A 284,713-nucleotide genomic window follows, 5' to 3' on the forward strand; every position below is an offset into this window, starting at 1 on the left:
TCGGAGAATGGGCAGTAGGCGATCGGGGGCGTGCCCCACAGAGTCCACCCGCAGTGTCGCCACAGGTGTGTGACAGTCACTCGGGCAGTGGCTCTAAGCTCTGTCCAGTGTGGAACACGGGGAAAGAAGCGCCTTAGGAACCGCTGAAGTCACTTGTTGCTCTTCACCGCTTTAAGGAAGTGGGGGAGCAACGGCCTCCTGGCAGAGGGTGCGGGGCTCCTCCGGCATCATCCGGGGAGGCCGGTTTTCTTGAAGGATGCTTCGCTGCTTGATGGATCGTGTTCAGCACTCCCCTCCTTGCCTCCACCCTCAGGCCTTACTTCTCACTAGCTTTTTTTTTTTTCTCTCCTTCATCCCCTGACTCTTTACTCGGAAGGCCCTTCTTGAAGGGCTGCCCACTGGCTCACCTGCTCTTGTCTCCCTTCCCCCACGAGTGCCTGGCTGCCGTCCCCGCACCCAGCCGCCCTGACTGAGCTCTCCGCTCCAGCCGCCCCTGCAGAGGCCACACACTCACACCTAGAAACACGGCCAGACCCTCGCACCTAATTCCAGTGCACATTGTTTGTCAAAAGGAGAAACGGCCTTCTCATTTTGAAATTGAACAGGACAGTCCTGGATGCTGTTCCAAACTCTCAAGCTGTATGCTTCAGGTGAACCTGCCATCGGAGGGACGGTACTTCCTGTTTGAGAAAAAATAAAAACGAAAGGGTCACCTGTTCTCCAGCCCTTTTCTCTACCCCTGTATTTCCCCACCCCTGTATTTCCCCACCCCCACCCCCCAATAAAAACAGAAAACACTAGAATTTATTTATATGTATTGATGTTGTAGGTCTAGGTGAAAAAAAGTAAATGTTTCACTGCTCTATTTATATATAATGTCTGAATTATTCCGTGCAGGAAAGGCCAGGAAATTGCATGTGAAGTTCAGTGCGTTTACCACCTTCGTGTGCCCAAGCTGCAGCCTCTTCCCCGCTGAGATACAGATTTTAAATTGAACTCTTGAGGCAGAGGGCAGGCCTTGGGCCCAACCAACACCCCGTCCCTTCCTTGGTCTGATGAAATGCAGTTTTCAGTGCAGAGATGTCTTAAGGTGCAAACTTTCTCCTCTTTTCATGTGGTTTTAGAGCCAAGCTCAAGGTAATAGGACTTAGGGTCATATTTTGCCTTCAAATCCCCATCCTCAGAGTGCGTGTCCATGCCAAGGCCTCTGGCAGAATGCCTTGGGCCGTTGGCGGGAACAGGTGGAGACTAGCACTTGACCTTTTCTGCTGCTGGGGGTGGGGGTGGGGGTGGGGTGTCAGAGTCTTCTCGCTGAGCCTCTGCCTGCTAAAATCACCCTCCCTTCCCATGCTGGCTGCTTTGCCCTGGCCCACTGATGGTGCAGCCCGTTGCTCAGCAGTCAGTGATCCTGCAGTATGTCCAACATCAATTACTCAGTGGGGTAAAATCCGAGAGTATGGGTTCATGTGTCCTTGTGGCCTTGTCCACCCACTGAAGACTTCTTTGGCATGTGTATTTGGTCTGGTTCTCCTTTGCTTCCCCTTTTTAATCATCATCGTTGTTTTCAAACATGGGATTCATACGCTTTTGGCTCTGGGTTCCTTCAGGGGGAAAACTAAAGTACGACTATTGAACATTCAGAAAAACTGGTTGGTCCATTTCCAAAGCCACGGTCATTCCAGCCACTGCCAGGGGATATTGGGGCATCTTGTCATTAAATAACGGGCATCAGTTCTCTCTGGCTCTGCCCTCGCCCTCCTGTCTTCTGGACCTGCTTTCTGGATGGTTGATGAGGTTGGTGACTGATGGTCAAGGGCCGAGGAGGCCAAGGGTGCACACGAGGGCACGGCCACGCCCAGAACTGGCCTGCCGAGGCAGTGTGTGGCCAACTGCTGAAGCCCCGGGGCTCCCTGCCGTGTGGTTCCCCTCCACCAAGTAGCTGCATGTTGCCTCTCAAATCTGCATTTGTCCCATTTCCCTTCCTGCAGAGCTAGCCTGGGTTAGAAGGTCTGTTGGAAATGGCCTTCGGCAACCAAGGACACTAGGGTACTTGTTTGTACTTTGTACTGTTCTGTGATGACTGGGAAATGCAGACTTCCAGAAGGCCGGCTCTTCCTGTTGGAAAAGTGAACTGGACCTAAGACGAGCAGATCACCCGGACAGGAATGGCTCAGTGTTGGGGTCAGACACTCTGTCCCCCAGCCGTGCCCTCCACCGGGACCACCAGCGCATATCTGACTAGTGATATTACAACCTGCTGTTCACCATTTCTCCATCCCAGTTAGGTGGTCTCCAAGATGGTACAGTGTCCCCGGGGCCCCGTCTTCAGCATGCTACAAAGCCTCGGAGTGGAACTTTCTGTTAAGGCTCTCCGTGGATGACTTTCTTCCATTGTATAAAGGGGTTACTGTACTCCCAAGCTTTTGACCTCATGCCTTGCATAGTAATAAGGGTTTGGGGTTTTTTTGTTGTTGTTCCTGAGAGGGTTGTGTTTTGTTTCCTTTTGTTCTTATTTTGGCCTTTCCTCTCTGTGTCTTTTCACGTAGACCAGATATTTGCAAGGGCAGACGATGGCTAAAGATGTAACGTGCAGCTTGTTTCTGCGTTGTTTGGGGGAGCTTTTACCTTGGATGGGAAATGGAACCGTGGACTCAGCAGGCCATGGTGGCACACTCGCCCTTCACCCTTCCCTCCGGTTCAGTACCTATGGTTTCTCCTTTCAAATATGTGATTGTACTAGCTCTTTCCATACGAAAGAATTCTCCGTATTTAAATAAAAAAAAAAAGTAAAAAAAAAAAACCCACCGAAACTGAACATGCTTTGTCAGGTTGTGTGTCCCTCGACTCTGTCATTTGACTGGAGACTTAGAGATGGAAGAGTTTTCCTTTTACGTGGAAGATAAGAGTGACTGGGCTGAAGTGCCCTACTGCAATGTGAGGGCGAGGAGGGGGTGAAACCCGAGGTTAAGGTGCATCGTCCCAGTGGGTGGGCGTTAGCACTACCTGCCCCCTGCCCTTCCTCACCCCACGCGCTCCAACTCCCCATGAGAAGTGGGTGGGTCAGAGGTTAAGCATTTGATTTGTCGTGTTTTGTTGCCACTTCTCATGTCCCTTTTCTTGTGCTGCACTTGGGCTTGGCTTGGAAAGAAGAGCAAGCCAGGCGTGGGCGGTGAAGGATGGAGAGCTTGGATTTGGGTTCAAGTGGTAGTTCTCGCTTCTGCAATCCACTGTGTGCTGTGTGACCTTGGGAAGGACACTTCATTCAGAGTCACAATTTCCATAATTGTAAAACGTGGGTTGTAAACAGTAGCTACGTCGTGGGGTAGTGTGGATGCACAGAGGTCATGGGCAGCATCCAGCCCGGTGCCTGGTCCCAGGTAAGAATGTAGGAAACTTAGAAATTATGCCCGAGTAAATTTAACCCTTTCCAAAAGGAAACCCCGCCGGCTGATTCCTTCTGAGCCTCTCCACTGTGGAAGCAGGGGACCCGCGTAGGGCGTGGCCTGCAGCTCTCAGGGCCGCACCCACCCCCTGGATTCCCTGCTCCTGGGGACCGGCGGTCCACAGACCTCCAGGGGCCTGACCGCGAAGGAGCCCGAGGGCCCGCAGGATGGAAGCTCTGGATCCTCGAGACCAGACGGCCCCTGCTTTCGTATCAAAGACCACAGGCTGAGAGCCCGGGCCCAGGACGCCCTCCGGCCGCAGGCGCAGGTGAGCCCGCGCTCCCTCTCTCCCCACAACCCGGGTAAGTCAGAGTCACCTGCACTGCGCTAATGCTGGGTGACGGACATGGGAAAACAGGAAAGAACCATAATTCCAGTTATTAAACCTGCAGTACCCTTCTGTCCAGGAGTATTAACTCCCATATAGACGAGGGGAGGAAGAAGGGGCGGGGCGGGGCAGCAGAGTTGCCTTCGTGCCCGTTAACGGTCCGGGTCACTCCCTTGACCTGGGGCCATGTCCCGCTGCAGAGCAGGCTCGGCTGGGCCGCGCGGGCCGGAGGGTGGGGGGCACCGCCGGGGCAAGGGGTGGACCCTGCCCGCCTCCACCTGCGCGCGCGTCCGCGCCACCCTGAGCAAAATGCCCATGCGGTCCCACTGTGTCGTCTTAAAAAGGCAGACGTGTGTCTAGTGTGCCCAGGAACCCTGGGTTGCCCAGCCGTGAATCACAGGCTGCAGTTGGTCCGGGGCACACCTTTCGAGCCCGGGTCTGGGCTCGCCCAGTGCGCAAGCGCGCCGCTCTCGCCCAGTGCGCACGCGCGCTTCACCCCCGGCGGGCCCCGCAGGCGCGGCGAATCGAGCGTCGAGCGGGCTAGTGGGCGGCGAAGAGTGCCGAGCGGCCTCGTCCCCAGCGGTCCGCGCCCCAGCCCGCGGCCCTCAGGCGTCCGAGGCGTGGCCCGGCGCGGGGAGCGGCTCTGAGGGGACTGGAAGAAACGCGAGTACGTTTGGGGCGCTGTGGACCAGAGCGCAGGCGGAAGCGGGAGAGTCAGTGCGGAACGCGCGTGCGCGGTCTGTGGGGAACTGTGGCGGGGGGCGGCAGGTCTTGCCTGGCCCGGGGGTGGGGCCGGGGCAGGTGTGCCGGGGGAAGGGGGCGTCCGAGGCGCAGGTGAAACCTTCGGGAAAGATAGCGGCCTGCGGGAGAGAAAGGGGAGTGCCGGGAAGAGGAGTGGGGGCCTCCCAGGGCAGACAGGGTCTCCGGAGAGAAGGGGGCGCTCAGGGCAGATGTAGCTGCAGGGAGAGAAGCGGGCCTCCAGGGTAGATGTAGCCTTGAGGATAGAAGGGGACCGCCGAAGGCCAGATGCAGCTTTGATGCGGGAAAGGCGGTACCCAAGGCAGATGCAGCTTTAAGAAAAGTGGAGCCTCGGGGGAGGAAACGGGGTTGCCCAGTGCAGATGTGCCCTCGGGGTGAGAAAGGGGGCACCCAGGGGACGGTGCTGGCCCGCGACGGGAGGGGAGGGGAGGGGAGGGAGGATCTTGGCGCAGAGGTGGAGGCTCTGAGCCTCAGGGGGTGGAGGTCACCGCGCTGTAAGCTGGCCACACTGCCTAGGTGGGGAGGGGCCAGGAGGCCGTCTCATTGACCGGAAGTGCCCAGCAGGTGTCGGTGGAGTGAGTGGATATTGAGTCCTCAGATTCCCACCTCGGTTGACCGCTCGTGAAAGCAGGGTCTTGTCGCAGCGTCTTTCGAGCCTTCAGGGGGCCACCTGTGTTCTGATGACAACTCTTCTCTGCTTTTACAGGGCATCCTCCCCGGCCCGCTTTTCTACAAGATGTTGGGATTTTTGCAGCGCCCTGTGGTGGTGACAGCTGACATCAACTTGAATGTCGTAGCTCTGACCGCGGTGGGGTTGCTGAGCCGACTATGGCAGCTTGCCTATCCAAGGGCCGTGGTGTAAGACAAGCAACTCCATTTTGGGTGCATCGGAAGGAACTGTAATTTGTTCAGTGCCTTGGTGACGGGAAGTGCCTTTTTGAACAGCGTAAATGGGAGAGTGAAATTCCGGGCTTACTGGTGATGGGTGTCTTTGGCAGTTAGAGGAGAGACCAGCTTGTCCCCAGGACAGCCCCTGCAGAGGCCACCTGTTTGGTCTTGCCCCGTAGGTCAGTAGTGGGTGCAGTAGCCTTGGGTGACCTTTGACAGTCTGGAGAGTGGAGGGCTGAAGATTGAGGAATTTGGAAGTGAGTCCTCACTGATACTAGAGTGTGTTTTGTCGAATACATGTGTTCCTTTTCACTTAACTTTTTATTGTGGCAAATGTCAAACAGATACAAACATACAGAGACTGGTATATTCATCACCCAGCTTCAACAGTTACCAGCTCATAGCCAACCCCTTCCCTGCAGTGGATTTTTTTGAAGCACATCATAAGCACTGTGTTTCATTTGTAGACAATTCAGTATCTATCTCTAAAAGATCAGGATTCTTAAGAATCATATGACCGCAGTGTCATCATCACACCTGACAAGTTGCCAGCAGTTGCTTAATGTCGGTGAAAGTCCCTGATTGAAAGAGGTTTGCTGCGGCTGGCGCCTGCGTGCCTCCCGTTCACACCTGTTTTTTCGGGTCACCAGGTCTGATTCCGACTCTTAGCTGCAGGCACGCTGGTGGACAGGCAGACTAGCTTTGCGTTCAGGAGGCCTTTTGGAGACTGGCTCACAGTACACCCTAAACCCAAACGTAGGGAGAGGAATAGAACCTGTGTCAGGAAAGCCTCCTGAATGCCCAACTTTCGTGGGGCGTTTCCCTTCCTGTCCTTATGGACGTGTGATGCTGCACAGGTGTCTTCATAGTTGGGGCAAAAGTCTGACCTTTGCTGGTCACCCTCCAAAGTCCTTTGGAGACACAGGTGTGCATTTATCCTCATGCCTTTTGTGTACGGTTAAGGTTTCCAGTTGACTATAACATGGGTTTGCCTTGCAGTTTTGATGAAGTATATTATGGGCAGTACATCTCTTTTTACATGAAGCGGATCTTCTTTTTCGATGGCAGTGGACCACCGTTTGGCCACATGCTGCTGGCCTTGGGAGGTAGGATTCATTAGTAAGAGAGGTGGCCCTTTAACACTTACAGGTGAAATTTCTTCAGGGCAGAAGCGGTGTCTTCTTTATCATTGTTCCCTTATTGACTGCCCAGTTTGGTGCTTCAGAAATATTTAGTGAACAGGATAGTTACTGATTAATCTTCTGTTCTAGGTTATTTAGGAGGATTTGATGGTAACTTTTTGTGGAACAGAATTGGAGCAGGTAAAATATTTTCGTTTCCCTTATTAACTTGCATATATTAGATTGGAGAGGTCGTAGCTTTCATAGGGATTAACAACTATGGTTTATTCATCTGAATCCAAGGTATGATAAATGTTTGGGTACAAGTGAAAGATTTTCAAAAAGTCCGGTAAATTCCTTAGTGTTTAGTTACAGTAAGTATTTCATCCCTGGTTTTTGGTACGCATAGCATGCTCGCCGTATGTGGCATCTGATTGCCGTTATCTTTTGTACATATAAATGTTATGTGTTGCCACAATGTTTTTGGAAATAGATGGGGTAAACTTATAAATAAGGATTAACTCATTTCAGAGTCCTCGGCATCACTCCCGTACTTACTGAGAACTGGCCCTTGGCCACTCGGAGGTTCTTTCAAGGCCCCTGCCCGTGGCCTGCACGCTCCATCCCTGATGGGGCCCCCAGCCTTGCAGACTTGCGTTGTAGTCTGTGAGCCTGGTAGTCTGTGTGAAAAGACACTGCAGTGTAGGGAGGTGGTGTGTGCGCAGTGCTCTCAGCCCCGCTGTGGTTGCTCTTCCAGAATACAGCACCAACGTGCCCGTGTGGTCCCTGCGCCTGCTGCCGGCCCTTGCAGGGGCCCTGTCGGTGCCCATGGCCTACCAGATCGTGTGGGAGCTCGGCTTCTCTCACTGTGCTGCCGTGGGGGCCGCTCTTCTGATTCTGATCGGTAAGGCCTGGTGGGGCGCAGGGAAGATCCCAGCGCCAGCCCTTGTTTATGTCTGTGCGGCCCCGGAGGGCTCAGGGTTTAGTAGACGTGCCCCCTGCAGTGTCTGCTCACAGGACGGAAGGACGCACATCCAGTGTGTCCAGATTGGACTCTGGGAGTCACCCCACTCCCAGGCCGGGGGATTGTGGAGCTGTGTGCGCAGACTGTGACATCATGGAGGTGCAGTCGTGTGTAGCGGGGCTGCCCCAAACGATACTCCTACGCGCGCCCGCCATGAGCACCTCCCCCTGCAACCAAGTCTGTCCTTGAATGAGAAGCTACCCCGTACTCCCACCTCCCAGGCCTTGACCAGTGGAGATGGACTCAGGAATTTGTGGGTATTCCTCAGAAGGGATCTCTTGGCCCAGGTCTATGAACAAATGACATTAAGTCAGATGAAAATAAAAAGAATTCATGTCTGCTGAGTGACGACCCTAACTGGGCCCCTGTGCCCACAGAGTGTTAGAACGTCCAGGCGGCCTGCAGAATCTGTATTTCTTTTCTCAGAAGAGGAAAACGAAGGCTCGGGGAGGGCGGTGACTTCCCCAGAGTCCCCCAGGTCTCAGGAGGCTTGATTCACACCTCAGAAGTGGCCTTCGTGGTTCCGGGGCGTGTCCCCTTCCAGCCACCCCGAGCCCGAACTTGCCACCCTCACGCTCTGGGACGTTTGACAAGGGCCCTTTCTTGTGGACATTTGCCCTCACTGCCCAGCACCTGACGCCCGTGTCATTTCCCCGACAGAGAACGCTCTGATCACTCAGTCGAGGCTGATGCTTTTGGAATCAGCCTTGATATTTTTCAACCTGTTGGCCGTGCTGTCTTACCTGAAGTTCTCCAACTCCCAGAAACACGGGTATGGAAAATGGGACGTGCTCTTCTAGTTACTAAGAAAGAGGAGTCCGGGGGGGGTTGGTCGACCTGAGCAGGTCTGTTGCCTTTCCACACACGGGAGCCGCCCCAGGCACCTCGACTGGCTCTTGGCTGACTTTACAAATAATCCTCCTCTTTCTATAACTCAAACTAACTGGAAAGATGTTCTGGCCAAAAAGGAAAATTCTGTCAGGACTGGCTGCTCTCTGGGGAGACGAGGAGTCATTTCCTTGTACCCGGAGCTTGGTGCAGCCAGCTGACCCCGAGATCTCTGAGGAGGGTACCTTCTCTGGCTTTTGGGGGACATTCTGATCTCCCAGCTCGGCTTCTGTGCTTTGCTCCAGGCCCTTCTCTCCGAGCTGGTGGTTTTGGTTGGTACTGACGGGTGTGGCCTGCGCCTGTGCAGTCGGGTGAGTTTGCTCCACGGGGCTGGGGCAGCAGCCATGTCCTCCGTGCTTGTCTCGTCTTAACTTTCTCTCTGTTGTGTCCCTTCAGCATCAAATATGTGGGTGTGTTCACATACTTACTGGTGCTTGGGGTTGCCGCTGTCCACGCCTGGCACCTGATAGGAGACCAGACGCTGTCAAACGTAGGTGCTGACGTCCTGGGCAGGGCGAGGCTGGCCCTGGGGGGTCGGGGGGGCAGGGAGCGCCTGATGACAGGCCTCGGAGGGGGACAGACCTGGGCCCGCCTTCCCCAAAGCAGGGGTGACGTCCCCTCCCTCTCTGGCAGGTCCGTGTGCTCTGTCACCTGCTCGCCCGAGCGGTGGCCCTGTTGGTCATCCCCGTCCTCGTGTACCTGCTGTTCTTCTATGTCCACCTGCTGGTGCTCTGCCGCTCCGGGCCCCACGACCAAATCATGTCCAGTGCTTTCCAGGCCAGCTTGGAGGTAAAAGGGACACCCCAGCCATCCTAGAAAGAAGGCCACACTAGACTCAGAAACACCGCAAGTGGGCCTTAGAGGAAAAACCAGAACGAGAAGTGAGGCATCGCTTCACTACTACACGAATTCTGAACATGCCGAAGGTATAGGAGGGGACGAGGGGTCCGCTCTCTGCAGTGTGACCTGCTGGGCAGGTGCCAGGCTGCACAGGACAAACGCGACTCTGGCATTCACTCAAGTAACTTTGCAAAAATAATAAAATGCTCCAGTCGTGGTGTCAGCAAGGCAGACTCTGAAGTCGGACAGACCTGCTCTTAAGGGCCGGCTCTGCTGACAGCCAGCTCTGTGTGTCTGGGGAAACGTCTTCACTCACCCAAATCCCAGAGTCAGACGGACATAATTGCTCTTATCACGGGATGCCTGTAAGAAGTAAATACGGACTAATGGGGGGGATTCCCTGGTAGTCCAGTGGTTAGGACTCTGCGCTTTCACTGCTGGGGCCCGGGTTCAACCCGTAGTGGGAGAGCAGAGATCCTGCAGGCCACAAGGACGAGCGGGGAGGGGCTCGGTGAGCGCCTGGCCCAGGGCAGCCTCCGGTCAGTGGTCATAACAGCGTAACATGTCAGGATTATATCACATGCAGCCGTAGCTAATTGTGAGATACAGTGATAACTGCCCCCACCCGGAATACACCCCGGCCGTCATAGGGGCTGGCGGAGGGGCTGGCGGAGGTGTCACGCTCTCGCTTTCTCTCTCCCTCTCACCGGCCACCCCTTTGCTCCTGTCTCAGGGGGGACTGGCGCGGATCACACAAGGCCAGCCCCTGGAGGTGGCCTACGGTTCCCAGGTCACTCTGAAGAACGCCTTTGGCCAACCCGTGCCCTGCTGGCTTCATTCCCACCAGAGCACCTACCCCGTGATGTAAGGAAAGTGACGTTTTTAATTCGAAGGTTATAACGTGTTTTGTTTTTTCACATTTTTGCTATTACCAACCCTCACTTTCTGTGAGTAAGTTTGCGAGACAAAAAAGAAACTGAGCTCTCAGGTCCCGGTTATCGACGAGACTAGTTATTTCTGCATGTAAAACCACTAGAGGGACTGGCACTGCCTGGGCTCACGTCTTCAGCCCCGCTGGGACGTGAGTGGATCTGGACAGCTCGCTGGGTGGTGTCTGTAGGGACCTTGGTGGGGGGTAGGGGGAGGCCGCGGGCCCCTTGGTGCCCCACCCGCAGATGTACCCTCTTCTCGCAGATACGAGAATGGCCGCGGCAGCTCCCACCAGCAGCAGGTGACCTGCTACCCCTTCAAGGATGTCAACAACTGGTGGATTGTAAAGGACCCCGGGAGGTGAGTACAGGTCCGGGGACACCTCGCCTTGGTCCCGGCCTCCTCTCTGTCCATGCTCCGTCCGCGAAGCCTCGGGACCGGCTCTGTGCCGGGCAGCCCGCGGTCCAGGACTTAGGGGCCCAGCATCTCCTCCGGGTGTTGCCAGGGGTGTCCCGACTCTCCCCACCCCGTGGTCTGCCCCCACTCCCCGCCGCCCTGCAGACGCCCGCCTTCCTGCCGTCATCCCCACCTCCAGTCCCAGCCCGTCCTGTTGGTTCTGCCGTCAGGGTGTCCGTCTCCCCCATTGGTCTGTTTCCGCGCCTGCCTCCCCGATACCCACAGCCCCCCAGGTGTCAGGTCAGGCTCCTGCTCAAACCCCTCCCTGAGCTCCGAGCTCCACGGCCCTGAGAACGGATCCAGTCCCCAACTGGTCTGCAGGGCCGCGCCCTCCGGCTCCAGCCCCACTCCCCTCGCAGCGCTCACCCTGCCCCTCATTTCTGCAGGGAGGCAGGCTCCTGCCACAGGCTCTGCACCGCTGTCCCCGCAGCCTGGAAGGGTCCCACCAGGGCCTTTTACTCAGCACCTGAAAGTCAGCTCCTCTGGGGCGCTGCCTGGCCGCCTCCCAGGCTCCCCCACCTTCCCCGCTGTCAGCATCCCGTTGGCTTCCGCGTGTCCGCTGTCCGGCTGCCCACATGTTTGCTCCCTGGTTCCCACTCAGTGCAGTAACTTGAGGGTGGTGGCCACGTCCGTCTGGCTCCGCCAGATGCTCAGCTCCCAGCCGTGGGGCAGGGTCTGATAGGCCCTTGCCACTTTCACCAAGCGAACGTGGAGCCACAGTCTGTTAGAAGGATTTCGGGGCAGGTGTGGGCATTCGTAGCAGGTATGGCGCAGTTGCGGTCAGTGGAAGGTGGCTACTAGTGGGGCCACGCCAGGAAGCTTGGAAAGTGACCTGAGGTCTCTGAAGAGAGTTAAATAAAACGTACACGCTGTGTTTTCACACGCGTTCATCTCATACAAGGAACACGGTGACCGGGCGGCTGTGCGATTCCACGTTGCGCGAGCGAGGACTGGGGCCCCTGCCGCCCCGTGAGCGCAGCTACACTTTCTTCCAGGCACCAGCTGGTGGTGAACAACCCCCCGAGGCCCGTGCGGCACGGCGACGTCGTGCAGCTGGTGCACGGCATGACCACCCGCCTCCTCAACACGTGAGTCCCCTCCTCTGTTCAGAGCAAAGCGTGACCGCTGCCGTGCGCCACTGCCTCTGGCCTGGCTCTGCCCTCGATGTCGGGGGGCAGGGGACCCCTAGTGGTGGTCGCAGGGTAGGGGGAGAGCCTTAGTGACCTGAGTGGGACAGCAGCCTCTCACCCGTCCTGCAGGGGGGGCCGGGGTGACGAGGAGAGTCCTGCCTGGAATGAAGTGTGGGCGTCCTTGCAGATGGGGGACCCGCGGGAAGAAGTGAGTTCAGGAAGGATCTCAGCTGGGGGATGGAGTCAGGAACCCTCCCTGGCTTGACTTCTGGGCAGCCTCCGCATATGGACGGGCCCGGGCCGCCTCTGCTCTCCTTCCACCAGGCCTCTCGGGCCATCTCGTGGGTCTCAGTGACCCCACACTCGCGCCCCAGCCCCGGCCTCCCCGCTGGATGCCTGGGCTCTCTGCCTCCCCTTCTGCTTCCCGGGGAAGGAGCCAGTTGCTCAGTCCTCATCCTCTTCTCCCACCCCTGTAGTCGCTGTGTCAGGAAATCCACGAAGGTTGCTTCCTTCTCTCTGCACGCCCAGCCCCGCGCAGGCCCCGTTCCCTTTGTCCTGCGATGCTGGGACAAAGTTGCTGGCCCCCTGGGGCCTTCAGTTGCTCTGTCTGCCTGGAATGTTCTTCAGCTCATATCCCCCCGCACACACGTCACCCCGTGGCCCACTCGCTCACTTCATTCAGGTATCAGCTGAGATGTCCCCGCAGCAAAAGCGTTGCTGTGTGCTGTGCCTGCCCTGGTTGGGTGTCATTCGTGGCACTCACAGGGCCTGCGCTCGTGACTGACTTCCTGCTCGCTTCAAGGTCCCCAGCTCCTCTGCGGGACCTCGCGCAGAGTCTGGTGAAGCGCGGTTTCCTAGTGCGTGGGCGAGGGGAGCCGGGGTTTCTGGGCGTGTTGTCCTCCAATAGTAGTCTTGGCGCCCCAGCCATTTCCGAGAACTGACCTCAGGCTGCTGCCGGCTGGCCGGGTGAGCTCCCGGGCTCCGCCCGTCCTCTGAAAGGGGGATGACAGGCCCCACGGTTTGGATGGACGTCTGCCAGATTCCCCCAGAGATGTCATGATTGCAGAATCTCTGCCCTCTCGTGTTTGATTTATCGCCCAGCTCCTACGTGCTGCATCCTTGGAGTGGCAACCGTGGTGCTTGAAGGCTGAGCTGGCTTTGTTTCCTGAAAAGCGTTTATTTTCCTGTAAAAGCACAGTGAGCGCCTTTCAGAGGAGCTCGGGAAGCCCCTCGGCAGCGCTGTTTGGTTTTCCAGGCACGACGTCGCGGCCCCCCTGAGCCCTCACTCCCAGGAGGTGTCCTGCTACATCGACTACAATGTCTCCATGCCCGCCCAGAACCTCTGGAGGCTGGTGAGTCTAACCCCAGCGACCGTGCGTGCTGGCAGCAGCCCATTCCAAGCTGCCCCTTAGGACAAGTGACTGTTCTACGGAAAGGGGGAACTGGGTAGTTTTCTTCTATCAGAGGAAGGAGCTTATGGTACGATGGACGGGTGGGCACTCCGTATGGGGCTCACGTGGCACTGCTGGCAGAAGGTCCCTCCCACTCTTTGGCCTCCAAGCCAGTGCCTCTTTTGTCAACCCTCACCAGGGATTAAGAAGGGTTTCCCTGGGGACAGGCAGGGCCATCTGGGGGTTGATTCCTGGCCCTGCCCTCCTAGGCCCTGGGCCTGTGGTCAGGCAGTGCCCTGGGCAGAGTGGCAGGAGGAAGGTTCTGTCACTGGGCCGTCGGACCGTCTGAAGTCAGGGACACGCGTGAGAAGCGCAGTGGCGGTGCGGTGGCCACACTGGGCTAACCTCCGGGGAAGCCGGGCTCCCCTTCAGCCCCCACGGGCTGCACGCCTGTAGCACCGCCCCCCGCCGGGCTCTCGATGGTGTGAGGCCAGGCGCTGCTGGCCCTCTGCGAAACGAAACCAGGGGCCGGGGAGGCCGCCTCTGTCTCTGTACTGGCGCTCTGAGCCGCACGCGGATGTCTGTGCAGCTGCCTCTGTCCCCTCCCGCAGTGCTCCTCTGATGTGAGTCGTACCAGCCCCTCGCCACCAGGATTCTCCTGGAGGCCCCGCCCACTCCCCTTGATGCTAAGGCCCATTGCCGATCCTTTCCTGCTCCTCAGCCCCTCTGGTGGCACTTCGAGCCCCACACGCCCCTGTTTCCAGGAACTGAAGCTCTGGGAACAGGCAGAGAGGACAGCTGACCGGAGGGTGAGGCCCGGCCTGGCCTCCTCGTCCTGTCCTCACTTAGCCCCTCGGGTTCTTTCTTGTCAGTAGCTACATGACTTCCCGGGGTCATCGCCAGGCTCCAGTAAGTTAAATATGGCAGCGCCAAGCTCTTCAGACGTTAGTTTTCTATTACCCAGCGTCAGGAGTGCCCTGTAAGGGCATCTTTTCAGGGACAGTCTCTGACCTTCCTTTGCGCCATCTTTGCGCACCGTCAGGCGTTGCAGAAGCTCAAGGGTGAGCATCCGTCTTTAAGTCCCCACTGAAAAGGCTGCCCTGTGCAGTCTCTGGAGGAGGGCAGTGTCCCCTTCCCCCGACCACCCCCCTCCAGCACCTTGCACAGGCGTCAGAAATAAGGTTGATGGCACCGTCTGGGATCAGCCGTCAGCTCCCCTTGGGGGACTGTCCCCTCGTATCAGACCACGTCAGTCTCACTGTGGTGACTGGTCTTCGGTTTTGCACTTAAGGAAATTGGAAAAAGAGTGAAATGACGGACCAGACCTGCTTTTACAGGACATCGTGAACAGGGAGTCGGACACGGACGTCTGGAAGACCATCTTGTCAGAGGTCCGGTTTGTGCATGTGAACACCTCAGCCATCCTCAAGGTCGGTTGATGCCGCCTCCCACGGTCCTGCCAGGTGGGACAGAATGACGTGTTGTGGGAGTGGTGAGGGCCCTCTGTGACTGCTCAGAACCAAACCCTACTGTGACGCTCCCCAGAGGAGAGCCGGCCGCCCTCGTCAGCTGCTGGCCAAGTGACCGGGGTGGGGTGCCCCGGGGCCAGGCTGAGCCGGGCCCTCCCTCACACCCTCCCCACTTCTCTTCGCCAGCTGAGCGGGGCGCCCCTCCCGGACTGGGGCTTTCGGCAGCTGGAGGTGGTCGGGGAGCAGCTGTCCCGGGGCTACCACGGGAGCACCGTGTGGAGCGTGGAGGAACACCGCTACGGCAGGAGTGAGCCCCGGCCGCGTGGGAGGGGCCGTGTCCGCTGCAGACCCTCGCCCTCCGCCTGTAGCTGGAGCGGTGATAGGACGCGGGGTGGGGGCGGGTGTCCCTGGAAGGCAGGGCGAGCCGAGCTTTCTGACTCGAAGGATGCTGAGCGGGTGGGTGGGCCGTGTGCTGTGGGGAAGCCGCGTGGAGTGGCGCGCTCTGACTGGGTCCTGGCGGGTTGTTTGAAAAGCAGCTGCAGCTGCCACTGGGAGCTCCCTGACCTGGTTGTGCTTGTATCTTGTGGGTTCCGGTGTGTCTGCCAGGCCAGGAGCAGAAGGAGAGGGAACTGGAGCTCCACTCCCCTACGCAGACGGACGTCAGCAGAAACCTCAGCTTCATGGCCAGATTCTCGGAGCTGCAGGTGACAGGCGGGCGGGGGGGTGGGCGACCTTGCCCACTGGGTGCTGGCTCCTCGCCAGGGAAGGCACTGCAGTCTGTAGAACTCCCGCCTGCCCAGTGTCAGCCTTTAAACTGGGACCTGACTCGGCAGGGAGGGAGCGTCTCCCTCTGTCCACTCTAAGTACATGCCTGGCACTGTCGGTCCCCTGCCTCCTGGCTGTCCTGCCTTGTGGCTTTGCCGGCAGGAACAGTCAGGAGCCAAGGGGACTGTACAGCAGAGTGACACTGCACGCAGGTCAGGGCAGGACGGGCCACCAGAGAAAGTACCCTTAGTGCCCAGTCCCATCCCTTAAACAGACGAGGCGACTGGAGCCCAGGGGTAGGCGCCTCCTGGGCTCATCAGCCCGTTGCGCTGCCTCTGTGGCATGATCTAGAGGAACTTGAGGTCGGACGCCCACGTGAGAGGGACAGCGGTTTACTCTGCCCCCTGGCAGATCCCTGAGCGATGAAGGCGGCTGGCTGTCCGTGTGACTCCCAGCGGCCTCTGCTTTCCGCAGTGGCGGATGCTGACAGTGAGAAGCGACGATTCCGAACATAAATACAGCTCCACGCCGCTGGACTGGGTCATGCTAGACACCAACATCGCCTACTGGCTGCACCCCAGGACCAGCGTAAGCAGAGCGTCTGTGCGGCAGAGCTGTCTTGCGCCTGAGAGTTCTGTGATGTTAAGAGCAGCTGTTGCATCCGACCAAGTCCCAGCCTTCCTGTGCTTCCCTAACAAAAGCCTGGGACTTGTTTTTAGTGCTGTGGCAGCTCGAGGCCAGAGCTCCCCTGAGGTGCCAAGGAGTCGGGTCCTAGCTTGTCCACAGGCCGAGGGAAACCAGGCTTGGTGGCTGTGCTGGGAGCGCATGGCTCCCCTTCTCTGGCAGACGTGGTTTTCAAAACAGCCCTGCTTGATTTCCCGCGTGGCACATGGCGTCTGGGCCGGTCAGTGCCCTGTTTCCCTGTACATCGCCTCTCTTCACCTGGGAGAGCAAACGCAGCACGTGGCGGGTGCCCAGTAATTACCCGCTGGGGGGGGGGGGGTAATGTGCTCAAGATGCTCGCCCTTTTCCTCCCCCCCGGAAGCGGGGGGCCACGGCTCGCTGAGAAGCGGGGTCTGAGATGAGCGGGTCCTTAGCGCCCTGCAGCTCTGCATCAGCCCCCTGGGAGCAGCTCTGTCGTCAGAACAGAATCCCGTCTACTCCCGGTTCTCAGTTTCAGCTTACGGAGCTGAGAACCTTAGCACGTCTGTCCCGGCAGCGAGGGCGGAGGGTGTGGTGGGTGCCCGTGTCTGCTCTGGGCTGTGGCGTGTTGGCTGAGGTGACAGGGTCTCTCTGTGCGCCCGCAGGCACAGATCCACCTGCTCGGAAACATCGTGATCTGGGCCTCGGCCAGCCTCGCCACCCTGGTGTATGCCCTGCTCTTCATCTGGTACCTGTTCAGACGCCGAAGAAGAGTCTGCGACCTCCCTGAGGGTCCGTGCAGCCGCCCACACGTGTCTCGCGCCCCGTCCTTCTGGTTCTGACGAGAGCTCCTTGTGCTTCGGGTGTCAGCCCGGCCGCACCAGCGTGCAGGGCCTTGAGGCCACCTCTTTGTTTCTGCCTCGAGGGAACTTCTGTCTCTTCCCCAGAGACAAAATGTTGCAGTCCAGTCCCCGCATCGCCTTCAAGGCTTCTCCGGGGACGTGCAGGTGTCGGGCAGGAATTGCCTGACACCCTGGAAGTGGCTGATGGGACAGAGGCGCCAGCGGACACTTAGTCAAGGGTGGTGGTTTGCAAGGACAGAGACCCCATTCAGACCATCCTGAAACAGGAAAGGAGCAAACACCCAGGGCAGGGCCGGGCCCCGAAGGCCGTCAGGGGCAGGGAGGCGCCTTCTCTGGGCTCAGCTCCGAGCTGGTCGTTCTCTCCACCGACTCCCGGCTCTCCTGGGCGGGTGCACGGGTCCAGCCCCTCCACTGCTCCCTGAGTAGTGAGTCCCAGCTCGGAATCTCCGGGTGAGCCAAGGCCAGCGGGCAGTCGGGAATAAGCTGGGCCTGGCCCCCAGGAAGCTGGCATTTCTCAGGAAGGGGACGGTAGTACCAGCAGGAAGTTACAGGAGGTTCTTAGGACACAGTCTGTCCTTCCTCCAGAAATGTGGGAAGGCTGGGAGGGGACACAGAGAAATCAGCTGGAGCTCGGGTGTACCTTGCGGATGAGGAGGCCAGCCTGCTGGACCGCTGGGAGCTTCCCAGCTGGACCGTCAGCAGCGCCGGCTCGAGATGACCTTTTCCCTCAGATTGCTGGCTGCGCTGGGTGCTGGCCGGGGCTCTGTGCGCCGGGGGCTGGGCCGTGAACTACGTGCCCTTCTTCATGATGGAGAAGACGCTGTTCCTCTACCACTACCTGCCCGCACTCACCTTCCAGATCCTGCTGCTTCCTGTGGTTTTGGAGCACATCAGCGACCACCTGTGCAGGTACGGGGCCTTGGCAGCCACGCCCCCCTGGGGGTACGGGTCCAGGGGCGTCTTGAATGGCGATTCCAGTGTGATGCAGATGGGGTTAGGATCACAAGCAAGGCTCTGCAGGGGTTCAGAGGATGAAGCTAACGAAGGCTGCCGGGAGAGGAAGGTGGCTGATGTGCACGGGAGATGGGGAAGGCCCTTTGGGCCTGGAGAGCGCCAGGAGCAAAGAGAAGGAGAGGGGAACGTGGGGCGTGACCCGGAGCAGCCGGTGGCTCGTGGCCGGACTGCGTGGTGCATGGCAGAGATAAACCAGGAAGCTTTGTAAACCGGAGCGAGCTCGGGAGGCCAGGGCAGAGGGGGAGCCCCCTCTCTCTGGTCCCCACGAGCCTCGTAGTACGTCAGGAGGGCTGCACTGTGCTCACGGGGGGTTCGGGGGCAATACCCCGGCATCCAGCCTTAGATGGAGCAGAAGCTGTGGAATTCTGGAAGCAGAGCGAGTGAGGAGGGTGGGGCTCAGCGCATCGGGCAGGACGTGGTGAGGGCTGATGGTCAGGCAGGGGGTGGCCGGAGGAAGGAAAGGCCGGGGTAGGTGACCACGTGGGCGACGGATGCCCAGAGGACATCGTGGTGGGGAGGGGCCGGCCTCCCCACGCCCGTGCTCTCCTGGGCCGGCAGGTCCCAGCTCCAGAGGAGCCTCTTTGGCGCGCTGGTCGTGGCATGGTTTGCCTCTGCCTGTCATGTGTCCAACACGCTGCGCCCGCTGACCTACGGGGACAGGTCACTCTCACCCAGCGAACTCAAGGCCCTTCGCTGGAAAGACAGCTGGGATATCCTGATCCGGAAGTACTAGTAGCATGCGGACACAGTGACAGACGGCAGGGCCGGGCCAGGACAAAGTGGAACCGTCTTTTATGAGCATGTTTACTTCTGACAACGCAGAGCAGCTCTGAGCTTGGTGGAGACTCAGGCTCGGCAGGGATTCTCTTCTGGTTTCGCTGTTGAAACAGTCCTCTGACGAGCACCTCGTTTTGAGCAAAGTCTGTTTTCCCCCGGACCGTAAAGATCAACGCCCTCCATGTCTGCTGACTCCTAGGAGCCCCGTGAACTAGCTGAGTGTGGAGCGGCCGGCGTGGGGCTCCTGTCGGCCTAGATGGAGGCAGGGAGGGGCCGGCTCGGGGCGAACCGGATGAGGCCCCGGTCTTGCTGTCAGAGGCTGGTGGTGGGCTTTGGCTGACTGGCCCGCTGACCTGCTGACCCCGTGAGGCCGCGGGGAGTCACCCTCATGGTTCAGGGGCACACGAGCTATTGCAACGCCAGCCTGAGGAGGTTGTGCAAGGCTGGCCGTTCCTCCTCGCTGACTCTTTAACCGCTGCCCGGAGAGCCTGCCGAGAGGTGCGTGAGCGACTAGCCTCTTAACCGTCAGGGTTTGTGTCATCCATACATTTCCTCGTCCTGAATTTGCCTTTTCTTAATGTAATTAAAAAGGGACAAAGTGACATTCATATTTGGTATTATTTATTGGATCTCTCTCCGAAAGGGCACAGTAAGTTTGACAAAACTTTCACAGTCGTCAGAAACCAGCCACCGTGCTCAGTGGAGCTCAACTGATGTCTCCGTGTAACCACAGTTAGAGCTCAACAGCTGGTGGCTTTTACAGAAACAGCCACGTGGGAGGGAGGACAAACGAGGACAAGACCATGACTGCTTGTGAGGCGCGGACACTGTGAGCACAGGAGACCGGCCACCTTTGGGCCGCGGCATCTGCTCATGCCTCTCTGGTCCACACACGCCTTGACTGGAGGTGCTGTGCCCTTGACCTGGCCGAGGGCGACACCAGGAAAGACCTGTCCAGACAGCAGCCTGGGCTCAGGGGCCCTGAGTAGGCCTGCGTGAGGACGCTGTGCCCGCCAGAAGGCAGACCCCCAAGCAGGCGGACTCGGGCTGGGCAAGCGGGGGCCTCGCCTGTGCTTGGTGCTGGTTAAGGAAAAGCTTGCTCCCCAGGGCTCCCTCCTGGCTCTGCCTTCCGAGCACAGGCCGGAAGGAAGCCTGTCTGCGGCCCCTCGTGTACCAGGAGCACAACCCTGCTGGTGGGTCATGATATTGGGTTACTAGGTCACAGCGAGCATGGTGTCAGGAGAGGGACTAAAACAGAAAACATGTGGTTGTATAACACATAAAAAGGAAGAGTTACGTCTTCACACTTTTCAGTTACACGTGTGTGAACCAGATAATACTAGTCTCTCTTGCTGTGGGTTCACCGTCAAAATCACAGCGTCCGGGCTATTTCTTCAACGTTCCCCAAACATGTGACTCGCTCACCACACGTTCTGTGGCGCTTCTCAGTAACTAGAGAGACCTTTAAGCCTCTGTGATGCGAAGAAGCGGGTGGAAAGGTCAGGGCTGCCTGCAGACGTCCTGTCAGACCCAGTCTGAATAACTCGTCCAGGTTTGCTGAATTAGCGAGGGACGCCTGGACTCCAGCACCACCCCGGCCACGGTTGCGTGTTTAGGGGCAGGGGGGCATCTCTGGACCCGCGGGAGCGGAGCACCCCACTCCTCAGTGGGGCCTGCTGCTGGACTCCAGGTGCGACCGTTTGCCAGAGGTCAGCACTGCGGGGTGGTCTCCCGGCTCAGGAAACGTCCTCTTGTAGCTGCGCCCGTTGGACCCTCCGCGATGCCACTTGCAGATGTCGCCGCTGAGGATGTCTTGGATGTGCTGCACGATAAGGCTGATGGCCACTGCAGCAGAGACAGACAGACAGACAGACAGAGCAGGGTCAGCTGCCCCGCTCCCCATCGCGACACGCCGGGAGGGATGCCCGCCCAGCGCCAACCTGGCGTTACTGGTGAAGCACACAGCCTTCCTCCCTGAAGCATCTGTGTGGCGCTGAGTCTCAGCAGACAGACAAGTGCACGCTGGGGCCTGAGCACAATAAAACCTCCCTGGCTCGGTTGGCGAGGGTTTCTGTTAACTAACTCTGGTTAAGATACCTTCTGCTAATGAGTGACTCCCTGTCAGTTTTCCATACATATATTTTTTTCCCCACCAGCTTCCTGGAGATATAATTGACATAATGCATTTTGTCAGTTTAACGTGTACAACGTGTTAACTGTTTTTCCAAGTGCATTTGAAACCTGTGCCACAGATGTACACAGACAGGCTTCACGCGCTGGGGGTGTCTCAGTAACCACGACAGGATGGGCAGTGCCTGCTTCATGGTCCTGGGAGGAGTGGGGGCAGCCAGCAGGCCTGGTCCTTACCCATATTGTCAACCCCTCGAGGGATTATCACATCAGCGTACTTCTTCGTCTGCAAGGCAAGAAAAGGAAAGTCTCGTAAGGATCTGTCCCCCAGATGGTTTCAGCTTGCTTGGGGCTAGATGCAGGGAAGCAAGCCCGGGCCCGTCATGGCAGATGGGGGGTGGGGCAGGGATTCAGGGTATCTGTCAACCAGGTGAGAGACGGTGACCCCAGAAGTGAGGGAAGGTGAGCTGAGACAAGCTCTAACAGCACTTGTCTCCCAGCGTCTCTGAGATGCTTGTCTCTCATGAGCACTGCTATAGGGGCCAGTTCTCTGTGCTGACCACCTGGTTCTCTGGGCCGAGTGAAGTGGGGCACCCTCCCACTACACACAGGGTTCTTGACCCTGTGACAGCAGGGCTGCACACGAGGACCTGCTCCCCTTCCTTCCCCGCCCCGCATCTGCTCCCACGCCGAGGAACTCACTCCCTGTTGGGCACCCTGTGGCACCACCGAGGAGGGACCCCAACCAGATGCTGCTGAGGGCGCCGAATCCGAAGCAGCAGAGGGAGGCAAGGGAGGAAACGGTCTGGGCCCAGAGACAGACCTGCAGACCGCTGAGTGTCGCCAGCGTGTGGATGTGGGCCAAGGAGGCCTGTCACACAGATTAGCCACGGGGGCGGGCGGGACCAAGTCCTGGGGCAGCTGTGTCTGCAGGCGATGGAGACCCACGGGAGACGTGAGCGCAAGAGGGCCAGGGCTGCCTCCCATGGGGCTGTGGACAGTGGGCTGTGGGGGGCAGGAGGGGTGGAGCCCAGCAAAGAGCTGAGAAAGGTCTTCCCTTCGGGGACGCAGGGTGCACGGCTAGCTCGTCAACTCGCTGTGTGGCTACAGGTAAAGGGGAGGGAGAGATGGAGGGTCCGGCCCAGAGTGGTCCTGCTTCCACCCAGGGGCCCCCGGTCACATCTGGAGTCTGGATTTTTACCGTAAACGACCTACTTTGCCAAATGTCTTTCTGTAAATAAGAGAGACTGCAAAACAGTCAATTTACTTTTCTGATCACTTTCCAGAAACTTCAGAGAACATGAGTGTAAAATAAAAAATGTTTTCTTGAAATAGCAGAAACAGAACTCCTTCGTCCTGTTTATCTAAAGCAGGAATCCTGGTTCTAATTCTTTTGTGCTTCATTTTTCCCTTTAAGAAGCAAAATATTGTTCAATTCCCCTTTAAATCCTTACGCAAGTCCTATCTAGTGACAGTGAAGACTGTGAGATGGAGGAAGACAGATGGCCACAAGCAGTGAATTCCTCCTCTATAGGCCGGCCAGCCTTCCAGTGCCAGCCAAAGGCAGCCCAGAGAAACACACGGCACAGATGAAGTTTCTGAGCACCTACTGTGTGCCAGACACCACTTTGGCAGCCAACAGACAAAAATCCCTGCCCCTGTGGAGGCCACCGTTCTAAGGGGGGGGAGGAAATGCACAGTGTGGGTCAGGGGAGAAGCAGCGCCCTGGAGAAATGCAGACAGGCCAGGAGGGAGGTGGTGCCGGTGCCAGGGGTGAAGCCTGCGGGGAGGGGCCAGGCGGCGAGGAGGAGGCAGTGGGGAAGGGGTGATGCGGAGAACAGAGGACACATTCACAGCTGAGAACGGCTCCTCGGGAACGTGGGTACAAGAAGCTAACTTCTCCATTTATACAGCAGACCACGTCCATCCATGGCTTGGCTCTCACAGAACGGGGCACCGGGGGTCCTTCTGAAAAGGGAGAAAAGGAGGTCCCCAAGCAAGCGGAAGGCGGTACCGGCAGGCAGAACTCCTCGAAGGCTGGCTTGACGAAGGTGGTGTACTGCGTCAGGATCTGCTCCAGCTCCCGGCCACGGTGCACGTCCCGGAGAACTGTGGCGACAGGAGCAGGGTGGGGACCTTCAGACCCCCGGGACCCGTGGCCGGGCCGGCCAGGGGCAGAGAGGCCCGCATCCGCCTTACCTCTTCGCGACAGCCTGACATCAGGGTCAGTGTCCACAAAGAGTCGCAGGTGGAACATGTCCCGGATCTCCTGGCTGTAGAAGACCAGGATGCCCTCGAACAGGACCACATCTGCGGGGTAGACCACCGTGGTCTCCGCTAACCTGCAGGGTGAGACCAGGAAGGGGCCCTGCCGTCAGCTTCAGCCCGCGGGTGTGGACTCCGTGCTGGGGACAGATCGCGGTGGCGGGGGGGGTGTCCTCACCAGCCCCCAGCGCACAGCCCTCTCCTCCCAAGAACCACCCGCTCACCTTGAGTGGGTCACAAAATCATAGATTGGGACCTCGACTGTTTTGCCCTCCACAATGTTTTTCAGAGTCCTGTGCATCAAATCGTTATCAAAAGCATCTGCAGGGATGGAACAAAAGGCAAGACAAGCCTGTGTCCTGGTGCTGGGGACCGCAGGGGACTCGCTCTGCCTTGGGGTCAGCACAGCTGGGTGCTGCTGCGACCAGTGACCCTAAGGAACAGCTGGACTGGGAGCTGCCCCCTACAGTTTACATTCGCAGGGCCCTCTGCAAACCACAGGGTGGACCTGTCCTCGCTGCCCTTGGGCAGTGCCACCACCCAGGGATCGGCCAGCCCTGGGAGGTAGGTGGGCTAGGCGTCTGCTTCTTTCCATTTCTGGGAAGTAACACAGACTGACGCTTCTCAGACCTTCCCATGTGTCCCCTGGAAAGGAATGAACATGGGAGCCAGCCACTGGGTGGAATCTTCTAGTAGCAGCAGGGAGGGGCAGCCTGGCTGTTCCTCCTCATCCACCCCATCTCCACCTGTTCCCCCGGCCCCCGACCAGACCAGGAAACAGAGCTTCAAGGCCTCTGGTTCTTGTTTACCCACTGCTTCCACTGCTGGCCTCTCGAGGACTCTGCCCCAGGGCAGGTGGCGGAATGAAAGGCCACAGTGGACGCGGTCTGTGCAGAGGACCCTTAACGTGGGAAGACGCATGGCGTTCTCCGTGACCATAGTCGTGGCAGAGAAGTGGTTCTGAAGGCAGACTCCCTGACTGGCTCCAGGGGAGCCTGGAGCTCCGGCAGGGCCACCCAGGGCCCAGAGAGCGCGGGAAGGGCGCTCCACCGCGGGTTATCTGCGTGATTTCATGGAACCACTTAGGTCTCCTGCTGTCCAGGTCTAGCCCTGGACCCAGTCTCCGTGGTCTGCCCTCCTTCCCCACTCCCTCCCCACCCTCAGGGTCTCTACCTGGATGGTCGAAATTGTACTGTCCCTTCAAGGCCTTGGCCTTCTGTTCCGTGGTCAGGACCTTATAGAACCTGTCTTGACTCAGAATGACCAACTTCCGCTGCCGGTGGTCTACTTCATTCTGTCCCAGCAGCTCCATGATCTTCTCGCACACGGTTGACTGGGAACACACAGACAGGATCCCCGCCTGGAGACGATCACCCTGACCCACGCGCTCCAACGGGCAGGCCAGTGACAGCCCAGCCAGTGACGGGTGGGGCTGCGCTTGGCGGGAAGGCCTCGGGGCCCTGGCCACGAGAGGCCAGGCCAGCGGGAGGCTTGCGGGGGGGGGGGGGGCCCGAGGTCCAGCGCCCCGCTCCCCGCCTGCACCCCGGCCTAAGCTTGGCCAGCCGTGGCCGCAGCCCACGCCCGGGAGGGGGCACCTCGGCAGCCAGGGGCTGGGGTCTGTCTCTGGACGGAGGCCGGAGTCCCAGGGGGCCAGCGTGACACTCAGGCCCCGCCGCGCCGCCCAGCCCCTTACCTTGCCGCTCGCGGTACCGCCGCTCACCCCGATCAAGAAGGGCCGCTGGTGAGGACGGTCGGCCTCGTGCGCGGCGCCCTCGCAGTCGCCGCCTCCAGCCGAAGCCATCTCCAGCGCCGCTCGCCCGCATCGGCTTCCCAGCTCACGCAGCCTCCCCCAAACCTGCCGGCCCGCCCCAGCGCAAAGGTCGGAGACGCCCCCCCGGAGCCCCACTTCCGGGAGGCGAGCGGCGCGGTGGGAGCGGGGGTGCAGGCGCGCGCGGGGCACCGCGAGAGTTGTAGTCCCTGGCGTCTGTGGGCGCCGCGCATGCGTGGGCTGGGCCGATGCTCCGGGAGGCTGCGGAGGTAGCTGGACCGGCTGCGGCGATGCCAGGTTTTTCTTTTGCTGCAAAGGACAGAAGCAACTCAATATCGCAACTGGCTGCAGGAGTCTCCAGACGGCGGGCGGCCTCCGGGAAGGTTCCCTCCAGACACACCTCCTCTGACTGGGGCTGTCGGAATGATCCCCCGGGACTGCAGGACCGGGGTGGGGACGTGGGCCAGCGCCCGCACCGGCAAAGTCAGACTCCTGAGCCCTGTGACCCGGGTCGGAAGCTGGAACGGGTTCAGCCTCCTCGCGTGCGGTCACCCCGAGAGCGCGCTGTCCCCTATGCACCTGCCCCTTGTGCCCCGCCCCTGCCTCCACCTCCCGGGTCCCACGCCTCTTGCCTGGGCACAACCTTAGCGCCGCCTCGGCTCACCCCCACTCCAGCCCAGCCTCCACGCTGGCCACCCGAGTTTCCTGACACTGCCCTGATCGTGTCACCCACCCATTTCCCCGCTAGAGCCTCAGTGCTGCCTCTAGCACAAGTTCCTGGCCTCCTCAACCTTCCCAGGACATGGTGGGCAGAAGTCATGGAATGACTTTTTAGACTCAGCATTAGACAGGGTGTGAGCCAAGAAGACAGAGGCCCTGTCTGCTGGATTCCACCTGTGCCCCCAGTACCCGGCAGAGAGGAGGCAAACACCGACCTGTTCCAACTGCATGTTTCCCCAAGGCATCAGGTCTCTCTTTGCAGGTCTAGCTCCTAATGCATTGTGAGCACTCCATGAATATTTGATGACGTTGAAATATGATGCAGGAGAGACTAATGCGCAGACATCTGGCGAAGTCACTGTTTATGCAACTTCAGAGGCCTTAACCCACCTCAGGAAGGGTTACAGGATGGTTCTTCTGATGGCGGAGGGGGGTGGGGAGAGGGTACAAAGGAACTTGGGCCTCCTGAGCCCTGTGGACCTGGACAGAGGGAAGCTGAGGAGGGAGCGGCTGGATGGGCATGAGAAAGCCACCCCCTACCTGAGAGGAACTTACGCAGAAGCTCAAAACAGGGAGGGCTGTTCACACATTCACCTCGGGGGAGGCAAGTTTAGGCACTTGGCTCTGGGTTTAGAGTTGGGTTCAAACCTTGCCTCTGCCCTCGGGCAGTGATGTGGTCATGGTGTTTCCTTACTTCCCAGATGTTATGGGGGAAGTGTTAGGACTTCATGAAATTAACATGTGTGAGTGGAGCTTGAGGAATCTGATGGTGGGCAGAGATTCAACAACAGACCACAAGAGAAACCGAAGTAGAAAAGTTTATTACTCTCAGGTCTTGGAGGAGGTACACGGCATGCCTCAAGGGGCCACACAAGAGGTCAAGGCAGAGTGCAGACAGAGAGGCAGGCCCTGGGGCATATTCCTTTATCAGGGTCTGTGGGTGGAGTTGCTCTGGGGTTCCCAGGCTAGGGCTGGATTGGTTAATTCAGGCCGAAAGAGCGGGGTTTGGGTCTTATCTCAGGGGCGCATAAGGCATACAGGCAGGGGAGACTGTTGAACACAGGAGCATACGTTGGCTGGTGACTCCACAGGCTGCGTCTAGGGCATGCGCGTGTATGAAGGGACGTACTGTCAGTGTGCGGCTTCTGCAGGCCGCTTCGCCAAACAAACTGGATGCCAGGGCGGCAGTACCATGGAGTAGCTTAGCTAAACTCTCAGCAGGGAAACACCGCGGTGAGGCTTCCATGCTGGAAGGCACGCAAAGGGCCTGGTGCAAGGCCTGGCCCGGAGCGGGTGCTGGGCGCCTGCCACGTGTTTTCTTCTTTTGTGTATTTGTCTATTTGGCATCCGTGCCTCACGGGGCCAATTATATTAACTATATTTTCTTATTTTCTGTATTCTTTCCGTTTTTAATGCTGACACTTTTTTCTGGGGGTGGGCCGTGCCACGCAGCTTACGGGATGTCCGTTCCCCGACCAGGGATTGAACCCGGGCCCTCAGCAGTGAAAGCACAGAGTCCTAACCACTGGACCACCAGGGAATTCCCGTTATTTTTTGTATTCTTTTTTTTTTTTTTTTTTGCGGTATGTGGGCCTCCCACTGTTGTGGCCTCTCCCGTTGCGGAGCACAGGCTCCAGACGCGCAGGCTCAGCGGCCATGGCTCACGGGCCCAGCCGCTCCGCAGCATGTGGGATCTTCCCGGACCGGGGCACGAACCCGTGTCCCCTGCATCGGCAGGCGGACTCTCAACCACTGCGCCACCAGGGAAGCCCTACTTTTTGTATTCTTGATGCTGTGGCCTCTGGGGGCTTCCCCCCAAGGCCTGCCACTTCTTAGGGATAGCAAAGGGAGCCCATCTTTCCCATGCGCACCAGCCAATGCCCAACCCCCTCTCATCTAACCCTATACGCTCCCACCAGGCCCCAGGCCCAGACAACCCTCCTAGACCCTCCACTCCACCCTGTGCCTGGCTGACTCTTCCCACCATCCCTACCCCGAGGATGCTCCGGCCCCTCCCCAGATGGACCAGGCTAGCCCCTGTCAGTGTTCTCTGCAGCCCCGGAAAGCATGGAACACAGTTGCAATTACATAGCAGATTCTGCAGTCATGGGCTTGACGTTTGTCCCTAGAGCTGAGCCCTATGAGGGCAGGGCGGCGGCTGGCTTGTGCTGCCGAATCTCTCTGCCACGCACAGGAAGCACCCGTTGTTGCTGAATGAGCAATGGGGGTTGAGACTCATAGGTTTGGCTTTCTCAGAACCAGGTGAGGCAGAATGCTGGGCTTCTCTGCTCCCATCTGTACCATCCCCCCACCAGGTCAAGTTCACAGGAGCACAGGAAACACAGCTTTCCAACATGGCCCCCCTCCCCCAATCCCCTGAGACAGCCCCGCCGCCTGCAAAAATGTCAGTTCATTCCCCTCAGGTCTTTAAGCTTTTGTTGAACACCAGCTGGCGCTCAGCGCTTAAAGAGCTGACCAGGTGCCCGTCGTTTTAAGAGTATTTGTTGCTATTTTCCCAATCGCGGTGTAACGGATGCTCACTGCAGAAAATGCATAGGCCCAAACACACACACAAATAAAACTAAGATCAGCTGTAACCCCTCACCCAGGGAAGACCGTGGTTTTGTATTCTAGTGTTTGCTTTTCTGGTCTGATATGGCCATGGCTAGATAGTGCAAAGTTACACAAGGTTTGGTTACATACCTTGAATAGCAGTAAAGCCTCACACAATCCGTCACAAGGGCAGAAATAGGAGTAAACCCAAGAATAACCAAAGTGGCCATTAGTAAAAGTCGATTGTGGAAAAGACAGGTCTCGAAACAAGAGCTCTCAAAACATGGACTAAGCCTCGGGGTACGTTGTTATAAAGCAGCTCGTGTCGTGAGGAGGCAGCGACCGTTTATTCTTCACCATGATTGGTTATAATGTTAGGATTTCCTTAAATGATAGGGAGTTGGTTACCTCATACCAGTTTGCGGAAACAGTTTCAGTTGTGCTTACGATTTCCAGAGGCAGAAGGAAGGAATGACCCCGGTCAAGTTACTCTTGCAAAATAAGCTAAATTAAACTTTATGTGTACAGGTAAGCTGTCACCGAACCAAACCGGGGTCTGTTTGCCCGCACACAGCAAAGCCAATCTACTGACACTGGGTTGCGGTGAAGGAAAATAAAGCGTTTACTGCAGGTGCCAAGCAAGGAGTCCAGAGCAGCTAGCGCTTAAAAGGCCCAAACTCTCCAATGGCTTTCAGGGAAGGTTTTTAAAGACAGAGTGAGGGAGGGGGGCTGTGGGGTGTGTGATCAGCTGGTGGACATTCTTCTGATGGGTTAGTGGTGAGGTCATCAGGAGTCAACATCGTCAGCCTTCTGGTTCCAACCGGTCTGGGGTCTACGTGCTTGTGGGCAGCATGCAGTTAACTTCTTCCACCTGGTCAGGCTTTCAGTATCTGCAAAACAGCTCGAAGGACGTGGCTCAGAATATTAACTGTAGCCCTTGAGGAGGAACTAAAGGTCCTTGACTTTGTTTAATGGCTAAACTATTATTTTGTTTTGCTTGACTGTTTTCCTTTCTGCATTTTCTCACTTCTCTGATTAAATTTGCTCTTTGGAACTTGGGGAAGGCCTAGGAAGCTAACGTTTTTCTACAGCCAAGACGCAGGTGGAGGACATGGCGGGGTTAGGGTGTGTGGGGGGGGGTCTTCTTTGGGAAGACCTCGTAGGGTCCTGCTCGGTTACAAAACTGGTTTTGTCTGCTCAGGCAACTTTCAAGGCTGGTCTTCGTTTGTGTTTTACTTTAACAAGCCCATTTTCCTGATGGGGAAATTGAGGAGCAGAGAGATTACATGGCTCGCCCAAGGCTTGCGGCCGCAAATGGACCTCCAGTCAAGATAGCTGAGCTAGCGTGTTTGCACAGATAACACGCTCCAGACACGGAGGACTGCATCATCGTCCCGTTCCAAGACAAGAAAGGTAAATACGGTATCCAGGCCCTTGAGAGAAAAAGGTCCTCATTGCCGTGTGCCCATAAAGGAGCCGGGAGCAGATTGTGTCTTGGGGGGTGGGAGTCAAAGCCACAGCTCCACACACAGCAGCAGGGTTCTGGGACTGGCCCTCTGCGTTCCGTGCAGGCCTGAAAGGGTCTGTGCTTTTGTGAAACTGAAGCAAACTGCTACCCCAATGGCTCTGAGTAGAGTCCTCTCCCAGAAAGTGAAACGCTGGGCCTGACAGCACGTGGGCCACCTACATGGTGCAGAAACCCCAAGTGGAGAAATAAAAGATGGTCCAAGCCAGTGACTTCCTTAGAAGCCACCATAGAAGCCACCTGCCTCATACCCCAGGGCACACGTGCGGTACACACACGGTGCCTTTAGAAGTTAACTCCTGCTGACCATGAAATCATGGTGTTGCTGAAGGCCACGAAGAAACCCCCCTACTGTGCGGCAGTCAGCAGGTGTGGCAAATGGGCTGAATCGCATCTAAGAAACTACAGTGATTTGAAAAGGATTTAAAACCAGGTCTATAAAAGTGTTTGAAAACATGGCAACTAAATGCAACACATAATCCCGGACTGGATTCTGTCCTGGCAAAAAATGCTCTGGAAACGGCGTTGTTGGCTCATTTGTCCCAGTCTTGAAACTTGTCTCTGAGCTTGCAATTATTTTCCAAGAAAAAGTTTTAAAAACCATTTGAAGAGAAAGCACATGGACTAGAGTGCATCACCACAGAAAAGACGTCATGAAAAACATGCAGATTTTAAAAGAACCAAATGAAAATTTTAACCGTGCAAAGTAAAGACATCAAGATGCTTTGCAGAGCCCCCCACCCCCACCCCCGGCCCAGCTGTGGTTTGTCTGAGGTTTTCTCTCGTGTGATTGAATTTATGGATTCTTGGAAGGGATATACAACATCAGAGCTTCAAAATACCTGCATCACCTCTGTTTCCTCATGGTTACTCTTCCCATTTGTTTATTTCTGTCTCTTTCGATGAGATTTTTTCTTCCCATCTAAGGTGGATTATCCCTGTCCCTGTTGATACTTTAGAGCAGGGGCCTCGAAAGATTGTTAGAAGTTCTGAGTGTGTGGGTGAGGTTTGTTTGCCTGGGTACGTTCATTGAGGAAACCCTGATATTTCTGTACGTCTGTTGGTCTTTTCTCTGGGGCTGGTCATAATCCCAGGAGAGAATTCTTCCAGTCTTCTGCCACAAGAATGAAGTCCTGACTGCCGGCTTTCTGTGAGCACAGGAAATGAGTACCACAGCAATGGTTTTAGAACTGAGAGCAACAAAATGTTCTTTGCAGGGAGGAGTATTTTGTCACTGACATTGTTTAGAACTACTGTCCCATGGTGGTTAAAAGCAGAGCAGCTTTTAGCCAGTTTTATTATTGTCTTCAAACAATGCACCCCCTTGTTGCCTGCACCCACCCAGGGTGGCCCCCTTCCACCCTGCTGCCCGTGGTGTGTAACATCCTCCCCCTCCTCGGGCTAAGCTCTGGGTTGTTTCACTCTCTCCGGCTTAGCTTTTGCCTCTTCCGTCATCACCAAAGCCAGCTCCCTGCGTTAAATGTCCCGTTTCTTTTAAATACTCCAGGTGTTTCTGCTTTCCCAGTTGGATACTGATTGGCCCAGAATCAAGTCCTGCTTCCTTTTCTGGAGACTCTCTCTCATGGTGAGTTGTTTGCCTGTGCATTTTGCCTTTGGGGGTTGTGCACTTATGTTTAGGGCGCTTTTTCTGTGGGAATCTTGTCATCTTGGATGGGGGTTGTCCCACCAGAGTAGTTTTGCTTGGGAGAAATCCCAGCGCTCTTTCCTGGAGCCACTTTTTTTTTTTTTTTTTAATGTCAATTTTTAAAGTCGGGGTTTCTGGACCACAACAACGGGCTGAACTTGAACCCCAGACCCATGTGAGGAATAGGCCTGTGGTTATAATTCCCAGGGAGACCTTGTTTCCTCCAGACCAGCTTCCTCGTCTCCTCCGTGAGCCATGGGCAGATTTATTTTGTGTTCATCACTCTTCATCCCACCTCCCTGCTTCACAGACCCAAGGTTTCATCTCCTGTCCACGTCTGGGTGTAAAACTTAAGCCTAGAACAGCTTAAGAGACCACTAACCCACCACAATGCACAGACAGCACCCGCCTCCATCCCCTCCAGGCTGTCTTCCTTGGTCCCTGGGGATCTCCCTTACTATCTTGGGAGCTCCGCCATTAATTTAAATTGCCGTCTGGCTTGCCTACGTAGTCTAGCATTTCTCGGTGTTTGGAGTGAGACCTGCTTTGAGTTCTCCAGTCTGGTAAGTTTCAGGGAATAGAAGTCTCACACACATTGTTTTAAAATCCAGGAGATTTCATATGACAATCTGTATTTCTGGCTTGTCTTGCTGGGCAAAATAAAAGGGAGGATTCGACAACTCGGATCCCCAAGGCCTTTCCTGGCCACAGATGCATCCAGCCATGCTCTCCGGCTTGCCCCAGTCTCCCCCTGCCCTTTCCCAGTTGGGCCTGGGCTGCTTCCCTCCTCCCACCCGCCTCCAACTCGGCTTCCTCCCCGGGGGGCCGTCGGGCGCGGGTCCTGCCGAGGCGGCCAGGCTGGCGGGCGCCCGCAGGTTCGGGCCCCAGCGCCGGGGCGCGCGTGGAGCCGCCTGTTGACACAGCCGCGGGCAATCCAGGCGGTCAATGATTAACCGGCCGCGCTGCCGGCACCAGGAAACCCGAGCCGCCCGCGAAAGCGGAGCCGGGCCCGACGGCGGCGGCGGGAGGCGCCGGGCGCGGGAGGCGTGCAACCCAGCTGGTCTCGCCATGGACGCAGGTAAGAGCGGCGGGCCCGGTGCGCGCTCCCGGGGGTCCCGTCCCCCGGGGAAGGCGAGGGCGACCCCGCCCCGAGCCCCGAAGCTGGCCTGCCCTGGGACGCCTCTCTCTCCCACCCGGAACTGAGGGGCCCGGAGGCCGCTGCGGGGAGTTTGGGCACCTTGGCCGCAGCCCCCTTCGCCGGGGAGGGGCAGCCCTCGGGCGGGCAGCAGATGCCCGGCAGTGGCGATGTGGGGGGCACGTTCCCTCCCTCCCCCACGCCCCGTCCTTCCTCTAATGACTGTTCACCGGACAAAGGTGGTGAACGGGCTAGGCTGCAGTCCTTGGAGCGGGGAAGGGGGCCACCCTGGCAAGGGGGGCAGAGACTGGGCCAGGGAGGGAGAGAGAACCGGGAAGAGACGGCAGGAGATCCCGCAGACTGAATCGGGGACCGAGAGAGGCGGGGCGGGGGCCGGGGGCGTGCTAGGTAGTAGCTGGGCAGACGGGGTGCGGGGCGCGGGGAGGCTCAGCCCGGCAACTCCGGCGGCCCGCGGCGCAGCCAGCCCTGGGCGGGGCGGGAGGCGGTGAACTGAGACCCCGGCCTTGCCCTCGGGAGTCCCAGGCTGGCCGGGCAGGGGGTGGTGGTGACGGCGGCGGGACCCGGAGCGGCGGGCGGTGCGGAGTCCGCCTGACCCACCGCCCCCGCGAACCTGGGGCGGGGCGCACCTAGATTTCTTGTGCAAGGGGCTCCCGAGGGGTTGCTGCTGCGAATGGGGACCGGCCCCGCCTGACTCATCTGTCGCCAGCACCCCGGGCCCTCGAGCACCTCCCACTAAGCTCCCGGCCCCCCTTTCCGACTGGAATGTCCCGCCGAGGCTCGGGTGTCGAGAACCCGAGAACCCGAGGCCATGGCCGGGCAGCACCGCCAGCAAATTTATTTATTCTGCAGCCCTATCTCCGCGTCATCGGGCCAGGTGTTTACCCAGGCGGCCCGGGTAGCTGCGGTTTTTGTTATGATAACTGGGGCAGGGGCTCGGCGTCTCCCCGGGGCACTCCCGTGCCAGCAACCAAGGGAGCGCCTCCTAGGCTCAGGTTACCTGCTGGGAGCCTCAGTTCTCTCACCTGTGAAACGGGATAATAAGACACACCTGAGGCTGACCTGAGCTACTGTAAGGAAGCTCAGAACAGAGCATGTGTCCACTGTTACTATTTTTATTATTTTATTTTAATTAATTTATTTTTGGCTGCCTTGGGTCTTTGTTGCTGCCCGCGGGCTTTCGCTAGAGCGGGGGCTACTCTTCGTTGCGGTGCCCAGGCTTCTTATTGCGGTGGCTTCTCTTGCTGCGGAGCACGGGCTCTAGGCGCGCGGGCTTCAGTAGTTGTGGCTCGCGGGCTCTAGAGCGCAGGCTCAGTAGTTGTGGTGCACGGGCTTAGCTGCTCCGCGGCATGTGGAATCTTCCCGGACCAGGGCTCGAACCCGTGTCCCCTGCGTTGGCAGGTGGATTCTTCACTACTGCGCCACCAGGGAAGTCCCTGTTATTATTTTTAAATGATGGTTACTATTATTATTCTCATTTACAGGTGAGGAAAGGGAGACGTGGAGAGTTTGTCTCTAAGGTCGCAGAGCCAGGGTTCACAGGGTGGCAAAGCTGGCTCAGGGTTAATGCAGATGTCATGTCTGTTCCTCAGGGCCTGGCACCCGATAAATGCTTCAAAATGGTAGCTGCAGTTCCGAGCACTATCCCTGCTATTCCCTCGGACATCTTAGTGGCAAAGCTTCATCCACTTAGCAGCCCCACAGGCACCTGACCCTGTTGAAATCATGGTATTTTTGTGGGGTTTGTGTAGAGAATTCTTTTTTTTTTTTTAAGTATAGTTGATTTGAAGTATAGTTGATTTCCAGTGTTGTGTTAGTTTCAGGTGTACAGCAAAGTGATTCGGTTATGTATATATTCTTTTTCAGATTCTTTTCCATTATAGGTTATTATAAGGTATTGAATATAGTTCCCTGTGCTCTACAGTAGGTCCTTGTTGTTTATCTATTTCATATATAGTAGTTTGTAGCTGTTAATCCCAAGCTCCTAATTTATCCCCCATCCCATTCCCCTTTGGTAACCATACATTTGTTTTCTGTGTCTGTGAGTCTGTTACTGTCTTGTAAACAAGTTCATTTGTATCAGTTTTTTAGATTCCACCTGTGAGTGATATCACATATTTGTCTTTCTCTGTCTGACTGACTGCACTCAGTGTGATCATCTCTCGGTCCGTCCAGAATTGTATTTCTGAGCCTGGAACACTAGTCCACAGGAGTCGCCCAGTGGAAACGTGTGGGATTGAATGGCTGGCGGCTGGGTGCCTCTGCCTAGCTGCACATTCAGAGGGTGGTTTGGGGGCTTTGTGTACCAAGGGTGGTGGATTTTGGCTGAGAGCTTCATAAGTAGGTCAGCCAGTGGCCCCTGGGCTTAGAGGAAGGCCCTCTAGCGTAGACAGCAAACACGACGTCTCATTTTCCCCACAATGTTCCTTTTGTTCTTGCTGCCTTATTTGAAAACTCCAGCCCTTGGCTGGGTCGGTGAGGTTGGGAGCTGCCCTGGTGTCTCCCGCAGGGATGTTTAGGCCACACCCACCCTCCAATAGATCAGCAACCCTGAAGCCCCCCCCCCCCCCCACGGAGGTCCTCTTGGAAGAGCCCAGCTCTCTGGATCAAACTCAGAAGTCGCAAACCTTGCTGACGTTACGTGTGATCTCATTCCTCATTGGCTTTGGTTTCCCCCACTTCTCACCGATTCCCCAAACTGGCCGGAACACCCTTCCGGTTTCTCATCTCCCAGCCGCTTCCTAACCTCAGATGACGGTAGCCAGGGTTAGCGGAGCACCCAAGCACTGTACGTGCGTACACTCATTTCTCCCCACAATAACCCCGAGAAGTGGTGACGTCCCCCTTTTAAGGGTGAGGAAGCAGCCCGGGCAGTCTGGCCCCTGAGCTCCAGCCGCTGATCATGACCCAGAACCTCAGCCCAGGGACTTCCCTGGCGGTCCAGTGCTTAGGACTTGGTGCTTTCACTGCTGGGGCCCCGGGTTCAATCCCTGGTCGGGGAACTAAGATCCTGCATGCTGCGTGGCATGGCCAAAAAAAAAAGAACCTCATCCCACATCCACCAGGCCAGCTCTGCCCTGGGCACTGAGAGGGGAGAGAAGAGAGATCTGATCTGCCCTGTTGCTCTTGTCAGCTCCCTTCCCCTCCTCCCCCCGGATGCTGCCAGGCCCGGTGCACCGCCTCCGTACTGCCCAGGTCCGTCGTTTTGGCTGCGTTGGGTCTTCATTGCTGCGTGCAGGCTTTCTCTAGTTGTGGCGAGCGGGGGCTACTCTCCATTGTGGTGTGCGGGCTTCTCATTGCGGTGGCATCTCTTGTTGTGGAGCACGGGCTCTAGGCGTCTGGGCTTCATTAGTTGTGGCTCGCGGGCTCTAGAGTGCAGGCTCAGTAGTTGAGTAGTTGTGGCGCACGGGCTTAGTTTCTCCGCAGCATGTGGGATCTTCCCGGACCAGGGCTCGAACCGGCGTCCCCTGCATTGGCAGGCGGATTCTTAACCACTGTGCCAGGAGGAAAGCCCAATATTTTCAACTTTTGATGGGTTTCTCAGGAGGTAACCCCATTGTGAGTCGAGGAAGATCTGTACCCTCAACACTTGGGTTTTAAACAGCCCCCATTTATTACTGCACAGCCTGGTGTGACTGGGCTGGGTGCCTGTGGCTTGAGTTTCTCCTGAAGTTGTAGCCAAGTCATCAGCCGGGGTGCAGTCACCTCAAGACTCAGCAGAGGCTGAAAGGCTGCCTGCAAACGCACTCACCTGGTTGTTGGCAGGTTTCGGTGCCTCCTGGGTTGCTGGCTAGGGCCTCAGTGTCCTGTTGCGTCACGTGGGCCCCTCCCACCATGGTTCACTTCCTCCTGGAGTTGCCAGAGACAGAGCAATTGACAGGAAGCCATGATCTTTTTAAAACCCAATCTTGGGACTTCCCTGGTGGTGCAGTGGGTAAGCCTCCACACTCCCAACACAGGGGGCCTTGGGTTCGATCCCTGGTCGGGGAACTAGATCCCGCATGTGGCAGCTGAGACCCGGTGAAGCCAAAATAAATAAATAAACGAATAAATAAATAAAATATTAAAAGAAAAAGCACCTAATCTCAGAAGTGACCCCATACCTGCTGCCATAGTCTCTTCATTAGAAGTCATGCATGAAATTCCCTGGGGGTCCAGTGTTAGGACTCTCACTGCCGAGGGTGCAGGTTTGATCCCTGGTCAGGGAACTGAGATACCACAAGCCGAGCAACATGGCCAAAAAAAGAAAAGTCACACAGTAAAAAAGTCATGCAGTCCGGGACACTCAAGGGGAGAGAATTACACGTCAGGAGGCAGGGAGCATAGAGCCGCCTCTGCAGACATATTCCAGTGTGGGTACAGCACAACTGCTTTATCCGTTCATCTGGTTGTGGACTTTTGAGGTTGTTTGCAGTTCGGGTCTACTGCAAACAGTTTCTATACAAATTTGTGTGGTTCTATATTTTTATTTCCCTTGAGTAAACACCTAGGAGTGGAATAGCCGAATCTTATGGTATATGTATATTTAACTTCTTAGGAAATTGTCAGACTGTTTCCCAGAGTGGTTTTTACTATTTTATTTTCCTACTTGCAGCGTTTGTTTACGTCCTTACCAAACGTGCTAAGGTTAGCTTGGTTGGTTTTGTTTTTAATTTTAGCCGTTCTAATGGATGTGTAGTGATAACTCGTTTTAATTGGCATTTCTAATTTTCATGGCATTTCTGATGACTAAAGACATGGAGCATCTTTTTATGTGCTTATTGGCCATTTGAGTGTCTGTTTTGGTGAAGTAGACAGATATTTCGTCCACTTTCTTATTGGGATATTTGACTTAGTATTGAGTTTAAGAGGTCTTTAGGGAGGCCTCTGAGAGAAGAACAAAAGGGCCTGCTGGCTGGGAACCTGAGGGCAGCCTGGATACCTCAGCATGGGTGTAGTCAGGGAGGCGCTGCTCAGAACTGCCAGGACAGGCACTGGACAAGTTCTGACGACCGGGTGGCTTCCAGCAAGGGGCCTCCCCTCCCTGAACCTCAGTTCCCCCCCTCCCCTTGACAACAGGGCTGGTAATCCCTGTTTCATAGCATCAGGAGGTTTCGATGAGATGGCCCCACGCCTGAGGCTGGGCACATGGTAAATGCTCAGTAAAGTGGGCTACTGTTATTGTTTTCATTATTCTAATTGAGAGTGCTTAAGAGCCTGGGCTCTGGAGCCAGACAGCCTGGATTCACACTCTGGCTCTCCCTCTTCCTAGCTGGGTGACCTTGGGCAAGTCACTTTGCCTCTCGGGCTACAGTTTCCTCCTCTGTCTACTGGAACTAATAATCGCTTTATATAGTGTTGATACAACTCCTTTGTCTGATGTATGTGTTATATTTTCTCCCACTCTGTGATGTGACTTTGTATTTCTTAGTGATGTCTTTTGAAGAAAGTTTTTTATTTTGAAGTCCAGTATATGCATTTTTTTCTCCTATGGATCATGCTTTTGGTGTCATACATAGTATTTGTTTATCTAGTCTAAGGTCACAAAGATATTCTCCTATATTTTTTCCAGAAGTTTTATAGTTTTAGGTGTTACATTTGGGTTTATGATGTATTTTAGTTAATTTCTGTGTATGTTGTGAGGAAAGAGTCAATATTCTTTTTTTTCCCACAAAGATAGCCAGTTGCTCTTACACCAGTTATTAAAAAGACTTTCCTTTCCCCATTTGGCAAAAATCAACTGACCAAATAGATATGTGCGTCTGTTTTGATACTCTACTATTTTAGTGCTACATTGATGTATGTGTCTATCATTTCATTAATATGAACTGTCTCGTTTATTGTAGATTTAGAATAAGCCTTGAAATCAGGTAAAGTCCTCCAGTTTTGTTTTTTTAAAGAATGTCCTTTTTATTTATTTTATTTTTCTAAAAGCCAAGCATTTATTTTAATAAGCATGCATGGTTAATATTTTTTTAAAGATTTTTTTGATGTGGACCATTTTTTTAAAATTAATTTATTTATATTTATTTTTGGCTGTGTTGGGTCTTCGTTTCTGTGCAAGGGCTTTCTCCAGTTGCGGTGAGCGGGGGCCACTCTTTAACGCGGTGCACGGGCCTCTCACTGTCGCGGCCTCTCCCATTGCGGAGCACAGGCTCCAGATGCGCAGGGTCAGTAGTTGTGGCCCAAGGGCTTAGTTGCTCCGCGGCATGTGGGACCTTCCCAGACCAGGGCTCGAACCTGTGTCCCCTGCATTGGCAGGCAGATTCTTAACCACTGCGTCACCAGGGAAGCCCCATGGCTAATATTTTTAAAGTGAATTTAGTGCTTTACAACAGTTAGAAAGCTTTCTGTTTAGACAGAAAACTTTCCCCAACTTCTTTACAATTATTTCAAAAGGATTACATGAATTTATTATACTCTGTCCTGTGTTTCATCCTCTTATATTACGATAATGCTAATATTTTATGCTAATTCTTACTGAACTTCGATAATCTATGTCATATTTGAAAAGTTAGAATTACACCTTCTGGAAATCTTCAAATAGTTACAATCACTGAGAACATTATTCTCACATGTCCATTTTAAGAAGAATTTTAAGGAAAAAGAAGTCTTCCCCACTAATCCCTCCATTCCTCACACCATCATTTATAACATATTTTTTCACCTGCTTGGAATCGAGAATTATGTGGTCAGCCCCAAATCCTTCCTACCTAAAATACTCTTTCATCCTTTAAAGAGTTTTTTGTTTATTTTTTTAAACGTTTATTTTTTTTTTTGGCCGCGCTGTGCAGCTTGTGGGATCTTAGTTTCCCAACCAGGGATCAAATCCGTGTCCTTGGCAGGGAACTCCCCAGATATTTTTTCCTTGCGATGAGAACTCCCAGGATCCACTCTCTTAACAACTTTCATAAATAACATTTAGCAGTGTTAATTTATCATGTTGTACATTACATCTCTAGTACCCATCTTATAACTGGAAATATTTTTTATAATTTTATCTTATAACTGGAAATTTGTACTTTTTAAAATAAATTTTGGCTGTGCGGCTTGTGGGATCTTAGTTCCCCAACGAGGGATCCAACCCGCCCCCTTGGCAGTGAAAGCACGGAGTCCTAACCATTGGACTGCCAGGGAATCCCCTGTTTTTAAATTTTTTTAAGCCATTAAAAAAAATTGAAGTATAGTTAAATTACAATATTGTGTTAGTTTCAAGTGTACAGCAAAGTGATATATATATATATATATGTATACCCTTTTCCAGATTCTTTTCAATTATAGGTTATTACAAGATATTGAATATAGTTCCCTGTGCTGTACAGTAGGATCTTGTTTATCTCTTTTATATATAGTATTATAGTTTGTATCTGCTAATCCCAAACTCCTTATTTATCCCTCCCTCCCCCCTTTCCCCTTTGGTAACCATAAGTTTGTTTTCTATGTGTGTGTCTGTTTCTGTTTTGCAAATAAGTTCCTTTGTATAATATTTTAGATTCTGCATGTAAGAAATATCATCTGATGTTTGTCTTTCTCTGTCTGACTTACTTCACTTAGTATGATCATCTCTAGGTCCATACATGTTGCAGCAAATGGCATTACTTCATTCTGTCTCTCTCTTTTTCTTTTTTGGTTGAGTAGTATTCCATTGTGTGTGTGTGTGTGTGTGTATTACACACACATACATATATATATACACATACATATATATATACACCACATCTTCTTTAACTCTGACTTTTTTTTTTTCTTTTTTGGCTGTGTTGGATCTCTGTTGCCGCGCGCGGGCTTTCTCTAGTTGTGGCGAGCAGGGGCTACTCCTCGTTGCGGTGCGCGGGCTTCTCATTACGGTGCCTTCTCTTGCTGCGGAGCACGGGCTCTAGGCGCCCGGGCTTTGCCTATTTTACCTGATATAAAAAGAGCCACTCCAGACTTTTTTGCTTACTGTTTATCTGGCATATTTTTTTCCACCCATTTACTTTCAGCTGTCTGTGTCTTTATATTTAAAGTTTATCTATTGTAGGTTGCTTGTAAGTCTTGGTTTTTATTCATTATATCAATCTCTGCATTTTAACTGGAAAGTTTAGACCATCAACATTTAAAGTAATTATTGATATGGTTGCATTGAAGTATATAATTTTATTACTGTTTTCTCTTTGCCTCTGTTTTGTTCCTCTGGTTTCCATCTCTTCCACTCCCGTGCTGTGCCCCACTCCCTACCTTTTTTGGGTATGACTTAAATATTTTCTAGTATTCCATTTTATCTCTTGGTGTTATGGCTGCATATCTTCATGTTGTTTTTTTAGTGGTTGCTCTAGGGGTTAAAATACATACCTAACTTTTCATAGTCTAGTTTGAGTTAGTATTGTATCACTTCCAGTAAAATGTAGAACCTTGTAACCTTAGAGGTCTCTTTACCCTCATGCCCATCCATTTATAAGCTTAATAAGTGTTATAGTTTTCACGTGTAATACATCTGTACACGTTGCAAACTCATCATAAAATCTTATAATTTTGGCCTTCCACCGGCATATATTAGAGGATTTAAGAGGAAAAAATTATCTTTTATATTCACCCCAATAATTATACATCTGTGGTTCTTCCTTTATTTCTGAAGTTTCAAGTTTACCTCTGGTATTATTTCTTTTCAGCCCAAAGAACTTCTTTTAGCCTTTCTGTTAACAGAAGTTCTCTGGCAAGGAATTCTCTTAGTTTTCTTTCATCTGAGAATGACTTTATTTTACCTGTGGTAGGCAGAGCTCTAAAGATGACACCGAGGTTTCCCTTCCCTAGTTATTCAATCAAACACTAATATAGGTACTGCTGTGAAGGGATTTTACAGATGGAATTGAAGTCTCAAGTCAGTTGATCTTAAAATACAGAGAGTTTTTTCTGGGTGGGCCTGACCTAATCAGGCGAGCCCTTTAAAAGCAGAAATATCTCTCTACCTGGTAGTAGAAGGGAAGACAGGGAATTTTGAAGCATGAGAGGGATCTGATGTGCATCCCTGGCTTTAATGATCGAAATAGTCACATGGGAAGGATGGTGGGCAGCCTCTGGGAGCAGAGAACCTCAGACCCACAGAACTGGAATTTGCCAACAACCTGAACGAGCTTGCATATAGATTCTTCCTTAGAGCTCCAGGTAAGAGCCCACTCCAACTGATACCTTGATGTTGGCCTGGTAAGACCCTGAGTTGAGTCAGCCTGGACTTCTGACCTACAGAACTGTGAGTTAGTACATGAGCATTTTGGTAATTTTTCCCCATTAAGAAAATTGTTGTAAAATACACATAACGTAAAATTTATCATCTTAACAATTGTTAAGTGTACAGTCCAGTGGTACTAAATGCATTTACACTGTTGTGTAACCATCACCACCATCCGTCTCCATAATTTCCTTCATCTTTCCACGCTGAAACTCTCTACCCATTAAATAATGTCTCCATTCCACACCCCACCCCCCCGGCTATCCCAGTTCCTGGTAACCACCATTCCCCCGTCTGTCTCTGAGTTTGACACCTCTAAGGACCTCAGACAGTGGAATCATACAATATTTGCTTTTTTGTCCCTGGCTTATTTCACTTAGAGTAACACCCTTAAGTTTCCTCCTTGTTGTCATAATTTCCTTCCTTTTAAAGGCTGAATAATATTCCATTGTATGGAAAGATCACACTTTGTTTATCCATTCATCTGTTGGTAGACACTTGGGTTGCTTCCACCTTTTAGTTTTTGTGAATGGTGCTGCTATGAACATGGGTGTATAAATATCTCTTAAAGCTCCTGCTTTCAGTTCTTCTGGGTATATACCCAGAAGTGGAATTATTGGTTAATGTGGAAATTCTATTTTTATTTATTTATTTATTTAAAACATTAATTTTTTTTTTAGCCGCACCATGAGGCTTGTGGGATCTTAGTTTCCCGACCAGGGAGTGAACTCGGGCCACAGCAGTGAAAGGGCCGAATCCTAACCACTGGACTGCCAGAGAATTCCCTGGAAATATTCTATTTTTAATTTTTTGTGGAATTGCCATACGGCTGCACCATTTTACATTCCCACCAACAGTGCACAAGGGCTCTGATTTCTCCACATCCTAGCCTCTGGGTTTTATTTATTTATTTATCTATCTATCTGTCTATTTATTTATTGTTGCTGTACACGGGCCTCTCACCGTTGTGGCCTCTCCTGCTGCAGAGCACAGGCTCTGGACGCACAGGCTCAGCGGCCATGGCTCACGGGCCCAGCCGCTCCGCGGCATGTGGGATCCTCCCGGACCGGGGCACGAACCCGTGTCCCCTGCATCGGCAGGCGGACTCTCAACCACTGCGCCATCAGGGAAGCCCGCTTTTATTTATTTTTTGATTGTAGTCATTATATGGATGTGAGGTGGATGGGTGTTGTAAGCCACTATATTTATGATAATTTGTTAGACAGCAATAGAAAATGAATACATGCCTTTATTCCTGAAGGACATTTCCTTTATGTTTTATTTTATTTTTATTTTTTGGGGCCTTGTGGCATGTGGTACCTTAATTCCCCAACCAGGGGTCAAACCCGCCCTCCCCTGCTCTGGAAGCACAGAGTCTTAACCACTGGACTACCAGGGAAGTCCTTGAAGGACATTTCCTTTAGATGTCGATTTCTGGGTGGATCCACTGTCTTCTGACCTCGGGTCGTCTCTTGACTGACTATGGAGATTCAAATTGTTGTTCCCCTGTATATAACGTGTCATTTTTCTCTGCCTGTTTTCAAGGCTTTGTTGTTATCCTTGGTTTGGAGAAGTTTTATGGTGATGCATCTGGGTGGTTTGCTCCCACAGAGTGCCTGTTCTGGATTTTCTGAGTTTTATGAATCTGTCTTTCACCACATTTAGGAAGTTAGCAGCCATTATTACTTCAAATATATTTTTCCTAAAATCTGTCCTGGGACTTGACTGGCACATGGAGTGAAGACCTTCTTGTGTTACCACACGGGTCCCTGAGGCACTATGCTTTTTTTTTTTTTTTCCTTCACTTTCATCTGTTTGTTGGATGGGTGCTTCTTCAAGTTCACTGACTTTTTTCCCCTGTCACCTCCATTTTGATATTGAGACCAATCAGTGAATTAAAAAAAAAAATTCAGTGTAAAGCAATTATACCCCAATAAAGATGTTAAAAAAAATTCAGATACTATGTGTTTTAGCTGAAAATTTCCAGTTGGTTCCTTTTGTTTCCCATCAAACTTTCTAATTCTTTATTGAGAGCTTTTCTCAAGTGTGTTTATCTTTCCTCATGGAGCCTAGTTATAACAGCCGTTTTTTCTGATAATTCCAACGTCTAGGTCATCTCCAGGTGGACATATGTTGATTGTCTCTTCCCTTGAGGACTGGTCACGTTTTCCTAGTTCTTTGTATGGTGAATGATTTTGGAATTGTGTGCTGTACATTGCGAATATTATGTTGTGTAGGTTCTCAGTCCTGTTATAATTCCCTGGAAAGTCTTGATATGTTTTGTTTTAGTAGGCAGTCAACCTTGGTAGTTTCAGATCACTAGTTGTTTCACCTTGTATGAGTAGCATTTCCAATCTTGGTCCAGTTTTCTGTTTTTGTATTGAGGTACAATTGCCATAACATTACATTAATATCAGGTGTACAATGTAATGATTTGATATTTGCATATATTGTGTAATGATCACCACAATAAGTCCAGTTAACATCTATGACCATAATAGTTAGAAAAATTGTTTTCTTGTGATGAGAACTTTCAAGAACCACTCTTCTAGCTACTTTCAAATATGCAATACAGTATTTCTTTTTAAGGTTTTTTGTTTTGTTTTTTGGCTGTGTTGGGTCTTTGTTGCTGCGTGCAGGCTTTCTCTAGTTGTGGCGAGCGGGGGCTACTCTTCGTTGCAGTGTGCGGGCTGAGACATTGCTGTGGTCTCTCTTTGTTGTGGAGCACGGGCTCTAGGCGTGTGGGCTTCAGTAGTTGTGGCACACAGGCTCAGTAGTTGTGGCTCACGGGCTCTAGAGTGTAGGCTCAGTAGTGGTGGTGCGTGGGCTTAGTTGCTCCATGGCATGTGGGATCTTCCTGGACTAGGGATCGAACCTGTGTCCCCTGCATTGGCAGGCAAATTCTTATCCACCACGTCACCAGCGAAGTCCCAACAATACAGTATTATTAACTATAGTCACCATGCTGTACACTACATCCCCAGGACTTATTTATTTTATAACTGAGTTTGTACCTTTTGACGCCCTTCACTCATTTTGCCCACCTCCATCCCCACTTCAGGCAACCACCAATCTGTTCTCTATATCCATGAACTCAGGTTTTTTATTTCTTAATTTTGTTTTCAGATTTCACATGTAAGTGAGATCATGCAGTATTTGTCTTTCTCTGTCTGACCTATTTCACTTAGCGTAATGCTCTCAAGGTCCATCCCTGTTGTTGCAAATAGCAAGATTTCATTCTGCTGAATAATATTCTATTGTGTGTGTGTCTAGATATATACCATTTTCTTTATCTGTTCATCCATCGGTGGACACTTAGGTTGTTTCCACGTCTTAGCTATTGAAAATAATGCTGCAATGAACGTGTGAGTGCATATAGCTTTTTGAGTTAGTGTTTTCGTTTCCTTCAGATAAATACCCAGAAGTGGAATTGCTGGGTCATATAGTAGTTCTATTTTTAATTTTTTCAGGAATCTCCATACTGTTTTCCATAGTGGTGGCGCCAGTTTATGTTCCCACCAGCAGTGCACAAGGGTTCCATTTTTTCCACCTCCTCACCAACACTTGTTATTTCTTTTTGATGATAGCCATTCTAACAGGTGTGGGGTGATATTGTGGTTTTGATTTGCATTTCCCTGATTGAGCATCTCTTCATGTACCTGTTGGCCCCCCTTATGTCTTTGGAAAAATGTCTGCTCAGATCCTCTGTCCAGTTTTTTTTTTTAATTAATTTATTTATTTGGCTGTGGCAGGTCTTAGTCGTGGCACACGGGATCTTAGTTGCAGCATGCAGGCTCTTAGTTGCAGCATGCTTGTGGGATCTAGTTCCCTGACCACGGATCGAACCTGGGCTCCCTGCATTGGGAGCGTGGAGTCTTAACCACTGGACCACCAGGGAAGACCCCTCTGCCCAATTTTTAATTGTGGGTTTATTTTTTGCTATTGAGTTTTATGAGTTTTTTATATACTTTGGATATCAACCTGTTATCAAATATATGACCTGCAAATATTTTCTCCCATTCAGTAGGTTGCCAATTCATTTTGTTGATGGTTTCCTTTGCTGTGCAGAAACTTTTTAGTTTGATGTAATCCCAACTTGGGTGTTTTTGCTTTTGTTGCCTTTGCTTTTGGCTTCAAATCTAAAAAAATCATTGTCAAGACTGATGTCGAGAATCTTACTGCCTATGTTTTCTTTTGGGAGTTTTATGGTTTCAGGTCTTAACACTCAAGTCTTTAAACCATTTTGAGTTAATTTGGGGATATGGTGTAAGATAGTGCTCCAGTTTCATTCTTTTGCATGTGGCTGTCCAATTTTCCCAACACCATTTATTGAAGAGACTGTCCTTTCCCCATTGTGTATTCTTGGCTCCTTTGTCGTAAATTAATTCATGATATATATGTTGGTTTACTTCTGAGCTTTTTCTTCTTTGACATTCATCTGTGTGTCTGTTTTTATGCCAATACCATACTGTTTTGATTAGTGTAGCTTTGTAATATAGTTTGAAATTGGGGAGCATGATGCCTCCAGCTTTGTTCTTCTTTCTCAAGATTGCTTCGGCTATTGGAGGTCTTTTGTGGTTCCATACAAATTTTAGGATTGTTTCTCCTATTTCTGTGAGAAATGCTGTTGGAATTTTGATAGGAGTTGCACTGAACCTGTAGATTGCTTTGGGTAGTATGGGTATTTTAACAACATTAATTCTTCCAATCCATGAGCACAGACTATCTTTTATTTGTCTTCTTCAATTTCTTTCACTGAGGGCTTATTGTTTTCAGTGTACAGATCTTTCATCTGCTTGGTTAAATTTATTCCTGAGTATCCTATTTGATAGGTATTTTATTCTATTTGATAACGGGATTATTTTCTTAATTTCTCTTGTAGTTTGCTATTAGTGTATAGAAATGCAACAGAGTTTTGTATATTGAATTCATATTCTGCAACTTTACTGAATTCATTTATTAATTCTAAAGGTTTTTTGGTGGAGTTTTTAGAGTTTTCTATACATAATATCATGTCATCTAAAATAGTGACAGTTTTACTTCTTCTTTTCCAATTTGGATTCCTTCTATTTCTTTTTCTTGTCTGATTGCTGTGGCTAGGACTTCCAATACTCTGTTGAATAAAAGTGGTGAGAGTGAGCACCCTTGTCTTGTTCCTGATCTTAAAGCAAAAGCTTTTCAGTTTTTTTTTCTTTTACCATTAATATGACATTGGCTGTGAGCTTATCGTACGTGACCTTTATTATTATGTTGAGATACATTTCTGCTATACCCACTTTGTTGAGTGTTTTTATCATATATAGATATTGAATTGTCAAATGCTTTATCAACATCTATTGAGATGATCATATGATGTTTGTTCTTCATTTTGTTTATGTGGTATACCACATTGATTTTTTTGCAGTTGTTGAATCATCCTTGCATCTCTGTAATAAATTCTATTTGATGATGATGTATGACTCTTTTAATGTATTGTTGAATTTTGTTTGCTAATATTTTTTGTTGAGAATTTTTATGTCTATGTTTATCAGGGATATTGGTCTGTAATTTTCTGTGGCATCCTTTTCTGGTTTTGATATCAAGGTAATGCTGGCTTCATAAAATGTGTTTGGAAGTGTTTCTGCCTCTTCTACATTTTTGGTAGAGTTTGAGGATTGGTATTAATTCTTTGAATGTTTGGTAGCCATCTGGTCCTGGATTTCTGTTTGCTGGGAGGTTTTTGATTACTGATTCAGTCTCCTAGTAATCAGTCTGTTCAGATATTCTTTCTTATGATTCAGTGTTGGCAGATTGTATGTGTCTAGGAATTTATGTTTTCTAGGTTGGCAAATTTGTTGGCATGTAATTTTTCATAGTAGTCTCTTATGAGGCTTTGTATTTCTGTGGTATTGGTGGTATTGTGTCCTCTTTCATTTTTTATGTTATTTATTTGAATCTTTCTCTTTTTTTCTTAGTCTACTAAAGATTTGTCCATTTTATCTTTTCAAAGAACCAGCTCTTAGTTTCTTTAATATTTTCTATTGTCTTTTTAATCTCTATTTTATTTATCTCCACTCTGATCTTTGTTATTTCCTAACTTCTGCTAGCTTTGGGCTTCATTTTTTCTAGTTCTTGAGGTATAGAGTGTTTTTTAGAGATTTCTGATGTTGTATAGGCATTTATTGTTATGAACTTTCCTCCTAGAACTGCTTTTGATGCATTGCATAGGTTTTGGTATGTTCTATCCATTTTCATTTGTCTGGAGGTATTTATTTATTTATTGGCTGCACTGGGTCTTCGTTGCTGTGCGCAGGCCTTCTCTAGTTGCGGTGAGTGGGGGCTACTCTTCGTTGCTGTGCCCGGGCTCTCTCTTGTGGCTTCTCTTGTTGCAGAGCATGGGCTCTAAGCACACAGGCTTCAGCAGTTGTGGCGTGTGGGCTCAGTAGCTGTGGCGCATGGGCCCAGCTGCTCTGTGGCATGTGGGATCCTCCCAGACCAGGGATTGAACCCATGTCCCCTACATTGGCAGATGGACTCCTAACCACTGCACCACCAGGGAAGTCCCTGAAGGTATTTTTTATAATTTCCCTTTTGATTTCTTCTTTGACGCATTGGTTGTTCAGTAGCATGTTGTTTAATCTCCGTATTTGTGAATTTTCCAGTTTTCTTTTTGTAACTGATTTCTGGTTTCATACAATTGTGGTTGGCAAAGATGCTTGATATGATTTCAATCTTCTTAAATTTATAAAGCTTACTTTGTGGCCTACCATTATTTATCCTGGAGAATGTTCCATGTGCATTTGATGAGAATGTGTGTTGTTCCTTTTGAATCGAATATTCTGTATATATCTGTTGAGTTTATCTGGTCTAACATGTCCTTTAAGGTTGCTGTTTCCTTATTGATTTTTTCTTTTTTGTTTGGATGATTTTCCCATTGATGTAAGGTGGGTATTAAAGTCCACTATTATTGTATTGCTGTCGATTTCTTTCTTTAGGTCTGTTATTATTTGCTTTTATGTTTAGGTGCTTCTATGTTGGTTGCATAAATATTTACTAATGTTGTATCTTGTTGGATTTGACCCCTTTATCATTTTGTAATGCTCTTCTTTGTCTCTTTATTACAGTCTTTGTTTTATAGTCTCTTTTTGTTATATAAGTAGAGCTACCCCAGGCTTTTTGGCTTCCTTTTGCATTGAATATGTTTTTCTGTTCCTTCATTTTCAGTCTGTGTGTGTGCTTACATATGAAGTGAATCTCCCGTAGACGGCATATAGATGGATCTTTTTATCCATTCAGCCACTCTGTCTTTTGGAGAATTTAGTCCATTTACCTTTAAAGTAATTGATAGGTATGCACTTATTGCCATTTTGTTCATCGTTTTCTGGCTTTTTTAGTGGTCCATTTTTTTTTTTTTTTAAAAAGGAATTTTGCCTTTAAAAAAATTATTTATTTATTTATTTATGGCTCTTCGTTTCTGTGCAAGGGCTTTCTCTAGTTGCGGCAAGTGGGGGCCACTCCTCATCGCGGTGCGCGGGCCTCTCACTGTCGTGGCTTCTCTTGTTGCGGAGCACAGGCTCCAGATGCGCAGGCTCAGTAATTGTGGCTCACGGGGCTAGTTGCTCCGTGGCATGTGGGATCTTCCCAGACCAGACCAGGGCTCGAACCTGTGTCCCCTGCATTGGCAGGCAGATTCTCAACGACTGCACCACCAGGGAAGCCCTAGCGGTCCAGATTTTAAAGTCTTTCTTATGCTGGTCTAGGTCTGTCCCCTACACATGCAGCTTGGGGGTGAGTCTAAGACTTTTGTGGATCCATTCTAAGATGACTAACCATTCCAGTTTGCCTGGGACTAAGGGGTTTGCCTGGATGCGAGATTTTCAGTAGTAAACCTGGGGAAGTCCTGGGCAAGCTGATATACATTGGTCACCCCAGTGCACATACAAAACTAGGGGATCCCCCTATGAAGCTACTTCCTCTCTAGGATTTCCCCACTATTTCCACTCTGCAGGGGCCCTTTCTGGTTCCTCTGGCTAGAATGACAGTTTCCGGTGGAGTTTTAGCTGCTCATTCTGGTGCTCTACCACGTGGCTCTGTGACTGGAGCTTTGAGCCTCAAGGGAAATGAGAGGAAAAAAATGGGAAATTCACCCCCTTTATGGTCACTTCTGCGTTCTGACTGCACTCCACGATCTGCTTGCTTTTGTTCACTTTTCAGGGTCTTTGGGTAGTTTCTTCTGTATTTTGTCTAGCGTTTTTAGTAGTGATCAGCAGGAGAGAGAGGCTTTAAAAAGCTGGTAAAATATATGTAAGAGTTACCATTTTAACCATTTATAAGTTCAGTTCAGAGGCATTAAGTACATTAATGTTGTTGTGCAACCATCACCACCGTCCACCTCCAGAATGTTTTCATCATTGCAAACTGAAACTCTGTCCCCATTAAACACAAACTCTCATCCCTCACCAGCCCCGGTAATGTGGATAGATGTAGGTTTTTATTTTTTAATTTTTTTAAACATCTTTATTGGGGTATAATTGCTTTACAATGGTGTGTTAGTTTCTGCTTTATAACAAAGTGAATCAGTTATACATATACATATGTTCCCATATCTCTTCCCTCTTGCATCTCCCTCCCTCCCACCCTCCCTATCCCACCCCTCCAGGCGGTCACAAAGCACCGAGCTGATCTCCCTGTGCTATGCGGCTGCTTCCCACTAGCTATTTACCTTAGTTTGTTAGTGTATATATGTCCATGCCTCTCTCTCGCCCTGTCACAGCTCACCCTTCCCCCTCCCCATATCCTCAAGTCCGTTCTCCAGTAGGTCTGTGTCTTTATTCCTGTCTTACCCCTAGGTTCTTCATGACATTTTTTTTTTCTTAGATTCCATATATATGTGTTAGCATACGGTATTTGTCTTTCTCTTTCTGACTTACTTCACTCTGTATGACAGACTCTAAGTCTATCCACCTCATTACAAATAGCTCAATTTCATTTCTTTTTATGGCTGAGTAATATTCCATTGTATATATGTGCCACATCTTTATCCATTCATCCGATGATGGGCACTTAGGTTGTTTCCATCTCGGGGCTATTGTAAATAGAGCTGCAATGAACATTTTGGTACATGACTCTTTTTGAATTTTGGTTTTCTTAGGGTATATGCCCAGTAGTGGGATTGCTGGGTCATATGGTAGTTCTATTTGTAGTTTTTAAAGGAACCTCCATACTGTTCTCCATAGTGGCTGAACCAATTCACGTTCCCACCAGCAGTGCAAGAGTGTTCCCTTTTCTCCACACCCTCTCCAGCATTTATTGTTCCTAGATTTTTTGATGATGGCCATTCTGACCGGTGTGAGATGATATCTCATTGTAGTTTTGATTTGCATTTCTCTAATGATTAATGATGTTGAGCATTCTTTCATGTGTTTGTTGGCAGTCTGTATATCTTCTTTGGAGAAATGTCTATTTAGGTCTTCTGCCCGAGATGTAGGTTTTTAAAGCCTCTGTGTGCAAGATGTTTGTTAATGATCCATTGGCCAAAGCAAGTCACATGGCCAAGTCCGGATTCAAGGGGTAGAGAAACAGAGGGAACAGCATGGGTAGAGGTGTGGAGGCACGAACACCAGATGGGTGTGTAGGAGATGCCCTGAGTGAGACCCTGCCTGCTGGAGGAAGAGGGTGGGGAGCTCTCAGGGGCTCAGTACTCCCTGCCATTGGGGATCCCTCCCCTAAGGATTCCTAGCCTCTGACTCCGCCCACCAGCTGTATGGGAGGTGGAGGTGGGGGGAAGGATGGGAGGGGGATTTCAGCAAGGCTTCTCCACCCTCACCAGCACTGTCGCTCTCATGTCTGATTTACTTAATTCTCTGCCTTCTATAACCCTTCAAGACACTTAGGAAATGAACCTCAAAAGCCACGCCCTGGGCTGTCTGTCCCTGCTGTGGGTCCTTGAATGCCCACCCAGGTCTAGGGGGTCTGCCCCAGGACCCTTCCAGGCTGTTCCTCCAGGACCTACCTGAGGCCTAGAGGTGCTCAGCTGGTCAGAACTGCTCTTAGGAGGTGCGGGGGGACCTTCAGGAGTTGCTGGGACAAGGGTGCCTCCAGAGTTTATGGTACGGATGCTGGAGGCCAGGACCAGGGAGGGAAGGCAGCTGGGCAGCTGAGGGCCTCTGAGCGCCCTCCAAGCTGCTGGGTGGGCTGCTCTCCGCCCACTGCTCCTGGCCTCTCCCTGCCCCTCCCCCACCCCATTCCTGTTTCTGTTCCTTCTCTGCCTCAGAGGGCACTTGGCACTTAGTGACCTCCTGCCTCTTTGAAGTCACTCGCTTGGCTGGGGTCCGACCACTCCAGAGCCGAGAACCTGATTGGTCAGCTAATCTCCTCAGGCCAGCCCCCATTGGACGGTGGTGTCTCAGCACAGCCTATGAGGGGGCTGCCCTGCGCTGAAGCTGCTTCTGGGTTCAATCGGCTGCGGCAGCAGGACTGTGGGGACAGGGCCACCTCCCAGCAGGGGCAGTCTGGACGAGGGGCTGGCAGGTGTGGGCAAGGCCTGCCTTCCATCCCAGCCGGCCATACGTACTGGCTGTGTGATCACCAGGAAGGCACCTCACCTCTCTGAGCCTTAGTTTTCTTGTCCTATTGTTGCACTTTGGGTAAAAATTCAAGGGCCCAGCTTGGAGAAGCCTGAGTGCGGGGTTCACCAGGGGTCAGGATCGGCACGGTCATTGTGACTTTCTCCTTGGAGGCGCTGTGTTCTGGGGTTTGGGGGGAGGACTCCCACCTGGCCCGGCAGCCTCTTGGGGGCTCACCACCCCTGCCATTTCTTCCCAGGAGCGGACGCGAAAGGGGGCGGCAGCCCCGAGGACGCCGGGAGCGCCGCGCGCACCGCGCGCCCCGAGCTCCCGCAGCTCCCTCGCCGCCCGCAGCTCCTGGAGGAGGACGGAGGGCCCAACGAGGAAGCGGCCGCGGACGGAGGCAGCGCCTCGGCGCCGGAGGGCACCCCCGGCGACCCCCCGGCCGAGGCCTCCGCGACGACCCCTGACCAGGCCCAGGCCGCGGGCGACGCCCGGCAGCCGCCCAAGGCGGCGGCCGGCGGGGTCCCCAACATCGGCTTCGTGGGCGAGCCCCCGCCCTACGCACCGCCCGACCCCAAGGCCACGCACCTGCTCTACCCGCCGCCCTTCCCGCAGCCCGTGCTCTTCCCGCCCGCGCCCTCCGCCTCCGCCCTGTACCCCCCGCCCGCGCCGCTCTTCCCCGCGCCCACTGCGCAGCCACTCTTCGCTCCCTTCCCGGTGGTGAGTCAGACCGACCGCGGGCGCCGCTCCCCTCCCTCCTCCCCCCTCGCCCCTCCCTCCTCCCCCCTCGCCCCTCCCTCCTCCCCCCTCGCCCCTCCCTCCTCCCCCCTCGCCCCTCCCTCCTCCCCCCTCGCCCCTCCCTCCTCCCCCCTCGCCCCTCCCTCCGTCCCTCCCTCCCTGGGCTAGAGAGTTTGGCGCACAGGAGGTGAGAGGTCACCACAAGCAGCCGGCAGGGGATGCTTCTGTGCCCAGGGGAGCAGTAGAAAAGGGCTCCCTCAGCTTGGGGATTGGGCGGGAGTGGGAGGCTTCCCAGCAGTGGGGGCATTTGAGCTGGGTTCTACGGGATGAATAGGAGAGTTGAGGCAGAGGAGAGAAGGAGGGCACAGCACAGGCGTGCAGGGGGCCAAGGTCGGTGTCTTCTGGCAATGACGGTGGTTGGTTCAGCTTAGTGGGGAGGGGAAGATAGGAAGGTGGGATCCACCGTGAGGGTCCCCAGGGCCTTTGGTAGGAGATGACTTAATTAGATTTTTAGGAAAAAACAAAACAAATAAAACACTGGCTGCCTGTGGAGGATAGCTTCGAGGTCCCTCCTGGTGGGGACCCAGTGGGGACATGGAGATACTGGTGGCTGGACCCTGGACTGAGCACTTTGTAGAGGGCAGAACCCTGAGACTCCTGGGGGCTGAGTGACAGGCTGGGGGTGCCGAGGGAGTGGGCAGAAGGGGGGCCTTGACCCCTGGGCGACCCGCAGCCTCACTGGGTGGGGCTTGGCAGTGGGTGGAGTGACGGGTCCACTGCTGTCGCAGGCTGCGTGCTCCCTAACCACGCCGTGGCCTCTGCCCTCACAGTACAACAGCCCCGTGGCCGGTGTGCCAGCCCCGGCCACGGTGGAACACAGGCCCCTGCCCAAGGACTACATGGTCGAGTCCGTGCTGGTGACCCTCTTCTGCTGCCTGCTTACCGGGCTCATTGCCGTCGTCTACTCCCACGAGGTAGGTGGGCGTGGGGCGTCCTCGGTACAGCCCTCCCAGCCTGCAGCCACTAGGGCCCAGGTGGGGTCCACACAGCCCCTTCCCCAGCAACTGGGCCCCTGGTGTTTCCCCCTGAGAAGGGTGGCAGGATTGGGAAATCAGTGCCCAGTTGTCTGTGCGGTCCTCGCCCTCTCCTCGGCTGTCTCTGCTCCCTGTCACTCAGGATCTGCCCTAGAATATTCAACTGAAACAATTCACACTGAAGGTGTGGATGATTAAGGCCCAAGGAACTGCCAGTCCGCTGGGGGCTTGTGTTTAATCGGGTGGAGACTGCCATCCATCCATCCACTCACTTCTACCCATCCACCTCCATCTGTCTGTCTAGCTATCTGTCTGTCTGTTCAGCCACTACCCACCCATCCATCCACCATCTCTCTAGTCTCCATCTATTCATCCATCCATCCACCCCTCTGTTCATCCATTAATGCACCCATCTGTCTATTCGTCCAACCACCTATCCCTGTCCATCCGTCCATCCATCCATCCACCCACCCACCCAACATCTCCATAACACTCTTTATCTTCCTCCGTCCCTCCCTCCTGATCGTTTCTGACCATTGCCAGGCAAGAGGTTAGACCCTGGGGACTTAGCACGATGCCAATGTGCGGACATGCTAATAGAGTAGGAAGGCCCTGGGGCTTTTGCTTAAGGCTGACCTGGTGACAGCCCTGACCTCCCTCCATGGTCAAGCTCCCCCGTCATAAGCAAGACAGGACTGTGGGGAGAAAGACGCTCTCAGGACAGCTCAGAGGCGGGACTCCGGAGGCTGCTTGCCTGCCTGTCAATTCTGGCTTCACCACCAGCTGTGTGGCCCTAGGGTGGGTCACTTAACCTCTCTGAGCCTTCGTTTCCTCATCTTCAAAGTGGGGACAACGATGACACCAAACTCGGGGTTGTTGTGAGGATCGTAGGCGATGGGACGGAGGGTGTGGATCTGGGTCAGGCCCGTGGCCAGAGCCCAGGAGCCGGCAGCCGCCACCCCCATCGCTGGGAAGGGCCCTGACCGCTTCACGGGGTCAGCTGTCCAGTCTGCGCACTGGGGCCGGGCCCGATGGTGCCTCCGGGAGGGAGTGGGGACTCTGTGTCCGCTCACCCCCCATCTCGTTGCAGACTCGTGCGGCCCTGGGCAGGGGCGACCTGGCCCAGGCTGAGGAGGCCTCGCGCAAGGCCCGCTCGCTGGTACTCTTCAGCCTGCTTTTTGGGGTCTTCGTGTCCACCAGCTGGGTCATCTACGTGGTGGTAGCGCTCTACCTGCCCTGAGGGCGGGTGGCTCCTTCGGGGACGTCAGGACACCCGGGGACTCCTGACCTGGCCAGACTCTTTCTGCGGACTTGGATCCCTGCTGGTGGCCATCTGTCACCTAGAGGGGACCTGGGCAGGTTCAGAAGAAGACGGGCTTTGCAGCCTTCAGCGCACTCATGGCTGGGCCTCTGCGCCTGCAGGTGGCCTCAGGCAGTGTTCTAGCCCGAGGTGGCCCCAGGGCCCAGGCCCAGCTGTGCTACAGGGGCCTGAGGTCTCTTCCTGGCACTGTGCTGGCAGTGCCCCCATGCCCCTGGCCTTCACTTGACCCCTGAGAGACCAGCAGAGGGACCAGTGCCCTCACTGCCCTCGGAGCCATCTGGAAGGACATTGCCACCTCTGGCCTCCCCATCGCCCAGCCCAGCCCTGGGATTGCAGGGCAGAGCTGCTGGGCTTTCTTTCTCCCTGTTGAGGAGTTGAGAGGAGCGGCCTTCTCTCTCCTGGGTCGCTCCCGGCCAGTCGTGCTGCGTCCCAGCCCCGTCTCGGGGGGCAGGCTCTCTCCTGATGACCCCGTGTCCAGAAACCAAGGCCACGACGTCCGGTCAGTAAACGAACAGCAACACCCTGGGCAGAGCGTCTCATTGCCGCGTCGGGGCTGTTGCTCGCCCTGGGTCACTTTAGGGTGAGCGGGACGCCTCTGTCCACAGCTGGGCCCTGGGGCTCCCACGCCGGCCCCTCTGAGATGCTGGGGTTTGCCCAGTCTGTGCAGCGTGGTGTCTGACTTGTGCACGTGGTGGTGGAGCTGCTGGGTACCCATGGTGGGAATTTCTGTAGCGTCTTTCGCGGGCCAAAGGTGATGAGAGAGGAAGGAAATCCATCTGCATCTAGAGAGGAGGAAGGGGGCCCCCTGGCTGAGCCGTAAAAGATTGACAGCTCAAGTTAAATCAGGTGTTTTCTGAGCACTGACCAGGTCTGGGAGCTGAAGCAGGACGACAACCCATCTCGGCCCTCGAAATGCTCCAGGGGCTGGAGATATGGGGGCGCGGGAGTAGGTGGTGAGGAGTGATGGTGCTTGGAGCCCGAGAGGTGGCCTCATGGTCTAGGACGTGGGGTGGCCCAGAATCAGGATATCAAACCCTAAAATGCATGATTGCCGCGAAAAAGCAGGAAGCTGTACTTTAGGGGTCCGTAGATGCCAAGAAGCACTTGGTAGACCCCAACTGCCATAGCCCTTCCTGTTACTAAACTCTTACCTAAGATCAGAATAGAAAGAAGCCATCTAGACCAGCGTGCCTTGAACCTGAAAGTACATTATGAGACACCTGGGAAATCTTATTAATAATGCAGATCCTGGTTCAGTAAGTAGGGCCTGAGAGCCTGCATTTCTCATGAGCTCCCAGGTGCCGCTGAAGCTGGTAGATGCACCAACGGCATATGGTGTGTTAAGTGGGAAATTACTAAACCACTGTCACCAGGACCGAGCCATGGGTGCCCCCTAGAGTCTCTGTTCAACATTGTTTTGAGGTTCTAGCTAATGTAAGACACAGCACAATGGAATTTGTAGTGTGGAAACTAGAAGAGACAAAATGATGCTCTAGCTAGGATATCCAAGAGTCAATGAAAAAACCAAAGTAAGAGAACTCAGAAGTGACTGGATACCAAGTATACAATAGTCAATAGCAACATTCAGGTAAAAGTGGAAGAACTTTAAAATTCCACTCGCAGTAGTGATAAATAAAAACAGTAAAACCTAGGAATAAACTTAACAGCAAAGACCCAGATCCAGATGAAGAGAATTATTTTATTTTATTTTTTTGGAAGGAAAGTGCATGTATTGTAAGGTACAAGGAGTCCGGGACAGCCAGTGCACAAAAAGGCCCAAACTTCTCTAAAAACAGCAAAGAACAAAATATCTGGATAGGAAGATGTAGTATCATGAAAATATCTATAGCCTTCTTAAGTAAACAGATGTAATGAACTTCCAACAAGAAAGCCAAGCTTTTAAAACTGAGAAAGATGTTTTTAAACATTAATGTGGAAGGAAAATGTGCAAAAACTGCTAATAATTTTTCAAAGTTTAATGAGGGAGGACTTTCTTCACCAGATTTTGAAACTTACGATAAAGCTACAATAAACAAGGCACAGTATGGCTTTGCCACAGAGATGGATCAGTGAAAGACAAAGTCCAGAAAACATTCCAAGTATATATGGGACATTAATATCTGACCAAAATGGCATTTTAATGGAGTGAGTCAGGGAGGGCAGAGTTGGCGCTCCGGTTGGAAAAATAATTATTCTTCTCCTATTGTATGTAAAAATAAATTCCAGATGGATTTAAGAGCTAAGTAGTGTGAAATAAAGCTCTACCAATCGTAGATGAAAGCTTAGGGGAATATTTGTATAACTTCAGGGTGTTAGGCAGTATGGAAGGGGAGGCCTCCTAAAATCTGGAATTCCATATACGAGAAAGAGATGGATTTGAGTTCTGTGTATAAGGGAAGTACACACTTAAACTGTGAGATGATTTTTACTTATCAGATTGGGAAAAAATTAGAAAGATTGATTCTAGAGGTGGCAAAGGCCTGACCCTCTCATTTATTACTGGTAGATGTGTATTGCTACCATCTTCATGGAAAGTAGGCTAATGGTAGCTTCTAGTAATACGTGTACCACATATTAATATGCATGTAAGTGCAAAGAACAGTCTAGAAGGATATATTGCAAACTGCTGAGAGCGGCTGCCTTTGGGGAAGGACTGGTACTAGGAGGGTTTGTGCCGAATTTTAAAATATGGGTGTATTCATGTGTTGTGTAATTAAAAAATAACTGGAAAAAATGTGCATGTCTTTTGACCCAGTAATTCCAGTTTCAGGATTCCCAGGAGTGAAGAAGGAAGTCCATTTCGACAGACGTGTGTCAGTGTTGTGGCTAAAGGGCCATGAAGGACAGGCGACTGGGGCAAATCTGGAATGAGAGCTCTGATTACATTAGGGCGCACCCTGATTTCAGAGGTGCTCAGATGTGTGTCTTAGAATCACTCCGGTGTGGCCTAGAGGTGTTTGGCCTCGGAGAGTGGTAAAGAAAGGCTCTTCTGAGGAAGTTGTGAGTGTGTAAGATAAAGTTTCAATCAGATGCTGCCAATCCAAAGTGGTTGCATCATTTTGCATTCCCACCAGCAACGGACGGGAGTCCAGTTGTTCCACAAACTCGTCAATCCCTGGTGTTTGAGTGCTTCTGGTCGTTAAAACTGTAGTGGTATTTCACTGTGGCTTTAATTTGCATTTTTCTGACGAATTCTATTGAGCTTTTTATCCTATGCTCATCAGCTGTTTGGATCTCTCTTTTTATAACGTACTTGTTTAAGTCTTGTGCCCGTTTTTATGTCTTTCTTTTATCAGTTCAGAGGAGTCCTTTAGTGTTTTCTAGATATGAGTCCTGTGTTAGATTCAGGGATTGCAAATATCCTCTTCTACTTTGTAGCTTCCCTTTTCATTCTCTTAATGGTTCATCCGATAGAAAAGAAGTTCTCAATTGTAATATATATTCAAATTTATCTTTTCCTTTATGGATAATGCTTTTTTAAGGCTTAAGAAAAATTTCCCTACTCCTAGGTCATGAAGATATTCTCTTATGTTGTCTTCAAGATCTAGAAGCTTTTCGGGTTTTTTTCACATTTAGGTCTGCCACCCACCTGGACTAGATCCTAGAGATCCATTTGTCTCTTCTTGTTATACCTCATGCCTGGGACTTGATAGTAAGTCTGGACATTGAGTGGGTCATGTCCTCCCGCCATCTTTAAGATTCTTGGTCATTTAAAATCATTTGTATTTATAATAAATTTTAGAATTAATATGTCAATTTCCACCTCCTAAAAAACTGGGATTTTGACTCTGCTTTAAATCTATAGATTAATTTGGGGACAACAGACATCTTAACAGTGCTGTTTTCCAACAAACATGGTGAATCTCCTTATTTGTTTAGTAGGTCGTTTAAACAGTTCTCTTGATTTTTTGTGTGTGCAGAAAGTTTGCACATTTTGTTAGTATCCCTAGGTATTTGATTTTTTGATGCTATTACAAATATGATCACTTTTATATTTTTTTGTTACTTGCTAGTGTACAAAAATGCAGTTGATTCCAGATGATTGACTTTGAACCCAGCACACTTTCTAAATTCACTTATTCTGGTAACTTCTCTGGAGATTCTGTTGAATTTTCTATTTACACAGTATTACCATCTATATATAATGAGCTTCTTATCTTCCTTTCCAGCCCTTACTCTTGTCGTGTGTTTTGCTTCCTGCACTGGCTGGGGCCCCCCAAGTACAATGCTGGGTAGCAGTGCTGACCGTGGGCAACCTTATCTTTTTCCTTGTTTCAAAAGGAAGGCTTCAACATTCTGTTTTTTGTAAAAGATAGATATCCTTTTTCAGATTAAGGAAGTACTCTTCTATTTCTATTTTGCTAAGAGTTTTTTTTTAATTAATTATATTTTTATTTTTGGCTGCGTTGGGTCTTTGTTGCCGTGCGTTGGCTTTCTCTGGTTGTGGTGCGTGGGCTTCTCATTGCGGTGGCTTCTCTTGTTGCGGAGCATGGGCTCTAGGTGTGCGGGATTCAGTAGTTGTGGCACCCGAGCTCTAGAGCGCAGGCTCAGTAGTTGTGGCCCACGGGCTTAGTTGCTCCGCGGCATGTGGGATCTTCCTGGACCAGGGCTCAAACCTGTGTCCCCTGCATTGGCAGGCGGATTCTTAACCACTGCGCCACCAGGGGAAGCCCTGCTAAGAGTTTTTAAAAATCATGCATGGATATTGAATTTTATTAAATTACTGAGAAAATTATCTAATTCTGTTAATATGGTGACTTAATGTCGATTTTCAGATGTTAAGGTAATTTTTCATTCGTGGAACAAACCCGTCTTGACCGTGACGTATTATCCTTTTTCTGTATCGAACATTGTGGGTATTTTGTTTAGGGCTTTTGGCATCTGTGTTCATAAGTGAAATTGATCTGTAATTTTCATTTTTGTTTATGGTTTTGGTAGCAGGGTTATGTTGGTCTCATTACAAGAGTTGCGAAGGGATTCTCATTTTCTTTTTGGAAGTGCTGTGTAAGATTAGTCATTTCTCAGTGTTCCTCAGAGGGGTGTGTTAAAACTTCCCATCGGCATCTCTGATTTGTCTATTTCTCCATGTCGGCCCTTGCTTCAGATATTCTGAGGCTATGTAGTTAGATGCATACATATTTAGAAATTGTTACATCTTTTTGATGAGTGAACCTTGTATCTTTTCTCTATTGGCGTGGCAGTTATGCATTCTTTCACTCTGTAGTGGTGCCCTAGAGACTGCACACTTGCATTCTTGACTTCTGAAAGCCTAGTACTTTTTCTCCTTTCTAGACAATTCAAGAACTAATTCGAGAGGGCTTCCCTGGTGGCGCAGTGGCTGAGAGTCCGCCTGCCGATGCAGGGGACACGGGTTCGTGCCCCGGTCCGGGAAGATCCCACGTGCCGCGGAGCGGCTGGGCCCGTGAGCCATGGCCGCTGAGCCTGTGCGTCCGGAGCCTGTGCTCCACGACGGGGGAGGCCACAACAGTGAGAGGCCCGCGTACCGCAAAAAAAAAAAAAAAAAAAAAGAACGAATTCGAGAATACTCTTAACTCCATGTGCCTTCTTCCTGAATCACATACTGTTGGTTTCTGTTTTAATTCTCCCTATTTTAAACCTCCATGAGACATGGTTATTGCTTATACAGTTCATGCTCATTTAGGTTTACCCACATGCTGACTGGTTTTTGTGGCTTTTTCCTTCTCTCCTGCATGTCTGACTTTCCATTTGGGATTATCTCCCTTTGGCCTGAAAACACGGTTCAGTCTTGTCTTGGTGTAGGTCTGCTTGTGTTGAATTCTGTTTCTGTTCGTCTGACGATATCGTGATTTTTACTTTCATTCATGAGGGAGATTTAGAGTGAGTATAGAAGTGTGGTTGGTGATTTTCTCTCAGTACTGAAGACACTCCATCGACTTGTCTCCCCAGGTGCTTCTGCTGGGGAGTCTCATTCACTGTTACCTTTGAAGGTAATGTGTCCTTTTTTTTTTCCCTTCTCTATCCACTTAAAGATGTTCTTTCTGTCTGTCTTTCAGAAGGTTAACCATGCTGTGCTTAGATGTGTACAGTCAGCCCTCCCTATCTGTGGGCCCAACCAGCTGCGGGGTCATGTACTGTTTAAGATTTGAGGTTGATTCTGCTACTGACCCCGTGGGTACAGAGGGCTGACTCTGGGACCTGAACTTCGGTGGACTTTGGTATCCAGAGCGGGTCTTGGGACCAATCCCCTGTGGATACTGAGGGACCCACTGTATTTCTTTTTAATTATCCTACTTGGGACTCATAAGGCTTCTTGAATTTAGGGCTTGATGTCTTTCAGTCAAGGACCAATCAGAAGGCATAAACTATGGAGTAATTTGAACAGAGAAAGATTGATAAAAAGAATTATTAACTGTGAGAGAAAAGCGACTATGAAGGTGTAGAGGGAGCGCTGAAGTTACCCAAGGGTGAAGGTGAATGCCCGAGGAAAGCAAAACTCAGGAGGGCCCAAGTCCCTATGCTGGGATTCAGAGCTCGTTGGAGAAGGTGTGGTTACTTACAGTCCACTGGGGGTGCTGAGAAACACACTGGGTCACCCAGGCCAGAGCTGGCTCAGAGCTGGGTGAGCCGAGGCTGGCAGGTGGGCATGCGTGCAGGGTGGCACAAGGCCTGGGGGCCACAGTGAGAGGATGAGCAGGTCAGGCTGGGCTGCAGGCTTGCCGAGAGACAGCAAGATGCGGGTAGAGGGTGTGGCTGGGGTAGAATGCGCTGGATGCCTCCTGACACGTGCCTCTAGTAGCCCTGCGGTCAGAGTGAGAAGCAAACAGCGGTCTCCACCCCTGGAGCCGGCGCCTGCTGCAGGACCCCTCCAGGGACAAAACCCCGTGCTCCCTGCACACGGGAAACGCTCACTTTAGAGCACCAGATAAACGGGAGACGTGGACATGAGGAATGAGAAACTGGTAACTGGCACGGTCAGTTTTGGAAACGTCTTTAAAAACAGCTTTACTGAGGTGTGGTCCACATATCATTTTGAGTATGATGTGAAATCTAGTACATTTACAAAGTTGTGTAACTATCGCCACGAACCAGATTTTAAACAATTCCATCGCCCCAAAGGGTCCCTCGTGCCGTCTGCAGTCTTTCCACTTGCAGGCAGCCACCGGTCTGCTCTCCATCTCTAGATTTGCCTTTTCTGTACATTTCATTCCAACAGAAGCAGGAAGTACACAGTCTTTTGCGTCTGGCATCCTTCACACCCGTGTTTTTGAGGTTCATCCACGTCGTGTGTCAGCTCCTTCCTCTTCAGGGCTAAGTGGTGTTCCATTGCATGGAAGTATGTTTTGTTCATCCTTTGACCAGTTGGGGGATATCTGGATTATTTCCACTTTGGGGCTATTGTGAATAATACTGCTATGAACATTGCTTCTGCTGTGTTTTTTCCTTTTCTGTTGGTGCTCCAGTTGGACTTCTCATCCCGTCTCTTCCTGCCCTGTGTTTTGTCCATACTTTTCTCTCTTCATGCTTCCTTACACACCTAGCTCCTAATCTATCTCCAGTTCACTAACTGTTCTTTTACAGATTTATTATTTATTTCTTTTATTTAGTTTTGGCTGCATCGGGTCTTAGTTGAGGCATGCGGGATCTTCGTTGGCACACAGGCTCTTCACTGTGGAGCACGGGTGTCTCTCTAGTTGTGGTGCACGTGTTTTCCCTCTCTGGCTGTGGCGCGCGGGCTCCGGGCCGCGTGGGCTCTAGTTGAGGCGCGCAAGCTCAGTAGTTATGGCGCGTGGGCTTAGTTGCCCCGCGGCACGTGGGATCTTAGTTCCCCGACCGGGGATCCAACCCGCGTCCCTTGCATTGCAAGGCGGATTCTTTACCACTGGACCACCAGGGAAGTCCCGATTTTGTTAAACACGTTCACTGAGTTCCTTATATCAGTTAATGCATTTTTTGGTTCTAGAATTTCCATTTTCCCTCTATTTTACATCCAATTACTTGCTGAAATTCTCAGTCCTGTCTTACACCTAGACAGAGTATGTGTTGTGCTTTCAGCCCCTGCAGGTCTGATTATGTCCATTGTTTCTGGTCTTCTTCTGTTCATGCTTCTTTGTCCCCTTTGTGTTCCTGGTTAATTTTTGTTGTATATGAAAAATTAAATATATTGAGGCCTAGGATGATGTCAGCCTCCTCCAGTGAGGCTTTGCATTTGCTCCTGGCAGGTGCCTGGGTGCTAGGAATCCAGACTGAAGCTGGTTTGGTACAGGGCCGTGAGGGCTGGTATACTCGTAGTCACACAGCTGCAAGGTTATCTCCTTTGGGGTCTCAAAATATGAATTCTGGACTTTTTTTTTTTTTAAATCTCCCTTTTCTCAGAAGTGCTGCCGAGCTTCTCAGACACCTCTTCTGGAATTGGCAGGAATGTGACCCCAAATGTCAGGCTTCCTCCCTGGATTTCTGTCTCCTCCTGAATCCTGGCCCAGTAATTCTTCCTTCACCTGCTAGCTCTCTGATGAATTCAGGCAGGGATTTAAAAATACTCGGTATGGCTTTCCTAGCAGGATGGCTGGTCTGAATTACCTAGTGTGCCATTCCCAGAAGTGCAAATTTCCTTCTTAAACGTTTTTAGAATAAACTTGTCAAGAACCATATAAAATCCTGTTGGGATTTTCTTTGGAATAGTTTTGAAATATATACATTAATATGGGGGGATAATTGACATCTTTAAGAAACTTAATCTTCCTACCCATGAATATGTGTATCTCTCAACTATTAAGGTCTTTGTTATTTTAAAATGAAACCTTATTTTTTCATTTAAAAAATATATAATTTTTTGAGGCATAATTGACATATAGTGTTAGTTTCAGGTGTACAGTGTGACGATCGATGTCTATATATTTTGCGAAATGATCACCACAGTAAACCCAGCTAACATCCATCATCACATAGTTACAAATGGTTTTTTCTTGTGATGACAACGTTTAATATCTACCCTACGAGCAACTTTCAAATATGCAGTACAGCATTACTAGCTACAGTGACTGTGCTGTACATGACGCCCCCATGACTTATTGTATAACTGAGAATCTATACCTTTTGACGCCCTTCACCCGTTTCGCCCACCTCTCCTACCTCAGGCAACCACCAGTCTGTTCTCTATACCTGTGAACTAGGTCCTATTTTTTTTTGCTCCAGATTCCACATATAAGTGAGACCATACGGTATTTGTCTTTCTTTGGCTTATTTCACTGAGCATAATGCCCTCAAGATCATCTTTGCTGTTGCAAATGGCGAAATTTCATTTTTTCTGGCTGAATAATATTCTGTTGTGTATATATACCACATCTTTGTCCATTCATCCGTTGGTGGACTCTTAGGTTGCTTCCATGGCTCAGCTATAGTAAATAATGCTGCCATGAACATTGGGGTGTATATAGCTTTTTCTGTTTGTTGTTATAGAAAGATAAAAATGTATCTGCTTTCATAACCCCTCCTACACCCACATATAGCTTTTTAAAATTTAAGTTTTAAATTAATTTTTATTGGAGTACGGTTGCTTTACAATGTTGTATTAGCCTCCACTGCACAACAAAGTGAATCAGCCATACACAGACAGACATCCCCTCCCTTTTGGACTTCCCTCCCATTTAGGTCACCACAGCGCATTAGGTAGAGTTCCCTGTGCTCTACAGTATGTTCCCATCAGCTGTCTATTTTATACATAGTCAATCCCAGTCTCCCAATTCCTCCCACCCCACCCCTTTCCCCCTTGGTATCCATACATTTGTTCTCGACGTCTGTGTCTCTATTTCTGCTTTGCAAATAAGATCATCTGTACCATTTTTCTCGATTCCACACATATGTGTTATTATATGATATTTGCTTTTCTCTTTGACTTACTTCACTCTGTATGACAGTCTCTAGGTCCATCCACGTCTCTACAAATGACCCAATTTCATCCCTTGTTATGGCTGAGTAATATTCCATTGTATATACGTACCACATCTTTATCCATTCCTCTGTCAATGAACATTTAGGTTGCTTCCATGTCCTGGCTATTGTAAATAGTGCTGCTATGAACATTGGGTTGCATGTGTTTTTTTGAATTATGGTTTTCTCTGGGTATATATGCCCAGTAGTGGGATTGCTGGGTCATAGGGTAGTTCTATTTTTAGTTTTTTAAGGAACCTCTGTACTGTTCTCCATAATGGCTGTATCAATTTACATTCCCACCAACAGTGCAAGAGGGTTCCCTTTTCCCCACACCCTCTCCAGCCTTTGTTGTTTGTAGATTTTCTGATGATGCCCATTCTGACTGGTGCAAGGTGATACCTCATTGTAGTTTTGATTTGCATTTCTCTAATAATTAGTGATGTTGAGCATCTTTACATATGTTTGTTGGCAATCTGTATGTCTTCTTTGGGGAAATGTCTATTTAGGTCTTCTGCCCAGTTTTTGATTTGGCTGGCTGTTTTTTTGATACTGAGCTGTATGAGCTGCTTGTATATTTTGGAGATTAACCCTGTCAGTTGCTTCGTTTGCAAATATTTTCTCCCATTCTGAGGGTTGTCTTTTCGTCTTGTTTATGGTTTCCTTTGCTGTGCAAAAGCTTTTAAGTTTAACTGGGTCCCATTTGTTTAAATTTTCATTACTCTAGGAGATGGGCCAAAAAAGATGTTGCTGTGATTTACGTCAGAGTGTTCTGCCTATGTTTTCCTATAAGAGTTTTATAGTGTCTGGGCTTACATTTAGGTCTTTAATACATTCTGAGTTTATTTTCGTGTATGGTGTTAGGGAGTGTTCTAATTTCATTCTTTTACACGTAGCGTCCAGTTTTCCCAGCACCACTTACATATAGCTTTTTAAGTTTGTGTTTTTGTTTTCTTCAGATAAATATCTAGAAGTAGAATTGATGGTTCATACAGTAGTTCTATTTTTAACTTTTTCAGGAATCTCCATGCTGTTTTCCATAGTAGCTGCACCAATTTACATTCCCACCAACAGTGCACAAGGATTCCCTTTTTTCCACCTCCTCACCAATCCTTGTTGTTTCTTTTCATTTTGATGATGGCCATTCTAACAACAGGTGTGGGGTGATCTCTCACTGTGGTTTTGATTTGCTTTTCCCTGATGATTAGTGATATGGAGCATCTTTTCATGTATCTGTTGGCCATCTGGATGTCTTCATTAGAAAAACGTTCAGATATCCTGCCCATTTTCGAAAAGTTTTTTTTGCTATTGAGTTTTTTCATGTATTTTGGATATCAACCCCTTATTAGGTATATGATTTGCAGATATTTTCTCCCATTTGATAGGTTGTCAGTTCATTTTGTTGATGGTTTCTTTTGTGCACAGAAACTTTACTTTGTTGTAGTCCCATCTTGTATTGTTTTGCTTTTGTTGCCTTTGCTTTTGGCTTCAAATCTAAAAAATCATTGTCAAGACTGATGTCAAAGAGCTTACTGCCTGTTTTCTTTCGGGAGTTTTATGGTTTCAGGTCTTACATGCAAGTCGTTAATCCATGTTGAGTCAGTTTTTGGGTATGGTGTAAGATAGTGGTTTTCCCAACACCATTTATTGAAGAGACTGTCCTTTCCCCATTGTGTATTCTTGGCTCCTTTGCCATAAATTGACGATATGTGTGTCGATCTACTTCTGGGCTCTTTCTTCTGTTCCGTTGATCTATGTGTCTGTTTTTATGCGAATACCATACTGTTTTGATTACTATAGCTTTGTAATATAGTTTGATACCAGGGAGCATGATGGCTCCAGCTTTGTTCTTCTCTCTCAAGATTGCTTTGGCTATTCAAGGTCTTTTTTGGTTCCACACAAATCTTAGGGTTATTTCTCCTATTTCTGTGAAAAATGCCATTGGAATTTTGATAGGAATTGCATTGAATCTGTAGATTGCTTTGGGGTAGTATGGACATTTTAGCAACGTTAGCTCTTCCAATCCATGAGCACAGAATATCTTTCCATTTATTTTTCTTCTTCAATTTCTTTCACTAATGTCTTAAAATTTTTAGTGTATGGGTCATTCACTTCCTTGGTTAAATTTATTCGTAGGTATTCTCTTCTTTTTGATGCAATTTTAAATTGTATATTATAAATGAGATGGTTTTCTTTCTTTTTAAATTCATTAATTTTTTGGGGCTGTGTTGGGTCTTTGTTGCTGCGTGTGGGCTTTCTCTAGCTGTGGCGAGTGGGGGCTACTCTTCATTGCGGTGCGTGGGCTTCTCATTGTGGTGGTTTCTCTTGTTGCAGAGCACAGGCTCTAGGCACACGGGCTTCAGTAGTTGTGGCTTGTGGACTCTATAGAGTAGTTGTGGTGCATGGGCTTAGCTGCTCCACGGCATGTGGGATCTTCCAGGACCAGGGATCGAACCCATGTCCCCTGCATTGGCAGGTGGATTCTTAACCACTGTGCCACCAGGGAAGTCCCTTAATTTCTTTTTTTTTTTTTTTTTTTTTTTTTTTTTGCGGTGTGTGGGCCTCTCACTGTGGTGGCCTCTCCCGTTGCAGAGCACAGGCTCCGGACGTGCAGGCTCAGTGGCCATGGCTCACGGGCCCAGCCGCTCCGCAGCATGTGGGATCCTCCTGGACCGGGGCACGAATCCGTGTCCCCTGCATCAGCAGGCGGACTCTCAACCACTGCACCACCAGGGAAGCCCCCCTTAATTTCTTATAATTCACTATTAGTGTATAGATACATAACATTTTTGTACATCGATTTTGCATTCTGCAACTTTACTGAATTTGTTTATTCTAATAGTTTTTGATGGAGTCAAGTGTTGTCTATATATAATATCATGTCATCTGCAAACAGTTTTATATCTTCCTTTTCAATTTGAATGCCTTTTGTTTCCTTTTCTTGCCTAACTGCTCTGGCTAGGATTTCTAATACTTATGTTGAATAAAAGTTGTGACAGGGGGGATCCTTGTCTTGTCCTGGTCTTTTTTTTTTTTTTGGCTGCGCTTTGCGGCTTGTGGGATCTTAGTTCCCCGACCAAGGATTAAACCCCCGCCACAGCAGTGAAAGCACTGAGTCCCAACCACTGGACTGCCAGGGAATTTATTTTTTTATTTCTTTATTTTTTTTCCCAGTGTCTGTCTTGTTCTGATCTCTAAGGAAAAGCTTTCAGCTTTTCACCACTATGGTGTTAGCTGTGGGCTTGTCATATATGACTTTTATTACGTTGAGGTATGTTCCCTCTATACCCATTTTGCTGTGAGATTTTTATCATAAATGATGAATTTTATCAAATGCTTTTACAATATCTATTGAGATGGTCTTTTGGTATTTATCCTTCGTTTTGTTAATGTGGTGTATCACATTGATTTGTAGATGTTGACCCATCCTTACATCTCTGGAGTAGATCCAACTTGCTAATGATCCTTTTATTGTATTGTTGAATTTTGTTTGCTAATATTTTTTGTTGAGGATTTTTGCATCTACGTTCCTCAGGGGTATTGGCCTGTAGTTTTCTTTTCTTGTGGCATTCTCATCTGTTTTTGGTGACAGGGTAATGCTGGCCTTGTTTTTTTTTTTTTTTTTTCCAAAAAAAAGTGTTTGGAAGTGTTCCCTCTTCTAGTTTTTGGAAGAGTTTGAGAAGAACTGATATTACTTCTTCTTTGATTGTTTGGTAGAATTCACCAGTGAGGTCATCTGGTCCCAGACTTTTGTTTGTTGAGAGGTTTTTGATTACTGATTCAATCTCCTTACTAGTAATCGGTCTGTTCAGATTTATTTCATGATTCAGTGTTGGTAGGTTGTATGCATCTAGGTATTTATCTGTGTCTTCTAGGTTTTTATCTGTGTCTTCTAGGTTGTCAAATTTGTTGACGTATAATTGTTCACAGAAGTCTCTTAGGAGCCTTCGTATTTCTGTGGTATCAGTTGTAATAGCTCCTCTTTCATTTCTGATTTTGAGTACTCTTTTTTTCTTGGTGAGTTTAGCTAAAGGTTTGTTCATTTTGTTTATCTTTTCAAAGAACCAGCTCTTTCATTGATCTTTTCTATTGTCTTTTTAGTCTGTATTTTGTTTATTTCCACTCTAATCCTTTATTTCCTTCCTTCTGCTAACTTTGGGTTTCACTTGTTCTAGTTCCTTGAAAGTTAGAGTGTTTATTTGAGCTTTTTGTTTCTTGATGTAGGTGTTTATTATTACGAATTTCCCTTTTAGAACTGCTCTTGCTGCATCCGGTAAGTTTTGATATGTTGTATTTCCATTTTCATTTGTCTTAATGTATTTTTTATTTTCTTCTTTGACCTATTAGTTGCTCAGTAGTATACTGTTTAATCTCCGTGTATTTTTGGATTTTCCCATTTTCTTGTAATTTCTATAGTTTCGTACCGTTGTGACTGGCTAAGATGCTTGATATAATTTCAACCTTCGTACGTTTACGACGACCTATGGTCTAACATGTTACTTGTGCTGGAGCATGTTCCATGTGCTCTTAGAAGAGTGTACTCTGTTGCTTTCGGATGGAATGCTCTGTATGTATCTTTAAGTCCGTCTGGTCTAATGTGTTTAAGGCCAACGTTTGCTTATTGATTTTCTGTCTGGATGATCTATCCATTGATGTAAGTGGGGTATTAAAGTTCCCTACTATTACTGTATTGCTGTTTATTCTCCCTTTAAGTCTGTTACTATTTGCTTCGTATATTTAGGTTGCTCGCATTTGGGTGTGTAAATATTTACACGTTATTTTCTCCTGCTGGATCACCCTTTCTCCTATAAGGTCTTATACATCTCTTATTGGGTTTATTCCTAGTACCTTAAGAATTGTGATGTTAGTATAAACTGGATATGTGAAGAGTTATGTTTTCTAGTAGTTCGTTGTTAACTATCGTGATTTTCTTACTAATCTCTTTTCTTGTTGCATTGGCTAGTATCTCCAGTACGACAGTGAAAGACAAGGTGACAGTGGGATCCTTACCTTGTTCTATTTTAAAGGAACTTCTTTAAATATTTCCTCATTAAGTATAACGTTTGCATGAGATTTTAGAAAGTAACATTTATTAGATTAAGGAAGTTTTTGATTTCTCCTTACCTAAGACTGTTAGTTATTTTTTAAATAAAAATTATGAATGGGGGTTTTAATTTTTTAACAGTGGTCTTTCTGACTACTGAGGTGATTATATGGTGTTCTTCCTTTAATCTGTTAATGTATTTTATTCAGGAGAGGCTAGGCCATGTTGTGAAAACTTAAAAGCCCTGAAATCTCAGCAGCTTATTAGTAAGTGCAAATTCATTTTTCATTCGTGTAAAGCCCAGTATGGAACAGTGGGAGTAGTCCCTGACTGGGCTCCCTCCAGTTAGGGCTCTGCCATCTCAACACCTGGAATCTAAGTATGCCATGGTGGAGAAAGTACACATGGAGGTGGCACACCTGTTCTCAGTTCCCCAGGAAGGAAAGGCGTACCAGATGGGAATGCCCAAATAAGGGTCTAAGAAAAGGGATCCAGTACTATCATCGCTCCATCCTTGCATTTGAGGGTGTGCCCAATGGGGAGTCTTGAGTTTTACGTTATCACTGGTTTGGGGCTGCTAAGATTATAATTTTTGCATCAGTAATTTTGCCTATAATTTTCCTTCTTGTCCTTGCCTGGATTTGGTGTCAAGGTTGTATTCCACTCATAAAACAAGTTGAGAAGTGTTTCCCTTCTTCTGTTCTCAGGGGCATTCGTCTAAGACTGAAGCTACCTGTTTAGCATAAATTACCTGTTAAGCCTGTCTGGACCTGATGTTTGTGAGTGGATTTCAAATCCAGCTTAATTTCCTTAATGTTAAGTACCTCTTCTTTGTAGTACTTATTATGGTTGCAGTGTTTCACTTGTATCATTTCTCAATTAAGAGCATTCAGTGAGGTAGAGCTGCCTGCGAAGTGCTTGGCACTCAATAGATGCTAATAGTGGCGACGGCTCACCAGATACTGTTCCAGGTATGACTTGCTGAGCCTTCACAGACCGTGTAAGGTAGAGCTGTCCTTACCCCCACTTCCAGATGGAGAAACTGGGGAACAGAGAAGGGACCACCGCGATGGGGACAAAAGACCCCCCCCCAACACCTGCCAGGCGCCCAGCCCACAAGGAGGTCACAGAAAGGAGACAGCTCAGTTGTCACTTTGACACACGCGGCATGTGGTACACAGGTGGCCGCGGCTTTCCTCTGTGTTTATTTTCCTTTCATATAAAAGTTACAGGTTTGAAATGTCTGCAGGAAGATGCCACCATCAGCCAGGTTAGTTGGGGATATATTACAATGTAACACTGGGGAGGCGCGGGGCCGTGGGAGGGAGGCGCTGCTCAGGATCGGGCTTTAAAATCAGCCCTGGTGCGTGCCTGCCCTTGCCCTGATCCACCCACACCTGCAGGTGAGAACTGCCTCTGCAGAGAACGAATCCTCCCGAGGGTGTCTCTGTTGTAAAGACTGATTCGTACAGCTGATCTGGCCCCTGAGACAGACAAACCACAGCCAGGCTGGCAACTCCCAGAGCCAGAATGTGTCTCCATGAGGTCAAGGTAGGGAAGCCTGTCAGCCAATAAGTTAAAACACACATTGCACCTGCTGTCCTCATGCAGGGTCACCTGGCCACGCCGGCCCCTTGTCCACCTGCGCTGCCTGCCCAGTGCCTCGGCTCAGAGCCAGGGCTCCCGGCAAGGAGGGGAGGTGTGGGTGCAGGGTCTGTTCTGAATTGAGGGACGGTGACGCCCCCGAGCCCCGTCCAGCTCGCGGCTGGGACGCTGAGCCTGAAGCGGAAGCGCGGCGTCGACAGTTGCCCGCCTGTGGAGGGAGGCCCCAGGGAACCGCAGTCCACACAGCCCGTGGGCCCTGAGCACACAGCGGCTGCAGAGCAGGGCCAGGCCAGGAGGAAGATGGGAAGGAGGGAAAGACTGAAATGAGAGGACTTAAAAAAGCGGGAACACACTGAAACCCAACCCCACACACAATATTGTTCATAACCAGCGACTCTATACACACACTCTTTAAATAATAAAGTGACGCGTTCCGCCCGCTGCCGCAGGATCGCTGCCTGAGGGGTCGTAACTGACATTTCACAGATTCCTCCCCTCTGTGAACAGGACAAACAGCTTCTTGCTAAAAGCTGTTCAAAGACCCATGAAGGACTCAAAGTGACGTGGCTGTTAAACAGTTAACAGATGTTGCTTTCTACTTTTGTTCTGCTTAAACTGGGCTAAGTCCCAAACCCAGGAGCAGTGAGCTCTCAGTTACGTAAAACGAACAAAACAGGAGGCGGGCGGCATTCTGATGGCAGCCCGCCCGCAGGCCCACGTCGGGCTGGCACGGAGGCCAGGGGGCGTGGAGAGCCCGTGCAGGCCTCCCCTCAGCTCGCCCACCTCAGCAGCGGGGCTGGCTCTGGAGAGCGAGGCTGGAAAGAGCACCTGCTTCTGAAGACGCTGCGCCTCCTGCCGGCCAGCAGGTGAGCCATGGCCGTCAACCCCAGGGGGCGCCTCTGCGCCAGGCCCCTGCCTCTCAGGGACACCCTGTCCTTCCCACGGGAGAGCCGGTCAGGCTGGCAGAAGGTCTGATGAGCAAAGAGGGGCCCCTTTGGGCCCACCAGGCTCAGCGCCAGGGAGGAGGGGAGCCCGCAGGGCGGGACGGATAGGAGATGGAGTTTAAGGCACACGGCAAGCGACAGAGGAGGGGGCTGCCGGCCCTCCCCCCAACAGAAATGCCCCTCCCCTCTCTCTGGGTTAACTCACTCACCACGAGCTACTGGCCCCAACTCAGATAATCTAAGTGTGTTTCTTGGATGGTCAAGTCTTCCTTTCCAGCTGCTGCTTCCCAGCTCCCACGGTGCCAGAGGATGGGGAGGGCCGGTGGGACGGGGCGGAGGAAGTGAAGGGGCGAAAACACGATGGCCACGGGCTGCTGCTCGTGACCCAGCAAGGGCGGGCCAGGACCACGACGGGAGCACCAGCCCCAGGGCTGCTGAAAGGCCACCTGCCGTCCCTTCTGGGCCAGGTGAGACGCTCACACCATCCTCCACTTAAAAAGTAGGACACGGAAAGTGAAAGGAGTCTTTCCCGGGTGTCCTCTACGTTCTGCCCACCCAACTGAAGGTTACGGGGAGAGCAGCCCCTGCCCCGAGGGCCCTTGGGCCTCTACTCATCTGTCATTTCAGGAGATTCAGAAGACTCCCACCATTCCTGGGCTGCTGCTTAAGTCCCTGCGCTGCTCCCAGGCTTGGGGGGAGGGGGAGAGAGGGAGAGCGGAAGACAGAGCAAAAGCAGAAACCCAAACCAAACCCAAACCCCCAGTTCACAAATCAGCAGTGAGACCGCCCGCTGGCTCCCCCGGGCCGGGGGTCTGCTCCTGCGGAGGAGGGGCAGGAAGCTGCTGCGGCTCCGGACGCCTGCCCGGCACAGCAGCGGCCTGGATGGGCCTGGTGGCTCTGAGGCCAGGACACGTGCCACCGCCACGTAACAGGTCCAAAGTCCCTTCCGGCCTCGGAGCGGCGCTCTGAGCCTCTCGAGTTCTCCTCGCTTGCGGCACCTGCTCCTAGGTCTTCCTAGGTCTTCTCTTCCCGGTCTGTTTTCCTCCGTGTTATGTTCCTGGGTTTGATTTTCAGAGAGAGTTCCCATAGCGCCTCCTCCGCCAGGTGGTCACTGAAGTCGTTGAAGAAGTTTATGATGTCATCGTTTCTCCGGATGTCATAATGCCTGGCGGAGGGAGGAGGGTGGCCGGTGAGAGCCAGTGTGGGCCAAACAGCCCCAAGGCCCCGTGGAGGCGCCACGTGTGCCGCCCCAGCAGACTCACGGGGCAGGGGCGTCCACGTGTGCCGCTGGCGCGCGGAGCGTGAGCTGCGCCCCCGAGCTGTGCTCTGCTCTGTGCCAGGGCTCCCCTCCGCGGGAGGTCCCAGGGAGACCCCACTGCCCCGGAGTCAGGAGGGCCAGGGCTCGCCAGCCTCCCCCCGCGGGATCGCGCAGGACAAGCTGGTGGCCAGCTCTGGGTGCAGGCCCTGCCCGCCCGGCCCCTCAGGGCGGCAGCACTCACGCCTGCTGGAAGCACCGCATGCTGTCCAGGATGTTGAACTGTTGCCACCGTTTGGAGAAATTCACCTTCCCGTCAATATAGTCTGGGTTTCCTAGGTGAACGAAGGTGAGGTCCTGCAGGATGAGCCCCCTGGGAGGACGGAGAAGCAGGTTAGACTCTGGAGGGTGGCCCGGCAGGTAAGCGGTTGATGGGCGAGCCGGAGCCCGAGCAGCTGCCAAACCCGCAAGCGCGTCTGCGGGGAGGGGCGGCGCGGATTCGACTCAGGTTCTGGTCTCCGGAAAGCGGGCTCAGGCCCACCTGCTATGGAGCCTCTCCAACAGCCGTCCCAGCCCAGCAGAGCGCTGCAGGTAACAGAGGAGCAGGAAAGAACGACACCACCCCGACCCTGAGTGGCGGGGTGGGGGTCACGTGCTGTCGTCAAACAGGGTGCGCAGCCGCGCGGCGAGTGGGGGCGGTTCTTGCACAGGGATAGCCCAGCCCGAGGCGCACAGCCACGCCCACCCAAGCAGCCCGGCTGGGGAGGGCTGTCGTGCTCGGCCAGAGCAGGAAGGCTAGGAATCACGGCAGGGCCGCTGGCTGCAAGATGTACACTTCGGAGCGTGGAGGCCAGGGGCATGCCGCCGCACGCTCAGCCTGGGACAGCGCTGGGTCTCCTGTCCCACCTGGAGATTCCCACCGTCCACTCGCGTATTAAGGGGTCCGGTGAGTCCCGCACAAAGAAAACTGTTCAGCTTCAATGTTTTCTGCTACTTCCCAAGCTTACGTGACTTGGGATTCTTTTTGGTGAGATACCTCTTTAGCCCGTGGCCCACACCTGGGGCCACGCTCCCTGAGCTGCCTCACGCCAAGTACTCTCAGGGTTCCTGGGGTGACAGGAGGGCCCTCCGGTGGCTGTGATGTGTAGCTAAGCTTGGGGACAGCTGGACCATATAGCACGCTGCTGCTGCTGGGGCAAGAGAGATGCTACACGGCTGTCCACACGTGCGCCTCAGCAAGCCCACTGGCAGATGAGGGAAGAGAGGAGGCGTGGGAGGACCGGGCAGTGGGGAAGACGGAACCATTTTCCCTGGGCCCCTCTTTCATCTAAGTTGTTTAACAAGGAGCACGTTTTACTTTTAAAGTTCAAACAGAAGCACAAACGTCTGGGTTGGAAGCCTTTAAGCGAGGGCTTCTCTATGGGGGCCCACTGTATCTTCCCCAGAGCACACGAGGGGCAAACCCAGTTGGGAGGCTGTACTCACAGGTATGGGATGCACGGCGGCTCCACCTCCGAGAGGGCGGCCCGGTAGGCGCGGAAGGAGGAGGAGCTGTCAATCAGCGTGCAGTACTCCGCCAGGCCCTGGCAGGAGGGACGCGCAGTCCGTGAGCACTGTGCCAACGCTGGGGCACCGAGCCCCGGCCCCTCCCCCCACCAACCCAGAGCCAGACCCCGCCCTGCCCCAGCCACAGGCAGGCCTTCCGCGGTGCTGACGAAGAACCGCGTCTCTGAGCAGCCAGCGCCCCGTGTGGTGGACCTCAGGCTGGGCTCCTGCTTGGCTGTGCTCAGCGCTGCAGCCCGCCTGAACCGCAGAAGCACACACTGGAGCATGTCGCTCCCGGCCCCGAGCCTGCCATCTTCATGCCTCACCGCAATCAAGGCAGGGTCCACTAGGGATGGCGGGTGAGCTCGCTGCTCCTGCACGCAGCGTGGGTGGGGTTTTGCCTGTCCTGCCCCTTCGCCTGTTGCGTGCCTCGCGCCTTGATGTGTCACCTCTTCCAGGAAGCCTTCCCTGCCTCCTCAGGGCCTGTTATGTGTTCCTGGAGCAGCTGGTGTAAATGTCCCATTTCTCCATACACCACTGTCTCGTAACTGTCCCTTTATGTTGCCCCACGAGACGACCCCCAGGTAGCCCTGGCGACACTCAACCCTGTGGGCTTTGTCTCTCTTCCAGGAACAGCACCCACACAAAGATACGGGTCCAGTTCCTTGCCAGGCCCCCTACGACCCCTGTGATGCAGAGCCATTCTCCCCACACTGTGATGTGGCCACACTGGCCTCTGTCCTGCTCCTCTGTCCCCTCTGATGGGAATTCCCCTCCCTTCCCAGGAAAGCTCCTATTCGGGTCATGGCGTGATTGACACCTCCTTAGGAGGGCCTCCCTGACCCCCAGGCTGGCCCAGACGCCTCGTTCACACGCTTGCTCAGCACCCCATCCTTCTCCCTGTAGTACCTGCCCTGAAGAGCTCCACCTAATAACGGGTCTAGCCTGTTCACAGTACATCCCAATGCCTAGTGCGGCCCGCGCCCGAAGGAGCCCCTCTAGAAGCCCGGGTCGAGGGCAGGAAGCAGAAGGTGAAGCTGGGACCCAGGCACGGTTCTGCGGTACAGCCAGCAGGATGGGGCGTGACGTGACAACCCCGGCACTCACTAACGCCAAGCCCCGCAGGGCCCAGTGACTGGAGATTAGAGACAGGAAACTGGGGCAGGGCGGGGCAGAGCTCGTCCCACCACAGCCGGGCCTCGCGTCCCACAGCTGCCCTCCTGGCTGCCCTCCCAGCCGCCCACCTCTGAGGTCTGCTTCTGCCACTCCAGCCTGCGGATAGGGGCCGAGTCCAGCGCTGAGAGGATGGCCAGGTAGGAGTTGAAGTTGTTCAGCTTCCGTAAGTGCTGCAGAGAGAGGGTGGGGGTAGGGATGGGCGGGCGGGCAGGCAGGGGCTCCTGTGGCGGGCTCTGGGGAGGGTGCCCACAGTTACCTTCATGATCTTGATGAACTTCAAGAGCAGCCGTTCCCTGTCTTGGGCCTTTTCCTGTAACATGATGATCGACCGAACCCTGCACGGACCAAGGGGAGAAAGAGACAGTTGAGCTGACCCGTCTCTCTTCAGGCCTCTGTTGGCAATGGGACGGGGGCACCTGTACCAGCTGGCCAGGAGCCCGTGCCTAGGGAGTGCCCCGGGCTCACGAGGCACCAGGTGTACCCCCGTCTCTGCTCTGAAGGAGCTCATGGCACCCCAGGGATAGGTAAGAGGCCACAGAGAGATCCAGTGGCTGGGACCTCTGACTGTGCGGATGGACACCTTCCACGGTGGCTGGAAACGCTCAGTGAGTGTGGACTCAGGATTAGCTCCGAGACGAGTGGGCGTGTGGGCTAAGAGGCCACCTTGCTGGCCGTGAGGGAGGGCACCTCTCAGAAACTTAGCAGCAACCAAAGCCAAAGGCCAGCCTTGCACGAGGACCTCACGGTGGCCTCGACCCCCTGTGCTTTCACAGGGGCCACCGCCCATCACCCAGAGAACGTGCCCCTCTTCTGACCCGTTAAAGGGCACCGGCGCCGAGTCCACCTTGAGCACCGGGGCTCTGAAGGGGCTCCACCCACATCTCCTCCAGGCAGGCCCCAGGGGGTGTGTCTGGAGCCCCCAGCGCCCAGCAAGGGGCGGGGCTGGAGGCCATGCTCAGGGCTGCACGGCTTGTCTGCCCTGGAATCCACCTCGTCCTCTGCTGGGCTGCTACGCTAAGCATGTGCTGCTGACGAGTGAAACGCTGCCTGTGGTGCAGAGAGAAGCAGGGCAAGTGGGAGAGGACCCAATTCTCCAAAGAGCAGTCCTTAGAACACTTCAAAAACAGACGTTTCCCTGGTGGTGGGGACGGATTGTGTGTGTGTCCGGGGGACAGTATGAGACTGCCGAGACTGCCAACTGGCCGCCACACCCAACCATCCTCTACTGAGGCCGAGAGGCTGTGGACACCCTTGAGTCGCGTCTTTAAGAGTCAACAGTCCTGCTGTATGTTACAACATAAATGCACTTTTGGGCTTCACTTTGCTTTAAGAATTGAAGGCTAAATAAAAGTATAATACAGCCACTCCGTTGCTCTACTTCTCTTTCAGGCAGAGTCAGTGTGAGGACAGTCCCGAGGCCACACCTAGCAGTGGGAAGACTGGCAACGACCAGCGCAGGGTGGCAAGTTTAACACCCGCTCCTCTGCCGCCATCGATAGCAGACATTACTAATAAATCCTGGCTGAGTCCTCCTCAACCCGCCCCCCCCGCCCCAGGTGGCCCCTTCCAACGTGCAAGACACGCCCTGTCCTGTCTCTGGTTCACAACGAATGCCCACAGGGCCCCAGAAGGAGCTGGGAGGAATGAAAGGGCACCCCTTTGTCCTTGCCATGGGCGCTCTCTGCGAAGGACACACAGGCACCCATCCAGAAGTGCTCTGCACTGAGGCCCCTTCTTACCAGTAGGACATGTTGTTGAAGTGCTCCGTGAACTGGGTCAAGTTGGGGCTCTTCTCCTCGTTCTGCTCTTTTGCCCAAAGCAAAACCTCAGGAATCTGAAAAAGCAGGCAGACTGGATAGAACCTGGGCCCGCTGGCTCTGCTGTGACGCAGTGGCTTCTCTCACTCGGGGACAAGCAGCTGCACTCACCAGGGCCGGGCACAGCCCTCCCCCAGCCCCACGCGTGGCCATACCTCTATCTTATAAAAGAGCTCGGCATCCAGCAGTGTCAGCTGCTCAGCTATCTCGTGGCTGTGAAAGTCATGCAAGGTCCCGGGCCTGGAAGACAGAGGCGCGAGATGAGTGGTCAGTGGACGGGACGGTGGGGGCTGGGTGGGGGCTGCACTTCAGGCCTCAGAGCCGAGGGAACACGACTTGCTTCACCGCAGCACGGAGGCCACGCAGCGGGTCGGGGGCGGGTCAGGACCGGACTGCACTCGGCTCCCTGGGACCACGGGGCCTACCTGCCCCCCTGCCTCCGCCTGGCTGGCTCAGTGGCTCCACTCGTGAGCCCGCGAGCTCAGCTGCCTGAGAACGCACAGCCCGACCCCCCTTCAGGGCCCAGTGGGAACAAAGATGGTGCCATGTGAATGGAGCTGAGACTCCAACAAAGAGGTGATAAATCAACAAACCTCCATGGCCTCGGGAGAGGGCCAGTGGAACCTCTACACAGGTGGAACCTCTACACAGGTTCTCAGGAACGGTCAGGATGGCACAGGGGGTGACAAGAATTAAGTTGCCACGTTAGTGCCGGGAAGAGAATTAAGTGCTGACCGCAGCCTGAAAGGCGTTCCTGTCCCCTGTCCTGGTAAGCCCCTACACGCCCTGCTGCCCCACTTCCTACTCAAACGGTGATCAGTCATACAACGTAACCCTGGAGAAGAGGCCCAGCCCCAGGGGAACCACTGGGCTGTCCCTGAGGCACGTCGTCGCAGGGCCCGGGCAGAACCGGGAGGTGAGGTTGTGAGGCCGGGGGCGGGGAGGGGGGCACTGAAGGAAGTAGAATGGAGAGACGGCTGCCGGTACGGCTCTCGCCAGAGGCAGGGCCCGGAGAAGCCCAGGATGGACGGCGGGTGGCGCACCTGGCTGCTACGCCCCTGGCCGCCAGGGGCTGGTCGGAGTTGGCACACCTGAGCAGCTTCTTCTGGTCCACCTTGTCCAGGATGTTCTTCCGGAGCACACGGGCCAGACTGAGCTCCCCGTTGCACACCAGGCGAAAGACCAGCTCCATCAGCAGCTTCAAGATCTCTTCCGTCAACTCCACTAGGCTAAAGGGCCAAGGGCCATGCGGTGAGCGGCAGGGATGCAAGCATAAGAAGAGGGCTGGTGCCACGGGGTCTAGAACCCCCTCAAGACACCTGAGACACCCACCAGCAGAGGTGGGAAACCTCTCGTGGGAAGAGGGCCAGAGAAGGTCTTGGGATGGTTGTCTGCATCCTACAGAGTGCCGGGAGTGGTCCCATTGGTAACAAATAACTGTCATTCTCTCAGCAAATGGTCACTGGCACTGGATAAGCACCAGGGACCGTGCCGCGGCCTGGGCTATGGAGACAAAGCCTGCCCCAGGGGAGCCCCTGATCCCACGGGGGTGATGAATCACGACGAGGTCTGGGCTCCACAGACAGCCCCAGGACGCCCCTGCACAGTACTCTCCACACGCAGTGTTTCACAGCCCCACCCCGTAATCACTAAGGCCACCCCCCAGCAGAAGGTAAACACCTTGAGGGCGGGGCCTGGGTGGCTTCCTTACCAAGGGCTCTCTAGACCTAGGAAAGGGACCTTGTGCTTTGTGTTTGTTCAATGACTGGAAATGGCAAATGCCACTCAGGGGACCGTGGAAAGATGAGGAGGGCAGCCAGGGTCTAAGCCACGTGTCAGAGGGATGGCCCCCACAAGGAAATCAGGGCCGGGCCGGGCCAGGGCGGGTCTGAGGGGACAAGCCATTCTCCCCAGGGGTCGTGTTAAAGCACGCAGGAGTGAGCCCTGTCCAGGGCCTTGGGCAGGGCTCTGTGGGCACAGAGCCCAGGAGATGCAGGTGAAATTTGACGGGACGCCCAGGTCTCTGCGGGGAAGCCTGTACCCCGGCGGGGACCCCAAGATGCCCGCGGCCTGCTGGGCCCCTCCGCCCTCCACCCCCCGGGGCGGAAGGACTCACCAGAGCTCGTCCACCACCCGTACCAGCACGAAGAACGTGTTCTTACTGACGCGCTTCTTGAACGTGTCGGCAAAAGGAGAGAACTTCTCGTACGTGGGCGCAGGTTAAAGAAACAACCACCCTCACGGGTAGGGACGGAGAAGTGCGCGGGAGGGCCGCCCTCCCCCAGCCCCTCTTCCCTGAGCGAACCCTGGGAACGAGGGCACGGGGAGGGCAGAGGACCTGTGCCGGGTGGCGGAACTGCAAAGTGAGGTTCAGCCCAGACCTCTCTGACCCCGTTCTCGACCACCAACCTCTCCTGCCTGCAGAACCTCCTCCCTGCACTCCCAGGCCTGCCTCTCTGCTGGGATCAACCCAAGGTTCCTGTGACCGCTGAAACGCTAAAGGCTTCATCGCTGAGCACAGGCAGAGAAAGGTGGTCAGAAAGCACCTGCCCTAAAATCCCCGGGTCCCTGGGGAAGGCGCACAGCCCCCCAGACGGGTCTCCCTCCGCTCCCGTCACGAGTTCCCATCACCCTTCCACAGCTTCAGAGGCTGCCTGCGCATCTGCCCTTCAAACACCTGGCTACTTCCTCCCTGAGGCCATGGCTGCCCTCGTGTTCCTCAAGTCTCCAGACGCTTCTATGGCTCCATACCGCCTGCTCTCAGGAAGGAGCCATGCACCAGGGACAGCGCCGAAGGCCGGCAGCACACAGGACCCACCAGCCAGCTGCGCCCAGGATCTCGCTGCTGCAACACATCCGCTAACATGCCTGAAGCGCCAAGCAGGGCAGATGCTGAGATGCCGAGTCAGGGAGGCCTGGGGGGCACTCTCCCTCCAAGCTGCCATACGTGTCAACCTCTCTGAACTTCAGTTTCCTTAATTACACAGTAGGAAATAATATCATGGCGCCACATAACCAATGGCAGTGATGTGTGTATGAAATGGTGTGGCGGAGTGAGATTACCCATGCAGTCGCTCAGCGTCATAACCGACACCAGGCCGTTCTCGGCGAGTGTGAGTTACTGTCATTCGCTGAGCCAGAGGCCTGTGAGGCACTGAAGGTGTGAGGCGGGAGGGGACGAAGTCTCTGCACATGGGGGCCGTCCAGCTCTGAGGGACCAGGGCCCCGAGGGGGGGCCAGGGGAGAGAGAAGGACAGGAGGCAGAGGAGGCGCGGGCACACGGGAGGGAGCGGGAGAGCGTGGGAGAGCTGGGAGGGCTCAGGACTTCTGCCCCAAGGGACAGCGGCTGTCCAGCAGATGGCAGTCATGGGCTGTGATGAGGGAGGACGCTGAGGGGCGGGGACCCTGGGCTGCAACAGTAGCTCCTTAGCCTTGACAGGATGGGCAGGTTTGGACCCGAGAAAGAGGCAATGAACGTGCATCCCTCCAGGCCTCGGGATCTTCCTTGGCCACTACTGTGGGGAGTCGTATCTGAAAGGGTGAGCCCGTGGGGTAGATGTGGTCGAGGGGCAGGAGGCGACTGTGCTCCACTGCTGGGTCTGCCATCTGGGGGAGTGGCCGTGACTGCCCCTGAAGTGGTTCTCTGGAGTCCTGATTCCCTCAAACCCTGCACACTTCGTACCCATCACCCCTAATGCCCTGGGGCTCAGCTCCGCAAAGCCGCAGGTGCCAGTGACCTGGGTCTCCGCAGGGGCCCGCACACCCACCCTCTCAGTGTGTGCCAGTTCTTTCTAATTCTTTCTCAGAATCACCCAGTGATCACAACTGCCATTAGGCAGCACCCTCTGTTCCAGACACTTCATGTAACGTCACTCAGCCCTTTTACAGACGAGGAATGAGGCTCAAAGAAGCCTTGCCTGAGGTCCCGAAGCTGGGCCACGGCAGAGCTGGGCTAAGCACCTCCATCACTCCTGCCCGCAGCTCCCTGCGCGAGGGCTGTGTGGGCACGAAGGCCCCTCTCCCGGCTCTAGGAGGCTCTGTGCAGTGAGAGGTGTGGCGCCAGGGCTGGGGCACAGGCAAGGGTATCTGTACTGCAGCTTCTTGATGAGCTCCTCAGGGGTGATGAAGGTCCTGTAGGTGGTCAAGAAGGCCTCGCAGTACAACACCAGATCTGGAGGGAAGAGCAGTTGATTAGTGAGGCCTGCCGCTGGCGCAGGGCACAGACAGGCAGCACACCTGCTGCAAGTACGTGCCACTTCTGATTACACAGAGAGCACAGTTCAAGCTCATCATCAGGACTCTGAAGCTAAGTCACAGGTAACACTTTAGGTGGCAGAAGCCCAGGAACAAAAACCTTGGGAATCTCCACATAGCGAGAGACCTAAGCAAAGGCCGAAGGGGCTCAGCTTCATGCTGCTGGACGCTCAGGTGTGCAGGCTCTGGTGTCAGGGGAGGGCAAGGCCCACTGGGAGGAGGCCAGCCTGGAAGTCAAGTGGGATTAGGGCTGGCAGCTCCCACCCAACGCCTCTCCTTCCCTTTGCAGCGGCTGGTTCTAGCCAGGGATTCCCAACCTTTCCACGTTCACAACAGACCCCTGTTTATTTATGGCTATGACACACCCTCCCAACCACGCAGTCTCCGACACTAAGGAAAAAAGGGGGGGCATGTTTTAAATGCAAGTCCCTCCTGGAGACAAATGACCTGGCCAGGCTTGTGAACTTCGGGGTTATCCTGTGCTGGAGCTGAGGTTCGAGTCCTGATTCGGCTCCGAAGTCTGTGGCCCTCACCGTGAGGCTGGGCACACGCACACACATTACTTAAGTGTTCTTTCCCGGACACAGACCACCTTCCCGTCTTCTCTCATTCCTCCCACGACTCATCGGGTGGAGGGACCTCAAGGACCCCACTTCTCGGGCTGGGCAGCCCCGCCCTGCAGAGCCCGGCTCCTATCCCCCGCCCCCGCTGCTCACACCCTGGACAACGAGAGGAGAAGAAACACCTGCACGTGCACCTGGGGTTGTGCTTGGGTGATCTGGCTGGCGGCGCGGTGCCGTGAGGGAAGCTCACGGACTGGAGGGGCAGCAGGGGGCCAGTGGTGCTGGGCTCAGGCTCCTTCCTGGACCCCAAGCCCACCGAGCTCACTGTCAAATTCGGGCTTCTGTTCAAAGAGGGGCAAGGAAGCAGAGATGGGTCCAGGGGAGGGCAAGGCCCACTGGAAGAAGGGGTCCAAGGCTGCACCCCCTGAGCCATGGGGTCTCCCAGCCACTGGTGTGGTCTCTGGTCTGCAGGAAGCCGCCTGCCCAAGGAGCTTGCTGTGCGGCCCAGGGCCTCTGCCTCAACCGCCCATCCCAGGGACAAATGACTGCAGCCTCAACATCTTTCCACTGATAAAACCGAGCGGAAGCCCCAGCGGGCAGCAGAGCCTCCTCTCCCAGGCATGGTCGGCACCGACTGGAAGGTCCTCGGGTTGCCCTGCCTGCAGGGCTCCCTCTGGCCGGGGCCGCAGCCGGCTGCACCTAGCAGGTCAGCAGTTCACTGCTCAGGGCTGAGGACTGGGGCCAGCTCCCACTTCAGCCTTTCACTACTGGACAAAAATGAGAGCTGCTTCTCATGCCAGGCTGAGGATGGAGCTCTGACCTGTCCGGCACGGAGGAGGGTTTACTGAAGAAGGCAGAGCACGGGCTGTTCCTGGGGATGTAAACAGATACTCCCCGAGCACTTCCTATGTGCCAACTCGCTCAGTCTTCACACCCACTGGGCACTTTGAACCTCTTCACAAAGTTGAGTCAGCTGAGGCCGAGAAGGGACGTGCCCAGCAGCGGCCCAGCCTGAGAACGCACGGCCAGGATTCAAACTCAGTGTCCAGGACTGCACTCTGCCTGGGTCAGAAGAAACCCAGAGGGCAAAAGCATGGCTGTGGTGAGTTTGTGGGAGCCATTTCTTCTTTTTCTCTAATTTTCAAATTTTCAGCAATGCAAACAATTATTTTTGTACTACTTTCATAATTTAAAACTTCCCAGAATCATCTGTGTAACATACTTTGGGAAATCTGCTGTAAAAACATAGGGACCAGGTTGTTTACAGAAATGAAATTGGTGGGTTAGGGTTTCATGACTGGGGTGTTTTAATTCCTACACACCTTACTTTACCATTGCTGTTCCATCATCTTTTTAATAATTTAAAAAATGTAAAAAGGAAGTGTGTGTGGGGAGAGGCCGGGCCCAGCTGTGGGGCGTGTGCACTGCAGGCCCCTCCCGCCCAACCAAGGTCACAGCACCGGCCTTACAGCCCCTCCTTTTCCTCCTCCTTCCAGAACACAACTTGGAAAGACAGCTCCTCTGCTAGCAGAGTCCACCCAACAGAAAAGAGGCCCTGCTTTTCCAGCCCTCTCGAAGGATCAGGACGTGAAGGGGTGTCTCTGCGCTGAGACTGGGGAACCCCGTCCTGTGCAGGTAACGCTGCTGGAAGACTGGATGCTCCTGACAGGACCTTTGCCCCAGGAAGCTCCCAGAGGAGGAATAAAGGAAACCCAATCCAGCGATCTGGAATAATACAGTGGGCAAAATATCAGGAAAAGCGTAAAAAGCTACCCGCACATCAACGTAATTTTAGCACTATCGTTGAACATGTCGCTACTCAAGGTACCGTCTGTGGAGCACCTACCAGGTGCCGGGCTCTGCACCTGAAACTTGCCCCTTGATGATCCTGGGGTCTTCACTACCCTGCACCACCAGAGGACATGCTCTGAGGGGGTTGGGGAGCGGAGGGTCTGGCTCTGAATGCAGGTCACCTGTCCCCCACGTCGGCACTCCCTACGGTGACCCAGCAGCACCAGGACTGCTGTTCTGACCCGCTGAGGGCTGGAGGAGAGGAGAGGGCAGGGCAGTGGAGCCGAGCAACGTCTCGGTTCAGCGGGACCAGCCCCCTCCGGGGAGCTCGGGCACAGAGGCCGCCGCAGCCGGCGCTGCCGTACCTTTCCTGTCCGTCTCAGTAGCGTGGACCAGTAGGATGTCACCAGATCCTCCCCGGACGTCTGGTCCGTCGTCGCCCTGCAAAACCACAGCAAAGGAGGGCGTGGAGCAGAACACAGCCGTAAAAAAGTCCGCTTAGGGAGTCACAAGCAGGGACGAGATGACAAAGACACGGTGTTGCAGAGACGCCAGGTCCTCTCTGCCCTGCCCTCCCTCACTCCGGGACCAGCGTGGCCGGGCTGCAGAGGCCAGGTGCGCCCATCCAGCCCGCCCACCGCGTGGCACAGCGCTCTGAGGACACCACTGGCTCAGGGGGGCATGGCTCTAGTCAGTCTTTCCCTGTTCACCAACCCACGGCTCAGGGCGGAAGAGGGGACGGAGGGAGCCGACGGGGAGGCAGGCAGGACTGGCACCAGCCCTTCCCAGGATGATGGTAGAGGCGGCAGACCACTTCCAGGTATGCGCATGTTCGCAAAACTGCAGCAAGCTGCCCTAAATCTAAACCTGCTTCCTCAGGTGGAGGGAATCACTTGTCACATCACATGTTCTTCCAGGGAGCCCTCCTTAGAGGAGTGAAAAGTGTCACAAAGATGCTCAGTTATATCCGATGTTGCTCACACTGACCGCGGCCTGCCAGTTAAGGGAAAAGTCTTATTTTCACATGAGCAAACTGAGGCCTTAACCCATAAACCTGGCCTGCAGCCACCGGCCCCATATGCTGTAATTCCGAAGGAGACCACGCCCCGCGAGAGCTTCCTCGTGTCTCTAGCTCTTGGAGACGGATCTGCCTCTCCAAAGCTTCAAGGTTTTTGCGCTGGAAGTGTCTTGGATTTCCAGCTAAGACAGGGCAGCTCCGCCCAGGACCTTATTTTTCAGAAGAAGTTTCTGGCAAGAGTCACAAAACATCATTCTCTCTGCAGAGGAGCCAGCCCTGCCTTCCCGGTTCCTCTCTGCTGCAACCTAGCCACGCGTGTGTGTAGAGCACGGCCGCCTCCTCGGCGGGGGTCAAGGCTACCGCTGGGAGCCATTCCTCCGTGTCCCCGGAACCGCTCGGCAGCAGGGGGCGGGAGGCCCTCTCAGGTCAGCTCCTCTTACTGTGCCGGGTTCGGGCACCGCGTTTACCCATGAGGCTCTCCTGACAAGACATGGGATGGAGGCAGCCTCGGTGGCCAGGCCTGGAATTTCTTAATTAGCTGTGCTTCCCACGCTGACACTACACTGGGGTCATTCTGTCATTAACAACATAAAAATATCTTGCACTAGCGAGGGCTTACCACACACGGGCTCCATGCTGAGCACCCTCGTGGATTTCGTTCTCACAACACCCTCCAGAGTCCTGTCATCTGGGGCTTAGAGAGGACATGTTACTTGCCCAAGATCACTCTCCAGAGGTGTCAGAGAAGGGGACGGCACACTTCCTCCTGGAAGTCACCCATGTGCCCAGGGTCTTAGAACACCCACGGTGGCCCAGGACGAACGGGATGCCAGAGCCCGCCGCCCAGGAGGGCCACCTGGGGGGGTCAGCACTCGGGTTGGGCCTTTCTGTTTGGGACACCTCCAGGTTCCCTGCTCAAAGCCCCCCACCCTCTTTCTGGGCCAGACCCTGCACACGAAGGCCTGTGAGGAGCCCACCTCTTGCTTGAGCGTCAGCCTTGCCATAATTTCATTGTGGTCAATGAGGGACAGCTCGTCTACTTCCTCCTCCGACTGAGCCTCTGGAGCATCTGGTGACTTTGGGGCCCTGGAGAGAGAAATGGTTTGTGTTGTGTCAACAGATCCTGAGCTCCACGGCTCCCGGGGGCCAAGGTAGCGTGGCCCCGTGCGTGAGGTCTTGTGGTACAGCCGCTCCCCTGAATGAGTCCTCCCCGGACTGCGGCTCCAGCGAGAAGCCCAGACCCGCTTCCCACCCCTCCACAGGGGGCCCGGGAGGTAGTCAAGAGGCCGGGATGCAGACTGGGTTTCTAGCTCTGCTCCTGATAAGCTGTGTGACCTGGGGACAGTCCCTGCTCTCTCCGGACACTCCCTCAGTAAGTGGAAGGGATTAAGCACGCAGAGCAAGAAGGTTCCACTGAGCAATTTGAAAAAGTAATGGTCTCAGTCACCTGTGTCAAGGCCCACAGACCGCCCGGACTGTCAGTACTCAAGGAGAGAATGGCAAAGGGCCAGCGGGACGGGGGAACAAGCCAGCATGATCTCAGTGCCATCCCCAGGTCTCTCCCCAGGGCCACCTCTCTAGTGGACTGAAGAGGAGCATGAAGCAGGCCCCTGTCCGCGGGTGCCGGCGGGCAGGTGGGCAGCAGCATGGGCAGGGGTCCAGCCTGAGCCAAGGGCAGGGAGGGCTTGAAGATGGGACAGGCAAGCTGAGACTGAAGCGCTGAGTAGGAGTTTGGGTGAAGGGGGAGGAGAGAACCTCCAACAGACGAAGCACATAGGGAGCCTGCAGCGGGGGACACGAGGCAGATGGATGTGGGGTCTACGGGCACTGCGCTTTCCCCGGCATTTTCTCCCATATTCCCATCATTCTCGTGATCGATCGTGTGAGCCACTGACTGGCCTTTGTGGTCGCAGGCTTCATTTTTAACCCTAAGTATCTGAGACATTAAAACCTGGGCCTTTTGGTAATTCCCTGGCAGTCCAGTGATTAGACTCCATGCTTTCACTGCTGAGGGCCTGGAATCAATCCCTGGTTGGCGAACTAAGATCCCACAAGCCACACGGTACGGGTGAAAAAACCCAAGTCAAAACAAAACAAACAAAACCCCTGGGCCTTCAGTAAGGCAACATGGATGGGCCAGAGCAAAACCACGCGCAGTCCTGGGACGACGCCTCAGCTGCGTGTCAGCGTCCAGCTGTGGCCTGGCCTTCACGGAAAGAGGACAACGTCCCAGCGAGCGCTTCTAGCCAGTCAGCGTGCTTGTCCTTCTGCTGCTTGTGCAGGGGCCACCTGAACTCTGAAAAATGGCACCCCTGGGTCCAATGGAGCTGGAGCCCATGAGCTGCTGCTGTCTGGCACAGACGCCTCTGCCACTACGTGTTAGACCAGAAAACCCATCACCCCTTAACACTTGGGGAGACCTGAGCCTGGGCCACTGAACCAGACTCCGTGTGGACAGTACTGAGGGGCGGCCAGAGTAGGCTGGGCAGGCAGCCCTTGTCAGCAGGCCCCTAGAGAATGCTTTCTATTTTTTTTCCTGTCTCTTGCTATTTTTACCACGTCTTTAACCATTTATGTTTAGGCCTGACAATAGCAAGTGGGTATTGCTTAGCTCTGTACCCAGGGCTCCAGAAGTAGCCGAACCTTAGCCTAAAGAGGGAGGAAAAGCTTGAATTTGTGGAGCATTTCACAAAGAAGGGGAAGTCAACATGAAGTCGCAGGTGGCAGGGCTGATTCACAGGTCCTGCACATTATCCTTTCTACATGTGGACTGGAGAAATTTACTACATATTTCTAAACCCGGGCAGGTTTGCCTCATGCTAATGTTGAAAATGTTACCAAAGATGAAAGAGACATATGAATGAATGCAGAGATGACTCCTGATTGACCCTGGTTCCAAAAAATAAGCCTTATAAGACATAGGGAGAACTAGGGAAATGGAAGATCATTTGCATATCAGATAATGTAAAGAATTTATTACTCTTCTTAGGTGTGATAATCATATCGTAATCAGGCAGGCGTCTAAAATTTTTTAGGAGGCATGCTGAAATATTTAGGGGCTGAGTGTCATGTCTGTGACTTACTTTCAAATACACACTACATACAATTTACACACTATCTCTAGAAACTCACAATAAAAAGTTCGGTGGGGGGGAATCTTTTACACTCCTTTATTACATTTGAACTTGGAAGAGGCAGAAGGAAGGCTGGCCTAGGATGTGAGAAGGAAAACACTGTTGTGGGTAACGTGTGAGGCGAAGAGTATGCATGGAGATGCTCAAGAAGCAGAGGCAGCCTTGTGCCAGCAGGAGGGCTTCTGAGGGCTGCAGTTATCAGTGATTCTTCTTATTTATTATACATTTCTATACTTTCCATGTTCTCTACCCTGAGCATGCATAATTCTGAGAATCAGAATAAAGGGAAGAGTGTACACACATATCTCGGAGATACTGTGGACTCGGTTCCCAACCACTGCAATAAAGCAAATAACACAACAAAGTCATTCACATGAATTTTTTTCGTTTCCCAGTGCATATAAAAGGCATGCTTATACTATACTGTAATCTGTTAAGTGTGTGATAGCATTATGCCTAAAAAAGCAGTAGGGACATCCCTCGTGGCACAGTGGATAAGAATCCACCTGCCAATGCAGGGGGCACGGGTTCGAGCCCTGGTCTGGGAAGATCCCACATGCAACTAAGCCCGTGCGCCACAACTACTGAGCCTGCGCTCTAGAGCCCACGAGACACAACTTCTGAGCCTGAGCTCTAGAGCCTGCAAGCCACACCTACTGAAACCCGCGTGCCTAGAGCCCGTGCTCTGCAACAAGAGAAGCCACCGCAATGAGAAGCCCGCGCACCGCAACCGAGAGTAGCAACCCGCTCGCCGCAACTAGAGAAAGCCCGCACGCAGCAATGGAGACCCAACGCAGCCCCAAAAAATAAAAATTAAATTAAATCTTAAAAATCGATCAGTCAATAAAAATTAAAAAAGTGTTCATACACCTTAATTAAAAAATACTTTATTGCTAAAAAAAATGCTAACCCCCGTCTGAGCCACTGGTGAGCTGTAATCTTTCTGGGGGTGGAGGGCCTGCCTCGATGCTGGCGGCTGCTGACCGATCAGGCGGGGGCTGCAGCGATTTCTTAAGACCGCAGTGGAGTCTGCCGCACCACCTGGCTCTCCTCCCACAAACACTCCTCTCTGGAGCAGGCGATGCTGTTCACTAGCATTTTGCTCACAGTGGAAATTCTTCCAAAATTGGAGCCAGTCCTCTCAAACCCTGCCGCTAACACTCTAAATCCGTTGTTGTCATTTCAATAATCTTCACCGCCTCTTCACCGGGAGTAGATTCCATCTCAAGACATCACTTCCTTTGCCCATCGGTAAGAAGCAACTCCTCCTCTGTTACAGTTTTATCATGAGCTCGCAGCAATTCAGTCACAACTTCGGGCTCCACTTCTCATTCTGGTTCTCTTGCTATTTCTACCACATCTGCAGTGACTTTTTCCACTAAAGTCTTGAACCCCTCAAAGTCATCCAGGAAGGTTGGAATCAACTTCTTCCAAACTCTCGTTAACGTTGATACTTTGATCTCTTCCCGTGAATCATGAATGTTCTTAATGGCATACAGAATGGTGAGTCCTTTCCGGAAGGTATTCAATTTACTTTGCCAGATCCATGAGAGGAATCACAAATTATGGTAGTGATAGCCTTACAAAATGTATTTTTTAAGTAATAAGACTTGAGAGTGGAAATTCCTCCTTGATCCAGGGGCTGCAGAACGCATGCTGTGTTAGCAGGCAAGGAAACAACACTGATCTCACTGTATATCATCTCCATCAGAGCTCTGGGGTGACCAGGTGCATTAACCATGAGCAGTACTATTTTTAAAGGAATCTTTTTTTCTGAGCAGTAGGTCTCAACAGTGGGCTTGAAATATTCAGTAAGCCATGTAGTTAACGGATGTGCTGTCATCCAGGCTTTGTTGTTCCATTTAGAGAGCACAGGCAGAGTAGATATACCATTATTCTTATGGGCCCTGGGATTCTGGGAATGGTAAATGAGCACTGACTTCAACTTACAGTCGCCAGCTGCATTAGCCCCTAACGAGAGAGTCAGCCTGTCCTTTGAAGCCAGGCATTGACTTCTCCTCTCTGGCTACGAAAGTCCCGGATGGTGTCTTTCGCCTGTAGAGTCTGTTTCGTCTACACTGAGTATCTGTTGTGTAGTGTGGCACCTTCATGAACGATCTCAGCTAGATCTTCCGGATAACTTGCTGCAGCTTCCCCATCAGCACTTGCTGCTTCTCCTGGCACTTCGACGTTACGAGACGGCTTCTCTCCTTAAACCCCTTCAGCCAACGTCTGTCAGCTTCAGACTTTTCTTCTGCAGCTTCCTCGCCTCTCTCAGCCTTCACAGAATTGAAGAGCGTTAGGACCTTGCCCTGGATGCGGCTCTGGCTTAAGGGAACGTTGGGCTGCTCTGATCTTCTATCCAGGCCACTCGAACCTTCTCCATACCAGCCATAAGGCTGTTTTGCTTTCTTATCATTTGTGTGATCACTGGAGCAGCACTTTAAATTTTCAAGAACTTTTCCTTTGCCTTCACACCTTGGCTAACCAACTTGTTTGGCTGGTACAAGGGGCCTAGCTTTAGGCCTCTCCTGGCTTTCAACATGCCCTCCTCACTAAGCTTCATTTCTAGCTTTTGATTTAAAGCGAGAGGGACTTTCCCTGGTGGCGCAGTGGTTGAGAATCCGCCTGCCAATGCAGGGGACACAGGTTCGAGCCCTGGTCCGGGAAGATCCCACATGCTGCGGAGCAACTAAGCCCGTGCGCCACAACTACTGAGCCTGCGCTCCAGAGCCCACGTGCTGCAACTACTGAAGCCTGTGTGCCTAGAGCCCACGCTCCACAACGAAATGCCACCGCAACGAGAAACCCGCCCACTGCAACGAAGAGTAGTCTCCGCTCGCCACAACTAGAGAAAGCCCGCATGCAGTAACGAAGACCCAACACAGACAAAAAACAAATGTGAGAGATGTGTGACTCTTCCTTTCGCTTGAACACTTAGGGGCCATTGTGCGGTTATTAACTAGCCTAACTTCAACACTCAGGGAACAGGGAGGCCTGAGAGGGAGGGAGACGGGGGAACAGCCCTTTGGTAGAGCAGTCAGAACACACACAATGTTTATCGATTGTTTTGCCATCTTATATGGGCATGGTTTGTGGTGCCCCCAAACAATTACAATCATAACCTCAAAGATCACCGATCGTCATGACAAATATAATAATAATGAAAAAATTTGAAATCCTGGGAGAATTACCAGATACATGAAGTGAACAAACGCTGTTGGAAGGGTGACGCCTACGGACTTGCTTGATGCAGGGCTGCTACAAACCTTCACTTTGTAAAAAACACATCTGGCTCAGTGCAAGTGTAAACATAAAGCCCCAGCAGGCCTGGCGTGCTTGCCGCGGGGGCAGCTGGGGCAGCTCTCACTGGGCGGGCAGACGTGATGCTTTCAGGGCACCCGGCTCCACGTGGGTAACTTCCTACCTGTCCCCGCCGTCCCTGCTTTCCTTCCCAGGTGCACTGCCGGCCGACGAGGCATCTCTGGGATGTCCGTCCTTCGAAGTTGGTGATTCCTGAAAAGAGAAGGCAGTGCTGGGTGTGTGACAGGTGCCCCCCGCTGGGCTGCTCTGCTTCCCAGCATTCCTGCCTGCAAGTGGCTTTTGAGTGCAAGTTCCTAAGGAACTTGAGATGTAAACACGTCAACCGTGACCGCGGTCCATTACAAAGGAAGCACCGGCCCTCTTCAGACTAGCATCTTTCCTCTGGGGAGAGTGAAAAGCACCACTACTTATAACCTTTGTCAGCTGCCCACCTAGAGGAAGCCATCCCGACCACCCGCTGGAAGAAAGGACGTCACAGGAGCTACCACTCAGCCAAGCTCCGCGAGGCGCTGCGCGTGCCTTTCCTCACCTGGCCCTGACCAACACCCTACCTGCTGGTCGACATCACCATACCCGATCACACAAAGAAAAAGAGGCTGTGGGAAGTGAAGGGCCCGGCCCCAGACCCCCTGAGCTGGAAGACTGTGGCCCTGCCCGCTACGCCCTGCAGGTGTGCAGCAGGCTTCCGCCAACCTCCCATCACAGCACGGCCTCAGCACCACAGCTATGCTTCCCAAGGGCCTAGCTGCTTGAGTGCAGAAAGGCAACCCCTCCGTCCTCCAGCAGCCTTGCTTCTTCCTTGGAACCTGGGCCCACCCACTCGATGACGCCGCGGCCCCCCGGCATCCCTGCTCTGCCACCGAGGCCACAACAGAGCACGGGGTGGGGTGGGGGGAGTATGAAGAAGCGGCGTGTCCCCGTAGAGGACACCGCGGCACCGCACGGGGTCCCAGGTGGAGGGAGAGCGCTGCAAGGCCAGCCTGGAATGGACTCCGTGCGCAGAGGCTGAATCGGATGATGGTGGGGGAGGTCACCAGAGGGGACAGGTGAGGTGGGAACACCAGGCGACAAACAGCTTACCTCCCAAGGAGGGCGCTGAACCCACTGGAGTGAAAATTCCACAGTGTCCTACAACATGCTAAAACCTGAAGTGGGGCTTGCCTCACGTGGATATCTAGGTGCTCTGGGGGCCCCTTAGGGGGCCATCCTAACGAGAGCGAGCACACTTTTAATGGACTGGGCCCCTTGAGCTGGCCCGAGGAGGGCGGGTCCTCACGGCGCCCCCTCCAGGGACGGTGGGAGGGTTCGTTTCGAAGGTTTTGCAGTTGCTCAGGTATTGCCGCAGCAAACCCTGCAAAGCTGACTGCTTAACAGAACCACGGTACCTTGACCGTCTGGCGCTGGGAGGGCAGTAAAACAAGGGCAACCACGACAGGAGGGAGGCCTGGCGGACTGACCAGGTTCCTTGAAGCAGGGACTGTAGGCCTGGAGCTTGCTGGGTGGGAGGGGGATGTCGGCTTGGAAGGCTCAGTGTGGGAGAGAGTCCCTGCCTCTGGGGAAGGGACAGAAGACGGGCCCCATCACCAGAAGATAGGGTAGAAAGAAATCCCTGAGAGCAACCGGACACGTGGCCAGGGCCAAGGCCAGGCTGCTCCCGTGATCCCCAGACGGCCCACCGGCCAGGCTGGAGGAGCAGCACCCCGCGGAAGCGAAAGCAAAGGAGGCTCCACCGGAAGCCCTGTCCTCTCCCCGCGGAGCCGAGCCGGCCCCTGGCTCGGGCAGTGGCTGAGGTCTCACGCAGGATGGCTGCTGGTGGCCGGGAGGCTCAGCCAGACAGAAGCAGGGCCCGATCCCTGCCAGGCTAGGCCGCGGGCACAAGGCAGCCCGTGGTTACTTACTCCTCGCTGCTCTGGCCAGAGGCATACACACTGACGGATTCACCCTCACTGGCGCGTTCGCTCTGGGGGAGACAGGACGAGAGGGAACGCACACGTGATGGCCCCCCGCCACGGGGCTGGCCCTGACCGGAGGAGAGGATGGCGGCGGCGGCGTGCCCTCTGTTCTCCGGGGATGCCTTCCCAGGGTCAGGGAACAAAGCTGCTTCTGCCACCTCCTGCTTCTGTCAGAGGGGACCCACGTTTCCTGCTGGAGCTTCCCCAAAGGCGTCAAGGGCCACTCAGGCTGTCCTGGTGGAGGCGTACACCTCCCCACTCTGCCGTGCTGGGGCCAAACATGGAGAGAGGGAGGCAACACATCAAGACAGCTCCACGCTGCAGCTGGCTGCACGTGCCTGCACTTGCTCTGCCCTTCTGCCTGTCGTGTCCCCGCCCACGCGCACGGCAGCACTTCCCGGTGCCCGGATGAAGCGCTGCGGCCCATCTCGCAGCACAGCAAAGAGGCCCTCCACCCTCAGCACCTCGGCAACTAAACACGCAACTGCCTTCTGAGCTGTCGGAGGATCTCTGCACCTTTCTCTAGAAACCACCAATCACACAGAAAACCAGTAGCATTTGCTATCTTATGCTCATGACAACCTGTTGTCTCTAAATGGTCACTAACCCATTTGTGGAAAATGAGATCCCTAGTTTGACGGGAACTTTGCAGAGAAGGAAACAGATGGGCTACGATTTCACCTGGTGACCTGTGCACCCCTCAGTCCAGCCACGCCGCGACTGGGCCCACGCCAGCAACAGACTTGACTGCTCGTGAGGGTGGAGGCTTTCTCAGAAGGCGCAGCCCCACGGGGAGGCGTGTGTGTGTTGAGTTCTCACCGAAGGCGTCTGGGGCGAGTCAGTGAAAGAGGTTTCGGAAGGAAGGCAGACAGTGTTCCCATGAAAGCTGCTCTCCTGAGAAGATGAAAGAGGCCCGTCCAAGGTGCTGGGAGGCGGACTGGCTACGGTTGGCACCGCTAAGTCAGAGCTCTGAGACTGGTGGACAGGTGGGAAATGTGGAGAGGAAGAGGAGGTAGACGGGAGGAAAGGCTGGATGGAAGCTTGGCTGTGAGGCACGAAATCCTGGGAGTAGGACCTAAACACAGATTTATACTACAGAGTCAGAGTGGAACACAGACACGAACACGAGAGGATGGGAAGAAGAAAACAGACAAAAGAAAAAGTAATTAGATTAACTCAGCTGAGCCGTGACAGGCCGTTCACAGTCATTCTAACCAGGACCACCACTCAGGCCAAACCACCCCCGTGCTCCTCTGGCCTGAGGTCCCCCCACCCTGGCACGGGTCCCTTGAGAAGGGCCTGAAGACTGACCAGTGCTGTGCTCAGTGTCTAAGGGGCAGTGTCTACCCTGTCCTCAGGAGCAGGATGCGGGTACCCCCAAAGGCGAGCAAGCCGCCCCCCACCGTATGGGGGTCCCGTCCTTTGTCAGAAAATGAAACCCTCGCAACCCCACCTGTGCCTCTTGTCCTTCCAGGAACCTGGTGGCTAAATTCAGTGCGTGCAGTCAGACACCTGGTCATGTTTACTTATTTTGAGTTTTTTGGTTGAACCTCTCTGGTTTTATTCCTTGGAAGTCAAACACTGCAGCCTTTTAAATGTTGTAATCACTTCAAATCCTTTTGGAAGGGAAGGGCATAAGCCTTAAAAAATGGTTGAAAGAACTGTGCTACCAAAATGCTAAACATTTCTGAATTCATTTCCCTTTCTGCCTAAACTTTTTTTTCTTTTTTTAACAAATGAAGTGCAATGCCTCTGACGCTACCTTAGAACCGCCAGGCTACATTCTTCGAGATTCTCATCGTGAGAGAAAAGCCCGAGGTCAGGCTGGGGCACGACAGCAGATGCCCACAGCTCCTTAGGGCCCGTGAGCGCACTCGGGCCTGGGCTCTGCCGCAGCAGGACAGATGGACGAGCTTTGGGACAAGAATCCCACAGTGTCATCACGTCCTGCAAAGGGTCTGCCGACACCTGTCAAACGTGGAGGAGAGTGAGGCAGGGCCTGAATCTGAAGTCCCTGCCAGGCTCACCTCCCACCACAGGTGCTGGAGACTGACAACAGCCCACCCAGCACAAACATGCACGCTGCTCACTCAAATGTCCTTTGCATTCTGGTACAAAATCCAGGAGTTCTGAAACCCACGGCCAAGAAGGAGGGCGAAGAAATGAAGTTTTAAACTAGCCAGAGGTCAAAGCCACTCTACCCTTAAGCGTTTTTGCGAAGCTACGTGCTTACAGGTTAACTGGACTGAGAGCTGCTGTCACTCAAGGGACAGGCACAGCCTCCCTCTGTCCCCCTGCTGCCCGCCCTGCCCTCCTAGGCTGTGCGCATCAGTCTAGAGCTCCTCCCCCCTCCTTGGTGAAGCCAAGGCCCTCTCACCCCATGAGCCCCACTGGCTGCTGGTTTATGTCAGACCCAGGATACTGCCCGGGAACCGACTCATCTTTACACATTTCATTCCCCATCTAACTTACAAACTCAAGGCCGACCCTTGGACACAGGCAAGTGAATTAGTGGAAGTGCTGTACCAACACCAAAGGCTTAGATTCCTACCAGTTCCGATTCGTCCACATCCCTTCTTTTGAGAGAAGCTGGTGGGGGGGGGGGGGTGGACCCCTGGCTCGGCTGCTCTCCCCACCGAGGGCTGTGGGGCCTGAGCATCCACAGTGCCCTCCCCCGGCAGGTGCCATGCTTCACCTGGCCTCTCAGGACAGCCATCCAGGCGTGGCCTTGCTGGGGATGGCAGAGGGGTGACGGGTTTGGCTTTGGGGACTCTCCATTTCACCTCTGGAGGATGCTCCCCTCACAGTGAGGCTCTCTCACTGGCTGGAAAGGTGCGCAGAGAAGACCTTGAGTGAAATGCACCAGCCAAGGGATGGAGGGATGGGACGGCCCGCTCCTGGGAGGCCAGCCTGTTTCGGGCAGTGGCTGAGGTCTCACGCAGGAGTCCGGTCCCCGGGCCTGTGGGGTGCTCACTCCCAGCACGCAGGTGCTGCTATGAGATATGCTAGCAGATACCTCTCCCCTGGCCGTGACTCCATCTAGTTTACGATTCATGGTCAATGCTGCTATGGTCGGGATGTCTGCGTCCCCCGAAATTCTTATGTTGAAATCCTAACCCCCAGGGATGATGGGACCTGTGCCACAGAAAAGAGGCTCCAGGGGGCTGCCTCACCCTTCTGCCACGTGAGGACAACGAAAAATCTGTGACCAGGAAGAGGGCCCCCACCTAACCATGCTGCACCCTGGTCTTGGACTTCCGGCCTCCAGAACTGTGAGAAATAAACTTGTTATTATAAGCCATCCAGTCTCTGGTATTTTGCTACAGCAGCCTGAACGAAGTAAGGCAAATGCCAACTCTGGAGTCCTGACATGTCCTCACTGACGCCCCCTCTTGTCCATGCCCCATGTAAATGTGTTGGGCACTTCAGTGAGCCCTGCAGTAACCAAGCACCCACTTACACGCACACGCAGGGCGGTGCCTTTTCTGGGCGGCGGAAGAATTGCCTAGAGGGCACATTCTCCAGTCACACAGACCTGGGCTTGGGTCCTGGGCTCTCTCTCTACCTGTGTGACCTTGGGCAGGTGAAGTAAGTTCTCGAGCCTCAGTCACTTCCTCTTTAAAATGGGGATGAAAACAACAGTTCTTCTCTTACCGGGTCTCTGTGTGGATTTACTGAGATGCCCCATAAGTCCCGCTGTGTGACAAGCCCTCAGTGTCAGCTAGCCTCTCCTGCCCTCCAAAATACCCTCAGGAACTCCTCTAAAAACAGAGCCAAGGCATTTAATTGATGAACTCAATACATATTGACTGAGTGAGGGGACACTTAGGAATAGATTCTAATGCTATTCACTGAAGTGCCTAGAACATCACCTGACCCAGCAGAGCGTCCACTGCGCGTGTGGACAGTAGCGGACAAGCTTCCCTCGCCGTGCGGGAGGCTGGGGAAGCCACCAAGGGTGCGGACTGCAGGGGAGCGGGCAGCCACCAAGGAAAAGGGAAGGAAGATGCCCGTCTCTCGGACAAAGTGTCCAGGCCGCCCTCCGCAACAAGGCTGCAGCAGCTCTGGTATTCAAGCTATGCAGTCCTGCTGGGACAGGAGCCAAGCCGGAAAATCACCTTCCAGTGGGCGGGGAGACATGGTCCCTCCGGCGGCCCTGCACACTCATTCCCATACCTCGGTCAACAAGCCCGGTCTCCACTGACTCCCCAGAGGAATGTCTCCAGGCCCTTTAAGATCCTATTTATTCACACTGGCAGGGAGAAAGCAGGGCTGGCCGCTGAGCAGAAACACCCCTGCCTGTGACCACAGCCTGGAGCTTATCTTAGGGTCTGGCTGGTGCCCGGCTTTGCTGCTGCATTCCGCGGCAGGGATTTTTATTTATAGCCAGAGTAAGGCTGTTCGGGCCGAGGAGGAGTTATGACATGAGGGCCGCCTGTCTGGAGACGGCAGATCTCTGCAGAAGGTCTAGGAGTGCTGGTGCAAGGTGCTGGGGAGCAGTCAGGAGGTGGGGGGCACCTGGCCCCCACACCAGCCCTGATCACACAATCAAAGCGCCGGCAAGAACCATCTCATGACGACGATGGTGACGAAGACGATGACAGCTATTCTTACGGAACGCTTCCTGCTGGTCAGGTGAGGTGTTAAAGGTTTTACCTGAATCACCTCGTTTACTCCACACGAAGTGCTGCTGTTAGGATCCTTATTACAGGGATGGAGAAACGGGCTTCATGGGAAAGCCACGTACCTAGTAACACATGGTTCGGCTCAGCAGAGACGGTGCTGGGGCAGCCATCTCACACTCAGGGAGTGCCCTGGGCACGTGACAGGCCCTAAGCGCGCAGTCCCGCAGCGCTGCAGAATCCTGCCGGCTCACTCCACTCGGAGACCTCCTGAGGCGTGACCAGCCTGCAAAAGGCAGTGAGCCACGGCTTGATATACCAGCCGGGGACGCAGCGAAAAGATCTGCCCTCATGGGAGACTCAGGAGCTAGCACCCCACTCTTTTGAAAACATACACCTGAAAGAACCGCGGAGAGAGTCTCCTGGGTGTAAAGGATGAGGGAGGCTGATGTGATGTGTGGCCAGTCACATGCTAAAAAGCGAAGCCACCCGAAGCCGGCCAGGCACCGGTTTTCAGGGTCACTTCCTTTCCATCATATCCTGGCATGAAAAACGACTAGGGACAGGCCCTGTGTTGTGTTGGCAAGAAAACAGGAAAGCAGATCTTCACATGAAAAGTTCTGATTCCTCAATATGACAGACGTTCCATTTAATTCCATTGATTAGCAGAAAGCTGGGGGAGCCAGAGGGGGCAGGCAGCGAGCCAGCAGCTGAGAGCTGGAGCCACAGGCCAGAGGACCTTGACTGGTACAGCTACTCCACGGTGACTTGGGCTGCAAGCTCTGGAGAACGTTCAGCTCTACCGGTCATGGGGAAAACGCGCTCATCGGAGTGAATGGACGTATTGTTGTGGGCAAGTGTTTGGAAGTATAGAGAATTCCAGAGATCAGTCATTACTGTATCCTCTTGGCTCAAACAAGGCTTATGACTTCAGTGTTTTTGGACGCTACTTAGCAAAACAGATAAGCTACTGGACAGCTTGTTCGGGGGCTTAAGCTTTTATCCATCATTTGTGAGAAAACATATTCAAGGGAAGGTGCTTTTCTAGGGTGGTGTGGGCTTCCTTCCCCTATGGAGAGCCAGTGGGAACCACAGCCCAGGGCCAGTCCTGGGCTCTGAGGATGCTTCTTTCAACCAGGGCCTGCGAGTGTTGACACGATATGGGTGTCAGTTATTTCTCTTGGAAGGAAGTAAAGCTTTTAGCCGCTGCAAAACACACACGTCCATGATTTCCTGGGGAGGAATCTCCAGGGAAGAACCACATCAGATTTGGTTCTTAGATGGGACGTGATCACTCCTAGGTCACCAGGAAGGATTCCTGATAACGGTCCTTGTCACTCCATGTGGCAAACTGGCTGGAAGACTGCTCGTCTCCTCTCTCCTTCCTGGTCCCAGTTAATTACATGTTTACGAAAGCCATCCTTCGGGTCTATCCTAGGTCCAGAGGGAACTTCCTTCTTTGATGCGCTTCTGTTAATTTATAACAACTACACGTTAGATAATGTCCAAAGATGAGTTTCCGAAGCCAACAGGCAGATTCTGAGGCCAATGCCACAAGCTTCTTCTCTGCTCAAGGTGAGGACAGACACTGTTGTTGGTCCCATCATGTGAACAATGAGACAGCGCTCAGCTCACCCAAGAAAGGCAACATCAGCTTCATGCTGGATTCAAAAAATACCTTCTCTCTTTTTGAATAACATTCTTGGTGGAGTCTATGTTTTAAACTCATTTCAAAATTCTAATCTGTAATTTTGTAACAAAGGATGTAAAAGAACAAAAATGTTTTGCTCAGGAGAATTTTAGGACAGATGTAAGTAGAAAGTTACTATGTTTCTTCTCACGTTCCGTATTTCTGCAAGCTCAATCACAAGATCTTCCTCGAAAGCACTACGCTTTTGGCCCACGGTTTCATGGCTAAGTATATTCTTGTGAGAACCTCCAATACGTTTCAGGATGCTCTGCACATTCATTAAATATTAACCTTAATAACATCAACTCTTCATAAGAAAATTTAGTAGAGATTCCAAAATGGTCTGAACTTAGTTCTAGAAATCTGACTCAACTACTTTGTACTCAGTGTGGATTTAAACAGCACGACAAGGGCTCTAATTTATACTTATCTTTAGCACTACTTAGAGCCTGTAGCTACACTCTGTGTCAGAACACAAAGGACAAAAGCACGCCTCTCAACGTCCGGCCCGTGCCCGGGCTTTTCTTTCTCCTCAGCCTCATCGGGTCTCAATGCTAGTGGCCATTAAGCAGTTCATAAATGTCAACTTGATGCTGCGTTTCGCAGGGTGGGGATCTGGATTCTAACCTTAGCTCTGACTTAAAACTCTGATCAAATGGTTCAGTTTCTCTATTCCGGTGCCTCCATCTCCAGAACAGGGGTAAACGTTCCATCACGGAGCAGGAAGGAAGGGCCTCTGACAAGTCGACAAGCAGCTTGAAAACATGAATGTAAAGGCAACTGTCAGTGTAGGAACAGCACCCTTTGGGTTCACATCACACAGGACCTTCACGAGGACCAGGGGCTCCTTTTGGTACCCGACCAGTCGACTGTCACGGACTGAGTCAGATGTACACGTGCAGTGAGGGGCTGCAGGGAAGTTCCTGTGTGTGAAGCAGCCTGCGGGCGCTGACCATCCACAATGCCGTGAGCGCCAACGACAGAGAGTCAGGGAGTCTTCAGAAGGAGGGGCAGAAACAGCTGGGTGGAGCGGCTGCTGCTGCGAGCCCCTGGGGCAAGGATCCCCAAGCCCCGGTCCTGCTTCTGGGCTACAACCAGTCCCGCCTCCTCACTCGGCCCTTGCTGTCCACGGCAGGCGCGCTAGGCTCACTCCTGGACTCAGGCGGTGACCATCTCCTCCAGGGTGGGGGCCCGGCACCGAGCCGAGCTTCTCCCGCTCCGCTGTGGGCAGCAGAGACCTGGCGGGTGCTTGGCTGCCTGTGTGCCTCCTGCCTCGAAGCTGTGTCTCGGCTCAGAGGGGCGGTGAACTCGGGCGTCACACTGCAGGGAAGCGATGGCCACACAAGCACCCCAGGGCGTGGAGGAAGGGCGGAAAAGCACAGGGTGAACTTCCCGGAGAAGCCAAATCATATTTCAAGGGCCCAGCGACAAGAAGTGCCTGTGAATCTCTCGGGCCAGAGAGCCAGCAGCCAGAGCCTCCTGGGTCAGCAGAGAAGGAAAAAGAGGAAGAAAGAGAGTTCTCGGCCACAGCCTGGGATCAGTGCCTCTGATTCGTGGGGACGGAGAGCCTCTCCTGTTATGAGTCCGCTCAGGTTGTTCTGATGAAATGCTCGGAGGCAGGGAAAGACGGCCGGGATGGTGGGGTGGGGGAGAGCTGGACGCCTCCCTGTCACCGCTCCCAGTCAGGTCAGGGTCACAGAGCACCTGCGACTTGCTGCTGGGCCCTGACCCAGGTCCAAGGTCCAAGAACATAAAAAGCCCAATCCCTACTCGCAGAGAAAAAGAGCCTGAGCACTGCAGAAGAAAGAAGAACCACCCAAGGCGGCAACACTGCGATAATCCCTCCCTTTTTACTGAATGCCGGTGTGCATCTTGCACTAACTACATTATGCTCTTTATGTGTGTTTTCCCTTTAATCCTCCCGACAACTGCACGCCCCCAGTGACAGAGGAGGAGGCGGAGCTGGGGTGGCACGCTCAGGTCCACGCAGCAAGTAAGGACAAAGCCTGGTGGGGAAGGGATTGGGGGAGTGGGAAAGGGCCGGGACAGAGGAGAGAAGCCCGGGGGTGGGGTGGGAGGGGGGCAGGAGAAAGCGGAGGGAAGGCGGGGCCCGGGACAGGTGGGCGGCCTGGCCCTGCAGGGACGGGGGTGACACTTCGGTCTGCCTGTGCTGCTTTGCGGGGAAGGAGGGCGGCCGGCTGTGGCGGCAAGGCTGGAAAGGAGGCCACGGTGGCCACACCGGGGACAGCGATGGGGTGGAGAGAAGGACCAGCGTGGGGTGGGCAACGGGACGGGCCACAGGGCTTGGTGACTGGGTGTGCACGTGTCCCGTGAAAACGAGGCGCGTACGTGGGGCTGGGGGGACACGATGAGCTCAGTTCTACCTGGGCAACTCAGTGGACGGGGGGAACACGCACAGAAATCACCAGGACGGGGGGCCGAGGGCGTTGGCCCGTCCCGTGAGGCAGGCGTGTGGCGGGGGTGGATCCCTAATCCCAGGGGGCCCAGAGTCTAGCGAGGAGACACCAGCACCTGCCCATTACGCTCCGTGGTGAGGCCCCCCAAAATGGGTCAGAGCCTGAGAGTCCACGGCTTCCGGGCACCTGAGTGGCCCCCGGGTTGCCTGGGCCGCAGCAAGCCGCAGAGGCGCCCGCAGAGACTCTCTGGCAGGCGGCAGCATGGCCCTGGCTTGCCCGATGCTGATGGCGCCGGGGCTGCTCTCCAGGAAAGCCCACAGAGTCGGGCAGGCCGACGGAACAACGCCCCCCAGGAGAGGTCAGCTCGGGGACACACCTGCCCGTCCCTGGGCCCCAGTGCTGCCCACGGACACGCCCTCTTCTCTCAGAGTGAGTTCTCTCTAAGCAGGGCAGGAAGCCATAAGGAGAAGGTGGCAGCAGGAAGAAACAAGAGGCAGGCACGGGAGGCAGGAACACATTTTTCCCAGCAGGAGGGCACACGCTGTGCTATGACGTGCTGAGCGGCCGGCCCACTCGTGACTCCGGCCCACAATCCCTTTCTCACCCGGCTCCGTCGTCTCTTCTTTCCCGCCTCCTCCCCCTTCCCCGTCTGGCCTCCAGACCTGTCAGAGTGCGCCGGTCTCCGGGATGCCTGTGACGGGAGGTCGAGGAGGGGGCCGGACAGAGCGAGTCTCCCCTGGCTGGGCCCTGAAGGACACGTGTGCTGTGGCACGAGAGCCTGCGCCCAGCCCTCAGAGAGTCACTGTCAGCGGCTCCACACATCTCCCCCCTTTAAACTGAAGTCCTCAACATGACACACCCTTGAGTTTGTTACCCGAAAGATTTTTAAAAACAGATGACAGTTATTATGGGTATTTCCGAAGTTCTTCTTAAAACCTGGGTCTTCTAGTAGTTTTACTTCTCCAGAATCATTTCGGAAGCCAAGATGGTAAAGAAAGTATTTCAACAGATTCCTAGCATCCAGATAGATCTCTTGGTGATAGTAAATATCAGTTGGCAAAGAAAGGATGTACCAGAAAATAGTTCAGGAGACGGCAGAGTTTTCTAACGTCGCCGTTGCAATACCTGGAGGGCACTGGCAACCCCAACGGTTACTGACAGACTCTCAGTAACACCTCGGTCAAGGGTAAGGTGAATATGGACCCAACCCAAAACTTTCAAGATTGGCACCACTAGGGTTCAGAATGACAGAAAACGCAAGCCAGAGGAGGGAGATGGTGAGGAAACGGCACGTGGGACTTCAGGGTGAGGGGGGGAAGGGCTGGTGCTGGAGGGACGACGGGGGGTGGAGGTGGAAGGCGGGCAGCCAGCACAGGCTGGGCCGCAGTGAGAACAGGGCAGGCAGCCCAGGGGGTACAAGTGATGGAGGAGAATCCAGGGACAGGAGCAGACGCCAGCACCACGTCTGAGAGCTGTTTCTAGGAGGGCCCGCCACTCAAACCCTTACCAGTGTCACCAAGGGGCAGGCCCATTGCAAGGCCCAGCACAATCAGAACAGGAATGAGGGCGTCGGCCTCCCAGCCCGGGGGAGGCTGCACCTAGCTCTCCACGTCATTCTGGTCTCACGGTCACTCATCGTTTCCCTGAACGCCTTCTCCTATCGAACTGGTCTTAATACCCTGGACACCACACGTCAGTCCGGCTGCGCGTCTCCTAGGATCACAGCACGTGGTGGGAAGGACAGGGAGTCTGTGGACGGGGGGCTAAGCAGACCCAGCCGGAGACCGCGAAGAGGAGGGTGGGCGCCAGGCAGGAACGGGAGCGGGAACGCGTCTGGCACACAAGTGGGGAAAGAGCTCGAGACCGGCCTGAGCCCCGGAGGGCCGCACCCACAAGGCAGCTCGGGGAGCAGCTGGTATGGGGTAAGGGGCAGGACACGTGGAAGGGCTGGTACTGTCACTACCCTCCGGCCCACTCATCCAGGACCTCAGTCCTGCGTGCTTATACTTGAGACAATCTTCCTTCCAGAATGTATGCCAGGCCTTCCCGGTCTCATCTTCAGGCAGGGCCCTCGGTGTGGAACAACTTGGACTAGACTTCCCTGACCTTTATCTCCCTGAAATCCTAACTGTCCTTCACACCACCACTCAAGCGCCCCTTCCCCACGAAGCGCCACCTGGCACTGTCCCGGCTCCACAGACCATCTGCAACTCTCGCGCTGTTACTCACACTCTGCCCGGGCCGGAGTCTCTTTTATGCCCAACTTATTCTGCCTACTCAATTGCAAGGGCTGCTCAAGGATGATGGGGCCATCCTACTCGCTCTGGATCCTTCCTGCTGCCTGACCCGCACTAAGAGAGGCTCCGTGCTTACAGAATTAAACTTATCCTGGGATCCTGGGAAGAGGGAACAAGAATGCTTTTTCAGCACCTACTTCATTTTACATTGAGCAACGCAGGTGTACTGCTCTACCATTCCCTTGGCAAGGTTTTCAATCTTCCTGTTACATGGCAGAAGTGACAGGTCACTGGACCAAGAACTGTGTGAGGTGTCTTCAGATTTGGCACCTGCTGTATTCCTATGAGGCAACCCTTGGGAATTCCATGCTGGACTGACGACACAGGCCCAGGGACATTCGGGAATAAAGGGCTGCTCTGAGAGCATGTCAAAGCCCTTCTGTCTGGGGCTCATCTTAGAACGTAGCAGAGAATATACGAAGAATACGCTGGTATTACACTAAATCATTTCTCCGGGGTTTCAGCATTTCAAATGTCAAGTGTTGCATACGTTTAGGCCATTACTAACAGCTCTTGAGGCCTGGAGGGACTCTCCTTTAAGTGAAATAAAGCACCTTTCTTAGCTCACTCCCCTCAGGCTCCTTTGTGGAGCTGCCGCTGAGAACACAACATTTCTGCTGCAAGATGCCGTAAGACTCCCCTACGTGCCAGGGCTGAAAACCATGACGTACTCATACCCAAACTTAATTAAAATGCCCTCAAATTTCCTTTAATTCCGTAGTAAACAGTCCAATGCACTGACAGTCTTCTACCCCAAACTACTCAAAAGGGATATTGTAGACACCCTTAGGAAAACCCACACTTCCTTTCTGTTCACAGAGGGGGGAAACTGTCAAGAGCTGGGATTGTCTACAAGCCAAGTTTAGCAAGATCTGTGAAAGGAGCTTGCCAGAGGTGCGTGCTGAGGAAACAGAGGGCGTCTGTGCACCAGGGCAGGGCTGGGGGTGGGGCGAGTGGTGTTTAGCCTTTCTACAGCACGTATGGTTGGTGCGGGCTCTAAAAAGCTAGGCCCTAGCACACTGAAGGGAGGACTGCGCCCCAAGGGCCTCACAACGGGCAGGTGCAGGTTAAACCGGGCGCTGGATGGCTCCCAAATACGGAAGCTGGACAAGACCACACTGGGAACCCATTTGGAGAGGTCTCCAAAAGTCACCATGTCAACCTTGTCATTCATAGAGGGAAAGGGACGTGCAAGCAGGCTAAGCCACTTGCCCAAGCTCTCCTGTATAGAATCAGAGCAGAGCCAAGACCAGAGTCCAGAACTCTAAGAGAAAGCGCAATAGTAGTCAACTTTCTAGGCTTACTGTGTGCCTGGAAGTCTCCTGTGATTTTACTTAATCCTCCCATTCATGAACTACTGTAAGAGGCAAGGAAAAGTACAATCCCAAAGGACAGAAATTGAGGCCTGGGGAGGATAAACCGATTTTAAGTGGAGCCCAAACGTGCCCCCTTGCCAGGTTCTTTCCCCTGACATCCGGAGTGTCACTGGGACAGATGAATTGCGTCAGCCCAGCCACACTACGAAGCTGTGTCCTAGGCAATGACACACAGTTACTGTTGCTTTAAGCCACAAAGTTTTGGGGTGGTACGTTACGTAGCAAGAGCTAACTGATACAGCTCTCAAACTCAAACTCCGTCATGCTGGGTATAACCTGCTCTCCGGGGCTTTGCTTCCTACGTGAGGACTACTCCTTTTTAAACACAGAACACTACAGGGCTGACCCAAGGCCCAGTGTGAGAATGGAATAAAAAGGCCAAGACATCCCTGCCAGTTTATGCCTGGGTGATGACGTTCCAAGTGTGGCCGCTAAAGATCCCCATCCCACCGGCTCACACAGTCCTTTGGGCCACAGCCAGCCAACCACGCATACCCTTTCCCATCTAGGTGCAGGGGCCTGCGGAGAGACAGAGCCGGCGATGGGCAGCAGCACACACGTCGGGAGGCAGGAGCGACAAGGGAAAGATCTCGCTCACCGGTTTCCCAGTAGCGAGCAGCAGGGAGCGACTCACCGAGGGCACAGGTAAGTTGCCGTGCCGGCTGAGAAAGGAGTTAGAGACGGACACACTGATGCCCTGAGTGGCACTGCCGTCCTCGGGAGTGAAGGCCACTTTAGTTTGCTGGACACAGTAGGAGACAGAGGAGAAGGAAGAAGCAGCATAGGAGGCCTGCTGGACAGAGGAAGGAGAGAGAAGACAGGGAAGGAGGGAGAAAAGCAGAGAACAGTCAGGCATGTACACATAAAGGCTAAACAGGCTGCTACCCGACTCTGCTGGGACATTCTGGAGAGGGATGGCTTCCCGGCCCAGCTCAGGGGTTAAGGATGCCTGCCAAAGGTGACCTGGGTGAGTGGGCGCCCTCTTCACTCCTGGGTCCGCTGGAAGTGGTGGTAAGGTGGGAGGAGCCACGCAGACCTGGGGGAGTCCCTGCTCTTCCGCTTATTTCGGGCCCCAGGCCCCTCTCTGTGGGGTGGCTGTGCTCCAGCAGAGTGCAGAGGGGGAGCCAGGCTGCCTGGGTTCAATCTGAGCCCCGCCATTCGTGACCTGCCTGGCCCTGGGCATCACTCAAAGCTCTCTGTGCCCCAGGCTGTCATCTGTAGGACGTGGGGAACACGGTGCTGGGCGGTATGCATGGAAAGCACTTAGAACCAGCCTCCCTCGGCGCACGTGGGCCAGCAGGTGTAACCAGCACTCTCACTTCTGTCTAGAAAAATGGGGTCACACTTCTTGCGTCTGCCCTGGAGAAGGGATGCCAAGCAGCCGGCACAGGGCATGGCACACGTGTGCCCGGGCTTCAGTCAGAGCTGGGCATGGCTCCCAATCTTCCACTTCTGGCAGTGGGCTTTGAGTCAGTCTCTCCAGCTCTCTCAGCCTCAGTTTACTTAAAATGGGGGTGCCAGAGGCCGTGGGGAGGATTGTGCGACACCATACGAAAGCCCCGGTGCTCACTCAGGGTGGTGTTCAACAGGGTGTAGGCCCACCTCCCGGGCCCCCGGCAGGCCTCTCCCCAGAGCTGCCCTCACCGCCGCCCTGCCACAGGTGAGGCCGTCTGACAGCTCTCTCATGCGGGCTGGGACTCGCGTGCGCTCCTTAGGGATCTCTCCCCAGTGCTCTGACGCCTATGGGCTACACGGTACAGAGAAGATGCCCAAGGCCGGCCGACAGGCACATGTGCACTCCGGCAGGAGGGGATGAGAAAACTTCACATTTCAACCTAACTGGCCCAGCTGTCTAACCAAACATTTTAGGTCAGAGGTCCCGGGGGCAGGCATTTATATTTCTGTGGTGACAATTTCTTCTTGAAATCCTAGAATCAATTTTCAATTTCTGTTCATATTTGGGCATGTTCAGGTGTCTGTGGGGTGACCAGGACAGGTGAAAAACTAAGACCCTGAGCACAACTGCTGAAACACAGCTAGCTGGTGGCAGAACTGCGACCCACGACTCCCAGCCCGAGCCTGGCCTTTCCTCTACTAGACCAGGCTGTCCCCCAAGAGGCTGGCTGTGGCTCTGCGAGGCCAGCCCCAGAGCCCGCTGAGTGTAGGAAGGCTTGGGGATGCCTGGGGCCAGGCATGCTCGAGGCCCAATCACAGCACTGCTGAGGCCCAGACAGTTTCGAGGAGTCACCCAGGGGCCTTTGTCGTCCGGTCGGCAGCTGCCTCCCAGAAAAGTCGGGGCAGTACCTCACGTCCTCTCGCAATGGATAAAAGGCGGCCTGGCCAGCCACCCTGGGCCCCTCGCTGGTTAAATCACTACCAAATTGACCAGCGTAAGAGCAAGACAGCACATGCAGCTCTGATTAAGTCGGGTCTCCTCTCCTGGAGAACACGGCTGGATGGGACATTTGGATTCCACACCCTGACCAGAGCCCACTCAGTTAGTAAACTGGTGGCAAAGAGAAAAGGGTTGAGAGGCGCACCCGCCGTGCCCCTCCTCTGGTCCCAGAGCTTCACAGCCTGCCCACGGCTGGACAGCCTGCCTCTCTGCCACCTACACGGAGTCCTTACACAGGAGGGGTTTTTGAAGGAGGAACGGTGCGCCATGCCTGAAACACAAAGCGGCTCTGTGCAAAGCCATCCTGCTTCAATAGAGCTGGTTCTCACTGGGCCATCCCCGGCCAGGGCGGGGTGTTAAATCACTGGGCAGAGTGAGGCCCATTATGTAAATCAAGTCCACAGATGGCCCTACACAGACCGTGCCCTGTGCTCTGATGGAGTCCCTCCTTTCTGGGAGGTCTATATTGGAGCCAAAGAAGAGAGAAAAAGGACCGTCAACAGAGAAAGCAAACATTCTGAGTACAAGCCAGCCCCAGCTGCAGGGGCTGCTCTGGAAAAGAAAGGTGCCACCCCCCAGGGTGGGGAGATGGTGCAGCAGGAGACAGGCCACAGCGAGGGCACGAGAGCACGGCCCAGAGCCCTGGCTTGGAAGGAGAGGTGCCGAAACCTGCCCCAGGACCATCTCAGTTCCTAGAGACCCGTCAGGATGAGAGACTGGTTGCTGGGGGTGGAACAGCGAGGGGCACCCGGGAGGGGCCGCTTACCAGCTGCCGCTGCTTGGGGGGCAGGGCGGGGGGCGGGGCGAGCTCCTGCGGGGCATCCCCGGCGCTGAAAGAGTCGCTGAAGCCATACACCTCCATGAGGAGCTTGTTCTTCTGCTGGTAGATGTGCTCCTTCTGCGGCGTCCGGTAGAACATGGAGGGCTGCGGCTCCGAGTAGTCCTCGAGCAGCTGCATGTAGGCCAGCACTGCGGACACAGGGGGGCACTGGGCTGGAGACCGCCGTGCACAGATGCCCAACCTACCCCCTCACAGCGGCCAGGATGAGGGCCCGGAGAGCCCACTCTGTACGACACTACCACGCGGACGCCCGTGTCAAGGCGATGTGAACCCTGACTCGGCGACCATGGTGTGTCACGGGGGGTCACGGTGGAGGTGGTGACGGGGGGCGGGGGTGGTGGTGGGGAGCCGTGTGTGCGGGGAGGGAGGGCAAGGATCTATGGGAACTCCCTGTACTTTCCGCTCAACGTCCCTGGGAACCTAGAACCGCTCTAGGGAATAGAGTCTGTTTATAGAAAGGCGTAGGGGGCACTCCACTCCGTGCTGAGAAGCCCTCGGGGCTTTCCAGCCTCTCCAGGGCCATGGTCGTGGCCCGTGCGCGGGGCTCAGGGCACAGCAGGCGCCCAGTGCGCGCTGCCCGCTCCTCTGGCTCTCTCAGTTCCCCGACCATGCTCGGGGCTTTCCACAGCGCTGTTCCAGCTGCTCTTCCCGAAACCCTGCTGCTACGCTGCCAGGCCCGACTCTTTCCCTCCTTTGGGCCTCGGGCTCAGGTTCCCTGACTTCCACGGAGGCCTCTCACCCCCGGCTCTGCCCCAGCAGCCCCTCCTCAGCCCCACGTTCCCTTCCTTCGGAGGCCTTCCCACTGTGTGTCACGAGCTAGCTGGGCTTTTCTCATTCGTCTGATTTTTCTGAGCACCTACGATGTGTTAGGCACTGACCCAGGTGCTGGGACAACACAGGGGCCAGCAAAGCGAATCCTTCGCCTGCGTGGCGCTCACACCCTCCCCAGGGAGACAGAAAACAGGCCGAGGTGCAGTATGCGTGTCCCATGGAGGACAGTGAAATGGGGTGGCGATGGGGGTGCTTCTCTAGAATAAGGGTGAGGACGGGTGGAAGAGTCTTCCCGGCCAGGCAGAGGTCCACAGCCAGGACGAGGGTCCAGAGGGCAGAGCACAGCTGGTGAGGGGAGAGGGATGACCCAGGAGGTTGCATGAGGCTGTGTGAACGGGGTAAGGAAGCGGGCTTGATGCTGAGTTGGCGGGAACCCACAGAAGCCCCCCACCCCCACCCCGGGTGTGCCCGGAGCTGCTTCGTCTTGGGAAGACGGTTCTGGGCGGCTGTGCTTGCTCAGGTGAAAGGCCCCGGTGGGGGTGGGGGTGGGGGTGGGGGTGGGGGTGAGAGTGGTTTGGTTCAGGAAGAATCTCCAAAGCAGGTGCAACAGGACTTACTGCCTCTCACTCAAGAGCTGAAGCTGCAGGAGGGCAGGGACCTTGTCTGTCCTGTCCGCTGCTGTATCAGCGGTGCCTAACACACAGTAGGTGTCCACACATATTTACAGGATGAACGAATGAAGAGAACGCATGTCCCCCATCTGTCCCTGCTCAGTGACTTGCTGAACCAGGCTGCAGCCCCGGGGGCGGCTCTTGCAGAGCACCCGCTGGGCAGGCGAGAAATAACATCACTAAGCTCAGTTCTCCCCCTCCAAGCCCAGAGGTTCTATGGAACATCCTCTGTACAGAGGGATGAATAGTGAGAAAAGAAGTGCTCACACTGAAACATAAGGATCCTCCTCTCTACAAGCCCTTTAAGAAGCCCTAGCCCCGGTGCTCTGTGACCACCTAGAGGGGTGGGATAGGGAGGGCGGGAGGGAGACGCGAGGAGGAGGGGATATGGGGATACATGTATAGCTGATTCACTTTGTTATAAAGCAGAAATTAACACACCATTGTAAAGCAATTATACTCCAATAAAGATGCTAAAAAAAAAGCAGTCCTAGCCCTTGCCACTGTGGCCATCTGTGGCGGAGCTGCGGCCTCACGGCGCAGCTGCCTGCACCTGCGGGGCCCGCACAGCAGGCAGGCTCCCTCACCGGCAGTGTGGCGCCACCGACGGAGCCCTTGGCCGCAGACAGCGGCTCCGCGGCAGGTGTGAAGCCCTCAGCCCTCACGTGAGGGCATCAGCGTATACTTTATTTCTGACTTTTGGAGGTTAGTGATCCAAGCCCCATCTTCTGAGCCAGGCCTTTCTGAAGACTCCAGAGGGTTCTGGGAGAAGTGACAGTCAACCTGACAGAGCCGTCATCTGGTGTCCGTAGCTGTGAGGCTGGACTGGAGCAGAAGCCCTTTCTCCAACCCCAATCTACCTGTGTGGATGGGATCTCGCACTTTCCACTCCCTGTCACAAAGTCGAGGCCAAGGCAGGCCGGAACTGCTCTGCCCTTCCCCTTCTCTAGGTAGCGGAGGAAGCTCCCAGGTGTTAGGGCATCCTCTATACAGACGCGTGTTTGGAGGGAAAGGCACCGTTGCGCCCCTCAATACCTGCGTCAGAAATAAGTACTAACTTATTTACAGAGTTACCGCGCACGAACTAAGAGGGAGGTGAAGGAATGCGAGCACCTGCTAGGTGAAGCCAAAGTTCAGATACTAAGAAACCATGGCAAGAACAAGTTTGCAGGGCTTAACTTCGTATTTTCAAATAACCAGAAGGTTGGGCTTAACTGGAGACCTAAACCAGTCAGAAATGAAAGGACAGAGATACTTTGCTGGGGAAGGCAGCCGTGAAGGTAGGGAGATGGTCTTTTTCTTCTCTGTACCTCAATGGGGGTCAAGGTAGACAGGAAATGCCTTTCTCCAAATACATCTTTCTAGCACCCTACACTGAAAGAGGGGTTCAAAGTTACCTTCTTTATTTAAAGGAATCGGTAAGAACATCTCAGCTCCAGAAAGCACAGAGTGGAGCTTGGCTGTAAAAGGTGGTTTCCCCCATAAAACCGGTGCTTCTCAAAGAGAAGCGCAGCTTGCAGTCCCCCTGGAACCCCACATCGCCTTTTCTCTAACGCTGCACAAGCAACACCACTGGGTTCCAGGGCAAGATGCAAACCATGAAGACGACCCCAAAGGCCCACGAACTTCTCCCTAAGGAGCCTGAATGCAACCACCTCTGCCTGACCAAAACCGAAAGCTTCAGCAAGGCTGCGATCTTTCCAGGAGCGCCATGAACTCCTCGATGCTGAGGTCCTCGTAGAGAGCTACTAACCAAGCACAGAGAAGCCGCAGCGATGGTCGCCACCTTCTAGAATCAAGGAGGACCAGTCCACTTCAAAGGTAGCCCAGCACAAGGGCCCAGAGACTACAGCCACCGGCATCACTGGGAAGGCCCAGTGGGCACCTGCGGCTATGGGCAGACAGCGATGAGGAAGCTTGTCTGGCACAAGGGGCTCACAGGGCCGGGCACCCTCAGAGCAACCCAAAGGACGGGGATGCTCTCTGACACCGAGGCTGCGCGTGCACAAGCTTCGTCCAGCGTTAGCCAAGTATAAAGGTGATGATTATCTCCTCCTTTCCTTCAAAGCAACTCTGTGAGGAGTTTTCCACGGGGCTGCAGGTTGGAACTCTTCAAGGGTCCTCTCGGGAAGTGAAGAGCAGACTTGAGACTAGGACTAAGCCTCAGGGAGCCTCAAGTCAGGGGTCCTTTCACAGGGCACCGAGGAGACCACCAGCTGCGCGGGGGTTCCTACTGTAAGCTTGCACAGGGCTCAGGGAAGTGGGGGGAGGCCTTCCTCCTCAGCCTGGGAGGCAGTGAGTTGAGCTAGGAAAACACTGCTCAGAAACCCACATCTGCCACCCACTTCCTCGCTGATCTGATCTTGGGCAGAGGCTCAGTTCCTTTGAGCTCCAGTTTCTTCAGCTATAAAAAGGGGGCTAATGACACCCGGCCAGCCAGGAGGTTGGTAAGGACGAATACGACAGAGTGTGTCAGAGTATGTCAAGGGCGCCGTACCGGAGGCGCTCAGTAGATTTTAAAGGTTTGCAGGCACAAGAGCTACAGACATTACAGATGACACAGAGCCTAGAAATGGATGCCTAAATTAATAGGAAATATTTTCAGCCACAGGAGACTTGAGGCTATTCAAAAGGCAACAACGGACGCCTCCCCCTTTCCTTTTCTTCTCTGCCTGAAGCCGGCTGCCCACACCTGGTCTAAGAGCTCAGAGGGCGAGGCTCCTGGCTCCCCAGCCAGGCGGCACCACAAATCTGCTGTGGTTTGCACAGATGCAAGCCTGCTCTTGGTCTGGGTCCAGAAGATTCCTAGGAAAGGACAGGCAAGGGTGCGAGCCCTCAAGGGCACGCTGCTCAAGTCAGGCCAGGTGGGTGGAGGGGAGAGGCCCGTGGCTCTTTAGACACCTGTGCGTGTAGACAGGCGCAGAAGGAGACGTTCCTGGCGTTGCTGCTTGCAGCTCCGTCTACTAGCGGCCTGGTTTCTAGTGGGTGAACTTACATGACAGACGGGAACGACACCATTAGCCCTACAGAGCCAGCTCTCCCTCCAGCTGGGGACCATACCACCGAGGCCATTATACAAGCTGGGCGACACCCAGTGCGGTAACTAAGGCCAGGTCTCCCCTTCTGAGAACGGGCCGCTCTCGGCAGGGCCAGTCAGACGCTCTCACTTGGGAATTTGGAATGGATTCTCAACTTCCAGGTCACAGAAGTCATCTGCTGGATGTTTCCACTGAGGCCAGGGAATCCTGGGGCTGTGGGCTGATGTGGCCACACACATACTGAAACACTGACAGCCAGTCTGCCCAGGGAAGATGAGGCAGAGCCGTGCGGGTGACTTGGGGAGAGGGCGGGGCAGAGAGACAGGCAACACAGAGCAGTCGGGGAGCCAGCAGAAAAGCAAATCCCTGCAGAACTCTACTTAGGACCTTGGAAAATATTCAAAATACAAAAATCCGAAATTTCAGCTCTACCCCTGGGCCCTAATAACATCATATATCAGATCATCTGGTCTAAGAAGTGTCCTCAGCAACTCCAACCAAGCAATCTCAGATTCCAAGTGGTGACGTGACATTTCAGTGTCTGCAAACAGAACACAGAGCGGTACCAGGGTTCTCTCTAAACAGCCCCCTGCATTCCAGGGAGCCTTAGAAAACCCCTGTGGGTGCGATCAGGGCTATTTTAATTCAAATGTCTGTTCTGCTTTACCCAGAAGTAATGCCGTGATATTTGTTTCTCTCTGTCACCACGTGTTCGGGCCAGAAGGTCAACTGACTGCCATCTACAAGAGGCCAGATACTCTGTGGAGACCAGACCTGAGGTTCTGTCGAGACCAAAAGTAGAGGTCAGCTTATCAGGCTTTAAAAATGATTCCCAGTACTGACAACACAAGGCTCCTGTAAGTGTCCACATACCTGTGGTTCTACCTTTTACGAAATTACGAGGCCACTGGTTTGATTCTGATCTAATGTTTCAACAAAACACCATTTTAGGTTACAAAAGGTGCTTCCCGACAATAGCTCAACAAAAGCTTACTGTGTTTGTTTTTCTTCTCTGGTAGAGGAGGAGGTTTTTCTGGGTCACCTGTTGATTCAGGAACAGTGAAATCACCCACAAATTCAACAGAGGCTGAGGAACCTCCTTGCTGAAAGGGAAGAACAGCAGCAAAGGGCGTGAAGGGGACGGACTGGACCGAGGCCGGGTTCTGCAGGTCCTCCTCGGAGATGTTGTCGTACTGCGAGGGGTGCCGCTCGTAGGATGCCCTGCAGCCAGAGCTGTCCGCCGTCTGGGAGGCCGCGCTCCTGCGCTTCTTCTCGGGAAGAGCGGGCGGCACGTCCACCTGCTGCCCTGGGGCCGAGGGCCCCTCTGGCTGGGGACAGCTGCCCAGAGGCAACTGGAAAGGATGGCCGAGAAACGGAGACCCAGACTCCCCCAAGGACTCTGGCAACGGGCTGAGGTTACAGGCCACTTGCTGAGGTATCTGGTCTGCGTTAGAGAGGTCTTGCTGGAGGAATTCGTAGTCAGGGTCGTAATGATCTGCGTTCACAATGGGAGAAACATACTGTGAGCCACCAGCCCCCACAGAAAGAAAAGCTCCCACGCTTCTTCCCTGACCCAGTGCTGCTCTTCAGAGTGGCCAAAACACATCTCCCATCTCATCCGTAAAGACTCTCACTTTACTTTATATTTTTCATTTTTCTCCTGCTTATAAAAGTAAAACCAGATGGGAATTTGACTGTTTGCTATCCAATTCTTTGTACTTTCCTGGATTTTTAAAAGTTTCTTACTTAAAAAAAGAAAAATGCATGACCAAAGGTGGCCAAAAAACCCTATTGAGAAAATAAAAATCACCCACAGTCCCATAATCTAACTATAATCTCTGCTTACCACTGGATATATTTCCTTAAAAGTCTTTTCTCCCTTGGATTTTTTTTCTTTTTAAACTCTGAGAAAACACTATATAAGTGGCCTTGGATTTTGTCCGCTGATCACTGTATCATAACTGGTTTTTAATACAGCTATGTATTATTCCACCAAATGGATGTATCATACGTCTCCTGATTTCCTATCACCGAGTAGCAGATTCTTTCCAGTTTATCATCATTACTCTTAATAATGCTGAGATTGATGTCTTTGGACAGAAATCTTGCCATAAATCTCTGATTATGTTCTTAAGATAAACTCTCAGAAGTGAAGTATCTAGTTCGCGGGACACGGACAGCTCAGTGCTCTGTAGGCCTCCTGCCAAACTGCATGCCAGACCCTCACTGGGCCCCACCGCCCGAGGCCAGCTCCCTTGCCTTCGCCCTCCGTCAGAAGTGGGCAGGGGCTCTGAGCACAGACGGCTCTGAATTCTGGCAAAGGGAGTCAAATGACACACTGACAGACTAACTGAAGTAACAGCTACCATTTCAGTATCTCCCATGGGGTTTCACACTGCTACTCCATTTAAACTTTCAACCGCCTTCAGAGGCAGACACTGGTATCCTCATTTTGCAGATGAGGAAACTGAGGCTCGGATTTTGAGTGACTTGGCCAAGGTCAACAGAGCCAATGACTGGCATCACTGTCTGAGCCCAAAATAGCCCCGGAGAGACGATGAGCCAGCAGTGGTGGCCGTGATGCCGGCAGCTCACCTAGAGTCTCACAGCTTGTGTTCCGGGAGCACCGCCCGCTGTCCCTGTCCAGAGACGACAGCTGCTCGTCCGACTTGCTGAGCTTGCCTATGCTGCTGCAGGGGGACAGGCGGGGCGACTCGCCGCCATAAGAGTGGCTGCCGCCCGACAGTCGTCTCTGTGCGTAACAGTCCACGTCAAAATCCTCCCGGCAAAAACGAAAACAAACCAAGTCACTCCTGGGAAATGGTGGCAGAGACCAGGGGAGGGAGCCCGTACGTTTACTCGGAGAAGGAGATACCGGCAGGCTCAGCAACCCGCTGGAAAGGCCCGTCTTTGCTGTAGGCTGTGAACGCCACTTCTGCGCCTCCTGAGAAAGAGGGCCTGTGCCAGCGCTCAGAGCTCAGTGCGAGGGAGGCCCTGGGGCCGGTCTCGGCCTCCCCACCCGGTGAGGGAACTCCCACCCCAGTGCGGAGAGCTCCTCCTGACCAACGCCAGGGACCACTGGGTTTCTCTCAGCTTCAGGAACCAAATCCCCAGACCTGAAGCCTTCCTCTGCCTTTCTAGATGGAGCTAATTACCTGCCTATTAATTCCAACAGGCAAACTGGAGCCACTGGTGGCTCGACTCATGGGGGCCACGACGGCCACTCGGGTAGGGGATGGAGCCGACTGTCTCTTCTTCGGTGGCAATGCTGGTGGAGGACTGAAACAGAGCAAGGAACCCTATCAAACCAGACACCCCACAAAATGCTTTAAACAGATGCTGGGGTATGGGAGGTGGGTTCTTTCATTATCAGACACTTCACACCTGCTTTTCACACTTTCAACTCCCATCCCATCAGTGCCAAAAAACTAGTATCCAAAGTTCTTGCTTTTCTTTTCGTAACAAATGGTACCAGTTTTTGCTTGGTTAAGGCTAAAAGGCAAGCGGTCGGGAGTTCTCAGGGTGCGGGGCAAGGGAGGGCGCTGGGCCAGGCTCGCGTCCTCTGGAGACGCCCCTCCGGAGGAAGGTCAAACCGCCAAGGTGCCTAAAGAGCAGGTTCTGACCCTAATGGCACCGTCTTCTTTTTGGCTCATCCTACCCATCCATTCATGAAATTATGACATAAATAGAGGAGGGTGCTAGAAAAACAGAAAATTACCTATTATCAACCACACGAATGCCAGGTAAGGGGGGTTTGGGGGGCGCGACCTCTTCATCCGTGGAATCTGGGAGCCCCTCGGCCGACTGCGACAGGCCGGTCGTCTTGTTTAGAATCTCCATCTCTCGATCTGTCAAGGGGAGCTCAGACTGGCTGGAGAGTTGAAGAGAACTTGGGGTTACAGAAGGCCACAGAGAAAGTCCTGAGAGCGTGAGGATGTGACCAGGGCAGGGAAGTCAAGGGGGGACAGGGACGGAGGTGCCCTGGACACAGAGCTGACACTGTGCCCTGGGCTCCAAGGCAGAGATGGGGTTTCAGGTCTGGTTCGATCATCCACAAACAGCAGAAGCTTGGCCAAGTCCCCCTGCCTCTGCACCTCAGTTTCCTCATCTGTAAGAGGAATCTCTGGACTAGATGATGTTCTAAAATGCTCCAAGTGTAGGTTTTATATTTTTACTAGGGGCTTGTAGTAGAAGTTATTGCAAGGCCTTGTAACTGTCCACATTACACCCTCAGTTTCCTTTCTTGATAAAGTTAAATGCTCTCAAGTCAAACCCCTAAAACCCAACCCTTCAAAGTTCTTTCTAATTATGGGAGGAAGCTGGTCAAGAAAAGTATAGGTGGGTTTTGACATCACACACTATCCTTAGAAAAGGTCACGCTGACTATTAACCTGGAGACCAGGCAATTCTTCAGAATGGGTGTGAGCTACACACACTTTAAAGTAATGCAGGCTCTTACCCAGAATTCACTGAGAAGGGAATGTGGGCCTCACAGGGCCTGCCTGATGTGGGCTCCGGACCTGGCTCCCCTTCTTTCTCAAGTGTAGATCAACCGTGACCCCAGATACTGGAGGGTCTGGTCAGCACTCACCCGTCGGGTTTGCAGGCTGGGGAACTGGGTTTCACTGGGCTTGTTGGAGACGGATGCCCCTGCTTCTCGATGGTAAGTCTGACAAGCTCCTACACCCCACACAAGAGAAAAGCAGTGAGACACGAGGAAGGTTCCTCACCGTGAATGTTCCCAACCAGGTGGGTCAGCTGTCTGTCCTCCACTGCCCACAGATTCCTCACTCACCGTAAGTGTGCGTATGATTTGACTTAGGTAATCTGCCTGACTTCCCAGAACGTCCCCTACCCTCCAAAAATACCTGCACAGCACATCGAAAGTTTCAAGTGCATAAAGGCACTTCCTTTTGGAAGGGGGAAACGACAAGCCCCACTGTCTCAGAATGACTAAGTTCATCACACAGACCAAACTCCTGGCAGAACAACTGCCAGTCAGTTTGTGGAGGAAGAACTACTACCCTTTAGTTCTCTGAAGCCATTATACAATGTGCAGGACGCTGCTTACTAACAATCAAACCTCTGGTCTCGGGGAAGGTGGTTTCCCAGAGTGAGCTGGCCATGGGTGTGGCAGCAGCTGGTATCCTGAAATGACTGGTGGGAATCTTTGTCGATGGACAGAAAGTTTAGGGCATATTACCCGGCAGAGAAATGACTTTAGAAAATATTTTTATAAATAGGAAAAAAAAAAAAAGGTGATTAGGGCCTACTTGGTTTTTTCAACTAGAATGCATCTTCCTCCAATTTGATGAGTTTCGGTGATTGCATACATCATACAAGAATCACTCCAAAATACAGAACGTTCCCACCACCTTCTCCAGTCAATCTGCCCCATCGCAACCACTTTTTCACTTCTGTTTCTTGGATCACTTCTGCCTAGAACTTGAAATAAGTGGAACCATACAGTATGTACTCTTTGGTGTCCATCTTCTTTTTCTGAACAGCTTTAGGCCATAAAATTCAGCCTTTTTTTTTTTTTTTCTGTACGCGGGCCTCTCACTGTTGTGGCCTCTCCCATTGCGGAGCACAGGCTCCGGACGCGCAGGCTCAGCGGCCATGGCTCACGGGCCCAGCCGCTCCGCGGCATGTGGGATCTTCCCGGACCGGGGCACGAACCCGCGTCCCCTGCATCGGCAGGCGGACTCTCAACCACTGCGCCACCAGGGAAGCCCAAAATTCAGCCATTTAAAGTGTGCAATGCAATGGTTTTTAGTCTGTTCACAGTGTTGTGCAACCATCAACACGATCCATTTTAGGACTCATTATTACTTCCAAGACAAACTCTGGACCTTTCCGTGGTCCCTCCTCATGTCTCCCCAGCCCTCCCGGACCCACAACCACTAATCCACTCTCTATCTCTACTCGTCGATCCTCTTTTGCTCAGTGTAAACACCCACGTCTCTGTGTGCCTGAGTAGTGTGTTCCGTGATGTTGCTGAGTTGTATTCCAGTATATGGATAAACCCACTATCTCTTCATTCATTGCCCTGTTGATGCACACCTGGGTAGGACCTACCTGTGTCACATGAGAAGTTCAGGCTTTCAGCATGAACATCTATTTCTAAAGTTACAGAGGAGGCAGCAATGGAAGAAGGTGGGTAATACAGCAGTGTGCCCCCAAATCAGACTGCAAAGCCTCTCCCAACTCAAAACACCCCACACAGGAATCCCGACAAGTGTGGTAAGGCAAAGAGTTACTATGATGGATGGAAGTAATGCTTTGGATAGCTTTTCTAAAAGATGACTTGTCAGTATACATAAAAAGCTTTAAATATTTGCATACGTTTTATAGTAATTTAGCCCAAGGAAAATGACACGGATGTGTACAAAAATTAAGCCACAAAGAACGTTCACTGCAGCATTCCGTGTAACAGGTAATCAGACGACTCAATATTCCATAATTAAATATTCAATACTAGGTACTGATTACATAAATTAAGATAGACTTAAACAATGGACCATTATATTACCATTAAAAAAACTCACAAGAGGGCTTCCCTGGTGGCGCAGTGGTTGAGAGTCCGCCTGCCGATGCAGTGGACACGGGTTCGTGCCCCGGTCCGGGAAGATCCCACATGCCGTGGAGCGGCTGGGCCCGTGAGCCATGGCCGCTGAGCCTGCGCGTCCGGAGCCTGTGCTCCGCAACGGGAGAGGCCACAACAGTGAGAGGCCCACACACGGCAAAAAAACAAAACAAAACAAAACCTCACAAGAATATATGATAGCGTGGAAAGACAATACAATGTTAAGTGGAAAAACAGCCCAGACGGTACACTGGTGTATACACAGTATGTTTTGGAAACAAAACAAAACCAAGAACACACGTATAGGAAAAAATACGGCTATGAAACACCCCTTATTTTCTTGTTTTTGCTTCTCTGCTTTTTCTTACTTTGCTACAATGAACATGTATTACTTCTGAAATACGAATTAAAAGAAAAATAAGGCATACTCCATATAATCAGAATCAGTGTCACCCCACTCTAATAGTTTCGATGCCTATTCCTGGAGAAACGTGGAGGGTTGAGATCGCCAAGAATCAAGTACTGGAAGAAGAAAGGAGAAGGTTGGCATTTTCCTGTTTTCACCATCTAGGAGTTAAACATAATCTCGCAAATATTTAAGGAACAGCTAACTAGCTGGTGATTAGAGACAAGGCGGAGAGACAAGAGACGACGTCATCAGGAGAGAGAGCAAGTGGCGTGGAGGCCGGCCCCCCGCACCCCATCGCCTAGAGGGGGGTGGGGAAGGCCGCTCATCCAAGAAGCCCATCACCAGGCCACACAGAAGAGCACTGCGGCATCAGAGGGAGTCGAAGTGCCTTGGAAGCGCCACACTCAAGCTCACTCTCTCTACAAGCAGGGCAAAGGAAAAGGGAGGAGCCTGTACGCTTGCATCTGCTGAGGCAGGACAAAATTCCACTAATTCTTCATTGATTCCTGAGCAATTATAATTAGAATGCCATCTTTCTGGAGAGGCAGCTGTGTGAACTCAACTAAAGAACGATGGCAAAAGAACCACGCGATGACAGGCACACATGTGCAAGTGGGCACCCGAATTCCAAGACAAAGTCAGATCCCAGAACTTAACCTCCTTCACCCCAGGCCCAACAGACCATCACAGGAGGGGGCAGCTTTCCACATTCACCATGACCTTCCAGCCCAAACACAAACACACCAGCCAGAAGGTCTTTCACTCTCAGCCTGGCTTCTCTCTCACAGGCAGAAGGGCACCCTTAGAATGTGCACGTACCCGGCGACTGTGCCAAATCCCTCATCTCCTTCAGAGCCGACCGTTTGTAACCTGGCCAGAGCCCAACTCTCCCTACTGAAGCCAGATTTCTGAGAGATGTCAGACTTTCCAATCCTCCTGAGGCACAGGTTAGGAAAGACTGAGAGAGACGGCACATGAGGCTGTGTCCAGAGCCGGCAGCTGTAAACCAGACAACCGCCAGTTCACCGAAGAGCAGTTTTCAGAGCCCGAAAGGTACCCGGAAGAGCACCTTTCTAAATACACAATACTTTATTTCCATGTTCACTCTACTCATATTGAGTGATCACAGAGACACTTCCATCTTCGATGACCTTCATCCAGTCAAAGCACAGCTCGGTGCTCAGGTAAGAAACAGTCCTATCTGTTTTTGTCTCCTCGACCCCTGCCTGGCAGAGGGGACACAGGCTGCACGAGGAGAGGCCCAAGTCCTCCAGGTTCACGTGGAGAGAACACGCACTTTAACTGGAAAGCGCCCCGCCCGCAGCCTGGGCCTGCTGCCCCTGCTCAGGCCGCATCCCGACCTGTCACTGTCTGTCCTCTATCACCACGGGCTCCTGTGCTTATGGCCATGACATGGCCCCTCTACCGGTGAGTGGTCCTAAGACGAGTTCTTCACCAAAGACACTGGGTACAGGCCAGTGGGGAGTTTCCTGTAACTGAAGTGGCATAATGCAGTCACAGGGCTGTCCAGCCCCAGTATGACCTTTATGATGACAACAAGGGACCTTCCCTGCCCACATCCTAAGTGGGGGTGAGGCAGCGACAGAGCAGAGGAAGTGCCTTCCTTCTCACATGTGCTCAGGGAGACAGAACACTAAAGCAGACGAGGTGCCAGAGTGCACTGGCCTGGCGGTGACTCCTCAAGTCAGCTTCTGGAGGCTCACAGCAGCCTGAAAACAAGGCAGCCAGAGGAGATCTCAAATTCCACCCTGAAAGACGCTGAAGAGACCAGCCCAGAAGCAGTGCCAGGCCCGGATGGCAAGGGGGGAGGGGCATAATTTTAAAACTGGGCACTTGTGTCTTCAAAATAATGAGTTGGGGCCAAACACTACAACTCGAACAACAAAAGTTTTCAGGGTTCACCCCAAAAAAGGCCCTAAACAAGCTTACAGATTATTGAAAGACCTTCTCTTGACATTTGTAACTAAGTAGAACACGTGTGGGTCCAGAAAGGAGATGCTGCTGCTACAACTCCTAGCTGGATAGGATGTCCTTCTACTCCTAACACACTTGAGAATGAAAAAGAAGTCAATGTTCAGTGCAGTTCTTCAGGTTAGCAGATTTACTAGAAAAAATACTTAGTGAACTGCTCAGAAAGTAGGTTGGGGAGGGCTTATCTTAGTTTAAGCCACCCTATTATTTTGAAAAAAACAACAATAAAAGTACCCGTAAACCCTGAGCGTATGAAGCTGAAATTGAAGCATGATGATTTCTCTGACTTATGAAAGTATATCCACAACATTACTACATGGCAATTTCCTACTGCACATAACCTGCTGTCTCTTCCCCCTTTCTTATTCTTCTTCTTTTTTTTTTTTTTTTGCAGTACGTGGGCCTCTCACTGTTGTGGCCTCTCCCGTTGCGGAGCACAGGCTCCAGACGCGCAGGCTCAGCGGCCATGGCTCACGGGCCCAGCCGCTCTGCAGCATGTGGGATCTTCCTGGACCGGGGCACAAACCCGTGTCCCCTGCATTGGCAGGTGGACTCTCAACCACTGCGCCACCAGGGAAGCCCCCCCTTTCTTCTTCCCTCTCCTTCTCCTCCTTTGTAAAGCAGTGGAATACTCAGACCACTGCACACAGGAAATACTCAAATACATGCCACATAAGAGGGACCATGTAGACACACCAAGAAGAACTATTTCAAATGACTGCAAAATGATGGATAACCTGAAGGTCAAAAATAACTTTGAAACATCTTTAATACTTTCTAATAATCATACTGATGGAGGTGGTTACTGTTATTCTGAGACTGTTGTGTTTGTATTGTGAAAAAACAAAATGAGTCAAAAACAAATGTTGATATTTTTTAAAACAGGGATTTTCAGTGTGGGGGGAAGAAAATTAAGATATAAGCTTGATGAGGTTAAGTAAAAACCAGTATAAACTCAAGATGTATTTTCTCTTAAAGAAACTAAACATGTGATCAATGAGTAGCAATGAGGAACCCTGGAGTGAGGTCTCTAAACATCATTCCCCAATAAAGGGAACCAGAGCTCCTTAAAGGAATGGCTGATTCCAGGTCGGTGGTAAGAAATGTACAAGGTAATTATAACTCAATAATAAAAAAAAGATAAATAACACAATTTAAAACTAAGCAAAAGACTTGAATAAATATTTCTCTAAATAAGATATACAAATGGCCAATAAGCACATGAAAAGATGCTCACCATCATTAGCCATCAGGGAAACGAATATCAAAAACCACAGTGAGATACTACTTCACACCCACTAGGATGGCTACATCAGAAAAAGCCAGTGATAACGAGTGCTGGTGAGGATGTAGAGAAACTGGAACCCTCACGTGCTGCTGGTAGGGATGTAAAATAGTCCGGTAGCTTGTTACGAGATCACACACAGAGATATTATATGACCCAGCAACTGCAGTCCTAGGTGTGTAACCAAGAGAAATGAAAACATGCATCCACACAAAAACATGTACCCGAGTGTTTGCAGCAGCATTACTCAAAATTTGGAAACAACTGAGATGTCCACATGTCCACGAGTAAATAACATGTGGTATATCCATGTAATGGAATATTATTTGGCAATAAAAAGAAATGAAGTACTGATACATGCTAAAACACGGATGAACTTCGAACACATTATGCTAAGTGACAGGAGTCAGTCACAAAAGGACCCACAGTATATGATTCCATTTATATGAAGTATCTAGAAGAGGCAAGTTTAGGGACTTCCCTGGCGGTCCAGTGGTTAAGACTCTACGCTTTTACAGGGGACGTGGGTTTGATCCCTGGTCAGGAAACTGAGATCCCGCATGTTGTGTGACATGGTCAAAAAAAAAAGAAAGGGGCAAAGTTATAGAGCCAGAAAGTTCGATTAGTGGCTGCCTAAGGCTGGGGTAATGGAGAGAAATGGGGGCAGGGTATGGGGAGAGTACAAAGGGTATGGGGTTACTTTCTGAGGCAATGAAAATGTTCTGAAGTTGACTGTGGTGATGGCTGCACAGCTCTGTGAATATACTAAAAATCACTAAATCGTTTTAAACTGGGTGAACTGTATGGTATGGGCGTTATATCTCAATAAAGCTATTACCACATACACACACAAGTGAGTACAAGATGAACCTGGAACACCTTTTCATATCCCAAAGTGAGAAAACGATCAAAGACTTCTGGGGCCACGTCAAAATGAACTCAGGAAACAATCCGAAGAAGCTGTCACTGTTCAAAGATGGGACTTGAGCATCAATAAGGATAACTGCAATGGACTGGACATATAAACTATGTTTATTTACATCCCTGAGTTCAGAATGCTATATTAAAAAACTCAATCCAGGGCTTCCCTGGTGGTTCAGTGGTTAAGAATCTGCCTGCCAATGCAGGGGACACGGGTTCGAGCTCTGGTCCGGGAAGATCCCACATGCCACAGAGCAGCTAAGCCCGTGCGCCACAACTACTGAAGCCTGCGTGCCTAGAGCCCGTGCTCTGCAACAAGAGAAGCCACCGCAATGAGAAGCCCGCACACCCCAATGAAGAGTAGCCCCCGCTCGACGCAACTAGAGAAAGACTGTGCACAGCAACGAAGACCCAACACAGCCAAAAATAAATAAATACAAATAAATAAATTAAAAAAAACCCCCAAACCTCAATCCAATGGTCATGTTAGATGATACTAGGAAACACTCATTTTGATAACTGGTAAATGAAGGAAGGAATTAAGCACTGATCCTGCCTTTCCCCCTGAGAATTATAACACAGGATAACCTTGATTGACAAGGGGAGGTCTCTTTTAGTGTATTCCAGCTAAGGAATGAGGAAGGGATGGCAGAAAGAATTATAATGTCATCATTTTACAACTCCAAGGAATTAACCCATCTAGGCAATAACCATCAACGGCTATTAACATCAAAAAAGGAAAGATGCCTCTAGATAGAAGTGCACAGCAGCACCTAGGAAACATTCTTCTAGATACAAAAACATGAACCTGATTCAGCCTAGTTTTGCAGGAAACTCAAGGGACAGAGGAACATGTTAAATAACACTGCATAGATGTAATCAGCAAAACCAGAGTGTGGGAGACTTCTCAGAGAAACAATCCTTCCCTAAAAAAAAACAAGTTGCAAGGAGAAAAATACAGAGAAGGGAGAACTTTAGACAAATATTCATGAGTTATAGTGTTTGGACTTTATCTGGATCTGAAATTGAAAAGCAAACTGTTTGAAAACAGCAAACTATACCCTGAAGGCCAAATCCAGCCCAGGGCTTGCTTCTGTAAGGCCCTCAAGGTAAGAATGCTTTGCTTAAAAAAATTAAATTAAAACAAACAAAGAATATGCAACAGACCAATATGCAGTAGAGACTATGTGTAGCCCCAGAAGCCTAAAATATTTACTACCTGGCCCTTTACAGAAAAAGTTTGCCTTATCCTAGAGATATGCACTAAGGTATTTACAGGTGAATGGGCATGATGCCTGGAACTCGCTTCCAAATAATCCAGGGGAGTAGGAAGAGGTCTGGAAGAAACAAGATTGGCCAACTGTGGAAGTTCTGTGATGGGGCTACATTATACTGTTCTCTTTTTTGCAAATGTCTGAAATTCATCATAAATGAGAATGAATTTTTTTTTTTTTTTCTGTACGTGGGCCTCTCACTGTTGTGGCCTCTCCCGTTGCGGAGTACAGGCTCCAGACATGCAGGCCCAGCTGCCATGGCTCACGGGCCCAGCCGCTCCGCAGCACGTGGGATCCCCCCGGACAGGGGCACGAACCCGTGTCCCCTGCATCAGCAGGCGGACTCTCAACCACTGCGCCACCAGGGAAGCCCATAAATAAGAATTTTAAAATAGGCTGATCAAGGAATAAAAGAGGTGGCTCATCTGAGATGTCAGTGTGGTAGAGATAGCTAGTTGCCCCACAGTATCTGCTCTTCCTTATTAACAGAATTTTACTTGGGCATATGACCAAGTTCTGGCCAATAAAATGTTAAGTGAAAGTTCTGTGAGGCCTTTGAGGAAGCACCCCTAAATGGAGAAGCCACAACTTCCTACTCTCTTTTCTTCCTGGCTAGGTGGAATGGAGTCATAATTCATGGAGACTGTAACAGCCATTTTGGACCATGAGGTGGAATCCATGTGTGAAGATGGTGGGAAAGCAGGATAGGAGACCACATCCCTGGCCATTTTGTGAAAATGCCACGCTAGCCTTGGACTGTCTGCCTATCTGTAGGCTTCTTATACGTGAAGGAGAAATAAAGTTCTATCTTTTGAAGCCAGTATTATTCTGGATTTTCTTGCAGTCAAGTCTAACCCTAACTGATACAGTCAGGAAAATATTTCTTTCAAAATATTCCTGCTATTCAAGGTGAATCTGGTATACAAGCCCAATTTTTGGGTGGTGATGGTTAAATGACAGAACTGCAAGTATTCCAAAGTTTCCCCCCAGGTCAGTGTTTTTTTTTCTTCCAATTAAAAAACGTGTGTGTGTGTGTGTGCGCGCGCGTGCATGTGTGTGTTGTGGGGGAAGAGACTGGAGGTCTTAGAAGGGAGATCCAAGAAGGTCTGCAGAGATGGTAAAGCAGAGTCCAGAGAGATGGGTTAAGAAGCTGTACATCTGAGATAAGAAGAAAAGCTGAAAAGGTGAGATTAGGAAGAGTTGCGGTCTTGGTTTTGAAAGGACAAACTCGTGTATCTGTTTGACCTTGAGAAGCTCAGTCCTCCAACAGCCAAGACCTAGGCTGGAGGTGGTTCCTACAGCAAAGGGAAAGTGAGGGCCTTTGAATTCCTTCCAGACGGTCATGACCATCTGAGTCTCAGGCTCCCATTGGTAAAGCACCTGCCTGGGTCAGATTAGATAGTAAGAGAGGTCCATCCTTCGACCTGAGTTAAGTTGCCCAAGGTTACAGAGCTAACAAGTGGCATTTACATGGGGGTTTAAATGATAGATGGTACTGCACATTCAGGGACAAAAACAAAGTAATCCTGCTTTACAACACTTTTACAACCCTCAAAAGCAAAATTCCATTTAACAAGTGAATGAGTAACTTGGAAGATGGTGAGTCAGTTTACAGGAACATGCCAACACTTTCCCTCCAAGTGGGATGATGACACCCTCATGGATGTAGCTCACCTCTGCACAGTCCTGTCCCTCCCAGCCCACTGAAGCTCCCTCACACCATGAGGACAGGAGCTTATAAGGTGTCCTAAGCCTGACGGGGACAGTGAGAGCCTGATGGGGACAGTGAGAGCGGCTGGAGGCCAGCTGGTCTGGAGGGGAGACACACTGAATCCCTTGGGCCGAACCATGAATCTTCCTCCTTGTGGGTGGCAGCTGAGGGTGATGGTGAGAACACAGGGTCTGGGGTCCAGCAGGCCTGGGTGTGAATCATGCCCCTGCCACTGACTACTGACTACTGGTCTGCCTGAGACTGTTTCCACATCTGTGAAGCAGGGGATCACACCCACCTTGGAGGTCGTTATAAGCATTAAGTGGGTAATACACGTTAGCTATGATTACAGTTGAGACCTTAACAGCAAACGCCGACATTACAGTGTCTAAATCGTCCCTGTGGCCTTGACTGACTCCAACTATGAAAAACTCCTAGCGACACAGGCCAGCTCCTGCTCATCCTTTAGGCTTTAGCCTGCCTGTCTCTCCCTGGGGCAGTGTCTCTGATCACCCTGAAATTGAAGGTCCCCCCTACACCCAAGTAAGACCACACGCCATTCTTCCTTTATAGCACCAGTCCTGGTTATAATTATACAATTACAAGTTTTTGATTGCTGTCCTTTTCCGCCTTTAGATTCTAAGCTCCATCAGGTCAGGGACGGTGCCAGTTTTGTTTATCACTATATTCCCAATTCTATCACGCTGCCCCGCACACAGGAGTTTCTCAATAAACGCTTCTTGAATAAATGAAACAAAATTTAACGTACAGAGCTCCTCACCTAGAGAATCTTTGTTCTGGTTACAGTATTTTAAAAACAATTCTGGAAAAGTTCAGACGCTGACAGGTTCATAATCAATAGGTGTCTCTCGCTTTCTCTCTCCCTCCCCCTCTCTTATCCTGGTCAATTTGAAAAATCTGAGAAACTTTTCTTTTAGACAATTTTTCAGCTGATACAGTGGCACATTAATGATTCCATAAAGGAAGTGCACTCGGGAATGTCACAAAGCTTCACGCTTAACTCCCTCTCTTCTATTTTGGATGTTCTGACTTGTTTCGAAACATCTAATTATAATCAATTTGGTAGAAGGAAGCCTTAACAATGTCACCTGAAAAACAACACTTGTCAATAACAGCATTTCCAGAAGTCTGGACAGGAAGAGCAAGGTGAGGCGAGCCCGAAGCGCACACCCCCCGATGGTGAAGTGGGACCCAGGTCACGTCTCACTTGCCCTGCTGACCTCAGAGAGCGGCCGGGAGGCTGGAATGGGAGAATGTGTGACTGGGCGCCAGGTCTGGAAAGCAACGTCAGGTCCCACACAGCAGCCACCCTGGGCTACATCCTTAAGTCTCACCAGCCAAAACCGATCGTGCAGGACCTAGTGACCTAGTAACCGTGGGGAGTGAAGAGAACGGGGAACTGTCAGAGGACACGCTGTGATGCCGCCCAGTCAAGCCTCCCTCTACGTGAGCTCCATAAAGCCCCAGCAGACACAGCAGCACTGTTCACACAGTATTGGACGTGGGGAGCCGCCCAGACCGCATCAGCCAACGCGGTTCATTCCGGAGGAGTGTGTAATGTCCAGCAATGCTTTCTTAGACTCCCATCTGTAATTTTTACCCGTTGGGGGTCCTTATTCTACTCTCCAGAGCTTCTGGGGAATGTCAATCCAAGGAGGCAGCATTCAGGAGTCTAATGGCATGGTTGAGTGGGGAAGGAATTGTTTGGACCTAGGGTAAGTACCTTGGCCACAGTTTTGTACTGGAGGGTCTAGAAAGGAAGAGAACACAGTTTTTCAAGCCAAGAGACCTGTTTGCAAAGCATACATCTAGCACCACATAATTAATAATAAACAGCAGCTAAGATCTGAGTGTTTAGTATGCCCAGCATCGTTCTAAAAGCTTTATATGTATTAACTAATTTAATCCTTCCTACAACCCCATGACACAGGGTACCACAACTGCATGTATTTTGTAGATGAGTTAACTAAGGTACGGAGCACTTGAGTAAATTGCTCAAGTTCACAGACTAGTAAGTGGTGAACCTGGGATTCCAATCTAGCTGGGCTCTACTCTAGTCTAGCCCGCTTTCCACTACATTATCCGGCCTCCCATTCCCACCGCTCACAGCCCCGTCCCAACCCACAGGATCTCACTGTTTCATGCTCTACATCCTGCCCTGCTCCTCATCCACTGGGACTTATTTTCTCAATTAAGGTTTGTCCCTTGGACCTCAATTCCAGAACCTCCAAGGACTTCACTTCCCGCCGTAACGATGATTCATAATTTCCTATTATGCCATTTCTGACTTCCCTGGGTAGTAAATTCACAGACCACATCATGGATTTCAAGTACAGTTAGTTTCATTTCTTACTCACGTCAATCCTGCTTTTCTACTAAGAATCCCAGAAGTTCTTAGAACATGAAAAGGTAGCAGTTGACATGCTGGGAGTTTTGCTAAAAGTCAGTGCAAAAGCAATTTCCACTGGACTTCATCTAGCTGGCGAGCGTGCACAGCCAGAGCTGTAGTATAAAGATTACCTGTAGATTTAACACAAGGCCCAGTAAAGGCTGACTGCTTCTGGAAGCTTTTCTAACTATCAGGACGAGTAGTCCAAAGGTTATATTCCTGTAAGAGTCACCTGTACCACGGAGAAACAGCTGTGGGACAGGGCAGCACCCAACAGCAGAAACACTGGAAGACGTGCACTCTAATGTACAAAGTTCAGGCACAAGTTCTCATGTGACAAACACCCAGCAGGGAGGGTGCTCCAAGCCCCTGATGAGGACCATCTGGAACCTGCACGTACCTTCACTCCGTCCAGCACGGCTTTGATGACCCCCTTCACAGTTGTCACCATCTCTTTATCTTCTGAGTTCACACCTTCTAGCATCACTTGGTCAGACCAACGAATGAGGTTGGCGAGACTTTGGTACACTCGGCTATAGCAGGAGGAGAGGGCTGAGCTAGAGGTAGAAGAAGATTTTTAAAAGAATATTAAAAATCTAAAGCATGACCATCACTTTACGTCATCTGTTTAGCAGAGAACTAGTTTCTCAGTGACTAGGGTTTCTCAATCCTTCTTTCTGTAAGATCTGCACCTCCTTTTAATAAACTTTTCCTCCCTGAATCTATTTCCTCACATCCCATCCTTTTAATAAACTTTTCCTCCTTGAATCTATTTCCTCACATCCCATCCTTTTAATAAACTTTTCCTCCCTAAATCTATTTCCTCACATCCCATCCTTTTAATAAACTTTTCCTCCCTGAATCTATTTCCTCACATCCCATCCTTTTAATAAACTTTTCCTCCCTGAATCTATTTCCTCACATCCCATCCTTTTAATAAACTTTTCCTCCCTGAATCTATTTCCTCACATCCCATGAAGATTTTGTGGAGCTTTATCTTCCAGTCTGCTATAAAATTTTTTTCATTTCTCATATATAATGTATAAAAATTCCACCATGATAGTTAATATGCATTTTCAAACTTCACATCCTCCACGAGATTCTGATAACATCTCTCAAGGAGTGCCTCATCTTCCTCTCCTTCTAGTAGGTCAGACTGTTGTACACTTCTTGCTCTGAATTAGATAAAAATTCATGTTATATTGTGTCACAAGGAGTCAACAGGTTTGTGGAACTTTAGCAGGCAGGATCCTTTAAAGGAACAGCCTTTATTTCTATTAAAAATTTTTTTTTGGATCTTAGTTCCCTGACCAGGGGTCGAATCTGCACCCCCTGCCATGGAAGCGCAGAGCCTTAACCACTGGACTGCCAGGGAAGTCCCAAGGAACAGTCTTTAAACATGAGCTCAAAGAGATCTGAAATTTACTAGAATTCCTTCTAACATGGGCTCAGCTTCACCATCCCCTGCAATAAACCATGGCTGAGATGTCAGAGGAATGCACTAATGAGGAGTATTTTAAGGAGGACAAGTCAGAGGCGAGGTGACCTGTGGTGACGGTAGGTGGGGGGAGGAGGTACCAACTTCAATGTGACACCAACAACTCAAAACAGAAGCCCTGAGCACATCTGGAGGCCCCGACGACTGTAGAGTGGAGGCCAAAATGAAGAAGTTTTATATCTTCCACATATTTTTAAACAACTAAAGATACTTTTCCCTAGGATTTATGGAAAGGATTATTTTGCCATTTTAAATATTATGTATTACAATAGAGGTAGAGCAAAAATGCAGAAAATATGTGGGATGCTACCTCCTCCACTAAAAAAAAAAAAAAAAAGAATGAGGCAGACATTTAGGAGCCAAAGATATACTTTTTCCCCAAAAATATAATTTTGAGAAAAATATATAATATTGTAAGATATGATTAAAACAGGTTCTAAAAACAAAGACATTAAAAAAAAAAAAAAAAAAGCCTGAACCAAACAATGCTCTAATGAGAAGCTCTTCAGAATCAGGTAAGGAGGAAGAGAATTTCCAGGAGGTCTGAAGTCTCCACTTAGCCATTCACTCGGCTCCGTGCATGTTCCGGCAGGAGGAAAGAAGAGTCAGAAAGAATGAAAGCAGCTCCTCAAGCCCCATTAAAAACAAGAAAACTTTACAAAAGGAACCCCAAGAAAGCCAGGGTTTGGCTGCTTTAGAGGACGATACAAATGAAAAGTGTTTGGTGTCAGACCTATTCTCTTCCGAAGGAGGACCGAGAGAATAAAACACAACTTGCAGACCTGCCGGGGGGCCGGACCATAGATGGCGTCGTCCTGAAGGGGGGTGTGCTTCTAGCAGTTCTGTTCCTCCTCCCTGGCAAGGCCAGGCTAGGCCTCTTTTTTTTTTTTTTTTTTAAATTTTATTTTATTTTTTTTTGTGGTACGCAGGCCTCTCACTGTTGTGGCCTCTCCCGTCGCAGAGCACAGGCTCCGGACGCGCAGGCTCAGCGGCCATGGCTCACGGGCCTAGCCGCTCCGCGGCATGTGGGATCTTCCCGGGCGGGGGCACGAACCTGTGTCCCCTGAATCGTCAGGCGGACTCTCAACCACTGCGCCACCAGGGAAGCCCCCAGGCTAGGCCTCTTGAAACAAAGACTGTGGCCTCCCACCCGCAATTATTAAATGAAAGAGGTGGGAGGGGTCACTTTTACGTGATACTTAATTCCTACCTGCACTGGATGTTAACATTTCCCTGAAAGCACCTAAAAATGTTGGTAATTGTGTCCACCCTTCACATTGTGAGCTTGCAAGAAGAATATTCCTGTGTCTTACTGTCACGGGAAGGACATTAAAAAAGGAAGGAGGGTCTTGTACCATCAAAATGTCCAGCGGACCAGTCGTTGGTCTGTTTCTGAAATGGAGCAAAGCTGTCTGCACTGAGGGCAAGCAGGGACCCTGCTCTCAAACATCTCTGAATGTTCCACCACCAGGAAAAGCCTCCATTCACTGCCCACACTGAACAGCCAGCTGCTTGTTCACAGGTCTGTCACCACTGCCCTTGGAACCTAGGGGAGCGTGGCGAAGAGCCTACCTGCTAGGGCCCAACCCACAGAGAAGAGGCAGGAAAACACCCTCTCAGCTAACAAATGCACAGGAGGATGAGATGATGGAAGGAAGCTAAAAGAAACATTTGAGGAGCATTTTAGATCATCTCAGGGAGATCAATAAAAGTATCATCAACGGGCTTTGGAAGAATTTCAGGAGGATCAAATCCCTTAAAGGGTATTAGCCAAAGGACTACAAAGAAAAAAAAAGAAATCATTATTCCTTATGGCCACACCCAGGCATTTCTCCTTTCCCCTCTAGAAAACTGTTATAGACAGCAAGTGATTTTTGTCAACTATAAAGTAATTATAAAACCTCCCCATGGACAAAAAAAATGCCCCAGACCATTGTCCTATTACTCGGTCAATTCTTCCAGAGCCTGCATGTCTAGAAAGTAACTTCCCAAGCAGAGTTGCTGGCTGACACTGCAGGAAGCGACAGTCCTAGCAGCAGCGCCCTGTCAACGCTGTTACAGGGCTCAGTGAAGGTGACTGTCCTGGACGCTCCCAAAGAGGCCTGGCACGTGAGGGGATCCGCCCTCATTTCCCACAGCGCCGCCGGTCGGCGCCCTGGTGTGATCACACTCTGCTCACAGGACGGCTGGTCTCGTCCCTGCCGGGCACACTGTGCCCGCTGGCCTCAGTTCCTTTGCTCTTCTCCTTCTCCCGCCCCCACTGCCCATTCAAATCCTGCCCTTCCTTCAGGTCCAGCTGCAGCATATCCTCCCCCAGGAAGTGAAACTCTCTTGTAAGTCTCCCTCCTTCAAAGTCAAACAGAGCTTCCACTCGGTACCATCAAATCGGCACTGTCGTACAGTGGGGGCGCTGATTCTTTCAGATCTGAACTCTCCCACGGTAGGCCTGTCCCATGAGAAGTGTATGAGAGCATTTCATAAGAGCTACCTGTGCGTCTGAAACCCAGCATACCGTTAAGCACGTTCCCTCAAAGGAGAACAGCACCGGGCCTGTCTACAAGCTGGGCACTGGGCTACCTATTGGAAAAGCGTGGTGCTGGTCTCACAGAGTCCTCCATGTGGAGCAACTGAACAAGGCGCCAAAGGGACTCGCTTCCTCAGAGGCTTCCTGTACATGACAGCAGCCTGGCCTGGAACGTGAAGACAGAGCAGGGGAAAGCCCTACCAACGCCTTATCCTTCCCCGCCAAGTGGCTTCAGTGGGCTTCCAGCCAAAAGACCACCATCCACAGGGGTCAGCAGAAGCTCCAGGGCAGAGAGCTTCTTGGAAATAAAGATACTGTTTTATCTCCCAGAAGAAGAAAACTATGCACTTCACTGTCAAGTTCTGAAAGCAGTTTACAAAAGCTTAGCCTCATGGGGCTGCAAGGACACTAAACCATCTTGAGGAACTGAAACAGAGAGATGTTTATCCCGAACAGGTACCAGGGAAGAAAAACAAAGCCAGCAGGCATCTGACAGCCTCTCAGGAAGAAGCTCCTGATAGGCTCTCGCTGAAGATTACATTTAATACTGCTTTCCTTTCTGTATTTAACAACAAACACAGGGGCAAGCCGCTCACTAACCTTTCAGAGGAAAACGAACTCTAGCAATAAAAGCATTACTCCACAAAAGCTGACTACACTTCCGTACCTGGCTTCCAATGAATCCAGGTGCTGTTTGGGAGGACCTGGCTTGATGCAATTAAATGTTTCACTAATCCATGCTCTAATGGGATTCTTCTCTACCTCTTTTGGCCTAATAATCTAAGCAGCCAAGGTCTCCAATAGGTTAGATATTGGCAGGATTTAATGTCATAATAAACTATGGTTAACATAGGGTACTGGGAAAAATGGGTCCAAATCAATGTGATTATTGCCAATGAGCTGGCTAGTACGAAAAAATAACCACAGACTTACACTGTGGCTACATCCCTAGCAATGGTGGCGATCTTCCTCAGTGTTGAGGCCTCATGAGTAACAATGATGACCTCAACCTTGGAAGAATACCAAGCGATAGCCGTGGGGTAGGGGTGGGGGCAGGGCGTGGGAGGGCTCCTTTTCCTCCTGGCACTCCTCACTGGTCCTAGAAACACTGAGTGTGAAATGCCCCTGAACCAAGGTGCCACTAGGCCTCCACTGCTCTGACACAGCCCAGAGCAACTCACCTGTGCTGAATTCGAGGGTCGCTCTGCACCAGGGGTAAGATGGCCTCCAGCACCTTGCTGGCAGACCCTGGAAGCATCTCCAGTACCTTCTTATCAATAGCCATTTTGTCCACAATGGTCTTAAAGTAGCGCAAGGCACTGACAACCTCCTTCTCTTTCTCTTCCAGCCAGCTCAGGTTCTGAAAGGAAACGTTAAGAGTAAGGAGGGAGGAGAGAGATTAAAGGGAGCAATTTTAAAATAAATAAAATAAAATTTCCTGCAAACTAGTTTGAGATTGACACCAATGGAAAAGGCTTCTTGCCGCAGAAAGCAAGCCAAATTGTTTTTCTAAGGATTGCAATCAGGATACAGAGGCTAGACTTGAAGGAAGAAGAAGGGGCTGACTGAGAAAGGTTGTTTAGATATTCCTAATTCCCTCCCCGGACAGAGACTGATTTGCCCTGGGGTCTCCGCCTCAATCACACTGAGATATCACCACTAAACTCAGTCAGTGTAGTGAGGACTAATTTGCTGATGGCTGCAGGATGCTTACAGAACCAACAGTTAAGTCCCAACGTGTGTATCTATCCAGTAAGTCAAATCAAGGCCTTTCAAGGTCCTAGGGGCTGTGTAAGACTGGTCAGAGGCATTAGTGCTCAAAATCCACTCTCCCAGGACTCCTCACTAGATTCCCACATTTGACCAGAGACGCAGCCCCTCTCAATGAAATGATATGGCTCTCCCAAAGGACCTGGAAACCCTAGGGTTAGAAGGGGCGGGACGTGCTGGGGTGAAAAGGTGAAGAAGCTGGACAGATGGCAACGATTCAATCACTACTCCTGCAGCATATGTGCTAACAGCACACAGGGTCCCTCTGCCCCTGAGGAAAGCCCACCTAGGAGGAAAATAAAACACAGAGTCCTGTACTTCCCAGCACTCACATAACCACACCCAAATCTTTTCTCCTTGACTGTGGGATACCTTGAATGCACAGACAGTGGATAAACACACCCCTCTGGTTTCTTTCTCCAACCTCTCCTTATACTGACCCTAATGTCAACAACCCAGGTCCCAGCTGGCTGGCAGGGAAAGGGAGATCAAGAATAATCTATAAAATGGATAAATCCAAAAATGGATAATCTACTCAAGTAGAATTGATTACACGTCCAGGGCAAATTAAGAGTGGTACGTATGAGGAAAACTGCCACCTGTGGGCTCTTTGAGGTCCAGAGAATATTCAAATAAAAACTACTGAGAACAAGAAGATAATTTCTAGAAAAAGTAGATTTAAAACTATATAAGGGCTTCCCTGGTGGCGCAGAGGTTGAGAGTCCGCCTGCCGATGCAGGGGACACGGGTTCGTGCCCCGGTCCGGGAGGATCCCACGTGCCGCGGAGCGGCTGGGCCCGTGAGCCATGGCCGCTGAGCCTGTGCGTCCGGAGCCTTTGCCCCTCAACGGGAGAGGCCACACAGTGAGAGGCCCGCGTACCGCAAAAAAAACAAACCAACTATATAAATATATAAAAAAGTGATACACAATGAAAAGTGATTATGATTCTGAATACCAGCTCTTTTAAAATCATGAGGAATGTCATTTTAAATAAAAAATTTCAACAGTGGATTTTATGGGAATATCAAAGGAAAAATATATAAATGGAATCAAGAAGTAATTAGCTCCTTTCGTCAGACAACTTTCAAAAACCCGATCTGATCTGTCTCAATGGGGGCACTTCCCAAGAGGTACCCTGTAGACCACCATGATATATTTCTCCAAGGGAGGAAAAAGACACCCCTTCTCCATCTCCATCACTGTGGCCTCTTTGCTGTCACTTATTTTTCTCTTCTCACTACCTGACACGTTTATTTACTGTGTGTTTCCAAGAGCCAGGCACTTACTTCTCCATCTCGTGGCCCAGAGCGCTCTGCTTCGCCATGGCCTACACAGGGCTGAGAGGAACCTCAGTATGAAGGAACTCATGGTGCCTTGCAGACATCAAATGTGACCAAAACCACTCTGGCCAGTTGAGCAAGAGGACTCTGGCTACGACACTGCCATCTCAGCACATCAGGACGTGCAAGGAGCCAGCAGTGACAAAACGTGGGGGGGAAGCAGGAAACGTTTTAAGAAAATGTGTCACGAGGTTTGCTAGGGAGAAAGGGACTAATCTGGAGATGGGAGCCGTCCAAAAGCGGCAAGGCACTTCACAGAAAAAAAGAGAACTCTCCTGTCATTTGCAGAGAGATCAAATGAGCCACTGAAGAGCGGGGCTGCCCTGGGCTCCTAATAAAGGAGCCGACAACCTAGCAGAGTCAGGTTTCATCCATTAACTCTCCAGCAAATTCCACTCCCAGAATTAATGGCCTCTGAACGCTGTGCATTCCCCTAGCCCATCAGCTGTTAAACTATGGCTTCTCGCAAAACACAGCCAGCAGTCGGAAGAGTTTATAATGAGACACCCAGACCGAACACCCCCAGGAACAGGGAACCTGAGGCCGAGGCCTCAGAGAGGCAGCTGCATCCACCTGCACACCAGCTCCTGCGTCAGGGGTTAGATGCCACCACTGGTGCAGACAAACCTGGAAACTACATGAGGCCAGCGGTGCTGGGGAAGGGCCTCGACCCAAAGGCACTGCTGGGCTTCAGGCTCCTCATCTGCGAAACGGGGAGAAAAACGCCTGCCCTGGGTGCTCTAAACAGGTTCGTGCGGGGGGCTGGGTGAGAATGCATATGGAAGCACTTCATAAAATTAAGGGAGAAAGAGATTTTGATTAAGAAAACTTGGGCCAGAGCCCACGCTCTCTGTATACTGGGAAGAGCGAAAGCTTGTGCACATGGTCAAGGTGAGGAGTAAGTAAGACGGCGCGTGAAATCACCCAGGATAGGGCCCGGGCAAAGAGAGACCTGTGGTAAGTTGTAGATGGATCCAAATCTATTTCTGTCTACCTGAGTTGCAATTTCCCATGTAATAACCTGGGGAAAATGAGAATATATATGGAAATACTAAGTCGTAAGACAGCTAGTAAGTGATAATTAAGGATGATGGCAAATGACAGAGTCGGCTAAGTTCACACACCCTGGCAGATTCCCCAACACTTCCTGTTCTGACTGTGGGCCTCCACCATGGGTTTATACTCACTTTGTCTCATGCAGGTGGCCTGGGGCAGAGCACAGTAATTCAACCCTTCTTAAAGGGCAATGACCAGAAACCAGGGTAACACTCTTCCCTGGGTGAAGATCACATCTATAGCTCCTTCCCAGAGAACAGTTTCTCAGCCATGGCACTGACATTTTAGGACAGAAAATCCTTTGTTGGGGTGTGGGGGGAGGCAGGGTTGCTGTGCTCTGTATTGTATGATGTTTACCAGCATCCCTGGCCTCCAGCCAACAGATGCCAGTAGCACCTGCTTCAATCTCCTAGTTGTGACAACCAAAAATGTCTCCAGACATTGCCAAATGTCCCCTGGAGTTTGCAGAAACCCCCACTAAGGAAAGGGTACTTGAGCATCAAATTTCCCCTATGACCTCTCTTGGAGTGATGAAGAAAGGGGGAAAAAATTCCAAGAAGTGAGCGGCTGAAAGAGTTTCTTATCAGAGTTCACTAGCAAAACACAGTGGTTAGTAAATCATTTTACTCCGGGCTGCCTGGACTAGTGTCAGATGACAAGTGACACTCTTCCTGGCATTTAATATAAAACCCAGTTCCAAGGGGTTGCTAAACAGATTGCAATAAAAAATAATTGTGGTACAGACCAAATCTTCCACTTTATTACTCTTCTTCAATCTGGAATTTAGATCAATCTGGCAAACACCATATATTTCATTCTTGCTCTCTATAGCCTCTTTTCCTTAACAGATGGGGCAGGAAAAACGATTATTCAACAAAGACTTTGGACTTAAAACCTATTTTCTCCACTTTTAACTAGACTTTTAAGATATTCTGCTGGTCAACATAAAAACAAAAGTAGATACACTGTAAAATTCAAGAGTTATGTGTTTATATAACAGGGTAGTGTTTGCTAGTGGCATTAAATTGACAGCTGTGACAACAGTTCTACAAACTACACTGTGGACAGTCACTGAAGGGTTCAGAATCTACTTATCTACGAGGCTTGTCTTTATCTTACACTGCTGAGTTTAATTTTGTTTTTATGTTCAGTTACGTGTGGGAGCTAACATTACATTTCTTAGATACTAAAAAATAAACTGACTTTCATAAAGAGTAACTGTAGCATCGAGAGAGTTTCGACTTGATGTCAGATGGCCTGTGTTCAAATCTCAGCATCACTACTCTTTGTGTGACTCTGCGCAAACGTTTAATATCTCCATACTCCCAGCTTCCTTTTCTGCAAGGTAAGTTTCCACCTTCCAGGGTTATAATGAGAATTAAGTGAGAGAACGAGTGTAAAGCACATAACATGGGGCTAAAAAAAGGCTTGGTACGTGTTAGCGGCACAAAAGGTGTCCCTGGCTCTGAGAGCGCTGGTTCCGCACAGTATCATCACACTCACGAGTCTCGGGAGACAGTTAACAGAGTACCTTACACTTCAGATGCCCTTCCTTTTCACAACTATCCAGATCATCTTAGCAACTCAAGGAAAGAACAGCTGGTCTTAAGAGATGAGACTCACCCGCTTCCCCCGAACCCGTTGGACCCAAGCAGCACACCCAAACCAATCCCAAAAATCCCAGAGCTTTCGCCATGGAGTACTGAGCTCTCTCCAAAGGCCATGGGGGCTTGGATAAACTCTTACATTTATCCAAGGCTCCTTGGACTGTTTCCTGAACAATTAAGCCCACAGTTGCCACCCAGCTGAACACAATGATATTGCAATAGATTTTTTTTCCATCCCCAAAACCATGGGCCAGGATTCTGCAGTAGAGGGCAAGGCAAACCCAATTGTTCTTAACATCACACTGACCTTCTGCCTTTGAGACCTGGAAGCCACAGCACTGGTGGACATAAATTCTACTGCCTGCTGCTCCAGATCCAAGGGGATAGGGTAGCCCTCTGGTAGAAATCTGTCTGTTGCCTCCTGGAAGAGAGGAAACCTGGATTCCTACAGAGCTTGAAATGGCCGTTTTAGGCTGAAGGGAAGGGTTGATGAAAACCAACAGCTGTTCCAACACATCTGGCTTGACTGGCCCTGCTGAGGTTACTGGTGTTTGAGGACATCTTTGGCTGGGTTTCAAGGGTTTAGCAAGTTTCAGAGCATGGGCCCTAAAGCCGAATGATGGATGTTCTGGACATCACGAATATGTGTGTGTGCGTGCGTGTGTGTGTGTGTGTGTGTCTGTGTGTGTGTGTGTGTGTGTCTGTGTGTGTCTGTGTGTGAGAGAGAGAGTACGTGTGGGCAACGTGGGCCTCTCTGGGGCACAGAGGCAGCATCCTGGAGTGTGAACATGACGAGCTGAGCTGTTTTAAATGCCCAGAGGATGACACAGCTGGAAAAGAACTGCTCTAGCCAACCAAGCTTGACTGATTAACAGGAGAAACACTCAACCATCCTAAAGGTTCATATTCCACAGGGACAATGAAAGCTCCGCCTGGAGCCGTGGAATGCTACGGAATAGCTGTTCTGTACTGAAAGTTCCATCCCCAGGGGATAAACTTAAAAAACAGCACAAACTCATTGCTCAAAGCAGGTGAAGGCCAGGAGAAACACCTAGAGAGTCAGCTTACTTTGTTCACAGGCTTCTCTGGAATCTTCACAGACACCTCAGCTGGTTTTCCCTTCTTTGATGGCGTTCTCTTGATTTTGGGTGAGTGGAATTTGTCCATCAGCTTCATGGTGAAGGAGGAGAGATGAGAACGCTGAGAGTCTGAAAACAAAGAAGGTAATGATTTTTAGAGGTACAGTGGGAAGAAGCTGTGGTTCTTTGACCTTTTGTGGAAATGATCACCGTCCTCAAACAAATCTTTCTCCCTAGCTGTTCAGGGTTACAAAGAAAAGGAAATATGGATCCATTAACCATTTCTGCTTGCATGTTTCAATTTTTGCAATTTCCATCTAGTCTGGGTTGAAAGCAGTCAAAATGGCTTTGGAAAATGAACGTGAAAATACTTCCAAGTGTCCTTATAGAGTTCGTCTGATGATCTAACCAATGTCCAAGGGAACCAGCTAAGATGAAAGAATACCAAAGTAGAATCACAGAAGTGCCGAATGTAAGAACTGGAAAGGAAGGGCCCTTCTGAATCAAACTTCTCGTTTTCTGGTTTAGGGAACTGCAACAAGTGACATGGGTAAGGCCTCAGAGCTGGCAGTGGAGACTGAAACAGAACTAAGGTGTTTGAAACCCTCGGGGACACAGTGAAAGACTAAGTGTTTTCTCGCCAAGATCAGGAACAAGATGAGGGTGTCCGTTCTTACTACTGTCATTCAATTTTGTACTCTCTTACTCCAATAAAAGCCATCCAGATTGGAAAGGAAGATATAAAACTATCTCTATTTGTAGATGACATAATCTTGTATATGAAAAATCCCAAGCAATCCACTAAGAAACTACTAGTACTAATAAACAAATTTAGTGGGCTCACAGGATACAAGATGATATACAAAATCACATGCAAGATCATATACAAAAATCAGTATTTCAGGGCTTCCCTGGTGGCGCAGTGGTTGGGAGTCTGCCTGCCGATGCAGGGGACACGGGTTCGTGCCCCGGTCCGGGAGGATCCCACATGCCGCGGAGCGGCTGGGCCCGTGAGCCATGGCCGCTGGACCTGCGTGTCCAGAGCCTGTGCTCCGCAACGGGAGAGGCCACAACAGTGAGAGGCCCGCGTACCGCAAAAAAAAAAAAAAAAAAAAAAAAAAAAAAAAAAATCAGTATTTCTATACATTAGCAAGGAACATATAAAAAACGAATGGCTAAAAAGCTTCCATTCACAATCATCAAAAAGAATAAAATACTTAGGCATAAAATTACACTTAAGTGAAGTACTGATATGCTATACCGTGGATGAATCTTGAAAACATTATGCTAAGTGAAAGAGGCCAGTCACAAAGACCACACAGTGTATGACTCCATATATCTGAAATGTCCAGAACAGGCAAATCTATAGAGATAGAAAGTAGATTAATGGTTGCCTAAGACTGAAGAGAGTGGAGAGGGACGCAGAGGGGCTGCTAGTGAGTAAGAGGTTTCTTTTGGTGGGGGATTAAAAGTGTTCTAAAATTAGCATCTGGTGACCATTATACAACCCAGTGAATTACTATAAAAAAAAACTTGAATTCTACACTTTAAAGGAGTCATGTTATGTGAATTATATCTCAATGAAGCTGTTAAAAAAAACTAACCCAGTGAGCAGCCTTCCTTCATTTACCACCCGCCATTTACCACAGCACTTTCTAGTGTTTGAAACCATCTTATTGAATTATTTATTTATGTGTTTATCTCCTCACAAGAATGCAAACTCGCTGAAGGCTGTACCTGCCTTGTTCAAGCCTGCATCTCCAGTGCTAACATGGTACCTGGCCCATAGAAGATGCTCAGGAAACATTAATTCAACAAATGAACAAACCAACCAACGAAAAAATACCCCACGAGGGCTTCCCTGGTGGTGCAGTCGTTAAGAATCCGCCCGCCAATGCAGGGGACACGGGTTCGAGCCCCGGTCCGGGAAGATCCCACATGCTGCGGAGCAACTAAGCCCATGCGCCACAACTACTGAGCCTGCACTCTAAAGCCCTCGAGCCACAACTACTGAAGCCTGTGTGCCACAACTACTGAAGCCCACGCACCTAGAGCCCGCGCTCCACAACAAGAGAAGCCACCGCAATGAGAAGCCTGGGCACCACAACGAAGAGTAGCCCCTGCTTGCTGCAAAAGAGAAAGCCCACGTGCAGCAACAAGGACCCAATGGAGCCAAAAAAAAAAAAAACCCACAAAAAGGACTGCTTCTTTAGGCAATGTCAGAAATTCACAGGAAATACTTGAAATTGATTGAAAATTAGGGAGAACGTGATCCTATGCAACGGAAAAAGAAGTATCTGTATTTTTTTTTTTTTGGCTGCATTGGGTCTTTGTTGCTGCGCGCAGGCTTTCTCTAGTTGTGGTGAGCGGGGCCTACTCTTCATTGTTGTGCGCGGGCTTCTCATCGCAGTAGCTTCTCTTGTGGAGCGTGGGCTCTAGGTGTGTGGGCTTCAGCAGTTGCAGCACGCGGGCTTCAGGAGTTGCAGTGCGTGGGCTCAGTAGTTGTGGAGTGTGGGCTCAGCAGTTGTGGCTCACGGGCTTAGCTGCTCCGCGATATGTGGATCTTCCCAGACCAGGGCTCAAACCCATGTTCCCTGCATTGGCAGGCAGATTCTTAACTACTGCACCACCAGGGAAGTCCCCTATCTGTATTTTTAAAATAAAAAATACACTCCCTTTCAATTTTCCCAGCAATTAAGTATGAAAAAACCAAAAAACAAAAAACCTTCCAAATAAATGACACAGCACCTTGTATTATAGGTATGTCACTGTGTCTACTAGTGTTGCATATGACTTAATAGGGCCAAAGTTCAATTCTTTTGTCAAAGACCTTCCAGGTGGCAGGCAGGATCAGATAAACGATCTGCCCTTTGCAATTATCTAGGAACCCACTGCACTCTGGACCAAAGAGAAAAAGCCAGGGCCTGACCTTCGTTCACAAGTGGAGTCAAACCAAACACAGCTTCACAGCTGTCTGTCTGCTGGCCAGAACTGCAGAAAGCCCTTCTTAGAGCCCCAGTGTGGACACAAATCCACAGGAAGCTCATGCACCTCTCTCCTCACCTGGAACGGCTCAACGCAGGGTCGGAGGGGCTCTCAGCACCAGTCCTCAAACGCTGTATCACCCCTGGGATTCAAAGCAGGTAAACTGGGATGGTGTGATTGCTCCAGCTCCCCTCTTCCCCTTCCCCACCCAAGCAGGGTGGGCCCCATGTACAGTTCATACTTCCTTCTTTATACTTTGAAATGATGTGACCAGTCTAATAATTCATGTGGTAGTTAAGAGGGTGAGCTTTGCAGTCAGTCTGTTTGAGTTAACAGACTTCAGCGGCACCTCTCCAAGTCTTAAGTTTCTTTGTCTGGAAAATGGGGCTGATAACATTGTTCTAGAAACGGCTGATGTGATGTAGGTTAAATGAGATGCGGCTTGTGGGCAGCGTGGTGAGATACTCAGCCATGTGCTGGGCACACAGAGCCTGCTCAACGCAGGGAGCTAATTAACCTAACTATATGATTTGGATGGGGAGCAAGTCTGACCAAACTTTGAATTCTTATTTCCCAACTGCTTACAGATCTGAACCAGGATACTCTGCAGCACTGAACATCTGACCCACGATCCCGAGGAACTGAGGGCCTTACACATGCCCCTCTCCTCTTCCTTTAGTCCTGACCAGAAGTTCATCTGTGTCCCTCTCTGGTGCCTCCTTCCATATTGCCTTTATCGCTGCCCCCATCCTCCTCCTTCGGATGCTGGCCTCAGCATCCCGAAAGTCTCAGCACATCCCTCGCCAGACAGGTTCCCCAAGTCAGATGTTAGGTGTGACTTCCACCCTGGCAAGCTAGACTGAAAGCGGGGCAAGAAAAGGAGACACAAATGGGGAAGTAAAGGCAGGATGCATGATTTCTTTGGTGGTCAAAAATGTTCAGAGACATGGGCTGGGCGAGCCAACTTCCACCTCCTCTGGTCTGCTGCCCCGAGTTGCTATATGGGTAGGCAGGGGGCCGAGGGACTGGCCAGATTCACATCTCTGCCATCATGACCAGGGTGGAACTAGGGTAGGCAAACAAGGTATGGGGGCTCCCCAAAACCCCTGATCATGACCCAGGGGTCAAGTAAGGACACCTCCACCTGAGAGCAAACAGAGCCCAGGAAGTATATCACAACATACTCTCTCAACCTCTGCTTTGCCAAGCACAGCCTGAGACTCTGGTCAGTCTTGGCGCACAGCTGGGAATCCACATCAGCATTTAAAGAAAGTGTTATATCCACCCATAAATCTCTCTCCTTGAAGTATTTAACAGCCTCAAAACAGCCAGCTCTAGCACAAGATGTGATACGTCAAGTGGAGGAAGCGGGTTCTTTGTAACGACAGCCAGCCTCCTCAAGCCTGGAAATCAAGGGCAGCACTAACTAGGGAAGATTTTGACTTGGAGGCTGCTTGTCACCTTTTCCTTGAAACAACAGCTCAGCAACACAGATTGCAACACAGGTTTCAGGAGACTTGCAAGGTCACTCAAACTACGTGTTTCAGTGCTGATAAAGCACTATAATGACCAGTGACAGCAGAGTGGAAGGAAGCAAAGGTGGGGTAACCTTGCCAACAGTACCCCCCACACACACTTCCTGCCCCTCTTGTCACATTCCTCATGTGTATCAATCATCTTGGGTAGAGGGCAATGCTAAAGAGATGCTCTCACACTACTACAGAGTTTCAGGTGACTTTAATGACCACTCTCTGACTTTTCACTTGGGAAGTTGTAAATGTATGTGTTTAGATATTTTCTAGTACTGAAATTAAAACAAAATTTGGAAAGATTTCATACATACACATGTACAACTTACAGAAAATTCATCAAATCCATGCCTCCACCAACCCAGACTATCAGAGAGAAGCGTGAGCAATGACGGAATATCTGCACTCTCCAACGTGACAGTCACCGGACTATTAAGCACTTGAAATGTGCCTAGTGTGACCGAGAAACTGAGTTTTTATTGGAATGTAATTAAACAGCCACACGAGACTGGTGGCTGCCATACCGGACAGCACGGCTCCAGAAGCAGAACATTAGCAATCTCACCGCTGCCACCACATGCTCCGTCATAATCATATCTTTCTTCCCGACGATGGGTAACCGTGGTTTTGATTTTTGTGCTTATCCATCCCTTATTTTTTAGAAAATTTTATTATTTATTTATTGATTTATGGTTGCGATGGGTCTTCGTCGATGCGCAGGGGCTTTCTCTAGTTACAGCGAGCAGGGGCTACCCTTTGTTGTGGTGCACAGGCTTCTCATTGCAGTGGCTTCTCGTTACAGAGCACGGGCTTTAGGTGCGCAGGCTTCAGTAGTTATGGCTCGTGGGCTCTAGAGCGCAGGCTCAGTAGTTGTGGCACGTGGGCTCAGTAGTTGTGGCTCACGGGCTGTAGAGCGCGGGCTCAGTAGTTGTGGCACACGGGCTCAGTAGTTGTGGTGCACGGGCTCAGTAGTTGTGGTGCACAGGCTCTAGAGCGTGGGCTCAGTAGTTGTGGCACATGGGCTCAGTAGTTGTGGCTCATGGGCTGTAGAGCGCAGGCTCAGGAGTTGTGGCTCATGGGCTGTAGAGCGCAGGCTCAGGAGTTGTGGTTCACGGGCTCTAGAGCGCAGGCTCAGTAGTTGTGGCTCACGGGCTCTAGAGCAGGGGTTCAGCAGTTGTGGCACGCAGGCTAAGTAGTCGTGGTGCGTGGGCTTAGTTGCTACGCGGCATGTGGGATCTTCCCGGACCAGGGCTTGAACCCGTGTCCCCGCGTTGGCAGTCGGATTCTTAACCACTGTGCCACCAGGGGTCCCTCATCCCTTATGTTTTGTCACAGTTTATATCTGTAAGTACAGTTTAACGTACAGGTTTGTGAAGTTAACGTAAATGGTATTTCATTGTAAATATTCCTATGTTCTTGCTTTTTCACTTAGTCGTAGGTCTGACGTTTGGCCAGGTGAAGTGTATATAAGTGCTTTTGTTTTCAGTTCTGTGAAGTTCCACATATAGCAGTTTTACTTACCCCCTCCCTGCCAGTGAATACTGGGTCATTTTCAGCGTTTTTGCTTTTATAAACAACACGGCAATGGACCTTCTCATACTTGCCTTCTGGAGCACATGCAAGAGCTTTCTGTGACTAGAACCGCTGGGCTGCAGAGTACACACCACATCTCATTCCATGGATGTTGCCAGATGACTCTCCAAAGGGTCTGTGCCACTCTGCAGCCCCAAGGGCAAGGTTGAGTCCCAGCTGCTCTCCCAACACCAGACTTGCACACTTTTCGATAGGGCCATACCTAAACAAAGGAAACAAAAGCCCTCCTTCCCATGGAGATGCTTTAAATTGGTGTATCTTACTGTGTTCTAGCAAATCTGCCAGAACAACTTCAAAGCTCATGGATAGAACTTAAGAAAAACCCTTAACCACCACTTAGTACGGCATTTATACCAAGGAGGGTCTGGAACTCCCAATGACCAATCTGCTAGTCATTTCTGCCAGAGGAGGAAAGCTTACATGACCTCACAATCAATTTCTGTAGAAATGGCTGCGACGTTACTAAGAGCAGCACTCTCCCAGGCAACCATCACAGGCTGCAGACAGGCTGTCAGATGAACGTCCTTCTCTACCCAGGGGGAGAGAGAACGGGCTGGAGGAGAGGCACGTAGCCTGCTCACAAAATCATGTCTGAAGCAAAACCAAAAACACACCAAAGCCAAACCAGTTTCTTCCAAGTAGTCTGCCAGGTGTTCAGTATTTCATTATTAAATTTTCAATTTGCCCCTTGGCCAGGCTTAACAACGATCTCTGCTTGGTGCTGACAAATGTACACATCAAGTGGCCTTTCAGACGTCATTTGTAGCAGCAGCTGGGATCCCAACTTAGCAGTGCTTTCTGTCAGGGCTTAATTTCGCCTCGGATGGGAGGAGTCTCTACGTATCAACCATACAAGGGACCACAAAGTCAGGGTTGGGGTGGATAACACTTTGAGACAGTTCCTTGGGAGACACGGTGGCTGCTCATCCTCTGTACCGACGGCGTGCAGGGCGCAGAGCTGGGCACTGGAAGGATGCCCGCTCATCCGCGCACGAGTTCTGGTTGCACACTTCTGCTTCCTTCATCCACACCATTTCCCAAATGTGTTAAAAGGACAACTAGAGTGGAGAAGTGACACGAGGACATTAGGAAGAACTATTTTAAACATAAGGACTTCAGATTTTTAAAGGTGTGTTTGCTTATCTAGAATCGTACAGACTGTGATGTAAAGACAAAGACAGCGCGAGAGTGAGTGGGTCGCGGGCACGGCAGGCGGCCCGCGGGCTCTGGAAGCAGGCAGTAGGTGTTCTCACTTCCGCGTGGCCTCTCTGAGCTGAAGGTGCCTCGCCTGTGGAGCAAGCATAACCACAGGACCGACCTGCCTGGGTGGTTGTTGCGAGGGTTAAGTGTGAACCTGCATGTGAAGCATTTCGCAAAGGACCCGATATACAGCAAAGGCTCAGTGCACGGCACCCGTTACCGTTACGGGATAACACCGCCAAGCCTCTGCCAACACTCAGTATGGCAAAGGCTAAAAATAATCCCAGCCTAGTAGAGCGCAAAGTAACCTGATGCTTCATTTCTTCCAACAACTTCCATATTAAAAGACCCTCTTTCTTACTTAATATAGAACTATCCGTGTTAGGGAAAACGGGGAAAATAATTTCTCTGGTTCTGCAACACCAAAGGCTCTTCTGACATGAAAATCTGTTCATGTCACCCATTGGCTCAGGAAGTCGACTGATGGCTATGATGCTGCTGTGGGTGCTGATGGAAATATTAAGCATATCCTGTTTTCTTTTTTCAGTAACAAAAGTAAAACAACCTCATTATAAAAATCCAAGCACTGTGAAAATATATAATCTAGAAAGTGAAAATCCCTCATAACTCCACGTATGGCAGAGCTGAAATATCTCCCTGACTTGCTTTTTCCAACTGAGCGATATGCTGTGGGCATTTTCCCATATGAATAATGTTCTGCTGGAAGGCCAACCACACGCAGGCCACCAGCCTCCTGACTGATGGTTCCGGTTCCCAGCCCTCGCCCTTCAAACAACAGCACATGGAAGAACCCCCTCGGGCTTAGCCCTCTGAGCACCTGCCTGAGATAGGCTCCTAGAAATGGAACTGTTAGGCCAAAGGCCATAAGCACTGAAAACCTGCTAAGAGACCACGCAGCTGCCTCGAGCTGGAGGCAGGCCAGCAGGGACTGTGCCGAAGAGTGAGACTCGGGGCGCAAGCAGAAGAGGTGGGGTGCAGGAAAGAGACCAGGCCTGGGGGCCCCTGCCACCTACAGAAGAACCCAGGCTTCACTGTGGATCTGGGCTCAACTCCGACAGAGCTACCAGTTTTGCTTTACTTGCATAACAGGTAAGGATTAAAAGCAGATTCAGAATTGAACAGACACTTCACAAAAGATGAAATCCAAATGGCCAATAAACAGACGACAAGGTGCTCAGTTCTATTTGTCATCAGGAAACAATAAATTAAAACCATGAAGCAATACTACGACACACACACACCAGAATGGATAAAAAGAAAAGAGAGGAAATACTAAGCACTGGTGAGGACGAAGAGGTATGGGCACCCTCCCTCCATTGCTGCGGAGGGCAAGGCAGGACGAGAGCTGAGCACACGCTTCCTGGAGGCCCAGGATTAAATCTTACTCATTTTGGAATCCGGCACGTAGCCCCGAAATCGGCACACAGTGAAAATAAATAAATGATTGTTAGTAAACACAAAGACAAAAGAATCAATGAATGAATTCTGCAACAACTAACAACTACCATATTCAACCAATACCAGAGAGTAATATCTGATTAGTGATGTAGACAGGACGGTTTATACTGATTTTTAATACAATTCTCTAAGGAATGCCAACACGTGAGTCAGAGACAACTCAATCAAGAACTTTCTCTGCTGTGGTGGTTCAGTTTGGGTCATCTGGGTTAAGAGAATGTTGTTCAAGCCACTTCCAGGGAGAAGACAAGAGAGAAACCATACCTTTCCCTCTCTCCATCTAGGTCTCCAGAGGACAATGGACTCCCTGGGCCAGTACTATCTAATAGAAATACAACAAGAGCCACATATGATTTTAAACTAACCTAAATTATCCATAATATTATAATTTCAATATGCAATTAAATAAAAACCATCAACAAGACATTTTACTCTTCTTCTTCTTTCATGCTAAGTCTTCAGAATCCAGTCTCCAGCTGGACCAGACACATTTCCAGCACTGCTGCAGCTCAAGGTCCTGGGTGTGGCTGGCCCTCCGCGCCCCTGTGAGGAAGGCTGGTCCACTAGTCTCTTGAAAGAAAGCACCTTGGGCTGGTTGGATGCCAGTGCTTCTGGACTGTGCCGCTGAGGTCTTGAAGGGTGCTTTGCCTCCCCCGGAAAGGCAGACAGTGTGCAGCTGCAGAAGGGCCCACCACAGGGGGACCCCTCACCCCCAGGCTGGGCTTCAGGGCAGCACGTGAGTTCCAGGCTCTGAGGCCCTCCACTAACCACTGCCTACGTGGAGGTACTGCAGGATCTCATTCTACCCACCACGTGGTACAGGGACAGAGAGTGAGGAAACTTGCTGTGCAAGGCGGGAGGTGTAGGGCAAAGGAGGTAGACTTTGTTTGAACAGAAGGAATTTCTGACAATCATCGCTTCCCAACGATGCAAACCGATTTTCTTCGGCAGCAGGGACCAAGGGCATTCATGCTGGCAGTGACATCATGTCGTCTGCTATGATTTGGGGGCAGAAGGAGTGACACTGACCTCCACACATGGCCAAGGACAGCCCTGTGAACTCATTCCCACCCCACCTGCAGCTCTAAGTGAAACACTCTCAATGTGTGTCACTCTGAGTAAGTTGCCCACTGGGGCCTCACTTTTCTCATTTATAAAATGGGAATAATGATCCTTACCTCACCTCATGGTGCTGTTATAAGGATGTAATAAAGTACACCATGTAAAGTCACTTAGCATAGTACTGGCACTTCGTAAACATTAAATAAATGTTATCTGCTGTTACCCAAATGTTCTGAGATAACTGTCACCATTCTGAATGGGCAATTATTATTTTTTAACACTGTAGAATTTTTAAATAGAGGAGATAATTCATTGAGCCGATGCTCTTATGATTTGAGCATTTTTCTACATGTGTATTTTACTTTAATTTTAAAAAAGTTGTAGTAAAAAAAAAGAAAGGTAGAGCAGAGACGAGAGGAGCTGGACTCTTGGTGATATTGTCTGGGCTGTTAGATACAGTTTTACTTGTCTGAGGCTCAACTGCCTCTCAACTTCCAGCAACTTGGAAAAAAAAGAAAAGAAAAGAGTAGAAAAAGAGGAGAATCCAGGAAACTAAAGTACCCTGTAGGATTTAAATAGAAGCCCAGCCTCCGCCAGGTAAACTTCTGATGTGAACAAAGCCTGGAGATGACTTCCTGGGGAGCCTCCCACCCCTACCTGTCAGAGAGGGCACTAAACAAATTTTTCCCAACACTTACTCCTATTATAAAAAATTCGTCAAATAACGAACAGATATCCCATGAGATGAAAGGGGACCCTCTGGGATTGAGAGCTGCTTCCCTCCTGGAGCCCAATCAAGTGGCTAAATCAGCAACTTGTGTGTTTAAACACCCTATTGGAAGCCAGGCCCTGCCCAGGGCCATGCTCACATCAACACTGGACGGGAAGGATTCTTAGCACCCTTTGGCAAATGAGGAAACCAAGTCACAGGGGCCTAATCCCCCACCTCCCACCCTCAGAACACGCAGACACTCATCACAGACAAGGCAACTGTAGCCCTAACACGTGCTATGAACCACTCAAGGTCAGCCTGTCCCCAGGGTGGCCTACTCCCAAGGAAGGATTTTTTTTCTATGACTGTTTGGAATTGACCCAGAGATTCTTAAGGGCACAGGCTTCACAGACTTCCAGAGATGTAAATTAGTCATTTCTCCAGAGTGTTATTTCTAGAGACGAGAGAGGAGAGAGAGAGGGAGAGAGATCAGTTTATTCCACGTAAACATACCAACACGCTGGGCAGAGAGCAGGCAGGGCCGAGGCACGTCACACCATCAGGAGCCCAGCTACAGCAGGAAGCAGGTCCACCCTGACCTCTGTCCTTTAGACGCAGCTGTCTGAAGCAGCCTCTGTCCCTCAAAGGAACTTGGATGTTAGGACCGGTGCCCGTTCCTCAAAGGCAGCTGAAGCCTACTGTGTAGCACGGTGTCACCCGCCCAGCAGCCCGAGGTGGGGGCAGGAAGTCGTGTCTGTGAGGCGCCAGGCCCAGCACGGGGCACCGCAGCACCACGGCTGCAGCAGACGGCGGCTCCATGCACTTCAGCTGCTCTAGGCCCAGCTAAGGGACCCCCGAGAACTCATGATTTGTCAGGCCACCCTCTGGGCTTCCAGAGGAAAAACAACATGTGCATTTGTCAGTGAGCACATGTTCACTTGTTTATTTCCCAGGCAACAGGAGAAGGAGCTGGGAGTCACAACCCCAGCAGTTAGGGACACTGCTGGGATTTCTCGCTGGGCAAAGTTCGAAGAAAGAGAAGGGACAAGGGTCACCTGTAAACTCCCCTCCCTTCCCTATCACCTCAGAGAAACAGGGTGCATCAGATAATGCAAGGCAGGCACAAACGGCGCCCTCATTCATCTACTCACTCATTCATTCCATACATATTGATATGCCAAGCATTTGCAAAGTGCTGGTGTCAGAAAAAGGAGCAGGACACAGCTCCTCCCTCCAAGGAGCCCCTAATCTTGTGGGGGAGACCCAGGAAAATCCTCAGTCCTAATGCAGCAAGGACTCCTGGGATGCAGACGTGCAGAGTAAAGGCAGGACCCTTCCAGCTGCTCACAGCCCGCTCAGGAGGAGGGCGGCTCCTGGTACCAGTGGAAGCGCCCTAGAACCCAGGGCTTCGAGTGAAAACCCAGCCTGCTCCCCAGGGCAGGAAAAAGGGCTGAGACTACAGGCTTTGGACGTTTCACATGGGGACCAATGAAAAACATCAGAGTCGGCAAACAGGAGCTGGTTTGGAAAAGGCTGCAAAAAACTCTGAAGGCCACAGAGGAATCTGAAAATGACCACTTCTCCAAAGACGCACTTCCGGCTTCCCAGGCATGGGGGTGGGGGTGGGAGGGGGCAGGTATGCAGGAGAGGCAGCCTTTGCTCTCACCCAAGCAGAGGCAGCGCATTTTCTCCGGAGCAAAACGAGCGAAGGCTACTCGGCTGCTCCTTGACAGACCCTGCCCCTCTGCTCCTGTGACTCAAATACATCTGCGGCCAGGGCTCTGTTCTCACAAGAACGTCTTATCATGTCGGTTCATACACGCATGGGGTAAAAAACAAACCCCACTCCGCTCTATACATTCAGAATCAAGCGCTGATCAATCCCAGTCTCTCCGGGGTAAGGACCAAGGTGGTCCTGGTTGCCCTGCTTCAGAGGCCCCACTCCCCACCAGGTGCCAAGTGAGCAGTGGGCTCTCAGCTTCCATGAAGTGTGGGAACTTGAAAGGATCTGAGTCTACTGACAGCGGAAGCCGAGGCCCTGGGAACTGATTTCCCGCCAGCCTAGGACCCAGGCCTCCTGAACAAAGCCGGTCCAGGGCTCCCTCCTCAGTAATGGTTGAGAAGTATTAACCAGCTTCCAGTCATTTTTCTTCCTCATGGGACAACTTCAGCATAGTAAGTAAAAATGCAAAGAAGACAGAACGTGAGACAGCCGCTCCAGTGCTGGGGACACCCACCTACTCTCTGCTCATGAATTACTTCAGCCACAGATGGTCTAACCGCCCACCAGAGGCTCTGAGCGGCCTCGAAAATCTGACGTCAGGCTGGTTTAGTTAAAGCCAGAATTTCATTAGCTTACAGCCTGAAATCCAATCCAATTTGTTTCCAGTCAGATGTATGGGCCCCCTGTGTACAAGGTACTGCAGACACCACGTGAAGCCGACAACAGCAACACAGCAATCGCTGGGTCCACTGCTTGGAGGGAGTGCCCAGCACCACCCAGGCACTCTATGGGTCTGTCTCAGCTAATCCTCACAGTGACTCTCCAGGGCAGGAAAACTGAGGCTGAGGAACAAGGGACAGACTGGATCTGAACCCGGTGCAGCTTCACACACCAGGCACGCAGTCTCCAAACTTAGTAGAGAGAGAAGGGAGTTAAGTACCCTAAAGATGGCTCAAATGAAGCAGAGTACAGGTTCAGAGGAAGGAGGGCTCGTGTGCCCCACTCATAACAATCCAGTGCCCATGGGTGCGGGGCTGCGAGCACCACTGCCCTGCCCCCACCCCAGCCGACTCAGATGCACATCTCAGTGTGGGCTCCTCTTCCTCTTTTTTAAGCCGGAGCCCAGCGAATACGCCGTGTATTAGATGTGTTCACAGCTCTGATCACCAAGGAAGCAAGTCACCACAAGAGTAGAAGAAAAGACTTTCAGGCCAGTACTGCTTGTAAAAGTGAATCACACCCTTCTGGAAAAGTCCAAGACCAAGACGGCTCACTCACAGCATCACATCAAAGATGTGGCCACCTCCTGGCCATGCTAGCACCTGGGCTAAAAATACCCTCAGTGATGAAATCTCAGGCACAGTCTCTTAGCCTAAGGGAGAGAGGCCAAAGTTACACACACTGAGTCTTTCAATTTGGGAGGTGGGATTACGGATGGAACCGAGACACTATTTTTAAACAACAGGTCGCTGAAGAATACGTATTTTAGTGCCTGCTGGAGTTGCCAACATTTGGCTAGAAAGCATTGGAAAGGGGATTTTCTGAAGTCAAAAAGGCCTCTCAGTTCTCAAGGAATTTATACCTTTACAGTCTGTCATAAATAACAAGTGGCCTCACAATATGTATTTCTAAAAGACCGTTCCTCAGGGGCGGCCAGCCCCCTTCCTGGATCTTGGACTCAGCCAAACAACATTCCTCTCTCTCTTGTTCAGAACGATCCAAAAACCTACCCCACCCCAGTGAGTGCCTTTAGTAAAAATCCAATTGCCTCATTCTAGAATCCTCAGAGCAGGAAACAGTGTGCATTTTTTGAGAAGACATCTCATTTTCCCTTGTTCTCCCTCAGCAGCCGTATCCTTTAAGTGTCCTAGAATTGAAGTTCTTTTTAAAGGACCAAATCTTTGCACAGGAGGCGGCTTCCTGCCCATTGTCTAAAGGCCTCCATCTCGGCAAGCCAAGGAGGAAGAACACGCACAGGCCACGTGGCGAGGGGAAGGCAGAGACATGTCTTCTCAAAGTCGGCTGTCTGCGTTCAGAATTCACTTTTCCAGTGGAACATTATTAAAAACCGAGCTCAGGCCCTGGCCACGGGGTACAACGTGGCTCCTTCCACCAGCCAGATGCTAAGCATTTGGAACCACAGAGGGTCCGTGGCTGAACAGGAATGTAGGCCCTGCCCTCAAGTGGTTTATCAGCTAACACGGAAGTAAAGCTGTACACCCAGGGCTCCAAAACACAGCAGAGCGAGACAGCTGCTGAAGAATTAAAGGGTTTACTTCCTGACATAGCCACAAAACGTTCATGAAGGAAGCCCTGGAGTTTTAAGCCAAGCAGACACTGCAGAATCCAGCTGTGAAAAATGCAAAGGGATGAGGGTTGACTTGGGTGAAAAGGCATCCTTGAGAGACGAAGCTGAGTGGGCCTTGGCTACACAGTGCGGGGCAGATGTGTGGTCTGCTCTTCCTGCTAACGTTTACTGCAAGTCACGACCCACTAGTAGGTCCCCAAATCAATTTCCTGGATCAAAACATGAAACAGAATACAAAATATCAGAGGGCACTGCAGATAGTAAGGCTAAATATTTCATGAAACTTATTTCACTTACGACCAACTTGACACGCTAAAGACCCTTCTCCGTGGGGAGCACGGGGTAGAGAAACCCTCTCACTAGGACAAAGAGGAGCCACAGGTCAGGGGTCCTGTAGGGCAATCAAGACTGCAAATCTAGTCCGTGCCCGAAGTCACCAGGACACTGGTTGAGCTTCCTGACCTGGGTCTGGAACTAAGAACCATGCACAGGTGTAGCGCCAACAGGTGGGTCATTTCTAAGTGGAGGCTTACCAGTAGCTTTCCAACCTTTTCTGACCACGGTAAGAAATGTATTTTATTTTGCAATCAAGTACGCGAAGTATATCAAAAATCTACAGGTTTTAAATTCTCTTTCACTTTTTAATCCACTGAGTCGATTCTAAGACCAAACAGTGTTTTAGTCCCTCCCCGGACGGTGAGTAAGGAGCAGTGGGAGGAACTGTGCGGCCGGCGGTGGCATCACCGTGACCTGCAGCTGCTCAGAGTGCTGGCTCTCCACCCAACCTGGACCTAACGAATGGAGGTCTATGCGGAAGGGACCCCGGAACTGGGGCTTTAACTAGTCCTCCAGGTAACTCTGCAGCACACTCACGTTTGAGAAGCACTGTTTTGGAAGACAAAGATCTGGGGGAAAGCAGTCAAACGGATAAGAAACTCCAAATCTTGGGCCAAAGAGGGGGACGGGCTGACTGCAAGCCCAGCAGAGCCAAGTGCACACACGAAGTGATAGGCAGGCAGATCCTGACTCTGACAGAAGGGGAGGGTCTCCTCTCAGATCAGAACATTCCTCAGGATAAGCCCCTCCTGATGGGGAGACGGATTTGTAAACGCTGTACCTAGAACAGACCTGCATTAGCACAGCCAGGGGACCTGGGGGAAAGGGGTGACCACCAGTCTCAGCTGACAAATTCCAACCAGCCACCCCAAGCAAGACTCTTTAGCTACAAGGCTCAGAGCACAAGTAAGACGATAAATAAAACAGGGCCTACCGTGTGCAGAGCTCTCGGGACACATGTTTCACGCGGAACTGGTGACTGAAGTGATCAACCACTGCTCTTCCTTCTGCTTAGTGCCATGCTCACTGACACCTGGCATCTGCTTTGTGCTAGAAAAATCTGTGATTTCTGCCCTCAAGTAATTGTTCTAAGACAGTGATTCTCAAGGGTAGAGAGGTGGTTAATGACAAGGTTTGGGTCTAAAAAAGCATAAACAAGACACCTATACAACACATTCACATTTGCAGTCAGAAGAAAGCAAACCTGGACAAGATAGACAGAAGCTGAAAGGGGAAGGGCTGAGGTGTCCGAACGACCACAGTTAGGACTGGGGGGGGGGGGTGAGAGGCCACCACACTGACCCCAACCATGAATGAACTGTTTCCTCCATGGAAAATGAAGTATCTTTAAAGTCCTTTAAGTATCTTTAAAATTCAAGCACATTCTAAGATGAAAACCACATTTCACATTCGAGATGGGAAATCTTATATTTCCTAAAGAGGAAAACAAAATCAACTGGGAAGGAAAGGAATTTGCCCAGGACCCAGACTCCCCAAGCACAGGTCCCCCCAGATGTGACAGCTAGCAGTACGTTCCTGTCACCCAGTCTGCGTGGGGTCTACAAAGACCCCTTCCTTGGAGGAGAGGGTATGGCAGAAGAAAGTCTGGTGGTATTCAACCAAAGTTTCCAAGAGCCACCAAGCGGCCATAGAGAAAAACATGTCACTTCATTTCTTCCAGGAAGCGTGGGCCCATCATGTACTTATCATGACTTAAATCTGCTAAAAGATAGTTTTTGTTCTGCGACTGGTGTCCGCCAGCCACTGGTGTCCTCAGAACTAAGGGTACCTTAATAATAAAATACTCAGCTTCCAAAAAGCTCATGGATATGTTTGAAAAATGCATGAAAATCAGTGGATTGGATCTGTAAATGGGTCTACGTTCTGCAGAAAGCTTGGCACATTTTTTTAAGGCCACCTTTTCAAACATTTTTGGTTCGAACTTTCTTTACAAACTGAAACATCACCACAGAGCAGGGATCAAAATAGATTTAGTTTCTTTGTAATAATATTTCTGTATTCTTTGTGGTAGAGGTTGAGAGTAGTGTTTTTATTTTCAATTCTATTTATTTGCTTGTTTGTTTTTGGCTGCATTGCGTCTTCATTGCTGTGCACAGGCTTTCTCCAGTTGCAGCGAGCAGGGGCTACTCTTTGTTGCAGTGTGCAGGCTTATTATTGTGGTGTCTTCTCTTGTTGCGGTACACAGGCTCTAGGCGTGCGGGCTCAGTAGTTGTGGCTCTCGGGCTCTAGAGCGCAGGCTCAGTAGCCGTGGCAGACAGGCTTAGCTGCTCCACGGCACGTGAGATCTTCCCGGTCTAGGGCTCAAATCCACGTCCCCTGCATTGGCACGCAGATTTTTAACCATTGCGCCAACAGGGAAGCCCCAAAACTCAGGTTCTTGATGTCTCACTGCAAAAAGAATCCAGTGAGAGACAAAGTGATAGGTAAGAAGAGGATTTATTTAGAGAGAAACACACTCTACAGAGTGTGGGCCATCTCAGAAGGCAAGAGAGGTGAGAGTAGCGTTTTTAAATTTTTCACCAAAACAAAAATATTAGCACACAACTGTGTGTCCTGAAGCTTGGTTAAAGTCCGTCTGTACGGGGTTCCCCCACTTTATCTTCAACATTCATTTCTGAGGCGATGAACCAAAACCAACCACGGAGAAGCCAGTTCTGAAACAGGCAGCCTCTTCTATCCAGTCTCATGGAGCACTGTTTGGCTTTAAAATTCTGATCTCCTACTTAAAGAAGTCAGCCTCATAAAACTCAGCTCACACTTCTGTGCTATACAACTGGCCCTGGGCCAATTCCCCAAAGCATGAGAGGTCCCACTCTGGGCCTCTCCCCAGGCACCAAGAAATCTAGAGCTCCACACTTGGTTCAGGAAAAAACTTTTCTCCTGCGTGATTTCCCTCTTCCAGGGCTATAGCTACGCGTGGCCCATGGCACTTACGTAACTCTGCTGGCTTGGGCGTGGCAGGAGCTTGGAGAGGTGTAAACTGACCGGCATCCGTCTGGTGAATGTAAATGTCCCCTGACGTTGCCCCACCTGTTCCATAAGGCCCCAAGCTGAAGAGAGTGCCCTGTAAGCAAAGTCCAACCCAAGCTGGCTGCCTGCCAAGGAAGATCCTCTGTCACATTCCCCTCACTCCTCCTCAGAGGAGAAGGAACCCTGTGGAGATGGATGACTGTGTGAGGTTAACATAGCACTTTTCAAACCCCTAAGTACTCAGTGCCCAGGATGCAGCAGTGAGTCAGACAGACATGGCACCAATACTTAAAAGGAACAGGGAAGGAAGACCTGAAACACACCATTGCAAGCATGACAACTGCTACAAAAGGGGGGCCAAAGCCCACTAACCAAATCGGGGGAGGGTGGTGAGTGCCTGAACCTTGGCCTGGGTTTCCCCAGAGGCAGGCTGAGACAGGGTTCAGGTGCAAGTCGCTTATGTGGGAGGTGCTGGCAGGGGAGCGGGGCAGAAGACAGGGAAGGAAAGGCAGCCACTAAAAGGCGCACTTTAAAGCCCTCTTTCACGGTGGGCAACCACACGCAGCCCTGCAAGGAGGCCGGTTTAAACTGAAGCCTGAAAGATTCACAGCGGTTGGCCAGATTTTCATTTTCTTTCTGGTGGGGCTAGAGGAGTGGACTGCGGAAAAGTGTTCCTGGCAGAGGGAAGGGCAGGTTTAGAAGGCCAGGGTCAGCAGGGTCAAGGTGAATCAGGAGACCTGACAGAAGGTCAGTATGGCGGCCGAGGCCGGGGAGCGGGGCCCTGATGGACTAGGGAGCCTGAAGCCCCTGAGGGTGCTGGGAAGTGCGTTTTACAGCGGGTGACGTAGCACAGGGTCCAGCATGTGCTTTCTTCACTTGCTACAGAAATCTAAATATGGTCCCCAACAGGGTGAGAAGCCAGCCACTCTGAAGCCATCTTCCTTTCAACAAGGAGATTCATTACCAATGTACTGGTGGTCTTGCTGTTTAGACAAAGTGAATTCCCCCAACCCTGTCTTAACGCAAATTGCCATAAGGCAAAATCCAAGTGTGCAGGCACACCTGTCTTGTCCTTAGGCCAGCAGAGACCACAGGAAGAGTGGCAATGTTAGCCATGTATTGCCTATAACGCAACCTGTTCCACATCACATTCTCCTTAAAACAGCCCATAATTTATTGAGCACTTACCATGCCAGAAATTAATGTAAAATCCATTTTATAGATGAAGAAACTAAGGCTCAGAGAAAATAAGTAGGCTCAAAGTCACTCAGCAATCGGGGAAATAGCCTGAACTCAGACCGCTCATCCTGCTGCAAGCTGACTCAATCATGCATGGAAGTGTCCTCTCTAAGCATCATCAGTGACTGTGTCTTTTCAAGTGGGAAGGTGCAGGGAAGGTGGCACCAGGGTGATGGAAAATGAAAAGGTGTGCACAGGAAACGCCTACAGTAACCTTCTTCTGCCTTCGCTGAACAGCTTTTGCTCCAAGCCTGGCTGCCCATCAGGGATCCTCACCATCCCAGCCAGAGCAAAGAGAGAAGGGCTGTGAGTCAAAGAGCCATGGAACTCAGAGGTCCATCAGGAGTGCTCCTCCAGAAAAGGGAACCCTCCTACACTGTCGGTGGGAACGTAAGTTGGTGCAGCCATTATGGAGAACAGTCTGGAGGTTCCTCAAGAAACTAAAAACAGAGTTGCCATATGATGCAACAATCCCATTCCTGGGCATGTATCTGGAAAAAACTATTATTTTGAAAAGATACGTGCACCCCTATGTTCACAGCAGCACCATTCACAACAGCCAAGACATGGAAACAACCTAAATGCCCATCAACAGAGGAATGGATAAAGAAAGTGTGGTACACATATACAATGCAGTTATCACTCAACCATAAAAGGAATGAAATAATGCCATTTGCAGCAACACGGATGGTCCTAGAGATGATCACACTAACTGAAGTAAATCAGACAGAGAAGAGACAAATACCATATTTGTGGAATCTAAAATATGACAGAAATGAACTTAGCTATGAAACAGAAACAGACTTACAGAATAGAGAACAGACTTGTGGTTGCCAAGGAGGAGGGGGTGAGGGAGGGATGGACTGGGAGTTTGGGATTAACAGATGCAAACTATTATACAGAGAATGGATAGACAACAAGGTCCTACCATATAGCACAGAGAACTATATTCAATACCCTGTGATAAACCATAATGGAAAAGAAGATGAAAAAGAATGTATATCAAAAGAAACATGGGGGACTTCCCTGGTGGTCCAGTGGTAAAGAATCTGCCTTGCAATGCAGGGGACGCGGGTTCAATCCCTGGTCAGGGAACTAAGATCCCGCATGCCGTGGGGCAAGTAAGCCCGTGCGCCACAACTACTGAGCTCGCGCGCCTCAACAAGAGAGCCTGCGGGCCGCAAACTACAGAGCCCACGCGCTCTGGAACCCCCGCACCACAACTACAGAGCCCGTGTGCCCTGGAGCCTGCGCGCCACAACTAGAGAAGAGAAAACCCGCACGCCACAACACCACGCACCACGCACCACACACCACAACGAAAGATCCCACGTGCTGCAAATAAGACCCGACGCAGCCAAAATTAAAATATAAATAAAATCTTTAAAAAAGAGAAATATGTATAACTGAATCAGTTTGCTGTACAGCAGAAATTAACACAACCTTGTAAATCAACTGTACTTCAAAAAAAATAAATTACCAAAAAGAAAAAAAAGGGGTGCTCCTCCACTCCACCTTCAGTACCAACAGCACAGCGTGGAAATCACCTGTGCAGGTGGCTGACTTTCCCTCAAGGCAGCGTCCCATCCACAGCTGACCAAGCACGAGGGCGGTGCTAACATCTCCCAGACAGTCAAGAGACATGAGGGAGGAAGTGGCAACAATGTGAGGACACTACTCAGCTCCCAAACAAACCACTCCCTTTGCTGGGTGGCGGATACCATCCGGTCACAAATGGGCAGCTGCTATAGGGCACTTTTGCGGGAGTAACTAACCAATATATGGAACAATACCTCTTATCCTCTTATTCTGTCCCAAGTTGTCTTTCTTCCCAAGAGAGAAACTGGGGAATGTGGTCACCATAGAAGTTTGCCAATTTAGAGACATCAGAATACAGTAAGTCCCTTACACACGAACCTTCAAAGAAGCGAATGGGCGTTCGCATGTCCAATCATGTAAGTTAGTTCACGCATCTGGCGTATACACTGTCACGTGCGTGCATCCTCTACAAGTGGCTGTGCTTTCGTGTACTTTACTGTACTGTATGGAGTACAGCAGTACGCTACCATCTCCCACCTCCTCTCCCTCCTCCAGTCAGTAACTCTTCTTGCCTGTTCACTCAGTGCCAGGCCCTGTATGCCAGCTATTGTACTGTAGTACTGGACTTTTCAAGGGACTATAAGATTAAAAATGTTTTCTTTATTTTTTGTGTGTTTGTTATGTATTATTTGTGTGAGAAGTATTATAACCCTATCACAGTATTATATGGCCAATTGTGTTGGTTGGGTACCTAGGCTAACTTCGCTGGACTTACGAACAAACTGGACTTATGAACGCGCTCTCGGAACGGAACTCATTCATATACAGGGCACTTCCTGTACATTTCTCTTTCCAGAAAGCGGGAGGAAAGGTCCGGCATTTAGTGTCAGTTCTGCCACTAATGAGTTTCGTCAGTTAGGCCCGACGCAACTTCTCCAAGCCTGTCGTCTCATCTGGAAAACAAGGGCCATAAGCATAGATCACTGGCTCTCAGAGTGCGGCCCTGAACCACCAGCAGCGGCAGCCTCGCCCAGGAGGGACTGGTCTGAAGTGCCATCTCTTGGGCCCCGCGCCACGCCTAACTGGATGGGAGACTCTGGGGCTGGGGCCCAGCGCTCTGCTTTAACCAGCCTTCCTTTCAAGTGATCCTGTTACACACCAAGTTTGAGAACCACTGGCCTAGCTGATTTCCCTTCTTTCTTCATTGTTTTATAAGTCCACTATTCTTTACCCTCTCCCTACCTGCCGTGCTACTGACTTCATTTACCCAACAAATACTTACGAAGCCTCTACTGTGTGCTAGGGGACACCTGGTGAACAAGGCCAAGTGCGCTTTGTGGAAGCCTTGCAATGCAACAAGCTCTTGTTACACAGGCGGGTGAGCACGCTCTGATGACAACGGATGTGCACGTGGCTTGTTCCTGGTTGTTGGATCAGCGGCACGACCCCGTTTTCCAGCAACTTTCCCCTTTACCCACGATTTTCCTCCAAAACTTACTTCACTTTTAAAAAATAAGGTGTTTTGCATACAAGCAGAGATGCAAGGTGCCAGCAAATAAAACGTTACTGTATGGCTACTGATGAAAGAACTAGATTATGCAATTAAAATAAGCAAAGAAAAATCTACTGGAAATTTTCTATATAGAAAAGAGTAACACAGATAACATTTCTTTCCTCCTAAAACTATTTTAGTGACTCACAGTGTTTACAAGTCTTGACTGTTATTCTAGGCACAAAATAAACACCAAGTGACATTTTTAGCAGTCCATTTTGCTTCAGGAGGTATACACAGGAAATGCAAAAGCAGAAACAAAAGCTAAAATGCTCTACTCTAAGAGGTAAGACGCAACCCAACTACCGTAACATTAAAAACAACTAAAATTAGCTTCCTCCCTTACGCCTAAGGGTCCTGCTAAAAGCTTGAGCCAAGAGCTTTTCCTCCTCCCCCCTCGGTCCAAGTGACCAGGGAGGGTGATTGAAACGCGGCCAGAAGGCAAACAAACAGCCAGGCTGCTGCAGACCTTGTCTTCAACACTGGCTGCAGAAGAGAGCCTTGGTCTGCACCAAGCCCGCAGATACACTCCACGTCAGAATGGAATTCTCCTCAACCAAAATTACATCATGGGATTTGACCTCTAGAGCAGAAGCAGAAATCAGAGATCTCACCCAGAGCACAGGTCAACAAGCTCTTGTCTACATTAGTTAAAACACGTACCTAATAATTAAAGTAACACCCTCACAGCTGCTTCTACTCAGAAGCAGGAACAAAGCAACTCTTCCCCTACGTAGGTATTTATTTAGGCGACACTAAACACATACCTAATAAGACAGTTTAAAATAGAACATAACCAAAAGCTTGGAACACAATATTTACTGTGACTGAGCCATGATCATTCAGTTCTTAAATTTCCTAGTAGCAAAGGTAAAAGGGCAAAAAGATAGGTTAATTTTGGACCATCCAAAGAAAATACATGAACTCAACAGAAGAGGGAAACTTTTCCAGATACAACATTCTAGAAAGAAATTTCCAGTAGGATGTGAAGTAACACTGTGAATTGAGTCTTCAATCTTGGCTTTACAAGATCTACAATGTTCTTCATATAACCAGTTAATATCTGCTATCTATTAAAAAATCAATAACCCAATAACTTTATCAGGGAAGCCATTTCTTAGGAATGTAAGCTAATAATATAGCCTGGTGTGTTGTTTCCAGAAGCTCCGGCTTAATATAGAAATAACCCTTGAAGAACTTAACGGAAATGTGGTCTTTCCCCACCTATTTTTGGCAGAAATGAGATGTCAGTCGGAGGCCTAAACTCGGTGCAGTTAAAGTACTGATGACCTGGCCCACGTTCGCACCCACAGGACTATCAAGCACTCCTGGCACTACCGGGGACTTTGAGTGCAAAAGAAAAACCAAACAAATGGTGCACCTGCGAGCCAGCCCCCACCAGGGGGAGGAGAACCAGCAGCCCACTTCCTCCTCAGAGAAATCTCCCTTCAAAGAGCCCCGCATTCAGACAGGCAGCCAAGATTACACAGGGAGGCTGAAGGTTTGCTTTTACCATTTCCCTCAGCTTTTTGTGAGTAAAGTGGATAAGGTCTAGAAGGGCAGGAGAATGACAAAGAGGACAGCAGCATAAGACAGATCAAGAAGTCAGGAATCCTTCAGCCCGGAGAAGCAGCACTGAGGTTAAGGGGTGAACAAGAAGGCCATCATCAACATGGCCCCCGAGTGTGGGAAGTAGGGGCCCCACTGAAACTCAAGGGAAGAATTCAGGCCAAAACCTCATCACTGACAAAAAGGGGGCACCCAGGCAGCTGTGTGCAAGATGGACTATGAAGTCTCCAGGTGCCAACACCTGGGAAGCTGAGACTGACTCTGGGGAGGACACGCACGAGGACAGGCCCATCCTCCATGTGTCCCCTGGCCAAAGAACACTGGGCTAGCCAGTGTGAGGTGTCCATCTCCTCCACCATGACCACGGCAACATCATGAGCAGGGCATCTCTCATTAGCTCCTTGCCAGAAACACCTTGTCAGGGCCGTAAAAAATGACCACAGGAGCCGCTTCTGGATTTGCCGGGTGAGATGAGAAGGGGACTAGGGCTTCCCTGGTGGCACAGTGGTTAGGAATCCGCCTGCCGATGCAGGGGACACGGGTTCGAGCCCTGGTCTGGGAAGATCCCACATGCCGCAGAGCAACCAAGCCCGTGCGCCACAGCTACTGAGCCTGCGCTGTAGAGCCCGCGAGCCACGACCACTGAAGCCCACACGCCTAGAGCCCACGTTCCACAACAAGAGAAGCCACCGCAATGAGAAGCCCGCGCACGTCAACGAAGAGTAGCCCCCGCTCGCTGCCACTAGAGAAAGCTCGTGCGCAGCAACGAAGACCCAACGCAGCCAAAAATAATAAATAAATAAAAGAAAGAAAGAAGGGGACTAAAGAATGAAAGCTCACCAGGCTGCGATCAGACGTGCTGTTGGAGGTGAACTGCTGCAGACTCAGATGTGAGGGGTCCACCTCTTCCCGGGGCCAGTTTACAAGGGCAAGAGCAGAACAGCACTCCTGGGCTGAGGCTCTGTGCTAACCAGGCAGGGAGAGGGCTGCGGTCAAGCCTGGCTCCACCACTAACTAGCTCTGAAAACGCGAACATTAATTTAACATCCTCATTAGCAAAGTGGAGACAAACAACAGCACCCACTACAAAGGGCTACTGTGAGTAATAAATGACAGAATACGTACTTACCTGAGAATTAAGCTTTTTTACCCAAGTAACCACATCAGATAGGGGTCCTACAACCGCTAGCCTCTTTTGCTTAGGCAAAACAATAACAAACACCAAGTGACATTCTTGGCAGTCCATTTTGCTTCAGGAGGTATTACATACAGGAAATGCAAAAGCAAAAGGTAAAATGCTCTACCCTGAGGGAAGACCTTCTAGACCTTCTCGGACTTCACATTTAAAAAGCAGGGGAGGGCTTCCCTGGTGGCGCAGTGGTTGAGAGTCCACCTGCCGATGCAGGGGACACAGGATCGTGCCCCGGTCCGGGAAGATCCCACATGCCGCAGAGCGGCTGGGCCCGTGAGCCATGGCCGCTGAGCCTGCGCGTCTGGAGCCTGTGCTCCACAACGGGAGAGGCCACAACAGTGAGAGGCCCACATACCGCAAAAAAAATAAAAAAAAAATAAATTAAAAAAAAAAAAAGCAGGGGAGAAATACTACACAAACACATTGATTTATTTGACACACATGCAAATTTTTCTGAACCATATGAGAGTAAGTGGGCTCCCTAAAACACTTCATTGAGTAGTTCCTAAGAATAGGGATACTCTACATCACTGCAGTGCAGTAATCAGCTTCATAAAATTTAACACCGATACAATACTGTTATCTAAGCCACCATTCATATTGCAATTTTGTCAAGTGGCCCAATAATTTAAGGACAAGCTCTAAGGAGGAAAAAACCTACTGCAGATTCCCAGGGTTAGCCTGGATTCTTACAATGTTAAGTATGAACCAGTAAGCGCTGCTCTAAACTGCTCATGTTTTGTCGTAGTTCTCCAGCACCGTGTAACGAAAAACATGCGCATGTCATTGTTACGAGGTCTCTGCTGGGCAGGGCCCAGGCACGGCTCAGACGCACCCTCTGCCAAGGCTGTGGTCAAGGTGTCGGCAGGCTGAGGCCTCATCCAGAGGCTTGACCCGGGAAGGCTCTGTGTCCAAGCTCCCTCAGGCAGCCCAGCTAGCAGACTTAATTCCCTTGCAGCCATCAGATTAAGGGCCCCAGCTTCTTACTGATGGTAGGCTGGAGGCCAGCCTCAGCTCCTTGACACACATCGCCACTGACTTCTCTAAAGCTTGCAAGGGAGGATGCCTCTAGTGGGTCTGCTAGAAAGACGGTCTGCTATAACAAAACATAATCAGGAAGAGACATCCCATCACCTCTGCCATATTTTCGCGGTCAGGAGTGAGTCACAGGTCCGTCCACACTTCGGGATTACACAGAGGTGTGAACACCAGGAGGTAACAATCACGAGGGCCACCTGAAAGTTTGTCTGCCACATGCTTACAGCTCCCATACAATTATAAAATCAAATGAACTTTATAATTAAAAACATCTAACAATATTGGTCCAACCCATGGACAATGGTCTCTTGCAACTGCATCACCCGTTGCAGTGTAGGCGCAGTGTGCAAAGCTGCAGGACAGTGCTTTGGGTTCAAGATGCTTAACTATGTCAAAATGATGACTCATTCTTACCACTTTTCTCCAGTGAAGTCAGGATGACATCACTTTAGCTCTGACATCATTTAGCTTTTCAGGTCGTAGAAACGCACCATCTACATATCAAGTCTACCTGTTCTTTTCTCCTCAGCCCGCACAACTGAAGCACAAAGAGAATATGATGGACTCCATTAACCTCAGATGAATTCAATTATGTACACTTGAAAAACAGACAGAAAGAGGGAGGGAGGAAGGGAAAAGGAGAAGGATACGTATTTTAGGCAAATCACTCTCCATTTCTGTTAACGGGTACATGACTCCAGGTGAAAGTAGGATAGGAGAGGTGAAATGACTGTTTCCTCAGTTCCTTCATGCCTTCTGTGGTGTGAACATCTCACCTCACTAAAAGGATTCTGGTATTTAAAGATAACAATTTTCTTTTTACCATGCGGTGCCCAAATAGAAAACTAATTCCTACATTTGCTCTAAGCAGGGGTCAGCAAAGTTCTTCTTTAAAGGGCAGTAGAGTAAATATTTTTGGTTTTGTGGGGCATACAGTCTGTCAAACTACTTGACTCTGCCATTTTAATAGGAAAGCAGCACAGATGATGTGTAAATGAATGGGTGTGGCTGTGTTCCAATAAAACTATTTACAAAAACAGGCAGCCAAGTGGATCTGGCCCCAGGGGTGGTGGTTTGCACACCCCTGGTCTAAAGAAACAGCATTCTGTATCAATGCCGAAAGCACAGCTCATTTTGTTGGTCTCCAACAGGGATTCTCAAGGGTAATCTGGCTATATGTAACTGTTGTTTTATGTACTTTTATTCAAACCCAACTCCTCTGTATAAAATGCAACTCCACTATATAACTGAGCATCGACACACAGAGCTGTCAAATCAGCCCTGAAATCCAAGTAAAGTCACCACTCAGACTACCTACATACAATACGCTCAGCTCCTGTTTAAATAATTGTTGTTTCTCACTGACCTTCCTTGACCTCCTAGACCAGGTGACTCAGTTGGAGGCCCTGCATGAAGCTCACTGCTCTGTACTGCTGGGTACGTTGACTGCCCCTCTCTTTCACTAGGCCGTGAGAGGCATGGCTGTGTCTCGCCTGCTCGTGACTGTATTCCCAGGGCCCTGCACAGTGCTGGACACGTGCAAAGTCCTCATTAACCAACGCTGAACGAAGTAAAAGATTAGGACCCGTTACATGCCTCCTCAGCCCCAGATACTTTTCATTCACAGCACTTGAATGTAATTACATAGTTGTACTATAATTATTTAGTCGAACTATGAATGGGGTATGAATGGAGTATGAATGGGGGTGAAAAGGAAGATATAAAATAAACTGAACATTTCAACTGCTGAGGTTCAAAATCATACAAAAATAAAATTACCAACAGTATCAGTTATGTTAAAGCAAATTGCTAGCCGCTGGCTTCTTACCAATACTGGAAAATTGGAGAAGGCAAGCCCGAACAAAGGATTCAATTAATAACCAATTATTTTTGAGTGGCCAATTGAGTAACTTACAGAGGGAATTCTATTCACCCCTCCCCACAAGCCTGTTCTCAACTGAGTATGTTCCCTTTAGAATTCATTTTTTAAAATGTCTCAAGAGTGAGGCGGTCCTCAGATTTTTCTTAATTGGAAGAAGGAAAGGAGACACATAGAAGGACTTCAGCCATTTGCACAACCGCCTTCCTATTTAGAACTCAGAGCTTGCCCAGCCCCTGGGTTGGTGCCAAGGATAACAAGCTTAAATGTAGTTGGCAAATACTTAATGCCAAGTAGGAGACCCTGTCTTCTCTCCCTCCAGGCCATCCAGCCCAGGACTCTACACCCCTAAGCCTTAAAAGAAGTGAGTTTTCATATAAATAGAAAATTAACTTGTCCATCTTGATACTCCATCATCACAGGTCCCAACCGCTGGACGACAACACCCTTCCGGCTGCTTGTACGAGTGTTAGCTACCCACAAGAGCACACCCGACACAGCAGTTCTCCCAATAATCATGGGAGTCACTCGTGCATGGAGGTTTCCTGGGACCTCCTAAGGGAAAACATTCTCATTAGGAGCCCAACTGCCCATGAAAAGAAATAAAAATGAGCCACAGCCAGGTCTCTTCTCCCTTTTGAAGGTCAGGACGTGTGCGGTTATCTCCCCAGACAGAGTTACCTCGAGGAGATGGCACTAGAGATGCCATGCCAGGCAAAAGGAAGACCTTTCAAGATGGACTTGGGACACTGTCCCTCTAAGTCACTCCCTTTGAAAGCTCCCAAATCCCATAAGTTAAGAACTTCAGGGGACTTCCCTGGTGGCGCAGTGGTTAAGAATCCACCTGCCAATTCAGGGGACATGGGTTCGAGCCCTGGTCTGGGAAGATCCCACATGCCATGGAGCAACTAAGCCCACACACCACAACTACTGAGCCCGCACACCACAACTACTGAGCTCGCGAGCCACAACTACTGAAGCCTGTGCGCCTAGAGCCTGTGCTCCGCAACAAGAGAAGCCACCGCAATGAGAAGCCCGCGCACCACAATGAAGAGTAGCCCCCACTCACTGCAACTAGAGAAAGCCTGTGCACAGCAACGAAGACCCAACACAGCCAAAAAATAATAAAATAAAATAAAATAAATAAAGGAATTTCAGGGAGAACTCAGTCAATTATTCCGAGTTTGCAAACACCTGCAACCAATGGTTTTAACTCCTGTGGTTAATAAAAACAGAAAAAGCCCTAAAAGAACCACAATTCACTGTTTATATGTAAACCAAATAAACAGCAATGGGTTTCCTCCTGTACTTCTTATTTCAGTGGATGGTGACCACTCGTGAACATTAAGCCAAAAACCCGGTTGTCATCTTTGACCTGCTTCAACCCTGTTATCCCCAAATCTCTTGCATTGCCAAGTCCTGTCCATTTCACCTTCCATATTTTCAGCGTATCTGTCCCACTGCCACCACCCTCATCCATGCAGCCATCACCCTCAGGGATGACTAACTCAGCCTCCGAGTCCATTCTTGCCCTTTCCAGTACATTCTCCCACTGAAGTCAGCACAAATCTCATTCAAAGCACAAATCTCATCTCTCCCAATCTCTTTTGCAAACACACACACATACCACTTAAAACACCAAGTGTCTCTTCAGCTTGCCAGTGCTCTTACACTCAAGGCTTTGACTGGATAGGTACATGTCATCCACCACTGAGTGGTCCTCTCACCACCCCCAGACCTTGTCCTTGGGGCCTTTACACGGTGTTTCCTCATCAGACAGTGGTGTGTCCCCGCTCACCCCCAGCCCAAAGGCCCACCTCATTTCAGCTGGTTAACTCTGACTTATCCCTTCCGACTTCAGCTCTGCTCTTTCATAGTATCTGTCAGTCTGTAATTAGTATCTACCTGGGGACTATTCTGGTTTCTGCCTTTCTCAACTGAGAGGAGAGAATGAAGTCTAAGACCCTAAGGCATGTTGGATGAACTGAATTCTCCTATTCATCTAGAATGACTCTAGCTGTGTACTACCCTGGAATATCTGAGAAAACAGTCACTCAAATAATTCTGTGTTCTGTGGTTCAGATGAAAACTTCAGGTTTGGAAAGGTTTGTGCCTAACAGTATCTCACATAGCAGGTGCTCAAATATTTGTTGATAGAAAATGAAGAAATAAATTAATCGATGAACTCCCCACCCACGCTTCGATTCCTTTCACTGCATTGGGACCCCTGAGATTTAAAACTCAAGCCAATGACAGTCTCAGCACAGGGGCTGGGGGGGTGGGGGTGGACTTGCCCTGCCTCTTAATTTGCATGAGACAATTTAAACCATTCAAATTACACTAATCACTGCCTACAGCCCAACAGCCATCCACAGCCAGGGAACGACAATGGGATCCCACACACTTTGCACATGCTGGAGCCAGAGGGATGTAGACACCAATCCCAGTTAGGCCACTGGGTAAAACCTTGAGTAAGTTTAACTTCTGAATCTGTTTCCTTCCTGTAAAGGGGGCTGATGCCACAATTTCAGCCATGGCTCTTTGGTAGCAAGGGACAGAAGCCTCACGAATCATGTTCAAATAAAAAGGAAGGCTTAAGGTAAGTATGAGTGTAAGGAGACTCCTGGGAACCCAAGGGAAGCTCAACATCCAACCGTCAGGAAGGGTTAAGAACCAAGAAGGCGGCTCAGAACCAGCGTCCTCCATCTCTCCCTGCTTCGGTGCCTCTGCGCCGGCCGCATGCCTCATCCAGGCTCACTCCCTTAGGGAGCTCGTCCACTCTTGCGACTTTAAATACAATCTTTATACCAAGACTCCCAAGTTTATACCTCTAATCTAGATCTTTCTCCTTTCAAGGCATATATTTAACTGTCCACTCAGTACTTCCATTTGGAGATCTAGAAGGCACGTCTAACTGAACTCCTGATCACTGCCACAGCCTTCCCCATCTGAGTGGACGGCAACTCCATTCTTAAAGTTAGACGCTCAGGCCAGAAGCCTTGAAGTCATCCATGACTCCTCTTTTTCTCCTACGATCCTTATCCAAGCAGTCGGGAAACCCTGTTGGCCCTAATCTTCAAAATCCTTCAGCTCCAACCACTTTCCATCATTTGCACTGCGCCTTCCTGGATCACTACAGCAGCTTCTAGCAGGGCTCCCCACCTGTGCTCCAGCACCCCTTTATTCCCCTATACACACAATAGAGTGATCCTAGGAAAACTTAAGTCAGATGGTTTCACTCGGCTCAAAACTCTGCAACACCTGCCCATTTCTCTCATGATAAAAGTCAAAGTCCTTATAATGACTCTCAAGGCCTGATAGGATCTTCTCTCTCTGTTCCAGTCACCCCAGCCTCCTCACTAGTCCTTGAACACACCTACCTGACATTCCACCTCCTGGAATGTCTGTCCCTCAGATACCTGCTGGGCCAACTCCCTTCCTCCAAGTCTTGACGCAAATCTCGCCTTCCCAACGAGGCCACCCCTGTCTGCCCTATTTAACTTGCAGTTCTTTAAGACTCTTTAGCTCCAGTGCCCACCAGTGATTAGATTGTCTCTCTGAGTCCTGGTTCAAGTTCCTGAGCCAGAACCAATTGGCCTGGCTCATCTTTCTAAGGCAGGCCACATGACACAGGTCAATGGCCAGCTGCCTGTGGAAGAGCCATTAGTACAGAAGGTCCTCTGGGCAAAACTGAAAAAGAGCAAAGCCATCTGGAGCTATTCGTTGTGGGAGCACAAGCTCTCCACAGATCACAAGAGCACTGCTGTGTTATAGCAGAGTGCCATCGTGAATGTCAGAGAAAGCCTAGAAGGGGTCAGATCAGAGTAGACGTTGAGCTCCCAACACTGACCTTAGCAAGAGTTGTTGTGGGGATTAAGTGGTGCACTTCAATGTCTGGCCCACCAGAGGAGCTTTATCATACTCTCAGGTAACTTAACTATCCTAGCCATAAACAGATTTGTTGACATGGATAATTGGTAAAAAAAACACTTAATATTAAAAATGAATGGATTAAACTCTGCAGGCAAGCAGGCATTTTTTAGAATTTCTCACTGTTCCCCCTTGCGCTGCTGAGGATTTTACAATTACCTAAAGACAGAATGATTTAAATGAGCCAGGTGGTTCTGGCTCAGGGTCTCAGGTGTGGCCAGGGTGGCATCATCTGAGGCTTGACCAGGGCTGGAGGAGCCATTTCCAAGCTCATTCCCCGTGCTGTCAGCAGCAGGCCTCAGGTCCTCACCTTGTGAGCCTCTCCTCACAACAGGGCAGCTGATCTCCCCAGAGCAGCAGATCCAAGAGAGAAGCAGGAAGGCAGAACCCACCCACAGTCAGAAGTGACAACTCATCCATCGCTTCTGCCACATTCTTCTACTGGTCATGTGACCAACCCTGATACAAAAGGGGAGGGGCTGCACCTGGGCTTGTGACTATGGGGCGGGGGGGGGGGGGGGGGGGGGGGGGGGCCCCCTCTGGGGCCATCTTGGAGGCTGCTAACCACAGGTTATTCATGCAGACCAAGGCCTGTTTTTAAAGGGCCCAGAGCTAAGATGGTTTTTTACATTTTAAAGGGCTGTAAAAGAGAAAATGAAGAATATGTGACAGAGACCATACATGGCCTGCAAAGCCCAAATTATTTACTATATGGCTCTTTATAGAAAAAGTTTGATGACCCTCCCCCAATGCAGACTGTTTATTATAGATGACTTAAGGGGTTTTCAAGGGTTATTTTGACTATAGGCAATGTTTCCCTTATGCCCTGACTTTAGAAGCTAACTCCTAGGTAAGCAACTCTACTGAAGTAGGCACTCTGCAAACTGCAGCTCTGAATGTCACTATAATGTCAACCACTAAGAAATGAACAGCTCATCGTAACCTGAGCAGAAAGAAAACAATCAGCGGTACCTTGCCCACAAGTAGAAGGCTGATAAATATAAACCCAGTGAACGAATGATTAAAGAAGAAATACTCTAAGGACACATCTTGAAAGTAGAGTAACCATGAAAGTATGAAAACTCTTTAGTCAGTGATTTATAACGTAAGACCAAAGGTGAATTTTACATAGTAGTTACAATCATAGCTAACTCCCTGCCAGATACTCCCCCATTTGTGCATCCTCGCGCCCTATGAGGTAGGGGTTATTAGCTGCCTCCATTTTTACAGATGAGCAAGTGAAAGCTGACAGAAACTATGTAATTTCCCCAAGGTTACATGATAAATAAGCAGCGGGACGATTTACTCTTACAGCAAAGTATGTAAGTATAAAGACCAACTTCATCCTGAACCTTCATGCCTCAGCTGCAGCCGGCTGCGAGCACAGCCGACACACGGAGCCCTCCTCACTGCCCCAGGCTTCTCCTCCAGGGAAGCTCTCCCTCCCGCCCAGCTTGCTGGAATCCCAACCCAAGGACTTCAGAGAAGAGCAGAGCTCCTGGGCTCCCTATAAGCGAGGTTATAGAGACCTGAAGTGCTAGATTTAACCTACTTACTCATTTATTGCTCCCTTTATCCAAAGAGAGCTTTAAAAAATGTTTTCACCATGGTCTTTGCTTTCCAACCAAGTATCTTTTCTGAGACTGTGGAATCAGCACCCAGCCCAGCCATCTCTCCAGCTGCTTCCCTAATGAGCTAAGTGGAGGGCAGCTGCTCGAGCCCTGGGGCCAACAAAGTTTTGACACTGGAATGATGACAGGGCAGAGAATGCTGCCGTTCCCGCAGCAAACAGAAGGGCTGGCAGATACACACGGGACTCAGGACACACTGGTGGCCACTGCAGAGAGAAGGGAGCTCTTGGCCAAGGGCTTTCTATGTGAACATAAGCAGACCCCACTCTCCCTGAGTGGTCCTGAAGATGGCTTGGCTCGTCCACTCAGGTTCATGAACGTCAGGAGAAACGACTGCCCGAGGCTACACAACCAGTGGAAGGGCCAAAGTTCCCTGATGCTAAGGCTAATTTTCCCACCTTTTGGACTCTGCTCTTGGAAAGCTTGAAGTCCAGCTGCTTGAGGAGACAGATGTTGATCACAACAGGTTCTGGAAGGAGGAGGACCTGAGCAGAGGCAGGGTGTCTGTGTCAGGGACAGAAAGAGAGAGGCAGCGATAACGGCAGACATAGAAAGTCAGAAGGCCTGGAGGCAAAGGGGGTTTGAATCGGGTCTTGTAGACAGTGGTGACTATCTGCACAGGCTGCTGCAAGGAACAGGACAGTCACCTGACCAAGGACACGCACAAAGACTGTCAGAGGGCACTGAGGGTCCAGCTGACGGTGGAGACATGAATTTGCGTCAATAAAGGCCCTAATTACATACACAACTGTGACCTCACTGGGATTCTAATAAATACAGCTGTCCAATCCCCACAGTAAACATGCAAATCACAAGATAATCGCCTCCCTCAGTCCATTCTAATTATGAGATAAGTCATCTTCAAAGATATTATTCCCTTGCCTAACAAGAAAAGAGAGGAAGCTACACTCTGGTCTGCTTGTAAACCCACACTCTCAGGAACGTAGAACAGAGTGCAAGGGATTCTGACACCAGAGAGACCAAGGTTTGGGTCCCAACTCTGCCACTGACTAGCTGTGTGACATTGAGCAAGATACCAGACCCTCACTGACCCTGTTTCCCCGTCTGTGAAATGAAGATAAAACACTACCTACCACACAAAACTTCTGTGAGGCTCAAACGCAATACACTCGGCTCACAGACAGCTGTGGCTGCCCGTCTGCAGAAACGGCCACAGTATAACCACCCCGACCCTTGACTTCAGGGACCTTCCATCAAGAGATGCGGTCTCTCTCCCGTCTTGAATCTGGTTGGGACATGCTTTTACTAACGAAATGAAGTGGAGGCAACACTGTGCCAGTTCCGACCCTGGGCCTCGGGAGGCCGTGTGCGCCTCGCTCTCTAGGAAGCCGACAGCTGCCAGGTGAGTGATCCCGGCTGCCTGCCAGAGGCAGAGATGAGCCTTCCTGGCAGCTGACGGCAGACACAGGAGGGACCCCAGCTGAGACCAGGACCCCAGCCTGAACTGGCACTTGCAAAGCGTGAACTAAATTAACCGTTGTTAGGTCACTAAATACTGGGGTGATGTGTTAGCACTGACTGACTGCTACAGCAGTACTCACAGTACGAAGCTATTAGAGCTTCCCTTCGCCAGTAATGCCCCCAGTCCTCAATTCTTCCTTCGCTACTGGATCATTCACATCTGCATTCAATCATGCCATTACTTCTCCCCTTAAAAAAAGCTCTCCCTTGACCCCACTTCCCTCAATAACTACCACCCTGTCTTTGCTCTGTCTCGCAGCAAAACTCCTCAAAGAACCACGCATGCTCACTGCGTCTAATTCCCCTCTGCCCTTTCGCTTTCACATCCTTTCACCTCCAACTCTGCACTGAAACGTCTCGTCAAGGTCCCCAGTGAACACCATGTTACTACATCCCATGGTCAAGTCTCAGTCCTTACGTGATTTGGCTCAAATCAGCATCATCTGTCACCACTGGTCCCTCTGCTCTAACACTTTCTGCACCTGGCTCCTGGGGCGCCAGTCTCCGAGTTTCCTCCTACCTCACCAGAGGGCCTTTCTCGTCACCTCAACCTCCCGATGCTGGAGTGCCCTGGGGTCAGTCCTTGGCCTCTTCTCTTCTCTAACTCACTTCCTTGGTAATCTCATCCAGTCTCAAAAGTCAAAAACTCAGAAAGGCCTAGGTTTTCTCTGAAATCCAGATTCGGACACTCACCTGCCTAACGCCACCTCCTTTTAGATCTCTAATAGGCATCTCAAACTCAACCTGTGCCAAACACAACTCCCGATCTCCCCCCTCGCCCCCATCTGCTCCTCTGGCACTCTTCTGTTTTTAACAGACAAAATGCTCAGGCCAAAACACCTCTTTTTCTCTCACACCCGATACTTTACCCCTTAGCAAATCCCACTGGCTCTCCCTTCGAATTCCTTACCATCACCTACAAGGCCCTACGGGATTCGCTTCTCCCTGGCCTCGCGTGTTACCGGTCTCTCCCGAGTCCCTCTGCTCCAGCCATGCTGACCTCACATCCTCCTGTCGGCTCAGGTGCCCTGCACCAGCTCCCCATTCTCCTGGAGTGCGCTTGTCCGGAAGGCTCAGCACTTCCGCCCCGATTCCTCACAGCTGAGCACTCTCCCTTTCCTGCCTCTGTAAAACTAACAATCCCTCTCCTAGTCCTGGACTTCCTATCCCCTCCCCTGCCCTCTTTCTATGATGCCTGTCATCTAACAGACTATATATTTTACTGTTTATATTAAGCTATACACTTCAGAGGGCAATGATGTCTCAATTTTTCATTAGGTACCCCCTGTGCCTAGAACAGTGCCTGACATAGGACCCATTCAATGAATGTTGTTGAACGAATGAAAATCCATCAATCAATGAATGAATGAAAGTATAGAAGCTTGGGATGTTTTTAGGATAGTGCCCCCTTCAGTGGTAAAGGAAGGCTATTTAAGGCTCTATATGCAAAGCACCGGGTTCTTCAAACCTTCCATGATCTCCTTTCTTATCACTGTAGTGACGAGAAGTATTTTTACAGATAAAGACCTGAATGGTGTGTGACAGACTACAAACCAGAAGGCTCAGTTTCAGTAACCCCAATTTTTAAAATGAGTCACCTGGAGGGCAGTATTTAAGTCCTTTTTCTGGCTTGAAAATGTGAATATTTTTGGTAACTGACGAGTGACCTGCTTCTGAGTTCCCAAGTGATGATGGCAGAGAGCACCAAACCAAAAAGACCCCATAGGTCAGGGGTTGGCAAACTCGTGCCTGCAGCCTAAATCCCGCCAGCCTCCTGGTTGTTGGTGCAGATTCCTTGTTTATAGCCTGCAAGTGCAGAATGGCTTTCCCATTTGTAAATGGTTTCATTTTAGCTGGTAATATAAGTCCCTACATAATAGGAATCAAGAGATTGTGCCTCCTGGCCCTGCCAAAGCCTACAATATTCACTATCTGGCTCTTTAAGAAGTGTACCCACCCCTGACACAGATGTGCCATCCTGGGGCCAATTCCTCAGCTGCAGACCACAAAATCCCCAGAAATAATCATCTGGGTATTTCAGCATGAAGTGACTTCCAAAACCAAGTGCCCTATACGCAACTGCCAAAAGGTAATTAGATATAAAGTGGCCAGTGGCCGCTGCTATTATCTTCCACAGCCGTGACGCCCTCTATACAGCTGGAAAAGAAACAGCCAAATACGGAAATGTATCTTACGCATGTTCCCAGGGTAACGCATATCCTAAAACCAATGGCTAGGGATAGATATTGTTCTAAATTTGGAAATATCTGATGACAAAGCGAAGTTTCCTTCCCTTTTCTTACCACACCCAAAACAACACCCTACCTTTCTCATGAGAAAAATTCCTTCACACTTATGGTTTCCATTTCCTACATTTGATCTTTCACTTAACAAAAAAAATGATTAATGGAAGCCCATGATGTATACAGACCTTTTAGTACCACGCCTGGCATATAGGAAGCTATCAGCATTCTTTTACTATTATACCCAACATATTATTATTGTAATATTATTACATCTGTTATTGTATCACATTGCATACTTTATGTATGGTAGACACAATATATAATGTACTGTAACACAACTTATCGAACATGTTATATTCTATAACATGTAAATATATAATATAAATATAAAATATATAATCATTATATATGCAATATGCTGTATTGTCTTATATCATTGTTACACACATTATTATATATCATTGTTATATTACTATCCTAACACAGGGGATACTAAACCACAAACCAGCTGTGAGACTTCAGACAAGTCGCTTCACTTCTTTCTAAGCCTCAATTCTCCATTGGTAAAATTAGGTAATCATTTTAGATTTTTACCACTCTCTTCCAGCTCAAGACCAACGCCCAAAGCATGCTAAATAACCTTTCCTTTGAAAACTTCTTCTCCTACCCTGAAGCCTATGCAAGGGCACACCCAATCACGGCTTGGAACCCCACACGGACAGGCATGGACATCATCTTCGTTCACTACATCAACATCCTGACGCTCTGCACTTGTTGACTCACGCCGCCCTCGCAGCAAGGTTTGAAGCAAGCTGTGTAACAGCAGTAAATCTATTTTAATAACGACTGGGTTGGTGCCCCATGATGTACAAGCATCTGGGGAAAATGGTAACGAATCATCCCTCAACAGACACAGTAACGAGGAAGAGGTGGGTCATGAGTCATGCCGCTGAGCAGTAAGCATTACACTAAAAATATTAATAACACTTCTGGGCTCACTCTGTCCCTTTCATGTGAGGAAATTAAAGTATTTAATAATCGTTGCTCCCTGGGAGACAGAAGACAAAAAGTTGTGATGGTAAATGAGTACCCTTAAATAAAGTCTTCTCATGCCTTTTTTTACGTGAAACTCAGCACTTGAAAGAGACTGAGCCAAGTCCAATGCGAAAGACCATGGGAAAACAGAATTTTGAAACAAAAATAGATTCTCAGCCCTCATAATGGTTTTTGAACTTCCCATTTCCCTTCTCTGAGCCCCATGCCTTTAGGTAACTCATCACGATGGCACTAGTAAATACAGTTGAAGTTTCACAAGAAAAACAAGTTCAAAATGATAATGCTCAACACCGATGTGCTTGTGGCTAACGGATACATTTATGCAACACTCAAGAAAATGTTAACAGATACACCCCTTCTGGAAAACAACATGGCAACAGTCCATGGCACGTTCCTGGACTGGGAACTTTACCTTGGGAACCTATCCTAAGGAAATCATCCAGCAAGTCACAAATATATATGAATACAGCTACTTATTGTTACCCTACCTGTAACAGCAAAAAGGGGAAATAATTTCAATATCCAGCAGCAGGTGAATGATTTAATAAGTTATGGGACAGCGACACGATAGAATGTCACAGTCATTACAGTAGCTCTGAAGACCACATATGAAAAATAGGCATGCATGTGCAGCAGCTCTGGAAAGGATGAACAGTAACAGCTAATTCTTCCGCTCCCTCACTAGGTTTTAGGCCCTTTAGATCTAGTCACTCAATATGCATTTTCTTCTTCGCATTTTGTCGATTTTTTCCCAATTTCTTCTTTAATAACATAACATCTTTTCGACTAAAATAAAATGAAATTTCTCTGTACTTAGCCTAAAAATAACAACACTAATAAACACTTACTGGACATATACTACGTGCCAGGTACTGTTCTAAGCACTTTACATGTATAAACCCCTTGACCCTCACACCTAGCCAGCTAGAAGTGGGGAAGCAAGGAGTCAACCGGGGCATCTGGGCTCCAGTGTACAGGCTCTTAACCACTATGTAATAATGAAAAAAATTTTCAGCATTATTCAGGATGGGAAAATGGACTGTCCTGCTTAGTTCAATATTCTAGTTAACTAGGAATAGCTCAGCTATGTCTGGTCCTGCAGTAACTATTTTCAAAGAAATTCAACACCATAAAAACGCCCCTGTGACCACGCTGTTCAGCAGAACTGATGCTTTCTGCAGGTACTGAACACCAGGGGAGTTTGCAGATATGAACAGCAGTGATGAGAGCTGATGGTCACTGATTCACAGCCCACAAGGCACCTCTGAGATCATCGGGCATGTGATCCCTTCAACTGAGGGAAGGAAATGGGTAGAGTTAGCCAAACTCACACTGCTAGCTGGGATTGGGACAGATCTGGGCCCATGATCCACGCCCGCGGACGTGGTAAAAGCCCGGTTCTTTCTTTCTATTATGCAACATGTGATAAAAAGAAAGACTATGATTCATTAAGTGCTTGTGTACGCTAAGGGCTGTAAACCCTTCACGTGAATTATTTAATTTCGCGCCACAGTCGTTCGAGGTAGGCATTATTATTAATCTCACGTGGAGACTAGGAAACAAGCTTGGAAACGTGAAGTCGTGTGGCTCGCCTCACTCAGCTAGAAGGCCCTGATTCAGGTAACTGGAGTGCAGCCCCAGCCCTTGCACATTCTGGAGCACTGCAGCCCCACAGCGATGGAATCAGACCACACAATGCATGGGGGTAGGGAGGCCGGCTCCAGCTCTGGCCAGAAAAGCCGTCAATATTAATGATCCAGCGGCCCCAGATGCTTCTTGACTACCTAGCTAGGTACAAGCTTGTAGAGGCAAGTCTAAGCGCCCTTGCTGACTGGAATCCAAACAATTATAAATCCGCCCCCACAGCACAGGAACCAGAGAGCAAGTGGAATTTATGCAAGTCCTTGAGTCCCCACCCCCACCCAGCCAGGCAATCTCCTTCCCAGCCTTGCTAAGCCCACAGTCAGCCCAGGCCTGGGAAAGACACTTCAGCCTCAGCTCTTCCACCGAGGGTGTTAATTTCATTTGCTCACACCCAGCTGTGTACAAACATGCAAATCATTAACGTTTCCATTTACCAGGCCGGTATGGCCCTGAGCTGCTGGCATTTCTGAAGGAGATAACAATTCTATTTGCAACTATGGCTGCAATTTTTATTCCCAAGGAAACTTCTGCCCGTGTTATATTCCCCAAAGCCAAAATGATCACTGTAAGCAACCCTTCAAGTTATTCATGAAAAAAAAAAGACCAGAAGAAACAAAGAATCCTTCTTTTTTTTTTTAAACATCTTTATTGGAGTATAATTGCTTTACAACGGTGTGTTAGTTTCTGCTTTATAACAAAGTGAATCAGTTATACATATACATATGTTCCCCTATCTCTTCCCTCTTGCATCTCCCTCCCTCCCACCCTCCCTATCCCACCTCTCTAGGTGGTCACAAAGCACCGAGCTGATCTCCCTGTGCTATGCGGCTGCTTCCTACTAGCTATCTATTTTACACCTCGTAGTGTATATATGTCCATGCCACTCTCTCACTTAGTCCCAGCTTACCCTTCCCCCTCCCCATATCCTCAAGTCCATTCTCTAGTAGGTCTGTGTCTTTATTCCCGTCTTACCCCTAGGTTCTTCATGACATTTTTTTTTCTTAGATTCCATATATATGTGTTAGCATACGGTATTTGTCTTGAATTCTTTTGAGAGCACTGGACGGGATAGTAGGTATATTTCAGAGCAGTTCAATTTAGCTCTAAATTGAAGGTTTCCCCAGGTGCCTGGGCCAATGAATCAATAACGAAATGCCGACTGTGATTTAAGTGCCTTTTGTGAAGCAATCTTTTGCAGTGTGAACAATCATCAATAAATTTACTTAGTCTTTGTAAATTCAGAATTGCTGTGGGACAGAGGAGGGTGTACCTGTTTTCATCCCCCGACGCCTCTACTTTGGGCAGAGAAAGGCAAAGAAGGAACGTTTCCACCACACACCCGCCAGCACTGGTAGATACCATTTACTGAGCACCTACCATGCACCAGGAACCACGCTGCACCTTTCGTACCTCATGTATACCCGTGGTAGCACTGGAGGCCAGGCAGCACTCAGTTTGGTTACCGAGTGCACTCACGGAGGGCACCAAGTGCCATACGCCGTGCTAGTATGGAGGACAGAACAATGATCCCAAGAGACAGCCCTCAGGTTTCTGGTCAGGTACTGTAGTAAACAGACCCCCACCCCCACCCCCACCGGCCCTCCACCGGCCCTCCACCAGCCCTCCACCAGCCCATCCCTGTGGTGAGGGCTGGAATGTAGTCATTTGAAGGCCACTGGAGGTAAGGACGGTGGGGAAACGATCTGGGATTACAAAATTCACTTGTTCAAGGTCAGACAGAAAGTCAGGGGCAGCAGAGCTCTGGCTGGATGGACCACTCGGGATCACAGGAAGCCACTGCCTTATCCTACCTCCCATCCTATTTTTTTGGACAGGGCCTGCTAGAACTCACTATGGAAATGCAAATGACTTAAATTTATCAACCACTGCAAGCATTCATTATTGTAAAAACCAATAAAGGCAGTACCGTTTCTTTCTTATGTTTTGGGTTCTGAGAGCTATAAGAAAAACTAGAACTATAAGAGAGAGTATAATGTTGGTCCCTTCAAAGGATGCACGTCCCACACTGTTTAAAATCATTAGAGACATTTCTCTATTAGGTGTAAAATGCTCTTTAGGGTGACAGCAAGCAGAAGTGAGATTCATGTTTCTCAAACTAGTATTCTGTCACCTCAGTTTTTTAACTTTCCAGGTCTACAACATGGAAACAGAAACACAAATGATCCAAAAGGCAGATAATGATTTCCTTTAAATGTCCCTTCAGAATTTATTCTGCATTTGACCTTCCTAATCACGACTGTCTGGCTCTGGTTAAAGTCTGCCATCGCAGGTCAACACACTGACCGGACAGAAGTCAGGGGCAGGCTGGGCAGTTCCAGCTGCCTGCAGCAAAGGCACACAAGGACATGCCCCAGTTTCACTTGCCCCTAAAGCAGACAAGGATACCATGCTGCGTGCTCTAGAGCCTGGTGCCACCAGTCATCCACTGAGCTTGGACTTCGAAAAAGGCACTCACATCAGGGTCAGGGTGGTGGCTGGGATCCACTAAATCAGTGGTCCCCAACCTTTTTGGCACCAGGGACCCGTTTCGCGGAAGACAATTTTTCCACAGACCTGGGCGGGGGGTAGGGGGTGAGGGGGGATGGTTGAGGCAGTAACATGAGCGATGCGGAGCAGATGAAGCTTCAATTGCCTACCGCTCACCTCCTGCTGTGCGGCCCAGTTCCTAACAGGCTGAGGACCGACACTGGTCCGTGGCCCAGGGGCTGGGGACCCCTGCACTAAATCATTCCTAACCATTATTCCAAAATCCCAGTTCCAAAATATAAACAACCTTTAAAGACAAAGACAAACAGACAAACTGTGAAGAATAAATAAACTCCACACCATTGTTATCGTGGATCCTTGGACTGGAGAACAAACTGTGGGTCCAGGGTCTACCCTGCTCAAACCAACAAATCCCTCCACTGGCAGAGACATGGCCCTGGTAAATGGGATCTGTGAAGACTGAGAAATCAGGGGCAATTAACTGCTCTTCTTTTTATCCCCAATTCCCTGTGGATCCTGAAATCCCTACTATCAACTCCTCTCATTTAAATTTCTGAACACAACTAAACAACATAACAAAACACAAAAGCTTTAATTTTTGTCTGCAAGCCCAGCTGCTTCCTATGGAAGTATTAAGAAGTTTTAACTCACACATTTTCTAAGGAAGACCAGAGACAACTTAAAAGTAAGTAAAATATTAAATTCCTGTTATAAAAGTGATTTGAGTTATTGGATCAATGCCAATTTTCTTCTTGGTGGCTGGAGATACCAGGCCACATGGCACTGAACGAGTGTTACATCCTGACCCACCAGTAAATACCCATGTCTGCTAAGATTCATTCTTCTGAAGGACAAGGTACTATGATGTAAGCAGCAACTGCTTTTTTTTTTTTTATGTTTTTCTCCCCCAAATGAGTAAAGTACATTAAAGAAAATATAACAAACCTCATATATGCATAACCTGGATTCTAACAGTTGTTAAAATGATCCTGTTTTTCTTATCTGTATGTATGTGTTCATTCAGTCACCTGAACCATTTTAGAGTAAAATTATAGCCAGCGTAACCCTTTAGCCCTGAATACTTCAGCATGACAACCCCAAAAAGGACATTCTCCTACATGACTCATTACCATAATCACACGTAATAACACAGACAACAGTTCCCAAATATCATCTACCACGTAGTTCATACTGAAATTTCCTGAACTGTCTCCCAAATGTCTTTTATTACTGTTTTGTTCACACAGGATTTGATCAAGGACCAGTAAGGAATACCTTTTTCAAAGTAACTTGTTGGACAAAGAATGAATGACTGATGGAAAGTCAGAGGGGCTGGAACCGAACAGTAAATTAGCATCCGACCTACTTTTCCCTATTAAGAAGAAAAAAAATTATATATAATCTGACCACAAAAGACAACTATTATTAACATTCCCATGCATTTTCTTCCAGTTTATTTTTTCTGTTCATAAACACACCCATACATACGCTTGCGCTCAAACTGTCTTGCTACAGGTCAGGTGCTATCTCCACCCTTTTTGGCAAGTGGAGATAAAAGAGCCAATACCTGATGAAGTCCTGTGGGCACCATCTTTGGTATTCTGGTGCCTGCCGGGTTTGCGAACTGCTGGTCTGCTAGGTTAATAACAGTGAAAAGGGCAGCCGAGTGCACCGGAAGACCCAAAGGCCCTGGGGCTGCATACTGCATACTGCCGTGTGGCCCCTCTGGCTTTCTCCTCCTCAAAGCTGACGCTAACACAAGCCTGAGTGACAACGAGTAGGTTTTAACAGGTGTGGCTGTCCCGTGTCATGGACACCTAGGATGGATAAATATGAGACTTGTTTTTTTTTTTTTAATAGAAGTTACTTTGAACTCTTTGGAAGAAAGGCGCTATATATTTAAAAGCTATTAATAACATTCTCTAAACCAAACTGTCACAAAAGAGTCAAACTCCTGGATATCAAAATTTTTACTTGGGATATCTTTTTTTTTTTTTTTTTTTTTTTTTTGCGGTACGCAGGCCTCTCACTGTGTGGCCTCTCCCGCTGCGGAGCACAGGCTCCGGACGCGCAGGCTCAGCGGCCATGGCTCACGGGCCCAGGCGCTCCGCAGCATGTGGGATCCTCCCTGACCGGGGCACGAACCCGCGTCCCCTGCATCGGCAGGCGGACTCTCAACCACTGCGCCACCAGGGAAGCCCCTTGGGATATTTTTTAAAGCTGAAAAATTTCAACCAACGGATGTGTGCTGTACTAAATAAAAATCTCAAACTGAACTAAGTTCTCAGCCAAGCCAGGCCACCACATTGAGATGCAAATCGCTTTATTCCTTAGGAGAACTGCCTGTTAATTTTCTTTAAAATATGCTGAACTGCAAGCATTTTCTGATGAAAGGTATTTCCCCAAGCAGTTTCAGGTCTGGTTTTAAACCAAAGTTTCCCAACAGAAGGCTGCCTCCTTCCTTCTTCCTGGAGATGAAGCACAGGGCCTTCTTACCTTGTTTCCAGGGGCACAGATGGCTTCGTTTCAGGGGCTTCTGTTTTTCAATAGCATTGCCCATTCTAAAGCCAGAGGATCACAGGGCCCTTCCAAGCCCAGGTGTCTTTGTTGAACAGCGAATACGGACCAAGTCACTAGCTGGAAGGGGATTCATCTCTCAGACATCCCGATCACCCAGCGGTGAGCCCTGGTAAATCCTCACAAGAAAAACCTGAACTCTACTCTGGAAGGTCCTTGCCTCTGCCTTTCAAACTCCCTTCACTCCCAGGAAGGAAATCAGAATAAAAGGCTTGTTATCGCCCTGGCAGTGGGTCTCGGTACCGTCTATACTAGGAAGCTCTTCCTCCGCCCTCCTTTGACAGTCTGTTACTCACTGGCACAGCAGCCTCAGATTAATTTCCAAACACTTTGGACACTGCTTTTCTTTGGGGGAGGAGTGGGAAATGAGATGATCAAAAAGCTGAAAGTTAAAAATAGACCAATTTGGCGGGGGTGCCACAAGAAACTTTTTTTTTTTTTTTTTTTTTTTTTGCGGTACGCGGGCCTCTCACTGTTGTGGCCTCTCCCGCTGCGGAGCACAGGCTTCGGACACACAGGCTCAGCGGCCATGGCTCACGGGCCCAGCCGCTCGGCGGCATGTGGGATCCTCCCGGACCGGGGCACAAACCCGTGTCCCCTGCATCGGCAGGCAGACTCTCAACCACTGCGCCACCAGGGAAGCCCAAGAAACATTTTCACAGAGACCCTAACATCACACCTTCTATTTAAGGATTCTGGCCCTCAGACCAGTGTGCATCAGGTGACAAGTTCCATCAGAGAGAAAACAAGCTGACTTCATTAATCCTGTGTTTCCAAGGGAAAAACAAACAAACATCAAAATGCAAACTGCACTTTAGTTTCCAAAGAAGAAAAGACCTCAGAGGACAAGCAGCTAGGAGTTTGTAACCTCAAGCTCCAATCTTACACTCTATTTTGGAATTAATTTTTCTGGAGAAAATGTGGCACCACCTAAATTCTGAACAACAGGTTTCCTGGAAGAAAGAAGGGCATGAAATCATATGCTTTTTGGTAAAAACAAAGAAAATGGCAAGGTACGTGGAAAGATTTCATTGATTTAGATACCAGAGTTTGAGGGTAGAAAAGCTCTTAAAGAATCCCTGGAGCACATGCAGTGGGTGAGACTGGCTGCAGGACCAACCACCTGGGTTCAAATTCTGCCTCTGCCAACAGAGCATAGTTCTCTCAGTTTTCTCATCTGTTAATTGGGCATAATGCCAGTAGTCCCACCTCCCCGGCTGTAATGGTTAGGGGAAAACACTGACTGAAACTGCCCGGCCCTGGCCAGGCAAAGACAGTAACGATGTGCATAGGTTATTTTACCACAGGAGATCCTGGTAAGGAGCAGGGAACTAACAAGCTACCACCAACCAGAAGAATAGGGGAAAGGTCAAAAGGAGAGAGAAGAGACGCCAGTCCACATGTCCTACCAACCTCCCAGAATCCTCCTCGCTGGAATCCATCTTGGCTGAGTGGTTGCACGTGCCACCAGAAAGGACCCTCAGTCAGAATGATTGGTCAGAGACAACCCAGAAACTCACCCCATCACCATAAGCCCCGAGACTGCGAGCCACGTGGCAGAGCAGTCTTCCTGGGCTCCCTTACCCAGCTGCTCTCCGCCCAGGCGCCCCTTCCCAATAAAGTCTCTTGCTTTTTCAGCACGTGTCTCCTCGGACAGTTCATTTCCGAGTGTTCGACAAGAGCTCAGTCTTGGGCCCTGGAAGGCCCCCTTCCTGCAACATAATGAGGATCAAATAAAAGGGACACTTAGGAATCCCTTGGTAAATCATTATCACCAACGCTGTAATACTCTTTGACTGTGAAACTGTATTAGCTCAGATGGCCGATATCTGGCTTCAGACAATTTAGCCAAAGGCACATAATCACAGTGAATTTCGTTCTATCGGGGCTGGAGGGTACAAGGTGGGAGCCAGAGTAAAATTTAAAGACAGTATTCCAAAAAAGACCCACAGAACCAAAGAAATGGAGTCCGAGAGGCACTAAATGCACGAGTGCTCCAACTGTTCAGTGTGCTCTGTTACCACTCCCAGGGCCATGGCCAGCATGCTGCACCAGCCACTGCCCCTTCTGAGGGAAACAGAAATAATCCTGCCAATGTATGCAAAATGAATGAAGCCAAATCCAAATCTCTACAAGATCTTAAGGTTTCCAATTTGATCTACCAACACAGAAATCATTTTTACAAAATCACAGCCTGAGATTCCAAACTACTTAAAGCAAATAGCACGGGTCCGTTTCACTCCTCCAATGACAGGCAGGAAAGAGAGCAAATGCTTCAGTGAAGGCCACGGCCAACCCCGCTTCCCTCACACCATACGATGAACTCACCTTCCAATCAAACTGCAACCACAAACTGCAAAAGAGCAAAGGCTCGCACCCCAACCGCGCCAGAGGGGGCCGCTGAAACCTAAGAGCTGGCAGAAGATCCAATTCAAGTTCAGCACCCACCCCAACTCCATCAGCAAACACCCCACCCTTTCGGTACACTCTGAAGAGACTTCCGTTTCCTTCCAAAGACCGTAACAATTTTCCTTAGGCAAGTCTGCAATGCCAGATATTACATCTGACCTCATTTCTTCCAGAAGACATTTAGTTCAAAATATCTACAAAAGCATAATAGATCAAAAAGGCTCTACTTTTGAACCTGCATCTTAATGTCTCTTTTCACCTAAAGAAAGTTTTAACTTGTCAAATGCTCTGCACACGATGCCGCCCAGCACCAGCAGAACACCCACGCACAGTAGGTGCTTAATAACTACTGAACAAATGGGCAGACAGATGAAGGAACAAACAAATGGATGAACAAATCAAGGCTCCCCGCCCCCCACCCCCCACAAACACACCCTACAATGTGTTAACCGGAGTTTCTTTTTTTTTTTAAATAGATTTATTTATTTTTATTTTATTTTTGGCTGCGTTGGGTCTTCGTCGCTGTGCGTGGGCTTTCTCTAGTTGCGGCGAGTGGGGGCTACTCTTCGTTGTGGTGCGCAGGCTTCTCATCGCGGTGGCTTCTTCTGTTGCAGAGCACGGGGTCTAGGCACAAGGGCTTCAGTAGTTGTGGCAAGTGGGCTCAGTAGTTGTGGCTCGCGGGCTCTAGAGCGCAGACTCAGTAGTTGTGATGCACGGGCCTAGTTGCTCCGCGGCATGTGGGATCTTCCCGGACCAGGGATCGAACCCGTGTTCCCTGCATTGGCAGGCGGATTCTTAACCACTGCGCCACCAGGGAAGCCCAACCGGAGTTTCTAATCCATAAATGAACTCTCCTTCCTGCAAGCGCCAGAGGTGTGGGCCGGCCGAGTGCTGTTTCATCCACCTTCCCCACCCCTCAGCTCTGGCAAAGTCCCCAACCTGGAGTTTCATCCGTATCTTTTTTATCCCCACTAGTCTGTAAAGCCTTTGAAGCCAGGAACTGGGTTTGGGTCAGTTCCCCATGTGCCTGCGCGCACACAGAACAACAGATCACCAGGGAAACCTGGGCTCGAGGCCGACGCTGCCATTTCTCAGCTAGGGGCTGCCACATTCTAACAGCTAATTTTCTGATGAACCTTCCAAACAAACTAGAAATTTCCTTGAGAGCAGCTCTGAAGTGAGGACCCCGTGGTTAAACTGCTTCTAGGGTAACCATGGCCTCCCAAAATGATTCTGTGTGAACTGGATGGGGGCTGGGGGTTGGGGAAGATAAATTGAATCACCTATTTTTAAGAATTCCTCCCTAATTCTCATCTCAGAAAAAGTGTCTTCCAGAGTTGTCCCCAAGGGTGAATATGCTCACCATCCAAGATGGGCAAGTGACCCATCCAGTCCACACCTTAGGGAGACAACATGGGACTCAAACAGATGAGACGAATCAAAAGTGAAAGACCACCAGAAATGGAAAGCTCACTGCACGGCCAGCATCACGTGTCTCCACGTCCTGCGCAAATCGTCCGAGGGTGCTGCGGGTACATGGACTGCTTTCAGTCAGACCGTGTGTTACCAAGTTACTCCTGAGGTATTACTACTGCAAGCCCCAAATCACGGACTCACAGAAGGGTAGGGCCTAAGGACACAGACTGACAAAATCATCTCCTCCTAAGAGCCGGGGGCAGGGCAGGGCGGGGGTCAAGGCTACACACTCAGTGAGAGAGCCAGATCCAGCCCAAGAATTTTAATTCTTGGCCGGGAAACCTGCTACCTCTTCCTCCTGACCAGAGGGACAAGGTAGTGGAGGAGTGGAAAGTGCTGGCTCTGGAGGAGAGCTGACCCAGTTTGAATCTTTATGTGGGCACTTTCCATCAGGGCGACTTTGAGATAGGAACTTCACCTCCCTGGACCTGATTTTTTCACCTCTGTAAAATATGTACTAATATGCTGCCTACTTCATAGGCAGTCTAAAGCTTAAATAAGATGTTTTAAAGGTGCTTGGCACACTTAAAGAATAGTTATCATTGCTGTTTTTTTTTCTTTTTAATTTCATTATCTATGAACATCCAGCTTTAGAGACAATACATTAAAGAAAAAGTTATTTACCGTCACAGAAATTTTTTTGTTTTTTTAAATATCCCAGTAAGATCCATTGCAATATTCTGATAAATAACTCATTCCCTTAGCGCAAATAAAATAATATTTCACTTCCAAACGCTTGTATCATCAGAATACTTTTTTGATTATGGAATGCAAGCGACATAAACCAAGGAGGTAATACTGTGGTTACTGAAGTTTGAAACATTTTACAGAGTCCTGTCCTCAATGCAAGATGCAACTGGATTCAGAAGAAACCTGCGTCAGGGAGTCCTGCAAGGCACTGCTCACTGCTCAGAAGAGGAAGGCCAGTGATCACTGTGGTGTGCACCTTCACCACCTCCTCCCCACCCCGCCCCCAGGTGTGCGGGCAGGAGATGGAAGCTGGGCTCTGGAGCCGGTGCCCAGTAGCTGACATGAAGCTTTGTGCATGGAATTTGTGTGCCAGGAGGAAAGTCTGATGTTGGTCACTTCCCCTCCAGAGAAAAATACAACAATACAAGGAAGCACCAAGCACTGTGGGAATGTTCCAAAGTGGGAGTTCCAGCTCAGTCCAGAGTATAAACAAAGGGCAATGACCAGCCTGGAGGTCAGGCCAGCAGAGCACTGAGGCAAAAAGTCTGGGAGCCAGTCTTCTGGGTGCCCTAGTCCCTGCTTTGAAGTGACATTCCTGCCCAGCGCTGAGGAAATCACTGAAGGCGAAGGCACATCTCGAGTAGTACATCACAGGAAACACAGACCGGGGTTCTCTTACGACACTCTTGTACACTCACAGATCAGTCTCAGAATGCCATGGCCTGAGCGGCCTCAGATTCATCCGACAAATGCCGACGTAGAGTTTAGGGAGAATCAAACAACATGAGCAAAGAATCACTTAGTTACCACTGTAATCAGTGCTGAGGAGTTCCGGGAGGGGAACATGTCTAGCAGGGCAGCCTAATCTAATCTGGGAGGTCTGGGCTTCCCTGGTGGCGCAGTGGTTGAGAGTCCGCCTGCTGATGCAGGGGACCCGGGTTCGTGCCCCGGTGCGGGAAGATCCCACATGCCGCAGGAGCGGCTGGGCCCGTGAGCCATGGCCGCTGGCGTCCGGAGCCTGTGCTCCACAGCGGGAGGGACCACAGCAGTGAAAGCCCCGCGTACCGCAAAAAAAAAAAAAAAAAAAAAAAAAAAAAAAAAATGTAATCTGGGAGGTCAGGGAAGGGTGAGACTCAAAGGATGAGCAGGAGCTGACCAAGCAAATGGGTGAAAAGCATTCTGGGCAGGAGCAGCATGTGCAAAGGCCCTGTGCAGCTGGAGGTATGAGAACGGGGGAGGTGGATGCGGGTCAGAGGCAGCAGAGCCTTAGAGGTCCAGGGTTTCATCTCACGGGCTTCAGGGGGCACCTAAAGTGTTGACCAAATCACGAGTGTTCATTTTTCTGGGAAGAGAAGTCCATGGCTTTCATTACAGTCTCAAAGAGTTCCAAAAGGTTAAGATCCACAGAGCTAGTCCAACCCTCTCGTTCCAAAACAAGGAAACTGAGGTTCCTCATTCTGAGGGAAAGACATTTCCCCACGGTTTCACAGACAGCCAGAGAACCCTAATCACTGGATCCCAGTCTGGTGTTTTTCCACAGCTCGCGGGCTGCCTTACTTCTGGCAGGGTGTGTCAACAACAACGAAGTACTAATCCTCACTGAATATTGATACTGTATCCCACACAAGGCTACTTTGTTTCTGTCCAGGCAGGCCCAGAGCTGACACTCTACAGAATGAACTGTAAAGTCTGCCAGTCCATCTTTCTTGGGGTGTGACCTAACCTGCAAAATACAGGGGGCAGAACCTCCAATTCCAAGGCACCCCCATGAGAAAGCTTCTGGGTTTTTCAGGGACCCTGGCAGACGATGCTGGTTCACTAAAGGAAGGGCAATTAAGGCAGGGTCCTCGCTGCTAAATCAGCATCCAGACTTTTAAAGAAGAAGCTGCTTATTTGTTGTTTTTTCTAAAGTCAGGACTGGGGACTTCCCTGGTGGCGCAGTGGTTACGAATCTACCTGCCGATGCAGGGGACACAGGTTCGAGCCCTGGTCCGGGAGGATTCCACATGCCACAGAGCAACTAAGCCCGTGCACCACAACTACTAAGCCTGTGCTCTGGAGCCCGCGAGCCGCAACTATTGAAGCTCACGTGCCGCAACTACTGAAGCCCACGTGCCTAGAGCCCGTGCTCTGCAACAAGAGAAGCCACCGCAATGAGAAGCCCGCACACCGCAACAAAGAGTAGCCCCCACTCGCTGCAACTAGAGAAAGCCCGCGTGCAGCGACGAAGACCCAACGCAGCTATACATACGTACATACATACATAAAGTCAGGACTGGGCCAGGAACTAGCCTGCAGGATATGAAAGGGAGAAAGCCCACACCCTCAATTTTATTAATTCTACCTGGAACTGAGAGAAAGGAACTATTTTTTTTAAGTGAACAAAAATAGTAATTTTCTCCTCTGCCACTTATTTCGTACTATTTTGAACACTCGGGGAAAAGTCTAAATATGTGTGGAGAACATTTCTTAAGCTCTTGATGCTTCCTGGAATACCCCAAGGAGGAAGTCAAGTGCCCAGACGGCCATTTGAGGCCTTTGGGAGTCCAGCCCCTGAACTATCTTTCCCCCCTCCATCTCCCACATCCCCACTCAGGGGCCTTTACTTTGGCTAAACACTCAGTACCCTGTGTGAACCAGCTCCTGCCTGCACTGAATCCCACCTCCTTCCTCCCCAGCAAAGCAGATGAAACCTAAGAGTCAACACCCAGCAGACTCTCAATGGGCAACGATCAAGGGGGACGCACATTCTCTGCTTTGCCTGGAACATGACAGGGTCAGAAGAGGCAACGCCCTCATTGGGGAAAGGCTCCCACCACCTTCTGCTAGCCCACTAAGCCCCCAGGGTCTGTGGCCTCCTGCCCTTTACAGCACCCTACTTGCAGAGGCGGTCCTCCACCTCGACTAAGAGGCCTCTACGTGGGGTGGGGCCGGCGTGGGAGCCGCAGCAGTGCCCTCCGGTTAACGCTCTCCAGGCTTTTAAAGATGCACAGCCTTCTCCACTACGAAGCTGAGCCCACACCCAACGTGTGCTTTTACCCACTCATTCAACAAGAATTTGTGAGCTTCACCAGTGTGCCTTTTGAGCTCTGGTGGAACAGCAGCTGACAAGGAGCTTACCTCCTAATGAGAGAGATCATAAAAAAGAAGCAAATAAGTACTATATTAAAAAAAAAAAAGCAAAGGCAGGGTTAGGGGACAGTGAGGGGGTAATGTGACGGGAGTACTACTTTGGACCCCCGTGGCTAGAGGAGGCTGCTCGGGGTGACACACGAACAGAGAGCCAAAAGGAGTTAGGGAGCAAACGCACCCCGAAGGGCAGCTCACGTTTCCCGAGACTCAGGACCTAAGTGCTTCCTGTGCGTGAACTCAGAAGGACCCCACCATTGGCTCCATTTTCTCCATGAGGAAGATTTTTAAGAGGAAGAGGCGTGAGGGACTTCCCCAAGGTCACATAACCAGCAAGCGGCTTCTGACCACAGGCTCTCGGCAGCCATTAACCCCAATGCCCGGGGGGGATGAAGAGGCTGAGCGAAGAGCAAGTGCAGCTTCTGAGGCGGGAGTATGCTTGGTATCTTCCAAGAACACTCGAAGGAAAAGCTCAAAAACCCGAGCGTCTGGGACAGAGCAGCAAGGGACAGTGGCACGAGCGAGCCAGGCGCCAGAGTACAGGGTGCCCCACGCAGGCCGTGCTAAGGACTTTGGATTTTATTCACAGTGTAAAGGGAAGCCACGGGACAATCCTGACCAGGCCTGATCTGATCTAATTTACGCTCTGGCTGCTGAATGAAGGAAGGAAGACTAGACAGCTGTGAGGTGAAGCGGGAACCAAGAGGCCAGCTAGGCGGGCACCACGGCGGTACAGAGAGAGACGGCGGTGGCCTGGAGCCTGAGTCAGCAGAGGAGCTGGCAAGAGGGACCAGAGGCGGATGTATCTGAAGTAAGCCCAAGAGGATCTGCTGACGGATCAGATACGGGCTATGAGCGAGGAGTCGGGAGGACTCCAAGATTTCTGAGCCTGAACAACTAGGTCAAAAATGGCATTATTTACCGTCATGCGCACCCAGGGAGGAGCCAGGTGGGTAGGAGGTAAGGCGGTGAACCAACAGCCCTGGTTTAGGCACATCAAGCCTGACGCTTACAAGACATCCGAGTGGCGATGTTAAGTGGGCAGTCTGCAGTTCAGGGAAGAGATGGGGTCTGGACACATACACTTGGGAATGACCAGTATTCAGATGGCATCTAGACACGGAACTAGATTGCGTAGGAAGAGGCTGGAGGACTCAGCCCTAGGATATTCCAAAATTGAGAGTCTGGAAGAGCAGAGGATACAGAGAAGGAGGGCTGAGACGGACGTGTCTACGTGCTACCAGAACACTTACACATTAAGACAATTCAGAAGAAGCTTGTAAACATTTACCACAATGTTTTTGTTTTTGTTTTGTTTTTGTTTTTTTGCAGTACGCGGGCCTCTCACTGGTGTGGCCTCTCCCGCTGCGGAGCACAGGCTCAGCGGCCATGGCTCACAGGCGCAGCCGCTCCGCAGCATGTGGGATCTTCCCGGACCGGGGCACGAACCCGTGTCCCCTGCATCGGCAGGCGGACTCTCAACCACTGTGCCACCAGGGAAGCCCTACCACAATGTTTTTAAAGTACTGACTTTAAACATAATTTAAATTTTAGAGTTCGGTTCTTGAGTCCTAGATACTTAGTTTTAAATTGTCTTGCTAATCATGACGACTAATATATCAAACCAATGAATTAGCTAATATCCCAAGGAAAAATATACATTTAGTGTGGTGTTCATCAAAGAGTTTTCTTCCCAGCTGCCAATCTCCTGGCCATTTTCTTGTCAGAGCTAATTAGATTGCTGTTTTTACCTCACAAAGCTGCTGACAAAAGCAGGTCCTGGAAGTAGAGGAACTGTGAACATCGTCATTCTCTTGCTGTTCACCTGTGCTTGTATTATCAGAATCTTCTGCAACCTGTGGTGTCTTTGCCACTTATCCATTTAAAAAAGGGTTTGTTTCAGTACCAGGCAATGGTTCAACCCAGCTCTTCCACATGCCAACTGGGCAAGTCATATAAACCTCAGTTTTCTCATCTGGAAAATGAAGCCACCATCACCTCCCTGCAGTGCTGTTGAAGGCATTAAATATATTCAGCACAGCTCCTGGCATCAATGCATGTAAGTTGTTTTTTATATCCCTCCTCCCCCTCCAAGAGCAACTTTTCAGGTCGAATCCCTAGGAGCTTTTCCGTTCCTCTCCATACTTAACTTTAAGCAGTGATTCCAAAGGGTGCCCCCACCCCCAAACACCTACCCCACCAGGAACATCGACATCATCTGGGAACTTGTTAGAAATGCCAATTCTCAGCCCAACTCCAGACCTACTGGAGTAGAAACCGGGGGTTGGAGCACAGCAGCCTCCAGGTGCTAAAGTCTGAGACCTACTGGAGAAGGCGGGCGGCATTCTGGGACACCCAGCAGGTCCTCAGGACAGGGACCACCTGACCCAGACAATCCTGTCATCAATACCTGCTAATATAACAGGCTGCAAGCTGCCAATCTGTTATAAACACAAAGCTTCCTACCCTTCTGGCTGTTTTCTTTAAATATCAACTATATCACTTGAATAAAAATAAAACTTCTTACAAAAATTCAATCCCTACCCTCCTTTCTATAGCAAGAGGGAAAAGAAAATCTCTAACTTAACCCAGATTACTGTTCCTACATAATTATTCTATAATTATATATGTTTATATATATTATTATAAGTAATAATATATATTATATATGTTATATACTACACATTTATATATATAATTAGTATATAATTATGTAATTATTTTTCCAATTCTCTTGACACGAACACTAAGATCCTTTCCATCCATTCCAAAGAATATGAATTTAAGATCTGGTTAATCTAATTTTTCTCATAAGGAAAACATGCTCTGGTTGTTTTATGTACACGTTTATGGTTTTTATAAACGAAACTGTCCCAGATTTTGATGCTTCCATGAGTTGAGTGATTGGAACATACGAAGTGGCAGATGCCCACAGGGAGAAGGGCACAAAAACCGAGTTCAGCTGGCCCTCCCGTGGACTCCATGGGACTGGTCCCGCCTTGGAATAGGCCATATTTCTGAAATAGTTCTCTCACTGCAAAAGCAAGACCCTCTCCAACACAAATGTGTGGAACTCAGTAGCTGTAAATGATTCCTCCCTCAGTGTTTTCCCATCCAAATCAGGACACTTTTGAGAGTGACAGGGACGGCGCTATTAATAATTACGCCAGGACAGCAGGTGTAAGCCGAGATGTGTGATCATTACCCCATCTGTCATGTCTGCATGAGCCCAGTGATCCTCAAAGTAATTTTCCTCTGGTGTCCAGACACCTAACTGTGAGGCTAGATGAGAGCTACATTTATAAGCAAAACTCTAGAGTCTGACTCTTCAATCAAAGGCTAGACCTCGCCTAGAGGGGAGACCTGGACAGTCACAGTGAGCTCCATGAGAGCAGCCTGGCTCATTTATCACTGTGTCCCCAGCATCTACCTTCGCAAACTAAAGACAGCAGCTGCTCAAGAAAGCAGCTGAAAGAATGAAGCAATGCTTCCTGTTGTATTTCCTTGATTCTAAAATGTATACTTCTTCACAGTTTAACTTTTAAAATCAGGATATGTTGTTTTATAATCAACCCTGCTAATGTATTTTATTTTTCTTTGTTTCCTGAGAAGTGTTACTATATCACTAAAATGGCTTACATGGGTTGGTGCCAGAGTATCAAAAAACACGGCGACTGCCTATCATCGCAGATTCACGGAGATGTGTTAATGATACTCATGGGACCAGAGACCTTACTGTGACAATCTCGAGGCGACAACTCCCAAATGGAGGCAACATTCCATCTAACAGAGTTTCCTGGCCTTAAAACTGTCAGAGAAAAGCCTTGATCTTGCTTCCATAGATCGTCCTCTCTCTTCCCCTCCCCCAAGCCAGTGATACCTTCTCATGAATGTGGCCAGCAGCCTGGAATCCTGCCGAACAGTGCTAGAGTGAATGCCATCTGTGCTGTCCACCCAGAGTAAGTGCCGACAATGGTACCCAGGCAGTCTCAGACGGAAGCCACTGAGAGGCTTGTGAGGGTCTTTACTAAGAGCTGACATGCACTGAGCACCCACTGTGTGCCAGGCTACAGCACCCCCAGGCTCTGGGGCTCAACTAGACGTTGAGGTCCCTGGACTTCTCTTCCACTCCTGGCAACGTTCTACTCAGACGAATAAAGGACGGGAACCAAAGGTTGCCAGAGGGCAGCACTGGACAAGTCTCCTCTGTCAGGGTCCTCGAGGAGCCCAGCACAGCTGAGAAGTGCCACATCCAGTGGGGAGGGGATCCACCCTGGCTTAAAAGCTTCCCGCCCCACAGGAGCCCACGTCTCATAATCTCACAGGCTCCCTCAAGAAGCACGCCCAGGGACTTCACTGGTGGCGCAGTGGCTAAGAGTCTGCCTGCCAATGCAGGGGACACAGGTTCGAGCCCTGGTCCGGGATGATCCCACAAGCCACGGAGCAACTAAGCCCGTGCGCCGCAACTACCGAAGCCCATGCGCCTAGAGCCCACGAGCCACAACTACCGAGCCCGCATGCCACAACTACCGAAGCCCGCACGCCTAGAGCCCACAAGCCACAACTACTGAGCCCGCGTGCCTAGAGCCCGTGCTCCACAACAAGAGAAGCCACCACCACCGAAATGAGAAGCCCACGTGCCACAATGAAGAGTAGCCCCCGCCCACTGCAACTAGAGAAAACCCGTGCGCAGCAAGGAAGACCCAACGCAGCCAAAAAAAAAGCACACCCAGTTACGAGAGCCACTGCACTCAGGGAGCCCAGGGTGTTGCGTCCCACCAAGTGTTTATCGTTCACCTAGAGGTCCTCCCAGCCCAGGCGTAATTAATTAAACCAGAGGTCATTTTTACCATAAGCACTGCTCCCTAGTAATACACTTGGTTTATGCCATCACTTTTTAAATGTTTTAATATAACTTATTATAAGACATTTAAGATTAAATAACTATTGCACAAATACTCAAAAATAATTGGTATCCACAGCATTTTTTTAACAAACTGTGGTAAAATATACATAAAATGTACCACCTTAACCGTTTTTAAGTGTTACCACAGTTCAGCGGTAGTAAGTACATTCACGCTGTCGTGCTACCACCCAGTCACAGCAGGGCAGGAGGTGAGTGGCAGGCGAGCAAACCTTCACCCACCGTTCTCCGTCACTCACGTGACCGCCCGAACCATCCCCGCCCCCCACCCTGGTGGGAAAACTGGCTTCCACAAAACCTGTCCCTGGTGCCAAACAGGTTGGGGATTGCTGAGGTCACAGGACTCCTTTTGTCCTGTAAAACTGAATTTAAACATTAATTAAATTTTAAACAATAATTCCCCATTCTCCCTTCTCCCAGCCCCTGGCAACCACCATTCCACTTACTTTGTCTCTGTGATTCGATTACTCTTGGGTATCTCACACAAGTGGAAGCATATACGATATTTGTCCTTTTGTGTCTGACTTCTTCCACTTAGCAATAACGTCCTCAAGGTTCATCCATGCTGAAATGTGTGTCAGAATGTCCTTCCTTTTAAGGCTGGATAATGTTTCATTGTGTGTACATACCACACTGTTGTTTATCCATCATCTGATGATGGGTACCTTTGGGCTATTGTGTGACGAATGCTGCTATGAAACTGCATATACAAATATCTTTTTGAGTCCCTTCTTTCATTTCTTTTGGGTATATACTCAGGAGAACTGCTGAATCATATGGTGATTCTATTTTTAATTTTTTGAAGAACTGCCACTGTTTTCCATAATGGCTGCAACATTTTACGTTCTCACCAACAATGCACAAGGATTCCGATTTCTACACATCCTTGCCAACACTTGTTATTGTCTGATGTTTTGTAAGCAGACATCCTAATGGGTGTGAGGTGGTATCTCACTGTGGTTTTGATGTGCATATCACTAATGGTTAGTGACGCTGAGCATCTTTTCATGTGTTTATTGCCATTTGCATATCTTTGGAGATGTCTACTCAAGTTTTTTAATTGAGTTGTTTGATTTTTTTGTTGGTCAAATGCCATCTTTATTTCTAGGAAACAGAGCTAGATAACCAAAGTCAAATTCTATGCAGATAAACAATGATTATATCCATACAATGGAATACTACTCAGCTATAAAAAGCAATCAACTACTCATAAAAACAATAACTTCATGAATCTCAAAGTCAGTATGCTGAGTAAAAGAAGCCAATTCCCAAAAGTGACATGATATATGATATTCTGGAAAAGATAAAACTATAGGGATGGAAAACAGATCAATGGTTGCCAGGTGCCGTAGGTGGAAGAAGGGTTTGACAACAAAGGGTCAGCAAAAAGTCCCCCCCGCCCCACGCCGGGGTGATGGAATTGTTCTCAATCCTGACTGTGGTAGTGGTTACACAAATCTACACATGAGTTAAAACTCAAAGACCTGTACACCCAGAAAAGGGTCAATTTTACTACATGTAAAATTTTAAGACATTCTCACGCAGAAGGGGAAGGGTTCTCCTTTTAACCACACAGGCATTGTGCTAAACAGCTTACAAGCATCATCTCATGGAATCCTCACAAAACTTCAGAAATGTATAAATATTGACTGTCACTTGAGCCCAGGTCTGAATGACCTAGGAGAAACTAAGTCCTGATTATTCAGATACCCAAGATTCCATTCGATCTTTCCAAGACCTGGGGTGTGTGTAAATTATTATCTGTCACACAGTAGGAGGAATTTAGTGTTGGTAGAACCACATCCACACATAATCTTTCTCCCTGGGGATGGGGTCCACAGGGCTTCTATCAGATCCTTAGCAGCACTTAGGATCTTAAAAAGCTCAAGAACCACTGTTCCCGTTCAAGGTCCAGGGAGGGGCTGTGGCCTTCCCCAGAGGACACAGCACATCTGCGACAGTGCCAGGCCAGAAGGGAAGGCTCCAGACACTCAGGCTGGTTCTCTCTCCATCATCCAAAAAATGCCACAGTTCCAAGCATTCCTGGTGACAGTGACTTCATATGTTCCCCGAGATGATTTTAGTCTACACAACTTCCCCAGTAGCAGGTGCATTTCACTACCAAGCTGGGACCAGTACTTTGGCCTCCCTGCAACACAGGCCTGAAACAGAGCCCAGGTTCCTAGTCCAATTCCTATCTTGGTCAAATATAAAAACTTCATTCCACAGTCTTGCACATTTAGGGTAAGGAACAGACAGCTCCCCATAAACAGAATAAAACAAGGATAGCTCATGCGGGAAAGCGTGCTTTTGATCTGCACCTTTGGTTTTCTGATGGCCTCAGAGAATCAGTATTTGCGAGGTACTCCTGACAAGCTGAGGCAGAGCTCACATTGGTGTGGCTATGGTAATTAAATGAGAGGCCCGGGACGAAGTGACTGAAGCGAGTGAAAAGGGTTGACTGGGCTTTGGTCTCTCTGCAAATAGCTGTGTGCTTTGAGCTGGACGAACTGACAAAACTGCAAGCAGACTACACACATTTACTTTCACTTATCAGACAGGCCCAAGAGAGCACAGGTTAAGGAAGACTCAGAACAATACACTAGAATTTCTGCATTTATCTTAACTGTGAAAATTAATCAAGGAAGGGGACTATAGGGTATGAAACCACCCCACTTGCCAAGTTCAATGCAATTTGTAAATTACCTGTACACAAGGCCCTTGAATGGCCTGTGGTGTTTTTTACCTGTCACAAAACAAAAGCAACATCTCGTGATAATTTCACGTTCAGTGTTGAACAAAGATGGTTTAGTGGACCCTGAGAGTCACCCCTACAAGGAGAAACTGAGGTGGTGTCTCTAGGGATAGAGCAAATGCCTACCTGCTGGTGACCATGCTCAGCCCTGCTCTGGCTCTGAGATAAGCCGCTGCCCGCGAGCACAGGCCCGTTCCTTTCAGACAGACTTTACAAAAGTATATAATCAGGACTTTTCCTCCATCTGCTGCACGTGCTGGGGCCACGTGTGTAGCTGAAATGAAATGCCATCAACACTTCCCATAAGTTATCTCTTTGGAGGTTTATTACTTAGTCCTAAAAACCTATTCCCTGGAATTCAACTTGAGAGAGAGAGAGAGACGGACAGACAGACAGACACCCTGCAAGGAAATACCTCAATAGCCAGAGACCTCCCCTTCTTCTGTGAGTGCTGAGGTCCGAACTTCACTTATATGACCATTTTAAAGGAAACGGTAATTTTAGAGCAGAAGGGGACATGAGGTAGAAACAAAAGCTAATGTTTATTGTGTCAAGACTCTGCTAACATGCTTTACTGTACATCATCTCGTTGAATCCTCTCTCAACACCATAAGGTAGGCACTGTTATAATTTTTTTCCATTTTACAGATAAGGAACTGAGGCTCAGAAATGCAAAGCAACTTGCCCAGGATTCCACTGTTCCACGGGAGAGCTGGGATCCAAAACTACAGCTTTAGGACTCAGTCGAAGCTCCCCATCCCTGCTCCGTGAGTCCACCCTCTCATTTCACAGATGGGGAGACTGAGGGCTCAGAGGGACTGATCCAGGCCACTGCTGCAGACCCAGGGGCCATGAAGCAGGTCTCCTGACCTCCAGCCCAGGCTCATGCTGCCTCTAACATGGATGAGTGTTAAGAAAGGTATGAAACCCTAGATCGAAAGTCTCCTGCACACAGCACATGCGGTGGCCAGATTCTCAACTGCCTAAGGGCACAGATGCCTCAAAACTTCTCAGTACCCCCACTGCCTTGGAGGGCTGCTGGACACTTGGTGAGCATTCAGCCAATGCTGCATGGATGAAGAGGTGTTGGGTGCACGTATGGATGGGTGTGTGGGTGGATGATGGATGGGTGAGTGTGTAGGTGGGTGGACAGAGCTATGTCTACTAAGGGCTACTTCTCACTGGTTTACATCCAAAGTAGAGTCCCTTGCAATATTTTCAGCAAATGCACTTTTTAAGCCACCTCTATAATGGAAAAAGCAGGAGCTGCTTCATAAATCTGTAGGCAGATGTGAAGCCACCTTGACAGTTCTGCAGAGAGGCTGGAAAGCCCCAGGGGAATCCCAGAGCAGGTTCCAACCAAAGACAATGGCAGTGCCTTCCAGCCAGTCTCCCTGTGGCTCTGTGGTAGAAGAGCAGCAGACCCCAGATCCAGACTCTCAGGGGGACCAGGGAAGCACACACGAAGGCAGGGAAGAGAAGGGATGAAGGAAACCCAAGTTCCCCAACCCGTTCTACCTCTCACTCAACTTGCCACCTGCCTCCCTTTCTTTAGCTGTCAAATGGCACAATACTTGCCATTTCTCTCTTTATAACAACAGACCTAATTAAATCATACAAGTATCACAAGGTAAAACTCTGAGAGACTTCCCTGGTGGTCCAGTGGTAAAAAATCTGCCTTACAGTGCAGGGGATGCGGGTTCGATCCCTGGTCAGGGAACTAAGATCCCACATGCCACGGGACAACTAAACCCATGCGCGACACAACTCCTGAGCTCGCCCGCCTCAACTAGAGCTCGCGTGCCACAGACTACGGAGCCCACGTGCCCTGGAGCCTGTGCACCACAACTAGAGAAGAGAAAACCCACACTCCACAACTAGAGAGAAGCCTGTGTGCTGCAACGAAGGGCCCGCGTGCTGCAACTAAGACCCGATGCAGACAAAAATAAATTAAGTAAATAATAAAATAAATCTTTAAAATAGAAGACGACTCCCACTCCCAATGCAGGGGGCCCAGGTTCGATCCCTGGTCCAGGAACTAGATCCTGCTGCAGCCAAATAAATTAATTTAAAAAAACTAAAAAATAAAAAGGTAAAACTCCCAAGGACACAGGAAGTACTCAACAATCGTAAGCAGTCACCCTTCTCATCTGGGAAAAATGCTGTTACTCTAATACCTTTTAATAACAAAACAAACAGACAAACAAAACCGAAAACATGAGCAAAAAAACTGATGCCTATAATAGTGTTTTGGAAGCTACAAAGGATCATGTAAGTTTTACCATGATGATGAATAGTTACATGCCCTGCAACACTAGTGTCAGTAAAAACCAACAAAACAGCCCTAACACACACCACCCTTTATACTGCAGACTAGACTCACAAAGAATCAGCATTAGAAAGGGCTTGGAAATGGGTTTGTTCCCCCCCCCACCCCCGGCCCGCCCCCACCGCATCAGGTTACAACAGAGGCACCAGAGGCTCAGAAAGATTAAGCAATTTGCCCAAGGTCACCCAGCAAGAAGCAGGACTTCCTGGCCCCCTGAGAGCTGGAGCAGGATAGCCAGGGGACCAATGTCATCTCAAGCATCCCCTCCAACATTATCAGGTGGCCCTTTCAGTGCAGCAGCCACCTCAGTGATGGAGAAGTCCCTGGAAATGTGGACGCTCATTTTGAGCCAAGTCACAAAAGCCAAGAGAACAATGTCCAATGTCATCACAGCCAATGAAAATATGGATAAATGGGGCATAATCAAATGGGCTTTAGTCCTGTCGTGGCCCCAACTTGGTATGACCACAGGCAAATCTCAGCTATTTTGGATCTCAGGATCCCACGCACAAAAGAAAAGCTCTGTGTCAGAGTTTTGTCCTCTGTAGAAGGAGAACATAACAGTACCTTTCTCCTGTTGTGAGGATTGAAGGAGACCATGTGTGTAAAATGCACAGAACAGAGCCTGGTACCAGCACGTGGTAAGTGCTTAATGAATGTTAGCTACTACTCTTATTTGTATTTATTATTGAAAGGAGAGGTTGAGAGCAGCTAAATCCATGACCCATGCATAAGCATCCATCTATTTATTCACAGTCACTTGAAGGAGAGAGGGCACACGTGATCAGCCAGACCCAGCAAATAAATACAACCACTGTTTGCAAGCCAGAGGTTTTGTTTGTTTTTCTGTTTGCTTGTTTTGGGCCAACTAAGTGGCTATGCGGCGCCATCTCATTCCACTGGACTTCCGCTGTCCTGTCTTCTCATTCCGTGTCCACACCTCCCTTCTTCCAAAGGCTACAAGCACCGTCCTTCTGCTCAGGGGCACCATGGGCTGCTCCCATCCTTAACAGCACAGTGTGCGTCCAGTCAAGTCCACACCAAATGCCTGAACTCAGCCCTTTTGTGACCGGCCCAGGAGGCACCACACACCATCCTGGGTTTAACAGCTCCATTTTGTCTACACTGTAAAAGCAAGGTAGAGTTTCCTGATCATGAAACTTAATTTGCAGTAAAATGACTGTGTGGAGCCAGCAAGCCAATGAAAAGCAAAGGAGAAAGAGCATCTTTAAGGGACCAGTGGGAACGGAAGGTCTGAGCCGTTACGACATAGTAACAGTATTTTAGGAAGACGCAGTCCAGACTTCAGGACAGGACAGGTTCAGAGAACTATTGTCTATCTTCCAAACCACAGCCTGGAAAAGAAAAGTGGGGAGAAAGAGGAACTGTGACCATCTGATGCCAGATTTCTAATCCATTTAGGTAAGTCTCTCCACTGCATCTTCACTCACAAAGAGGAAGAAGTGGCAAGAGAGACTCTGCTTACGGAGTCCTGATACAGAAGAAAGGGGGCGCCAGCAGAACACCAACAGCCTGCCTTTCCAGCCCCTCGAAGACAGCGTGTACTGTACAACCACCCATAAACAGAGAGCTGACAGTGCAGGGAGCTGGTCCGAAATAACGCTCAGAGGCCAAATGAAAAAAGTAACAAGTACAGACAGGGCCTCCCATCATGGCGCCGGTCACATTGGCAGGCAGAGCAGAGCTGGCATGTGCTGTGGTTTGTAAATGAAAGGCAACATCACAACTGCTCGACGCGAATGAGCACTGCCTAGTGGTACTTCGCTCCTGTGCACCCCCAGAACCACGCAGAGTCACCACAAACGGGAGCTCCAGACTATCCAGGCTGCACGAGCCTCTGCCTCTCATCACTCCCTAGAGCTCTCCCCACAGAGTGTTCTGGGAATTTCATCTCAGCCCCCTCATCAATTTTCGGAAGAACACACCAGAACACTGATCAATGTATATGGTTAACAAAGAACCCCAACTAAATGCATACCCTTATCAGAGTATTGGTCCTACTAACTTACCAAGAAACATCTCAATTGGCAATTCAAAACCCAGAAGAAGCTCCATTTAAAGTTGATTTTGAGACTTGGAATCAGAAACCTAAGTTCATTCTTTAAAAACATGAACTAAATTCACTAGTAAATAGTTTCTGAGCACCTACTACGTTGTAGGTACAGTGATGGCAACCCCGTGGTGGACCAGACGGGCACACTCCCTCGAGGGGCTAACGGTCTATTTAAGACTGTATTTGTTGATTTTTAACTTGAGGAAAGCAAACTGGGGCTTTGGTTTCTGAATGAGCTAAACAATATCGTTCTATCCAAAGGGTTTATCTGGGGTCTTCGCACGGAATTCACTATCTGCTAGAAGAAGAGAAGGCACGAAGAGCCTAAAGGAAGGCGGATTTGGAAGAGGAGGCTGAGTGCATCCAGGAAGTGGGTCTTCACACTGTGCTGGTGGAGGATCCAAGGAGGGGCCTCAGAGGCCACAGCTGAGCGGTAAGGACTTGTTGTGTCCAAAGTGCTCCCCATTGACGGTCGGCTAAGAGCTTTCCTATTTGTTATAAAAGGCCTGATGCTTTAAAACAAAACAAGGAAGCACTAATTTTAGATTCTCCCTCTCCCCGCTTCATGGCACTGATGGAGAAAATGAGACCCAGAAAAGGGAACGAATCTCCCAGGGTCACAATTGCGTAAATGGTCTAAAACAAATGACCACAAACTAAGATGACAGATCCCTTAATAATTCACAAACTGTTTTTGTTTGTTTGTTTCTTTTTAAATCATAAAACAGCCTCTGGGGCAAGGTGGATGACAAGTCAGAGGAACACCTGTCCCGGCAGCCAGGCGCCCAGTCGGGGCCGCGTGGGTGCGGTAGCGGAGCGGCGGCCAGGCCGCTACTCCTTCCAGCGCGTCATCTTATTATGGCAACGGGAACACATTCAGCAGGACTGAGGTAAGCCCCAGCCGGCCCTGTGCTCAAGGCATTCTCCAATCCGGGCTGGTTTGGGAGATGATTTTTCTGCAAACTCATACATGACTCATCTTTACAGGCCTCCTATCAGGTCTGCTGGCTACAAGGAATCCCATTCAAACCACCTCTGCCAACAGCTGCTCAGGAGACCAGGAAACACTGGGGTTGCTGCGGGTGCTTTTTAAAGACATATTTAGCCTGCACCTGTGCTATTTTAATCTCCTCACATTACTGCTGGTGATATTAGTATCACACGCAGCCTAAAGACTGCATTTGGCCTACCCTAATTTAACAGAGATTTTTTTTCTTTGTAACACCAGAAAAGAAACTTAGAAACATGAACAGTAATTAAGATAAAGTTACTGTGTCTCCAGCAACATGGGAAGCTCTAAGCAGTGCTCTGGAAAAGGGCTGGCGGAGTCGGAGCAGAGGTGGGTGCCCCGCTGCCTTGCACCGCACCAGAGCGGTGTGACCCTGGGCAAATCACCAACCTTCCCCGGGCCTGAACTGCCCTCAGGGTAAAACGGGGATAACTGGCCCTGCTCTAGTCCTCAGGACTTGTTTTAGGGCTCAACTGAAATGACATCATCTGTCAATGCACTCCAGGCGGAAACTATAGAAACTGCACAAATATTCAAGACCGTCTTGATGTTACCGTGGACCGAGAGCCCAGGAGGGCCAGGCTCCTGCTGGCTCCGGGCCACCGCAGGGCGGCACAGTGTTTGCCAACGAGGAGGGTGGAGGGTCGCAGTAAGTGCCACAGGAGTGAGGGAATGAATGACTAGCAGGTGCCATGAGAACGTTGTATTTATTGACTGGATACATTTTGAGCACAAAGATTGATAATTGTGGGGGAAAAAAAGGAAGTGTCAAATTTGAGAGGAGTTTTAAGTTGATCAAAATACAGTAACCGCTGATCTACAAGGCCTCTTTCCTAGGCCAAAGATGTGCAGCCTCGTGTGACAGGCTGCACTTGTACTTTTTATCTGTTCTGAGAAAATACATAATGACAAAAAGTTACTGTGACAGCAGACAGTGTGAATTTTTCATTTTAATTTATAATGGAAGCATCTTCACACATTTGAAATACACAGCACCTGAGCCTGAGACACCGTATTTATTCCGTCCTTGGGCAGGGCACTGGCTGAGCCCCTCGGAGTAGCCTGAGGCCACAGGGGGCCTAGAGAGTGGCCAGAGGGTTCGGTAATTGATGAAACTCCTAGACAGACTCCCAGTGGTCTGCGGGAAATACACAGCAGGGAAAGAACCCCCCCCAAACAAACAAATAGAAAAACCTGCGGAATTTATATCTTCATGACATCTACTTTTATTGTCTGCCCCAGCTGGACGGTATGGCCCAGGAAGCACAAATCTTTCTTGTATCCCAAGCACTAGAAACTCTGGGCCTTTGGGAGGTTCTGGAAAAACTGTGTGATAAATGAACTGAGGAATGAGCACTTGAGACTCTCTAACGAGTACAACCGGTGAAACTGAGGCCGCCTCTTCCCTACGCCCCCTGCTGCACCCAGCTAACGGCTCACCTGAAAATCTCAGCCCCTCACAGAGGCAGCTCCCACCGTGAGTCTGATGGGATCCCTTGTAACCCCCCCAGCTCTCCCCACACTGCCAGAGGTAAGGGCCTGTGTGGCGGCATGATGCCCGCCGAGGTCACCGCCGGCTCCCAGAGCCTTGCACAGCACCGGACAGCAGGAGCTCGATCAGTGCCAAGCAAGGGGATCAAAGAATGAATCCATGAAGGAATGGGGCAAAGAATGAATCCATGAAGGAATGGGGCAAAGACTTCAAAGTCCAGATAGAAAGCAAACAAACACAAACACGAGTGATTTCTGCAAGGAGAGGGATGCAAACTCAAACGTCAACAGTCCAAGTGGGAAGCAGGAATCAGCGCTGGGGCTGGCAGCAGGAGTGGGAGGTCCCCGCCACAGTGGCCTCGTAGGAACAAGTGCCCAGGGTTACTAGAGCTGCTCATTTTCCAAAAGAACCAGAAACCTGAGCTTTGTGAGTCATTTCCTGATTGTTAAATACTGACCATCAATTCTTTCTTTCTTCTCCAAGAACATGTATGGATCACACACAACACATCTATTGCCTGAACCCAGCCCACAGCCACCAGTCTGTCACCTCTGTTCACCAGGCAAGAGAGGTGTTTCAGCTCCAGAAGCATTAAGGCTTCAATTCCCTCCACTTAGTGCATTTACTGGGAGTAAGCATGAACACACTGAGACCCACCATAACTGCATACACGCCAGAACCAGGTTCACTGGTCCTCCAAAGCGGCCTCAGCACTGCACACATCTCTCGCCAGTGTGGGTCCTCCAGAGCAAGTCCCTCTTCGTTCCCAGGGAAGCGCCTCTTCTTGCCAGGCCTGCCTGAAAGCTCACCCCGGGAGCTCCCTAATCTGTCTGGCTCCACTCACTCCCCAACTCCCCATTATCTCTGGAAGACACCAAGGAGCCTCCCCCTCCACTCCAGCATTCTTCCTGGCCTTTCAAATTCAACCCTTCTCCACCAAGCCTAACTGGACTGGCCCAACCAGCTAGCAAGCTGATCCTGTGCCACCCTCTGGAACCCAGACTGTCTTCATCCCCCACTGGGCCCAGAGCAGATAACCGAAGACAGCCAATCTGGTCCCTACAGAAGGGTAGGCCCTCGTAGGAGGGCAGTATGTATGACACCCCCATCCCAGGCAGGCACTGCTCAGTAAACAGGTTGAAAAGCAGCACGACAGATTCAAAAAGATCCCCCCCAGAGGTTGAAGAGGCTGCGGCTCACGAGAGGTATCAGGTGGGAAGGATGGGCAAGAGTCTAGGGCTGTAAGGGATGCACAAAGTTTTCTTTTACACTCAAAAAACCTGGGCTCCCTTAAGCCCTGAGAAGTGAAAGCACTGGTCCTATTATCAGAGGGAAGAGATTGTGAACACATGTAAGCAACTCTTCTGCTCAAGTCAACAGAAAATAGCGAAACCTAACAACAGTGAGCACTGGCTGGGTGTCAGGCTCTATAACTTCCCAAAGACTGTTCACCTGCTAACAGGAGGCGCCACTTCACCTAAGGGCCCTCCTTTAAGAAACACTTTGCGGTGACTTCACGGTAGGTCCATTTAGAAAACTCCAACAGAAACCGAGTGGGAAATCTCATCAAAACGCAAAGTTGAAAGCCACCCACAATGACCAGCAGAAACCACTGAGAAGGTGTACCCCTCATTCCAGAGTGTCCCAGGCTTCCTTGACAGTTGTGTGTGAATCACAGCAAAAGACCTTACGCTAGAAGGACAGACCTCCCGCTCGCTCCACGTGAGGTGCCGTCTCTGGTCTTGCCAACCTCAGCGCTTTCAGCTCAGCCGCCTCCCCCCACATGCATCTTCCTCCTGAGATTTCCACAACCCCTGCCTGGCCTCTTCCCCCACCTCCAAGTGGGGCACACTCGCCCTCCTCCAGAGCCTTCCCCATGCCCTCAGCGGACAGGCCACCCCTCACCTGTGCCCACGGGCCCCGCCTCCTGCTGCTCCACAGTTCCCGAGGCCCGGCAGCCCAGGGGTGATGCTGGGGCCAGCTCTCCCACCCACAGACAAGCTTCTCCGAAGGCAGGCACCCCTGGCTTCTGCATCTACTACAGCCCCCGGCAGATGGAGGTGCCCAGGGATAACCTGGGCCAAAAAGAACTGGCCTCAGGCCTCCTTTCTCCAGGGAGTAGAGGATGCACGTGACAGCTCATCTGAGAGGGCTGAGCTGTGGAAAGCAGCCCGTGGGGTGGCAGGTGCTTTTCACTGTGCTCTTCTGGCTTTCCGTGATTTACAAATTTTTCAATTACCCTCATAATTAGACAAAACCCTGTTAATGCTATTTTGAAAATAAACCAGCCAAGTTTCCCATCAATACCATTCAGAGACACGACGCATCCTGAGAAACACTGCACATGTTAACCAGAGGTATTTCTGGAACGGCATGTGCGCTGGGAGGAAACTCCTGGTCACTGGACACGACCCTGGGCCTGAAGAACAGTGACAGAAATACCCACGGAGCAGCACCTGAAGCCAAGGGCCCTGCCCCCAAGGAGGGCACCCAGGCTTCCGCTCAGAGAGCAGGGCATCAGGGCCCGGCCCGCTGTCCTCCGGCTGGGCGGCCTACGGGAAGCCACTGAGCCCCCAACCCTGTCAAAACCGGGACCACGTTCTCTGTCACAGAGGATCTACGAAGATTTAATAAGACATACGTTTAAGGGGCTCAGCACAGAGCCGGATACACAGAAAACCCTCAGAGAAGGCGACGAAAATCTCCTTCCTGTGCTCAAGCCACAGCCTGCAAGTTACACGGCCGGCTCGGTCCACTTCCGAGGCGCCTCTCCGAAAAGTGTCCTGGTTCGACCTGGGAAACCAGCAACTTCCAAAATCAGTGTAACCTTCCCCCTATCCATCCCCCTAAGCTCCCACCTTCCACAGCTTGGCTGCCAAGCTTGGCTGACAAGGTACCAAGTTATGACAACCAGTGATGTCCCCGCTAGGGAGCCCAGGACCGCCCGCCTCCCTCACCTGCGACTCAAGGATGCGCCCTGCAAGGTGTCGCTAATTAAGCTCTGGGCCTCAGATGCACGGCCCGAGTAGAATCTTTGGAGACTCTCATTGCCCGTCTGAGCAAAACCCAGCTAACCGGAAGGCGAGGCTCCGAGATTTCTAAGGAGCACACAAAGGGATGGGGTTGGCATCAAGACTTCTAACCCACCCCCAACCCAACCGGCTCCCCACAAGCCCCGCTTCCAGGGCTCAGCTTGATACCAGAGGAGAGCTCCCCCGCGCCCTGAAAACGCCCAGACACATCCTGCCCACTTCCTTTGAAGCCTCCGAAGTGGATACTTCTGGTTAAATATAAACTCGAGGCTCATCAGAAATGACACATTTTATGGCTCTGCTCTGTTCACTGCCTGAAAGACGACCGCCCGCCGCCGGGCCACTCGGGCACGCGGCCGCGGTCCCAGCCGTTGTCTCAAAGTTCACACCGCGGGCCGAGCGGCGGGCACCGCGCGGCCCGGCCGCGGGGCCCTGCGCCGGCGCGCCGGCACCCCGGCCCCCGCCGGCCGTGCGCCCCGGGGAGCGCCGCGCGGCCCGGCCCGCCGCCCGCCCAAGATGCGCCCCGGCAGGCCCGGCGGCGCTTTCACTTCTGCTCCCGGCGCGGCGACGGGCCCGCGCCCCCGGGAGACCGGCCGCCCGCCCGCCCCGGGCACGGGCCGCCCCGCGCCGGCCGCGCGCCTCACCTGCTTTCTCGATCTTGCCGGACATTTCCGGGCTGCGCCGGAGGCCGAGGCCGCCGCTCATCGGGCCCGTGCCGGGCCGCTGCGGGGCCACAGGCCGGCGCGGCCGCCGCTCGCCTCGGCCCTGGCTCGCCGCGCCTCAGACCCCCGCCGGCATGGCGGGCTCCGCGGGCCGCGGCCTGTGCGCTCGGCCAGCGGCGCCCCAGCCCGCCCGGGGCCGCCGCCGCTCCGCCTCCTCCGCTCCCGCCGTCGCCGCCGCCGCCGCCGCCGCCGCCGCCGCCGCTTCCCCGGGCCCGCGAGCCGGCCGCCGCGCCGCCGCAGCCGCCGCCGCCGCCCGCCCTCTGGCCTCGGCCGCGGCCAGAGCGCCACCTGCCGGGCGGCTGCCGCGCCGCCGCGAGCTCAGCGCCCCCTGCCGGCCCGGAGTCTCCAAGCCAGGGCGAGGGACCCACCCCCTCGACCCCACCCCCCACAACCGGCCTGCACCTGGGACTCAGCGTCCCCCGCCCGCGCGGAGCCTCCACGCCAAGGCCTGGAGTTGGACACCACCCCAGACTCAGCCTCCTCTGCCATGGAACCCGAGTCTCCAGCTCAAAGCCTGAGTCTGATCCCAACCAGGACTCAGCTTGCCCTGCTGGCTAAAAGCCAGCCACCGAGACTCCCCCAAGACTCAGCCACCTCCCCCCATCCCCCGCTGCTGGCCTGTAGTCTCCATACCATGGCTTGGGACTGACACCCCAATCCAGGGTTCAGTGCCCTCCCCTGCCCAGAGCCTGGCATGCCCCCTAACAACTTGGAACACAGAGCTCCCACCCAAACTCTAGCCTCCATGCCAGGCCTATGACTGATGCCACCCAGGATTCAGAGCCCCTTGATGGGCCATAGTTCATGGCAAGGCCTGGGACCAATCCCCGCTCCGTTCCTCCATCTGGGTCTCGGCAGCCCCTGCTGGCTGAGTCACCTGGCCAGTGCTCCCTGCCCTCCCAGAGGCTCCAGGCCGGGGACTGACCTGACCTGTCCCCTTACCTGAGACTCAGCAGCCCCTGACGGCAGGAGCCACCTGGCCAGCTCTGGGCCAGACTCCCCTGCAGGTTCAGTGTCCCCAGAGGCCCAGAGTCTCCCTGCCAACGTCTGGGTCCAACCCATTAGGACACAGCGACCCCTGCCTGCTCTACTCTTTTGACCCCCAAATGGGGACCAGGCTATCCTCCAGCCTGGGTCTCAGCTGTGGGCCTTTTCTAGCATGGTGACGAGTTCAGAAAAAGTCATTGGTTTAAGAATCAAAGATCCTACTTAGGGCTAGGCACTGTGTGAGCTGCTATGGGTCCTACAAAAATGTGCACGATCGATTCTTCCCTCCAAAGAGTTTGTAACTTGGGGAGTCAAAGTTAAATCATATAATGCAAGTATAAATAACAACAAATTTTAGTAACACAAGGGATGTTCACATCCTGCCCCCTGCTCGCTATTCTTGGCCCAAGATGGAGTGCAAAGAAGTGACACAAAACAAACTCGGTTTTCCCTCCTGTTTCCCTCAAATAATCTGGTGATGGGAACAGGGTTTGGAAGAGGTGGAGGGAGAAGGAAAGGTAATTGACGTTGCAGAGATTCCTGTTCGCATCTGCCGGCACACTCTGGCGGGCTCGCTGATTCTGTAACTGAGAGCTGGCCCTGGGTGGCGGCCAAATTTCCAGAGTCCTCAGTTCCAGCTCTCTAGGGGTCAAAGGCAAAGCCAAAGATTGACAAATTCGTCTCTCTTTTCGAGCTGATGAATGGCTGCTCTGAGCCAGAGCCGCACTGCTCAGCTCTCATGGCAGCTGCATCGTCAGGCAAAACTGGCCCTTGGCCCCAGACTACCTCCCCCACCACTCCCAAAGCCGTCCCCAATCCTTCTAGGCTTCTGAGTCAGTCTTTTAGGTCCAAAAGTCTGGGTGCAAAGCAGAAAATCAGTCTGAATAGTAGGCCCAGTCAGGGGTTCGTTAAGAGTGGAACCAAATATATTCAATAAATCATGACATATCAAATGACGAGACATTTTCAAACAATAAAGTACTTTATAGGGACTTCCCTGGTGGCGCAGTGGTTAAGAATCCACCTTCCAATGCAGGGGACGCAGGATCGATCCCTGGTCAGGGAACTAGATCCCACACGCATGCCACAAAGGAGACGGTGAGTTGCAGCTAAGGAGCACACATGCCACAACTTAAGAAGCCAGTGAGCCGCAACTAAGGAGCCTGCCTGCCGCAGCTAAGACCCAACACAACCAAAATAAATAAATAAAAAAATAATTTTTAAAAGAGTACTTTATAAATGGACATTACTGTTAATAAGGGTCATGGAGCTTACGTAATAAAGGTTATTCATCAAAGGTGTTTATAGCTATAATAGAACACATGCAAGGTAATGAAAGCAAACAGATTCCTACAGCTTTGTTCTTCCTACCTTACAGCCTTCTCTCATGCTGCTCTTTTTGTCTAGAATATGCTCTCTCCCTCCTCTCTACCTGGCTAATCTTTCATCTTTCACTTCTCAGTTTAACTGCCACTTCTACGGGAAACCCTTCCCTGACACCCCCCCGCCCCCGCCCCATTAGGGCCAGTTCCCTGTACTGCTCAAGATGCTTGATTTCACTGTCAGAAACCCAGTTAAGCTCAGTCAGGGCAAAAAGGGAGTTTGTTGGACATCATAACTAGCAAACCAGGGTTACAGCCAGGACCAACAGCTACCTCTAGGCTCTGAAACTACAACATTACTCCTCTGCGTTGGCTCTATTCCCAACTGATCTCTCTCTGTGCAGTGGCTGAATTGGGTACCAGCTGACTCTCCTTAGCCTAGTTTGAGTCACATGCCTGTTGCTGAGCCAATGACTGCAGGTGGGGGGTGGGGGAGTAGGGTGCATAAATCGGCCAGGCCTGAGAATTGCACCAAATGCAAGAAACATGGGGAGTGGATGCCACAGAACCAGCAACTGGGAGTGGGGACGGGTGATGCTCAAAGCAATATCTGGGGAAGAGATGCTGATGACGCAAAATCCATGGACATTCATCTTGGCATCTTGGAGGGTTAAGAGCCTTGCAGAATCCTATATGTCTCCTTGATAGCACACACCTCCATATAGTTCTTTAATTTCTTGTATCTGTTTAACGTCTGTCCCCTTCAGGACACTGTGAGCTCCTACAAGCACAGACTGTCTCATTTGTACCCATGGGATTTTAACTTATGGAGGTGACTGAGTGACAACAAGGAGAGGCCAATGCCGTTGAGAGGAGAATTTATTACTTACATTTCCTGAGAGAAGGGGGCACACCACACCATGCAGGACCACCTGGGGAGCACCAGGGTGGTCAGGAGGCAGAAGCAGGAGTGAGAGGAAAGCTTAGGACAGAGTCTTTATTGGTTTTTTTTTCAGGAAAGGCAAGGCAGGGCAGGGTAAACAGTTTAGGATTGACTAGTGTGAATAATTCCAATGGGCTCTGGAAAAAGGGGTGCACTCTAGTTGCCTGGCCCTGGGATAACCTAGGGCAGAGGAAATATTGGTGTGGTGTGTGAGAGTTATATAACAGATACAAGAAATTAGAGAACCATATGAAGGCAGGCATGTCCTCTCATAAGGTGACTGGGGATGGGTTGGTTTGCATATGAAAGGTGTGCTCCCTCACCTATCTCTAAGAATTGGCTAGACTCTCCCAAGTCAGCAAGACTTTTAAGATGTCAAAACTTCATGAGACAGACATGGAAAACAAACTTATGGTTACCAAAGAGGAGGGGGAGAGGGAGGGATAAATTAGGAGTTTTGGATTAACATATATACACTACTATATATAAAATAAATAACCAAAAGGACCTACTGCATAGCCCAGGGAACTATACTCGTGTGTGTGTGTGTGTGTGTGTGTGTGTGTGTAACTGAATCACTTCGCTGCCCATCTGAAACTAACACAACATTGTAAATCACCTATACTTCAATTAAAAATAAATAAGTAAATATAAAAATAAAATTTCAATATAAAAAAAACACATCATAAGATACAGAAAATGAAAAACATTATTAGTACTAGGACCATGTCTGGCTTATGTACGTGGCAGCAACACAGGGAAGGAACTCAATCAGTACCTGCAAGGGTGCTTCTGGGCCCTCTCCCAACAGTCCAGCGAAGGATGAACCAGATGACCACTACACAGCTCTGCAGAATCCGCGGTGGAAGGGACAGCAAGGTGGCCAGGAGCCTGCTAAGAGAGTCTTTTTAAGAAGGGGCTTTTGGGGCTTCCCTGGCGGCACAGTGGTTAAGAATCCCCCTGCCAATGCAGGGGACACTGGTTTGATCCCTGGCCCAGGAAGATCCCACATGCCGCGGAGCAACTAAGCCCGTGCGCTACAACTACTGAGCCCACGAGCCACAACTGCTGAAGCCTGCACGCCTAGAGCCTGTGCTCCACAACAAGAGAAGTCACCGCAGTGAGAAGCCCACGCACCGCAACGAAGAGTAGCCCCCACTCGCCGCAACTAGACAAAGCCCGCTTGCAGCAACGAAGACCCAACACAGCCAAAAATAAACAAATAAATAAAAACGGCCAAAGGAGACTGGTGGCTCCAGGGCTCATCTCAGATTGGATTGTTGACAATCACTTCACACGTACCCGCCTGAACTCCCCAACCACATGGTCAGTTCCCTGAGGACAGAGATGATGTCTTCACTATATCATTACTGCAGATCAGAAGGGGACGTGGAGTCCGTTAATAATAGTAGCAATGGTGTGAGGGCTGCTTGCGGCTGGTCACTGCTTCAACCCTCACAGTAATCCTGGGAGGGTGGGATCTAGATCAGGGAGTATTTGTTTGGTCATATGTTACAGATACCAATTTAATAATGGCTCGGCAAAAAGAATTTATTAGAAAGCACGCAGGTGTCTCGTGGGTAGAACCGAAGGGCAGGAAGTGCAATACCTCACCGGCACCTGAACTGCCCACACGGCCCCTTATCCGGCCGCCCCCAGGTCCCTTCCTCTCCCACCTCAGCTAACAGACCAGACGCATGAAGGATACTCATCCCAAACCTGAGTTCCAAGACAGATGATCTGATTGGCCCAGCTCCCGTCAGACGCTCACCCCCAGTCCAATTGGGGCTGGCCAGGTGGATAGGGTTACACAGTCCAAACAGCTGCTAGGGTCTAACCCTCCTGGTCTGGTGAAGGAGGGCAGCCACGTCCATCTTCTCCACTCCCTTGGCTGAGTGGGTTACACAGAGACACACTTCTAGTAAGTAGTCAGTCTGCTCCACACTTTTTTTTTTTTAACTTTATTCCCCCCAGACTCATGTTTTAACCACTGTGCTACAACTTCCCTCACCCAGACTTCTCTTTAGGTACCCCACAGTATTTTACATGATGCTCTGTATTTGTTCAGTTCAGTTCCATTCCATTCACATAGATTGCATGTCCTCAGCGTCCTGGCCTCATGAGGAAAACAAAGACAAACAAGACCTGGTTCCTGGTCTCCAGGAGCTCCACGGGAATTGGGGGTGGAACTCTCAGTCCCCAACAAACTCTTCTATGAGACTGGCTATGATGAACATTCCAGTGGGGGGTGCCCACCATGTTGTCTGGGTGTGAGGGTATTCATCCCGATTCGGAGGATCAGGAAAGTCCAAATAGAGGAGACAAATGTTTTAGTGACTTTAGATGACATCAGTGATTTTGTTTTCATTGAGATTCTGCTCGTTATTCATTCCTGTGAGCATGAGTTCCCCCACATTCCCCCATGCCCCCAAATGGTTTAATCCCAGATCTGGTTGCTGTGCTCAGGAGACTGGGGAAGTGTCCACGTACATCCTCAAAAAGGTGGGGACAGATGTCTGGGTCATCGCTCCATGATCTAAATGTGGTATCTCCCAGACTGATCCCAGCAGAGCAGGCAGTACATTGCCTTCACGGTACTTTGGCCTTTTCTCAGGCAAGTTAACAGACTTCTTGCTCTGGGGCTCGAAAGCTAGTATGAAACACACGCATTTTCAATCCCGACACATAAGGTAACCACAGCCTCAAGGATCCAATTAAAATGGGATGGTTGAGCCCATAGCTGAAGCCCGCCAGTGTGCGAGGCCTGGGTGCTGTCATTTTCTTTCTTTTTTTAAAAAAAATTTATTTATTTTATTTATTTTTGGCTGTGTTGGGTCTTCGTTGCTGCACACGGGCTTTCTCTAGTTGCGGCGAGCGGGGGCTACTCTTCTTTGCGGTGCATGGGCTTCTCACTGTGGTGGCTTCTCTTGTGGAGCATGGGCTCTAGGTGTGTGGGCTTCAGTAGTTGTGGCACGCAGGCTTAGTAGTTGTGGCTCGTGGGCTCTAGAGCACAGGCTCAGTAGCTGTGGCGCACGGGCTTAGTTGCTCCGCAGCATGTGGGATCTTCCTGGACCAGGGCTCGAACCCTTGTCCCCTGCATTGGCAGGTGGATTCTTAACCACTGCGCCACCAGGGAAGCCGTGCTGTCATTTTCTTAAACAATTCAGCAAACGTTACACATGGCCTGCTGAAGGAGGAAATTATGCAAGAAATGTAGTAAATGGCGACTAGCAGATAGCAGAAGCACACAAAACACACATCTCTCCTGCCCCCTAGTGAACATTTAAATTTCTAAACTCCGTTGGCTCAAAGTCATTTTTTAAAAAACATCTTTATTGGAGTATAATTTGCTTTACAATGGTGTGTTAATTTCTGCTGTATAACAAAGTGAATCAGCTATACGTATACATATATCCCCATATCTTCTCCCTCTTGCGTCTCCCTCCCACCCTCCCTATCCCACCCTTCTTAGGTGGTCACAAAGCACAGAGCTGATCTCCCTGTGCTATGCGGCTGCTTCCCACTAGCTCTCTGTTTTACATTTGGTAGTGTATATATGTCCATGCCACTCTCTCACTTCATCCCAGCTTACCCTTCCCCCTCCCTGTGTCCCCAAGTCCATTCTTTATGTCTGCATCTTTCTTCCTGCCCGACCCATAGGTTCTTCAGAACCTTTTTTTTTTTTTTAGATTCCATATATATGTGCTAGCATACGGCATTCGGTATTTGTCTTTCTCTTTCTGACTTGCTTCACTCTGTATGACAGTCTCTAGGTCCAACCACCTCACTACAAATAACTCAATTTTGTGTCTTTTTATGGCTAATATTCCATTGTATATATGTGCCACATCTTCTTTATCCATTCATCTGTCAATGGACACTTAGGTTGCTTCCATGTCCTGGCTATTGTAAATAGAGCTGCAATGAACACTGTGGTACATGACTCTTTTTGAAATATGGTTTTCTCAGGGTATATCCCAGGAGTGGGATTGCTGGGTCGTATGGTAGTTCTATTTTTAGTTTTTTGGGGAACCTCCATACTGTTCTCCATAGTGGCTGTACCAATCTACATTCCCACCAACAGTGCAAGAGGGTTCCCTTTACTCCACACCTTCTCCAGCATTTATTGTTTGTAGATTTTTGATGATAGCCATTCTGACTGGTGTGAGATGATATCTCATTGTAGTTTTGATTTGCATTTCTCTAATGATTAGTGATGCTGAGCCTCCTTTCATGTGTTTGTTGGCAGTCTGTATATCTTCTTTGGAGAAATGTCTATTTAGGTCTTCTGCCCATTTTTGGATTGGGTTGTTTGTTTTTTTGATATTGAGCTGCATGAGCTGCCTGTATATTTTGGAGATTAATTCTTTGTCAGTTGCTTCATTTGCAAATATTGTCTCCCATTCTGAGGGTTGTCTTTTCGTCTTGTTTATGGTTTCCTTTGCTGTGCAAAAGCTTTTACGTTTCATTAGGTCCCATTTGTTTATATTTCCATTTTTCTAGGAGGTGGGTCCAAAAGGATCTTGCTGTGATTTACATCATGGAGTGTTCTGCCTATGTTTTCCTCTAAGAGTTTTATAGCGTCCAGTCTTACATTTAGGTCTTTAATCCATTTTGAGTTTATTTTTGTGCATGGTGTTAGGAAGTGTTCTAATTTCATTCTTTTACATGTAGCTGTCCAGTTTTCCCAGCACCACTTATTGAAGAGGCTGTCTTTTCTCCATTGTATATTCTTGTCTCCTTTATCAAAGATAAGGTGACCATTTGTGTGTGGGTTTATCTCTGGGCTTTCTATCTTGTTCCATTGATGTATATTTCTGTTTTTGTGCCAGTACCATGCTGTCTTGATTACTGTAGCTCAAAGCCATTTTTAAGAAAAGCAAAGTAATATTATTTTACAAATCTTTTAGTGTGGTTTTTTAAAAAAATATTTATTTATTTAGGCTGCACTTGGTCTTAGTTGTGGCATGTGGGATCTTTAGTTGCAGCATGCAGACTCTTAGTTGTGGCATGCATGTGGGATCTAGTTCCCCGATCGAGGATCGAACCCTGGCCCCCTCCATTGGGGGCACGAAGTCTTACTAGAGCACCAGGGAAGTCCCATACAAATCTTTAAGTGTTAATCACAGAAAATACGTGCCATCATTTTGAAAAATAACATACAGACATATAAAGTGAAAGTCTCCCTTTCATTCATGAGAGGGAATGGCTTAATACATCCTTCCAGACTTTTCCATATTAAAAATATATCCATGCACATACTTATTTTTTTTATACGAATCGGTTTAAAAGGTACATATCAGTTGGTGCAACCGAGGCTGGCTAATGCTCACCAAGCCCACCTACTGGCGTACAGCTAGACGACATCTCCCAGCCTCCCCTGTGGTGAGGAGTGGCCATATGCTCAAGGGTGGACAATGGAATATGGCTGAAGTAATGATTGTCACTTCCATGCCCAGCCCATAAAAATCTCCCACACCTGATCCTCCACTCTCTCTCTTCTCCTTCTGCTGTGATGAAGGATGGAAGATGGAAGGAGTCTGGGTCCCTGAATGGCTGCCTGGAGCACAGCAATGCTCCCCTTCATGGACCTGCATGGGACTGGAGATACCGATAGATAGATTTTTTTAAAAAAACCAACGTGCTATCATTTTACATATATATGTATGTGTATATATATAGTGAGATTGAACATCTTTAATGCCAATACATATAAATCTTCCTGATACTTTTTAACAGCTGTGCAGCACTCCATTGTATGGATGTACCAGAATGTATTTAAGCATTCTCTTCTTTTTTTTTTTTTTTTTGGCAGCATCGCAGGGCATGTGGGATCTTAGTTCCCTGACCAGGGATCAAACCCACGCCCCTTGCATTGGAAGTGTGGAGTCTTAACCACTGGACCACCAGGGAAGTCCCCAAGCATCCTCTTCTTGATGCGCACATGTTGTTTCCAATTTTTTAAAATTATAAACAAAACTGCAATAAATATCAAGGTCAGTATATCTTGCTCATTCATGTTATTATTTCTGCAGGGCAGGTCCTTATCCCCTATTGTTTTAGATAAGGATACAGAAATACAACAACCTGGGCAGTGGAGAATGACCTGGAATAGTTACATTTGGTTATGGCATGCGTTTGGAGAGGTAGTAGAGTGTGATGTTTCAGATCCTGGAAGAAAGAAAGAACCACGTCCAAGTTCTGGTCCTGCTTCTTGCTAAGCAACCTTGTACAAGTCACTTAACCTCTCTAAGCCTCAGTTTACTCATCTGTGAAAGGAGGGTAATGCTGGTGCCTGCCTCATATTGGTGTATCTGTAAAATGGGGATAATAAAATGGGGATATGAGTACCTACCTCATAAACTGATCAAGGTTCAATGATGAAGGAAGGAAGGAAGGACAGTGACCCCTGAAGGATGGATACAAATGAAGTGAGCCTTAAGATTGTTCCAGCTTAATGCCTGGAGAGAGTTTCCAGGCCGCAGTGCAGGGAAGGGCGACCCAGGCAGAGCCTGGCAGACTCCCTGAGCTGGCGAACAATGCTGAGAGTCTGGAGAGAATAAGGTAGCCAGAGTTCACAGGACAGAGGGGAGATGCACAGGGAACTGCAGGGCTACCTTGTAAAACCTGGTGTGGGGGGAACAGAGCAGGCGAAGAGGCAGGAAAGGGCTTAGTCACACGTGTCCACTTTCTCCTTCTAAGTTGAGCAACTCCTCCTGGGGGTGGGGGGTGGGCGTCGGTGCAGGGGCAGAGAGAGGCTACGAGTATTATGCTATCTGAGCTCTCTCCATCTAGAAGGAAAGAGTAGTGTAAAAATGAAGAAGAAGCAATACTGTCGACACTCATACCTCAAAGCTCTCCTCTTGGCTCTGGGATTATTGAGAGGTGAGTCTGGACCCTCCGTTCCTCTACCTGTCCCCCTGTCGCGGGATCCGCTTGCTCAGTGGGCCATTTGCTATTATCTTGGTTGATTATTTACCTTGCTGAATAACAAACTATCTCCGGATTTAATAGCTTAAATCTGTGCAGCTCTTGGGTACCAGCAAGAGTTCGCCTAGACAGCCTGCATCTGATCTCAGTGGCATCAGTCAGGGTCAGGGTTTGGAACATTCACTTACAAAGTGGCTTCTCCAGGAACGTGTTGGGCCTCAGTGCTGCTCGACCACTCTCTTTGTCTCCACATGGCTTGGGTTTCTTACAGAATAGCGGTCTTGGAAAATATGCGCTAGGAACGTGGTGGCAGGCCTCTGAGAGCCTGGAAGCAGAAGCTACCAGGACAGTTAAGGGCCACTCCTGGACCTGGCTGGGCATGCCTTCCATCCCTGCATTCTATTGGTCAAGCTTTCCATCCCTGCGTTCTATTGGTCAAGCCTTCCATCCCTGCATTCTATTGGTTAAGCCTTCCATCCCTGTGTTCTATTGGTCAAGCCTTCCATCCCTATGTCCTATTGGTCAAACTTTTCATCCCTATGTCCCATTGGTCAAACCTTCCATCCCCACGTCCTATTGGTCAAAGCAGTCACAGGATCCGCCCATATTCAAGGGGGTGGAGCAATGGACTGCACTGCTTTGTGGGGGTTGCCAAGGTCACTAAAAGGGACCACCTGGGATGGAAGATGATGTTGTGAGCACCTTTGGGAGGTTAATCTGCCCTAGCCCCTGCTTCGAACCCCGTGTGTATGCCTCCTGGAGTCTCCAGCTCAGACTTTGTCCTGAGTGTCCACGGCCTGCTGAACACCTGCCCAGGCTGTCTTGTAGGCAGCTCAGACTCAAATGTCCAAACCTGGACCCAGCCCCTAAACCTGCTTCTTTCAGCCCCTAAACCTGCTTCAGCCCCTAAACCTGCTTCTCCTCCAGGGTTTCCTATTCAGGAAATGCCACCTCCTTCCATGGGTTGCCCAGTTCAGAAGCCTGGGCGTCCATCTTGCCTCTGCCTTCTTTCAACCCCCATTTACTCAATTACAAATGCCTCGAAGCTTTCCTCTCCACTCCGACCCCACCGCCACTCTCCTTGCTCTTCATCTGGGCCTCCATCTCACCCCTGTGTTATGCCAACAGCGCCCTAATGGGCCCCAACCGTCATTCTTGCCCTTCTGGCAACTCGTTCTCTACACTGCGGCCAGAGAAATCTTCCCCATGCTAACCTGATTGTGTCAATGTCCAAATTAAAAAGCCTCAGCCACACCCCATCACCCTCAGCACAAAGTACAACCATCCACTCTCATCTTCAACCTCATCTCTCCTTCACCAGGCCCGCCAGACACAACCGGGACCCCTGGTCATCCTCAGCCACTCGAGCTTTCCGGATGTGCTGGGCTCTCCTGACATCTCTGGACCTTGGCAAATCCTGTTCCCTTCACCTAGGACACTCCTCCCCACCCCACCTCCAGCCTTGTCGAGATGGCCCCATCTCTTCCTTCAGGCCTCACTTGAAATGTGACCTTTGAGAAACCCACTACTTTGTAGCTTATCACTCAACTAAAACAATATTTTATCAAGCAAAATAGAATGTATGCACAGTAAACAGCATACATTTAAAGTGTACAGTGGGATGAGTTTGGACAGATGTACACACCCGTGAAATCACCATCGACAATCAAGATACAGAACATTTCCATCACTCCCAATGCTTTTCTCGTGCCCTTGGCACTTGACCCCTTCATCCACCACCAGCCCCAGGCAACCACCGATCTGCTTCCTGTCACTCTAGATTCTTTTGCATTTTCTAGAATGCTATCTAATGGAATCACACTGGTGTATACTTTTGGTTCCTATCTCGATTTTATACTTTCTTGTTTGCTTTGGGGGCATCTCCCCCTAAAAGAATGCAAGATACACAAGGACAGGGTTTGTGTCATGATGCCTGGCACATAGTAGGTGCCCCATGAATACTTGTTGACTAAATCAATAAACACTATGACCTTAGGTAGTTTCTCTGGGGCAGAAGCTATGTTTGTTTGTTTTTTAAAAAAATATTTATTTATTTATGTAATTTATTTGGTTGAGCCAGGTCTTAGTTGCAGCTCCAGGGCTCCTTAGTTATGGCTCCAGGGCTCCTTAGTTGTGGCATGGAAACTCTTAGTTGTGGCATGCATGTGGGATTTAGTTCCCTGACCAGGGATGGAACCTGGGCCCCCTGCATTGGGAGCACAGTTTTATCCACGGCGCCACCAGGGAAATCCCAGGAGCTGTGCTGATCAGGGAGACCTTGAGTCTCTCTAGCCAACCAAGAGAGCAGGGTCCTTGCTAAAATTGTCTTCTTGGAAGCCCCTAGCCTTCTCTGGCACCCCTTGCTCTCCCATACCCCCTAGATGTGACAGCTGGTAGACCCATAGTTCCCGGCTCACAGCCTCCTTTTGGAAATCACCTGCTTTTCTTCTTTAATTGTTTTTGTGGTAAAATATACACAGTATAAAATTTACCATCTTAACCACGTTTAAGTGTACAGTTCAGGGGCATTAAGTACATTCACCTTGTTGTGCAACCATCACCACCATCCATCTCCAGAACTCTTTCATCTTGCAAAACTGAAACTCTGTACCTATTAAACACTAACTTCCCATTCCACCCTCCGCCCCCACCCCCAGCCCTTGGCAAACACCATTCTACTTTCTGTCTCTATGAATTTGACTACTCTAGGTATCTCATATAAGTGGAATCATACAGTATTGTCGTTTTGTGTCTGGCTTGTTTCACTTAGCATAATGTCTGTCCTCAAGGTTGGTTCATCCATGTCGTAGCATGTGTAGCATCTAACGAATTTCCTTCCTTTTTGATGTTGAATAATAATAATAATTATTATTATTTATATATTTTTTGTTCCTTTGTTGTTTGTTTATCCATTCATCCATCAGTGGACACTTGGGTTGCTTCCACCTTTTGGCTGTTGTGAATAATGCTGCTGTGAACGCGGGTGTACAACTATCTCTCAGAGTCTCTGCTTTCAACTCTTTTGGGTATATACCCAGAAGCAGAATGGCTGGATCATATGGTAATTCTATTTTTAATTTTTTGAGGAACCTCTATACTGTTTTCCACAGTGGCCGGACCACTTGGCACCCCCACCAACAGTGCACGAGGGTTCCCGTTTCTCCACATCCTTGCCAACACTTGTTATTTTCTGTTTTGTTTTTTTCTTTTTTCTTTTCATAATAGCCATCCTAATGGGTATGAGGGAAAGTCTGCTTCTGAGGGCTGGTTTATTCCCTCTTCAAGGTCTTCTCCTGAGAAAACACTGGTCTCCAAGCCACGCAAATCTTAATCTTGGGAAATCTCAGCTCTGTCCCAACAATGGTTCCACAACCTGAGAGTCACTGATGGAAACCTGAGGCAGTTTTGACTTTTTGATGTCAAATGTGTGTATTCATTCAATAGATATGTATTGAGAGCATACCTTGGACAGGGCCTGGGCCCATGGTGGGACCTGATACCCCAGCTCAGGTTGGCCGTCCCCTTGCCTGTACCCTAAGGAATTCTACTGCACTGTCTCGTCCACCTGGACAGTGGGAAGAGGACCAAGAAGAAGCCTCCTTGCTGGATCCTCTTGGCACCCATCCTTGTTCTCCTGTCTTCTTCCATCTGCTTTTAATTTTACACTATTTAGTCTTATTTTATGAACGCTGTGAGCTATTCTTAATCGTTTTTTTCCCCCAGAACAAGGCAGGGTATAAATAAATAAATGAGAAGATGAAAAAAGAGTGATCTGTGGATACAATTAGCAGCAGTCTCATTTTAAGCTGACTTAATCAAAATACTCTGCTATGAAGTCTCAGAGATGTAACAGCCCCCAGCATCACATATACCTTCATACTCATGCCCGCCCCCCACCCCCGCCGGTGCAGGTGGCGTCAGGACCAGCCCTTCCCAGCGGCCCCCTGCAAGGTCTTCCCAAGGGCATGCTGGGAGTGTTTGTGTATGACAACATTCTCCATCACCACGCAGCACTGCTGTGATCTGTGTGGATTTGAGCCCCCATCTCCCTCTCTCTCCCTCCTGTAGGTGAACTGGCAGTGCCCTCTGTGTTTTCTGCTTCTCCCATCCTCCCAGGGGTTCTTGTCAGCCTGGCTTTCTTTCCTGCTTCTGCAAACCAGCTCATATCTGCCTTCCCTTCTAGTCCTCTGGCACCTAGTTGCTCCCCCTCCACCCCCAAACATCTTTGTTATCTTCCTGGTTTATAAAATGAACACGTTTGTTGTAATTTTTTTTTTCAGCTAACCGAACTTAGAAAGGAGAAAGGGAAAAGGAAAAACCACCCTAAATCCCACAGTTCTGTGATAATCACTATTAATATTTTGGCAGAGAACCTTTCAGACCTGTTTCTGAAAGTGTGTTCCTTTGAACAACAGCCCTGAGAAAAGCTTCTTAGGGAAAGAAAGGGATTCCATAGCCAAAAGTCCCCAGGAAGAGCTACATTATACTCATGGAACATCACAGCTAATAAGCGAGGTAAAGGCACTGGATTCGGCTTTCTTAAAACCCTTGAGAGTAACCCCAGGAACCCAGATTGGAAAACATTATTTCAGGGTCTTTCTAATGAGTTGACCCCATGTACAGGCATTAAAGCACTCTTCTAAAAAAAAGCTTTACAAAAATCAGAATATACTAAATTGCCCTTTTGTAAGATTTTATCTTACATTTTCCCATGTTAATAAGGATATATCATCAATGCAATTTTAAAATGAATTTTAATAGATGGTAAATGCACATGAATTGAGAACCCAATAGATAATAGAGATAGACTCAACAGAAATAGATCCCACAAGTATGCCCAACTGATTTTTTTTTTTTAATTAATTTATTTATTTTTGGCTGCGTTGGGTCTTCGTTGCTGCGCGCGCGGGCTTTCTCTGGTTGCGGCGAGCGGGGGCTACTCTTCGTTGTGGTGCGCGGACTTCTCATCGCGGTGGCTTCTCTTGCTGCAGAGCACGGGCTCTAGGCGCGCAGGCTCAGTAGCTGTGGCCCGCAGGCTTAGTTGCTCCGTGGCATGTGGGATCTTCCCGGACCAGGGCTCGAACCTGTGTCCCCTGCTTTGGCAGGCGGATTCTTAACCACTGCGCCACCAGGGAAGTCCCTGCCCAACTGATTTTTGACAAAGGTGCAAAAAAAGAATTCAGAGGAGGAAACAGAGCCTTTTAAACAAATAGTCCTGGAGCAAGTGGCCATCCATATGCAAAAATATGAACATCACCTTAAGTCTCATACTTTGTACAAAAATTAGCTCAGAATGAATCTCAGACTTAAATGTAAAATGTAAAACTATAAAACTTTTAGAGGAAAAAAGGGAAAACCATTTGAATCTAAAGGCCCTTTTAAGAGAATGAAAAGACAAGCTATACACTGAGAGAAAATACTTGCAAACTACATATCTGATAAAAGAGTAGTATACAGAATACACAACTCTCTAAACTCAACATTTAAAAAAAAATGAACAGGGCTTCCCTGGTCACACAGTAGTTAAGAATCTGCCTGTGGATGCAGGGGATATGGGTTTGATCCCTGGTCCAGGAAGATCCCACATGTCGCGGAGCAACTAAGCCCGTGTGCCACAACTACTGAGCCTGCGCTCTAGAGCCCACGAGCCACAACTACTGAGCCTACGCGCTGCAACTACTGAAGCCCATGCACCTAGAGCCCGTGCTCCACAACAAGAGAAGCCACGGAATGAGAAGCACCACAATGAAGAGTAGCCCCCTCTCGCCACACCTAGAGAAAGCCCGCGCACAGCAGCAAAGGTCCAACGCAGTCAAAAAATAAATAGAAATTTTTTTAAAGTTTAAAAAAAATTTAAAACTGAACAATCCAATTAGAAAATCGGCAAAAGACATGAAAACACATTTCACTGAAGAGGATACACAAATTACAAGAACGCACATGAAAAGATGTTCAACACCATTAGCCATTAGGGAAATGAAAATTAAAACCACAGTGAGGTATCACAGCATGCCTGTCAGAACGGTGAAAATGAAAAAAGTGAGAACACTTCTTCTGGTGAGGATGCAGAGAAACTGGCTCACTCATACATTGCTGGTGGGAATGGAACAGGGTACAGCCCTCTAGAAAACAGCTGGGCAGTTTCTTAGAAAACTAAACATGCAACCGTCATATCCAGCAGTTACACCCCTGGGCATATATCTCAGAAAAATGAAAACTTGTGTTCACACAAAAACCTGTACACCATCGAACACAACTCAGCAATAAAAAGGAATCAATTCTTTTTTTTTTGTGGTATGCAGGCCTGTCACTGTTATGGCCTCTCCCATTGTGGAGTACGGGCTCCGGACGCGCAGGCTTAGCGGCCGTGGCTCATGGGCCCAGCCGCTCCGTGGCACGTGGGATCTTCCCGGACCGGGGCACGAACCCATGTTCCCTGCATCGGCAGGCGGACTCTCAACCACTGCGCCACCAGGGAAGCCCAGGAATCAACTCTTGATACGACAGCTGGATAGATCTCCAGAGAACTACATTTACATTGAATTAAAAAAATCCAGTCCGCAAAGCTATATATTGTATGATTCCGTGTATATGAAGTTTGCGGAATAAAATAATTATAAGGGTGAAGAACAGATTAGTGATCGCCAGCAGTTAAAGAGGGGGTGGGAGCAGGAGGGAAGCGGGTGTAACTATAAAAGGAAAACAGGTAGGATAGCTGTGGTGATGGGGATGTCCTGTATCTTGGCTGTGTAGATGTCAGTATGGTGGTTGAGCTATCGTATAAGAGTTTTGCAAGATGTTAACCATTTGATAAAGGATACCTGGGATCTCTCTGTATTATTTCTTACAACTATGTGTGAATCTAGTTATCTCAAAATAAAACGTTAAAAAAATCACAAACGTATTTAGACAATGAAAAGTAGGCATCCCCTCCCCGGGAAACACCCACTGATCAGTTTCTGCACCTTTGTTTCTAAAAGTTGTGCTGTATCTCACTGGCTGGATGTGCCATATTTGACTGAACCAATTCCATATTGTTAGAGTTACAACGGTCCTAATTTTTACCATTACAATCCATGTTATTATGAGCATCCTTGTGTATATATCTTTGCTAGAAGTGACATTTTTGGGTCAGGAAATGTGCATATGTGAAACATTGATACATGTTGCCATATTGTCCTCTAGAAAGACTGTATCAATTTATACTTTCACTTGACGGATTCATCCTCTGACTCTAACAATCCCTTTCTCTCCTCACTAATCCACACTTTAAATTAAGAAAGGGCATAGCCAATACAAATCCTGGATAAACTTTATTTCTATATTACATACAACCCAGGGTGTCAGAATGAAAAACAGAGGCACACCTTCCTTATTTACAAATTCCTACGAGGCAAATGCACCAACTCATCACTTAGACTGTTTTTTAAAATGAAAAGACAACGCTCTAGATTTTGAAAACAAGAGGGAGGGGATATGGAGATGTAAGTATACATATAGATTATTCACTTTGTTCTACAGCAGCAACTAACACAACAATATAAAGCAATTATATTCCAATAAAGACGTTAAAAAAATAATCCACCATTGCTAGCTTTGATATAACATTTCCTTTAGTCTTTACCTGAGAAGTCTTCTTGAAATCCTTTCTACTCTCGCTTTTGCTGCTCTGAAAACAAACTGTGTAACCTCTCATTTGCTAGAGGGGGGAAAGCGTTAATTTTCACAGTTTTCCTTACCCAGAAAGGTAGAATAAGACAACCCGAAGGTTAGAACTGGAGGGAGCACCAGCTTGGGTTGGCGAAGTCAGTACCGGGCCAAGGAGTTCTACCTGTGACTCCCTATGCTGTCGCTTATGGATTGGGAGGTCTTGGTCAAGTTATTTAAATGTTTTAAAATCTGTGTCCTGGGGGACTTCCCTGGTGGTCCAGTGGTAAAGAATCCACCTTCCAGTGCAGGGCACGCAGGTTTGATCCCTGGTCGGGGAACTAGGATCCCACATGCTGCAGGGCACCTAAGCCCTCTCGCCACAGCTACTGAGTTCGTGTGCCACAACTAGAGAGAAACCCGAGCACCCCAACAAAGATCCCGCGTGCCACAACTCAGACCTGATGCAGCCGAGAAAATAAATAAATAATTAAAAAAAAATCTGTGTCCTGGAGTGTAAAATGGATATAATAATAATGACCATTCTTGTAAGGCAGGGAGTGATACTATAGCTCGATGCCTTCACAGGAAGGATGGAGACAGGGAGGTCCAAGGAAGGGAGATGATTCACAGAATATCAACTGGTCAAGGGAGAGGTCAGGACTGGAAGAGAGCGCGCCTGACTCCCACCCACGGCCATCAAAGCTCACTGTCACCAAAGCCACTCTGAGCCATCTACCTTGTTGTAAACCTAAGGGAGGAAAAATGACTTAGCTGAGTAAGCGCTCAAGAAACGACACAGCACGGCGAGTCATGGAGGCATGCCATGTCTTTGCATTTGTGTCCATAGAAAGCCCGCTACCTCATAGACAGGTGGAGCAGGTAGAGGCAGCTTTGGCCAAAAGGCTCAAAATCCCCCACCCTTTTCCCAACCCACGTGACTCGAACGCTCTTAGAGTCTGGCCCTGCTACCAAATGTGCCTTCGTGTAAAACCCACAAACCCGAATCTGCGCTCACAGCTTTTTCCCGCTAATTAAAATAGCTTTTATTGGCTTCTTTTTTCTCATATTGCAAAAGCTATAACTTTCATTCCTGGGGGGGAAAAAAAAGGTAAAAATACAGAGAAGCAAAAAGAAAGGGGCAAAAAGCCACAACCCTATCCTATAGCTTTGAACTAGGAAATCAACTAAGTACATTTCAGGAAAGGAAGCCATCTAGCAGGATGCTTTGGGGTCTTGAAAACAGTGAACAAAAGCCAGCATCCCTGGGAACTTGTCGGTGCTTCACACGGATTGTCCCAGAAGGGTCCCAGAGCAGTCCTCAGGCCCATCAGGCCTCAGAGTCCTACCCACCACTGCCCTGCCACGTGCTTAGTACTCCCCCCTTCCCGCCATGTCTCTTGGCTTTCATTTTTTTGCTAGAGTTTTTAAAGGTTTAACACACATACAATAAAGCAGGATGGTCTTAAGTGTACAGCTTGATGATTTTTCACATGTGTTCGCACCCGTATAGGCATCAACCAGGATGAAATCTACAACATTTAAGTGCATACACAGGTCCCCCACCAACCTCCTGGGGGCAACCACTGCTTTGGCCTCTCCCACCATAGATTCACTTAGCCTGGGTTTGAATTTCATATAAATGGGAAGTTTGGGTCTTTCCACTGCTTAACCTCATGCCTATGACATTCATGTAGGCTGTGCATGTAGCCCTTTTACATTGCTGTCTAATATTCCATTACAGGAAATGTGCACAGCTACCACAATTTGTGCGTCTGTTTTACCATTGATGGATATTTGGGTTGTTTCCAGGTTTGGACCATTACCACTAAAGCAGTCATGGACCTTCTACCTGTCTTTTGATGGACAGAGTGTGTGTGTTTCCTGAGTCCGGGTACATACCCAGTGAACGGCTTTGCTGGGTCTTAGGGTGTATGTATCCTTAGCTTCAGTAGGTACTGCCAAACATTTTCCCCAAGTGGTTGCGTCAGTTCACACTCCCGCCTGTCTCTTGGCTCTTAGAACGTGCCACGATGATGTAGGTAATCGCAAAACACACACCTGCAAGGAGTCCCACTATTTCCCTAAACTCCATTTAAGGAGACACCTTAAATGCACTAGAGTGGACACCATATGCACTGGAGTTCTGTCTTTCCGTTTTCCTTCTCACCTATGTACACCGCCTCCACGTGGTCCACACACACACACACACACACACACGCACACACACACACGCACACCCGAGCCAAGGCACCAGATCCAGCCCAATTTGTAGTCACACACTCTTCCCAGCGCCTGGTGAGGTCTTGCAGGCTGCTCCGGGGGTGGCCGACTTATGTCCTGGATGGGGGTCACTGAGTGGTCCTGCCCGCACAGGACCGGGCAACGCGAGAAGCCTCTGCAGCTCTAGGGTGTGAAGGGCAAGGGCGAGTGTCCCTCTGGACGGCCTGGCTGTGGCCAGAGTCCTGTGTGGAACCACTAGGGGGCGACACAGCCCCGCAGAAGGACCGTGCGGCCCGGCTCCATGCGTCGGCCGGGCACAAGGACAGGAGCTGGTCCGGCAGTGGCCGACCTTGCTTCTCACTCTTCAGGGGCCCGCCTTTCTCCCCGCCTCCCACCCTGGGGTGGTGCGCCGGGCCCTGGGCAGGAGATCCAAGATCCGCTTGGCTCCTGCCCGGCACCAGCTTCGGGATTTGGGAGGATCATTCAACTCCTCTGTGCCTCAGTTTCCACACCTGTAAAATGGCAATAATAACGTCTTGCTAACTTTGTGGGTCTATTGTGAGGCTTGGTGCCAGTAATAATTATTGGTAACTGCTGTGATCTGTCAGGTGCTTACTCTCAGCTGGAGTCTGTGCAGCGCTTGGGGCTGGTGCTTTGAAGCATTCTCCCCTAGAATCCTCACCTCTGCCCTCTGAGGACCTGGGAGGGGAGGGAGCCGAGGAGCCACGACAGCAGCCACATCTATATGCCTCCCCATCCCCCACAAGCCCATGTGAGGTGCTCTGCTCCTTGCTGGACATGCACTCAGCTCCTTCCTTTACTCCACAGCCCACCACGATGGGGGCTGTAATGATCACCACTGCACAGAGGGGGAAACTGAGGGGCAAACTGACCCACCGAGTCACAGGAGCCAGGCCGGGGTTCCCCAACTCCACCCACGCAGTCTGGCCACAGAGCCCCTGATCAGAGTCGCTGGGTCGTTTGTGAGGCCTGAGGCATCGTGTGCATACGTGGCTGTCACCTCCCCAGGTGGCATCTGCACTACTGTCATCGTGATGTCGGGCAGCAAGGGCAGCTGCAAACCCAGAGCTGGCTTCCCGGGGCTCACTGCACCCCCTAACCCCCAACCTTGCTTCTCTCCCCGCAGTGTGAGGAGCTAGAGGAGAATCAGTGCTTTTCTTTTCTTTTTTTAAATAAATTTACTTATTTAATTTATGTATTATTTTTGGCTGCGTTGGGTCTTCACTGCTGCATGCAGGCTTTCTCTAGTTGCGGTGAATGGTCTTTGCTATGGCGCGCGGGCTTCTCATTGCTGTGGCTTCTCTTGTTGCGGAGCACGGGCTCTAGGCGCATGGGCTTCAGTAGTTGTGGTGTGCGGGCCTCAGTAGTTGTGGCTCGAGGCCTCTAGAGCGCAGGCTCAGTAGTTGTAGCTCGCAGGCTCTAGAGCGCAGGCTCAGTAGTTGTGGCACATGGGCTTAGTTGCTCCGCGGCACGTGGGATCTTCTCAGACCAGGGCTCGAACCCGGGTCCCCTGCATTGGCAGGTGGATTCCTAACCACTGAGCCACCAGGGAAGCCCAGAATCAGTGCTTTTCAATCAATGCCCCTTGGAGGTGCCCCAAAGGTCCTGCAGGTCAGAGGGACCGGGGGTAGGTGAGGAGTCCCCTGGTGTCGAGCCCTGCTCCCCACTTCCTACCAGAGCAGCTCTTACAGGCTTTGTATATTTTAATTCTGGAAAAAGAGTTCTGATGCTAAAATTAACCCCCCAAATGTTTAAAACCACTAGACTAGATAATTCCTGAGGTCCCTCTGAGTTCTAAATATGTTATGAACTCCTTTCTTGAACCTATTTCTATTTTTAGCTGGCAAATTCAATTTACCTTTTCCCTACTGAGTGCAGACTTCTATTTTTGTCTTGTTTTATTCTTTTTTAATCTTAAAATTTTCCTTCTCACGTTGCAGGCACTCCCCACCTGCACATCCAGTTTTGGAGGCCCCAGCTTTTCTATGAAGTCTCTATTCTACCCTGTTTCTGGCTCTATTTTCATGACCTCACTGGCTCCAGCCACATTCCTCCTGTTTTCTCATTCTGGATTGGAAGCCTAACCTTCCCCTCTGGGGTTCTTCACAAGACCACCCTTTAACATAATTGATCTGGCCCTTTCCTAGCCCAAATCTGCGATATTTCTCACAGAACAGCTACTAGAAGCCCATGTGGCGTTCCAGGGACGGGGCACCAGGGTCTGGTGGAAGGGAATTTGCTATTAACAAGTGAGACCAGAAAGAGGAAAAAGGAAAAGGAAACAAAGGAAGAAGAGGCTCACATATACATGCACATTGTTTTTCATCATCATTTTCTGATCTGTGCTTCCAACCTTCTCTTTTGAATGCAGAGATGAGTCCATTTTACTTGAATAAATTCCACACTTTAAACAGTTTTCAGGGTACATGAGAAAGAGGGTGCCTTTGACCCTAGCACTTCTGAGAGCATTTTAATGGCCCCTATTCTCCTGGGGAATAAAGTCATGTGGTAAGAAAGCCCACTTTACCTGTAAAAAAACTCTCTTCCAGCCTAACCCACAGCCCAGCTCTGAAGGAGAGTCTCACCCTTTCTACAGACATCACCGTCCTCTGAAGGACACAACGTCCTTCACGACAGTCTCTCCTTCCCCAGCAGGAGAACGAGATGATCAATGGCGTCAGCCATTGATCAATCCAGAAGTGCACGTCGCCTGCCTCACGTGGACCTTGTAGCGTTAGGAGCTGTAAGAAAACTGAGAGTCTGGACATGCAAGACGGAATTGTGGCTTGAGAGGGACACGGCCTTGGCTTTGGGCACAGCATGAAATGCAGCATGAACGCTAAGAGAGGGGGTGTTCAGAACAAAAGCCACATCTTTGCCCCAACCCTCAAGGCCATGCCTGAGCTCCCGTCCTCCCTGGGGGCCCCCTCACCTCTGCTCACCGTTCTCTGGCCACGTGGACCCTCCTTCAGCGACAGCAATGGGCCAACCTCTGGTATCCTCCAGCCCTGCCCACGTGGAGCCCACGCCCCCAGTCTCCCCTCAACCCTCGCTGGCCTGACCGTCACCAATCAGAGAACCCCCAAAGGAAATGAAGTTCCTCCACTACCATCACCCCCTCTTAGGACCCTCGCCCTTCGTGGCACAGGACAGCAGCTCTAAGAGGGTGATTACGTGTTATTTGTTCAATCTTGGCTTCCCAGGCTGGACCGTGACTTCGGCGTCTGTCTGCCCCGGCCTCCAGCCCAGGGCTCACAACAGGTGCCCAGTGATTGTTTGTTGAATAAATGCGAACATCAGCTGATGAGCTAACTGAACAGCTGGACCACAGGGGCAGAGCACGAGTGAAAGGGGCAACCTCGTGGGCAGGAGCTGACACGAATGCTTCCCGGGGGGCTACACCCTGTGCCTAGCCCAGGACCAGGCCCCCTGGGGGTGGGGGGCGATGGTGGGCAGGCAGGGGATGAGACGAACCTGCCATCTGGGGCATGAGGACACGGGCAGGAGATGGAGCAATGCAGCCCAGAGATGGCTCAGGCCGGTGTGCCAGTGGGGCTGTCGTCCAGGGAGGGAGGTCAGCCTGGCTGCGGGGGGTAGGGGTGAGGGCGTGTCCTCTCCATGGGAATGAGCCTTTAAATGATTAATGCAATTGCTAGTTATCGAGGGCCTACTGTGTGCCAGCACGGGTTCCTGGGTGCTATGGGCATAGCCATAAACCAAGTCCCTGACATCATGGAGTGTCCACTCCAAGTGGAGAAAGACATTAAACCAAGTCCATGTCCATTCAGTTGTTAATGGACATTTGGACTCCCCCCAGTGTTTGGCTGTCACGAATTTAAAAGCTACAGGACTAGTGCTCAGCAAACAAACGGAAGGAACTACGGACACACACAACCACACGACGATGCTGAATGAAAGAAGTTAGATTAAAAGAAAAAGCAGTATTATTAGAGAATTTCGCTATATACAATTCTAGAAAATGCAGACTAATCGACGGTGAAAGAAAGTAGGTCAGTGGTTGTGTGGGGACATTGGGGGCTGGGAGGGACCACACAGGGGCATGAGAGAACTTTTGGGGGGTGAGGGGTGGCATATTAGTTTGCTGGGCTGCTGTAATAAAGCACCACAGGCCGGGTGGCTGAAACAACAGAAGTCTATTTTCTGTCTTCGGGACTAGAAGTCTGTGATCAAGGTGTTGACAGGGTTGCTTCCTTCTAGGCCTCTCTCCTTGGCTTGCAGACAACCATCTTCTCCCTGTGTCCTCACGTGGTCTCCCCTCTGTGCCTGTCTGTGTCCTAATCTCCTCTTCTTGTAAGGACACCAGTCATGTTGGATTAGCGCCCTTCCTAGTGCCCTCATCTTTACGTGATCACCTCTACGAAGACGCCCTCTCCAAACGTGGTCACATTCTGAGGTCCGGAGGGTTAGGACACCGACATACGAATTTTTAGAAGGACACAATTCAGCCCATAACAAGTATGGTCACTATCTTTATGGTAGTGATGACTTCACAGGCATAAAAAGTATCAAATTGGAGGCTTCCCTGGTGGCACAGTGGTTGAGAGTCCGCCTGCCGATGCAGGGGACGCGGGTTCGTGCCCCGGTCTGGGAAGATCCCACATGCTGCGGAGCGGCTGGGCCCGTGAGCCATGGCCGCTGAGCCTGCGCGTCCGGAGCCTGTGCTCCGCAACGGGAGAGGCCACAACAGTGAGAGGCCCGCATACCGCAAAAAAAAAAAAAAAGTATCAAATTGAACACTTTAAATATGTGTATGTCAATTACTCCTCCAGAGAGCCGTTAGAAAAACAAGTAAACAAATACGTCACACTTGGGGGGTGATATGTGCCGTGAGTGGGGGGGGGCGCAGGGTGGCAGGAGGGGTGGTGAGGACCCGCTGCACAGAGCTGGAAAGAAGCCAGGACGGGGAGCCCCCCCCGGGAGAGGGCAGAGCTGGAGACACACATTGGGGAATGATTCTGCATTTATGTTTTTCCATATTTTGAATGATAAGAAACACTTTTAAAGGGGGAGAGGGGCCAGTCTCAGGGCATCCTGGCGGGGGAGTAGAGGTCTCTCTAAATACCAGGAGACTTCAGTAATTAGTTCAGATGTGGTAAGTGTTCTTACAGTCATTCCAATTTTGGCTAGAAAACAAGTGTAAGAACTGAATTTTTTTAAAAAATAGACTTTATATTTTTAGAGCTGTTTTAGGTTCACAGTAAAACTGAGCAGAAAGTACAGAGATTTCCCGTATACCTCCTCCCCACTATCAGCATCCCCACCAGATGGTACATTTGTCACAATCAATGAACCTACACTGACACGTCATTGTCACCCAGAGTCCATAGTTTACATGAGGGCTCACTCCCGGTGTTGTACGGTCTGTGGGTTTGGACAAAGGTATAATGACATGTACCCATATAGAGTATTTTCACTGCCCTAAAAATCCTGTGTCTGCCTATTCCTTCCTTCCTCTGCACAACACCTGGCAAACACTGATCTTTTTACTGTCTGCATAGTTTTGCCTTTTCCAGAATGTCATGTATTTGGAATCATATAATATGTAGCCTTTTCAGATTGGCTTCTTTCACTGAGTGATATGCACTTAACTCTCCTGGCTGCACAGCTCAGCCTAATACTCCACTGTATGGATGTACCACAGTTTGTTCATCCCGTCATCTACTGAAGGGCCTCTCGGTTGCTAAGGAGTTTTTCAGACAACGGTTTTCATTAATGAATTCAAAGGCGTGTGTAGGAAGACCCAAAGTGGAGAAATACAGGGTTTATTGGAGGTAATGATGATGTTAAAGCAGGAGTCACGGCTGTTTGCTGCAGGCTCGGCAAAGGGCTTCATCTTGCGTGCCAACCCTGACTCGTTCATTTATTCCACATGCATTTACTGAGCACCGACCACACCCAGGCACCATTCTAGACCACGTTCTGGGGATACACTTCAAACAAAACGGACATACTTGCTGACCGCATGGAGCGTCCCGTCTAGCGGTCTGGAAGGTGGATTGAGACAGGCAGCCTGGGATTGGAGAGGATTCTGAGGCTAGTGGGGTTCTGTGGGGAGGAGACTGTGACTCCTTAGTGATGACAGCTGTCAGGAGAGGTACCAGGGCTCCCTGTTTGCCACAACTGTCCTGACTCATGGCTGTCGTCCCCGTGTAGTCACTAACAGCCCCTTTCCTTGGGGAGCTTCCTGGCTGTGAGGTTGGGGCCGTGGGAGGGGGGCAGTTTTCCTGCCCTCCTTGGCCCAGGAGAATCACAGGAAATGTGCAGAGCCTGGAAGGTCTAAAAATCTTCCTGTTAATTCAAATCCCTGAGATCAGTCACTAAATTTAGATTTTTTCTAGATTTAAATATTAATTTCGTTGATTGTATTCTTTAGATCAAAACTAGAAGATGTCTGTCTCAGGGGGAAAAAACCCCCAATAAATTATATATTGAAAACATTATCTTGAAGATAATGTCATAGGGATGGAATTAAGAACTGCGTATTGGGGATCGGCAAAAAGAAGTCAGAGGGAGAAGATGTAAAACAGGTTTGTGACTTATGGTGTCTTTTAAAAAATTAACATTTGTTGCTTTTAAAAAATTGATCACCTGCTCCACACCAGACTCTGCGCTAGGTACTCGAACATCACATTTAACTCTCTCAAAGTCCTCTGTGGTGTGTGCTTTTTATCAAAGGGGACTCCGTCGGCCTTGGAGGAGGAAGTGGGAGAGGGGGATCTGAATTGGAATCCACATCTTTCCCATGTGTGAGGCGGTCTCTTGAGCCTCGTGGGGAATGACCCTATTTCCTAGGAAGTATCTCACCTTGCACTGAAAACTCCAAGTAAATAAGGTAGCATCACTCCCTCCACCCCTCCCAGACACCAGGGACTTTTCAGTCTCATTACTTCATCACCTGTCAGCCCAACTCGGTCGTAACAACCCCCGACACTGGAGACGGAGCTCCCCGGTGTGCTAAGCACGTCTGTTTGCAACGTGTAACTATATTCGGGTACCTGGTGCTGGAGACACAGGGGCGCACAGTTCAGATGTGAGCCCAGCGGGCTCACAGCCTAGAGGAGGAGACAGACAATCAAACAGACACCACCGTGACCGTCAGGAGCTCTGGGATGCAGAAAGCACAGGCACACAGCAAGAGTGCCTGACACAGGGGCTTCCTGGAGGAGGTGACATGGAGATTGAGACCTAGAAGCTGGGTAAGAGGACCTGGCAGAGTATTCCACATACACAAGCCTGGAGGAGAGAGAGCATGGAAGCTTCCAAAAGCAAAAAGCAGTTCAGTCTGGCTAGAGTGTGGAGTGGGAGAGTAGCAAGAAAGCTGGGGGGGTTATTGTAATGGGAATGACTGATAATCGGGCCCTTACAATGAGTCAGGTGTATTCATCTCATTCCTTCCTCTTGCAGCCTATAAGGAAGCACTGTTATTATCCCCATTTCACAGATGTGGTAACTGAGACCCAGGGGTGGAATACCTTGCCCAAGGGTTTAGCCCAGGTCTGCCTGACTCCAGAGCAGCCTGGTGTCCCAGGGGCCTGGCTTTACCCAGAGGGCACTGGGCAGCAAGTGTACTCCCCTTGGAGGCTGCACGCCCAGCCTTCGGACCCCTGGCCCAGGCCTGTTCCCCCTACCAGCTTGGCCTGTGCTGAACTTCTGTGGCACCCTGAGCTCCGCCCAGGCTCTCCACAATGGCTCAGTCCCTCTGCAGGGTCCAGCTTTTCTCTTCCAGCCAGCAGAGCCACAGCTGCACACAGGCAGCCTGGAAGCCGGGCACTGCTGGGCCGCTGCTGCGCCAGAAGAAAGACCCCCATCGATCGGGGTCTCCCCAGGGTCCTGCCTTTCTTCCCCGTCTTCCTCTGTGGCCAGGAGACCCTCTGGTGGGGGCGGGCGGGATGCGAAGGTGACCCCAGGCTGCTTCCAGGAGGATGTGTCCGACCAAAAGCCTGACTAACAAATAGGAAAGCCAGCAGGGCGTACAGTCCGTATTCCAAAGTCAAGCCACAAAAATGGGGTTCAGGAGGCAGGGCGGCCAGGGGGCCAGCATGAGTGGTGGTGGAAAGCCCTGCCCATCCCTCCTCTGTAGGCAGCAGCCAGCAGTGCCCCTGGGGGCCGGTGGACGAGGCCTGTGTCACTTTTGGCTGGCGAAACTGTGAGGCTGGTGCCAATGACGGGGACCCTGGCATTGGAAACATGCTCCCAGTGTCTAGGGCACAAACTAGCTCTGCAGCCTTGGCCTGTCTCTACTTCTCTGGGCTTCACATGAGGAGAAAAATGGAGAGGTTGAATCAAACGCTCTTTCCAGCTTTGAGCCTATGATTCCTGCCCCGTCCAGCTGACCAAGGGGAAAAAGCCCTCCTCCACCCTGTCTACCACCGACCCCACTCGTTCCAGCAATGGGTGTTTACTGAGCACAAACGATGTGTCAGGCGCTGCGAATAAGCACTGGCAGTGCAGCTGTGAACTAGACATGGGCCCTGTGGTCAGGTGAGAAAAATGGTCCCCAAAGATATATTCACTTCCCAGTCTCCAGGACCTGTGAATATTGCCTTATATGGCAAAAGAGCAAATCCTATTTTTTTTGGGAAAAGGGTCTTTGTAGATGTGATTAAGTTAAGGACCATGAAATGAGGAGGTCATCCTGGACTCTCTAGGTGGGCCCTAAATGCATCACGTGTCCTTTTTTTTCCTTTTTTGTTTCTATTCATTTGTTTGTTTTATTTTTTAGATTCCACATACAAGTGATAACATACAGTATTTGTCTTTCTCTATCTGATTTATTTCACTTAGCATAATACCCTCCAGGTCTATCCATGTTGTTGTAAATGGCAAACTTTCATTCTTTTTTTATGGCTGAGTAATATTCCACCGTATACATATACCACATCGTTATCCATTCACCTGTTGATGGCCACTTAGGTTGCTTTCATGTCTTTCCTGTTGCAGAGAATGCTGAGAACATTGGGGTGCATGTATCTTTCTGAATTAGTGTTTTTATTTTCTTTGGATATATACCCAGGAGTGTGGAATTGCTGGATCATATGATAGTTCTATTTTCAGTTTTTTGAGGAACCTCCATACTGTTTTCCGTAGGGACTACACCAACTTACACTCCCACCAGCAGTGTACAAGGGCTTCCTTTTCTCTATGTCCTTGCCAACACTTGTTACTTGTGGTCCTTTTGATGACAGCTATTCTGACAGGTGTGAGGTGATATCTCATTGTGGTTCTGATTTGCCTTTCTCTGATGTTTAGTGATGTTGAGTATCTTTTCAGGTGCCTGTTGGTCATCTTTGGTATGTCTTCTTTGGAAAAAATGTCTATTCAGTTCTTCTGCCCAGTTTTTAATTGATATTGAGTTGTATGAGCTGTTTATATATGATATTAACCTCTTATCAGTCATATCATTTGCAAATATATTTTCCCATTCAGTAAGTTGTCTTTCTGTTTTGTCAATGATTTCCTTTGCTGTGCAAAAGCTTTTAAGTTTAATAAGGTCCCATTTATTTATTTTTGCTTTTGTTTCCTTTGCTTTAGGGGACAGATCCAAAAAAATATTGCTATGATTTATGTCAAAGAGTGTTTTTGCCTATGTTTTCTTCAAGGAGTTTTATAGTTGTAAATTTAAAGAGCATGCATATAGGTCTTTCATCCATTTTGAATTTATTTTTGTGTCTGGTGTGAAAAAAAAGTTTTAATTTCACTCTTTTACATGTAGCTGTCCAGTTTTCCCAACACACTTACTTGCTTTCATTTTTAAAATTAAAAACAATTTTTATGTCTTTATTGGAGTATAATTGCTTTACAATGTTGTGTTAGTTTCTGCTGTACAACAAAGTGAATCAGTTATATGTATACATATATCCTCATATCCCCTCCCTCTTGAGCCTCCCTCCCACCCTTCCTATCCCATCCCTCTAGGTCACAAAGCATGGAGCTGATCTCCCTGTGCTATGCAGCAGCTTCCCACTAGCCATCCATTTTACATTTGGTAGTGTATATATGCCAATGCTAATCTCTCACTTCGTCCCAGCTTCCCCTCCCTGCCCTGTGTCCTCAAGTCCATTCTCTACATTTGTGTCTTTATTCCTGCCGTGTCACTAGGTCCATCAGTACCATTTTTTTAGATTCCACATATGTGTGTTAGCATATGGTATTTGTTTTTCTCTTTCTTACTTACTTCACTCTGTATGACAGACTCTAGGTCCATCCACCTCATTACAAGTAACTCAATTTCATTCCTTTTTATGGCTCAGTAATATTCCATTGTATATATGTGCCACATCTTCTTTATCCATTCATCTGTCAATGGACACTTAGGTTGCTTCCATGTCCTAGATATTATAAATAGTGCTGCAAGGAACATTGTGGTCCATGTCTCTTTTTGAATTATGGTTTTCTCAGGGTAGATGCCCAGTAGTGGAATTGCTGGATCATATGGTAGTTCTATTTTTAGTGTTTTGGGGTTTTTCGTTTGTTTGTTTGTTTTTGCAGTACACGGGCCTCTCACTGTTGTGGCCTCTCCCGTTGAGGAGCACAGGCTCTGGATGCGCAGGCTCAGCGGCCATGGCTCACGGGCCCAGCCGCTCCACAGCATGTGGGATCTTCCTGGACCGGGGCATGAACCCGTGTCCCCTGCATTGGCAGGCGGACTCTCAACCACTGGACCACCAGCGAAGCCCTGGGGTTTTTTTTGAATTTTATTTTATTAATTTTTTTATACAGCATGTTCTTATTAGTTATCTATTTTATACATATTAGTGTATATATGTCGATCCCAATCTCCCAATTCATTGCACTACCATCACCACCATCACCCCCTGCCACTTTCCCCCCTTGGTGTCCACATGTTTGTTCTCTACATCTGTGTCTCTATTTCTGCCCTGCAAACCGGTTCATCTGTACCATTTTTCTAGGTTCCACATATATGTGTTAATATACGATATTTGTTTTTCTCTTTCTGACTTACTTCAGTCCATATGACAGTCTCTAGATCCATCTATGTCTCTACAAATGACCCAATTTGATTCCTTTCAATGGCTGAGTAATATTCCACTGTATAGATGTACCACATCTTCTTTATCCATTCATCTGTCAGTGGGCATTTAGGTTGCTTCCATGACCTGGCTATTGTAAATAGTGCTGCAATGAACACTGGGGTGCATGTGTCTTTCTGAATTATGGTTTTCTCTGGGTATATGCCCAGTAGTGGGATTGCTGGGTCATATGGTAATTCTATTTTTAGTTTTTTAAGGAACCTCCATACTGTTCTCCATAGTGGCTGTATCAATTTACATTCCTACCAACAGTGCAGGAGGGTTCCCTTTTCTCCACACCCTCTCCAGCATTTATTGTTTGCAGATTTTTTGATGATGGCCATTCTGACTGGTGTGAGGTGATACCTCATTGAAGTTTTGATTTGCATTTCTCTAATGATTAGTGATGTTGAGCACCTTTTCATGTATTTGTTGGCAATCTGTACGTCTTCTTTGGAGAGATGTCTATTTAGATCTTCTGCCCAGTTTTGGATTGGGTTGTTTGTTTTTCTGATATTAAGCTGCATGAGCTGCTTGTATATTTTGGAGATTAATCCTTTGTCAGTTGATTTGTTTGCAAATATTTTCTCCCATTCTGAGGGTTGTCTTTTCATCTTGTTTATTTAAGCTTTGCTGTGCAAAAGCTTTTAAGTTTTCATTAGGTCCCATTTGTTTATTTTTGTTTTTATTTCCATTACTCTAGGAAGTGGGTCAGAAAGGATCTTGCTGTGATTTATGTCATAGAGTGTTCTGCCTATGTTTTCCTCTAAGAGTTTTATAGTGTTTGGCCTTACATTTAGGTCTTTAATTCATTTTGAGTTTATTTTTGTGTATGGCGTTAGGAAGTATTCTAATTTCATTCTTTTACATGTAGCTGTCCAGTTTTCCCAGCACCATTTATTGAAGAGACTGTCTTTTTTCCATTGTATATTCTTGCCTCCTTTGTTGTAGATTAATTGACTATAAGTGCATGGATTTACTTCTGGTTTCTCTATTCTGTTCCATTGATCTATGTGTCTGTTTTTGTGCCAGTACCATATGGTTTTAATTACTGTAGCTTTGTAGTATAGTCTGAAGTCAGAGAGAATGATATCTACAGCTCTGTTATTCTTTCTCAAATTGTTTTGGCTGGGTTTTCATACAAATTTTAAAATTATTAGTTCTAGTTCTGTGAAAAATGCTGTTGATATTTTGATAAGGATTGCACTGAATCTGTAGATCACCTTGGATGGTATGGTCATTTAAACAATATTAATTCTTCCAACCCATGAACATGGTATATCTTCCCATATATTTGCACCATTTTCAATTTCTCTCATCAGTGTTTTATAGTTTTCTGAGTACAGATCTTTTACCTCCTTAGGTAGGTTTATTCCTAGGTGTTTTATCCCTTTTGATGCGATGGTAGATGGGACTGTTTTCTTAATTTCTCTTTCTGATTCCTTGTGGTTAGTGTATAGAAATGCAACAGACTTATATATATTAATTTTGTATCCTGAAAATTTACCAAATTCATTGAAAAGCTGTAGTAGCTTTTTGGTGGCATCTTTAGGATTTTCTATGTATAGTATCATATCATCTGCAAACAGTAACAGTTTTATTTCTTCCTTTCCAATTTGCATTCCTTTTATTTCTTTTTCTTGTCTGATTGCTGTGGCTAGAACTTCCAATACTATGTCGAATAAAAGTGGCTAAAGTGGGAATCCTTGTCTTGTTCCTGATCTTAGAGAAAATGCTTTCAGGTTTTCACTATTGAGAATGATGTCAGCTGTGGGCTTATCATAAGCTACTCAGTTTGGAGTAATTCGTTATGGCAGCCACAGGAAACTAATACAAATTTGGGAGCTCTCAGTCTAGTTGGTCTAGGAGGAGGGCAGGTGGTTACAATCCAGTGTGGTCAGTGCCGAGTCAGGGGATGAGGACAGAGTGCTCTGGGTTCCTGTGAGAGGGGTATCTCCCAAGGTGAGGAATTGGGGTTAGAGAAGACATTCTGAAGAAGAGAATATCTGAGCTAGAGCAGGAGTGAGCTAGGGAAGGAGTCGGGAGCAGAGGAGGGAAGAGCATTCTGGGCAAAGAGGACAGCATGTGCAAAGGTTGGGAGGCAAATGATAGCACATTACATGAAGAAACTCTGGGATGTCCATGTGAGCAGAAGGGTGAGTGAGTGGGCAGCAAAGAGAGATGAGGCTGCTGAAGCAGACAGGCCATAAAGGGCCTTTAAAATAATCCTACTACTAACTACCTCTTACCGAGGGCTTGCTCTGTGCCATGCCCTGTGCTAAGAGTTTTGCAAGCACCATCTCATTTCACCCACAGCACACCCCCAGTACTCAGTGATTAGATGTCATTAGTCCCATTTTGCAGATGAGAAACTGAGGTCTGAAGAGGTTAGGTTCCCCACCCTAGTCTCTACCCCCAGTCTGACTCCTGAACCCTTGCTTTCACCAGCCAGCCTATATGAAGTCAAGCCAGAGAGATGCCCCTGACAGCCCCCACCTAGCACTGGACTGGGTGCTGCTGGACCAGGCCACTCTGGTGAAGAAGACCAGGGCTGGGTGTGGAGAGTTGAATGACAGCATGTCTGGCAGGATAACGTGGGCCCTGGGGATGGACAGCGGGGCTGACTCATCCCACGCCAGCACCCTTCCTCAGGGCACCTCAGTCTTTCCTCAGCTGGGCAGATGGGACCCTCTGAGGGGCCAGTCACTGCTCAGGAGTCTGGACCCTGGGGTGTCTCTGCCCAGACATCCACACTTTTGTATTAATCATGCCTTTTTATTGTCTGTATCTTTGATGCTTTGACATCTTGGGGCCTTGATGACCCTGGAGGGACTGCCCCTTCCAGGGTTAGCCAATTCCTAGAGACAGTAAAGGACTCACCTGTGAGCACACCTTACATACGCAGCCACCCAGCGCAGAGGCCACACCCTCAACCTCCTTTATGGGGCTCTCATATTCTGGGCCTCTGTCCACCTGCCCTAATGCCCCCAGGGCCAGGTGCCAGCTAACATAGCCCCACGTGCCCCATCGCATACTGAAATTATTCAAACTATCCAATCCTAAGTCTGCTGGTGCTGCCTCACCCGTTCCTTCCCACAGAAACCACAAGAAGACCCTTGCCCATGTTTTCCCCTCACTCCTTCTGCCTTCTGAGCAACGCTGGTGCTTCCTGGTGTGGCCCTGCATGGTGTGGCATGTCCTTCCTCCTCCCACCTGTGAGTATAACAAACCATCTTTTCAATGGCAGTTGTCTCCTGATCTGTTGGCCTAACCACACCTGAATAATCAGAAAACTTACATGTTAGAACGCTTTCCCAAACGAACGCCTGCGTCAGTCTCTACCTTGGATAGACAGTCTGCTCTTGTCCACGCCCTGGGTAAGGAGTTTATGATGTGAATCTACTGCTGGCCATTCAGTGGCCCCTTGCTGGCCTCCCTGTGAGGAAGACAGGGCAGCAGGGCAGGTGGTATCACACTCCCTTTTGCCAAGTAAGAAACTGGGGTGTCTTGTCCAAGGTGCTGAACTGCGCTAGACTCCCCCCACCCCCACCCCGACCCCCACCCCAGCTCTTCCAGACTCCCAGACCATGGCCACAGGCCACTTGTCAGGGACACCTTGGGAGCGACTTCCTGCTGCGGGATGAGGGACTTCGGGAACCCCTCTTCCCTCATCTCAGGGTTGGGTTCTCAGCTGAGCAATCAGCCTGTGTGTGGGGCTGATTGGGCCAGGTGGGCACGTGACCCAAGGAGGACCAATCCAATTTGCTTTCCCAGGGGCTTGGAGGCGGGACCAAGAAAGGGCACTAGGTCCACTTGGGGTTGGTGAGTGGCCATATTCCTCTCTGGGGTTTGAAAAACACAAGAGGGCACAGGGCAGCCCCTCCGGAGGGAGGCTTGGCAAAGAAAGGAGCCAGTGGGCGGGCGGCCTGGTTTCCGGGTCTCGGGCTCCGCCCTGTCCACAGGCCTGGCAGCCTCTTGCTCCTGAGTTCTCGGAGACGCGCGGTGACTCCCAACATCCCCCGGTGCCCGAGGGTTCCTGCTCTTTGCGTGCGAAGGCCTCCGCGGTACCCCGGTGCCTCGCTGCCTCTTGCCGTGGTTTGTGAAAGCCCCCATTTTACAGATGACTCCATCCCCTGAGACACGGAGAGGTCTAACGGCCAGCGCCAGGGTTTGGGGGACCCAGTGGCCGTGGGGAAAGGGGCTCCAAAGGAGGGGTCAGGCAGGGGCTGCAGAAACTCAGGGCCTCGCTGAGCCAGACTCCGGCCGAGCGGAGGGGAGATGGGGCCGTCTGTGAGGTCTCAGGAGACTCCCCGCTGGAGAGAGCTCGCTGCCCCCGAGCTCCGTGCCCAGGGCCTAGAACCTTTGCTGGCTGTGTCACTGCGGCCACACCCAGCCTCTTCAGGGGAGAGAGGACAGACAGAATGGCAACGGGCCAGCCGGGCCCTGGGGGCGGGGGCGGGGAGGTTTCCAGCCCTCTTTGAACCCAGAGTCATCTTTCCAGGAGGCAAAGCCCTCCCAGACGGCAGGGCCTGGGCGCCTAGGGAGCCGGGCCTCTTGCCCATGCAGGTCAAGGGCGGCCCCTTCCTCCTCTCGCCTTCCACTTCCCCTGATGCTCTGCTGGAGAAAACACTTTTCAAAAAAGGATCAAGGTAGGCAGGGTTTGTTTTGTTTTTTAAAGTAACAACGAGGTTCTTTAATTAAACTCTCTATAAGCTCTTAAATCCAGGGAGCTTTTTTGGCTCATCTGAAAGTTGGGCTCTGATATTTAGAGAAGGATGACCTCTGATGGGGGAAAAGGTGACCTTTGTTCAGGAGCTGTGGTGCTGCCCCCTGCCGCCCCCTCCCTTCGCTGTGGGTGGCCTCGCCTGCCTCTACCACTGCGGCTAAGCCATCGCTCACTTCCCCCAGTGGCTCTTCCTGCTTCTGCCCACCAGTCCTTCCTGGGCACTGACTGTTTGCTGGGCAGCCAGGGGCAAGGCGGTCCTGGCCTTCGAAGGCCACAGTCTAGTGCTAGAGAGGAGTGACAGGGGAGTAACTGCTGGTACAGGTCACAGAATGTGAGCTTGAAAGGGACGGAGAGACTGTTAGGACCGCTGCCCCCTCCCACTTCCCAAGGAGGAAGGACTTCCCCAAGGTCACCGAGTGAGTCAGTAGCAGCCTAGCCTTGAAACCAGTAGGCTGATGGATCAGCTTCATCATTTTAATAGGCGCTGTTTACTTATTGAGCACTTACTACATGCTAAACACTCTACCGCACCTTACTATCTCATTTAGCCCCACAAGGACCCTGAGAAGGGGGTTCTCATCTCTCTTTTCTCAGATGAGAAAACAGAGGCTGTAGGAGGTTATGCCACTTGCCCAAGGTTGCTTGTTAGCAAGAGAGAGAGCAGGACTTGAGCCCAGAGCTGTTAGATTCCCAAGTGCCCTCTTTGAAGGCTGCCCCGCTCAGACCACTCTCCTCTGGGCAGGAGGTGCTGAGAACGTGCAGCCGGGTTGGGAGCCCTTTAGGAATTCAGGGAAGGCGCCAGCCCTGGGAGTCCCAAGCTGGCCTCGACTCTCTCCCTGCCACAGACAAGGACACAGTGTCTGCAGTTCCCCATGGAGTGGCAGGATGGCACATCCCCACGGGGTGCCTGCAGCCTTGGGCCAAAGCCACGGGGGCGGTGCCAGCCCTACCACGAGCATCATCGGACGTCGGGAGGCCGAGCTCCCGGCCGCAGCTCGCAGGCTGTTCACGCCAGTGTTCCTGTGGGGCGGCCACCCGGTGCCCCAAGAGCCTGCAGTCCAGTCCAGGAAGACAGCCCGACACCCACAAGGTCCCTTTTATGATACAAGAAAGGGCTCTACAAGGCGAGCAGCAAGGGGCCCTGGGCACCGGCTGATCCATTTTCCCCACTTTTCAGATGGGGACCCTGGGGCTCAGAGATGGGGTGAGACTTGCCCAGGGCCATTGTCCACCACCAGGCAGACCTGGGGCATGGTTCTCGGGCTGTGAGTGATACGGGGTCTTCGTGAGTTCCAGGGCCCTGGGCTCCTGGAGAAGCTCGGGCCTGGTGTACCCCAGCTGGGGGGACTTGCATGCAGGTGTCCCACCTGGTCCCCTGGACGCTAGCAGCATAGCAGTGGAGGTGACGCTCCAAAAGCCAGGCCCCTTCCCCCGGGAGACGTGGGGTTAGCAGTCAGGAAAGGGACGTAGAAGCAAAAAACTGGAGAAACCCAAATCGAGAGAAGGGAGTCAGCACCTCACAGCCCAGAACGAGCGTGAATCAGAGGTTAAAGGCCAGACCACAGTGCTGATAGCTGTACTGGCTGGGATGGGAGCTGTGCGGTGCGGAAGGGGAGGGGTGCCTCTCAGAGAGATTTCATCTCTTCTTCTCCTCTTCCTTCTCCAACTGCCTGTATTATTCCTTCAAGGAGGGACCTCCATTTCTCCAGAAAATGCACATGGAGGCTCTCACTTCTCAAATATTCCATGTCCCCAGCCGCCTTTTCATATCTGCAATTAAATGACTGCGTGCTTAATACCCATCTCGTCAAACCGACAGCCCTGCGTGGGCCTGGGCCCCATCTGCCTCGATTACAGCCGCATCCCTGCGTGAAATGACCTGGCGCTCCCTGCCCACCCAGGGAGTTCCCGAGCTCTCCAGGACCATGAAGCTGGGCTCAGATGAGGCCTCGAGCCCAGGGCGGGTATTGGAACAGAGAATGTGGGATTCAGGTCCTAGCCCCTCTCCCCAGGGAGCGACCCCCATCAGGGCTGACAGGCGGTAAAAGGTGATCAAGGCCTTGCCTGACACTGGGTAACTATCGCTCCAACCTGGGGTGTGGGGTTGGCAGGACTGGAGGTGGCAGCACCTCTGCCCCAGCTTTCCCTGAGCTGCTCCTGGGGTCACCGGGGACTGGCCCCCTGCACAGGCTTCCCGCATCCTCTCAGGGGGATCTGCCTCGAATCGAAGCCCGAGCTTTCTAAAGGAACCCTCCACCGTCGGTCTCTTTCCCCACCCCTCTGCTCTGCAGGGAAAACAGTTGTGGGGGACAGAACGGTGCTCCCCCCAGGAAGGCCACATCCTAGTCCCTGGAACCTGTGAGTACGTTACCTAACACGGCAAAGGGACATTGCAGATGGGGTTAAGGTAGGGATTATCCTGGATCATGTGGGTAGGCCCGATGTGATCACAAAGGTCCTTATAAGAGGGAGGCGGGAGGGTCAGAGTCAGAGAAAGAAAATGTGATGACAGAAGCAGAGGTCAGAGACAGAGACCGACTTTGAACGTGGAGGAAGGGGCTGGGAGCCAAGGAAGCCTCTGGAAGCTGAAAAAGGCGAGGGACGGAGTCTCTCTGGAGTCTCCAGAAGGAACCAGCCCTGCTGACGCCTTGATCTGGGGACTTCTGACCTCCAGAACTGGAGGGCAACAAACGTGTTGTTTCAAGCCGCCACGGCTCTGGCCATTCGTCAGGGCAGCTCTGGCAACTACTGTATACAACAGCTATGCAATTTTGTATTCCCCCCCCACACCCTTGATTTCCATTTTAATATTTATGTGTTGGGTTGCACCCGGTCTTAGCTGCAGCACATGGGATCTTTGTTGCCGCGTGAGGGATCTTTCTTTAGTTGCGGCATGCGGGATCTTTAGTTGCGGCATGAGGAATCTTTTAGTTGCGGCATGCGGGATCTAGTTCCCTGACGAGGGATTGAACCTGGGCCCCCTGCATTGGGAGTGCAGAGCCTTAACCACTGGACCACCAGGGAAGTTCCTGATTTCCATTTTATAGTGAAGTGATACCCTGTAGCTATGTGACCTTAGGAAGCCGCTTGACTCCTCTGGGACTGTTTTTCTCATCAATAAAAGGAGAAGAGTAATCCCCACCCCACAGGGCTCTTGTGGAGGTTTCACAAGGTCGAATGTGTAGGGGCTGCAGCACAGGCCTGACGCGTTGATGTTCGCATGAGATGCTCCAGGCCCAAGCTCCTCTCGCTTCATTTGGAAAAGGTACCAAACTGTTTAAAGGGCACCAGGCTGGGCAACTGGCCACAGATGTCATCAACCCTCTCCAGGCCTCACTTTCCTTGTCTGTGAAGATGGGACATTGCAGACCCGGCTCTCAGGCTGGGCTCAGCCTACAGACAGGCTTTGTTTAGCCTGCTCACTGTTTAGAAAATAAAAATGAGTTGTCCAGGTTGGAAAATTGGGAATCGCATCTTAAAATTCTATTTCTACCTTCTTTTGAAGAAATGGGTCCAGTTCTTCCACTGCAGGGGTGACCAGAGCTCAGGGCCAGCTGCCCTTTTGAGACCAGGCCTGTGGTCCCCAGCTTGTGACAGTCACCACTCCCCCCTGTGACCACACCCCTCCTGTTCCTTTCACTTACATGACCTGGCTGCTCCCACAAAGGCACTCGAGTTTGTGAGTCAAATTCTCTACCTTTGCCTCCTGTGATCCCTCTGCTATAAGACAGCAGTGAGGTCTCTGGAGCCCTTTTCCTAACTGCTTTAAATTCAAGCAAGTCAGACTTGCTTAATATCCAACTCCTTTGTGAAACCAGAGGTTCCGCAAGGGCACTGGCCCCCGTAAGTGGCCCTGGCTGGCCCTGCCTCTTCACCTCTGGCCTCCACCTGTTACACACCCTCTCCCCTCCTTCTGGTCTGGCTGCCCCTTGTCGAGTTGTGCTTGTTTATAGCGTCTGATCTCCACAATGCCCCCCTTCTGCCTTTCCAAGTATCGCCATTTCACACCCGCAAGAAGAAACGAGAAGAAAATCCCATGTTTGTTAGAAACGAGTCTGAAATAAGGCTGATGGGGCCCGAGGAACTCACTTGTGGGTCAAGGGCACGTACTTGAATTTTTGGGTTTTGCAACCTTGAAGTGGCCCCTTTGGAGGATTTTTTAGCTTCCCTTTCGGATTCTTTTCAATATTCCAGGCCACTCGAGTTGTTCATCCAGTGATTTCTGGATGACTGAGGTATTTCTAACATTAAACATTTAAAAATCACCAGCTTTGGATGGACTCCATTCTGCAGAATGAACCTTAGGGTCCTCGGTCCTTAGAGTGAGATGCTGGAGCACCGCAGACAGTCCTCTGCCCCGGGCGTGCCCCTCCTTCACTGCCCAGAGGCGAGAGTCAGAGCTGTCCAGCTTCTCGCAGGACCCCCGCAGCTCTCCCCCACCCGCCACTATCCCCAGGCCATGCCATTAACTGCTGGCCTTGGCAAATGCACACAAAGGGAAACTGAGGCACAGCCAAGGGAAAGTTGGTGAGAGGCAAGAGCGCTCCCTACCTGTTGCTCTCTCCAGGTCCCCAGCCCTCTCCTCCTCCCTGCCTGGGTAGGACGAGGGGCAGATGGCGGAGGCTGCAGTCTGCAGCTGCTTCTGTGGCCCTGGGGACGGGAAATGAGAGTCTCTCCCTTTAAAGACGGATTAGCAGCTCTCTCCCCAGCTCCCCTTCCTCAAAAAGAGAACTTGTCAGGGTTTACATCAATAATAGAAAACGGTGCATCGCCGTGGCAGGCTCCAGCCGGAGGCTGTTTTGATATTTTCTGGAGAATTTGTCAGCAATCGCAGAGTCGAGGAAAAGTGGGGGCTGGGGGGGGGCGGGGGCGGAGGAAGTGCCTTCATTAATTTCTCCTCATTTGCATTCTTGCTGTTAAATAATATATTGATCGCTTTCTGTGGCTGCAGCCCTCCCCTGCCCCTGAGCCGCGCTGGGGTCCTCCCCAATATGAGAGATGAGCTCATCACTTGACAGCTAGAGGGCAGGGGGCTGCTGCGTGTCTTGGGGACGCCCCACAGCTCGGCTGAGCCCGCCCCCCCCAGGATCCTCGCGAACAGGAATTCCCGCCGTCTAGGGCATCATTATCCACTGTTTATTAAGTCCTTACCAGGAGCTGGTCCAAAACCAAGTGGTTTATGAGGATGTCACTGTGAAATCCTTGCAATAGCCCCACGAGGTCAGCGCTGTTATTAAACCCATTTTACAGATGAGGAAAGTGAGGCTCAGGCAGGTCAAGGGCCTTACCCAGGTCACAGAGCCAGGAAGTGGTGGAGCTGGGTTTGAATTCAGCTCTGCTTGGCTCTAAAGACAGGGACCTCTAAACCTGCAAACCTCACACCCACCTGGGGGGCTTCCCAAGGCCTGTGGGGAAGGCATCCTTCCCTGGAACTGAGTGAGAGAAAAGGGCGGGTGTGTGGTGAGCTGGGAAAATGCTGGCTGTCTTCGGGTGGGGAGGCCGAGGCCAAGGCCAAGGGGTGGACTGTCCGAGTCACCCCAATGCAGCATTGACACCAGCTTGTGGAAGTTCTTGGGAGACAGATTTGGGGTCCACTTCAGGAAGGATTCCCCAGCCCTGGGGCCACCTGACAATGGAATGAGGCTGCCTTGGGAATAGCAAGCATCTGTCACCTGGGGTGATTGAGAGAAGGATGTCCACCTGCCAGGGGCACCTACTTCCAGTGTTTATATCTGAAAACAAACAAACACCACTGAGGGATCTCTACCCCAACTGGGGATTTACTGATTAAATTAGGATCTGTCCACACAACAGAGTATCACACAGCCAGTAAAAATGATGCCAGAGGTGGTTTGTTTTTCTTTTTGCGGTACGCTGGCCTCTCACTGCTGTGGCCTCTCCCGCTGCGGAGCACAGGCTCCGGACACGCAGGCTCAGCGGCCATGGCTCACGGGCCCAGCCGCTCCGCGGCACGTGGGATCTTCCCGGACCGGGGCACGAACCCGTGTCCCCTGCATCGGCAGGCGGACTCTCAACCACCGCGCCACCGGGGAAGCCCCAGAGGTGTGTTTTTATTGATGTAAAAAGATGTGCACAGTTATCATTATGTGAACAACGCTGGGCCTGAAGCTGGAGGAGCTTGATCCCATGTATATAAACTCGTGCCCACCAGGGCATATGTGAACACGTGCGTGGAAGGGCCGGGAAGGTGCATTGCAGTCTCACCTCTACCTGGCTCGAGGTGGCGGGATTTGGGTGATTTCTCTTTTCTTTGTATTTTCCTATCGTTCCTAATTTCTCCTGGACATATATTTCTTGTGTGATTATCAGGGCTGTGAGAGTACACAGGAGAGGGAAGACACACGCCCACAGGGACTTTGCCTTCAGCGTGTGGGCTGACATCTGGCATTGCATCTCCATGCTCCTCTGCAGTCACCCTAAGCAACTCCTCCGTGCCTCAGTTTCCCCCCACCCCAGCTCAGAACGTCCTTTATTCTCTACCAAGTCTGTATCAAGCCTCCCACTTATGCCCAGCCCTGCGGAGGGACCTGGGACCGAAACAGACAAACACTTTAGAGAGGTTCAGTGACTTACTAGAGGTCACACAGCTTTGAGGAAGGGGTGGAGCCCGGGCAACAACACAGGTCCCAGCTTTGTGGGCTGATGACATGGCCCCGCCTCTCTGTCCTTCCTCAGGTAAATGGCCTTTGGTCGCTGCCTCCACCAGGAAAGAGAAATGAGCTTCACCACGTTCAGGACAGGTTCCCCCCTCTGCCCAGAACTGAGTTTCACACCAGCATTTGGCTACTATGTTTTCAAAGTTTTCATTTCTGCTTTTTCTCTTGTAGTTGGGTGGGGGTGGGCGGTCTGTGGTCTGTGATCCGCCTTCTTTTTTTTCTTTGGCTGAGCCTCATGGCCCACGGGATCTTAGCTCACCGACCAGAGATTGAACCCGACATGCTCCCTGCAGTGGAAGTGCAGAGTCTTAACCACTGGACCGCCAGGGAATTCCCAATTTATTTTTTAATTTTTTTACTTTGGCTGTGGTGGGTCTTCGTTGCTGCGCGTGGGTTTTCTCTAGTTGCAGCGAGCAGGGGCTACTCTTCGTTGCGGCGCGCGGGCTTCTCATTGCGGTGGCTTCTCTTGTTGCTGAGCACGGGTTCTAGGCGCACGGGCTTCAGTAGTTGTGGCTCACGGGCTTAGCTGCTCTGCGGCGTGTGTGATCTTCCCGGACCAGGGCTCGAACCCGTGTCCCCTGCGTTGGCAGGTGGATTCTTAACCACTGCACCACCAGGGAAGTCCCCCCATTTTTTTTTAAAATATAAATCACTTTGTTAATTTTCTTTCAATTTAAATGAGAGACTTATTAAAAACCTTTGTCCTTCTAATTTTTTGTACTGAAATGTTTTTCCTCAGCTTTATTGAGATACAATTGACACGTAACGTTGTATAGGTTTCAGATACACAATGTGTTGAGTTGATACCCTTACACATTGCAGAATGATTATCACCATAGCGTTAGCTGACACCTCCATCACCTCTCATAACTGCCATCTCTTTTTTTGTGGTGAGAACATTTAAGATCTACTCTCGTAGCAGCCTTCAAGTCTATAACAGTATTATTAATTGTAGCCACCATGCGAGCCTTATTTTAAAATTAGCTTAGGGCTATTTGGTCTGAGCTGAAAACGCTCTTTGTGCTGAGAAGGCCACCGGAGGCTGCCCGGGTGCAGGGGTGGGGCAAGGCTGGCATCACTCTGCATCTGGAGACCCCCCTCACCTCACACAACCCTGGGGGGCACACAGGGTGTGCCTGGCCGGCCAGTTCCCCTCATGCACCCAGCTCAGAGCTTTACGAGCAAAACCTCACCTGGTCCCCCTGACATCCCTACGAGGCTGGTGCTGAAACTGTCCTATTTCGCAGATGGTAAACTGAGGCCTGGAGAATAAGTGACTTGCTCAAGGTCACACAGCAGAGCCAGAAATCAAACCGAGCACTCTTCAGCTCAGAGCCTGACCTCAGAACCCCTGAGCTCTATGCGATACGTTAGAGCAGGGGGCAGACACCCACACTGGCAGGGGACAAGAAAGGCGAGAAGGGGGAGGTGGCAGAGGGGCTTTGGAAGCAGGCCAGCCTGGGTGGAGGGGCTGGCAGAGGCTGCTGATCTGTCAGCCCACGGGGACCCTGAGGACCTGTGGGTTGACTGGTGCCTGTACCATCGCAGGAGCTTAGTTAGGTTCACAGAGAGAGTTAGTGACACAGAGGCACTGGAAATTGAGTTTATGGCTCTATATGGATTTAACAGAGATCGATATAAACAGGAAATGGAGGTTATGGGCATAAACATGTATCTAGACTGTAGCTGAACCATAAATATAAAGACACAGCAATCATTTCCTCATTTGTCTGTTCAGTAAACACCTACTGAGCCCCCAGAGGCAGCAGGAGTGATGCTGGGCTCAGGGTGACACACGGGTGAAAAGGATGCAACACTACCAGTGTCCACCAGCGGTGCCCTGAAGGCTGGGGCTGCTCAGTAGCCAGACCCATGATTACGGTGGAGCAAAGACGAGACAGAGATGCTGACGGCGGAGCACGAAGGAGGGGTTCTTGCCTCAGCTGGCGGTGGGGGATGGGGGACATAGGGGAAGCAGCCCTGGGAGGGTAAGGCCTGAGGAGGGGGTCTTTACACACCTTCACACACACACGCAAACACACACATAGTACATACAGATACATACGTGAGGAATAATTCAGGTACAATAAAGTGTACCAGATCTTACACATGCACTTGGGCAAGTTTATACGCCTATGTGACTGGCGGCCAGAGGAAGATACACACCGTCCCCATCACCGCTTCTAGTCAACGCCCCTCCTCCACTGTTCTGATTTTTGTCACCATAAACCACTTTTGCCTGATCTAGGGTTTATTTAAACGTACCCCACACACACTTGCTGGGCTTGTCTCCAGAGCTGTCCGTGACGTTTGCGAGCCAGCAGTTCCTTCCTTTTCATAGCTGAGCAACGTCCTGTAATAAGGATGTCTAGCCTTTCACCTGTTGGTGGACATTTCTGGCCGTCACGAATCAGGCTGTTGTGGACACTCTCAAGCATGTCTTTTGTGAACACGTGTCTTCCAGTCTCTTGGGTGAGTTCGCAGGAGTCTAACTACCGGTCCCAGGGCAGGTGGATGCTGGACGTTACGGGAAACGGTGGTCAGTCCTCCCATGAGGAGGCATCTTGTGCTCCTGTGGGAACACACGCCACTTTCAGCCGCTCTGCAGCCTCGCCAGCCCTTGGTGTTGTCAGCCTCCTGGCTTTTAGCCACTCCGCTGGGTGCTGAGTGGGTCGCAGAGCACGACTTGGAGTTTCCCAGGAGACAGAGAGGGGCTGGAGGGGGTCGTGGCAGGCGCAGAGGCGAGAAACACTGGACAGATGTGGCACCTGCGCCAGAGGCCACCGGGGAGGCAGGGAGTAGAGGCGGGTGGGGGCCGGCGGGCGGCATCAGCACGCAGGAAGCCCTCATGCCCAGCCAGGCCATGGACTGGTCCTGTGGTGGTTACCCACGTGGAGGACCCTGATGCGGCCCGGTGATTTGGGCTCGTTTGGCAGGTCGCTGCTTCACTTGGTCCCCACCAGGCGAGCCGGGCAGGCAGGGACGCTGTCCCACGTGCAGGGGAGGCACTGCCACCAGCTCTGCAGCTCCCGCCGAGGCACCTCCTGCTCTGTGTGGTGCCCTCTGGGGCTCCCCGAATACCCCGCACTGTCCTGGGCTCCTTGGGGAGACCGGTGAGGCTAGAACCAGGGTCCTGCCCTCTAGGAGCTTACAAGGTAGGAGGCCCAGATGAAACCATTCCGGGCAGTGACAGATGTGTCCGAGGGCCCACCAGGCGTCAGGTCCTGGCCTGGGCACTGGGAGTCGGTGGGGGGATCAGTCAGATCCGCCCTCCTGCCGCCGAGGAGCTAAAACACCGGATACCAATGAAAAGGAGAACCAGAGGTGATGATAGTAATAACTGTAGCTTCCGTTTACCACCTGAGTCCTACGTGCCAGGCGCTGGGCTGATGTGCAAGTGGGGGCTGTGACCACGACAGAGGGGGTGTGGCCGCAGGCCGGTAGCAGAAACGCTGGGGGTGCGGTGCTGTCGCCCTGGGCCTCGGCTCCCTCTTCTGCAGACAGGGGTAACCCCAATCCCTGACTCGTAGCCACTGAGAGGATTCGGTGCCATAATGCACGCAGTCAGCCAGGGCTCTCCCCAGCCCTCCCTCACAGCTCTGTCCCCAGGGCCACCAGGCCCAGGTGACAGCGGTGGCTGCTTCCTTCCACCTCACCGAGACCCGCCCTGGGAACCGAACTGGGAACCGTGACAGATGCCCGAGGAGGCGGGTTCCATGCTGGGCACTGTGGCCCCTGGGACCCCCTGAGACCAAGGCTGTCCCTAGCTGAGGGGGACCACAGGGCACGGGGTGGATGGGAGAAAAGGCAGGGACCCCCCTCCCCCGAGCTCTGCAGGTGCAGGAACGGGCTGCTGTGTACAGTGGGTCCCCCTGCCCTGCCTCACGGGCTGTTGTGAACTCTGGGTGAGTCTGTGTAGGCAGCTTAGCACAGGGCCTGGCCTGGGGGGAGGGTGCCAGGCATGGGAACTTGTTACCAGCCTCACATCCTCACCATTTCCTCAGGACCGGGGTCAGAATGCTCAGTGAGTCCAAAGCCAGTCCTGGGCTGAAGCCATACTCAAGAAAACCAAAGTGCTGTGGGCTGAACTGTGTCCCCCAAAAGGTATGCGTTGAGTCCTAAGCCCCAGGCACCCGTGGATATGACCTCTTTTGGAAATAAGGTCTTTGCAGATGTAATTAGCTCAGAAGAGGTCCTGCTGGATGAGGGTGGGCCCTAAATCCAAAGGCTGGCATCCTTATAACAAGAGGAGAAGAGACACAGAGCCATGTGGGGGAGGCCACAGGAAGATGGCGTTAGAGAGTGGAGTGACGCGTCCATAAGACACGGGATGTCCGGCGCATCCAGAAGCCAGGAGAGAGGCCTAGACCAGACCCTCCCTCAGAGCCTGCAGGAGGAACCAATCCTGCCAGCACCTTGATTTTGGACTTCCGGCTTACGGGACTGAGAATAATTTTCTGTCGTGTTAAGCTACCCAGTTTGTGGTACTTTGTCGCAGCGGTCCTAGGGCACGAATACGTGAAGCCAGGAGAGCCACTGCCCCCTCTGCCTGATGCCTTCAACCCAGATCCCACCAGCCAGCTCCCTCGCCTCCTTCAAGACTTTGCTAGAACCTCGATTCTCAGACACCTTCCCCACTCACCTCTTTGACAGCACCCACCCCGCAACTCCTGACCCAGTGGCCCTGCTTTATTCCTCTCCCTGGAGTGAATCATCTCTCAACATTCTCTCTAATGTCCTTACTGATGCTTGCCTGCTCCTAGGAGCGAGGCCCTCGTGGCAGGGCTGGGTCCCCAGCATCTGGCACAGAGGAGCCCCCATCAGTATCTGCTGAATGAATGGCTGGGTGGGTGGCTGAGTGGATGGATGGCTGGGTGGGTGGATGGCTGGGTGGGTGGATGGATGGGTGGATGGATGGATGGGTAGGTGGGTGGGTGGATGGGTAGGTGGTTGGATGGGTGGATGGGTGGGTGGGTGGCTGGGTGGATGGATGGGTGGCTGGGTGGCTGGGTGGATGGATGGGTGGCTGGGTGGCTGGGTGGGTGGGTGGGTAGATGTATGGGTGGATGGGTGGGTAGATGGATGGGTGGATGGGTGGGTGGGGGGGTGGGGGGGTGGGTGGCTGGCTGGGTGGGTGGATGGGTGGGTGGATGGATGGGAGGATGGATGGATGGGAGGGTGGATGGATGGATGGGTGGATGGGTGGGTGGATGGATGGGTGGCTGGGTGGGTGGCTGGGTGGATGGGTGGGTGGATGGGTGGGTGGTTGTGTGGGTGGATGGGTGGATGGGTGGGTGGATGGATGGGTGGTTGGGTGGATGAGTGGTTGGGTGGACGAGTGGTTGGGTGGATGAGTGGTTGGGTGGATGGGTGGGTGGATGGGTGGGTGGATGGATGGGTGGGTGGATGGGTGGCTGGGTGGATGGGTGGGTGGATGGGTGGTTGGGTGGGTGGATGGATGGGTGGCTGAGTGGATGTGTGGGTGGGTGGATGAGTGGTTGGGTGGATGAGTGGTTGGGTGGATGGATGGGTGGGTGGGTGGATGGATGGGTGGGTTGATGAGTGGGTGGGTGGATGGATGGGTGGGTGGGTGGATGGATGGGTGGGTGGATGAGTGGGTGGGTGGATGGATGGGTGGGTGGGTGGATGGATGGGTGGGTGGATGAGTGGGTGGGTGGATGGATGGGTGGGTGGGTGGATGGATGGGTGGGTGGATGAGTGGGTGGGTGGATGGATGGCTGGGTGGGTGGCTGGGTAGATGGGTGGGTGGTTGTGTGGGTGGATGGGTGGATGGGTGGGTGGATGGATGGGTTGACGGGTGGACGGGTGGAAGGGTGGATGGATGGGTGGATGGGTGGCTGGGTGGATGGGTGGGTGGTTGTGTGGGTGGATGGGTGGATGGGTGGCTGGGTGGATGTGTGGGTGGGTGGATGAGTGGTTGGGTGGATGAGTGGTTGGGTGGATGGATGGGTGGGTGGGTGGATGGATGGGTGGGTTGATGAGTGGGTGGGTGGATGGATGGGTGGGTGGGTGGATGGATGGGTGGGTGGATGAGTGGGTGGGTGGATGGATGGGTGGGTGGGTGGATGGATGGGTGGGTGGATGAGTGGGTGGGTGGATGGATGGGTGGGTGGGTGGATGGATGGGTGGGTGGATGAGTGGGTGGGTGGATGGATGGGTGGGTGGGTGGTTGGGTGGGTGGGTGTTTGCATCCTGTAGCACCATAGAAACCCTGTGCGAGGCTCAGCTGCCTGAGCTCCTGCAAGGGAAACCTGCCCAGCAGGTACGGGTGTGAGAGCCGGATTTAGGGTGACCACGCCCTTCCCCACAGTGAAGCATGTGGGTATTTTTGCTTCATCTGACCTCTGACCCCAGGTCTGCTCTTCCCTGTGTAGGTGATCAGCACGTGCTTTACTTGGCTTCGGAGAGCCGTGGGCTAAGTGAGGGGATGGCAAGCTTGCTTGCTACCCTCCTGACCCACTGGGACCACGCAACTGAAACGCAGGAAGAGCAGCCACTTCTGCGGGGACGCTGGGGGCCCGACACCTGGGAAATGGTGGGGAAGCTCCGAGTCATGGCTGGGGCTCCATGTCACGGGTCTCCCGTCTCCTTCCCGCATAGCCTTGGCTCTCATGAGCGTAGGAGCTGCTCTGCCCATTGCCGAGGTCCCAGTGCCCTGCCCGCACAGCCCACGCAGGGCTGCCGTGTTGCACAACCCCAGGGGGTGCCCATCACCTCGGGCTGTGTGGGAACGGTGCCCCTTGGGCTTGTGCAGCTTGGCAGGGCTGGTCCCTGCATGAGTCAGGAGCTCAGTAGATGCGCCACCGAGGAGGGACGCTCAAGCTGCCACACTCAGACTCTCCGACCCTCCTGGCTGATCTGGACCCGGGACACAAATGCTTCTCACCTAATGGAACGTCCGGGTCCTCTTAGGCTCAGCTCAAGCGCCGGTCAGAACGTTACCCTCCTTCACATCCACGTCCACGCTTCTACTCCCACGTCCACGTCCACGCTTGTGAGGGTAGCGGCCACAACAGACCTTCGTGAGGTGCTAACTGTGTGCTGGGCACTGAGCGGTGGTCCTAAACAAGCCGCCTCATCTCATTCTTACAACTACACGGGGTTGTTGCTACCCCCCACTTTACAGATGACAAAACTGAGGCCCCGAGAGGTGAAGCAACTTACTCAGGGTCACACAGCCTGGAAGCGGCAGAAACAAAACGGTAGCTGAGGCCTTTCTGACCCGGACCCCACTCCCCACATCCCAAACTCTGAACCCCCCAGCCAGTGGGCATTTTAGATTCACTACAGGAGAAGGTGCTGGTTCAACGTGTCCAAGTGCTCAGGTTTGAAATGGATGGGGAATCAGGAGGGGAAGGGGAAGAGAGACAGGGAGAGCGAGGGGGGAGTTGTCATTTGAGGCACCTCTGGCTAACGAGCAGAGAGGCAGAGAACCACAGGTGACAGGGCAGAGCGGGAAGAACGGCAGAGATGAAACGTGCTGGAAGCACCAAGTTAACGGAACTATTAAGTGGTTCATCTTTCCCAGCTAATGAGGCCCCCCTCTACAGGAGGGAGGGGCCGGGACAAGAAAGCACTGTGGCTCAGTTTCTCAAGGCACTGGAGCTAATGAAGTCACCGGAGACTTGGAATTCCTTGGGCACATCTGACTCGGCTCCGTGGTGACGCTATTCTAATTCAGTCTGAGGATGACCAAAGGAGAGAAAGTCCCCGTTAACATGATGAGCTTGGGCGACAGGAATTTGGAGGGGGTGACAGGAACTCGGAACTTGTCTAACACGGACAGAGGACCCAGGATGGATGCAGGGATGCAGGAACCCGGAGGGGGCTTCCAGGAAACGTGTTTGAAAGGGTGGAATGAAGCTGCAGCCCACAGGGTGAAGCCAGGGTTCGGGGGCAGGTGTGAGTTGCCGTCCTGGGAGGTGGCGTGGCATGCACACTGAAGACACACTCAAACACACGATGAAACCCGTCAACTAATATTTATCCAGCACCTCATGTGTGCAAAGAGCAGAGACCAGTAAGGCTCGGATCCCACGGGGCCGAGATGTGTCAGACTCCCAGCTTGAAGCACCATCCCGCTTCTCTCGGCAGGAAGCCCGCGCTCCTCCGGGGCTGTCTCTGCCCCCTCTCCGGACACGTCTGGCATGGCCTCCTCCCTCCCCAGGGCACCGGCCTCCTGGGTCCTTCCTTCAGCTCCTCCCTCCGGGCTCCGGGCCTTTGCACCTGCCATTCCTTCTGCCTGGTGCGTTCTCTGCTGTTAGCTCCCATACAACCTCAGGTCTCTGCTCCAACATCACCTCCTCGAGGGACTGCCCCTGACTCCCTACAGCGTTGGTTCCCTCTGGAGGCTCTGACTTTATCTGTTCCACGCCTCTCTCCCACTTCTGGTGGCTTCTGGTAATCACTGGCATTCCTTGGCTTTTGGCCGAATCACTCCAATCTCTGCCCCCATCTTCACATCACCCTTTCCTCTGTGTGTCTGGGTCTTCTTTTCAGTCTCTTATAAGGGCACTGTCATTGGCTTTAGGGCCCACCCTAATCCAGGGTGATCTCAATCCAAGATCCCTACTCTATTACATCTGCAAAGGCCCTTATTCCAAATAAGGTCACGTTCTGAGGTTCCAGGTGGACATGGTTTTTGGGAGGACGCTATTCAACTCATCCCCTGGCTGTAGAAAATTCATCACAATTGGAAAGAATCTGTTATTGGTGCCATTATCTGTTAGATGCCCGTCTTTCCTGTTGGACTTTCAGGTCTGTGAGAACAAAGACTGGATTGGGCTACCCCTGCTGCCTCTGCAGTGTCCAGCCAGGGCAGGCACACTGTGACTGTTTGCAGAATGCATGTTGAGGCCGGCCGGCTCTTGGAAAGGAGGTGAGAAAGGGCACACCCAGGGCCACCCCTGCCTTGTGCTGTACCTTCTGATCCCAGGGTGAGGAGTGTCCAGGAGGTCCCACAGATAGTAAGAGCTAGAAGGCTTCCTGCAGATTGGCTGGCTGTCGGCAAGTCCTCAGGACAGGACGGGAGGGCACAGGTGGGGGGCCCCGAGGGGCTCTCAGATGGGGGTGCCAAGGAGAGGGTACCACAGGCCAGAGTCACTCCCACACGCTTAGACATCAGGAGTTTCCTCTCCGTGTCTTCAAAGAACTTCAGTTTTCCTTTAAATCTTTTCATTTTGCTTAATGATCGTCCAGGTGAACGGTAAGTGAGAGGACACAAAGGGTTAAGGAGGGTCAAGCTGTGACCCTGCAGGGCTGTGAGCTGGAAGAGGTGAGGATGTGGGGATGCAGAGGCCGAGGGAAATGGAGAGTCTGGTCACAGCGTTAAAAAGCTTTGTTCCCTTCATGAGGCAGCAGGCCAGCGTGGCTAAGAGAGTGGGCTCTGGACTTAGACTGGCCTGGGTTTGAAACCCAGATCGCCACCTGCTAACTCGGGGAACTTGGGTGCGTTCTTTAGCCTCTCGGAGCCTTGCTCTCCCAACTGTAACACCAGAATAATTGTGTCTCCTCCCCAGAGGCATTGACAGGATGTACTGAGAGCACCACCGGGTAAGGGCTCAATACATGAAGATGATGAAACACAACGGAGGTCAGGGGAGATGTGGGGCAACTCAGGCCGTTGTAGATAGGTTCAAAATCTCCGAGCTGGATTCTAAATGGCTTTTCCATTCAGTCTTGAAGGCCGGGCCATGCCTGTCCGGTCACCCGTGTAACTGTCCCAGCACCCAGCAAGGCTCCAGCGTGTGAAGGACCTCCATAAATACCGTTTAACTGACTAGGAGTTGGATGAATGGATAAATGAATGCCAGTAACCCTTCTGTTCTCCAGCTGCAGAGGACGATGGGTTATTTCTCACTCGGCTGGCTTTTCCTGCTTTCTGGTGTCCTCGACCAGCCTCCAGACTGCGTTGGGACAATTGATATTCACAGAATCCTTTCTAGTGTTGACTGCCGAGACGGAACAGCCCCCCACCCCAAACTCTGCCACCTTCCTCACCCCTCTCCACCACTGGTGACTCCGGTGAGTTTCATGATCAATTCCCTTCCAGAAACATTCTGGTGAAGCGCATGCTTGCACCAGGCAGCCTCCCAGATCAAGGATTATTTCACAAAGCTGCTTTCCTCTGTGACTTGTGTTCATTAGCTGCTGCAAGGGTCACACGGTTTCGCTGGTTGAGAGAGGCCATCTCTGAGCAGACAGTCCCCCCTGGAGGGAAGCTCTCCCCAGCCTGCCCACTGGGAGAGTGGGGAGTGACTGGAAGGTCAGTACTGGCCAGACCCGGTGGCCTGGAATCTGTGGAGGGAAGCAGGTACCTGGCGGGGTTGGGGGGGATGTTCTCAAAGGAGAAGATATTGAGATGAGCCATATAAGAGTTCTGACATTCAGCCATTTGTTGACTCAGGAAAACGGCATTTCAACCTAAGAGGACCATCTAAGTTGCTCCTATAGAGAGGGAGGGTAGGAAGAGGAGAAAGGAGTCAGAAACCAGGTCCGGTCCTGCTCTCCCACTGGTCAGCTGGGCGGCTTAGGGAGCTTGGCCTCATCGCTCTGCGTCTGCCTGTTGAGTACAAGTAATCATGGCGCCGCCTCACAGGGAGGGCCTGCAGCTTCCCTGCACCGTGCCTCGGTGTCACTGCAGAGCCAGGGCACAGCCAACAGCAGCTGCTTCAGCATTAACTAGCAGCTCATAAGGGCACTGGTAGGGTGCGGCTGTTCTGCTAGCTTTCCCAGCACTCGTCTCTTCAGAGTTGCTTTTCTGGCAAAGGCACCCCGGAGCTTCCAGAGACTTTGGGGAAAACGCGCATTAGCTGACACCAGAGAGGTCGTCTGTGGCCCACTCCCATTGGCAGGTAAGCCGAGGCCTCGCATCAGTACATTGCCTGACACACATAGTATACTCGGCAAACGCTTGCGGAATGGATGGGCAGATGTTTTTGTTGACCTCTTGGGACACTGAGAGCTAGGATTTGCGAGTATGAGATACACACACACACACACACACACATACACACACACACACACACACACTCCAGGAGCAGAGGTCTGAGAGTGGGCACAGTAGGAGAGCGGTGACCAGCAGTCAGAGGAGAGGAGACGGGGCTTTTATAGGGGCCTGGAAATCACTGGCATTTCGAGCCCACCGTCTAGACGGGGCTTGCCCCCTGGGTACTCTCCGTGGTGCTGAACCACCATCTTGGACCAGGGGCCCAGCAGCCTCGCCTCTGCCTGGGCTCAGTTGAAGCCTCGCCGCCTTCTTTCAGGAATTCCGAGCCAGGGGAGACAAGAAGTGGCGGGGTGGCGAAGGGAGGATACAGAGTGAGAGGTGACACCAGACCAAGGCTGCTGGTCAGACACAACCAATGCCGGACTACTGGAGGGTGGGACTTTTTTTACATTACTGCAACCCCTAAGCAATAACTCCTCACCGTGGGAAACTTGGGCACTTCTCCTCCACCCACTGTGCTCTGACAACAGCTTTATGGTGGAAAGCAAACCCACCCCGTGTCTCCAGACCTAGGATCTGTGCTCACATCCCTTCCCCTTGCCCACCAGCTCTTTGCAGGCCATTGCACTCACTCTGTTCCTTTCAGCCCAGGCCGCTCTTCTGACCTCCTACTGAACTTAGAGCCAAGTTTAGCAAGCAATGCTTCTCTCGCTGTTCCCCGTGAGGTTTCTCTTTCTCACCACCCAGCCGTGGGCTCTCAGAGGACCTGGTTCTTGTCCAGAAGAGCCGAGCCTGGACCGTGCGAGAACATCCTCGTCATCACCACCATCAGCAGACCATCGACCACCGTGAATGAGCGCTAACACCGTGCGATGGCCGTGCTGACACTTCTTACGCTTTATCTCACTGAAAACTCAGAATAACTCTTTGAAGCAGGTCCGGTTATTATCGTCATTACAATGGGAGGCTCAGAGGGATTGAGTAACTTGCCCGAAGCCATAGATGCACCACAGCCGGGGCTCAAGAGAAGGTCTGTCTGACCTCAGAGTCCAGCTCTTAACCGCCAGTCCATCAGATTCATAGCGATGACCCATAACTGAAACACACACCGAAACCAGCTCAGCTCTGCTCTTTACTTACGGTGAAACTCTACCCCCCAGAGAATCAATGCTAGAAGAATCAGAGACAGTACGGTTTTTTACCAGGATGGAGCAGAGCACTGCAATCTTCCCCTGCCTCTGAGAGTTGCACTAGGGCTTCCCTGGTGGCGCAGTGGTTGGGAGTCCGCCTGCTGATGCAGGGGACATGGGTTCGATCCCTGGTCCGGGAAGATCCCACATGTCGTGGAGCAACTAAGCCCGTGCGTCACAACTACTGAGCCTGCGCTCTACAGCCCCACGAACCACAGCTACTGAGCCCGCGTGCCACAACTACTGAGCCCGCACGCCTAGAGCCCGTGCTCCACAACAACGGAAGCCACCACAATGAGAAGCCCGAGCACCGCAACGAAGAATAGCCCCCGCTCGCTGCAACTAGAGGAAGCCCGCGCGCAGCAACGAAGACCCAACACAGCCAAAAATAAATAAATAAAATAAATTAAAAAAAAAAACCCAAAAACCTAAAGAAAAAAAAGAGCTGCATTAATTTTTACAAACATTTATGGAGTCCCCATTGCGTGCCATGCACTATGCAGTATGATGAGTACTGAGTCAGATGGTCATAAATACAACACGTGCTGACACTGTCAACCTGTGACGGAAGATTTTAGAGAATCAGTAAAGGAGTCGGTGGCCCAGCCCCATCTTTCTCCTGGAGGCCCAGCCAATAGGTGGCACCAGCTTCTCTGCTTTCAGAAAGACCTTGGAGTATTCTGAAAATTGCATGGACTCCTGGAGAGACAAGACGGTCATTTGGGACTGGGGCTCTGGAGTTTTCAGGAGACAGGGAACCAGAGATATGCCTTATCTGGTGGCTGCTTTGCATTGTCAGGCTGTTGGATAACATCAAACCAGCCAGGGAGCCAAGCCGGCCCATCAGGATGGGTTTCTGTGTGTGTGTGTGGGGGGGTCTGTGTGGTGAGTGGTGCACAGGCATGCCTGTGCACTTCTGCATTTCTTTTCAATTAGAGGTACACTAATCCTGACAAGGAACAGGTGCAGGAACACGATGAAATCATAAGGTTATTGGAGCATGGGTGCATGATGGGGAAAATCAGATAAGTGAAAATCACTTCCGTGTGTGTGTGTAAATATCCAGCCAATGAGGAAAGCTGCTTCCGCTGCTCTCAGAGCTGATGCTGAGCAGAGCAGGGGCTCTCTGGGGAGCTCTTGGAGCTGCAGGGTTGGGGTGAACAGGGGCCAGTAAGATGCTTGTGAAGGGGCCCGGTCAAGCTTCTCTCCCTCCATTATCCTCCAACATGGCCCTTGGGCAGTTCCTTCCTGCTCCGAGCCTCCCCTGCCCCTTGCACCCTCTTCTCCGTATCTTTCCCACAGGGGCTGTCATCATGTCAGAAGCCCAGGGCTTTTAAAAAAGCCTTTCTCTCCTCATCCTTTGATTCTGCCCGTTTCCCCCGGGTCTGCTAGAGAACAAAGTGCATGAGTGAGAGGGAATGGAATGGGTCCCTCGTGTCAGCCTTCATTTCAGGCTCCTGTCGATGGGGGGAGTTTCGATTGCTGGCTCAGTGGCTTCCCCCTCTCCCCGCTGTAGGGAAGTCAATGCCCCCATGCTGTCCTTGAGAGTGAGAAGGGCCTCTCGGTCACGACCACTCAAAAGCAGGATTCTATCATTCCACAAATATTAGCGCCTACTGTGTGCTAGACACCATTATAGTTGAGGGAATCAAGCAGATGTCGAATCTTTAGACAAAAGCTTTGGAGTGGCTTTGCCATTTACCAGCTGTCAGACCTTGAGCAAATAACCTCCTTTGTTCCATCTTTAAAATGGAGAGAACAAGAGTGTATCGTTGGGACTTCCCTGGTGGCGCAGTGGTTAAGAATCGGTCTGCCAATGCAGGGAATATGGGTTCAAGCCCTGGTCTGGGAAGATCCCACATGCCGTGGAGCAACTAAGCCTGTCCGCCACAACTACTGAGCCTGCGCTCTAGAGCCCGCGTGCTGAGGTCCGCAAGCCACAACTACTGAGTCTGCGAGCCACAACTACTGAAGCCCACGCACCTAGAGCCCGAGCTCTGAAACAAGAGAAGCCACCGCAATGAGAAGCCCACACACTGCAACGAAGAGAAGCCCCCACTCGCCACAACTAGAGAAAGCCCGTGGGCAGCAACGAAGACCCAACAATGAAGACCCAAAGCAGCCAAAAAAAAAAAAAAAAAAAGAGTGTATCGTTTATTGCTACAATAATGCTGCATAACAAACAACCCCCAAATCTCAGTGACATGCAAAAATAAGCACTTATTTCTGTGGGTGGAAGTAATGTATGCCACTTCCAGGCCTGGCCCCCAAAGCCTCCTGTATGATCCCCCATAGCTTTCTCTTTCTTGGTCTCCTCGTCAGATACAGAGGGCCCAATGAGGGACTCCAAGGCTCTAGGGCAGTGGTGGGAAAGCTATGGCCCTCCCTCTGTTTTTGTAAATAAAGTTTTATTGGAACATGGTCATGCTCATTCCTTTCTGTGTTTTCTATGTCTGCTTTCATACCACAATGGCAGAATTGAATAGTTGCCACTGTATGGCCTGCAAAGCCTAAAATACTCGCTATGTAGCCCTTTACAGAAAAAGCTTGCTGGCTCCTGCTCTGGGGGATGGTGGAGCCACTAGTTGGAAGAAGCCTGGGTCCCTGGATGACTGCATGGGGCACAGTCTCCCCTCCTGCAATAAGCTTCATTGGAATGTGCCACAAACAAGAAAGAGACCTTCCTTGTGTTGAGCTACTGAGGTTGGGGGTCGTGAATACACACCGCCCGGAGCTCCGATCCTGGCAGCAGCAGAAACACGGCTGCCAGTTCGTCCTCTCACCCTGTGCCCCGCACACCCTGGTAAGGAGGCTTGCCTCCAGGCCAGGGCTCCTGCAGGACCACAGTCACTTAGGCCTGGTGACCTTCAACTGCGGTCTGGGTGAGGTTACTTTTACAGAGTGGTGGGGACACTTCTCTCCTCATGGGAGATAAAATAGTAAGAAGACCTGAGTACAGGGCGAGGGTAGCCCATGGGCAGCCTATACTGGTCCCAGCCTGTTGGTCTTGGAGAAGCAGCCTTGTTCTCAGGACGGTCATCTTAGGGAACGTGACCTTGAGGGTTTGTCAATTACTGGCTGTGTGATGGTGGATAAATTACTTAACTCTCCCTCCCCAAGCTTCAGTTTTCTTATCTGTAAAACGTGATCAAGAGGACCTCTCTCCTAGAGTTGCTGGTAATATGGGACCTTCGGCAGGGAGGCATGTCCCCCCCCCTCCCCAGTGGCATTTACATATGGTGTCCCTTCTCGCTCATTCGCTCGCATTCTCAGTGCTTTGGCCCCTGGAGCCCTATCCCTTCTGAGGATACCCTGCCCACAGCGCTGGGTTCCCAGGCACAGCCCTGACACCCTGGGCGCCGCTGCCTGCACCGGGGAGCCGCACTCATCTACAGATGGGGCTGAGCCTTCCCCCTTTCTCTCCTGGGATTCTGACCTAGGAGGGACTGGGATGATGCGTTAGCGGAGAGGGCGTGATGAAGTGCTGATGACGGTCATGCTGGACCACGTACCAGAGGAGCAACCAGAGGGATACCCAACGAGAGAGAAGAGCGAAGCAGATGCAGGAAGAGGAAACCCCACGTCTCTAGGAGAGAGTCTGTCCAGTAGCACCTTCTGATGTGCTGTGTCCTCACGGCCGGCCGGGGCGGGCGGCAGCTCTCAGGCTCAGCCTCGGTCATAACGTGTGGCTATTGACCACCTGAGGTGTGACAAGTGCGGCGGAGCCAATGGACAGTGAACGTCAGTTACGTGAGAGAAACGTATACTCTGCTCACATTTATTTCGCTAAATTAGCTCTAATTCAAAGGTGGCAGCTGGCGGTCACCGCGCACAGCAAAGCTCTGGTGCCTCGCTGCCGTTCCTCCAGGCCGAGGTCTTTCCTGGGTAGAGGGGCCGGGAGCAACCCCTGACGCCGCGATTAAGTTGCCCCGGGCGGGGTTTCTCAGGCTGGGGGCCGGGGCCTCCCAAGGCTGTAGCTGCGTGCGTGTGTGTGAGTGTCTGTGCACGGTGGGAGGGCATGCCACTTGGGAAGGTAGGTCAGGCCAGGCAGGCCTGATGGAGAAGCAGATGAGGCCCACCTTCTCCCCTCCATGGGCGTGGCCTAGAACCTCAGTTTTTGCGTAGTTTCCCTGCGTAGAGCCCTTAGCGACAGAACTTTTGAAGCGAGCTGCCCTGGGAATACATCTCCCAGGCCATGAACTCCTTAACCAGCATCATTTACCCGCTTCCTTCTCCGGCCAGCTCTTCATTCTGCTCTTGCATCTGACAGCTCTGGGGGCGGCGAGGAGAAGAGGTGGGAGTGGAAGGTTCTCAGGATTTCTGGGCACAGAGACGTACTCAGCGCCCGCGTTGCCCTGGGTTTGCTGGGTGAACCTGGGCAAGTTAGTTAACCTCTCTGGGTCTCAGGTGACTCATCTCTCGAGATGGGGAAGTGAGGCACGGGGAAGGCCTTACAGTGGGCCAGGGCCTGGTAGCTGGGTCACGCCACACACGCTGTCTGCTGAGCCCAGAGACAGCCAGCAACTTGCTTATAAGCACACAGCCGGTAAGGAACAAACACAGCCTAAGTGCCAACCGCCATAACTCGGTACCTTCACACTTTGGAAATGAAGGAACTCCACAGACAATTAGATCTGAATCCTAGGCTGATCTGTAAAACGGGAAAAGCTGAGGCAGGTGATGGGGGGCTGAGGAGCTGCAGAGCTGGGGGGCAGCATCAGGGCACCTCAGAGCATGGGGTGTGTGTGGGGGGGTGCCATGATCCTAACTAGGATCTTGGAGCCGGAGTGACTGTGGGGCTCCCGGGAAGAGAAATCGGAGGCCAAGGGGCCGTGTCCCCACCCTCCCACCTTGGCTGAAATGTTGGCAGATTCCATGATCCTGACTGAGCCTTGGTTTTTCTCATCTGTAAAATGGAATAATCTTAGCAACTAGGTTACATACATGAGGGGGTTGTGAGAACTCAGGGCGCTGTTGTCTCTAAAGCCGGCACACAGTAGGTACGCAATCAGTGGTAAAGGTTGAAAACTCCAGCAGGTGCAAAGGAGGGCTATTCAGAGAAAGAACCAGGAAACAGCCTGTTGGCACCTCTCCTAAGAACAGTCCCTCCTAAAGCAAGGCTGAGAGGGACCCTGACAGAGGAGTCCTGGGCGGGAGGGGCCTGGCCGTGACCTTGGGTGACCCTTCCGACTCTAAAAGGCAGGAGGACGCGGGGAACCTCCTGGTCCTCCAGTCGAAGGTTTAAACGCGCCCCCCGCCCCCCATTAAGGGGACACAGGGGAGAGGAAGGAGGAAGTGTTTTGGCTTCTATCCTCCCTGACTTGCCCTGGGGTTCCCGAGAACCTTGAATTCACTAGCGACTGCAGCTCTGAGCCTTGATTAGAAAGATGCCATCTTTTTTCCCCTTTCTTTTTCCCCCTCAGTTCTTTCCTGAGCAGTGATTTCAATTTGCAGCCGACTCTCAGGGATGCAGAAGAGGACAGGGCTGGGAGCGAGCTCCCCACTACCCAGCCTCCTCTCCCCCTCCCCCCCTCCTTCCCCCTTCCCTACTCCCTCCGTTGCAGGCCTGGATCGGACACACCTGCAGTGCACATCGATTGCCTGATTAAGGGGGAGATTGATTGGTCCCTGCTGTCATTAGCGTGCAGTTAGCAGTGACCTCTCTGCCTGGCCTCCAGCCCGTGGCTCTGACCTGAATGGATCAGCGAGCCTGACAGGAAATGGGAACCTGGGGAGAGGAGGGGCAGGGCAAGGGTCAGGGGGAGCTGAGGCTTCCCGGTGCCCAGGTGGGCTGGGAGTGTAGGGGGAGGCCCCTCATCTGGCTTGGCCCAGGACCTTTCACTGTGACCAATGGACCTCAGTTTTCCTCGCTTCTAAATGGGGAGATTAAGTGCAGTGTTTCCTAAGAAAGCTTTGTCCGAGTCAGAAAAGATGGGGGCCCTTGCCACCCCAAACTCTTCATCTCCCCCACCCTCCCAGCCCCTCTGCCCACCTGGACCGGAAGCCCCCTTAAGCTGAGCTCTCCTTCCTCTTTCCAAGTACTTTCACCCTCATCGTCCCACAGAGGGGGGCAGCAGCTGCTGGGTGTGGTTGGAAGGTCCAGGCCCACCCCTGGGGCGCCCACGGACCTTGATATGCACCCACACAGGACCTGAGAGTTTTGTGTGATGGCTGTCAAACAGCCATCGGGGGGCTGCGGGCGGGGTCCCGGGTTTATCCACACCTGTGGTCCAGCGCAAACACTGTGTAGTGGGATGAGGGCTGCCCGTCCGCCCTCCCACCTCCCGGAGGAGAATGATTTGACGCTGTCATGAGTACGGAAAGCTAGCTCCGTACACTGTAGAGCGAAGCCGCTCTTCTATTTGCTCCGTGGCTGTGCAACTCGAAGCTTTTTCACAAAGCAAAATTCGGAAACGCCAGGTGCTGTGAGACAGGTTGGGGGCAGGGGGTGACCCCAGAGCCCACGGCCTGGCGGAACTGCCCTCCCGGTCCTCAGAACGACACCCTGTGCGGAGCGTGTGGGCCGAGCCTGGAGAGGGAGCATGCCAGGGTGGTCTCAGCACAAACTTTGGGGTCAAGTTTGAACCCCAAATGGGTCCCTTAGCAACTTTGTCACCTTCTGCAAGCTCCCAACCTCTCTGAGCAGCGCCTTCCTCGTCTGTGACGTGGGATGATATTAACTACCCTGGAAGGATCTTTGAAGGGCTTAAGTGAGATTGCTGACGCGTGGCATGGAGCGGGCACTCACGACGAGCCGTAGAAGGAGGACTGACTCGGTTGTTTCCACCCTGGTGAGCGAGGATACAACGCCGTATAATACGCTTTGCTTATCGACCTCCTGAAAGCATACGTAAAGGATTACTGTGAGCTCTGTAACCACAGGGAAGCCCAATCTCATCCGTCCTAATGTCATCGATGGTGCTGCCCAGTACATGGAACACTGCAAGTGAGCAGATGTCGGGCGAGGTGAGGCATCTTGGACCCAGGGTGCTCCCAGGTTCTGTCCCAGGGTGCCTGGCTCAGCCCTGTGGGTCGGGACACCTCCTCCAGGGCTCTCAGAAGGTGACGGTGAACTCAAGCCCAGACCACTCCTCTAGCTCCTCGGAAGGGAGATTTCCACCTGGCCACAGCGAGGGGATATACGGACCAGTGGATGGCCGTGGCGGGGGCCGGGTGGGCGTGACAGGAGAGCAGGCCTGGTGAGCACCCCTGGGCTGGGCAGATGTCTGTGTCCAGGCCACATGCTGGGATCCCGGGGGGTGGAGCCCATGAGATGGGAGGCGTTTTGGGTAAGGTCATGTATTCCTTTGCCAGGGCTGCTCTGACACAGTACTGCAAACCGGGCGGCTTAAACAACTGACATTTGTCTGGAGGCCAGAAGCTTGAGATCAGTGTGTTGGCAGGACTGGCTCCTCCCAAGGGCCCCAAGGAAAGAATCTGCCCCAGGCCTCTCTCCTTGGCTTGTGGATGGCCGCCTTCTACCTGAGTCTCTTCTCTCTGTGCATGTGTCTGTGTCCACGTGTCCCCCTTTTGTAAGGACATCATCTTGGAGTAGAGCCCGCCCTAAGGACCTCACTTTAACTACGACCTCTACAAAGACCTTGTCTCCAAACAAGGTCACACTCTGAGATACTTGGGGTTAGGACCTCAACATGTGAATCTGGAAGCGCGGCCGCGCCAGCGCATCGAGGGGAAGCGGCAGCAGCCGTGATGGACGTGTTCCGCGTGACCTGGCGCCACAAGCCCACCATCTTCACAGACGCCAAGGAATCGAGCACCGTGTTAGAGCTGAAACGCATCGTCGAGGGCATCCTCAAGCGGCTGCCGGAGGAGCAGCGGCCGTACTAGGACAACCAGCTTCCGGACGATGGCAAGACACTGGGCGAGTGTGGCCTCACCAGCCAGACAGCACAGCCTCAGGCCCCAGCCACTGTGGGGCTAGCCTTCAGGGCACGTGAAGCCTTTGAGGCCCTGTGCATCGAGCCCTTCTCCAGTGCACGCGAGCTTCTGGCTGTGACAAAGCCGCGGGACTCAGGAAGCCGCGCCAATGAACAAACCGTGCAGTGAGAGACCACTCTACTCCCCCCCGCGATAAGAGACTTGGGTGTCCCCCCAAAAAACTGTGAATTTGGGTGGGGGGCACACTTCAACCTAGAACAGGTCACTTTGAGCTCAGGGCAAGGATGGGACAGGGAGGTAGCTGTGGAGAGCTTCCTGCCTGGTCCAGCCCGCGGGAGGGCAGACAGAAAGCCCCGGGGACTCAGGAAGCAGCAGCTCTTGGGGGACAAGCACGGGGCCGGCTTTCGGCTGCTGGCACCTGGCTGAGACGCTGGGAGCCTCGAGCAGGGCCTGGCAAAGCCGGGCGGTACCAGCCAGGGACGCAGGCCCAGCTGGCTGGGCCGGAGAAGGCTTCCTGTGGAGTCGCAGCCTTTGAAACCTTGACTAATAAGGTTTTCTTCTCTTTCTAAGTTGAATGCATCAGTAGCTTGGTATAGGATCCCATCTGTCCGCTCCACTGCTGCCAGTCGGATTCTAGGCCCCTGGCCAATTAAAAAAACCAAACCAACTTAGCATGAATCTGCTTGACAAATACTTTTGTGAGTGTTCTGTTTTCCCTCGGCGGAAGAGAGGCCTCTTGACTGCCCTTCTGGGTCCGGCTTCCAGAATAAATCTAGAATCCTGCAGCCAAGGAGCCTGGGTGGCGTTTGAATTAGTATCAGGAGGTGGAAAGCAACAAGGAGACGGCTGTCAGCTAAATGCAAGGAAGGCGTTTTCCACCACGTTGCTCAAGGTTGGAAAGGAGGATCCACAGCACCCCGGGCCTCCTCCAGGTTTAGTACTTGGTCCGTGGTAGTGTGAGCTTCTCTTCACCTGGACGTCTCTCCCATGGGCCCCTTGAGCACAGTGCTCGACGCTTGTCATTAATAATTAACAACTTGTCATTAACTGTGGGACGATGAACAGGCGCCCAGGGAGGGAGCCAGGGCGTCACCAGGACTGGTCACCTATGGGTGTTCAATCTCTTGGTGGGACCCTGGGAGGACATCCACACCGCAGCTGGCCGATGGCAGCACCCTGGGATTCCCCAAGGCCGGACACTGGAGGGTGTGTGTGTGGAGCGGTGGCAGGGGGCGGGGGAGGGGGATGTTTGCTGCTGGGCAGTCACCTGACTTCTCTGTGAGAGGGTGTGTGCCTAAAGGCGGGAGCTCATGAGGGCAGGCGCCACCCAGAGGCCAGGCTCCAGCAAAGAGTAAGCAGAATCCCTCGTGGGGGTCAGAAGAGTGGCTGCGAAAACAGCCACAAGAAGACGTCTTGCTCAGACAGAGCTCTTCCAGCAACAGGCAGACACAAAGGGGTCTGTGCCCGGCCCGCAGCTGAGCAGAGAAGGCCTTGGCTCCTGTGAGAGCGGGTGGCCCCCAGTAGCAGAGAGACAACATCTGTCAACAAAGGAGGCGGGCAGAGGACACTACACTGGGGGCCATTTCTGCAGGGGAGACACCTCACAGGACAGTCGACTTGTTAATATGCTCAACAAATCCCCAACAAACCCTGCTGTTTTTAGGACCCTCACCACGTTCTATCAGAGCCCTGGCCTGTGGTTCCCTGAATCCTCCAGGTCCGTGACCCCTCACCACAGGGCCTTTGCACACACGGCTCCCTCTGCTCCGGGGCTCTCTCCTCCCCTCCCCCAGCTGCCGACCTCTGTCTTTGGATGCCGACATGATCAGATGTCAGATCGAGCCTTCCTTTCCTGCCTTCCCTGACTCCTAGGCTGGCCCCGGGCCCTTCGTCCTGGGTTCTCACCAAACCTCACCACTTTCCCTCCGAGCGGGACTCCCAGCTTGATGCCACACTCGGAATCACGTGCCATGTGCCCGCCTGGCTGTAGGATTCCCGGGAGGGGGGACGCTGTCTTACTTGGTCACTCACTGTTTTGTCCCCAGGGGCCAGCACAGGCTTGGCCCACAGGCTTTCTCAAAGGAGTGATGCCACCAGAGCAGAAGCCTGTGCTCCTTGGAGTGGCCAGGACTCCTGACAAGGGGGTTCAGTGGTTTAGAGAGTGCTCCTAGACCCGGACCTGGGTTCGCATTTCCATCCTGCCATTGACTGACTTAGTGGTGGCTTTAGGTAAGTCAGGTAACCTCTCTCTCTGAGAGGTGGTGTCACCTGTTCCCTGAACAGGGCAGTGGGAGGAGTCGGTGAGAATGTAAAGGCCAAGGAGCCCCGGGTGCAGGGCCTGGCACGGGGCGGGCTTGGCTGCCAGTGGGGCCAGCGATCCTGCCAGTCCCTCCCTCTCTGCAGGCCTGTATGCTGTTTACTCTCGCCCCGGGGTGGGAGCAGGGGACCTCCTCTGGCTGCCCCGGAGCCACGCAAAGCGGCAGCTGCCCTGAGCTGGCCGGGCTGGCAGGGCCCCGTGGAGACCTGGAAGGCTCTGGGCTGCAGGCACAGTCGGTGGCAGTGGCTCCAGTCCAGCCCAATGACTCTGAGAGGAGCTACTGGCACTCACCACCGGCCCCTCTGCGTCCAGGGCCAGCGGAGCCTTTGGGAAGAACAAAGGGGGCTGGGCGCCCTGCAGGAAGCCGGCTACCTACGCCTGCCCGGACCCGCTGCCCCGGGAACCCATGGCTTCCCCAGAGCTGCTCAGACCCCAGGAGATGCCCAGCTGGGACGGAAGCCAGCAGCACAATCTCGAGGGGCTCACTTAACCTCTGGAGGCTCAGTTTCCTCATCTGTGGGTTGGGGGTGGAAATCCCTACTGTGTGCAAGGAGAAGACATTCACAAAACTGCCTGGCACGAAATAGGTCCTTAATAGTCTCGGTTCCTGACTCTCAGCCCACAACTTCCCTGCGCTGTCCCCTCACTTCCATCCTACAAGCAGGGTCCCTTTCTCTGGTCTTAGGAGAGGATCCCAATCCCCTTCTGACAGCAGAGTTCAGGCACAGAATGGCTTCTCCCCAGCAGGAGGCAGTGTTGATGAGAAAGACTTTGCCATTAGCCACAGGAACTGGGCAGTAACGGTGACATTTCAGGACTGGCTCTTGGGGCAAGAGATTTTCAGGCTGAATGTGACGAATGAGGGGTTGGGAGGAGGGGGAGTGAGGAGGGGCTGGTGTCCCCCAAAGATAAGGCGTGAAATCGCAGCTTCTCCACTTCCTGGCTCTGTGACCTTGGATAAGCCTCTTGACCTCTCTGAGCTTCCCCCTCTGAGAAATGTGGGTGGTAACTGGTGCCGATTCCTATCCCCCAGGACTGCTCTGAGGACCACATGGGCTCCATAGGTGAAGCCTTTAGGCTGGTGCCTGGCATGCGGCACACCCTGCCCTTCCTAGTTGCCGCTGCTGCTGTGTTTACTTTCTATACCAGGAGCTGGTAGAGTGTTTGAAAAATTCATCAGCCCCAAAACCTCGTCTCCCCAGCAGCAGCAGCAGTGCTACGGGAATCCAGCTCGAGGCCTGGGGAGGGGCAGACATTTCCAGACGCCTACCAACCTGGCTGCTTTGAGAAAATACCTAACTTTTTGCCCTTGGACTGGCCAACCGTGTTCACGGCTCGACTGGCTTCTAGAGAGAGTGGAGGCCCAGTGAGGCCGAGGGACTCGGCCAAGGTCACTGTGCCACAGAACCTATGTTTCTCCGTAAGCCAAGCTGCCTTCTCCCAGTGCTGTTGGTGTGCTTGAGGGCCTGGCCGCTGAGAGCACTGGGGAGGGGGGAGCTCTGGACAGCCAGCATCTTGAGGCCACGGGACGGCTGGAATTTTCCAGGACCTGCCTACAGGAGCAGCGACCCTGGCCAACCTGCCAGTCTGTGCAGAGCTCCTGGCACCGACCCAGAGGCAGCTTCCAAACATTCTTAGGCGGAGGGCACTGGGAGGCGGCCCAGGCTCCCCGGGAGGGGAGCTGCCTGTCTCCGCCCAGAAGGCAGAGGGGGAAGGCTGACCAGGGCCTGGCGTGGAGAGGGAGATGGAGAGGGCACAGCTGGGTGACAGGCATCTCTGTCCCCATCTCCCCTTCCTGCAGACAAGCAGAAGGGCAAGACGAGGAGGGAAAGCAGGGAGATGGAGAGGGGGAGGGGAAAGAGAGACAAGGTAGGGGGCCCTCCTTGGCCGTTAAGCAGGAGTGAGGGAGGCGGCCTGGCTGTGTCCCCATGGATGTCATCTCACGCTGTCATGTCCCGGGAGCAGTGCTTTGCCCGTGAAATGGCCAGGGTTTCCTCCCCTCCCTCAATGCCACCTTCCTCTGGGGTTTGACACCATCCTGGTAGAAGAAGTAATTAGGTGACCAAGTGGCCACTATGGTGGCCACTCCAAGGGTCACACTCCTATGACCCTGTCCCAGGTGGGGCCCACCTCTCCTCCCCCAGGAAGCCTTCCTGGATTGCCCTCAGCTCCACTGAGCACCTTTACCGCTCTGGGCCCTGCCACACTCTAAGCAGTTGCCATGGGGCATATGGAGGGGTGGAGGGGCGGAGGGGGTGCAGGTCATTTTACATCCATGGAATAGTGGACCCTTCACAGTGAACCATCCAGTTCTGAGGGCCTGACGGTGTCCAAGCAGCTTCCCAAGTTCCCGGTCAGCATCCTGAGATGGACCAGTCTTGCCTCTGCGTGTGTCTGACACACTGGGGGCAGGGAAGGAGGGGGAAGGGAGGAAGAGACTTTGACTCTTTTCCTTAGGCTGATTTAGTGGCATGAATGATGCAAAATCGCCCTTCAGTACATTGAGTAAGAAAACAGCAATGCTGCCCCCATTTTTTCAGCACTTCTTACTTGCAGGGACCAGGCTAAGTGCCTCCTACGCATACACCTCTGAGGTGGGCCTGACACTGTCCCCACCTTACTAAACAGAGGCCTGGAAGTGGCCCAGGGTCTCACAGCCATGGCAGGAACTGGCTCCCAGCCAATGGGGAGCGTTCGAAGCCAGATGAACGACCAGCCCCGCCCCTGAATTCATCCCCGTTTCAGAGACCAGAAAATAGAGGCCAGTGAGTTCAATGACCACCTTGAGGTATCATGGGTAATCAGGTAGGTCTAGAGCCTGGGGTTCTTCCTCCTGACCGGGGATGGCAGACATTTCACTGGCTGCCTGCCACGAGTCGATCTGGCTGCCCGGAGCCCTGGGCTAAGAAGGATCCAGAAGCCATGTTTGGGCCCAGTGGGAAAGGGCACTGGGGTTGATTAGCAATGTCTGTCAAGGGTGTGGGCAGGGGAGCAGCGGCCTGCCTGTCACACGTTGCCCTGCTGGATTATATCCTGCTAGCCCTGAGCTGACGGACGCCTTCCTACCCTGGCAGTCAAGAAGTCAATTTGATTTCCCTGGGGGCCTTAGCCCATTGGTCCTAGAGCTACAGTCTGGGGGCTTCACGGAGGGACTCAGGGGACTGTGACAGCCTTTGAGAACCTGAGTGGGTGCTGGTGCATCCACTGGGCATTAGCGGTGATGCCCTGGTGCCCAAGGCTTTCTGCACTTTGGGTTTTAGCCTGAGCCACAGCAGGGAGAATGCTGGGGGTTTTAATAAACCTTTCCAGAGAACAGCTTTTGGAGCTGGTCTGTATTATCATAGAAGAACTGCCCTGGGATCTGAAGACGAGGAGGGCCATTCGGAATCTACTGCACCATTTTCATAAGAAGCCAAATGAAATTCAAGCTCCAGCTGCCTCTGGCTCCCAAACCATGACCTCGGGCTGCTTCTGCATCTCAGCGCTGCAATAATAAATCTTCCTCCGTGAAGCGTGCAGAGGTGCATTTCCCCGACCCGCTGTGGGTGTTGGGAGGCAGCGCAGGTCCTTGCGACATCGAGGGTATATTAACGTGTGTCAGAGAAAGGAAGGAACAAGTGTGCAAGTGTGGCACTGGACCTGCTTAGCTGTGCTGACCATATTGGCTAAAAAGAGTTCGTCTCGGAAATTGGTTTTCCGCCTTTGTTTGTCCTACCTTACAGGGCTCAGGAAGCGGGAGCTCAGGGTCCTCATCCAGAACACAGGAATCTGGAAGTGGAAATGAACAGCAGAGTAAGAAAGGCAATGGTGTTGGTAATCACAGTGACGTGCCAGGTGCCACGCGCCGGGGGGCTGACCTCGTGCCAGGCTCTGTGCTAAGTGATTCAGGTTAATTTCTGCAACAGCCCCCTCAATGGGTGGTGTTACTAGTCACAGAGGAGGGGATGGAAGTCCAGACAGGGTACGTGACTTGCCGGGGGTCACACAGTCAGTAAGAGGCAGGGCTGGAATTACTGCCACTGGCTTCTAAAGCCTCTGCTACTAGACGCATCTGTGGTGGAACTGGGCTGCCCTAGCTTTGGTGTGTAAGGCTATAGGGCCAGCTCCGGGTCAGGAGGGAGCTGGAGCCTCTATCCCAGGGGAGGTATGGGTGGGGTCTTCCCAATTCCTTCCCTTGGTCCCTCTTGGACTCCTAGTCTTGGAACTGGACCCTGAGCCAGGGCTGGGTCTCACCCGGGAGGTTTTACAACTTTCTGGACTGCCAGAACCTTTAGAATGTAGCAAAAAATGATGACACTTTGATCCACTGGCTTGTTGCCATGAGTCTGGACTGCAGCTGGGAACAAATACTTTCTACTGGAGGCCTCCAGGGACAAGGTGAAGGCACCTCAGAGGTCACCCAGGTCAGAGGTCACAACGTCAAATAAGGAAGAAGGCTCCTGGTGGGGTATGGTAACCCAGAGCATGCCCCACCTTTCCCCACCTCCCCAGTTTTTGTTTGTTTGCCTTTAAGTATAACCCACATAGAAAAGTGCCCAGAGCGTACGTGAGTATGTGAATGAGTGCCCACGAGTGTATGAATTTACACACACTGGACGCCCGTGTAACCAGCACCCCAGAAGGCCCCTCCCATCTATGTGTGCATTTCTTGTAAGTGAAATTGTACAGCATGTCCTCTTCGTGTCTGGCCCGTATCACTCAAAATCATGCCTGGGAGATTCACCCACGTTGTTGCCAGTCATGGTAGATGACTCATTCTCATTGCTGTATAGTATTCCTTTGGGTGAGAATACGACATTTTACCCATGCTTCTGTTGTTGGGCCTCTGGGTAATTATATACATGCTATGAATGGTCTGAGGCATGTCTTTCCTGAACATGTTTATGCGTTTCTGGTTGGAGCAGAATTGCTGGGTCATTGGGTATGCATATGTTCAGCTTTATTAGATTTGCCACACAGTTTTCCAAAGTGTTGTTCCAATCTACCTTCTACCAGCAATGCATGACAGCTGCAGTTGTTCCACATCCTTGCCAACTTCTTGGTATTCTCCGTCTTTTCATTTTAGCTGTTCCAGGGCATGTGTAGTGGGATCACACCATGGCTGCTCTTTGCATTTCCCCGATGGCCAATGAGGTTGAGCCTCTTGTTACATGGTCATTGACCATTTTTCTGGGCCATGGTTCTGGCCCTTTTTCTCCTGGTATGTTTGTCTTTTTCTTACCAGTTTATAGGCATGTTTTAAATACAAGTCCTTTCATTGCAAATAACTTCTATTCTGTGGATTACCTTTTCCTTCTCTTAGTAGGTTCTTCTGTTGAGTAGATATTCTTACAACAGTCCAATCTATTAATTTTTTAAATTTATGGTTAGTGATTTTTTTTGCCATATTTAAGACATCTTTGCCTATTCTGAGGTCACAAAGATGTATCCTCTAAATGCTTTATTGCTTTGTCTTTCACATGTAGAGCTGTGATCCACGTGGAGTGTGTTTTTTGTAATTTGTGAGGTATGTTTTTGAGGTGACTTCCTTTCACCATTATACTGTAGGGGTGCCTCTGTTGACTGTGTTGGGTGGGTTGGGGGAGCTTCTGTTTTTGGAATCTCTCTCTGTTCCATTGGTCAGAATGTCTATCCTTGTGCCAATCCCATGCTGTCCTAATTACCACGGCCTCATAATAGGTGCCATCTTGCTCTGTTTCCAAGGTGTTCTTGTTTGTTCTTGGCTCTTTGCTTTTCCATATAAAATTTTACATCAGCTTGTCAATTTCTACCAAAAAGAAACCACTGGCATTTTGGTTGGCATTGCATTGAGTTTAGGTATTAATCAGGGGGAAAGCATATTTACAGTATTGTAGCTTTCCAATCCATGAACATAGTATATTCCTCTATAACCTCATTAATTTCTCTCAATAACATTTTGTATGTTTCAGTGTAAAGGTCTTAGGTGTCTTCATTAGACTTCTTCCGACTTTCAAATTTACAGCTAATTCACAAGAATAAAATAATGGCAATTCTTTTTTCTTTTTTTTTTTTTTTTGCGGTACACGGGCCTCTCACTGTTGTGGCCTCTCCCATTGCAGAGCACAGGCTCCGGACACGCAGGCTCAGCGGCCATGGCTCACGGGCTCAGCCGCTCCGCGGCATGTGGGATCTTCCTGGACCGGGGCACGAACCCGTGTCCCCTGCATCGGCAGGCGGACTCTTAACCACTGCGTGCGCCACCAGGGAAGCCCAATAATGGCAATTCTAAACCTTGCCCACCTGCCCTAAAGATACAGCTGTTCTGCCCCAGCTGAGTCGGCTTGTGGGAGAGGGGCCCATCATGGCCAAATGGTCTTCAATTTTCTTTTAAATCTTGGACTTTAAAAACCCTAGACTTTGGTGTGTGTGCAGGAAAGAGGTAGCTGTGCCATAGCAGGCCTGAGACAGCTACCCTCTGAAAGGCCTGCATGCAAGGCGGGCCTTGGACTGGCATCTGGGAACTTGGATCTTGGGAGAGGGCCCACCACTCCTAAATATATAAGAGTGGCTCACTGTGCCCAAATTG

The 284,713-nt window shown here is 50.9% G+C and overlaps 4 protein-coding genes and 2 pseudogenes across 14 annotated transcripts; 3 read left to right on the top strand and 3 right to left on the bottom strand.

Moving 5' to 3' along the window:
- Window positions 1-2,000: 2,000 nt before the first annotated feature.
- LOC136125149 (uncharacterized) lies at window positions 2,001-2,750 on the bottom strand (annotated as a pseudogene).
- A 2,492-nt stretch (window positions 2,751-5,242) lies between these two features.
- Window positions 5,243-18,684, top strand: POMT1 (protein O-mannosyltransferase 1). 3 transcript variants are annotated; one of them, XM_065879529.1, is made up of 19 exons: window positions 5,243-5,388; window positions 6,418-6,524; window positions 6,690-6,740; window positions 7,297-7,443; window positions 8,224-8,335; window positions 8,697-8,762; window positions 8,848-8,941; window positions 9,085-9,240; window positions 10,025-10,155; window positions 10,486-10,581; window positions 11,673-11,765; window positions 13,063-13,159; window positions 14,536-14,628; window positions 14,854-14,974; window positions 15,274-15,371; window positions 15,907-16,020; window positions 16,740-16,866; window positions 17,669-17,846; window positions 18,510-18,684. In XM_065879529.1, the coding sequence occupies exons 1-19, from the start codon at window positions 5,267-5,269 to the stop codon at window positions 18,682-18,684; spliced, it is 2,178 nt and encodes a 725-aa protein (XP_065735601.1). In that variant the 5' UTR covers window positions 5,243-5,266. The 3 variants fall into 3 exon arrangements, with proteins under 3 accessions (XP_065735601.1, XP_065735600.1, XP_065735602.1); XM_065879528.1 differs by having other exon boundaries at window positions 5,267-5,388; window positions 8,848-8,982; window positions 9,084-9,240; XM_065879530.1 differs by lacking the exons at window positions 14,854-14,974; window positions 15,274-15,371 and having other exon boundaries at window positions 5,267-5,388.
- A 1,699-nt stretch (window positions 18,685-20,383) lies between these two features.
- On the bottom strand, window positions 20,384-25,007 carry UCK1 (uridine-cytidine kinase 1). 5 transcript variants are annotated; one of them, XM_065878796.1, is made up of 7 exons: window positions 24,817-25,007; window positions 24,297-24,456; window positions 23,348-23,444; window positions 23,058-23,200; window positions 22,873-22,967; window positions 21,096-21,144; window positions 20,384-20,573 (listed from the first exon to the last, which is right to left on the bottom strand). In XM_065878796.1, exons 1-7 carry the CDS (start codon window positions 24,922-24,924, stop codon window positions 20,392-20,394), a joined length of 834 nt encoding a protein of 277 aa, XP_065734868.1. In that variant the 5' UTR covers window positions 24,925-25,007; the 3' UTR covers window positions 20,384-20,391. The 5 variants fall into 5 exon arrangements, with proteins under 5 accessions (XP_065734868.1, XP_065734869.1, XP_065734867.1 ...); XM_065878797.1 differs by having other exon boundaries at window positions 24,844-24,924; XM_065878795.1 differs by having other exon boundaries at window positions 24,297-24,498; window positions 24,844-24,924.
- A 7,272-nt stretch (window positions 25,008-32,279) lies between these two features.
- On the top strand, window positions 32,280-55,230 carry PRRT1B (proline rich transmembrane protein 1B). Its single transcript, XM_065879964.1, has 4 exons — window positions 32,280-32,412; window positions 52,475-52,938; window positions 53,787-53,930; window positions 55,081-55,230. Exons 1-4 carry the CDS (start codon window positions 32,280-32,282, stop codon window positions 55,228-55,230), a joined length of 891 nt encoding a protein of 296 aa, XP_065736036.1.
- Window positions 55,231-73,827: 18,597 nt separating this feature from the next.
- On the bottom strand, window positions 73,828-213,247 carry RAPGEF1 (Rap guanine nucleotide exchange factor 1). 5 transcript variants are annotated; one of them, XM_065878421.1, is made up of 27 exons: window positions 213,187-213,247; window positions 142,213-142,352; window positions 141,452-141,565; window positions 136,552-136,730; window positions 131,749-131,905; window positions 119,352-119,440; window positions 118,479-118,631; window positions 117,916-118,039; window positions 117,356-117,539; window positions 115,755-116,255; window positions 110,206-110,408; window positions 107,679-107,834; window positions 95,462-95,734; window positions 94,589-94,650; window positions 92,794-92,901; window positions 87,210-87,318; window positions 85,580-85,655; window positions 82,693-82,777; window positions 80,723-80,815; window positions 79,650-79,835; window positions 78,762-78,846; window positions 78,529-78,623; window positions 77,046-77,124; window positions 76,858-76,959; window positions 75,554-75,651; window positions 74,313-74,441; window positions 73,828-73,978 (listed from the first exon to the last, which is right to left on the bottom strand). In XM_065878421.1, exons 1-27 carry the CDS (start codon window positions 213,245-213,247, stop codon window positions 73,828-73,830), a joined length of 3,792 nt encoding a protein of 1,263 aa, XP_065734493.1. The 5 variants fall into 5 exon arrangements, with proteins under 5 accessions (XP_065734493.1, XP_065734494.1, XP_065734496.1 ...); XM_065878422.1 differs by lacking the exon at window positions 141,452-141,565 and having other exon boundaries at window positions 107,679-107,837; XM_065878424.1 differs by lacking the exons at window positions 94,589-94,650; window positions 95,462-95,734; window positions 107,679-107,834 and having other exon boundaries at window positions 92,794-92,882.
- A 62,413-nt stretch (window positions 213,248-275,660) lies between these two features.
- LOC136124897 (elongin-B pseudogene) lies at window positions 275,661-276,017 on the top strand (annotated as a pseudogene).
- The last annotated feature ends 8,696 nt before the right edge of the window (window positions 276,018-284,713 follow it).

Source organism: Phocoena phocoena, chromosome 6 (assembly GCF_963924675.1).
Source record: "Phocoena phocoena chromosome 6, mPhoPho1.1, whole genome shotgun sequence".
Taxonomy (NCBI): domain Eukaryota; kingdom Metazoa; phylum Chordata; class Mammalia; order Artiodactyla; family Phocoenidae; genus Phocoena; species Phocoena phocoena.

Coding starts and splice junctions, on each gene's coding strand:
- PRRT1B (XM_065879964.1), top strand. CDS start 32,280: ATGATTAACCGGCCGCGCTGCCGGCACCAGGAAACCCGAGCCGCCCGC. Junction 32,413..52,474: donor TGGTCTCGCCATGGACGCAG/GTAAGAGCGGCG, acceptor ATTTCTTCCCAG/GAGCGGACGCGAAAGGGGGC. Junction 52,939..53,786: donor TCTTCGCTCCCTTCCCGGTG/GTGAGTCAGACC, acceptor CTGCCCTCACAG/TACAACAGCCCCGTGGCCGG.
- POMT1 (XM_065879528.1), top strand. CDS start 5,267: ATGTTGGGATTTTTGCAGCGCCCTGTGGTGGTGACAGCTGACATCAAC. Junction 8,763..8,847: donor GCCTGCGCCTGTGCAGTCGG/GTGAGTTTGCTC, acceptor GTGTCCCTTCAG/CATCAAATATGTGGGTGTGT. Junction 14,629..14,853: donor ACACCTCAGCCATCCTCAAG/GTCGGTTGATGC, acceptor TCTCTTCGCCAG/CTGAGCGGGGCGCCCCTCCC.
- UCK1 (XM_065878795.1), bottom strand. CDS start 24,924: ATGGCTTCGGCTGGAGGCGGCGACTGCGAGGGCGCCGCGCACGAGGCC. Junction 22,968..23,057: donor TGTCAGGCTGTCGCGAAGAG/GTAAGGCGGATG, acceptor CTGTCGCCACAG/TTCTCCGGGACGTGCACCGT. Junction 21,145..22,872: donor TCGAGGAGTTCTGCCTGCCG/GTACCGCCTTCC, acceptor CTTGCCTTGCAG/ACGAAGAAGTACGCTGATGT.
- RAPGEF1 (XM_065878421.1), bottom strand. CDS start 213,247: ATGAGCGGCGGCCTCGGCCTCCGGCGCAGCCCGGAAATGTCCGGCAAG. Junction 118,632..119,351: donor CCAGCCTGCAAACCCGACGG/GTGAGTGCTGAC, acceptor TCAACTCTCCAG/CCAGTCTGAGCTCCCCTTGA. Junction 110,409..115,754: donor AGAGAAGAAAAACAAACACA/GTAAGCTTTTGT, acceptor CTGTGTCCGCAG/TGCTGGCCTACATGCAGCTG.